General features: G+C 38.2%; 5 protein-coding genes across 7 annotated transcripts; 3 read left to right on the top strand and 2 right to left on the bottom strand.

Annotated features, from left to right (window-relative positions):
* Positions 1–50,676: 50,676 nt before the first annotated feature.
* Positions 50,677–65,260, bottom strand: LOC121313201 (deubiquitinase OTUD6B-like). The gene is made up of 7 exons (XM_041245507.1): positions 65,120–65,260; positions 64,523–64,668; positions 61,405–61,503; positions 60,506–60,818; positions 60,005–60,066; positions 59,596–59,702; positions 50,677–50,917 (listed from the first exon to the last, which is right to left on the bottom strand). The coding sequence occupies exons 1-7, from the start codon at positions 65,187–65,189 to the stop codon at positions 50,833–50,835; spliced, it is 882 nt and encodes a 293-aa protein (XP_041101441.1). The 5' UTR covers positions 65,190–65,260; the 3' UTR covers positions 50,677–50,832.
* An 11,361-nt stretch (positions 65,261–76,621) lies between these two features.
* Positions 76,622–104,329, top strand: LOC121313200 (type 2 phosphatidylinositol 4,5-bisphosphate 4-phosphatase). 2 transcript variants are annotated; one of them, XM_041245506.1, is made up of 7 exons: positions 76,622–76,778; positions 92,234–92,379; positions 94,145–94,251; positions 95,240–95,363; positions 97,288–97,340; positions 101,919–102,009; positions 103,168–104,329. In XM_041245506.1, exons 1-7 carry the CDS (start codon positions 76,673–76,675, stop codon positions 103,309–103,311), a joined length of 771 nt encoding a protein of 256 aa, XP_041101440.1. In that variant the 5' UTR covers positions 76,622–76,672; the 3' UTR covers positions 103,312–104,329. The 2 variants fall into 2 exon arrangements, with proteins under 2 accessions (XP_041101440.1, XP_041101438.1); XM_041245504.1 differs by having other exon boundaries at positions 92,231–92,379; positions 103,168–104,277.
* Positions 104,330–115,486: 11,157 nt separating this feature from the next.
* On the bottom strand, positions 115,487–206,252 carry LOC121309140 (N-terminal EF-hand calcium-binding protein 1-like). Its single transcript, XM_041242040.1, has 14 exons — positions 206,244–206,252; positions 205,699–205,770; positions 204,038–204,062; positions 202,078–202,186; positions 189,335–189,360; positions 188,797–188,894; positions 150,343–150,479; positions 137,171–137,292; positions 134,635–134,711; positions 134,080–134,133; positions 117,605–117,717; positions 117,063–117,140; positions 116,583–116,674; positions 115,487–115,911 (listed from the first exon to the last, which is right to left on the bottom strand). Exons 1-14 carry the CDS (start codon positions 206,250–206,252, stop codon positions 115,883–115,885), a joined length of 1,041 nt encoding a protein of 346 aa, XP_041097974.1. The 3' UTR covers positions 115,487–115,882.
* A 20,209-nt stretch (positions 206,253–226,461) lies between these two features.
* Positions 226,462–233,580, top strand: LOC121313199 (transmembrane protein 64-like). The gene is made up of 4 exons (XM_041245503.1): positions 226,462–226,793; positions 227,120–227,960; positions 230,676–230,831; positions 231,043–233,580. The coding sequence occupies exons 2-4, from the start codon at positions 227,229–227,231 to the stop codon at positions 231,226–231,228; spliced, it is 1,074 nt and encodes a 357-aa protein (XP_041101437.1). The 5' UTR covers positions 226,462–226,793; positions 227,120–227,228; the 3' UTR covers positions 231,229–233,580.
* A 14,174-nt stretch (positions 233,581–247,754) lies between these two features.
* LOC121313197 (uridine phosphorylase 1-like) lies at positions 247,755–263,187 on the top strand. 2 transcript variants are annotated; one of them, XM_041245502.1, is made up of 8 exons: positions 247,755–248,015; positions 252,837–252,894; positions 257,844–257,961; positions 258,076–258,234; positions 259,929–260,043; positions 261,297–261,506; positions 262,189–262,335; positions 262,858–263,187. In XM_041245502.1, the coding sequence occupies exons 2-8, from the start codon at positions 252,845–252,847 to the stop codon at positions 262,992–262,994; spliced, it is 936 nt and encodes a 311-aa protein (XP_041101436.1). In that variant the 5' UTR covers positions 247,755–248,015; positions 252,837–252,844; the 3' UTR covers positions 262,995–263,187. The 2 variants fall into 2 exon arrangements, with proteins under 2 accessions (XP_041101436.1, XP_041101435.1); XM_041245501.1 differs by lacking the exon at positions 247,755–248,015 and adding an exon at positions 252,404–252,444.
* Positions 263,188–288,358: the final 25,171 nt, after the last annotated feature.

Below are 288,358 nucleotides of genomic sequence, written 5' to 3'. Positions count from 1 at the left end.
GATACATTGGATTTGGATGTGGAGGTTTTTCTACATCTAATGACAATCTGGATAATGCATTTGCATTAGCATGGTCTTCAGAACATTTGTATCTGATGTCATATTGATAAGCAGATAGCATCAATGCCCACCTTTGTATGCGGGCAGCCGCCAATGATGATACTCCTGTTTTAGGACCCAGAATCGTAATTAAGGGCTTATGGTTCATCACGATAGTAAACTTTCTTACCCACAAATATTCTTTGAATTGTATAGTTCCGAAAATTATACCCAATGCCTCTTTCTCAATTTTCTCTCGCTTTAGTCAATGTACGTGAGGAAAAAGCTATGAAAAAGCTATGAGATAATGCACTAACACTTTAGAAGATCTTAGTTTGGTTTTAGCTTCACAGAATGCCCGATCACAACCCTCAGACCATTTCTATTTTACATTTTTCCACAGTAGCTCAGTCATGGGGCTAATCAGTGTGGATAAATTCGGAATAAACTTCCAGTAGTAATTTAGAAGGCCCAGGATTGATCTCAGTTCTGGCACATTCTTGGGAACAGTGCTCCAATAATAGCTTGTGTTTTCTCAGTGATGGGACTAATTCTCTGCACATTTATTTCATGCCCAAGACAGATTTTACTGACTCCTAGAAAAAACGACATTTGGCTTCTTTAAGCCGTATGTCATGACTTTCTAATCTACACAACACCATTTCCAGGTTATCACCATTTTTCCCCGTTGTCAGTATGGCATCCAAATAATAGATGACCCCTTCCAGACCCTGCAAGATCTCGTCCATAATTCACTGAAAAACAGCGGGGGCGCTAGTTACACCATACCGTAGCTGGTTATACTTAAACAATCCCAGTAGTGGGTTTATTTCTTTGAGTTTTCATTCAACTCCACCTGCTGGTAAGCTTGGGAGAGGTCTAACTTTGAGAATTTAGTTCCCCTTGCCAATTTTGCAAACAGATCTCTGATTCTTGGAAATGGGTATTGGTCCACCTCCAAGCACGGATTTATGGTAACCTTGTAATCCCAGTAAAGGCGTACACAACCGTCCTGTTTTGGCACACATACTGAAGGAGCAGCCCATTCACTAAAGTCATCCTTTGAAATTATACGCTGTTTTTCCAGCTCTTTTAACTGGCTTTCTACAGCTCATTTCAAAGCATGAGGAACCGGTCTTGCTTTATAGAATTTTGGTGTGCCGTCTTTAGCCACCCTCAGAGTAGCCTTAACTCCGGTCACACAACCAATTTCAGGGCTGAAAACAGACTGGTACTTATTACACAGAGCTCCTACTGCATCAGTAACTCGAAGTATCTTTCTCCAGTCTAGTTTCAGCTTGCTGAGCCAATCTCTGCCCAACAATGCAGGGCCAATTCCCTTAGTAATTACAAGAGCCAAATCAAAGATTTCTTTTCGGTACATTATATTGACATTTAGTTTACCAGTCGGCTGAAGCTTAACATTAGGAAACTTCTTTGTTTGTACACTTTTTTCTGAAATCAAAGTTACAGTAGCTCCTGTGTCTATTTCATTCTCATGACTATATTATTAACATTTACATTTACATAGTACGGTTTTTCAAAATCAATGCTAGAATTTGCAGTGTACAATTCAACATCGCAGACAGACTCACAGTTACTGTTCTCAGAATCTGTGGTTAATGCTGGGGACTCTGGGGTGTCCACTGGCTGATTTGCAAGGTAGCAAGCCCTGCCAGTGGCCCATGTCTTGCTATGAACTCCAGCAGTCTCTTCTTTCTACTTTGGCGCAGTTGAACAGCAAGCCCGCTGTGCATGTTCCATTTTTCCACAACCCCAACACTGTAAATCCCTAATAGTAAAATAATAATAATTCGTTGTTCAGGAATCTGGAGCATGGCTCGTTCCTGATCAACAAAAACAAGGGCTCCTCTTCACCATCGGTGCCGAGAGAAAACCAGGGCTCCTCTTCACTATCAGTGCCATCTTTCCCTCGATAATGTTTGTAGACACAGTTGGCCTTCGAGAAAACTGCTTTGCGCTTTTCTTTGTGCTTTCGTACACTGAGGCCATCTCCGTAGCAGCAGCCAGCATTAGGTCCTTCACTGAAGCAGCATTCAACAACCTGTCTCTTAGTTCGGCAATTCGGAGTCTACAAACCATCTTACAGAAATGTTTCCTCCAGAAATGTCCCAAAGCGGCAATTGACCAGTAGTGTCTTTAACTGGGCCAGAAACTCAGCTACAGTTTCTCCTTCCAATTGGTTCCGTGTATGAAAACTGTATCGCTCTGCGATAAAGTTCTTCTTTGGCATATAAAACCCATTCAGCACAGTCTTTAATACATCAAACCCCTTTTTGCTAGGTTTGTCTGGAAACATAAGGTCGGTGAGCACGCCATGTGTCTTTTGGCTCACCACCGTTAGAAATACTGCCTTCTTTTTACCCTTATCTGCGATTTCGTTAGCACAGAAGTACTGCTCAAGCCTATCCAGGTACACTTCGAAAGCTTCTTCAATTTCGTCAAACTGAAAATCCTTGGCTCTTCCAATAGCAGCCAAACTTTTGCTCTTTTCTTATTTTTAACTGTGCTGAATCCTTTTTAGCAACATCCCATCCTCGTAGCCAATTTGTTATGTATTTTGGGTAGAGAAATAAATGAGCCCAGACAAGGAGAACTACAAAATCAATCGTTGGTTATTCAGTCACAGTGACACACAGAACTCAGAACACAGAAATTAGAAGCGCACATGCGGCTTTGCTTTTATACCCTAGCTAACACGCTGCCTTGCATGTATTGAGAAGCACACTAGCTAACACACAACCTTACACTTGTTGATATACATTGTAATAATTTTGTGCGTGCTGTCCACCTGAACAACGCTCTGCACCTGCAGAGCAAAACACCACAGTCAGGACATTATAAATTAACAATGGAAGGTGTATCAGTGTGTCTAAAACACCAAAGTACATAACTGCATGTATACTATACAAAGAAAATCAATGACAGTGATTACAAAACAAAGCCCTGTAATAAAGTATTTACAAAAAAATGTCATTTACAAAACAGCATTCCAAAAACCGTGCTTTCTCTTTTTTTTAACCTGAGACAGAAGCAACAAGAAAGCACTCACACAAACACAAACTGGCTTTGTAGGTAGGCAAATAAATGTGTAAAATAAACTGTTGTTTTCTGTTATTTTACATGTTTAAGCTGGACAGTTACATGAAGTGACAACAAACTGAATTCCCAGACAAATCCCCTTTTTTTATCTCCAACTGAATCCATTCTGTACTGCAATGAGCTGAATTTACTTTTTTTGATCCATAATAGGATGTGCATTGATCAATCTCCATCAGCTGATAGTAACATGTTTAAATGACACATGTCAGAGGGCCAACAGTTAATAAAGGACATCCTTATCTTCCAGGATTGGATGTGACAGTTTTGGCTGTATAATTTATTACGGTGATCTCCAAAATAACGGTTTGAAGGAAAAGTGGCAACATGTGAATAGTAAGTACATGAACCACCTGGAGACAGAGTTTTTGAAGTTAGGATCAATAGAAAATGAGGTCAGAGATCAGATTGAAAAGTAGGGCCAACGAGGAGGCAAACAAGTGTAATATATTGTGTTTGAAGAGATGGAATACTGAACTCAAGGCACTGAGCTTTCTGCAACATACAGCACTGCAGGGGTACCAAATCCTTAATAGTTAATGCATGATGCAGGCAAGACACTATGAGAACAGCTACTGCAATGCCTCAAGAAAATGTTTAAGAAACTACAGACTTGGTTAGTAAGCTCTCTTAATAACCATGACTTATTGTTAAGGCTAGTGCAATCATATATTAGCAGGAAAATAATGAAACACATCAAGCAATGTGAAACATTGAAATTGAAAGGCTGACATTCCAGAAACAAGACAAACAGAGAGGAAGTCTTGATGTTGGTTGTACACGGTACAAAGTGTCTTTAAACAAGTCCTGGGACAGTATTGGGTAGATACAGAGTATCCCAATATTTGTTGGAAGGTAGTGAATAAGAATGAATTCATGGGTTCTTGGGAACTCTATCTCCCAGAAGCTTTGGGAAGTAAGAAGAAATAAAGATGTTCAGGGTATTTATTCTTATGTATTTACACATAATAAATGAATGAGCCACATAGACTGTCATTTAATGTTCCTATAACTTGCATATATTGTCTATGCTAGCTGCAGTGTGTCCAGTAGATGGCACTGTGAGTAATTCAAATACTCCTTTCCAACTCGTTCCGCTTAGTACCTAGTGATAGCTCGATATAAAGCACTTGTCGTATGGACTATGGATAGCTATTGTTGTGGAAACATCATAGAGCTACAGGCTAAACACATTATTTTCAATAAACCAACCTGAAAGAGTACCCACAGTCTCAAGATATCTTTCAATGTAAAATCAACCTTTTACATAGACATAGCTACTTAACTTCTGCATTATTTAATTTACATTACAGAATCATTTCCTATGTTCCAATTATATAATAAGCTGGTAATGTTCTGGTGTCAACACTTGCACATGAATCGGCAGGCTTAGTGGCCTTGTCTAACCCCTCACTGGAGACAGCTAGTTAGTAACACATTGGGAAAGGAACAGTTTCTAACAGTTTCATAGAAAATGTGGCTGTAATGTGTCGTATTATAAGGTTGAATGGCAGTTTTGACTTGTTATTTGGTTGCTTCGGAATTAAATTATAATTGACCTTAAATTGTCCAAGCGCTTGACTTTGTATGTGTATCAGCGACTCCAAAACAAATTACAAAGGGATCAAGAAAAGTCTGTTCCAAAGAAAACATTTTGATACTGTCTTTTGCTGGACACTTCCTCCCCTTATCTCTGTGTATTTCCACTTTTAAGTTGATAAACCCAGGATGAGTTGAAATGTTGTGATATTTCTGCCATTCTCCTCTCATTGTGACTTTTTTTTATCAGCTGCAGAAATAGAGGAAGGCTGAATTAAACAGGAGCTGGGGAACTGTGCACTGCTGTAACAATACAAATGGATTTTCTCAAACAGAGAAAAACAGCTGTCTCTATTATTTGAATGCCTCACCTTTCCCCACTCCATTAATTATGTTTTTGATCACAGGCTGAAGTGGAGAGGCTCTGATAAGGAATAGGTTATTAGCAAAGTAGCCTGAAGGAATGAATTGGGCCCATCACTTTCTGCAGAAGATGAGATAAACCTATAATGCCTGTATATGTGAGTGGTAGTGAGTGATAGGGCCTCAGTCTGCCCTGAACTGCTTGCAAAGGAAGAAGACTTATACTCCAGTGCTATGATAGCTAATGCAGAATATGAATTTAGCTCCCAGGGATGGAGCAGGATAAAACTCCATAAAAAGTTTTCTTTAAATGGCTTACACTTTTTTTTTTCTTAGACTGTGTCACAGTACTGTATTTCATTGCAAAAGTGCTTTTTCTTGATCTCAAGTTATGCTGAATGCAACTAGAAGCTTTCAATAAAGAAGGAGGGAAAATTTGTTAAAAGTTAAATTTGTCTTCCAAGACAATAATAAGAGCACCCTTTGATGTGCAGTAAAGCTAAATTGGAGAATTAAATTTGATTGAATCTAAGCCTGTTTGTTTTTCATTTCTCTGGATCAGGCAAGTGATTTGTAATACTTTATTGGAAATCTTCAGGACTAGCTATCTTGTAATCCGTTTTTCAGTGAAGAATATGACCTGAGGGAACAAGGCCGTATTGGTTTGTTAATGTAGTGGAAAGAGGTACTATGGAGAAAACAGTCCATATTAAATTACCAACACAAGGTTATCTTTCTCTTGCACATGCTCTGCTGCCCTAGGCTGGGGTAATCTGTTAATAGCATTCAACCAAAATGACATTATTAAGGAACTGAAGCTGTACATCTTTTGCAAGCTGGATGATGCATAAAGCTGGCTTTCCATCGTCTTACACACAGAAAAATGTCTATGCTGCAAAGAATTGATGTGGGACAAAAGTGAGAAAGGCCTTGTTGCAAGACTCAAAGAAAACATCTGCCAGACAAGGACAAAAAACCATTGCTTGAATATTGAATAATGGTCTTTTTACTTTTTAATACAAAATATATACATTATAGAGTATGTAATCGACCACTGTTGTTAAAAATGAACATATATGAATATAAAAAATGCATGGCATCAAGTCTGATATAGAAAGCAATTCAATTAATGGTATTATTATTTCATTTCAGAGACAGTGCATTGCTGCATAAACAAACCCATTTGCGGTAAAGCCAGATTGCTCTACACTTACATACGCCACTTTCTATGCTCTCTGTTTAGCACGGCCATAAGTCCTTCTTGACATCATGCATATTTATTTTTTTCTGAAGACCAGCAGATGGCCAATTCTTTCTTACCTAGCCTCTTGGCCCCTTTTTGCTTTATTTCTAGCAATAAATCTGAATTATTTATGCTGTACTTATAAAATCCCATTATCCACAATACTGTTCATCTCACAAGCTGTAATTCATTCCACATACTGTATTTACTTGTACACTCTCATAAAAAATGACTATCATGGTGTCCTTTTGTAATTATACCACAGGATACTGGAATCCAGTCAATCATATTGTCTTATATACATTTATGTTCTCTGCTGATCTGATGAATTGTTACCGCAAGACACAATATATTCCCATTTGCCAGACCCACAGTGTTAAAAGCAAGCTTTATTATTATGTGTGGTGAACTAAGCTGGATGCTCTTATTTCTACTGCACATAAAGTGGCACCTATTTGACCAAGTTTTAAAAGCACTATGTTCTTGTTACTCATTACATTTTATCACTTTTATTGTCATGTTATGCAATGTAGATGTACAGTAAAGTAATTGTAGAGTACATAGCTGGTCTCTTTGTAAAAAAACAACTTTTCTGCATCATGATTGAATCACACAACACCAGACAATGTTACCAAATTAACCACTTTATTTAATTTTATAATATCTGTTTTAATTATTATTGTGTTGCTGGTATTTACAAAAAGGGTACATTTTGGTTAGATACCTGTTATTTGTACACAGACACATTATTTTAATTGCTAACTAAGAATGCTTTCACAAGGATATGGTGCTGTTTAGTCTATCAAAATATTACTATAAGACAGTTCAACTTTCAATAAAAAAAGGTACATTGATGTATAAATAACAAGAGAACACAAGTCCCACTAATCTGCTGTGATCCTGACACTGACTGTGTCCTGGCTTAAACAGATAAACAAACTGTTTATGTTATTTTTACTTTTATTTTTTTGCTATTTTACCCCAAATGGTTTAAACTTATGAAAAGAGCATGGGCTTCAAAAACCCTACCTTCAAAAGATCCTGCTAAAATATCTGTCAGTCACCCTTTAATTACCTGTCAGTCACCCTATTTAAACTATAGCCAACTCCCTAATTCTTGTCTTGCTTTTCAGTTTCCTCCATCCTCTCTTCCTCCTCCACTTTGCTGCGTCACCTCTGCAATGGTCCCCTCTGGAGGCAAGTGAAACTCACTTCCCAACCTTAGAGGCCGACAACGTTGTCTCGCCCTCCGAGAGGAACGTTCCCGCTGGTCAGAGGGGAACCTCTGCCAAAAAACTTTAACTACATTTTGTTTTCCATTCTCTTGCTTAAATCTATACATCTGCACCCGTGCCAGTCTCCCCCTTCGGAGAGCAAAGCTTACTCACAACTTTTAAGCCAGTAATTGACTCAACATATTAAAGGTGGCTCTTAAGCTGGGGGAGGGAGGGTAGACCCTTGGCCCTCTTTATGTGTTTATTTGTTATTCTCTTTTCCAGTGCTTTTGTTCTCCCTGCATATATCTCAAGGCTCTCCATGCAACCTCCGAGCGTCAGTCGAGTCTGACCTCTCTCAATTTGTCTCAGTAAGGCAGGGAGACCTTAGTTCATCCTCTATCCTTTAGTTTCCCCTTGGGGGAAGTTCCTCGCTTCCGGGCCTTGGCGGTCGATCTGTTCGGCTTCACCTCAGCGAGGGAGGTTCTCTGAGTAGTGAAGGGGAAACCCCTATTCTGTTGCTAAAGTCACAAGCACTTAGTCTTTATTCTAGTAGCACCTTTACGTAGACCTGGCGCCTACCTTATGAATTATTGTTGATGTCAATTGGGCACACAATCCAGGGAAAAGAGGGTGTATAAATGGTAGTGTTTATAAACAACCACCAGTTATGAAGCATAACATAGAGGCAATTTCAAGGAAGCTAAGCGGGCTAGCACTATTACTGATCATCTTTACTTCTTTATTATTAAAACGTATTCCAGTACTGGCGTTGACTGCAGGTTTCTGCCTAATGCCAGTAATATGGCCTTGTGTTTATTCTTTGCCTCTGTCTTCAGCTCTCTAGCCACATTGTAATATATATCATTGCTTTGACACTAATTGCAATTGCAAACTATTTGCCTCAGTATTGATCAGGCTCTATTGTGTTAAATTGTTTTATTTTTAGACCGAGCTACCACCAGTAAAATGCTTAACGTTGTTCCCAAATGTCTTTCCTTTTATTCCACACTGACTTCTGAGTCCCCTTGCTGCAGCCTGACTAGGGGGCATGTTTATTTTTAGCCTATTAGATCATTATACGGTATCTCTTGCTTCTGATTCCTTCTGACCCTAACATGTATCATCCATTCTCTAACTATCATCCTCGAGACTGTGTCACCATACTTCAACTTGTGCAATCTCACTGGCCATCTGCCTGGATAAGCTACATACAAAATCAAGAGACGACACATTCCAGATGGTGCCGGAGTGTCGAGGAACTTATCTCACTGCTTCAGGTTTTTCCCCTGTCATTGTAATTTATGTATGTGATGAACACGTGAATGTTTTTGGATCAGGATATACTGAACTGTAGGCTCCAGGGATATTAAGACTTTTTATAATTAATATAGATTTAAACTTTTCAGGCTCAGTTCAGAAAAAATGTAAAATTGTTATCCTTGGTAGTATATTGTTCTAAGTCGTTATTCATATACAGATATCTATATCTATAGATATAGATATAAATGTCCAATTAACCATAATATTTATCACTTGACGAAGACTCTTGTAGTCGAAAAGCTACGTGGATGCAGCAGGATGCAGCAGTTTATATATATATATATATATATATATATATATATATATATATATATATATAGATAGATAGATAGATAGATAGATAGATATATAGATAGATATAGATAGATAGATAGATAGATAGTGCCTTGCAAAAGTATTCAGACCCCTGACCAATTCTCTCATATTACTGAATTACAAATGGTACGTTGAAATTTTGTTCTGTTCGATATTTTATTTTAAAACACTTAAACTCAAAATCAGTTATTGTAAGGAGACATTGGTTTTATGTTGGGAAATATTTTTAAGAAAAATAAAAAACTGAAATATCTGCTTGCATAAGTATTCAACCCCCACACATTAATATTTGGTAGAGCCACCTTTCGCTGCAATAACAGCTTTAAGTCTTTTGGGGTAAGTATGTACCAGCTTTGCACACAGTGTCGGAGTGATTTTGGCATATTCTTCTTGGCAGATTTGTTCCAGGTTGTTCAGGTTGGTTGGACAGCGCTTGTGAACCGCAATTTTCAAATAGTGCCACAGATTCTCAATAGGATTGAGATCAGGATTTTGACTGGGCCACTGTAGGACATTCACCTTTTTGTTCTTGAGCCACTCCAATGTTGCTTTGGCCTTGTGCTTGGGATCAATGTCCTGCTGAAAGGTAAATTTCCTCCCAAGCTTCAGTTTTTTAGTGGACTAAAGCAGATTCTCTTGCAGTATTTTCCTGTATTTTGCTCCATCCATTCTTCCTTCAATTGTAACAAGATGCCCAGTCCCTGCTGATGAGAAGCATCCCCACAGCATGATGCTGCCACCACCATACTTCACTGTAGGGATGGTGAGTATTGAGGCATGGACAGTGTTAGGTTTGTGCCACACATAGCGCTTTGAGTTTTGGCCAAAAAGCTTATCTTGGTCTCATCTGACCACAAAACCTTTTCCCACATCGCAGCTGGGTCACTCTCATGCTTTCTGGCAAACTCCAGATGTGCTTTCAGATGGTACTTTTTGAGTAACGGCTTCTTTCTTGCCACCCTCCCATACAGGCCAGTGTTATGCAGAGCTCTTGATATGGTTGACTGGTGCACCATTACTCCACTCCCAGCCATTGAACTCTGTAGCTCCTTCAAAGTGATTGTTGGCCTCTCTGTGGCTTCTCTCACAAGTCTCCTTCTTGTTTGAGCATTGAGTTTTGAGGGGCGGCCTTTTCTTGGCAGTGCCTGGGTGGTGTGATGCAGCTTCCACTTCCTGATTATTGATCCAACTGTGCTCACTGGGATATCCAGACACTTGGATATTATTTTGTACCCTTTCCCTAATCTATGCATTTGTATTACTTTATCTCTAACTTCTGTAGAATGCTCTTTGGTCTTCATTTTCCTTCAGATTCACAGCCTTACCAATGATCCTTCAACAGTGGGGTTTTTATCCAGAAAATGTGACAGCAACTTTAATGGTTCACAGGTGGAGGCCAATGGTAAGGTAATTGTGTCCTTGTTAGGGCAATTTCTTTCATCGGTGCAAACTGGGAGCTTCCACAGCACAGGGGTTGAATACTTATGCAAGCAAGATATTTCAGTTTTTTATTTTTCTTAAAAATATTTCCCAACATAAAACCAATGTCACCTTACAATAATTGATTCTGAGTTTCAGTGTTTAAAAATAAAATATCAAACAGAATGAAATTTCAATGTACCATTTGTAATTCGGTAATATGAGAGAATTGGTCAGGGGTCTGAATACTTTTGCAAGCCACTGTGTGTGTGTGTGTATATATATATATATATATATATATATATATATATATATATATATATATATATATATATATATATATATATATATAAATAAATGTCTATTTGATAAAAATGAAATTAATTTTGTAGTGTGGATCATTAAGAAAAATCACAAAGTGTGCAGCCACATTTTGGCTCTACATTCCTGAACCATAAGGAAATAAAGTTTGCTTGACCATTGCCGGCTGATTGGTGTGAATCGACAGAGACAACTGCTTATATTATGGACATTATCTTATATTGGTCAGCACCTTCCACAGGAGACAACCATGGCCAACCATTCTTTGCCAGCTGGCTACATTTATACAGGAAGAGTGGCGGAACATCCCACAGCAGTCTATCCAGAGGATGATCAGGTCTATGCGTCAACATTGTCAGGATTTTGTTAATGCTTAGGGAGGTCATACCTGATACTAACTTTGTAATGTTTTCATTTTGACAGTATGTCACGTTTCATACTGAAAACTTATCATAATTGTTTGATCTGTTTTTTTGTTCACATTTTTGTTGATTTAGTTTGATATCTATGTTTAAAATATTTGATTAAATCCATTAGACTTGAGTGTTTTTGTGTGTGTGTGTGTGTGTGTGTGTATATATATATATGTATATATATATATATATATATATATATATATATATATATATATATATATATATATATATATATATATTATTGTGGATATTGTGGGTGGTGGGTAATTTACTGACACAGGAGACAGACTGGTGAATTTGGCAACACCGCACAGGTGCCCAGTTTTATTTCGGGTTGCTATTTTTTCTTTTGTCCCACAGATGCCGCTGTGGGTCCGTGGTCTGATTTACCAACGATGGTAAACAGAACCACAGGCATACCAAGCGATGGTACACAATACCGGCGCCCTTGCAGGTGCTTCGAAACAATAATTCAAAACAGAAGGCACAAAGAAACAGGGAAAATAAAACAGTAACAAAACTACAAAGAAAAGGTGCTGCACTTGACAGCTATATCCCAGTTGTCGCTACCCGTGAGACCCGGATCACCGTCCTACACTGCCAGCTAACTAGCCAGCAATTTTATAATGCTTCAGGGTCTGCCCAAGGGTTCCCTGCTCTCACTGTCTCGCTGTGACACTTCTTTTTCTCTCAGCTGATTCCTGGTCCTGGACCAACGCTTCCACACTCTTGGCGCGTTTAACAGGGCAGACCTGAGGAAACAACAGAGCGTTAACTTATAGGGCTAACAATCTCCCCATGAACCCCCTCTCAGCCATTCAGAGAGGGGGAAAGTCCACACACCCACTTTCCCACCTCCCCGTGTCACTGCCATGACTCACAGGCGGTTGTTGGACGACTGCCGCCCTCTTCCTGCAGCATCGTGAACACGCCAGTAGAGTCAGCACAGATCTCCCCTGCTACAATACATATATATGGAGAGAAAGAAAGAGAGAGAGATACAGAGAAAAAGAGAGATTAATTAATTAATGTATTTATTTATATTTATTAAAGATGCCCTATATTATTATATTGTATAAATTAATCTGCTGTGTAATTAACTTCTTTATACATTAAGGGTCTTAGCTAATTCAAAAGATTACCAATGTAATACAATGTACATTTTATTTTGCTATATCTCTAACAGTATTGCCCCTTTGGGATGACGCAATGGGTGCCAACAGTAGATATAAATAAAAAAAAACTCTGGCTATTACATAACAACATTATATGCTGCATAGGAAAAAAAACTGACTAGTTGACTCTTAAGAGATCTTCTTTCCTCGTGACACAGCAACCATAGGATTACATTGTACTTATGTGCCTTTTAAAAAGTACCGACAAACAGAAACTATGATTACTTTGTGCAATATAGCAAGTGCGGCATAATATGAAAAAGCAAACTTCATTTATCTTTATCACAGTTGTTGATTGGCATGTTGTATTAACAAGATCAGAAGATTTATTCCTCTCATAAGTAAAGTCGAATAACAACTCATAGGCTTTTATCTCAGTCAAGAAATAATTTGTATTTTCTGATTTCTTACCAATAAATATCACTGGGTTTTTTTTGTTTTTCTCAAAGATACTTTTGTATTATGTTCACTTAAGTTATGTTCCACCGGTACGTCTTTGAGTTCAGTTTCTAATATTTGCTGGAATTGCCCATCATGTATTATCTCAACTTTTAAAGAATAATCACCAATGTAAACACACTTTATGGACTGTTGAACTTCCAACATTACCCAGCTGTGCTGATTAATTACTAATGAATGCTAATGAAGCAATGAAGTGTACAGTATATAACCCACTGTGTGTTTAAAAGATGATTGATTATGTTTAGAATTACCTATCAGGCTTACAATAATGATGTGTGCATATGTTTATTGATATATGGGTGAAAGTCCATGACTTCTAACTAGATTATAGCGTTGTACTCTCAATATATTGTTTTCTGCAAGGCTCCCATTTGTTTGCTTACGGTGCAGATGAACTGCTTTCAGTACAGGCTATCTCTCAGCACTATTAATCTCTAGTTCTACATATTTCAGGTACTGACAATGTTCCTGCAAATTTGTTTGTGGTATTGCTACAACAATGTTCACAATCCCTGCAACTCCACCTATACCTACTATGTTATTTATAAATTACCTTATTTTTTAATCCTATTTTTTAAAATGTTGGATACATAATATATTTATAATATATATTTATACATTTTTCCAAATTGTTTAATGGATTCAAAATACTTATTGTTGGAGGGATGTGTATTGGACTACATAACAATAAAAACATAAGAAAGTTTATAAACGAGAGGAGGCCCATCTTGCTCGTTTGGTTGTTAGTAGCTTATTGATCCCAGAATCTCATCAAGTCTCTGTGTAAAAAAGTGCCTCCTAATTTCTGTTCTGAATGCCCCTTTGTCTAATCTCCATTTGTAACTCCTGATCCTTGTTTCTTTTTTCAGGTCGAAAAAGTCCCTTGGGTCAACATTGTAAATACCTTTTAGGATTTTGAAGGCTTGGATCAGGTCGCCGCCTATTCTTCTTTGTTCAAGACTGAATAGATTCAGTTATTTTAGCCTGTCTGCATATGACATGCCTTTTAAACCCAGAATAATTCTGGTCTCTCTTCTTTGCACTTTCTAGAGCAGCAATATCCTTTTTGTAGCAGGGTGACCAGAACTGAACACAATATTCAAGATGAGGTCTTACTAATGCATTGTAAAGTTTTAACATTACTTGCCGATTTAAATTCAATACTTTTCATCATATTTCCGAGCATCTTGTTGGCTTTTTTATAGCTTCCCCACATTGTCTAGATGAAGACATTTCTGAGTCAACATAAACTCCTAGGTCTTTTTCATAGATTCCTTCTTGAATTTCAGTATATCCTATCTGATATTTATAATTCACATTTTTATTGCCTGAGTGCAGTACCTTACACTTTCCTCTATTAAATGTCATTCTCCATGTGTCTGCCCAGTTCTGAATCTTGTCTAGATCATTTTGAATGTCCTTTGCTGCTGTAACAGTATTTGCCACTCCTCATATTTTTGTGTCATCTGCAAATTTAACAAGTTTGCTTACTATACCAGAATCTAAGTCATTAATGTAGATTAGGAATAGGAGAGGACCTAATACTGATCCATGTGGTACTCCACTGGTTACCTCACTCCATTTTGAGGTTTCTCCTCTGATCAGTACTTTTTGTTTCCTTCATGTTAACCACTCCCTAATCCATGTACATGTGTTTCCTTGAATCCCAACTGCGTTCAGTTTGAGAATCAGTATTTTATGCGGGACTTTGTCAAAAGCTTTATGGAAATCTAAATAAACCATGTCATATGCTTTGCAATTACCATGCTGACCATCTCCCAGGATACTGTTACCATATAGATAATTTTCCATTTTGGATCTTATTATAGTTTCCATAAGTTTACATATAATAGAAATCAGGCTTATTGGTCTGTAGTTACCTGATTTTGTTTCCCTTTTTGTGGATCGGTATTACGTTTGCAATTCTCCAGTCTGTTGGTACAACTCCTGTGTCAAGAGACTGTTGCAAGATGGTTAGTGGTTTGTAAATAACTTCTTTATAATTTCTTTGAGTACTATTGGGAGGATCTCATCCAGCCCAGGGGATTTGTTTATTTTAAGAGGTCCTAGTCCCTTTGACACTTCTGCTATTTAAAACTGGATAGGAACAGGTTGACATGTGGGCATGTCATCTGTATCCTCCTTTGTAAAAACTTGTGAAAAATAATCATTTAATATCTATGATATTGCCATGTGTATCTCTTAGACATTTAACCTCCGCTTTGAATGTTCTCTTGCTGTTATAATATTGGAAAAACATTTTGGAATTGGTTTTAGCCCCCTTAGCAATGTTCATTTTGATCTCTCTCTTGGCCTTTCTAACTTCCTTTTTAACTTACATTTGCAGTACCAAGAACTCTTTCTGTGTACTTTGTTTTTGGTCCCTTTTAAACGCTCTGTAAAGTGCCTTTTTTCGCTGATTCTTTTTTTTTTTAATTGATCTATTAAACCATTTTGGCATTTTTGTTTTAGATTTTGATTTGTCTACTTTTGGGATGTATTTGTTTTGAGCCTCTAGTACTTCATTTTTAAAAAACAGCCATCCTATTTCCATGGATAATTTTTCAATTTTATTCCATTCTACATCTGTTAGTCTCTGTTTCATACCTTCATAGTTTGCCTTTCTAAACTTGTAAACCTTAGCTTTTGTCATAACTTTTGGGGTTTTAAAAATCACTTCAAATGAGACCACGTTGTGGTCTGAGTTTGCCAATGGTTCTCTAATCTCTGTTTTAGTTATTCTGTCTTCGTTATTTGAAAAGACTAAATCAAGGCATGCCTCCCCTCTAGTCGGTGTCTTGACAAATTGCGTTAGGAAGCAGTCATTTGTCATTTCCACCATTTTAATTTCTTCCGTTGTGCTCCTCACTGGGTTTTCCCATTTTATATGGGGAAAGTTGAAATCCTCCATTAGTATGGCTTCTACTTTGCTACACGCATGTCTAATGTCACTGTATAACAGATTATTTTGTTCGGCATCTGAATTTGGTGATCTATAGCATGCTCCTTTTATTATGTCCTTTGAATTTTTGTCCATTATTCTGACCCATATTGATTTGGCATTGTTTTCTTCATCCAGATTTAACACCTCGGCTTCAAGACTGTTTGTTATGTATAGCGCTACCGCTCCACCTCTTCTGTCCTGTCTGTCTTTCCTATACAGTGTATACTGTACCCACTAATATTTTATTTGTCTCCATCTCTCTCAGACAACCAAGTTTTTGTAACATCTATCACGTCATAGTTACTTGTTAGTGCAGTAGCTTCAAGTTCTAACATTTTGTTTTGGATTCTTCTAGCATTTAGATAAATACATTTAATGGTTGTCTTACCTGAGTTGTTGCTCTTGTTTTGATGTGGTCTCCCTTCTGTGTTTTTGTTGATTTCTCCCCCCTTCCTTTCTCGTTTAAGTGCTTCTCAACTTCCGCAAGGATCTTTTCTCTGAGTAGATTGATTCCCTTTTTATTTAAGTGCAGTCCATCCCACCTACATAGATAGTCCTTGTTGTAGAATGTGGTCCACTGTTCAAGATAGTACAGAGTGCCTATATTAAGTATTCACCCCCTTGGACAGTTTCACAGTTTGTTATGTTACAACCTGAAATCTTGATGCATTTAAATGTTTTTTTTTTTCTCTTTGATTTACTCAACTCAACACTTTGAAGAGGCAAGAGAATTTTTATTGTGAAACAACAGTTTATGAAAAATAAAAAAAACTGAAAGTTAGATAAGTATTCACCCCCCTGAGACAATACTTGGTAGAACCACCTTTGGCAGCAATTACAGCTGAGAGTTTTCTGGGGTAAGTCTCTACCAGGTTTGCACATATGGATCATGTAATATTCCCCCAATCTCTTGACAAAATTATTCAAGCTCTGTCAAGTTCGATGGGAATCACTGGTGGACAGCAATGTTCAAGTCTTGCCACAGATTCTCAATCGGATTCAAGTCTGGGCTTTGACAGGGCCAGTCTAGGACATTCACTTTCTTGTTTTTAAGCCACCAAAGTGTCACCTTGGCTTTGTGCTTTGAGTCATTGTCCTGCTGAAGGGTGAATCTCTGTCTCAGTCTTAGGTCTTTTGCAGACTGAAGCAGGTTTTCCTCAAGGATTTGCCTGTATTTAGCTATATCCTTTTTGCCCTCTACCCTGAAAAGCTTCCCAGTCCCTGCCCATAGTATGATGCTGCCACCACCATGCTTCACAGTAGGGATGGTGTTACCTGGGTGATGTGCTCTGTTGGGTTTGCGCCAGACATAACGCTTTGCATGTAGGCCAAATAGTTCAATTTTTGTTTCATCGGGCCACAGAATCTTTTGCCAGTCTTTTGCCAGAGTCTCCCATATGCCTTTTTGCAAATTCTAAGCGAAATTGGTTATTTTCAGTAATGTCTTTCTTCTTGCCACTCTTCCATACAGGCCAGATTTGTGGAGTACCTCAGCTATTGTCGAAACATGGACAGTTTCTCCCATCTCAGCCATGGAACAATGTAGGTCTCTCAGAGTTGTCATTGGCCTCTTGGTAGCTTCTCTGACCAATGTCCTTCTTACCCGGCTGCTCAGTTTGGGAGGACGGCCTGCTCTAAGCAGATTCTGGGTGGTGCCATATACCTTCCACTTCTTAACGATCAACTTTACTGTGCTCCAAGGGATATTCAATGCCTATGAAATCTTTTTATACCCCTTCCCTGATCTGTGCCTTTCCACAACTTTATTCCCAGAGTTGTTTTGAAAGCTCCTTGGTCTTCATGGTAGTAGCTTTGCTTTGAATGCACTACCCAACTGTGGGACCTTACAGAGACAGGTGTATTTAATCTGAAATCATGTGAGCCACTTTTATTGCCCACAGATAGACTCCATTTAACTTATTGTGTGAATTATGAAGGCAATTGGTTGCACCTTATTTAGGAGTATCATAGCAAAGAGGATGAATACTTATCTAATGAAGACTTTTCAGGTTTTTATTTTTAATTGATTTGTTTTTCACCCCATCCCATTTACATGCATCAAGATTTCAGGCCGTAACACAACAAACTGTGAAAATGTCCAAGGGTGTGAATACATCCTATAGGCACTGTATATTGCTCATGTGTTTTTATCAGTACTATGCCTTTTTAACACTGCAGCACATATCACAGTTGTTCATAGTTTAGTTTAATTGACAAACTGAGTGATGCCTAGTGACCCAGCTGCATTGTCCCAGAAACTTGTTCAGTTTTATAACATAATAGTTTCAGTTGCTAGCGCACAGGTTTTATATTATACTTGTCACTGTATCAGCCAAACTCAACACACGTGAACCATCTGCTGTACATACGGTACCTGGAGCAGCAGAAAGTTGTAAGAACAGAAAGCAAATGTTTAAACAGATTCAAACATAGGGTTGTTCTCTAAGTGGTGTTATGATTATAGTGAATTTTACTGCAGTTCAGTTTATAAAAATGATCCTTTGCTGAAAGTGGAGTGTTTGGCAGTTTGCTGTGTAGAATAAAAAAGAAAACAGGAGTTTAAAATGGCTGATTAGTCTTAACGCGGTTGTGAGTGAGGACCACTGAGAGCCGATAGCAGCCATAGACAACTGTGACATCTGAAAGGAACTAGTCAATACAGACACTGAATATAGGTAATGAGCAAGCCGAATCACCCAAGGGTTTCAACATGATGGATTTTGGCTCTGGTAACTCTATTAGGAGCACTCTGAATGAAGTGGCTTTTAAATTATACACAAGAGCTGAGTGCAGTCACAGCAGTTCAAATTAAATTCAAGCGTATCATATCGGAACTACACTATATTAACACTGGGGCAATTTCCATGGAAAAAGAAAAAATAAGTCTCATCTTTTTCTCACTCTATTTTAGTAGTACTTTCGGGTTGTGTGTGTTTATAAGTAGTTTTCTTTTAGCCTGAGAAATTCTCGTTCAATATGCAAATAACCTAATTAATATAAAAATAAGGGAGGATATATTTACCAGTGTGATGGTCGACCCCATGTCAACTAGAGCTGTGCAGGGGACCCCTTCAACATGGACAGTGACATGGCAAAAGTCCCCCACTGAAGTCTATCCAATGACTGTTGTGGCCCCTGTGGGGGGGTGGAGTCAGTTGAAAAGCAGAGGCATGCCTGATGGCTGCTGGGTGGCAGGCGGTGGTTGGCAGATGTACCTCAATGGCTTGGGAGGTAGTGGTAGGGGTTGGAGGGGCTGGGGGAAAGGTAGCACTGGAGTGGCGAGACGGGGCCCATGCTGTCCTATTTACATGCGCCCCGAGTCATTTCCCAAGGGTGGGTTTGCGGATCCTGGAGCCTGGGGGGTGTTGGCCCCAGGACATTGATATTGCAGGTGTCCAGCCTGGCTGCAGTCGAGTCAAGGGAAGGATCGGCGGGGCCCATGGTCCCCTGTAGACACAGCATGCTAGATTGCTAGCAGTTCTGTTGTTGTTAGTGTCTGGGAAGGTGGGTTTGCTGTTGTCCCCTCTTCAGCGGCAGCTTGACGTAACTCTGCCCGAGACATGTCGGAACCTCCCTGTTCAGCCACCTTTTCCCAGTCCCTAGTCTTCCACCGTGCGCTCTATAGGGTCTGTGGCTTCTGCAATCTCAGGTAGCTCCACATGGGACCCGGCCCGAGCGCCTCGACAAACTGGCATCAGACGTTGATTTTCTGCTCTTTGGGGTTTGCAATTGTAAAGGCTCACCGAATCTCCCTCTCTAAGTCTGAGGCCAGCTTCTGTAGCTTCTCCTTGCGGTCTCCGTCTAAAATCGAGCCTGAGGCCATTGGTCTGTCAGGCCACCAAAACGATGGCCGAGTGCCTCGGTTAGGGCCACGTAATTGGGGAAGGTTTAAGAGAACCAGCTGGACATTACCCTTTAGTGATACTCACTTAAGTAGGTACTCCCTCTCGTTCCAGCCATGGAGTCCAGCCATCAGCTCTGTTTGGGTCTCAAAGGCCTCCCAGCTCCTGGCACCATCAAAGCTGGGGATTTTAATGTGGCTGCTGGATCCCCTTATCCTCCTGCTAGCGGCATATGGCCTCTCTATTGGCACATCTTCATCATTTTCCTTCCATAAATAAGGTTGCCACTTGGCCTTACCGTCGTATCACTGCCCAGTGGGAGTAGCTTCGGTTACGGGCCTCCCTCCGATGACCCTCCTCCACCAGAGCAGCGTAAAGGTAGCGCTGTAGGGAGCTGTTGGCCCTCCCTCATGTACGCAATATGGGGGCTATCATGTTGTTGTTGTGGTCGCTGCCATGTTGTTTAATGTGGGCACTGCCATACTGTTTGTTATGTTCTGGCAGCACCGCCCTCGGCCTCCTCTAGATCACCTCGCCCCAGGCCACTGTGTACAGGCTCCTCCGGACCTCTCCCAACCTCACTTGCTCCCACTATCCAGCTCCGTCGCCCGCAAGGTCCTCCTCCATTTTTATTATTTTCACCTCCATCTCCAAGATATTGTGTTCCATATCCCAGATATAGAGAAATGAGAGAAGCGAGACAGGAATTCAGGGGCCAACCTCAAGCTTTATTGAACTAGTTGAACAGACAGCCGAATGCTATAAGCTGCAGCCACGCTCTATAGTTCAGTCTCTCTAATTACAAACACCATTCCGCTTATCTCAGTAGGTTGTACTCAAGACAGCGAACACCTCCTTCTTCTCCTTATGAGGAGTCGACTTCTCTCCTCTAGCACCCCTCCAATCCCTGTTGCTCTCTCAAATCCATGACCCCTTTTGGGAGGGTGCTGCCACCATAACTGCGGTCAGGATTGACTCTCCACTGTAGCTAGTGTGATGCTGTCAATCAGCCCAAGTGAACATGGGGGGGTCACAAATAATTCAGTCCTGTGTGATGTCTCCAGTTCCGCCGCCACTACTATATATATATATATATATATATATATATATATATATATATATATATATATATATATATATATATTATGATATATACACTTTGGAAGGAACTCATTCAATCATGTATGAAGAGAAACAATAATGAACTTACTTTAAGAAAGGAATGTACTGTATTGTATTTAGCAAATGTTCACCCAGAAATACTGAATTATAAATCTTAGTTAAAACTATAAAAGTATCGAGAATATTTCAAACTAGCGTATTGTTGGAGTGCATTTACTATTGTCTGAAAAGCAGCCATCAAGGAGAATGGCCTTGCATGTGGTTGTTTTGTAAAATACATTTATATATAAATATAACTCAAAGTTGTTCTCCATTCCAATGCCACAGTGTGAATGGAGAAGATGTGAATAAGTGGAGAACACACCTGAGATCTGTTCGATACCCTGCCATGATTAATAATAGTAGAGGGACGAGCTGATGTTAAGTAGGCAAAGTTCCTGCACAATGTATAGCTCATTGCATGGTCTTCCCTGGTTTCCCCAGCTGTTTCACACCTGGAAGTGGGTCGGGGAGAGAACTGCACATCTATCTCTCTGGAGCTGTTGATTATGGGAGCCAGATGCCAGGTGATGGAGCGCTAAGAGAAGGTAAAGCGCAACGAAGGGAGAAAATGCACCTGTGGAACAGAACAGCTTTATAAAGAGAACAGAAACTAAAAACTACCCTAGAACACAATTAACTCTTTGTTATATCTAATGATAATTGAGTTGTATCATTAAAATACTTTGATTTTATAAAACATAAGTATTTTAGTGGACATATCAAACAGGAAGATAGATATAGTGGATACTCCATGAACGTTCATGGAGAACTAACCAAATAACCAATGGGATTCCAAAGGACCTGAATTACTTGTTTACAGCCACATGAAATAAGCATAGCACTCAATGAACCATCATGGAGTATACTGTTTAAATAACAAGAATTCCATATTGAAAAGAAAGTAAGTTTAAACAGCGAATTGTGATTGGACCAGTGACTCTGTATTTGAATTTTAATTAATGCAAGAGTCCAAAATGAGATCCATTTTTATTATATATTGAATATTGAATTTCATATTTAAATTCCAGGCAATCATTTATGGAAAATAAACTCTTCACCTGAAAGAAACTCAATGGTGACCAAGTTTTTCACTTGCCAACTGTGTCTATCCTACAGATATCCACCTGGCTTCACCCCCATCCCCCACCTTTCATGGCAATAAACTGATGAAAAATTAATGATTACAGAATAATGAATGACTGTGAGTCAGGTAATTTACTTGAGGGATTCTGCTGACATAATAAACCATGAAAACGGTGCTGGAGTGGTTTATAGCAGTCAGCAGAAACATTGAGTGAGTTACTGCCTTGAGTAAGATCCTTGGGTAGGCTCTCTGTTGTTACAGATAATATATACATTATGGTTTCGCTATAACTAAGACATGAGCCGTGCTTTTCAAATCATTGGTCATCCTCCCTGACAGTGCTTTTAAGGTTGGCCAGTACTTTGTCTGGTAAACGTGTCTTCTTTAGCGATAAAAAACGTATCAAATGTTGATGTCCAAGAGCAGAAAGGGTATTACCACTTTATGTTATATAAAAATATATAATAAAGGCAACAACATGAACACAATCGCATTTCAAATTATTTTCAAAATCATTTCCCAGGCAAACAGTTAAACAAATCAATACAACCCGAATCTTTTTCTGTGTTTTTATAATTAAGAAATGGGAGATGGGCCTACATTACGTGTTTTGCATGCTAGAGGGTGCTACATGTCTAGAAACTGGAATTTCAAGGGTTATACAACCAGCAGGTGTTGCAAACTGAAGCCTCTGGGTAACCCTGCATAAATACCACAGTTAAAAATGGAGCGAGATGCCGCTACACAGTATATATGAAGATGACGGTTTATAAAGTTGTGTGGTAAATGATGGATACTGCAAGAGTGATTACAATCATCACAACAAAAAAAAAACTCTCGCTGTAATGCAGGGAAAATGTGATCCCAACACAATGCACTGCAAACTTAAACCCTCACACATTTTTAAAATGTAAACCATAAATACCCTAAATATGTCGGCCCACAGTAAGAATGCTTTTAAATACAGAATGGATGGTTATTTTATAAACCAATTTCCTTTTGATTAATATTTTATACGGAGGTGAGTGAAGCCAGCCACCCCATAGTAAACACATTACATATGATGCTGTTAATTGATTTTTAATTAAAGTAAAAACAAATATTATTATTATTATTTATTTCTTAGGAGATGCCCTTACCCAGGATGAATTAACTAGGGCAAATATTGAAGAACAGTATTTTAAAATAAAATGACTACAATTAATTGTTGCATTACAGCAGATATTACCTTGGTATTTACAAATAAACAAGGTTGTAGAAACCATAAAAGTAACATCTTCCAAAATCACATATTTATTTAGGTCATTAACATTTCACTATGACCCAGAGTTTTAGAGAAGAAGTGCCTTGATACTAGTGTGGTGTAGTGGTGTACTTAAGTAACTTTTAAATACACAGAAAGCACATTTTATGACCATATCTTTAATGTAATGTAATAATAAGCTGATGACAACTACAGTACTGTGTAGAGCAATTTCAACCAAATCTTTGATTATCCTTAAAGCAAATGTTGCATTGCAGCCAGTCTGTACCAATACAATATAGCATATCGTTTATTTATATGGGTGCAGAATAATAAAGTGTATCTCTTTGGAGTAGAGTGACAGAGACTCAACTGCCAGATGTGAACTGACTCTTTAAAATTCCCTTCAGCAAAAGACATCATTCACTGGTTCCCAGTTAACTGGAAATATGTAATGAAACTCTAGAGATTCATCCAGTGTCAACTGCCTTTTAAAAATAGGTAACCAGCTAATGCATAGTTTGTGACGTTACAGTACTGTACTTGAACATTAATTTGAAGGTCTGCTTGCTGGACTACACTAACCAGCCTGATACCAAAATACGAGTGTCATAAAATATTATGCTATGCCGAATGAAAGATCCGGGATCACGCTGGAGCCCTGCAGTAAAGTAGTCAGAAAACGAGAACAGCAATAACGAGAACAAGCAGTACAAATTTACATAATTGTAGGCTTAATTGCAACCGGATACAGAGTACACTTATAATCACATCTTAAAAATCGCAAAGAAGATATATTTCTTTGAATAGTTCCAGATTTAGTTCAGGAGAAATTTTGCTTTGTAGCTGAAAAAACAAGGTTTGATTGAAAATAGTAATAACACATGCTGAATCGGTCCATTGCCAGCAAGCTAATGACTAGCTCGGATGTTAAGCATCTTTAGCTTTGCCTTAGGCCTGACACTAGCAGTCATTAACTGCCAGGTAATGGACCAAACTATTAGACATTATTACTTAAATATGAACCTTGTCAATTTCAAACAAATGTCGGCAGATCAAGGAGCATAGCTAGAAGTATCATAGATCTGCCTTGTTCTGTTTTTTGTGAGCATAAACATGTTTTTCATCAAATGATATGTGTTTTCAATCATCGCAATCTCTTTGGAGTAACTGTGGGGTCAGGCTCCATATGGACTGTACTACATCATGTTCATATTGTAACAAAGGTATAGTCCTTATAGTGCCTGCTATCTTTTGAAAAGCATATATAGTAGGTGTGTGTTCATTCCACATGGGTTCCACCTGGTTGCTTTTCTCCAGTCAGCAAATAATAAAGAAATCAGGGAGGTACCAAACCATAATAACTATTGATTTTTAAACCAATTATGATTGCCCTCCATTACTTTATTCAGCATCATCAGCTAAGTGTGTGTGTGTGTGTGAGAGAGAGCGATAGAGAGAGAGGAAGATGGTGTGTGTCACTAACAGAAAAGGTTAATAGGGATTCCTATGCAAAAAAAAGTATCTCAGAAATGTGTTCAGTTAGACACTGTTAACACTGCATATGTTGTTTTCTTTCCTTTTCATTTTCCACACATGATTATATGTGCCACCATGTCTGGAGGCTGTTCAGTGCCTATTCAGAACACATAGCGTCTACAAAATAAAGTGGCAGATGGGATTCTTGATTTTGGCACATCTGCCTTGAAAAAAAAAAGAAATACTTCAGACATAATAGTAATCAGTAATCACTTTTAAGATATATCAGGGAAAATTTATAGCATTAAAAAGGAACCTGGACAATCAATGATGATTATGGTACCTTAAGGTTACACATTGAATATGAGCACAATGGCTGTTCTGAGTAAAGTCTACTTATTTTTTTCTTACCATTTTGAAACCTTATGCACTGAGAAAGCATTACGTCATAAACTGTAAATCATCGTTTTTCTCCAACCTTGAGTTACCATATTCGTCTCCTCTCTGTGTTTTCCCAGTGTTTCCAGCCACCTGCTATATACACCATATCACTCTTTTTAAAATATAAAACAACATGATATATGAAAAATAAAATAAAATTACAGTTTAAACATGTTTCTGTTCGCTTTGAGCTGAATGTTTGTCTACAGTGAAAAAGCTATTGCTGGCCGATCAGTCCAAATTTCTTTTGTAAAATACCCTTTACCTCTTTATATAAAACAACATTAGCTACATTACATAATAAGGGATGTGTGTCTAGAAATGTGTTAGAGGACTGAGGTTTTTCCCATTGTATTTCCCCAGCTGTCTAATTTTTACAACACAAGTGTTATAAAAGGGTATTAAAACAATGTAATTTATTTAGTTAGGTTCATCTGTTTATCTTGACATTCTGATATCAAGAGTAGTGCAGTGTGTGTGTGTGTGTGTGTGTGTGTGTGTGTGTGTGTGTGTGTGTGTGTGTGTGTGTGTGTGTGTGTGTGTGTGTGTAGATAGATGTGTATAGATAGATAGATAGATAGATAGATAGGTAGATAGATAGATAGACATGAAGGCAAATATTTGAGAGGTCCAGCTGGGCATTATTGTAGGGCTTAATCTGGTTTCTGTTACCATTTAAGATTAAATTTCCTGAAAATAGGCAACTGTGTCTCAAACACAAAAAGCAGTGTTTGTTTCTGAGAAAAACTGTTTTCAAGTAATAATAATTTAAAACAAAAGGGCACTGCAACGTACAAGAATATACCAATTATCTAATTTTCTAAAAAAATAAAAATGTTTTAAAAAATCAAAGCTAGACCAATAAGGCTTACCGCTGATCACAAAAGGTATAACACATTTACACTTTTATTACTCTTTAAGGTTTTAAATGCTGAGCTCTTTATTTTATGCTCAAGATGTTTGCCTTCAACGGCAGTGGCCGCTGACATCTCCCTTGGACCAAGGGTAAGAAAATGACCTGAGGCTTCATGAAGATTTTTTTTAGGTCTGCTGTAAACTTTTGGAGATTAAGGAATTGTTTATTGTTAACCTACATGTAGAGGCCATAGAGCAAAATCACAACACCTCTGATGTACAACATGTCTTATTATGGGGTCACGTGCCATAATACAAAAGACTTTAATTAAACAAATCTGTGTTTTGCTCATTAGATTTAAGGAAGACAAAAAATGATCAATCAATCAATCAATCTTTATTTTATATAACACCTTTCATAGTGGAACAAGATCACAAAGCGCTTTACAAGGTGCAGTAAATACAAGAAAATCCATAATACTTCAAATAGAGAAATGCATAATACATGATACAGCGGGGAAAAATAAATAAATGAAAATAAATAAATAAATAAATACGAATTATAAAATTTTAAAAAAATCATAAAAAAAAAATCATAATACGATACAAATTTATAATAGGACCTAGATTTTTCAGTAAATACAAAAAAATAATAAACATATATAAGATATTATAAATAATAACATGTGCAATACAACAATAGTTTTTTTTTTTTTACAATTGATCACACAAGCAAAACTAAAAGAAGCTCTTAGCATGGACATCTTTAAAAGTGCATAATGATGGAGAAGAGAAGAAGTACCGTCACTTTAATGCATTTCACATTGTTAATCTACCTTTAACAACATAACAGGAAAGAGCAGTACATTGATCTAACCTGGACTGCTCCAAACTCCAAGTCAAAAGAAACTACTGGAATATGTTTGTTTTGAAAACAGCCATTACCATCAGGCATGTTGATCAGAATTTTTCCAAAACCTGGCAGAATTCATTTTAGAGGAAATATGATGGTTTTGAATGGGAAATTAAAAAAATAAACAATCTCCAAGGAAAATCACAACCAATTTGGGGCTTAATCTCACTGTGTCTCTTCAGTCAATGGTTTGCATTACCTAAGCAGAATGTCACGTTGTGTGGGACTGTGACGGGTTTGAAATTTAAGTTATGCTGCCGCTATCCTTATAGTGAGTTTAAAGAAGAACCGAATAATATTTCAAACAAAACTGTAATACATTAAATATTGACAATTTAGCAGAATTAATATAACATGTCAAATAGATTAATAACAGCATATATTAGTTCCTTTTTATACAACTTTATTTAAAAAACAATACTCAATGAATGTATTTATGTCACTTTGTGTGGAGGACTGTACCCACTTGCCACCTTTGGGGCTGTCAGTTATCCAGTCATCCTCCTTTGTGCAGTAATGAACGTTCAAGGAGTACCCTCTGTCTATACTCTATATCAGTCAATTCCCAATAATTGCTAATGTCATAAAACAATAAGAGGATGTACAAAAAAGTTAAATATATCAAAATGTATATCAAATTTCAAAGCACTGACTAATGTGGAGGGGGGGGTCAAATGCTTGTAATTAAATCTACTATTTAATTACAAATTAAAATAAAATGTCAGCTGTGAAACGTGTCTGGTTGAAAGCCATCTTCATCATCTTCTACGCAGTTCATATTATTAAATATGGTGTTTTGGAAGAAACAGTGTGTATGAGATGTTTTTCCTCTTCCTTGTATCTTGTACTTTTTAGTCAGGATAGCACTCAGTTACATTTAGTTGGAATAACAGGAGACGACGGATGCAACAATGGAGGGAACAATAGCAAGCACCTTCTTCAAGGACATCCTTACAAAAGCAAGATCTCTTGAACCTGAAACAGATGTTGATCTACTTGAGGCTGAGACGCTGGAGGCGCATTAAGTTCAATGAAATAGTGTATCCTGCTGCTGCTACCTGGAAGGCCTTCGACATCTTTTGTTCTTTATCTGGAGTGGATTTTACGATCCAGAAGTGTTCCCAAGCTTCAAGCTGACCACAAATCTAATGTGACAAAACTGAGAGGTAACGTTTCTGTTTTTGTGATCCGCTGTTAAGAACACATTAAATCTCTTGTATTGACATTCTCAGAACCCATTCTTTAATGACAAGAACAGTACATAACATTTCAGAGTACTTAATACAGAAGGATGTTAAAATATTTGTATTTTGCCCCTACGTAAGGTACAAATAACTTTAAACATTAACAGTAAGATTGCTGGCTGCCCTCTCTTAAAAGCATTCATTCATATCTATTTGTTTACTTTTACAGATTAGCCTGCATTAGACATGAAAAATAAAGGCAAGTGTTTTATTTATTCGAAAAAAAAACATATTGGGTTAGGTCTGGTTATATTATGCAAACATAGCTGTCATGTCTACATTGACCCTTTATTGTGTGCAACATAAATAAGTACTTAATAATTATGCCATTACCCATTTATCAAAATTAAATTATATATAAATAAACAGTGTTTATATGTCAGTAAACAATTATATGTTAATAAACAAACCTTTAACAGGACTTCAATAAAGGACTGTGTGGTAGGCTGACAAGTGGATAGAGGCCCAGAGACAGACTGCAGTTAAAAAAAATAACAATTTTATTTTAAATAAACACAAAAATAAAGTGCACAAGGGCAAAACAAAGATCTTTAAACACAAATAGAAAGACAACAAAACAAAATTTACAAAAAAAAGCCGGGCAATGCCTTCACTTGATTCAAACTTTCAAAACAACAAACAACAAACAACAAACAACAAACAACAAACAACAAACAACAAACAACAAACAACAAACAACAAACAACAAACAACAAACAACAAACAACAAACAAACCTGCTTCCTCAACTCCCTCCTCCTAATTGGAAGCAGAGACCTCCTTTTATGTCAGGTGGCTGGGCGCTGATTGATCGTTAATTAAACTAATCATCTAATCAATTTATCAACCCCCGCCACCTGAACTTAATAAACCCAGGCAGGTAGGGGAAATTAACCCCATCCCTGCCAATTTAAAAAGGGCAAAGCTTTGCTCTGCCACACACTGTTATACCTTTGAAGACTCATTTCAGAATGAATAGTGCTATCTGGTCTCTTGTAAAAAACAGTCATTTGGTCCATGTATTCTGTAGTGTAGTGGAATTCATGCTTCACATATTAGAAGGAATATTTACTTAGAAGGAAAACAAATATTTTTGCAATGATATTTCAGACATTTTTATCCATTGTAATTAGCCATTTCACAGCCTTAGGACAGTTGCAGCTCGTCATCTTGTCAGAATACCGAACGCTAACAAACTGCAGTATTAATTGGTCAGTTGAAGTGCAACAAACAATTATCGATGCTTACAGACAATCATTATTTCCCACTGTAAAAGTTTACATAAAGTTTAATTAAAGCACCCCAAAAATGTTTACAAAACAACTGATGTAGAATCAGTTATTATAGTTTATTACCTGTGAAGGATATAAACAAAGTTTAATTTGACAATATTACATGCATGTTTGTTAGGGGAACAGTCTGTACAAAGCAAAAGAGGCAACAAAGAATGTATTTAAACTGTTAACATTTACACTGAAAGACTAAGCAAAAACCTATGAATGCTTAATCGATCATCAGTCACTGAGGAAGGTTATGATGGTCTGTTTTTACCGTATGTCACCAACGATCACAAATGTTATATATATATTACTACAACTGCAGCACCACCATCATACAGTAATTTTAATACTGCAATTGGCGTTCTGACTGCAATAGAAGTACTATACAAATTCTGCAGTCTACTGCCAACGTACTAGGACCAAAATACTGCAGTTAATTGTTGTATGTATGGGACAACCTGATTCCAAATTCACCAGTCAATACCACCTTGTTGTTGAACTGAGGTAAATATCTGGTGGACTTGATAATGAGTACCCTGTGTTCTTCCAGTCTTCAGGAGTCAGGGCTCACTCCACTGTGGCCGCTGACCGGCTTTGACTGCTGAACAATTAAGTCTCCAAAGGTTCTATGTGAGACTATGATTTAAACCTTAGAATCCTTGGAGAATGCAACATGGACCTTTAACTGTGCTGAATCACTGCACATCCAGTAATTAAGGCTTTATATATATATATATATATATATATATATATATATATATATATATATATATATATATATATATATATATATATATATATATATATATATATATATATATAATTGTTTGTAATTGTATGTACAAAATGTAATTCACTCCATTAGGTGCACTGAAGCTTCTGCTTGGCAAATGTCATGTTAACCCCTTAGGATGATGACATTTTCATTTTAGAAACTAATAAAGGAAAATCCTCCTGAAGACCCTAACTGTCATTGCCAATGGTTCCCACATTTTTTTTACATTAGAAAAGCTCACAATGAAAAATTCAAATGTTATTTTGAGCACAATAGGCAAAATTGATCAAGGTCTTTAAACAAAATTTTGAATGATTTTTTTAGTGGAAGAAAAATAAAACTGCTCATGACACATGACTTGTAACAAACAACGTAGACTCACCTTTGAGTCCTTAAATTAACATTTTACATTGTGTGTTACTTGTTTTGTAAGATGAACGGTTCTTTACTTAAACAACAAATACAGGTTGATGCATGTGTAGCACAGTTACTAGAACAGTCCGTCTACAGTAGGTGTCTGTCTTTCTGTATCACTACTGTGCAGATTACATTTTGATGCCGTTTGTAAATGTCTTGTGTTTTTGTTCAATATGAAATGTTTTTTGTTGTTGTTGTTTCACAATCTTTACACTTCCTGTTTGCAGAGTGTATGTCCTTTCTTTGTTTGTATCCTTTTATTTACAGACGTGTGTATTTTGATTGAAAACCTATAGATACGCAACCTGGGGGAACATTCCAAGTAGAACAAACTGGAGTAAGGGGTTGTCTACAAATTAGCACGCTAAGGGAAAAAAGTCAGTTTCAAAGAAAAATATGATTACTGTATTGTTGTATTTTTTTATGATTCTGTTGATTCTCATAAACAGATTTGTTGTTGGGGGAAAAAGTTCACTCCACCCAAAAGAAAAGACAAGCGGAAGTAAAATCAACTGAACCATAAACAGGAACATTACAGTGGGCTCATGGAGGCAGTGGTTTATTAAGTGAAAACAAGATTGCATAGTTTTCCCCTTTTCCTATATTCTCCACCTCATGCCCTTTTATATGGCTTTTTCTGTTTTAATACCAATTCTGCCCCACAATGCCAGGTCTCGTTAGTTGTACCTCAAATGTCTATCATAGAGCTCATCTTTACATAACCATAACTCAACACAAATTGAAATGACTGGTGACACGTATCCATGTGCAACATGAAACCATTCTGTAAAACTCATCTTGTATCATTGTCAAACTGGGGCTGCTACAGGTTCCATCTGCAGGTAAATCTGCAGCCAGATGTAGCACAAAGTTCAAAGAATGTCTGTATTATATTTGTATTTATTTCCTATGCATGCATTTCTTTAACTAGTTTCATGCAGTATCATTAATTAGCAGCACTGTCTTTCGAACAGGTTTGTTTGTTTTTCTTCCGTTCTGACTTTGTTGCCTTCATGTACTTACAGTAACACTGAGCACTCATTTGTAGCTTCCTCCATCAGAGTGAGACCATTATCTGACAGGCCGCAAGCTTGCCTAGACCTGACAGAGTCCCATCTTAAATTAGTTTGATTTCAGTGTGTTGGACTGATTTCAAACCTTCCTGAAGCTACACAGAATTTAAGGAATGCTAGAAAATAATCTATAATTGAATGTGGATATGTCCAAATGCTAATTAACAAGACAAAGCACAGCCACAGATTTGTGAAAAAAAAATGGAATGTTCAATTACTTTTGTTAATCAACCAGATTATCACTTGGACCACAAAAAAAACTAAAAAGTCCTAATTGCAGCTGAACCTTAAAGTGCAAAAATAATAAATCATCTATAATTAATATGGGGTCTCTTTGCAAGCCCAATAACTGCTGATATTGCTTGGGTTGAATTCGCTTTACTCCCCTCAGTAAATAGGAACAGATCCTGTGACTACCGGAGCAGACGCTGAGCTGACATGATGTACTGTACATGGCATGCGGTCTGCTGGAACGTTTGTGAAGTGCTCAGGTTTGAATTACGCGTTGTTTCAACTCACAGCACTTAATGTTTTCAACATGTACAAATCGAATGAAAAGGGATACAGTGGGTTTGGAAAGGGATTTTATTTACATGTTTTAATCCCAAAAGCTGTGTGTCTTACATGCGGATCTAGTTATAAAAATATTTTTGTATGTGTATGAAACATATGCATTTATTTGTTTATTTTGGCAAATGGAGAAACATATAGCTTTGTTAATGTCAATACTAATGGTTTATATCCAACACCTACATGATATATTTGCCCCTGCTAAAATACTCTTTCAACAATATGCAAACAGTAATAAAAACATTGTTAAAGATAACTATTCAAGACTTCATAGCTTATCCTGGTATTTATTATCCCCAGATACGATCATTACTTCAAATCTTGAGAACTTTCCAAGAGTAACAAAAGATTAAAGCTGAACAGTCTTCTTCTGCTTCTGATATTTATTTATTTTATTTTATTTGCAATGTGTCTGCTGCAAGAACAAAAAAAAAAAAAATGACCGTGAAATAGAAAAAAGGCATGGCTGCAAACTGTCTTGATGATGATACAAAAGCTGCTAGAGTCTGAAAAGAAACATGTATTGTCCATGTGTATCAGTACTGTGGTGCATGTGTTGAATGTGTGCATACATATACAGTACTGATATGACTGCTGTACTGTAGGAATTACACTTGTATGATACTGTAACAGTATTCTGATATCATAGAATAAAACTAATTTTTGTTATTTCAACTAAAATTATTCAAGTAATGAAGCATATATATATATATATATATATATATATATATATATATATATATATATATATATATATGTGTGTGTGTGTGTGTGTGTGTGTGTGTATAATGAAATAATAAGCAAACATAATATTGCTTACTTGACCAAACTTCTATTGATTTAGTACGCTAAACAATAGGCATCCAGGGCTAATATGCAAATAAAGGTGCAGGTAAAGTATCATGGGAATCTGTGCATTTGCTGTTTGAGGGATTTTGCTTTCAGGGTTTTTGGGGGTAATCACAAATAGGGTGTCCTGCACTGTTTGTATTTTTGTCATCATAATTGTAGGAGCTGCATATTTTTCAGGTCTGTATTCTCTATAATTATTCTACTATTTGAGTAAAGTGAAAGTAAGGTGTTCTAGATTAAATAACTTGACTAAATGTTACTTTGGACAAGTTTTACAACCTTCACTAACTTCATTTTTCAAGCGTTTTTCAACGGGTTTCCTCGTTGTCATTGTTTGTGTATCTGGCCTACAGTTATTTGATATTAATCATTTTTTGTAGACTGATAAAGAAATCAACAACAGTCTAGAGCAGTTCCATATTGGTGGATAAACTTTAATAAGAACATAAAAGAAGTTATGAACGAAAGTAGGCCAGTCAATGCTTATCCGGTTCCTAGCAGGATCGCATCCATGTGGCTCTTAATGGATCCCAATGAATCAGCAGCAAACACTTAATGAAAATATCCAGTAAAACAACAACAATGGAAATATGCCTGTCAAGCTCAACATGCCGTTGAGATAATGTTCTATGTTGCATGTGAATTGGGGCTCCAGTTCATGTGTTTAAAATAGTATTTCTGAAAGATGCAGGATAGGAGTTTAGAAAGTCTCTAGCACTGTATTCCATTTATTTTCTATGGCGATCCTTTTGGGAGGTGTTACTGAAATGATCAGGTGCCAGGAGTCTAAGCATCCATGTTCCTCCTGAGAACATTCTGAACTGAGTATTCTCAAACAGTAATACACCTCACCTCTTCTCTAGATATTTACCAACTTGAAATAGATCAAGGCAACCATTGAGTGAAAACATTGTTTGTAACACATTCGCAGGGTAGTAAAAACTACCCCTGTTAGTTGTTAAGTCTACAGGGAAAGGTTTATTTGAATGCTACAGAGCAGGGCTGTCCAAGGGATGTCTGTTGAGCCATATGTGTTTACTCTTATTTTTTATATAAAGTGTGCCATTAAAAATGCAATTTAAAAATAAATGTTGCATTACTTTTCAATTTCTTTGCTAATTTTTCATTGTCAGCTTTTCTTATTTGAATCAACTAAAGTTTATTAACTTTATTAATGCTCATTGTTATGTACAGCTGTGTTATAGAAGGTCAATTAGACAGGGAAAAAAGCATTAATATCAATTTGAGTTATGTAAAATTACATGCATTGTTTTTATGATAATGTTATTTTGAAAGCCAGTATGTTTATTGAATGAGAATAATGCAAGCATACTAAAGTATCAATCCATAACTATAGTGTTATTTTTTATCGCACATATCTCAACCTCAATTTCTTATGTGTCCTTATCTTTGACTTTTAATTAAAACATAGTCTCTCATATCTTAGATCTGCTGTATTCAGTAACAGCACATATTAATATTATTTCAATTATCAGTACCTGTATGTTTAAATTGCACTCATATCCAAAGATATAATGAGTATTAGTGCTATTGTTTTATATTAATAAAAAAATGTTCTGTAATCCAAACCAAATGCACTACAGATATTTACTGTAATAATAAAAAATAAAAAACACCTCTAGACAATTATGGATGATTTGACGCTCCCCACGAATGTTTAACAGCGACACAGTGACATCTAGTGGATGTTACAATCATATGCAGGAAGGGGTGCTGACTATCACATTTCATCAAGAGGCTGAGGAGGATGCTCTTTTAGTTTTTGCCAGAAGTTCAGAGAATAATACTTTCCATAGATAAGAAGATGAGAGCGAGAGAGAGAGTAGAGATTCAACTGACAAGGGGAACAATAACACAAAGGAAGAAAGGGTTGTGGTTTGGCTCAGTAAATTGGTAATATCAAGCTTTCCATCTCTGGGTGACTGGAAGTTCCATATGAAAACAACATAGTAGCCTTTAAGCAGGGCTCTGCAGCTCTGCAGGAAATGTACTGTATGGTAACTCATTTTCCAAGCCCAGGATAATCTCTGTGCTTTGCCATACCTTGTAAATGTGGATTTTATGCATATCCATAAAGCTACATTTAGTTGTGCCCCCTATTGTTGTTTCTTATAAAACATAATACCTTCTGGTACTGCCCTTAAAGTAGTAGCATTCCAATGTGTTTCAAACAGTCACATTGTGCCAAAAAAGAATAAATGTATTAACCAGACACTAGGGGAATTATTGTATTATAAAACTGAAAATGACTGAGACATTGCAGCTTAAAATAAACTGGTATTCTATACAAGTTTACTTAGGGGCAAAATGACAAATAGGCAAAGGTGAACATTGGATTATTATTAGTAGTAGTTGTAGTAGTAGTATACAGTATGTTCCTGGCTTACACAAGTAATTAAATAGGTATACAATTAGACAATTAGCAGTTGCTTCAAGTGCAGCAGCAGATTCCTTTTTAAACACTGCCTAGTTGCCCGCCATAAAGAATAGTGCAAACCATTTAGCTCTAAAAGTAAATACCTTTTTACCATGGTAGTTTTACAGGGAACTTTCAAGTCTCAATGACTGTGATCTTACAGAATTGTAAAATGAATTGCATGACTAATTACTGGTAGGCTGCCACTATTTTGGGAACAGAGGACAAACTAACATGTGAAACAACAAACTTCTCTTATTTGTACTCGTTAATTCTTCAATCAATCCATTAGAACTGAAGCCTCATTTATAAGGGCAGGATAATGTATATTACGTTGAGCTTTATATTAATATTTTATGAAAAAAGTTAAATAAATGAGAATGGTTATTTGCAGTGCACAAAAATAGAACTGTCTAATATATATATATATATATATATTTTTCTTTTTTTTTAATAGCTGTCAGGTTTTTACCTTCATAATGAAAAAATGAACACATTTATAGATCAGCATTAACTCAGAAGGCAAATAACAATATAGTTTTTTAAAATATATCCTTACAAAATTACAGCGTATTGAGTAGGCTATACTTTATATTCAGAATACTGTTTGTCTTATTTCTTAAAACAGAGCACTGTTACTGTATCTCCAAAGAATACCATATCCCTTTGTTTAAATATAGAAAAATACAGACCAATTAACATATGCTTGTTTGAGATTTACAAGTGCTTGAGGCATTTTCAGTCACTGAAATTCAGCCACTACAGTGGGAGTTATTTATTTTTTTGTTCATACATTTAAATAAAAAAGTTCAATTTTTCAGCAGGAGTACCCAAGTATACAATTGGAGTAAAAAAAAAGCCTACTGTTTAATTGACTTTTTATTAACAAATGACAGTCATTATGAGCTGAAATTCACAAGAGGTTGACACCAGACAGGGCCCGGGGCTGTTTTCTGCAGCTCCGGGACACAGCGTCTGTTCCTTGGAATAATGTATGTTCATTTACAATCCCTGTCTGTTTATGACTATGTCAGTGTGGCGCAGACCGTCCCTTCACTTCCAGTGACAAGAGTTCAAATCCAGACTCTGGGGTGCCTCAACGGCCTTCCCTCTGATCTAAAGCTGAAATAATTGATTATTAGTAGTATGGGGGTTCTGAAAACGTTATTTGTGAAAAGCTAAATGAATAACTTCAGGTAGCTTCAGTCAATACTATGTTCACGATACAGCAGGATTTAGCAACTGTATTTTGGAACCCTTTATAGAAACAAAACAGCCAGTAATTATTATATTTCCTGTACATTATCACTATTAATAGTTCCTACTATCTTATTAAAGGTAATTACCAAATGAATTGCACTGTAATTACTATTAAGTGCATTACTTTATAATTGTTGATGAAGCTCAGTCAGGTACCATAGGCCTGACTTTATGAATGTGTTTATATAGCTGTCACTTTCATAGAATAGCTACTGCATGTATTTTAAATATAGAATAAGAAAAAAAAAAAGCCTTTGGTTAACAAAGATCCCTCATGGTCACAGAGGAAGTGCGCAACATTTGTACACTTATAATGAGATTTCACTACTTGTTGGACTGAATAGATTTTGATACTCTTGAAACAAAACGCTGGTAAGAAGACAGCGCATAATCTCATGCAAACTGCTGGCACCAATCTTGAGCAAACAATACTGCAGGTCAAATCCTATAGCAGTCTATCGATGGAATAACATTAAGTGAGAGTGAGTCCCAAAATACGCTTTTAGCCGAAATCTTTGTAGTTCAGAACCAGCTTCAGCTGGCTTGACTTTAGTTAGCATCTGTGATCAAAATCAGCATTTTAATTAGTAAAGCAATGCATGCATAAACAAGGGTGCACCACCCAAGGTTACAACTGCCTTTGAATCATAAAATAACCAGTTTGTTACCTTGCCTCTTTTAGACAGGCAGTACAACTACCCACCCACATAAAGAACCAGTAAACAGAGAGGGGCTCAAAAAAGCAGGTGTTTTATTATTTTGGAAATTCTGCAGGCTTTGTCTTTTTCATGTTAGCATCGCAAATCAATGTTTGCAAGCCTCAACTCTGTTAGAAATTCACATCCAATGGAGCTCACTGATTCCTGTTTGTATTCTTTCAAGGGCATTCCTCTATATTGTGTACACATTAGAAACCCAAGTGTTTGATTTATCTGCAAAGCAACATGTTTTCTTAATAGAGGCTCTAGACAGACCGACTCACACTAGAACAACTCTCAGATTTTTTCCCCTTGGCTTGAACTCTTGTGCTGTTATTAGAAATGCAAACACATTTTACATTCAAGTGAACAATACCACAGTACGACAGATGTTAGAGTTCACTCCGTGAACTGTATCCTCTAATGACATTTCTCCATTTCAGATACTGTTTTAGTCTAAGGTTTTGTTGCATATTAAAAAAAATGATACAGGACATTTTAAATATTTGGAACATGTTGAGTTTCCTACTCTGGGCTATTTTCATCAGTATCATTCAGGGTCTGCAATTAAACCCAATGCATAATTCATCTGCTGTCCTCAGAAAATGCTCTCTGGTGTGCTCATGAGGTCTGACTGACAATTGCATTCTCTCAAGTTTTTTTTTTTTTTTTTTTTTTTTTGTCACAGTCAGGTGCAATATTTAACAGAGATGAACATGCTCCATTACCCATGTTGACCGAGTGATGTGGGCCACCATAGGATTTAACAGACAAAGCAACATATAGTGGCTAAATTAAAAAAAAAAAAAACAATATCCTTTGATTAGAAAACAGTCATTATAACAATAGCTCTAAAAGCATCAGGAGACCTTGGTTACCATGTTTGGTTATTGGCAGCATTGGAATAGAAACAAATAGAAAAGAATGTATGAATATGAATATGAATAACAGGAAAGTGCAAGTATACACATGACAGTTGCATCCACTGTGCGCTTTGCTTTTGTAATGCTTGAACATTCCCACCACCAATAATATCACCTTCAGTGTTGCATTATTTAAACCTCTGAATAACGTAATATTCTTCAGTGGTTTATAGTTATCCACATTGCCAGTAATTGCATTACATTTTTAAGATAACAATGACACACACACACACACATACAATACATGGATGAGAGCCATTCTAAAAAAAAGGCATAATATCACAGTAGTGACATCAAAAAGTGACAATTCCTCTAGAAGAAAATATACTTGAACTTTGACCCATTCGACTCCTCAAGACCATCACTTTCAATTCAAACACAAAATGTCTTGTTTGCAATCATTTGACAACACCCACAGTACCGAAATGTTCATTAAATGATCAACAAAATGAGAATACGTTAAAAAAATATGTAAAGCGTATCTCAGAGAAACTGGAGAAACAGATAACAACATAGAACATCTGTACAGCACTGAAACACTACGCTTAATAAAACCAAACTCTACTGCTGAATCTCGTCTTCTTTAATATTAGCATCACAAGGGTATCCATGTATTATAAAAAAAAAATAATAGATGGATCCATTCAACGAGTTTCAGGAAAACAATTCCATCTCAGGTTTCTGTGACTGTTTATAATTAAGTCACCAATGTTTTTAATTTAGTATGCTACAGGAGACAAATTATGGAAAGCTATGTAACCCTATGAAAGACAGAAACAGACAGGTATATGAGCAAGGTATCACTGAGTAGTAAACCAAGAATTGATAGGGATCATGTATGTTCAAGAGAAAGAAGAGGGTCAAAGAAGAGACAAGATTTTTAGTAAAAACTTCCTTATAAAGCTTAAAGTGAAATTGAGAAAGCTTACCCTTAACCCTCAGTTTACAGAAAATATAATCTAGCTAAACTCTTCATTTAAAGAGGGGGGGGGGGTGGTTTATGTGAGAAAGCCATACCAACAAACATAATGTACAGCAGCACCATGCCATTTTGAAATGACTTAAGTAAAGTAATGAGCTATTAAAAAAAAAAACATACAGCTGAGCTTAAACTACAAGGCATAAAAGGAAGGCAAACAAAGACCTTTGTGGTGTACCCAATGGTTTCAATCTCTTCAAGTGCACTCTTATATGAACATAAATGCTAGTTCCCTGTGGTATATCAAAGCAATCACTCCTCTGACCTTTGTGCCTCATATTGATCTGCTGTACTAAACATGCGTTCTATCCTTTTACCCAGGTCACTTGTATTTACAGGCTTGTAGGGTTTAAGATGATTAACTTACCCTGCAAGGAATATGGATATGATCACTAATTCATGTTGATCACCTTGAGAAATCAAAGGTTCACACAGCTGTGTGTAAATACATGTAGACCTAACTATCTATGGCCTTTCATGTTTCGCTTAGGGCACCTTGACTAAGATATTGGTCGGGTATAAGTTACTGATTCCATATATTAATATCTAAGGGTTTTCAAAAACATATTTATTATACTTTTCATCAGGGCTCTTCAACTGGTGGCCCGCAGCCACATCCAGCCCACATGGGACAACCAAGTGGCCCGCCGACAGTCAGCAAAAATTTTGAAAGTGATATAAACATGGCTCTCTCTACTCTAACAAGTATAAGAGAACACTTGATGGTGAAAATAGTTGAATCAACAATTAGTGGACCAATAATACTTATTTATTTTACCAACTGTATCGAATGCAAAGCCAATGTGTTTATTGTGCAATGAATGTGTTTCAGTAGTTAAGGTATAGAATATGAAAAGGCATTTTGAGCAACAGTTAGAAGCTCAAAAGTAGAGGCAATGATCTCTTCCTACCAACGTGGTTGTGCAGCTCTTGTTCGATCTCGCACGCATCAATTGTTTTTTGAGATTCACTAAAAAGTATACCATACAAAGGAGATTAACAGTTTGGTCAGAAACATCAAATGTCATTACTTGTGAAATTAACCAAAACATAGAAACGTGATTACATCGATTTCCCATGTGCTACTGTTATCCCTTTCCATGGGACGAACCTGTTTTTTTTTTTTTTTTTTTAACTTATTCAAGCTTTCATTTTTGTGTCAGAGATGGAACAGAAACAAAGACACAAGTTAATTTGTTTTAAGTGGCATTACAATAAGTCATGCTATTAACGTGTCACATACATTTTAAAATGTTGTAAATGTTCACAATGTTCTATTATTAAAGTGCTATTTACATGGTAACATTTGTAAGTCTTGTTCTGTATACTAACATTACGTTTTATAATATTTCTTAAATTGCTTAAAAATGTGCAGAGTATAATACTGCTGGCCTGCCTACTGTTAACATTTTTCCAATCTGGCTCCCTTAAAAAACTAGTTGAAGAACCCTGCTTTACATCTTAGGATTTATTGGTAGTTGTTAATTAAACCAAATGCTTAAGTAATGCCCTCTGTGTCAAGACTTACTGCTTGAAAAAGCCTAATCTTGAAAACAGTGTTCTCTTTAATTACCACCCTATATTAAATTTGCCTTTTTTGTCAAAGGTCTTGGAGTGAGTGGTTGCCTCCCAACAGCAGGCACATCTAGTTGCAGATATTATTTATGAGAAATTCCAGTCAGGTTTCAGAGTGTCTGCCTGATAAACAAAACTGGATGAGTCACAACCTTTTACAATTAAATGTTAATAAAACTATGTGTGTCGGATCTAAAAAAATCTTTAAAATCCTGCTATCACAATTTAAGTCGCTCGATGAGGAATACTTTTAATCCGGAATTGCACTTTGATGCACATATTCGATCTGTCTGCAAAATGTCATTCTTTCATCTTAGAAATATTGCTCGAGTTTGTCCATACTTGGACACAGCTGCATCAGAATCCTTAATCCGTGCTTTTGCTGCATCAAGGTTGGATTACTGCAATGCTATTTTTGCCGGGCTTCCGAAAGCTACTATAGCCAGCTTCAATTGATTCAAAACTCTGCGGCTAGAATCTTGACACGTACTAGGATGAGACATCACATAACGTCCGTTCTGTTAGGCCTCCATTGGCTCCCTGTAACTCAAAGAATTGAGTACAAGGTAATTCTGCTTACTTGTAAGGATTTGCATGGCCTGGCAACTTCCTATTTGTCTGAACTTATATCGCGTTCTATCCCCAGTCGAGCACTGCACTCTGTTGATGCCTACCTGGTTTGTGTAGCTTCTTTTCTGACAGTTACTTTTGGTGCAGGCTCCTTTCGATGACTAGCTCCTCAACTTTAGAACTCTCTTCCCAGAGACACCAGGAGAGTTCCCACAATCTCTTTGTTCAAAATTAGAAGGAAGACATTTTTGTTTATAATTAGATATTTTCTTGTTTTTAAGTAGATTTTGTGAAGGACCTTGAGACATTTTATTACACCGTGTAACAATTTTATTTATTTAAGTTTTTTTGTTCCTGGGTAGTAAGTGTTATTTCCTAATTGCTTATGCCTCAAAAGTATAGAAAATGGCTATTATTCCCCACAAACTTTGCTTTTGTGACCAGGACAGGTAAATTTCAAAATATCACTATTTCCAATGAGAAAATGTTAATTATTTTTTGTTGGATAGCACTTTAAACATGTTTTAAATTATAATAATTGCCCAGAACTTGAAAAAGACGACTGGGAGAAACCCATTTTTTCCAAATTTTTCACTGAATTTCAGGGCTAGCCAGGGCAAGTCCTTTTTCGTCCAAAGCTTTAACATCAATGCTGGGTGAATTTGGTTCACACATACAATTAATTTGGGCAGTGTAGTTTCAGCTTCAACATCGAGGCTGGGCCAATCTAGTTTTGCCTATGCCAATTATTTGGGCGAGTAGTTTTGCATTCTACACTCTCCCCTACCAGCTTCCAAGCGTGTGTCGGGGTATCTGCCTCGACTCCACTTCTGACAACAATGTAGCCACTGTGTGGTGCGTTTCCAGAGGCGGTGCAGAAAAGGCAGGACACCAGAGCTGGTTTTAATAGCGGTTAAAACCACTCTTTTTATAAGCTCTCTCTCCCAAAAAGTTCAAAGTCAAAAAGTCTCACTCCTCCATATTTTAAAGCATTGGACAAAACTAGGCTCGCTCGGGCTAGCCCCGAAATTCAGTGAAAAACGGGTTTCGCCCAGTTGTCTTTTTCAAGTTCTGGGCCAATCTAAATTTACCCGACTGGACGCGGGCGAGTGCCGAAAAAAGTGGTAACTTCTGGATTCTCCCAAAAGCACTTGGTGAAACTAGATTGGCCCGGGCAAAACAAGACACCGGGTTTTTGCTCTTAACATAACGTATTCAATTTGGTGCCACAGCGTTTATTTTAAACTGATGAAAAAAAATAACTGTGGCCTTTAAGAGGGCTGCCTTTATACAAGGGCGACCTTTATTAATAATACTACGATTTTTCCAAACGCAGCAATATTTTATTACATGATTTACGACATTTTAGAAGTATCGCAGTTGCTTATTTTCTGTAATATGCTAGCCTACCTGTATGTAGCAGCATGTATGGCTAACCTACTACAGTACATTTATCGGTGACAGTTACCAAGAGCTTATTAGGTGGGAGTTGGAACATCAAGGGAGTACAGTACCAGCGAATCAGGAGTGTGTATTGGTTGTTAAGGGGCGGGGCAATGCTGGTGTAGCAGTCCAAGAGTGTGACATAGATGTTTTTCTGCACCAAAAATTACCTCAGAATATTAGTGTGATTTCTGTACAAACTACAATATATCCTACTCGTTTTTTTGTTTGTTTTTTTCTCACTTTAACTTGACGATTGTAATTTATCTGCAAGAGAAACCGAAACTAAATCTTCTCATAGATAGTAAGCACATTGCTTTTATTTGTAGGGGAATCACAATTGAACTAAAGAACAAAACAATAAACCACCTATAAGAACTTCAGAAGGGCTGCTGTCCTGTACATAGTTTATCTTGCATTTTCTTTCAGAACAGTTCTACCATAAAATAAAATGAGGTTAATATGTGTGTGTACATTAGTTTGTGATTTACATGCTAGATTGCGGCTCCCGTCTTTTTGGGGGCGTTATATGTTTATAGTCATTGTTGCGCGTTTATTTTTTACTGTGTGTTTTTTAGAAGGGGAGAAAAAAATACCTAAGTTAATGTTTCTTTATTGATAGCGGCGTTTATTCGAGGGCGACCTCTATTATAAAGCTGATATGTCTGCTGCGTCAATACGAGGGCGTCTTTAATTCGAGGGCGGCACCAAATTGAAGTAATTTGGTATATAAAAATTTGGGGTGGGCAACAATGTTGACATTTTGAAATTATATATTTCCATATCGCGATATTGTGGGATAAAAAAATGACGTACGCTCGCAGAAATATACTTTTTGTTGCTAATACTGCTAAAAATAAGTATAAGTGGTCAGATGGTTTAATAGATCATACCAGTAAATGTGCAGCTGTAATATGTGTCTGTGATTCAGTTGCCAGGGCAAGGCTGCAGAATTTCAAACAATTTAATGGAGTAAATGGATGCAACTTTTGCACTCATCCTAAAAGGTAAAGGAATAGTGAGATGCTATCCAGTTGAGGAGGTTGAAAGAACGCACTGTGATACGCTTAGCATGCTTGTATAGCAGTTGAGAACGATACAGTGATTATGGGTGTTAAAGGCCCAAGCAGTCTGTTTTCATTGCCTCACTTCGATATTATTAAAGGGTTTAGCCCTGGATATATGCACAGTGTTTTTTGGGTGTGGTCCGCCAATTCCTTAGTATTTGGCTTGATAGAAGTAGTCATGCTTATTCTTATTACCTAGGAAAACATCTTAAAGACATAGACACATTGCTGTTTCAGATTAGTCCACCAAAAGAAATAACACAACTACCTATGTCCTTGTCAGAGAGGAAATACTAGAAAGCCTCAGAATAACGGTCTTTTCTTCTGTTTTATTCTCCAGTAATTTTGAACAATTTCATCTCAATGTGCATCTCCTTACTTACCTTGCCAGTAGTGTACAAAGTTGGGGACCTCTGCCATGCACCTCTGCTTTTATATTTGAGCATGCTTATGGGAAATTGCTCTCTGTTTCATGGCACAAAGGAAGTTCCACAACAAATCTTCAAAAAGTTATTTGCAAATAAAAAGCTTGTTTCGTTCAGTGGTGAACATTTTTCCAGGGCTGATGATCTTTTGAAAATATTTGAGCAGCTTAGTTCAACAAAAGTTAAAATTGACAAGACTGCTGGTGTTGTGGATGGCATAACAGCTTAGGTACTCCTTCATAGTGTTTTGAGCTAAACTGAATCCTTATCTCTGGAGGACAAATTAGGCCATGAACTGGTAAACAAGAAATGCAGGGCCTATAATAGATTTGTAATGGATGGCAAGCTTTTTACCAATGCAAGCTATGCATCTCAATTTAAGAGAAATTACTCCTTTCTGTTGATCGAGAAAGATACGGAGAAGTAACAAAATTTGCCCTTGTCAAGATCGACTGTAGCTGCTCTGTTGAGGATTTGTGCAAATGTGCTGAAATGCCATTCCTTATAGTAAAACAACTGATAGCTTTAGAAGCAGCTTCTCAAACTATGATAGTAACTTAAAACATGATCTGTGTTCTTTTTTGAAGTCAGTTCAATTTAATGGAGAACATTAAAGCTGTGGGCCTTCCTGCTTCTGTTGAAAAGGGTTTTATGTTAAAAAGTTGGGGTCGCTTATTGTTCATGCCCATGCCTCTGTTTGAACTGGACTAGAAATTTGTCAGAATGCGGCAGAAACAACTGCTTGTGTTCGAAAACTGTTCAGCCAAATAACTCCATATTTGGTAGGCACAAATTCAGGGGGCAATACGATTCAACAGGCTATAGAAAAATGGTATTGCTTTGTAAAACAGTATGATGTGTCGAATATAGAAAAATGCCATTCGCTGAAATTGTTTTGCGGAACGCAGTTTATATTAGAATGAATAAGCTGCTTACCAATTATAAGCAATAAAAATAAATCAGATTAAGACCTTTTTTCTTTTTAGTTCTGTATTAATATTTTTTCTTAAAAAAAAAAGAACAAAACATGGGAAAGCGTTACATTTAAATACTTAATGGATTGTCTACAAGCAGAGTCAACATGCTGTAATGGGAAAAAAACTTACTAATTTTTATTTTAATCAGAGTACATAGGAGTCAAAACCAAACAAAAACTCAAGATAAACTTTGAGATAGACCTATGGCTTCAAATAAATTATTAACCATTTACTTAAATAGGTCAATTTTGTAATTGAACTTTGATACATATAGTTTCTAAAAGTTAATGTTTATTATCAGTGAAATCACAGAATTACCCTTATGCAGGGATCCATCATGTTCAGTTTTATTCTGCATTGTTTGACATTGCAGTTGAACCTCATTTCACAAAGCCATTTTGCTAGGTGCTCAAATATAGAGTAACACAGTTTAGCTCCCTTCTTCAGACCAAACAAGATGAAAGTGGTAGACAAGCGATCATTACTTGTGTATCAATCCAATGAGCACCTACTGCAGCTGTTTTAATGCGGCTCTAGCACACATACAGAGTTAGTGCGCATTAACAAACCAAACTTTTTTTTTCTGTCCAGTATGAACCCTGAGTAATTACATTTAGCCAAGCAGTAACAACTGAATTATTCTCAATATATACCAGTTAGAGGTAGGGATGTTGCACACAATATAAATAGTAGCCTATTACAATATTGTTTTGTTTTTCTATTCAATTACCATGTTTTTCTGTATTTACATGACAAATAAGAGATTTTGAAGTGATGTCTTTTGTTTACTGTGCTTGTGATACTGTATATTTCCTCCAGTTTTGATTAAAACATTGTGTTTGATGTAAAAGATGTGTTACAACTTACTTGCATTGTTTGACTTCCTTGGCTGGTTTAAGATGTTATCTTTTGTTGTTTTTTAAGTAAATACTTCTAAAACTGTCTTGATTATCATGGTAAACCATTGTATTTTTTCAGCAGGGATAAATGCGGTGTAATCATGTTTATTTTATATTAAGATACAACAATCCCTATACACCACACAAAGTATTATTTCACCATTTATTTTTCTAAGAACCCGATTAACAAATGTAATTCAAACATTTAATAGCTAAAAAACAACAAATCGGTGGGCGGCATGAACGAAAGCTTACGAAGTTAAGCGTATTGCATCTGCTACCCAGTGCTATAGACGTTGATTCGATATGACCTGACCACTAGAGTGGGACCCATAGCAGACAACAGCTGGTTGGACTGTCTCCGAGACGCCGTCCTATCCAGATAACAGCGGAGAGTCCAAGCGGGGCATAGGGTGTGCTGTCTGCGGTCCTCCTCAGACTTGTGCCAGGGAGGTCTGAAAGTTTACAAAACCACTGGTTTGTTCATATGGAATGAGGATACCACCTTTGGCGAAAAGGATGGATTTGTTCTTAATGTTACCTGCAAGTCATTTCCCATAAAAGACATGCATGTGTCATCAATGGACAGCGCAAGAAGTGCTCTAGTGCTCGGCGCCCTAGCAGACTGTAGTGTTTCTACTACCGCATAGATGGCTATGTTCAACGGCCAGACCCAGAGTTGGAGCTGGGCTGGGTTCGGGTGCCATAATAACCCTTCCGCTTGGCTCAGGAGGTCCTTGAGCGGCAGGAGCTGCCACGGCTGATCCGACCATGTCGGAGAGGAGAGCAAACCAGGGGCGTCTCGGCCATTTGGGTTCAACCAGCAAAACCTGTGCTCTCTCCACCCTGATCCTGTCTAGTGTCAGGGGTAATAATGGTAGCAGAGGGAATATTCTCAGGATAGAAGGGAAAATGAATGGAGCAAAGTACAGAGAAGTCCTTGAGGAAAACTTGCTGCCCTCTGCAAGAAAGCTGAAACTGGGACAGAAGTTCACCTTTCAGCATGGCAACGACCCAAAGCACACAGCCAAAGCTACACTGGAGTGGCTAAGGAACTAAAAGGTAAATGTCCTTGAGTGGCCCAGTCAGAGCCCCGACCTAAATCCAATTGAAAATTTGTGGCATGACTTGCAGATTGCTGGCCATCAACACTCCCCAAGGAACTTAACAGAGCTTGAACAGTTGCGTAAAGAAGAATGGTCAAATATTGCCAAATGTAGGTGTGCAAAGTTGGTAGAGACCTATCCCAACAGACTGCTGTTAAAGGTGCTTCCACCAAGTATTAACTCAGTGGGGTGGAGACTTATCCAATTATGATCTTTCAGTTTTGTATTTTTTATTATATATATATATAACATACTCTGAGGCACTGACACAAAAAAATGTGAAAAAAGTTAAAGGGGGTGTAGACTTTCTATAGGCAATGTGTGTGTGTATGTGTGTTTATATATATATATATATATAGAGAGAGAGAGAGAGAGAGAGAGAGAGAGAGAGAGAGAGAGAGAGAGAGAGAGAGAGAGAGAGAGAGAGAGAGAGAGAGAGATGGCACATTTCATAAAACAACAAAATGCCCTGAAAACACAAAGAATAAAAATGTACACATGTCTATTTTTTTCTTTTGTGAAAATATATTTTGCCTGATTATTCAGTGGCTGTGCAATAACAATGCAATGGTTCTGTACTAAGGGGCAATGGTAGCACAGAGGTGTAATAATCTCTATTGCGGTAACATGGTACTATATCGGACCATGTAGGCTCCAAATCCAAATCCACGAGACAAAAAATGAACTTATCGGTCTACATTCTAAGCGTTACATCTGGCGCAAGCCCAACACTGCATGTCACTCAGTCAACACCATCCCAACTGTCAAGCATGGTGGTGGCAGCATCATGTTATGGTGCTGCTTCTCTTCAGCAGGGACTGGGAAGCGTGTCAGGATAGAGGGGAGAATGAATGGTGCAAAGTACAGACGAATCCTTAAAGAAAACCTGTTTGAGGAGGAAATTCACATTTCAGCAGGACAATGAACCGACCACAAAGCCAAAGCCGCACTGGAGTGCTTGAACAAGATGAGAATCAATGTTTTTGATTGGCCCAGTCAAAATCCTGACTTGAATCCAATCGAAAATGTGGCCAGACTTGAAGATTGCAGTCGATCGACGATCCCCAACAAATTCATCAGAACTGGAGCAATTGAAGAATGGGCCAAAATTGCACCATCCTACTGTGCAAAGCTAGTAAAGACCTATCCCAAAAGACTCTAAGCAGTAATTCGCTGCAAAAGCTGCTTCTACCAAGTACTGACTTAAGCGGCTGAGTACTTATGCAACCAATAAATTTCATTTTGTACATTTTCTTTGCAAGTTTAACACATTTAACCTCCTCCTCATGTAAGTGTTCAGTTTAACCACTACAGCTTTGAATAAAAAAGTTTGAAAAACTGCATACATTATTTGTAAATCAGGAAAAGGTGACATTGGTAGAGGGTGAACACTTCTGCAAACCACTGTTTGTGTGTACATGTGTATATTATCTATAGTATAAGAGAGAGAGAGAATGAATTAAAGTAGATTTGTTCATTTAAATACCTTTAGAGATTTAATCATCTTATATAGATGGTACAAGTTAAAGTTCATCCAGTAACAATTAATTGAACTCTAGCAAAAAAAAAAAAAAAGATTTACAAAATCACACTTCAGACAAAATTCCTCAAAATGCATTTGGAGTGCAATTTGATGTTGATTATCATGTTTTTGACATACTGTAGACCTTTTTTGTTACGCCTTCAACCTGCCATGCCTCCTGCATCCTCCTTAAGTTTCTTGATTTTAGATGAGTTTGTTCAACATGAATTCACTAGTACTAGGTTAATGTGAAAGAGCTGGAAGTAGCTATCAATTGGAAACACTTTGCTAATCATTACCCTCCCCCTCCCCCCCTTCGCCCCTAAAAAATAAACATAGTCAGAAATAAGCTTTGATATGAACTTCTGATATTTCAGACTAATATAGATTGGGATAAAGGATAAAACTTGCAGCATTCCCCTTTTACATTCCCACTATAGCTCCCACTTTAGTTGGAAGTCACAATATGCTATTTGTGTTCTGCTTCATAGCGAGAATGAAAGTGCTTAATGAATGTTATTAAGGGCAAATGGGAGACACTACCATGCAGCCTTATGACTGGTGCCACAGTATACAGGGCTGTCTTACAAAGGGGGGCAGTTTCGAAGACGGTCCTAGCAGAAAGTGGGTGGATTCACATGCAATGGACTGTATGATGGTGCTAGAAGTAGCCTGTATTGAAACAACTTTCTACTATTTCCAACAAAAAAATAAAACAGATACAATTCTGGGACAAAGGAAACCTCTCCAGCCATTATACTTACATTTGCTGGAAACATCTTCAGCTGATTTCCTGATACATCTATCACTCTAAGTTTTCTAAAGGAAAAATCAACGTATACCTCCCAATTTCTCTGTGAGCACAACTGAGCCCTCTAGTGTTCAAAGTTAACATACAAATAACATTATATTGCCATAATCAATGGAACATGAGCACAAATGGTCATTTCTAGTACACACCGCTACAATTCTAAAGCACAGCCTTATGTTAGAGCACCGTTATTTTTAACTTTGTAGCATGATTTTATATTATACAAAAAATAAATAAAACATTTTGCTGTGGTAGAAACAGATATGTAAAATCTTTCTGAAAACAACTACACACTTGAAACCCAACAGAAGATTTTGTTAAAAAAAAAAAACACTTAAAAACATTAGGTTGTTTAAGTGGCTGCATGCATTTTAACTAAATGTAAAATTCACTTCTAATATTTTTTTACCCAATTGTAAATCTATCATTTGCATAGGAACTTCATAATTGGTTACAATTCTGTTTCAGTCAAATTGATTGTTTACTAAAAGTTACTGATTGTTACAAAATACGATACAGTAAAGAAAGACTTATTTATTTATGTAAAACTGTATTATGCTAAATGCAGTAGAGTATTACAAACAAAACAATGCAAAGAATGAAGTGTCAAATAATTTACAAGTGATACTCAAAATCTGCTGTTAACCATTCATGTAATTTGTCATTATGTTTTTGTACAAAGTTGTCTGACAGTGAACACTTTCAAGTGATTTTATTTTTATTTTTTATAAATTTATTATATATATATATATATATATATATATATATATATATATATATATATATATATATATATATAAATATAAATATATATAAAATAACTTATTTGTTTGAGGGTGGGTAACAGTCTTGTCAACTTTTAATTATTGAATACAATGTTATTGTGAAGAAATGAGACTCTCCTGGAAGTTTATTTTGTAAGGGCTTTATAATAATGTGTTGTTTGTTTGCACTGATAAAGGTACTGTCAGTGTGTTTAATATGTCGTTTAAATGAGGTGGATTTGCACGGTTGTTTTAGCTCTCCTCTTCAGCTGCAGCTTCATTTAGTGGCTCCACAGAGTTGTAGTGCTCTCCCAGTCCATATGCATAGCGCATGTATCTGAAAAATAAACAGTGCATTATCAGAGAGGAAACTAAATTAAAGAATAAAGAATCTCTGAAGAGTACACAAGTACAGGGTAGCTACAAAGTTAACTTGCTCTGCTGCACTGCAAGTAGGAGTTAACGATCAATGTGTGTTTGTGTATGGGGGGGGGGGGTAATTTAAAATTAAACTGGCTAAAAAGAAAAGGTGGGGAGGGGATGAGAGCCAGGCATGTTTTTTTTTTCTCATTAGCCAGTGATCGCACCACCCCACCCCACCCCACCCTTGAAAAAAAAACAGATGAAAAAATGTCATGAAAGATAAGAAATATCTCTTGTAATGCCTCATCAGACAGCTTATTTTAAATCAGGCCAAATATATAGTCTGTATCCAGATTACATCCTACAGTCACTTTTTTTTAAATCATTTAGTACTGAATATGTATATTTTTACATCAAGGAGGTTTCAATAGGTCTAAAAAAGTACACTAATAGTTTTGTATCTTTTACCATGCAGGTACAATACATTTTATACAAGACAAAAAAAATAATAAAATTAAAGGAAACCTGCAGAAAATATTATAGGGATGGGAATTTTAAAACGTTGAAAACGTGTAAACTCTAAAGCAGTAGTAAAACGTTTAATAATATGTTAGACATATAACCCATGACGTGACAAATGTCACTAAACTGATTTTTTTAATGCATTAATTTTAGTAATTTATCATCAGTAGTCTGTCGCATATGAGACTGCTCTAGTAGCACAGTAAGGGCAGATGTTATAAAAGGGAAGGGGTTGTGCTTCCAAGTCACTGGGGAGGGTTTTATTCTGGGTCGATCTGGCGCTTCATTGGTGCACTGTGTATGTTTATGCATGTAGTATGCGTGGTATGGTATTAATACCATAGCAGGGTTAAATAACATTAATGACCAGCATTTATTTATTTTTTTTTCCCTCAGTTTGTTCTCATATTTAAAATGATATTTCTGAAACAAAGGAAGCCACATTTGGAAGTATTTTGAGGAACCGGACGAGAAAACCGTGGTATGTAAATAACTATGCCAAACAAAATTGCCGTGCCACAAAATCACAAGTTCAATGCTTCAGTTTGAATGAAAAAATTCAGAATTATTGTGGATGGAGCTACTGATGGCAATGTAGGGGTCAAATGAATTACTGTATTCTCTAATAATACACAAACAATGGAAAAATGATACTGAAACAGAAACTTAGTGCTATAAAGTACCGAGTTATGGTTCCAGTGTTGACCTGGTTTATGTCGTAGTATGCAGTTTTGTGTGGTTGTCTTGGAGTGTTTTAAGTAGGTGTATGAGTGGGGATGGTAAACTGTGTTCACAAATTAGCAGTGTTTGGCAACTATGAGGTCGAGACAGGATCTGTTACAGTTTGAGAATGGAAGCCAGTTTTGGTTCAGGAGTTAGTATAATGGAGTGGACTATAATATTTGGTTATTTGTTGTATATTACTCCGATGGTAACCAATTTGTATTTTTTGGCCCACAGGAACTTAACCGGATACCACATGTCTCAAAGTATCCAAGTATATATTTTATATAATCCGTCAAACACACCGTTGATCCTATATATATATATATATACTCTGCAGTATCACAAATATACCTGAAATATATTGTGTAGATATATCATATCAATATATATGGTGTCGAATAATGGCCAGGTACGGCAGAGAGAGAATGCATAGACAGACAGGAGGTGGTGTATGCATATACAGCTCATAGTGCATCAGCTGCAGGTAACCCTCAAGTCAATTGGACATCTGGTAGGAATAATGCCAGGTAAAAATGAGTCGACTGCTGAATACACAGCGGGTAAATGGAAAATGTTTAGAAAAGGGAGTGGTTTAACTATCGGCAACGTACCGGGGGACGTGAACAAATACACTGCTGCCTTTATAGACGTGTTAAAGGCTGGTTTGACCCCCAAATTTCAGAAAATTATCTGTGTGGCACGTACAAGCGACTAGCGCCTCTAAAGTTGTTTCATGTAAGTGAGTTGAGACCAGAAGCACAGCGGGTGGCTGAAAAGTATCCACATGTATGGGCGTGTGTGACAAAGTGCCCGCCCCTGTGTATATTATCTGTTATGTGTTGCGTGTGGTGTGTTTAAATGTTGGTGTATAGACATTGGTACACGGGATATAAACGGGTCTGTGTAAGACGAGCGTTTAAAATGTATATGTGTATTTAGGCACGAGGACTGCACAGCACTTCACGTGCAAGTAAAATGTAGTAATATGTAAGCACGGGGAATGCACTTTATTAATTCACGTGCTGGGATTCAAGTGAATAATTAACTGGTAATTGAATCCCAGCACAACAGTATATATAGATGCACGTTGTCACATACTCGCGGTTGGTGTTCGGTGAGTGGAGAACGGGATAGGAGACGGAGGTAAAAATAATAATAAGAATAGTAGTCATCGTTAAATAGAAGCTCACCATGTTCGTTTGTTAGTCCATTGTTTGTTTTGTTTAGTCCGTTTTGTTTGTCTTTTATTTTGACATAGAGTGCCGTGTTCTGTTGTTTTTCTGTTTGTTCAACTGTTTTATTTTACAATAAACAGGCGCAAGCAAGCGCCATCATCATTTCATTTCACATCATCTGTCTTTGTATATTTCATTCCTTCCTGGTTCTGACGCCGCCCACTTGGCCGTCTTTGTGACAGCGTGTCACAGCAATGACTGTGTTAAGGCTAGGGGTGTGGTAATTGCAGTGGATGGAGAACCACACACCCCACAACATCAGTATCCAGTCAAAGCTGAAGCAGCAGACGATGTACAGTGGCTTGCGAAAGTATTGACCCCCCTTGGCATTTTTCCTATTTTGTTGCCTTACAACCTGGAATTAAAATTGATTTTTTTGGGGGTTTGTATCATTAGATTTACACAACATGCCTACCACTTTGAAGATGCAAAATATTTTTTTATTGTGAAACAAACAAGAAATAAGACAAAAAAACAGAAAACTTGAGCGTGCATAAGTATTCAGCCCCCCCAAAATCAATACTTTGTAGAGCCACCTTCTGCAGCAATTACAGCTGCAAGTCTCTTGGGGTATGTATCTATAAGCTTGGCACATCTAGCCACTGGGATTGTTGCCCATTCTTCAAGGCAAAACTGCTCCAGCTCCTTCAAGTTGGATGGGTTCTGCTGGTGTACAGCAATCTTTAAGTCATACCACAGATTCTCAATTGGATTGAGGTCTGGGCTTTGACTAGGCCATTCCAAGACATTTAAATGTTTCCCCTTAAACCACTCGAGTGTTGCTTTAGCAGTATGCTTAGGGTCATTGTCCTGCTGGAAGGTGAACCTCTGTCCCAGTCTCAAATCTCTGGAAGACTGAAACAGGTTTCCCTCAAGAATTTCCCTGTATTTAGCGCCATCCATCATTCCTTCAATTCTGACCATTTTCCCAGTCCCTGCCAATGAAAAACATCCCCACAGCATGATGCTGCCACCACCATGCTTCACTGTGGGGATGGTGTTCTCGGGGTGATGAGAGGTGTTGGGTTTGCGCCAGACATAGCGTTTTCCTTGATGGCCAAAAAGCTCAATTTTAGTCTCATCTGACCAGAGTACCTTCTTCCATATGTTTGGGGAGTCTCCCACATGCCTTTTGGCGAACACCAAACGTGTTTGCTTATTTTTTTCTTTAAGCAATGGCTTTTTTCTGACCACTCTTCCGTAAAGCCCAGCTCTGTGGAGTGTACGGCTTAAAGTGGTCCTATGGACAGATACTCTAATCTCCGCTGTGGAGCTTTGCAGCTCCTTCAGGGTTATCTTTGGTCTCTTTGTTGCCTCTCTGATTAATGCCCTCCTTGCCTGGTCCGTGAGTTTTGGTGGGCGGCCCTCTCTTGCCAGGTTTGTTGTGGTGCCATATTTTTTCCATTTTTTAATAATGGCTTTAATGGTGCTCCGTGGGATGTTCAAAGTTTCGGATATTTTGTTATAACCCAAACCTGGTCTGTACTTCTCCACAACTTTGTCCCTGACCTGTTTGGAGAGCTCCTTGGTCTTCATGGTGCCGCTTGCTTGGTGGTGCCCCTTGCTTAGTGGTGTTGCAGACTCTGGGGTCTTTCAGAACAGGTGTGTGTGTGTGTGTGTGTGTGTGTGTGTGTGTGTGTGTGTGTGTATATATATATATATATATATATATATATATATATATATATACTGAGATCATGTGACAGATCATGTGACACTTAGATTGCACACATGTGGACTTTATTTAACTAATTATGTGACTTCTGAAGGTAATTGGTTGCACCAGATCTTATTAGATGCTTAACAGCAAAGGGGGTGAATACATATGCACGCACCACTTTTCCATTATTTATTTTTTAGAATTTTTTTAAACAAGTTATTTTTTTCATTTCACTTCACCAATTTGGACTATTTTGTGTATGTTCATTACATGAAATCCAAATAAAAATCAATTTTAATTCCAGGTTGTAAGGCAACAAAATAGGAAAAATGCCAAGGAGGGGGGGTCAATACTTTTGCAAGCCGCTGTACGAGGAATCATACAGGATCTGCTTCAGCAAGGCATAGTCAGAGAGTGTAATTCCCCTATCAGTGTCTATATACAAAAGGGAAACCGAGGACAATGGGTTCACAGGACCCAGACTAAACGCTATAAACAATACTGTAATATGTGTTTTCTCATTGCAGGGGGGGCAGCGAGGGGCAGAGGTGTACTTCACTATTTTTGTTTCCACCAGGGTGAGCTCCAACGACTGCTGGGCCAGCCCAGTGGTGGAACCTGTTCCACAATGGATCAGCATGCTCAGGGAGTATCCTTGGGATGTAAACTGCCCACACCTCCCTCTCACCTCACAAGTTGAAGCTGACCCTACATATGATGTTAATCATAAGTTACAGTTTATGAGACTAAAATACCCTCAGTGCCAGGGAGGGAACACCCCGCAGGACTGGAACGATCTAATTATATGCTGGTTGCAGCACTCATACGTATGGAGTATGGCAACTAGGCACCTAGTAAATTAATAGGAATACATTTGACACAAATCAGGGTTTGTCCTATGAACACATGGAATACCTTATAAAGACACGGGGTTAGCAATCATCAGTATGTCAAGCTGTCTAACAATAAGTATCCTGATACCAGTAATGGATCCTGCAACATGCCTTGTTCGCAGAGAAGACAAATATTCCTTGTGTCCACATATACACCTCCTCCAAACGGACTGATTGAAATTGGGGAACCTTTGGGTTTATTGGAAAATGTTGTTTGGCACAGGGTTCAGGTCCAAGTTAACTTTTCTGTACTTATTTAGTAATAATTACTCTACACTACATCAACTGTTTATGAGCCAAGTCAGCGATGCAGTCCTGCGTTATGTAACACAGAGTAAGGTTACCTCAGGTGTCAACACCCACAGCAGACACCCACGGGAAGTGTTATCTGAAATCGCAGGCCGGTTTGGGGCTGCTGATTCAGAGGTAAACACCTTAAATGGCTAGTTTCAATGTCAATATGACGATGCTACACACATGTATGCAGCAAAAGGGTTAGTAGAGGCTGCAACGGCTATACACAAAAATACTGAAGCTATAGAAATAACTTCAGGATCCATGAGAGCATTAATTATTGCGCTTATGAATGATGTCAATGTTACCCAGCATGAAAAAAGATGTTAAAGGATGGGAACTGCTATGGTAAACCAATTAGAAGGGGATATTACTGATTTGTTGTCTGGATGACTGCCATTGGCTCACAGATCTCAATTAAGGGCTAATACATATGCTGGGTTGGGAGTAGAATGGGCTGCTGAGGTATTGGACGCCACACTCACCCGCCCATTCCGGGGACCCCATGATATTACTAATATTTCTTATCAGACTCTGATCCCCTCTGGGGATTCTATACAACCAAAGGTGTTGATGGCTGTCTGTTGGCAATGCAACAAGGTAATCGTGTATATACATTAGCTACTGTAGGTTGGATAAGTAATGAAACTATGTACTCTGTTGATTGCTGTGTTCAAATTTATGAAATTGTTGTAAGTACATGTCTTGGGAAACTTAATACTATTAATTTACAACTGCACGCTATTGTGAGGACACAAGGGTTTTTGAACAGATCATGCAGCAGAATGATACTCATTGGTTTATTACTTCTGATAACACTCACCTTTCCATACAACCTAGACAATGTTCCATTAATGTATCATATTGCATCACTGTAAATACCACTCTCATATTAGGTTCTAAGCCAGCCCTGGTTATATGTTAAGACTGCACAGGATGGGCCCTCCGGGTTCTTCGAGACCATGAACCATTCGGCCCTCGTGAACGAAATACAGAAGATTAAGAAAGCTCTAGAGAGAGCTCAACATGAAGCCATGATGGCAGAGGTACATGTTGATATGGCCGAGCAGAAGCTGAGGTAATTAGGTCACTGCACCAAGCTGGAGTTTTGAACATGGGACAACTATTGACTGGTTTGGATGGTTGAACATTTCCAGTAGAATTGCAACTTTTGGGTCATTTGTTACCTTAGTGCTGGTTCTCTTGTATGGCCGTATGAGAAATACTTTCCACCACCATCAACTCACTCAAAGGACAGTGAAAGAAGGAAGACGACTCTTGTTTGAAGACACCCAAAACATAAGTGCTAGAAACCTCTGTCTCTCGGGTGCAGAAGATTTCCGGGTTGGCCTTGTGGGTACTCCTTGTTCATCGGCCAAAAGTGGGGAGTATAGGGGTCAAATGAATTATAATGTATTCTCTAATAATATACAGTGGAATTAGGCTAAATAATACGTGTGTATTATGTACAGTGGAAATAGGTGAGGCGAGTCAGCATTTGGCTAGTTGTACCTGAGGCAACGATCTACCCCCAACTGTCTGGAATAGTTGGGTACCTCAATAAAACAGAGACAGTGATCTTCCCCCAGAGCAGTAACAGCAACAAAGACAACGACCACAGCTTCCCCCACTACCGTTTGTCAAGTATGGTTCCTTTGAGAAACGAGTCCATGTCTGCTGCACGTGTATCAAACAGGTTTACTGCTTTGATCATTCTTTTGTCTGGGCGCTGGTATATAAAGTTGTAATGTTGTAATGATTATGTGTTAGAGAACTAACTGCAGACTGCCTGTAGTCTTCTCTCCATAATTCTGTACAATACACTTTGCTGTTACATCTACATACTCTGAGGCTGGTTTTGATTTCTTCAGGGTCCCTACAGCAATAAAAAGCAAACACTCACAACAACATTTGCTATATATTTGGCCAAACATTGGGCATAATCACATTATCCACTGAGGGCAGTGCATGTGAATCGTGAATGCAGCAGTTTTGATCAATGTAAGATTATCTCAATACTGTGCCAACCCATAAAACAATAACAGCGAGGCTGGAAAAACTTAAATAAAATCGTGCTGCAGCTGTTCATACAAAACTTTCAAAAGGAGAAAAAGTTGCAATTACCACAGACTCGTGGACCCCATTCCCCAATCTTCCGACAGGTGGAAGGCTTTCTTCACTTGAAATTGTTCTGTAAGCTTTTGGCTCGAACGGCCGTTTATGTTTAATATGGTTTTTATTTGTATATTGGAACCACTGCACTAAGTAAAGAACCCCCAAGACACAGTTCAAACAGGTAGGCCAGGCATCTCTTTACAATTTAATGTAAAGTTGTGTGGATATGTCAATTTAAATACTTATACAATTAACTGCACAAGAAGATAAACATTGTATTAATTACTTAACCTATTACTTGATTGTGTGTTAATTTGGCATTTAAAATAGGACTTGTGGCAATGTTGGGAGATTTATGAGGAGAGTGCCGTTTGATTCGAGTACTCGGAAATTGTAACGCTCAAGTACTCGTCTCAAGCAACAAAAAATCTCAAAAATCCCACCCCTACTATCAAAGGCCCAAAACTTTTAAATCTCTGCGGCAGACTTTCTAATATCAGTCACAGTGCTCTTTAAAATTCCAAAATGTTGTGCCATTTTATCCCTGGTAATTACCTTTTCCAGAAGTGAAAGTGTTTCCAACTATTTTTTTTCCCAAATGTAAGCACAACTCGTTTTCGCACTGTACAGTGAGTGAGGCTTGTCTCTTTAAAAAAAAAAAGCTTTTTTTTTTTTTTTTTTTTAAACCATATAATTTTGGGCAAAGTTACTTATAACAAACAAGCCTTCAAAAAAAATGTAATAGGTTCCTGTTTTTTTGTTGTTGTTAAATGAACCTACTACTCAAAAATGTGTTCAATATGTATATAGTATAAAGTTATATCTCCACTAGCAACTTGAATTACAACCATAAATAAACATTTCAATATATACTTTGATGTGTAGGTGTTTTTATTATTATTATTATTATTTTTAATTGATTTATTTTACTTTGTAGTGAAGACTTTGCAATGTTAAAACACTTATTTAGGGTTTATTTGCTTAGGAAATGCTAACCAGGGCTGTCAGTATCAGAATGGAACATAAACCGTGTGTGTTTGTGTGTGTGTGTGTGTGTGTGTGTAGATATGGTTTAAAAGCTGACATTGCAAAGAGTTTAAACGTTTATAAAACAATTACAAAAAAAGAAAATCCCTACCCTATTGTAGAACTAAATTATTCCACCTGTTCAAGCACAACATTTACAGAGTCCTGAATGATTACTTACATTAGTGTAACTGGTGTGTTCTCATACTCTTCACCTATAACTATTGTAGGAGACTCAGCTTGGATAACTTCTATTGGCATCTTAAGAACGTGTGTCAGCGCCCGCAACTGCAAAAATAAGAAAAACAAATGACACGATAGCAGTATCAAAATGAATTATAAGTAAGCAAATTCTCAATCTTGTGTGTTTTCATTTTAAAACATAGTAGGGTCGATTCGGTTGATTTAAACAATGGTGGTTCTGAATACCACCATGGTTTAAAATCATTAAATTAATGAAAATACAGGTTTGCAAAACATGTTTCTTACAAATGGGCACTACTGTATAGTGCACAACAGCTCAGACGTATGGAATGGTTGTGTTAGTTATAACTGTTCACCAAAGTGCACAAAGAACAGAATAGCTTTACCTCAAGCTGTCCTCCCCATGCTGCTGTTTCGGCTACGTCAGAGCAGTATTTTTCAAATTCATCTGTTCAAAGAAAGAAAAATGGGTCAAGGCTGTGCTATTTGTGTGTAACATGCCATTTCGTGATGGCGATCTCAGTGCCAACTCATTTCCACTCTTCCATTATCAACTTTTTTTCAAAATGGCTACGTTTTTGAACGGTACAATAATTCCATGTAGAATTGCAGTTAATGTGAGGTTGTAATTAATGTAAAACCCATACATTAGCATAAAACAATGTACAGTATTTATTGACAGTACTCATGACTTCAGGGTAAATTACTCAAAGACCCAAAACCTTAACTGGAGCACAGGGTAGGTTAATTATTTTACAATGATACTTAATGAATGACAAGTATAGTTGAAGATATCTGCTGGCCCAATCTTTGCTTGTACTTTTGTTGACAAGTTACCAGTCAAAAACATCACTAGATCCCTATAGGACATGTTCCTGCTAACCTACCTGGTGTGTACATATCCCCAGTGCCGGGATCTGTTAAGAATGGCAGGAAATCATCAGCATGGCTCCTCATGTATTCAGATGCCTGGGCTCGAAGCTCTGATAGACTGAGGGCGCAGTCTCTGTCCGTAAGCTGGTCCTCAATGGCTCTGTACATGCAGTGGCCATCTGAAGGGATCTGCTTGATCTGCAACTGTCTGTCAGCCAGCATCTGGGAGAGCTTCAGGCTCTCAAGGTGCCGTGACCCTGATAAGTTCTCAATTTCAGCTTCAGCTATTCTGCTCTCCCTCTCCTTTTCCAAAGCAGCCTTCTTATCCTAAGATTTTGAAAGATACATGCTCAAGGCTATAAACCTGAAGTCAACATTGATCACATTCAGACATGTTAAAAACTGTGTAAAATGTAAACAACTCTTCAAATTACAAAAGGCTATGCATCCTGGAAATTATTACTGTCTTTCCAAGAGGGCTTCCAACTTCATCAGAATTACAAGACACTTTCCCTGAGAATTAGGCCCAGTTCAATGGACTTTTAGCTGGGAATATGCATTTCAGGAAAATAGAAAATAATTCAATTAACATCACTATGTGGATCAATTTTATTTTGATTTGATGAAGACATTATCAAGGATGAATCAAAATAAAAATGGAACCACATAGCATGAATCTGAATACAACAAAAATACATAAAATATAGTTAGTTCTGTAGTCTGTAGCCATTTTGTGAGTTTGCAATTCTTACAATTGCTACAGTGATCAGGTTATAAGTGAAAATGTGAACATAAACTCTCATTGGGAAGCCCCTAGGCATCCACAAGAGGGCCTTGGCAAAAACACAATCTTACTATACTGCTAACTCAAAAAAATGAATAAATAAAAAATTAAAAAGACAGTTCTGTGTACCCTTCTTTTCTGTGCTTTGGACACTCGGGAGTCCTTGATATCATCTTGTTCTTCACTCTCTAGAACCAAATTTCCAATTCCATTTGAGGCTGCTTCAACCTAAAGAAAAAGACAATAGGGTGTCCACTGGTGTTTCCCCCTATACCTGTATGTGTGTTTAAATTTCACTACAAAGAAGACAGACATAAAATGAATCACATCGGCCTTTCTTTATGCTGAAAAGCAAGACAAAAGGCTGCTCTGTATGCCAATCCATCACACAACGGTTTAGCTTACTGTATCTGTACCACTATATTATTCTCTAGGAAGCTTGTCTTATATGCAAATTAAAACAATTCATTTGGTTAAAGTTTTTGTTCTGAATCAACTATGATAATATGAAATGTGTGTCTTTCTGTAATATATCTGGTCCTCATTTGCCCGCAACGACCATTAACCCAGGTGGGTTTCATTTTTATTTTAGGCATGAATTACATGAAGGGTTTTGGCATCCATTCACAGTGTTATGGAGACCAGTGATATTTTTAAACCTATGCAGATCCCTATAGTAAGTGCCTAAGCTCCTTCTGAGGTAAAAACTAGTGCTGGGACAAATATCCAAATATTCAAACTAATATTTTTTGATATGTATTCAAATACAAAAATCTAATTGTATTCACTAGAAATGACAAAAATACCTTGCATCTATTACCACCTCACCAAAAGTTGTGTGACATTTTTAAAAATAACAAATGAAAACGAACTCTGTGTGATATGTGAGATTATTAAAAATAAACAAAACAAAACAAACACAGGATCAACACGGCAGCTCTTCAGCCTCTACTTAAAAGTTTTAGACAGCATAAAGTAAACAAACCAGACCATGAGCGCACGTTTTGGTGCTTTACAGCAAGTGAGAATCTTATGGAACAGAAAAAAAGGCATACACATCATTCTGAAATGCCATGCTTAAACAGTGCCCAAGTTGCTAGAAATGTTGTGTAGCAATTTTTAAATAGATTGCATATATTACATGTTTTTTGTTGTGACTTTGTGTGTAACCTAATAAACGAGAGTTTAAAGTTAAATTGCAGTTTTTGTTTGCTTGTTTAACTACAAAAAAGCACAAGTAAACAATGTTATTACTGTACTTTATGAAAACGTGTCTATGGCCAGAAATGGCAATGGCAAGGAATGAAAAAAAGGAAAAAAAAATAAAATGCGGTGTCAACTTTATCTATCAATCAATCAATCTATTTTATATAGCGCCTTTCATAGCGGAACACCATCACAAAGTGCTTTATGTGCCATTTATTTAGGGAATAAACAAATAAACGTTTAACTAGAACTGCTACTTGGCATATTTTGTTTTGTAGTTAATTCAATGGGGTAGAGTAAGGCTTACACAAGGTATTACTTACTCCTGGGATATTTTTCTACTTTAACGTGTTACATAGTGTAAATAAACAGGGGGAGAAGGGGTTGTAGCATTCTGTGGCCCGTGGTCCGGACCACTCAGCGCTGTGACTGCACAGTGGTCAGGACCACTAGGACCACTCGGTCACAGTGGTCTGGACCACTCCAGCTGTCGTTATGTTTCGATTTCAGTTTCCTTTTCATTTTCTTTAATTGCAATTATGTTAATTTACAAATACGTATGTTACAGTAGTACATGCCAGTGTTAAGGTTTATAATAAGTACAGGGGTGTGACAGGATGACGAGTGGCGACGTCCGGCCAGATGCAGGAAGTGAAAACACAGCAAGTACTGCAGTCCAAAAGACACGTAGTGCGCCGTTTATTGACACACACAAAAATAAATAAAATATTTGAATAAAAGCAAAACACTTTGCTCACAGAGCACTGAACCAAAACAAATAACGAACACAAAATATTATTAAGATCCTAGGTCAGGCTGGGCAGTTGCTGTCACTGTTCCTAGAATCTGTTATTTTAGCTTGCTCTCCGTTCTCTCCTCCGTACACCCAACCGGAGTGCAGAGAGCTGCAGGTTTAAATGCAGGTGACTGACTGACCATCTCCTGATTTAGCAAGAAATTAATCACTTCATTAACTCAGGAGATGGCCACCGTCAGCACAAGGTTTTTTTTTTTTTTTTTTTTTTTTTTTTTTAATTATTCCTGGCCAAGGACAAGCTGCTCCTTTGCCTCTGCCAGAACACACGCAAACAAAAACAATAACAAAAACAACGCGTCACATATAAATACACACGGCTTTCACTGTGATTAATAAATACAATAAATCCCAAATAAACAATAACACGCCATCAAATAAAATAAATCATAATAGATCAAATAAAATAGGGGCGGAGGGGGAGACCCCGTTCTAAAAATAAACAAACAATACTGTACAGCCTACAGGGCTCCTCGTCCTGTTACAAGGGTACTGTGTTGCTCTTCATTGCGCTGAGTGGTCCAGACCACTGCCGCTGTACTGATTTCACAGTTAAAGCACTTTAAATAAAACATTTACAAATCTATTTTTTTTTAAAAAAGAAGTAAATAATAAAATAACAATCCGCGAATATATTATTTTCCAAATACTTATAGAAATAAAAATGCCAGTGTAGGCTGTAAATATATAATAATCTACTGAGGGACTTTTGCTGCTGAGTGGTCAAGTCCAGACCAGATCACTGCCACTCGTCATCCTGTCCCACCCCTGTATTTATTATTATAAACCTTAACACTGGCATGTATTACTGTAACATATGTATTTGTAAAATAACATAACTGCAAATAAAGAAAATTAAAAGTAAACTGTGAAATCTGAAACATAACAGCGACAGCTGGAGTGGTCCGGACTGTGAAAACAGTACAGCGGCAGTGGTCCAGACCACTCAGCGCAATGAAAAGCAACGTAGTCCCCTGTACTTATTATTATAAACCTCAACACTTGCATGTATTACTGTAACATGTGTATTTGTAAAATAACATAATTGCAAATAAAGAAAATGAAAAGGAAACCGAAATCGGAACATAACAGCGACGGACCACAGAATGCTCCAACCCCGTGTACACAGAGGCCACGCCCCCCTGCCGCTATGATGTCTCTGAGCAATATAATGGATTTTATTATTTTTTGAGAACGAACAGTACTTAATTTTAAAACGTAGCCTACCTTCTTCACATTATTCCTCCACTGTTTCAGTTCTTCTTCCTGCTTTTGGTCAAGGTCAGCCTCCAGCTTTGCAATGTCTTCAACAAGCTGTTTCCGTCTCTTCTTATCATTCTTGGGAATCGCATTTTTCATACACTGGATCTTAGCTGCAAGCATGGTACATTTTAATAAGCCAACTAAAAAACTATGTTAGCATACTATGGTCTCAACTATAAATGCTGATCTGTAAACAATTTATATATTTGACTTGACAGTGGTGATAAACCCTGCCTACTGAAAGAGCTTTCTTCTGATTTATATAATGTTCATTCCAAGTATTTAAACCGATTGTAGCATATGGATAATGTATTTACCGTCTAGCTATGCATTTTGAAAAGTACGATCTTATTCAGAATAAGTAAGAACATAAGAAAGTTTACAAACGAGAGGAGGCCATTCGGCCCATCTTGCTCAGCTTATTGATCCCAAAATCTCATCAAGCAGCTTCTTGAAGGATCAGGGTGTCAGCTTCAACTGATATATAACTGATATATACACAGTGAGCTTCCAGTTCCGTTTTGCTGACACACTTGTACACTAATAATATATACATCTCACCTTGTAGATCTTTCTTCTCCTTGCGATGTCGCTTAATGAGCTCTTCGTCTGTTTCTTTTTCTTCCATCATCGCCTTTTGCTTTACTCTTCATGCTGTTTGCTGTACCGCGTTCCCTTTGACCTCTTCTCGCGACAAGATTCGAGATATCGTTGTCATCACATGGGGCAGATCAGTCCGCAGACCGCCAGTGCTTTTGGGAAATGTAGTCTACAGTACATAGAAAAAAAGATCGCATGTGTTACTTGTTTTATATATTTTTATACTATATGTTTTGTTTTGCCAGAACTAACCGACAACTTCACATATTTATATACAAAACTAGCCATAACAAAATAACAGTACTATTATTATTATTATTATTATTATTATTATTATTATTATTATTATTATTATTATTATTATTATTATTATTTTTGCTAGTCTTTTACTCTTGAACTATACACTATATATTGCCATTTGTTTCACTTAGATTAATATGAATCAGTATGCGTAACCTATAATACCATGCTCGAAAGATGCAGGACATATTTTGTATTCATAGAACTAAACAACTAGAAGTTTGGCACTTCCCTTAATATAAATTAATAGGGGATTTCTGCAAACCGATTGCTTCCTCCCTTCTAGAACCTTGAGAATAAACAGACCAAACACCTGAAAATGTGCCTTGTAAATTTCCAGAATGGATAACACATCTTAGTTTTACTTTGGAATACTTAAATGCAGAGTAAATTAACCTGCTCTTTGGACTTAAATTTATAAAAAAAATTAAAAAAAACTTATATACAGTATAATTTATATTCTAATGTTGCCATTTGTATGCATTATGTATTTAAATGCATGGTTAAAAGTATATGAAAAGGTGTTTGATACACTTTAAAACTAGTCAGGATGACGTGGTTTTGTATTGCATAATAATTATTATACTCCTAAGCCTCATTTACATTTACAACTCAGACTTAAGCCAGGGTCTAACCGATACTGCTGCCGTAAGTCGAGAGGTGCACCAGAAACCTACCTTTATGAAGCTATGTTAGTTTTATGCCTCTAAAACAGCATCTTTGACTTAGTCTTAACTTTCAAAATTCTTCAAAATCTGTTTTCATTTAAAACGTAATTTGGCTTCAAACTACTAGTTAGCACTGAATAATACAAACTGCTAGTTAGCACTGAATAACACTGTAGCGTGCATGGGGGAAGGCAGCAGCAGGGCTAGTAGGTGACGTAATCACATACAAAGACATATTCCTAGTGCTCATTGTTTGGTAATACAAAATCTAGACATGAATTGTATCTAGTTGGGCCATTCACCATGTGTGATAAGAAACAATCTTGCACTAACTCTATCATTCCCATGCCTGAACTGTTGTCTGAGGTCATGTGGGCTCAGTTTATGTTTGAGAAGTTAAGTCTCCCCTAATTATACTGTCCCCTTCCTTACCTACTTTTTTTGATGCTTGCATATAAGTTTTCATTTAGTGATTCATCAGAACTTGGGGGCCTATAAGAAACTCCCACTATTAAGCCTTTAGATGTGTTTTTGTTTAATTTAATTCATATTGATTAACTGTTGTTACCATTACGTTTCAGTATTTTTTTGTATTTTAATACAAAAAAGTTTTTAATTTTTTTTTCAGTTTTTAATGTATTTTGCAACCCATCCCCCTCTATTATCATGTCTATCTTTCCTAACTAACCTACATACTTCCATGTTAAAGTCATCTCCATCATTTGGGTTAACCAGGATTCTGTTATCCTATAATATTGTAGCACATATATGAATGTGTATTAATGATATAACTAGACTAATTAATGAAACTGCTGTGTCTTAGGAAAAGAGCAAACTGCTATGTCTTAAGAAAAGGGCCCCTTTGTTCCTGGCAGGAATACTGAACTGAAGATGACCAGGGCTAGGAAGGGGTCCTCTGGACTGGATGAGGCTGAAAGGACAGTGAGAAGACTGCACAACTGCAAACACAAGCAGTTTAGTGCAAGGAAGACATAAAATATAGATGTCAACAAGTCCCAACTGCAACAACAAGCTGCTGGATGAAAGGAAGCAGACAAAGGACACATCTCAGAGATTTGTGAGTTAAAAAGGCAAGATATACAAATTATGAGCAGAGTGAAAAGACTATAAAAATCCAAGCAAAGCGGAACATTTAGTGCTCCACATCGAATGCTAAAGGTGCTGTCACTCTGCTAAGCAAAGCTGCAACTCCGGGATCTAAAAACAGAACAAAGACAGGACTTTGCCTGAAAACAGACCCAAGACGAGGAAGCATGCTGCAAGTGAGTCAATGATCACATGCAACGAGACTGAGGCCCGGCTGCAGGACTGACGTAAAACTTACACAGACAAACCAGTCTAGGTCTGCTGTACACCTAAAACCACAGTATCCAAAAGAAACTGTGCCCTGCTACCGGTGTAGCTAAAAGATTCATCAAAGAGTCCAGAGAGGACGGGCGCTGTGAATGCTGCGGATGAGGCGTATGAAAGGAAGAAACTTCGGTATCCTCACCTAGCTGCTGAAGCGGAACAGCAAGGATGGGGAGTCCGAGTTTACCTAGTGGAGGTGGGTTGTCGAGGATTTGTGGCACACTCTACAATCCGGTTTCTCAGATATGTCGGGTTCAGTGGCCAAGAGTTGCGTTGCACATTGAAGAACTTATCTGAAGCAGCAGAAAGGAGCAGCAACTGGTTAGTGGCTGAGACGGAAAGATTCTGGATGGGGATCTCAAGCACAATAGAAAGAAAGCAACGCTGATGTACGGGTAAGTAAGCTGGGCTGAGTTGAGTGGGGAACGGAGGGAGGTGATGCTGGTATGCCAGAATCACTGTTGAGCCCTCTTGAGGTGTTGTGGGCTACTCGAAGAAACTCAGAAGGTGTCCAATTGAAGACCCCAGAGATGTACCCTACTTAGCTCAATCCAGACGGTTGTCATGCTGATGCACTGGGGAGACCGCACTGTGGTTGATCCCTGGAGCTAGCATCGCAGCCGTTGTGTGTGCTGATGCGCTGGGGAGGCAAAATGAGCTGATCCCTGGAGTCAACATTACACTTCAGCCATCAACACCAGGCAGAAGGATATCTACATCAACAGGTGGAAAGAAACGCAAATGGATGGAGATGCAGATGGATCACATTAGTTTACTGTAAAGCTATGTCTTAGCTGGTGCTTATCTTGGCGAGAGTCGAGTTCAAATCAGCATGATGTTTTAACATCTACTCTCATGTAATGGACATCATTCATTTAGTTAGCACCCTTTGCGTGTGAAATAACCTTTAGTGAAAGTTAACTATAAGTAACTATAAGTAATCTATCACATATTGTTGTATGAAGAATTTATTAAAAAGTAAACTTTCCATATACTAATCTATATATACCATTAATAAGCTTAATGTGATATATCTAAGATTGTCTGCATCGTTTCAGTTTGAGGCTGTGATTGTATGTTAGTGTGTGTGAGCAAGGTACCAGCTATGTCATGGCTTGCTTGCTGGTGTGTGGGGAGACAGGCGGTGTCATATTTCAATTGCCTGCTAGTCAGCATGAATATAGTGAGAGCTTTGGAATTGTGTTTTGTGCTTAGAGACCAAGAGATTTACTTTCTAACTTTTCTGATATACAGTATGTTTATTATGTGTGTATGTAAAATACTACTATTGATTAAGCATTCCTTGTGTCTGCGCGTGAATGTGTGTTCATAGCAAATCCTTGATCTTTATAACAAGTCAATTAAATACTGTAAGAGAACTAATAAACCCAGATAAACATTAAATTATTAATTATTGAATTGTTCCTACAATATCATAGCTATGCACATTGACTACAGCTTCTAAATCTAGAAACGTATTTCTAATGCTTCTTGCATTTAAATATAGGCATTTCAGTTTATTAATAATTTGGTTGCACTTTGTTGTTTGCTGTGTAGTTTGTAGTGTAGCTCCCTCTAGCTCTATTCTTTCTGCCTCGTCTATGTAATATACTGATTCCATGAATGTAACAGATAAGGTTGGGCAAGTTTTTAGTCATTACGATCTTTCATGTAATTGTGTAATTGAAGTTCATTCTTTAAGTTATTATTATTATTATTATTATTATTATTATTATTATTATTATTATTATTATTATTATTATTGCTTAGCTGGCCAAATAGACATGATATTACAATAATTATTCATAACATTTATTTGCACAAGTTTATTTTTTTTTTCTGTTGTATGTAGACAGGTTTTAAAGTGCTTGCCTTCCTGAAGACTAACTGGTTTTATGCATAGATTTTTGGCCGATGCTTTTATCCAAGGCAGCCTACAAGTGTTACAGGGCAACACAAGAACAATATTTAAATGCAGTAAGTTTACGGACGTGCAAAGTATAAAATAAATACAAGGTAAGATGCAGCGAGTTAGGATAAAACCTGTGTAGAAATACAAAGATATAATAGGAGGCTGTGTGGTCCAGTGGTTAAAGAATCAGGCTTGTAACCAGTAGGACTACAGTACAAATCCCAACTCAGCTGTGTGACCATGTCACTTACCTCCTTGTGCTTTCTCTTAGCGAGTCGTCTGCTAAAATAAACAGATAATCAAAAAGGTCAGCTATTCGCTGCAGCACCCCTACCGAAGTGTAAGTGACGTCGAATACATCTCACATGCCAGGTTTGGTGGTCTTAGGTGGTCGGGAACTAGTAAAAAAAAAAAAAAAAAAAAAAAAAAAGCCAGCTGTTAGATATTCGCCACAGCGCCCCTACAGGTGGCATAGCAGTATCAATGGAATAGAAATATACAGTGAAAAGCTGATACAACGTACTGTGTTGAGACCGTAAAAACAGTATGTTATAACCGAGGTATGTAATAACCAGATACATGCAAATACCTGCCAAATCAGCACAAAAATCAAAACCAATACAGTACAAAATGATTAATGTACATATACAATGTATGCAGTATTAAGTTTTTTTTTTTTTACAGAAGAAACAATATAAAACAATGTAACTAGTACTGTACATTACTATACAGTATGTAACATTCTGTATTTTATTTAATACAGTAATTCTGTGTTCACTTGGATGAAGATGGTCAGCTAAATGAATTATAAAAAAAAGTAACAAAAAACATCTAATTGATGTATTAAATAATACTATGCTGTAATTAGTCAAATTAGTTAATTAATTTTAAAAATACAGTACAGTAATAATAATAATAATAATAATAATAATAATAATAATAATAATAATAATAATAATATACAAGTCAATATACAACTGTCAGTTCAGGTACAGTACAGCAGTAATCATTGCCTGTACGCTATTTTAGTCTGTTTAACACTGCTTAAATCGATTTGCATCCACAGTAAACACGGTTCATAACTGAGTTCAATAACCAACTTTGAAACCTACTCAGGAGGTAGTCTTGAACTCGATTGTCGGCATAACTGGGTTAGATAAACTAGTTTAACTGTAATCTGGACGTGAACCGTGTTTGACTCTGGTTACACAATAACACACATTTAAGGTATTATGGATTTTCTTGGTGTTATGTTACTGCATCTTGTAAAGCACTTTGCGCTGGTGGTACACTATGAAAATCCCCTAGTGTTTTGCGGCAGTACGTTGTCATAATCCCCATGGTTACATGAGACGAGAATAAAACAAAGACAACCCTGAATTAAAATACAGGAGGATTTATTCTTGTTATATTTCATTGGTACAGTCAGATATGCTAATGTACTGAAATACACAAAACTTAAATTGTGTCCAAAACACTTTTTAAATTATCTTAGAACACATCAGATATTATCAAGTTAAAGGTGTTTATTTCAACTTTTAATTAAATTAAAGAACGTTTTATCCGCCAAGATTACCAGTTGATCCCTTTGTGCAAATGCCTAAATAATTTATTTACTATGGCATCGGCATTTTTCCTCCAATACAAATTATTTCCCTTTTGATTACTTATGCACTTTCTCGTTGCTCCTCCGTTCTGCTCCGGTGTTCAGTTGAAAATAAACAACAGCATTTACGAGGGTCAAAAAAAGAAAGAACATGTATACATTACAGTGGCTTCTAGGATACCATCATCCAGCAAAGTGTTTTTCAACAACACAGCTGGGTTAAACTAACTCGGTTTTATTATGGCAATCTTGACGCTATTTAACATTGTTGGGCTAGGGTTCAGGTAAATCGGTTTGAACTCGGTTTTTTGCTCTAATGTGGACAGGCCTTAGGCGACTGCTGCTTTTTAAACTTGAGCTATTTGACAAAATAATTCTGACTAAGATTTCTCCAATAATGTACATTTTGTCCTGAAGTGAAATTGACGATCGTTTAGCGATTGCCATGATAATACTACATAAATTACTGTAATAGAGAGCATGGTCAAATTCAAACATCAAGAAGTAGGCCTACGATTACCAATATGCGAAGCACAGACCACTGCGTGCCACCGCGGTGCGTGCATACTAACGGGAAGGGTGAACTAACAGAGTACTTACTAAAAGGATAATTTAAACATGATTTAATACAATTGTATTCAGTTCCATAATACTGGTTCTTTATATCAGTGTGTACATTATATCCCAGGTATGTTGTAAATGGGTTTGGCTGTAGGTGACGTCGAGAGCATCTCGCTTACCAGTTCGGTGGTTCGAGCTTGTCGGGAAATAGGTCACAAAAGCCAGTTAGCTATTCGGTCAGCTATTCGCCACAGCGCCCCAACAGGTGGCACAGCAATATGAGTGGTACAGAAATGTAGGTCATCTCGATTACATCTCACATATAAAGTTCCGTGGTTCTATCTTGTCGGGAAATAGGTCAAAAAAGCCAGTAAGCTATTCAATTCGCTAGATGCCACAGCAATGAATAGCAAGCTGCAAAAGCTAATAGCAAGAGGGTCAAGAAGTAGGCAGTGTGGGCAGGGGCAAACCCAAAAAGGCACCCCTAGATCAAGGTTTATATAGTATATATGCTTTTAGAATATTATCCTAGATGTGTCTACTTTTTTCTGATTGGGCGTTGTAGATAGTTTCAAGTGGAATGACAACCATTACCGAATGGGAAGAGCCCCACTGACCTGTCAATCACTGAGTACATATAAAAAAGCTGCCCTATCAGGGCCCTGCTGTAAGGGGGAAGTCCCTCCCACCTCCTGCTGAAGTGGGACGTCTTCACAGTAGCATATCGCCATTTTCTCTCTCACCTCACTGAGAACACACAGATCACTTTCTGCTCTCCTTGTGCTGGAATTTGCATGGCAAAACCACTCAGGATCGAGTTTCTAGCTTGCAAAACTGATCGCTACGGTAAGAGTATATTGAGATTGCTAGTTGCCTTAGAGTCCCTGTTTCACACCGCCAGAGCCCAAGAAGCTGGCCTGGTTACGTTGCCTCCCATCGGAGACACAGTCACTGTGCTGGTGCAAGGGTCCACCTTCACCAGAGGGGATAAAGACCCTACCTGCCCTTCCAAGCCATGCAGGACAACTGACGCAATGCTGAAGAAAGCATATGCTTCAGCGCCGCTGTCAGTCAGAGCGGCGAACGACATGTCTATCTTGGTGCTCTACCAGTCACAGTTAGCGTCAAGACTGCAGGAGCGGGCAACGGAGACAGATGAGGGGGAGCTTCAGACAGTGATGGGAGCAATGACTAACCTGATGGGGGAGCTAGGTCAGGCATCAAGGAGGTCTCTGGCGGCGCTGGTGGCCACCCGTCGACATCTTTGGCTGACCCAAGCCAAAGTGGTGGAGACAGAGAATGCCCCTATAACACTGGGGGCAGACATTCGGAGCGACTGTGGATGTGAGCCTTGAGAGGTCCCATAAGGCCACAGAGGTTGCTTCAAAGTTTTCACACCTTCCTGCCTATCGCTGCTGGAGCAGCTAAGCCTGAACGCCGCCCTCCACCTCAGGTCAAACAAGCAGAGGAAAAGCCAACGGCAAGGGACCACCGCCAGCCAGGGGTAACCGGTTCTCCGGGTGTAGACCGAGGCCAGGGACTAAAAAAGATGTGCCCCCTCCCAAGCCCAAGGGAGTCCACCCCTGTGGGGCTCCAGCTGCCATCTTCCCACCTCACAACCAGACTGACCACTGGACACGACCCATGGCAAGGCTGCACCCAGGACTCCTGGGCGCTCATGACTATGAGACATGGTTACGCTCTGCAATTTTACTTAGACACTTCACCCTTCAAGGGTGTGCTCTCTACCACCGTCATACCAGCGTGCGCGATTCTCCTCCAACAGGAGATCGCCACTCTTCAACAAAAGCACGCTGTGCGCTTGGTAAATCCAAGCGATGTCCTCAGCGGGAGCTACTCCAGGTACTTCCTGGCACCCAAGAGGGACGGCGGTTTCCGACCTATTCTGGAATTCAGGGTGCTCAACATGTTCCTCAAACAAAGGAAGTTCAACATGTTGACCGCACAGCGTATCTTCCAGTCCGTCCAGCCGGGCGAGTGTTTCACATCGATCGACCTGCAAGACACTTACTTCCATGAACATGTCGGGGACTCCCCCATGCCGGGGGACATTATGGTCCATTCCACCAGGGGCCAAGCGACTTTGTGGGCTCTCTTCCATGGCGCCTCCTTGGATGACCTTTGCAATGCAGCTATCTGGACAGGTAGTCATACATTTGTATGTTTTTAGTGCCTTGATGTTGCAAACCAAGCAAGGCCCTCACTGGGCTCTAGGGTGCTGCAAGCGGCATGCCCTTAGATGTCATAAGGGCTCTATTGCTATTGTCGTGGGGCTGTACTATTGGTAATCTGGAGCCACGACAGCTTTCTTACAGCTTCCCATTCAGTAATGGTTGTCATTCCACTTGAAAGGGAACGTTAGGTTATTACCATAACCCTGGTTCCCTGAAAAGAATGACAACTATTACCCTTCGAGGTCATGTCCCCAGCTGTCCTTTGATTTTGAAAATGGTGACATGCTAGTGTGAGGTCGTCCCTTTTCAGCAGGAGGTGGGAGGGACTTCCCCCTCACAGCAGGGCCCTGATAGGGCAGCTTTTTTTATGTGTGCTCAGTGATTGACGGGTCAGAGAGACTATTCCCTTTAGGTAATGGTCGTCATTCTTTTCAAGGAACCAGGGTTATGGTAATAACCTGACGTTTACTGGTTCCCACAAATCCTGTGCATTCAGCCAATAGGAAAGCTTGTGATTCCTGCAAGCAGACAGGGAACCTTCCTGTTGGCTCTCTGGTGTGCAAACATTGGCATGAGCTTCCAGTGACTGATCAGGGGACGGCACGGTCTGCAGCCTCAGTGACTGGCAAGTTACCAGATGAGGTAGACTGGACTTAGTAAGTGGTGAACCGCACATCATTTCCACAATGTATATTTATTTTTGTGAACAATAATTGTAAACTTAAGTAAAATCAAGTTTTCCTAATATTTGCACCATAGATTTATTTTTACTGTGCGCTTTATGGATATCAGCTCATTGCATTTCCCCCCCAATTTATTTTTTACCATCAGAAATTGGAAAAGTGAAAATATTGTTTGTTCTTTTCATTTTTCTGTTTTTTTTTTATATACAGTTCGAAAATAGAAGCAAAAAATCAAACATCAAATCGCGAGTCCACATTCATGTTTTTTATTTGCAAAAAGCAAAAGAAAAATATAATAGCAAGCTATAAAACTCAAGAGCATGGTGTGTAAATGAATAGCAAGCTGTAAAAATGAATAGCAAGCTGTAGAAACAAATAGCAAGGTGGGGAAAAGTAAATAGCAAGTTGGAATAGCGAACTGCAGGCTGGAATAGCGAACAGCAAACTGGAATAGCAAGCTGGATTAACTTGAGTTGTAATTGCGAACTGCAAACTCCTTGCTAACTTCACTGACGTGCATACCTCCCGATGGCAGCAGAGATCCTTACCATTTTCAGATTGCGTTTATACTTGTCTATCTTTATTTAATTCAATAAAGATAGAATAGAATTTAATGCTGCACAGTAAGGAGAATTTAATAACACTTTAGCTACTGTCTCCACATCTATAGAATTATTTTAACTACACAGGAACGTGTATTAATAAAAGTTGAATAAAAGAGTCATAAAGTGTGCTTTATCAACATACTCAAAACAATTATAAATATATTTTGCAAAGAAAAACAACCACAACCAAATAGAGCAGGAAGTGTAAACTACAATACAAAAAATGTCACCTGCAGTAACAAAGTGCATATTAAATACCCTGCTCCAACCTAACTGTTTTAAAACAAACAAACACAAACTTAAACAGCATGATATTATAATAGTCATCACCAGGGATCCTAGGAATCCATTTAGATTTTCTATGATTTTGGAGATTTTTTTAGCTTCACACTTGGGGAGGGGTAGAAAACATGCAAGGCGCTTTTTTTTTTTTTTTTTTTTTTTGATAGTAACCAAATCAGTACATGTATAATGGACATTCCAATGTGCATAAGCTTCCCAAGAGGAGTCCTAATGCAGTGGTTGCCCACTTGATTCCTCTGGATCCATGCACTAACAGACCATGTTTTTGTTTTAACTTTAGTAATTTATCTGTATTATTATTTGCATTGTTGCAGATCATTCACACAGGACAATTAGCAAAGGCTGTCAAAATATTTTTGAGTTTGTGAGTGCTGCAGTGGACATTTGAAATAATAGCTATGTCACAGTTGAAACAAAAACCTCAGTTCTGTACTGGTCCCGTGATTAGAGTTAAGAACCACTGCCCAACTGCAATGCTGTGGTGGTGCCTTGATTAAAGAGACAGTACTAATAAACATGCAAATACCTCACAATTGATGAACCCTCCAGCCCTCCAGATACTTAAATAGAAACAGTGTTTAACAAAGTTATTTTGTCTTATTATTATTGACTGTTAAGAGAACAACACATTTTGATATATTTAAAATACAGTGAAGCCTTAAGGTTCCTATTTATGAGTTACTGTTAGCCATGTTACTGTATGAAGGTACAGCAGTTGGAATGCTCCCAGTCCCCAGTTATATCCGTGCCAATAACTAGCTCCACTTTATCAGACCACTACATTATTAGCTCTGAACAACAGCAATAGTTAGAGATGTATAACTATGGGAAGACATGAGGTTTAATTTGTATTTATTTATTTATTTATGCTCCAGTGTAAAGCCTGCAAAGTCTATAAAAGAAAACATATCAATGCTTTTAAAAATTGTAACACATTAATATAATTTAGGGAATTTGCTAATTTTTTTTGCAAAAAATGTAATGTGCCACCACCGTAGGACAGGATTATAATTAGTTTTCTGTTTTGTACAGGGTTTATTTAATTTAAACATTTCACTACTGACTGTTGACACTGCGTTTGTATACTTTTATATTATTTAACTCGTCATTTAATTTGTACATTACTTTGCAAGTGTCAAACCAAGTTTACCAACCAAAGCAATTCCGACAGAACCCCTCTGGTGTTGCTGCGGTCCACGCCTTTAGCTCCACCTCCAAGAAGCTGTCCTCTCTGGAGCATTAATGACTCATTGGTCTGATTCCAGAGACCAAGCCTGCTGGAGCAGTGTTGTTGTTGTATCGCTGCAGATATGGCTGATGATGGTGTGGATGAGCGATCCCCTTTACTGTCAGCACCTAACTCTGGGAATGTCACACCTACAGCACCTCCGTATTTACAAGACAACAGCCCGAGAGGTAAGAAGACATCGGTATGATAAAAATACGTTTGAATTAATGTGGGTGTAGCATACAGTATGTGTGACTGTTTGTTTATGAACACGATACGGACAAGGGCATCTGCCGCAAAGCAACTGTGCCGACTTAAAAAATAGCACCGGTATATATAATATTAAAACAAGGTGGAGGCAGGAAGAATTTGCCCTAGGCCTAATTTTAAATTTAGTTAACGGTCACAGATTACCTCGAGAACAACTCGAGTACAGAACGCATAGGGTTCTACAACAAGTTTTATTTTCTTCTAATTAATTGGCTCTACAGCAAGTCATTATACTTGACAAAAGGTATACAAAGGTAAGGGGTATTGCGATTCTCTGTACTAAACAAGTGCGGTAATTATTTCTGTGGCAATACTTACAGTGTATAATAAATAATACTAAATGTCTAGCTAAATGTATTGTAAACATTAGCTTACGTATTTCCCCCGGCTACTAGTAAGCTAATACAAAAAAACCCCAAAAAAACAAAAAACAAAGGTGTTATAATAGAGCTTTGATTTACTTAGAATAAGCTGTTATGTTTGTTGTTCATTGTAATTAAGATGCTTGCATTTTTATTTCATTCTGTTGTTAGTCTGTGGTTACATTAGCATTGTTTTGCTAAAATAATAAATCAACGCCAGTGTTTCATGTAGTGAAAGTACAGGAAATGTTATACTAGGAATGCTATACTATTTTCACTATTTTGGACTCAACAAGGAAATGGGGGTCTCAAAAAAGCACAACTGCAGTACCTCTGCACAGCTGAGATGAGTTTGCATCCATACATAAAAACACACAGCCTTCCCACAGCTCCATCAAGTACTCATAATGTATGTGTCTTTGCACAATGTACGTGAAATAGTATAGAAATACCAGTATGTATGACAGGTATGGGCATTTTTCCTTTGTGGGGTGGGGGAATAAATACTAACGTCATTAAATTGAATGTTGCTTTTGTGTAGAGCATGCAGTTCTGAGAGAAATTGCTTGACGAGACTACAGTAAAAGAATAATACTGGCAAAATCAAGCATTGGATTTCCTTTTGGGTCTTTCACAAACTAAGAGCCACAAGCTTTTATAGAAACTAACTAACATATAAAAACACACCCATAGAAGAAAACACAATACAACAGGTTTCTGCAAGAATTTAGAATTGGTACTAAACACAACCTTAAAAATATACAATGTGTCTTCCGTAGTGTTAGTAATTTACAGAGTAGAGCGAATAATAACACAAATAAATCCCTTTGACCTTCAAAGTTTTTTTTTTTTTTTTTTTTTCCCAGGCCTGGATTATTTTTCAATCACCCTTTTGTGCTCACTTCTCAAGCCTTGTTAGCACCATTGAATTAAAGGACCATTGCTCCAAAGCCAGGCCACCTTATTGTCTGAATGTGCTGGTAGAAGAAACCTAATGTGCCCAGTGGGTATGCTGTTTATGTTGATACTGTGATCCTGTGAAACAGTAAACCCTTTGACAGCTTCCAAAAATGAACTGAGGAGTCTAAGAATAACCTGGCTAATATCCACCCTGGATCTGTGTTTAATCAACACAGGTCTTTCTGTTCAAATGCAGGGGTTAAGACTTAAGTCAGGTTTCACTTGACAGCTGTACAGACATTCTTCTTAAATAGTTGTTAAACGTGGTTTCTCTGAAAACAAGCACATGTAACCATTCTCATGATTCTCCAGTACCACTAAACTTCATTTAATATGAGTGATGTTGATCTGCCTTGGCTTGAGTGGGGTCCCTGCATTTCACATTTGAAACAGGTGAGGAAATTATCATCCCTATAATGTTATCTGTACATTGAGAGGAACGGTAGTTCCTCACACCGCATTATCAGCGTGAATTGCCAGACTGTATACAGCAAGGATAGTTTATGTGTTTTCAGGATACTGGTGCAGCAAAAGTAAATCAGCCAAAAGCATCATTTCACTTTTAATTTGTAGTTCCCAACACTCTTAGGCGAAATGTAGAAAAAAGTTAATACATGTCATACAGTAAGAGAAATAAGTCGCCAAAGTAAGGTAAAAATGTCCTTCTCCTTTTTCTCCCAATGTAAAAACTTTTTTGAAGACCCCAGGGAGTTTTTCCCATGCATATGTATATTACAGGACATCCGAGTTTATTGACAATTAACTTGTTTTGTCAACATGGAAATATATTGGGGAGTGCATTTATTGTGATGTCGATATCATTTATTTTAAATTATTTATTTCTGTTTTAAAATGGAACATTTGCTTTAAAAAAAAAAAAAAAAAAGGTCTGTCGTGTGGGATTTGAAACTATAACATTAGGTTATTACCATAACCCTGGATCCCTGAAAAGAGAATGACAACCATTACCGAATGGGAAGAGCCTCTCTGACCGTCAATCTCTGAGCAAATATACAAATGCTGCCCTATCAGGGCCCTTCTTTAAGGGGGAAGTCCCACCCACCTCCTGCTGAAGAGGGACGTCTTCACAGTAGCATGTCGCCATTATCGCCACGAAGTTGCCTGGCCCCTGGTAGAATGGGCCGTAGTGTCCCCTGGTAACGGGGAGTCCGTCTATTCATACGCCAAGCGTATCGCATCTGTCACCCAGTGCACTAGACATTGATTCGATAGGGCCTGACCTCTAGAGCGGGACCCGTATCAGACAAACAGCTGGTTGGACTGTCTCCAGGACGCTGTTCTATCCAAATAACAACGCAGAGCTCCAACTGGGCATAGCATGTGTTGTCTACGGTCCTCCTCTGACTCGTGCGGGGTGGGGTCTGAAAGTTTCTAAAACCACTGATTGGTTAATATGGAATGAGGATACCACCTTTGGCAAAAAGGATGGATTTGTTCTTAATGTTACCTGCGAGTCACTTCCAGTGAAAGCCATACACGGCGCATGAAGCTCACTTACTCGTCTGGCAGATGTAATGGCTATTAAAAATGCCACTTTTAATGAAACGGCGCAGTTCTGCTGACGCCATGGGCTCAAATGGGGGACCCATAAGGGCCTGCAGTACCAGTTCTAGATCCCACTTGGGGACCATATTTTTCATGGGAGGACGAAGCCTCCGAGTCCCTTTAAGAAATTGCACTGCCAGGAAATGTGCCCCTGGGGACACAGAGTCAATTTTGTATTGGCACACTGATATTGCTGCCAGGTATACCTTCAAGGTGGATGCTGATTTTCTTGTGTCAAACAGGTGTAAGAAGGTCGTAACAGGGTAAGAACTCAGTCGGGCAAGTCACAGGATCGTGACCTTCGGCAAGGCACCTGTCATGGAAAACTTTCCATTTATATGAGTACTGGGCTCTAGTGCTCGGTGCCCTAGCAGACTGCAGTGTTTCTACTACAGCATCTGGCAAACCTCGTCTGAACAGATGGCTCTGTTCAACGGCCAGATCTAGAGTTGGAGTTGGGCTGGGTTCGGGTGCCATAATAGCCCCTCCGCTTGGCTCAGGCGGTCCTTGTGCAGCGGGAGCTATTACTGCTGATCCGACAACATGTCGGAGAGGAGAACAAACCAGGGGCGTCTCAGCCATTTGGGTGCAACCAGCAAAACCTGTTCCCTCTCCACCCTGATCCTCTCTAGTGTCAGGGGTAATAATGGTAGCGAAGGGAACACATACAAGAGCCCCTGTGGCCAGGGGTGAGCTAGCGTGTCTACTCCCAGGGGGCCCCAATCTCTCTCCATGGAGAACCATAGGGGGCAGTGAGTGGACTCGACTGTGGCAGAGAGGTCGACTCATGCCGGTCGAAACCTCTCCCAAATCTGCTTCACCACTTGAGGATGCACTCTGCCTTGTTGTCCTCCAACTGCCCTGATGGAACATAAGTTTCTGTGCATCCAGGACAGGAGTCTGTGCACTGCGTGGTGGCCTGGCGAGCACAGGCCGCCTTGGTGGTTTATGTAGGCTACCACTGTGGTATTGTCCATCCGGACCAACACATGTTTGTGCACTAACTGCTGGGGAAAATGAGATAACGCCAGGTTTACTGCTTGCAACTCTTGCACATTTATGTGCGCTTGCTGCCAATGTCCCTTCCATTGACCTCTTATTCCTCTCCCGTTCCAGACCGCTTCCCAGCTCAGGCTGGAGGAATCTGTAGTGATCACTTCCCTTCTGTGAGGGGATCCGAGGGGAGACCCGAGGCGTAGATTGCCGTGATGAAGCCACCCGTCCAGTGTTTTCCGGCATTGTCTGGACACTCGCACCAACCGGTACAGATCTCGGACCTGGTGCACCTTGAGCGTATTTACCCAGGCTTGAAGCGGGCGCATTCTCAGCAGCCCTGGTAGAAGGATTCTCAAGGCGGCTGCCATCAGCCCCAACAACCTTTGATATATTCTGACCTGTAGGAGAGCGTCCTCTCTGAATAGGGAGAGTGTGGTCTCCAACGAGCGAATCCTATCTTCTGACAGTGAGGCAAGCATGCTCACAGAGTTCAGTTTGATCCGCAGGAACACTGTGGACTGAGACGGTACGAAGTTGCTGTTCTGTTTATATATTGAGAGCCTTAACTTCATCACATGATCTACAACCTGTTTTGTGTGCGCATCTGCGCGTGCTTTTGAGTGCGCGCAAACTAGCCAATCGTTCAGATAGTTCAGGATCTGAATACCCCGCAGCCTGAGTGGAGCCAGTGCTGCATCCACTTGGAAAATGTGCGGGGCGCCAGCAAGAGACCAAAAGGCAGCACGCAGAATTCGTACACGTTAGCTTGAAAGGCAAAGCGCAGGTCGATCGATGTGAACCAGTCGCCCGGTTGGACGGACTGGATGATACGCTGTGCTGTCAACATGTTGAACTTCCTCTATTTGAGGAACAAGTTGAGGACCCTGAGGCCCATAATTGGTCTGAAACCGCCGTCCCTTTTGGGCACCAGGAAGTACCTGGAGTAAAAGCCGCTTGGGGTATCGCTTGGTTTTACCTAGCGTACAGCGTTCTTCCTTTGAAGATTGGCAAGCTCCTGTTGAAGGAGTATCGCCCTCTCTGGTTCATTGGTGGTGGGGAGCACAGCCTTGAAGGGTGGCGGACCTATGCGGAATTGTAAAGCGTATCCATGTCTCATTGTCGATAGCACCCAGGAGTCCTGGGTGCAGCCTTGCCATTGGGGTTTGGTGGCAGCCAGGGCCCCTCAGGCGCAGTCTCCCTTGGGCTTGGGAGGGGGTGGGTCTTTCTTAGACCAGCCGGAGAACCGGTTACCCCTGACCTGCGGTGGTCCCCTGCCGCTGGACCTGCCACTGCCTCGGCCTGCTTGTCTATTCTGGGGTGGAGGGCAATGTTCAGACCCTTTCACCCTGGCTGGCAGCCCATTCCTCCTTGGGCACTGACGGTAAGCTGGAAGGCGCGAAACCTTGGAGGCGACCTCCGTAGCCTTCTGGGACCTCTCAAGGCTCACATCAATGGTCACCCCAAAAGTCTGCCCCGGTGTAATGGGACGTCCAGTAGCGCCACCTACTCGGTCTCCACGACTTTGGCTTTTGTCAGCCACAAATGCTGGCGGGCAGCCACCAGCACCGCCAGCGACCTCCCTGATGCCTGACCTAACTCCCTTATTAGGTTGGTCGTTGCCTTAGCCACTGCCTGGAGCTCCCCTGTGTCTGGCTTTGTAACCCTCTACTGCAGCCTCTCTGCCAGCTGATTCTGGTAGAGCACCAGTATGGCCATTTCATTTGCTGCTTGGGCCGACAGCGCTGCCGATGCGTAAGATTTTTTGAGCATCGCATATGTCGTTCTGCAAGGTTTGGACGGACAGGTTGGGTCCTTATCCCCCTTGGTGAAGGTGGAACCTTGCACCAAAACTGTGACTGTGTCCCCGATAGTGGGGAATACCCCTAGGCCCGCTTCTTGGGCTCCTGCAGTAAGAAGCAGAGACTCTGCTGTTCTAGAGGCTGAGGGTGCAGACGCTGAGTTGCTCCAGGAGGAGCGCACCAGTTCCAGGAAGTCCTGGCATAGGGGGAGGGCATGCTGTTTGTGCCCTATCTGTTGGCGGAAGCGGTTCCCCTTTTCCTCTTGTTCTGCCGGCCAGGGAACGTCTGTGACTGCAGCTGCACGCTGCATTAGGGCCCGGAACTCTTCCCTCTGCGACAAGTGTGGCAAGGGCGTTAAGGAGCCTCCCACCGTGGCCTGCCCGATGGGGTGGCTGTGTCTGAGACATCCTATCTGGACGCGAACAAGGACAGTTCGTCTGGGCTATGGGGTCTAGGCAGAGGGGATGGGGAACGAGACTGTGGGGGCTGGGGCTGCCCGGTGGTAGGGGGCAGCATGCCCTGAGATTTCAATAGAGTCTGCAGCATAGTCTGCTGAGCCCTTACAGTCTCTGCCAGCTCCACAAAGCGCTGCTCGGCCGAGCTTGGGCACCTTCAAGGTGACTGTGACGGTGAACGTCTGCGCCTGCGTGGAGAAGAGGAGTGGTGCCTGAGCGGTGACCACCTGTCCCTTGGGGAAGGGGAACGGTGCCTGCGCGGCGACCGCCTGTCCCCTGGTGAGCGTCCCCTTGAGTGGTACAGCCTCGGCGGTGACCATCTCGCCTCCCTTGAGAGGTATCTGCGCCTCTCTACCGGTGGTGGGGTAAGGGAGGGTGACCCAGATGAGCATGAGAGCTCCCTAGTCAGTGTAGCAGGGTGGGTCCTGGATGACCTCTGCGGAGGCCCTTGGACCACTGATCTCATTCTCTCCTGGTTGGAGGAGAGAGACTCTGCTGAGGATAGGGCTGCTCTCCGTTGCTTAGTTCTCCTCGAGAACTTCCAATATGGAGAGCAGTCCAGCTCACCTGCCAGTGCCTTGGCCGCATGTTCTGGCCCTAGGCACCTGGCGCAGGATCGATGTTCGTCCTGCCTGGGCAGCTTAGCAGAGCACCGGTCACACTGGTGGAAGCCAGCTGAAGACCCAGTCGACAGCACTGACATGTTTGCAGTTGTTTTTTAATTTTTTTTTTAAACTGCTGTGCTCAATGAGCAGCCTGCTGCCGGGAGGTTGGTGCGGAGTCAATCGGCGGCAATGTCGATGCCGACGTGTAGCGCGGTCAGTGCCGGGCTGTAGACGGCCTCGAAGCTATTCCCCGGTGCCGAATCAATCAGTACCGGGATAGGCATTGAAAAGAATGCGGTCGGCGCCAGGAGGTCAGTGCAGAGTCAATCGGCGCAGAGGTCGATGCCGACATGTAGCGCGGTCAGAGTGGGGCTGTAGACAGCCTCGAATAAGTTCACAGGTGCCGGAAATGGCGCAGAGAAAAGCGCTGTCGATGCCGAGACAGTCGGTGCCAAGTGGACCTGTTCCAAGGTCGGTGCCGATTGTAGGCACAGTCGGGGCCGAGCTGTATGCGACGCCGAAGATGTTTACACCGATGCCGAGTCAATCAGGACCGGGTAGGCGCTGTTTTCTCAACCGTGCGATTGGCAGGAAAAAACGCAGTCGATGCCGGGGTATGCAGCCGATTCAATTGGCGTAGTCGCTGAAGGCAAGCTCAGCCGCGCTAGGAAAGCCCAAGGATTGAGAGGGGCGCTAGGCCCGTTTTTTTTTTGGTTGCTGTGGCCGATTAAATCGGCGTAGAGGACAACACGGCAAGCCCGCGGGGTCTCCTTACAGCACCACAACAGCTCTCGCACGATGTAACAACTACACAGGCCTCATGTAGTGAAAGAGCAATGGACGCTCGCTCATCCCTTAAGAGGTGTTGAAACCAGCTCTAGTCAGAAAAAATTGACGCGAGAATAAGCGAGAGCACTCTAGACACTCTTGAAACGCGATTTTACCGTGGAATATTAGTTTTTAATTTGCGGATAAAACCAACAAATCAGCCAATTTCGGTTCAAGAAAGCAAAAGCAGTCTGACCTGTCTCAGAGAGATGAGAGAGAAAATGGCAGTGTGCTACTGTGATGACGTCCCTCTTCAGCAGGAGGTGGGTGGGACTTCCCCCTCACTTCAGGGCCCTGATAGGGCAGCTTTTGTATATTTGCTCAGAGATTGACGGTCAGAGAGGCTCTTCCCTTTCAGTAATGGTTGTCATTCGAATTGAAAGGGAACCTTTAGTTTACAAGGGTGTTGTGTGCTACACGATTAGTTGAAACAAGCAGTATTTTGGAAGATGAAGTCAGCCAGCTGAGAATTCTCTGGACTGTTATATTTTGGAGATTTTCCGGGTCATCATTCATCTTCATTATCGTTGTCATTCTGACATTCTGATCTTGATCGCAAAAAAAATGTGGTTTCCTTTCCATGTAGCTCATTGTGGTCCCTACTGGCGCAAGGAAGTACGGTTCTACTCGATGCACTGGTTGATGAGAGTAATGCTATTTGTGGTCCCCACTGGACAAAAAGGAATGTTAATTTCTGAGAATTAGCTGTGCTAAAGGATATTCTATATATTTGGTAAAAGTAAAACCTAAATAAATATACATTAATAAATATTGAAATAAATGAATACATAAATCAACACCTAGACATGTATTTCTTTCTTTAACTATCTTGATTTTTTTTCACTCAGCTATAAATAAACACTGCTGTTTTAATACTGTATGAAACGAAAATAAATATTCAACAGTTCACAACAGTTTACATGTACATTAAATGTAAAACTGATTCAAACAAGTGACACACTGTTTTTTAGTTGTATACACATACATATCAGTTCGATGCTTTCACATTTTTTTAAAAAACGTTTTAAAAAAAGGAAAAACTATAAACTGAATACAGTACTGAAATCAAGTTTCAATAGTATTCCGAAAACAGCAGGCTTTATTCTATAGTGCTGCTGGTCCTCTATTTTCACGCTTACATTTGTGTGGATATTTCCCACTGAAACATTGACATGGATATTTCCACAAGCAACATAGTTTATGATATTTGAAGTTAAGTAAGCGATAATACAGCATCATGTCTTTCTTAACAGCTTGTCTAACTAGGGTTCCACTTGTAATTTGTAACTTATATTTCTTATCAATAAATTCACTTCATACAACGTAAAACGTTTTTTACTGAATTAAAAAAAAAAAAAAAAAAACATATCGTTCAAAATTGAAGATTATATAACATGGCTAGGCAAAGAAATGCATGCAGCTACCAACAATTATGAAAACCCATACACAGCATATGCAAACTAACAACTTGAACTTGAAGCATATGTGGAAGCGACTGTAAGTGTAAATCACAGTCAGCACATACTAGAATAGAAACAGAAATATCCCTCTTCCTACAGTATAATGAGTAAAAGTTAAATAAATTAATATTTTATGTTTTTTTGCATTTGCTTTTGTATTTTCTAAATATTTTGTATATAAATCAATGGTCACAAACCCAAAACTTTTCTTAACTTTAATATATGTTAAGACTAGTGTTTGAAACATATATTAACTAAAAATAAAAGGTCTCCATGAATTTATATAACAAACATGCACATAACATACAGTGCTAAAATGTACATACTATAACAGTTACACACCAGTACAGTGTTGTACACATATGGAAATTTTACTTAACTCTACTTTACTCAAAGTTGTTTTTAGGCTTCTTGTTAACAGAAAAGTTGGACAGTATCCCATTCCGCTTTTTATCAGACATTACTATCAGTGGTGTAGTGGTGAATAAAAGGTTGGTGAGGTTCAAAAGATAGATTGAACAAATATACAAATAAACATTGACTGTTTGATTGTTACTGCCCACTCACCGTTTCTGTCTTTTCCTATGAGCATGCAGGGAGGTTGCCGTGAGTCTGTGACCACACTCAGCGCAAGTTTGCTGTGTCAACATCCAGTACAAGGCGATGGCGATATTCTCTGATACATTTTCACATGTGTGTGGTCAAATTCAAATATTGTTTGCTGGAAAAGATTCCTATTTATTTTCAAAAAGGTTCCAAAAAAAGTGCAGGAACGCCATTCCGGTGCGTTCGCCAGGACTTGAACACTATACAGTATATTAAATGAATAAATAGATCAAGCTTATTATGATAGTTTGCAAAATCAGAGAAAAGCTTTCAATACAATTGGGACAATACATAATTATTTGTCTTGTTACTTGTTAAAAACTGTAACTTTACTGTTGTAAAATGTTATAAAGGCAGGATTTGAGCCCTAACTATTCACTCCAACTACATAACTGCTATAGAGTCACATCTTAACTCTTTCAACATAGGCTACTATTTACATTTACCCTATCCAAACAGCAATACATTGACTCAATACAGGTTGTGTATATGTGTGTTTGTGTGTGTGTGTGTGTGTGTTATAAGTGAAAAAAGAAATTATATCTGAAACAAAAACACATTGGAAATGTGAAAAAACGCCAAGCTGTCAAAAGCGCCCAGCCATTTAAAGTGGAGATATCAAAAACACCAGCCAAGTTTCAAGAAACCATTGTGGCAGCCTTGCCCAGCACAAAGCAAATATGCACAACTGTAAACGATGGGGGCCAAGGTTGCCCAAACTGTTTCTTCTAACTTTTGTTTTTCAGGCACAATACAAGCGGATTGAACTTGCATCAAAAACACAAGCCAAGTTAGTAGAAACACTAGGGGCAAGCTTGACCCCCATCGCTTTTACAGTTGTGCCTATCATATGTAATTCATGCGTAAATAATATGCATAGCAATTTTGCTGCACAGCTGAAGTTTGCGTGTTGTCAAGCTTCTTGTAATTAATTAGTTCCCAGCATCTCAATTGCAGTAACTAGAGAATGAAGCATAGAAATGCTAGGAGAGCTAATTGTAGCCTGACTGGGAATTGCCAGAAACACGTGACCGGTAAGTCTGGGTTTTCAATAAAATAGTGTACGGTTGAATCCACTCACTTGCAGTGCATGTTTGTGACTGGTGAATAAGCGACTGGATTTTGCCATCGTCCCCCTGAACCTAATCTACCAATTTACCTATCTCGCAGCTGAATTTCTGGAAGGCAAATAATAAATACAATATTCTGTGTTTGGAGAGAGTTTTTTTTTTTTATACATCTTTAGGGAGTGTGTCTGTCGAGTTGGAAAGGGAGAGCATAAGAGACTGAGGAAAGGAAGATTTACAGAAAACAACTGTGCAAGCTTTAACTGCTTAAGGCAGTAGATAACTACGTCAAGAACAGTCATTTCCCAGAGTGTAATACTGTTAATATTATTAAGGCAGGACTAAATCCCTGCAAAAAATTCCAGCAATGTATATTTTCAGGTGGAAAATAAGGAAAGCCCAGTGCCTACGTGTTGAACTTTTGTAAATTAAGTTGTTGTTCAAAATAACATTACAGTTAAAATGTAAGGCTGTAGTTAATACAGTATTTATTGAAAGTACTTCAAGGTAATGTTGCATTTTACTCACATACTGTTGTGTCTAAATTGGAGAGGAAATTACTCAATGACCCAAAACCTTATCTGGAGCTCTGCTAGGAAGATGCAATATGTATTTTGCATGCACAGTCCATACATTTCTAGCTGCAAGAACTTGATACAAAGTACATTTTTAAATCATATAAATACAATTAGAAAACGATTGAGTGTGAACAGCCAATCAACTTCCAGATCTAGCATGCTTCTATTTTGCATAGATGCCAGCTGGAACGTTGAAGCGCTGAACTGTGAATTACATTTTAAAATCAATCCGCAGATAAATACTTTTTCCTTTTATCTTAATATTCTAATCTACAACTAATCTGATAACATAAAAAGCTACTTAAACATACTTTCTGACACTGGTCTGCAGACAAGCGAAATGGTGTTTGTGACAGGACACCGTAATAAAGGCTCAATTCGCAGCTACTGGACAGCAAATCAACATGGAAGACACAATTGGTCCACAATTCTGTCATCGGCTGGATCCAAACAACACCCTCCCTCAAAACCAGCCAGTCAAACTCCCAACCCTGTTTCAGTTCTTTCCGCACCAGCCAATCCTCTCCCTGCCTGCTTGAATGACGCCCCATCTCCAACAACAAGTTTCGAGTCAGACTCAGTACTGCATGGACTATTCAACAATTGTACATGTTCAGATAAATTATAATAAGAAAAAAAGAGTAAGACCCCAATAAATAAATATGTTAGTGTAACAGGGCAGGAAGCCCTGTTCAGTATTTATTTTAGAACAGGGTTTCCACCTCCACCCCTTTACTGTGTTTTGTGTTTGTTTATTTATTATTTATTGTATATTTGTATATGACGGCGAAACGCTGTGTGTTTTATTTGTTAAAACATGTTCTGGCAGAGGCAAGGTTAGTAAACTTGTCCTCTGCCAAGAATGTTTAAAAACCTTGTGGTAATGTGTGGCTGTCGGCTAGTGCATTGTTAAACTAGCCGGCAGTCACACAATTAATAAACTTGTGCAGAATGTGGCCGAGGGTTAATGAGAGAATTGATAGTTTAACCCCTAGGCCATAGTAAATAAAAGCCTGCAGCTCTCTGCAGTCGGGTCAGGTGTTCGAGAAGTGGAGAACGGGAGAGCGAGAGGAGAAAACTAAAAACTAAACTGAAACTGAAACTTAAAGGATCCATGAAGGCTACTGCCTAGCCGGACCTTAAGTGTTATTATTGTGTTTGTGATTTGTTTTTGTTTTAATATTTATTTTCTGCGCTCTGTGAGGAAGTGTTTATTTTTGTTTAAATCGTTTTATTTATTTTTGTGTGCTTTAATAAACGGCGCACGCCGCGCATGTGAACTGCACTTAGAAACCTCTGTGTTTTTGTTCCGCCTTCTGGCCAGACGTCACTGCAACGCCATTTCCTGCCACACGTGGTGTCTTCGTGGTAGGATCAACCACAGCCTTCGACTCAGGTCAGAAGAGGTACTGCAGAAGGATACGCAGTTTTTTATTATTCTTTTTTTTGAGTGAGGATGGGAGGAAAGAGAGGAATGGGAAGGAGACAGCTGCAACAGCAGGCACAGGAGGAGATCCACTGGGAAGCCCTCCTCCACAACATAAGCAAGACCTACTGTTGCTGCATCGGTGGGGAGTGGGGGCATTTCCGTTAATTGCCCTGCAACCGAAGAGGAGTGGTCTTACAGCTGCTGGAGAGGGGACATGGACCTGGAGTGGGAGAAGTCGATGTGTCCACAGCCCAAGAGGGAGGAGCCCGAACGTCCTGCACCGGAGTGGGAGGAGCCCGAATGTCCTGCGCTGGAGTGGGAGGAGCCCGAACGTCCACAGCCCAAGAGGGGGGAGCCTGAACGTCCACCGCCTAGGTACCCGCCAGCAGAGGGAGAATGCATGCTGGAATATTACCATTCCTTTATTTTGTGATCACTATCTGTATAAAGCAGAAATACGTTGTAACTGCTAAAAATCTATTTTTTCCTGCTGGGGATGAACTTTGAAAGTGCGGAGTCTGGGATAAAAAAAAAAAGCAGAGCCAGCCTTACATTCGTTAACATTTGTGCAGTTTTGAAAGAAACAAATGTTGTAGCAAACAGGTATTTTAATTTTTTAAACTTGAGAGCTGGTATGATTCACTACAAAGTAAGACAAGGGTGATGAAGGTTGTTCAAGGTTATTGTTGGCAGACAAATTAAAGGATTTGAGTATTGCTGCTAGTGTCACAGGGTTATCTGCTGCTGCAAGCCACAGTCTTGGCTGATAAGAGTGGGACAAAAATGCACCAGAGACTTGCTGTTTTTGTTTCTTATAATGTAGCCAGTGTAAGGAAGCATTTTTTGTTGTTGATTTTTTTTTTCTTTTTTTATAGGGGAATCTGCCCAGTAAAAAACAAAAACTAAGATTGAATGCAAAGATAAAGTTGTGGTACATTAAAGAATTGCATATTTGGATTACTGCTAGAAAAGGTTACAATGGTCAGTTGCTCTTTGGTCAATAGCTTTTGATTGACAAGCTGGGCATCAAGGTTTTCCATTGTATTGTTGGATTATATTACGAAGCCATGCACCAGTGTGCCATTTTACGTCACATCCTTATTGAATCCAAGTGCAGTGAGAGATATATTTTTATTTAGTTATTTTATTCAAATATATTATTTACTTTAGCAGTCTTGTGTGTGGGGTGCTTTGCTCAGTACAAATATATTCACAAGATTATGCAATTCATATTAAAAAGCCTCTGTTATGTGCTGAAGCCAATACAACATAATAATAATAATAATAATAATAATAATAATAATAATAATAAATACATTATTGAGAGTCATGGTAGTTACACCATCCAAATCAGAATAAAGGAGGTGGAAAACTATCATGACTACCTATACTGGACCAAACTTTCTGAGAAATCTAGGCATTGCCACAGATGTCCCAGTTGTTTCATACCTGTTCCAATGTTTTTTTCTGGACATCTCTAGTAACATACAACATTTTAAAATCTGGATATATTGGGACAAATACAATCATAAATTACTTTTTTCTATTTTTTCTCTGGCTGAAGAAGCAAAACATAAGAAATGAAGATAGGTCTTCATGAGACTGGGCATACCTGTAGGAAGCCACTCTTTTTTGTATATACCATAACTTGACCCATTTTTGGATCTCACATCTTAATATGGCTGGTCCCTTTATTCTAATTTGGCTGTTTTTGTACATGTGAAATGTTTTAGGGCAGATGTGAATTGCTTGTTGCATTGAACTACATACAAGTACAGTAACTACTTACAAATCATTTTTATGAATGGCCAACAAGGATTCAATATTTCATTCTTGAATCCTGTTATTCTTAAATTCCACAATGTATTTCACAAAAGACTCAAAAGTCAGAATACTCCAAATGCAAAGTATATTAGGTTACTGTGTAGATGTTTTTGGTAAAACATATAAATTGACCTAATTATTCCTAATAAGTTTGTGTGTTTTTTGTATCCCAATGTAACTTGGTGTTAGCGGAGAAGGTTTTTTGCCAACCAGTCTATGCGTATCCGTGTAGTTTGGTTATATTGTTTGTAAACAGTGGTTGGGTTTTGAATTCAGTGTATTTATTGTTGCTGGTCTGACTTAGAGATTAGAGAGCAAGGTGAGACTGCCAGCAAACCAGCTACTTTTTTTCCATTTTGATTTCAGCTCAAGTTACAGTATGAAGTGTTCTTATGGAGACTAAATTCGGGTCAGGATCAAGGACTCGCAGTGAATGTGTGTCAGGGGCAGCACGAGGATAAGCAGTGACTAAAAGGTCATGCAGTCTGCAGTTCCACCATATATATCAATGGTTGGTATATACATTACATGGCCACACATCACTGACTTTTCTTCTGAAAGGAGGAGGTGAAGTCGTGATGTCTTTTCAATGCCATTCTGACACACACACTTTATATATAATATCACAAAAGGTCTCTCCTTTTTAATAATGTATCCTTGCATGTCATCCTGCACCCAGACAAAAACGTCATGCATAGCAGAGGGATATTTAATTAGAAAGCACCCCCCCACCACATGCTGCCCCGTACTAATTCCTGCCCACTGTCCTCCCTGTTGAACACTGATCTCACATCGCAAATCTAATGAGTGTCTGCTTTTATTTTCATCTTTGCAGCAGAACTGCCTCCTCCCTACACAGCTGTTGCCAGTCCTGAAGCTGGCGGGGTGCCAGTAATAAACTGCCGGGTATGCCAATCCCTAATCAATCTGGATGGCAAGCTTCATCAGCATGTGGTTAAATGCACTGTTTGCAACGAGGCTACGGTAAGACATTGCTGTCTCATCTATAGCTTTGTTTTTGTATTTTGTTTTTTGTTTGGAATATGACGTTTCTTTAATCCGACAGAGGGCAGTTAGTCTTTCTCTTCCAACCTATATTTGCACCCCCCAAAAATAACCAAATAAACCCTAGCAACGGATTGCCACTTCATTGAGTGCTGGCAGAATGTGTGCTTGCTGCTGTGCTTGCGTCTGGATGACATAATGTGATTGTTTTAGGTCAATCGTGGCTGTTTTTTTTTTTTTTTCTCTTCGAGCAAAACTATGTTTTAGCCAAAAAGAAGGCTGTTTCTCTATTTAAAAACAAAACAAAACATCCAATCTAACACAGATGAGGCCAGACTTTACTAAGAGGTGGTCCAAAGTCTTTCCTTTCTTAAAGGCTGAGGGACTAAGTAGTCATATTGGCCTGAGTTTGTATACTAGTGTACTGCAATGATGACTTGTTTTATTGATTTGTTCTGGGGATGTGTCTGCTGCTGTTTAAATGGATGAATGGATTAAGCCCTTGTCCCATCCACACAGCAGGTTGCACACTAAAGATACACATCGAAAGAAACTTATCACTATTATAACACAATTATTTTTGGACAAAAAAAAGCTATATAAATGATGGACATTGACAAAATGTTTTTGGATTCTTTTTAATCACTCGATCATTCATCTTTGACCATGATGTGTTTGAGTGACAATGACTAAAGCATATACACTTAATCACTTAATTAGTGAGACAGTTGATTGTGCACTGGATATGGAGTGATTTCAGCTGTTGAATTTCAAGCTTGAATAAAAGCAATAAAGAAAATCGCAGAAAAAAAACCAATATGCCATATCTGTCAAGAGAGCAGCTCCTTAATGTTGGAGGCTGGACTTGGGCAGCGTATTGTGGCTTGCTGTCTTGGGTGCTCACAGCCAGCAATTTCAAACCTGGCAAGATGGTATAACCACACAACCTGCCTAAGAACTAGGAGACCAAGAGTCACAACGCCTGCCCAAGATCGACAGATCATTTTGCAGCATCTTCATGATGCTCAAATATAAGTGATACGTTTCTTTTGATGCTCAGTGTGTGTATATATATATATATATATATATATATATATATATATATATATATATATATATATATATATATATATATATATATATATTCTTGATTTATTATTGTACCAGTAGCTGGAAAATCACATCATGTTTGTTTCATTTAAGAACATAAGAAAGTTTACAAACGAGAGGAGGCCCTGTGTCCCATCTTGCTTGTTTGGTTGTTAGTAGCTTATTTATCCCAGAATCTCATCAAGCAGCTCTTGAAGGATCCCATGGTGTCCACTTCAACAACATTACTGGGGAATTGGTTCCAGACTCCCACAATTCTCTGTGTAAAAAAAGTGCCTACTATTTTCTGTTCAGAATGCCCCTTTATCTAATCTCCATTTGTGACCCCTGGTCCTTGTTTCTTTTTTCAGGTCGAAAAGGTCCCTTTGGGTCGACATTGTCAATACCTTTTAGAATTTAGATTTTATGTAGGACACTTTGTTTTGTCTTAAGGGTAAAGTTGTGTTTTTATTTGTAGTCTGTCGCTATCAGCAGTGCACCAGCTATATGCACTGTTTGACAAAGTTCATAGTGAATTGTGGATTGAACCACAATCCTTCAAGAGCTTTCTGAATATTTGAACTTTGTATTTAACACACTTGTAGTGCATATCGAATTCTGTGAAGAAAATAACACAATATTGCTTCTTGTTTAGCCAATCAAAAATCCTCCCACTGGAAAGAAGTATGTGAGGTGTCCATGTAATTGTCTTTTAATTTGTAAAGATACATCCAGACGGATAGGATGCCCAAGGCCCCACTGGTAAGAAAAAATTCATTTAAAATGCTACCAATCACGGTAAACTGGATATTATTATTATTATTATTATTGTAGGATACATTTATGAAAATCTGTGGTGAGATTTTTTTTGTACCTGCTCTCCTGTATGTTTCTATGTGCCATTATGTGGTAAACCTGTTAAATGCACCAGACTATAGCACACAAAGACTGAATTATTTTCTGATTTTTTTTTAATTTATTTATTTTATTTCATGCCCAATTTTCATTTCAGTGTGGACGGGTGCAAAGTTAGTCTTTGGTACCCAAGACATCCAGCAAAAGATCTGGAGATGTCAAGGCCTGCCTTGTGGCTGCAGACTCGATATGTGTTGAGACAGATTACACTCGTACAGTGGGTTTTGGGGAGGAAGAATATGTACATTGGCAGGACTATAACTGTCCAGGTATTTTGCTGGACCTCTGGGGCACTTTTGGTTCCTTGACAGTGACTTCTGGTATTATAGGTTTTATACTATGTTCAACATCGTTTCAGTCAATTGGAGCACAGCTAGCCATTTATTTATTATGCAACAACACATATCCAACCCAAACTGTGTAAATACCCTCAACCTGTAATTATAAGCCTACAATTCTACTACAGCCCAGAATAAAACCTGAATCACTGAATTACATGTGATTTATGTGACATCTACGGCTTTGTTACTAAAATGCTAGAACAACAATTCTATACATTGTTATGATGGGTTTTCCACTCTTGTGTCCTTCACAGGTCTGTCACCATTTCACATGTGTAGTGGGAAAATCTCTGTTATTATTATTATTATTTTTTTTTTTTTTTTGGAGGATCTTCAGTTATATATTATATGCTCCTCCTAATCTGTGTACTCTTTTAAAACCTTACAATGGTCGAGTGGCACTTTTGCATTTTTCTACTGTTTAACAATGAAGGTAACATGTTTACATTAACAACACCATAACAGCACTTTGTTCTTCTATGTGAATCGCACAGCAGACGAATAATAAACCTGAGCCCGGTGATGGTGATTCCAGAGGAGCAGCCTGCACAGCCTGCCCTGCCAGTCCAGCCTGAAGGGACACGGGTTGTGTGCGGTCACTGCGGCAATACATTCCTGGTATGTGCCCCCCACTGTTAGACAATCACTGATCAATAGCAGTAAGGTCAAAAAGTTGTGTCTGTGTGCAGGCTTGATGATTTTATTATCATTCCATTTTTCAAAAATATTATTTTATGTATTAGTTTATTTTTGTAAAAAATTTATTGTTTTAAAAGGTTCTCTGCATGCTTAAACCAAGACCAGTTCTCCAGTATCTTCAAATGATGGAACAATTCTGTTTTGGCATTAAGAACTTCACCGCTAAAATGCATTATGTGATGTTTTATCAGAAGGAAACCATCTTTGTGAAAATATTAAAAAATATATAACCTTCTCTCCTAGTGTCTTATTAGTATTACCAATTATATGTGCATACGTATTCCAAAGTGAAAACCAGTTTATATATGCAAATTATGAGCAGGCTGTTGGCTTCATAAGAACATAAGAAAGTTTACAAACGAGAGGAGGCCATTTTGCCTATCTTGCTTCTTGTTCCCAGAATCACATCAAGCAGCTTCTTGAAGATTCCCAGGGTGTCAGCCTCTACAACATTACTGGGGAGTTGGTTCCAAAACCTCAGAAATCGCTGTGTAAAAAAGTGCCTCCTATTTTCTGTTCTGAATGCCTCTTCCTTTATCTAATTTCCATTTGTGACCCCTGGTCCTTGTTTCTTTTTTCAGGTTGAAAAAGTCCCTTGGGTTGACATTGTCAATACCTTTTAGGATTTTGAATGCTTGAATCAGATTGCCTTGTAGTCGTCTTTGTTCAAGACTGAATAGATTAAATTCTTTAAGCCTGTCTACATATGACATGCCTTTTAAACCCAGAATAATTCTGGTCTGTCTTTTTTGCACCCTTTCTAGAGCAGCAATATCCTTTTGAGGTGACCAGAACTGAACACAGTATTCTAGATGAGGTCTTACTAATGCATTATAAAGTTTTTACATTACTTCCCTTGATTTAAATTCAGCACTTTTCACTGTATATCCGAGCATCCTTTTGGCCTTTTTTAAAGCTTCCCCACATTGTCTAGCTTCCTTGCTTTAAATTAATTCTGTATTGTTTGGAAGCACAGTCTGGAAAATGACCTGAAGATGCGAGAAATTAAAGGGCACTTTATCGATAAAAGGCTGGTTTGCTAGTTCCTATTTTAAATTCTTAAAAACTATTTTTAAATCTCTTTAACTTATTTAGTAGCATCTTAAAATGTAGTTTCCTGGATATCTGAAGCAGGAACTTGATTTGCAAGGCTGAGTTCTTAGTTGTAAGTTGCCACCGTTAACATTATCATTACTCTTCAAGAGTGATAATTAAACATGAATTTCCTTACTTTCTCTTAGAACTGACTGTATAACTACTGGTCACTCTGTTGGTTATTTACTTGTATGTTAGGTAGCAGAATTGCAGTTAACCCAGAAAATGATACAAAGTGAATCTAAAGTTAGGATAACACTTGCTATGCCCTACCCTTTAAATACCAAGCCATTAAAACAGCATTTTATTATATATCATTAGCAACAACAAACTGTCCTTATTGTTTTTCTATAGTTTATTCTATCAGTTACATTTTAGAGGTTTAAGAGTTAATACATTGTAAAAGCAAGTCTGTTTTACAGTGTCCAAGGTATAAAATACCTCAAGAATAACCTTTTTGAACTTGATCATGTTATTCCTCACAGGGCACTGGGTAAGCAGCTTGGTTTTAATGTAAACCAGGGTACATCACACTGGAGAAGTCATGGGAAATACTTTAGCTAGGAAATCCCAATCTGATGATGACTCTGTTTTTATTTTGTGTGTCTGCATTTTGTCAATATAAAGGGCATTCCTTTTATGTTAGAAGTGTGGCTTGATCTATGAGAATCTGTGTTTTTTTGGTGTGTGTGTCTTCAGAGGCATAAACATGTTCTCAGGCTTGACGTAATGCTTCTTTTGTTTATAGTGGATGGAACTCCGATTCAACACGTTGGCAAAATGCCCCCATTGCAAAAAAATGTAAGTTCTGCTTTATTTTATTTTTTTTGGAAGTTAGTAGTACTGTAGGATATGACATACCACATGGGGATCATGACTGATCATGGTTTGGTTTTAAAAGCAAATTCCAAATCCTAAAAAAAAATTAAAGCAGTCTGTAGTACACACGGAAGTGAAACTTAAATGGCTAAGCAGAATTGAATGACATAAAACATGAGGGGTGAGTTCTTTCTCATCATCAGCAAGCTGTGCATAGGGACCAATGAAAATGAAACCTGAGAGCAGCTTTAAAAAAAAAATAACCTGGTCATATGTCACTGTTGAACTGCGTTACATATGAAGCAGACCCTGTTGAAGTCAAGGAGGTCCTGCCTCAAGTGTATTTCAAACACAAGTGTACAAGGAGGCTCCCACTGAAAATTAGCTGTAATACCAGTGATGTTATTATATTCATTTTATTTATAGTATTAGCTCATCATGACTTTCCCAGCTGGTCTGTCAGACGTCTAGTTTTTAGTAGCCATTTCATAAAGCCTTCTTTATGTTAGCATAAAATGAGTCTATCATTTGTAATATTAAAATTCAGAATTTGGAAAAAATGTATGTAAAAAAGGATTAAAAAAAAAAAAAAAACACAACACGTATACAGTAAGTGTTAATGTCAACTCTGTATGTATTGTTAAACTCGACCATTTGGGCTGACAAGGGTGGACATTCTATTGACGTCTCGAAGACTTACAGAAACAAAGATTAGGGCAGCTTAAGTCCATTGATTTGGTATGATTCCAAAAGAGTGTATTAAAAATCCAGTCACATGGTGAGCATGTGAGGTCTTGTTCTAAGATTAATTATTCAAGCCTGGAAACAGCTTGGGTCATGTGTTGCACTGCAAGCTTCTGCTGACTGAAATAATAGTAGGAGGATAAGTATTATTATTATTATTATTATTATTATTATTATTATTATTATTATTATTGTTGTTGTTGTTGTTATGTACAGGTCAGGCTTAGATCAAGAAAACTTGATCGGCTCAGAATATCATTCAATCTGTTGCATTTATTTCTGTCAGTGTAGAACAAATTGCATTAACAATGTCTGTGCTTGCTTGGCAATCTCTCCTTCTGATCAGTCAGATATAGGGTTGGCGGGAGGAAGCAATCTGATATGGTTTACCCTTTAACACCCTTTCCCACCACCTCCACCAGATCAGGAAATCTGTTGCATCTGCTATGCCAAGTTCAGAGAGGTTGCCACTGAGGTGTGATAGCACACCCGTGTCTCTGTAATTGCCTTCAGTTTGCCACCATGTTAATCCCATTATTTCAGGTTTATACAATGTTCAATTGTCATTAATATAAATACTGTAATGATTGTTCAATGAATTCACTTTCTGCAGTCTGTTTTAAACATCTGTTATCTGTTTGGTACTTTTTATAATGCACTCGTAGTTAAGTGGCATTTAAAGTTTGACCCCATAAAGATAAAAGCTACCTGTTGGAAAATGTGTCAAGTATTGTTATTGCATTTGACAACACCTAGACTGTGTTAGTCAAACTAACAAATAGTCAGCTGTTTCACTGCTGTGAATGACTAAACCCCTAACTCACTGAAACGAGTATTAAATGCTACAGGGTTTTAAACAATCACATTAGTTCACATACCGAATTAACAAAACAAAACAATTAACAAAAGTATGTCTGTCCAGCTGCCACCAGTCTTTGTTTCATTTGCGTCAATGAGGTCTGTTAATACAATCTCACAGACTTAACCTGAAATACTGTGTTTGCTGCTGTATTCTTTGTTACTTTTTATTTTTTACATCATTCTTTTGGCATTTTTTCTTTAATTTTGCTGTTAATCTTGTGATCTATAAAACGTGTTTTTCCTTTTAAATTACTCCTGTTTATTAATATATAGTTTTAAATTGTTGTAGCTATTCTATCTGCTGTAGTTCTGCCAAAGCACAGTATTAACAAAGGGTTAAAAGTTATATTATTATTTTTCAACATTTATGCAAACTAGACAGTTATTGGTTATAACATGAATCAGTCATTTTTGAGTGCACCAGCAGAACCCTCTGGCAGTCTGTGACGGGGTACACCCCACCCCTGTGAATGTTGTGTTTTGTATTTTGTGTCTGTTGTATTATGATTTAAAATGCCTGGTTTAGATTCATATAAACTACTTTTTGTTTTGTTGTTGTTGTTGTTGTTTTTATAGCATGGACGTGCAGAATGTGACCTGTCTCCAGATGGATTGATTAATTTATTATTCATTTGGAGGTTGTCACATGAACATAAACCCGCAGCTTTGTCTGATGAGAGAGAGAGAGAGAGAGAGAGAGAGAGAGAGAGAGAGAGAGAGAGAGAGAGAGAGAGAGAGAGAGAAATTTAAGTATTAAAAATAAATGCTTAAATTTATGCACAATACATCATTAACACACCACAGTTCTTCAGATTTTTCTGTCTTTCATTAATTTATAGTACCCATACTCAAATTTTAGTCTACATTTCACTAACATTTTAAAAACAATTATCACATCCTCACTCCCCTCCCCCTTCACTCTACTCTTTTTCTACTCTTGTAAATTGCCATTTTAGCCAGGCCTACCATTAAGTTTGTGAGCTGGTCTGTGTTTTTTGTCTTTATTCCTGTAACTGGTACGAAAATAAAAACTGTGGTATTAAAAATCTGATTAATACCAGTAAAAAGATTAGCCAAAAGACTAAACATGGGTGCTAAACAGGAGCATGCACTGAAACAATGAAACACAGTCTCTCTCCGAGCACAGAACAGACAGGAATCAGACACACTGGGGTTAATAATACTAACAGCCACAATAGTATGCAACACCTGCCACTGCAGATCGCCAGCTCTTTTATTGAGGGGGGTTTATACACACTGTTCCAGGCAGGCACTACTTTCTCTTCTTCTTCCAGCCTAGCCGTCCAGGGTGTGTCAGTGAGTGCAGTGAGCTGAGTTTGGTGCTGCTTCGTCACACAGGCTCTGTACAGGGCTTTTCCCTCCATGTTAGCTAGAAGCCTCCTACTCAAATCCTCTGCTTTCAGTGGACCCCTGGAGGGCCAGTATCTTCTTTTAAAGCAAGAGACACTGGCAGGCTTGGGAAGGAGGGGGTGTCCCTGGAAAACTCCTCAAGGAGCAGCCGTCCCTCTGGGGACAACATGGATTTGAGCTGACTCAGATACTTCTCCATGCAGTGGAGGGAGTGCTTCTCAGGTCTACACTCAGTCTCTGTGCTCAGCCAGCAGCCCTGCCGCAGTTCCAGCAGGTGGTGCAGCCTTGTGAGATGAACTCTGCTCAACCGATGACTGAAGGCAGGGGCATTGCCACTTGGAGTGACTAGGAGAGGGTTGTATACGATTGGTCCTCCAGAAAAGGGGTAGGGATGACAGGCCCACCCTGCTGGTATCCATTAAGAACCGATTAATATCCAGCTTTAGCGCCCATGCTGTCCGCAACAGGGCGTAGGTCAGCGATCTCCAAAGCAGGGACGTGGCTGCTGACAGCAATCACCCCCCCCCCCCCCTTTTTCCTTTGGCAGATACAAGTCCCCTTTCCTCAGCCAGTGCAGCCCATCCCAAAAGAAATCCAGGATGGCATTTTGCACCTCTCCCAACAGCCCCTGCGGTGGTTCCAAACACACCAGCCGGTGTCAGTGTGGATGCCACCAGGTTGTTGATGATCAGAGCTCTTCCTCTATAAGATAGTTGTGGAAGCAGTCAGTGCCACCTACCCTGTCACCCCTTCACTCCCTCTAGCACCCCCTCCCAGTTCTTCCTCTCACTGGTTTCACCCCCCAGGTGCACCCCCAGGTACTTGAAACCTCCCCTGCTCCAATTTATCCCGATTGGCAGGGCAGGTGGTCTGCAGCGCCCCCACTGCCCCAGCAATATGGCACAGCTCTTATTCCAGTTCACCATAGCTGAGGACATTATCTCAAAGTCTACAAGGGTTTAGTACAGTGCTCTGATATCCTGCTCCCCTCTCACCATTACCACAAGGTCATCAGCGTACGCTGATACACTGACAGGGTGGTTGGGGCAGTATGGTATGGACAGTCCACTGATCACATGGCGCAGTTCATGGAACAGGGGTTTAATGGCCAGGGAGTACAGCATGCCTGACAGAGAGCAGCCTTGTCTGCCCCCCTCTATACTGCAAAAGTAGCACTCAGCCTGCTGTTGATCTTTAGCATACTGTAAATGTCACTGTAGAGCACCAGAGTCATGGCCACAAAGACAGCTGAATCCGAAGGACCGCATTTTCCTCAACAAATACTGGTGTTCAACCTGGTCAAAAGCCTTTTCCTGATCCAGTGAAATCAAACCAGTATTCAAACCAGTATTCAAGCCAAATAACTTATATAATCTAATCTCGTGTTGATTAGGTTTTTTAATTTGGGCAGCCACACCCTATTGATCTGCACCACACATCAAAATGAACTGAATTCACACCTAAAAGAAACAGAAACAACCAATATCAACAGTGGTATTATGTAAAGGTATTTATATTCTGTGAGTTGTGACTGCTTTGCAGTCTTTATGATTCTGGTTATTAAACCATGGGTATTGTTTACAGCTCTTCTGTAGGTAGTGCACTCCCACGGAGGCGTTGCTGTGCATACATCACCATTGGCATGATATGCATCTTCATTGGAGTTGGATTAACTGTGAGTAGATATTTCCATGAGGTTTTACGTTCATATTTCTTGTTGTTACATGTTACAAGTTACATGTTTTCAATGTTGACCAGGAGAAAATAAATTATATTCTAAAGTGTTTTACTAAGTTCATTTAACATTGTCAAAATGAGTTTTCTCACTCCCAGAGGTGTAACTAATGAAATACTGGAGCATACCCTTCAAAGTTTGTATGTCTGCATATTTTACAGGAAAACTCTGAAACTGGACAATTCTCAGATTGCCCAGACAATTCACAAATTGCCTGGTCAAAGTCAGAAATGAATCACAAAAATCTTTCATTTCAGGTTTTTCCCAGGCAGATTTAGGAGTGCCCACAATTGCCTGTTCAAAGTCTGCTTGTCATAAACACTGTCAAACATGAATCAGCTAGTTATTCATGTTCCACCCACTAACTGCATCCATCTCTCTAACTGGACAGTTCAATACAACTCCTTACTATTATTGGTTGCTGTTATGTTATTAATAATACTGCCCTTTTTATAATTATAGTCCTGAGGGGAGTGACTTTGTAATTACATTTAGGCATCTAGCGTAGGGATTAGTTTTGTTCAGCAGTAAATCTCCAAACACCCAGAGACTTCACGACAGAGCCCAGACCCTGAGACCGAATGGGAAAAGCCTGATTCTCCAGGGAAAACCTGGTGGTTAGGCAGGTCTGCCTCACTCAAAACAGGAATGAAAGAACACAGGGAGTGATTTGGACTCTGCCCAAAAAGCAGGGGGTAGACCGCGGTTTGCGGGCAATTTGTGAATCGCCCTGGCAAGCCACGAATTGCCTGCATTTCTGGGTTTGCCCGTAACATACATACATACATGCATATATATATGCATATATATATATATATATATATATATATATATATATATATATATATTGTATGGCGTAGTATACATATGCAATGGTACATTTGTATACGTATATGTAAAATGTGTATGTGCATGTACAGTATGTGTGTGTGTAATGTAACACAAATCATACTGCCCAGTGCTATACTCAAACAGTGACTACTGTACAATGAATAGTTTTTAAATCTCTTTATTAATGGTTTTAATAAGTAGGCGTAGCAATATTTTATCAGCTTCAGTATTGTTTTCATTGCTCCCCTTGTTTTTTTCTTATATAAGGTTGGAACTCAAGACTTTGCTAGGCGTTACCGTGCAACATACGTGTCGTGGGCTTTTGCTTATCTCTTGGGTTTGATCTGTCTGGTCCGAGCCTGTTACTGGGGAGCCGTAAAAGTCAGCTATCCTGAGCACAGCTTTGCATAGGCTTGTCTTTTAGCAATTGATGCTTTCTTTTAATTTTTTTTTTTTTTTTTTTTTTTCGGAATTCAGAGGTCTTGTCAAGGTTGGATGCTAGACAATGGACTTACATGTTCTTTCCTTTTAAGTATTAAGTTACCAACTAGACCAAAAGAGATAGGCTTTTAAGAACAATTACACTAAATTTGTATGCAATTCCTGATTTTTGTTGCTGCTAGATTGCCCAGCTACTAAGATTTAAAGCTGAGTTTAAAAGAAAAAAAAAACTGCCTATGTAATGTGTTCTATTAGAATAAACTACAGGATACAAACTTTTATTTTTTTTTAATGATTCTTTGTAAAATCCGTTAGTGCCATTATTTACAGAATTACAAGTCTCCACTGTAAAGGAACAGCCTTTCTGAAACTGCTCATGTTTATACTTGTATCTTAATATTAATTAACTTTAATGTTCTACTGCTTGCATTGAACTAGAAGCAATAAATAAATCTTTTGTCATTTTCAAACTGCTCTGTGCATTCACATACTCCACATTTTCATGTAAGTTGAGTTTTGTTGACGACATTGGGAATCACTCCTGTGCATGATCTTCTGCATCAGTGCTGAATTTACCTTTTTCAAAATGTCACTCTTGCTTTCTGTCACCTGTAAAGTATGCATATTGCTTCCAGCTTGCTGTTGGATCTTGGATTTGTGAAATTTCAGTAGCATTCAGCATTCTGTTGACAATATGGGCACAATAAATAATTGTTCTGAATGTTCTCTAAAAAATAGTATTTGTACAATATTAATTAAATACATGTAGAGCAGTAGTTCAAGTTGGACTATGCCTTGTGTTTTTTTGAAAAGAATCATAATTTATCAATAAAAATATAAAAACATTTCTTACTGTCTTTAGCATTTTGTTTCCCTGTCTGTTTCCCAGATGCAGTTCTACAGCCAGACCACCCCACCTTCCACATTTCATTTAAATACATATTTCCATGTGGGCTAAGAAGGAAGTGGGGGTGAGGCTTGTACAATAAAATAATATCATCTATACAAAACAAACATGTACTGCGGTTCTAAGTAGAAGTGCTTATAAAATTGTTAATTTTGCAAATTTGCCGCTCAAACGCTGTCAGGATATCTAATACGTATATTTAGGAAAACTAACACCTGAAGTGCACTCTAACAACAGCTTTGATTTCACAGTTACTTTTTGTTTTCTGTTACACTAAACTCTGTTTCAATAACAAATTAAAAATTTAAAAAAACAAATTATACCCGAATCTCTCCCTCACAATGTGGGGCTCGACTTTTACACAAGGTCGACTTTTACTCTAGCTGATACAGTATGTATTTTGTCCTGAAAGAAAGGTATTTAAAGAACATGTTTAATGCAAGTTCTCTATATGTTACTGCTCGGTCTGTTATTTTCAGTCAAAACTCGCCCCCTGCTGTTTTCCTGAGTTTACTGTACTGTGGGATTCCCAACCAACTCCCAACTGTGCATCTGCCATCACAATATGATTTGCATCAAAACTGCATTACAATGTTATAGTGTAAAAAAAGAGTACTAATAAATCAAAGGTTTTAAATACATTTTTATTACTTTACAGCAGGGATCTCTAACCCTGGTCCTGGAGAGGCCCAGTCCTGTAGGTTTTCTAGGTGTCTACGTTTGTGTAAAGATCTGGAACACCTGTTCATCTTGACTAATTAAGTCAACAGTTGGTGCAGTTAAGTAACGGAGAGCTTGGTTGAAACGAAAATCAGATGACCCTGTCACTCTTCTTATTTTATTTTATTCAACATTTTATAAGGGACAGCACACGTATCTCAGAGTGATGTATTAAATGAATGACAGTCAGACAGTAAAGTTAAGTGCTGTTCACTCTCATACCCTATCCCTGTGTAAAAAGAGCTATAACTGCATATATGGTTATTATTAGTGTATACACACCCACTCCATTATTATTTTTCTTTAAATTCACATTGAAATGCCCAGTCTAAAAATTATTGAATTAATCACACCTCCTTTTTTGTTTTTCAATGATAGCTTACGATAAGAACTGTTTAACCTTTCAGTTTTCACCTCTTATATACTGTATCACAGCTGATGGGATTGCAACAACTAATTCATTGTATGTACTGTTAACACAGACTTTCATAAACTTAAATCACTTTATTAAATATACAATACATTGGAAAAACATGCTGTTTTCTTCTTGTGCTCTAATGAGGGCATTTCTTCCCTTGGGTCACCACATCTGCCAACACAGCCTCATGTTTCACTCCTATGCTGACGACACCCAGCTCTACTTAAAACTCCACAATGGTAGCCCCTCTGCCGTGGTCAGGCTCTCAGTCTGGATGTCTGCCAATTTTCTTCAACTGAATACTAACAAATCTGAACTCCTAGTAGGATCTAAAACTCAACTTAAGAATCTATAGTTGCCCTGAACCTTGGAAACTGCCTGCTACTGCCTTCCCCCACCATACGAAGCTTTGGTGTACTTCTTGACAGCAACCTCTTCTTTGATGCCCACATCTCCTTTGTGGTCAAATCTTCCTTCTACCACCTTCGAAAAATCTCTAAAGTCCGTCCCTACCTTTCCCTCCCAGATGCAGAGATACTTTGTCATGCATTTGTCTCCTCTCAACTCGACTACTGCAACTCTCTATATGGTGGACTCCCAGCACGCACCATAAACCGACTGCAGCTAGTCCAGAATGCTACTGCCAGGATCTTTACCAGATGTAAAAAACGTACTCCCACCGTCGCTCACTTTAAATCAACTCTCAAGACCCACCTGATCTCTCTCTTGCTTTCCATGCTCTATAAGCTTTATCTGCTGTTAGCTGCAACTATTTCACATATTATACTATCATGTATGATGTACTTTCCACTATATTTAGTGTACTATTTTATGTATTTAGCTACTATCATGTATTATGTACTTTCGACTGTTTTAATGTATTATACTTATTTTTTTAATTTTTTTAATTTTTTTTAAACTGTATCATGTATTATGCATTTCTCTGTATTTGAAGTACTATGGATTTTCTTGTTACTGCATTTTGTAACGCGCTTTGTGATGGTGGTCCACTATGAAAGGCTCTGAGATTTTTTGGTCTTATTTAAAGCTTATTTGAAGTGCTAGTAAATATTTGGTAGTGAGTGTATTTTAACTTGGTTTGTATTTAGTTTTTTTTGTCACTACATTACTAAGTATTATTCCATCTGTTATCTATGACGATGTGAGAAAACACCTGTGCCATTCCATACAAAATAACACTATGGGACTGATTGTAAGGATACATGTAAAGTGATTTGCTGCTTCAAAACGCCCATATTGCTGCCAAAAACCATGTTAAGCTGGTGTAAAAGTGGGACTTTAGTGGTCAATAAAAACCCACTACCAAATTACACTTTGTCGTCATTAATCCATTTAAATGACACTGAATTGTATTCAAATAAAGAAAAGAGCATGGAATTGAGCGGGGATCTGGAATACTAAGCGGACACAAACATTATAATGAGGTGTAAGGGTTTTGCCTTGCACTTGGGCAATTGCTGAACCTCCTAGAACTTTGCAAACCATTGTAAAAGCGAGTAACTAAGAGCGCTATAAAACCACACACCTAAAGAGATCTGTCATTGGCTTCAGGGTGGCTGCTGTGGTACACTGCCCGATGCAACAACGCTTTGCTCTTGTTGAGGACAGGCGGGAAAACCTTCAGAGGAGAAGGGCAAGATGCAGAAGACCCTGCATATTCAAACCCAGGGTCACTTTGTTTGGGATGGATTGTCCTCTCCGCTTGCCTCTCCAGCGGTGTCAGCTGTGATGTGGATGCATTGCGAGTTTCGCTTTTGTTTGTCGTTGCGTGTCCTGCCGCCTTTCATCACCTGGTTCACTGTGCTGCTGGTAACAACGACAGCGTTGACTTTCACTATTTTATTAGTTAGTTGTGTATTTGAATTGTTTATAATTAATTTGATTTTATGTGTCTTCATTTGTCATTTCTCTACCTCTTTTCTGTTTTCTATTTTATTTTATATTGATGGTGTTTATGAAATGAAAACACATTGATGATCTTACAAGAAAGTTTCCATTTTAGAATAAAATCTTATCTTACTTGTGAAATAATAATAATAATAATAATAATAATAATAATAATAATAATAATAATAATATTAAACAATATCCCAAGTGTAGGTGTATTCTGCACCTTGAAAATATAGTTTACTTACTTAACAATTTTCTAAGACTGGACTGGACTAGGCTTCTAAAGTAGCCTGATCTAGAACATGCACCAAGGAGTGTGAATATGGCTCCAGCTATGCACTGTTTTCTGTTCCTTACATAATCAAGCAGCAAAGTGTTGCAGGTCAGTGGTTACACTCTGGTGCACCTAATGTAATTCACGTTTATATATGGTTCTAAGTGGCCACAGCGGTGCTTTAACATCACAGTTTTAGAAAGTCACCAGGATGTGAAGTCTGAAACACAAAATGATTCTAAACAAGAAGAATACTTCAGTTAAGATAATTGAAACTTCAGCTACTGATAATCTGGACTCAGTATGTCAAATAATTGTGGCATCCCTACTCCCATTTTACCCTTATCACTGTCCAAGATATACTGTTAATTCAGTAGTTGGTAAAAAAAAAAATCTATCTAATTCAGTAAGCTCTGTTGATTTGCAGAGGTTAACATAGTCAATCCAATTTTAGATACCTCAGAATGTGATTTATTGTATCACATACCTTATCCTTTTAAGATGTTAGTGTGATACACAATACTGCCAAGAAGGCTATGATCTCAGAACTATTCCTACAATATATTAGATTAAAGGAAAAAAAGAAAGAAAAACAATTTATGTTCATATAAATATTGTAGCATTTTGGAAATATTTGTCCGTTGCACACGTCAATCCCCATGCATCAACACTTACACATAGTCAAATGGGTTTTTGTAAAAAAAATGGGGTTTTGTATCACAAACAAATTGTACAGTTATCAAACAATACACCTAACATCCTATACCACACCTAAGTATGCAAAAAGTGTGCAGTACCAAAATTCGATAGTGGAAAATCCTTGTGTGGTTCTAAAAAGCATGCGCCAGAAACAATATTATCCAATCTCAATTAATAACTAATAATTAATCTCACTTGACAGACTATTCTAAATCATTAATCGATTACCTGTTGGAAGACAATAGGCAACAGCTGGTGTCTGATTAATGCACACGATCAGTTTAGGATTTTTTCAATATAATTATACATTTCAACAAGGTTTGAGGAGTACAGAATTCTAGGAGTGAAATCCAGCAGTACTTCAGGTCAGCATCCTCTAAAAATGCATCTCAACAGTGTACACAAGTCCATTTCAGATTGGGCAGGGAAAAAAAAGAGACGTCATGTTTTTGGAGCAATGCGGTGCAGGAAATAATGTATTTATTTTGGGAATGCTGTTTTTTAGGTTTATATAATTTTAGTATGGATTCTGGCTCATATAGGAATAGATGGGAATGAGAAGGTGGATAAGTTAGCTAAAATAGATATGGATATGGATATGAATATTATAAAATAATTGAGAAACAGATTATTACTGAATGGCAGAATATATGGGATAAAGGGAAAAAAAGGGTATATAGCCTGTGGCTGACAGGGTGCCTGCGGGTCTGCTGTAGAAGCCACTGAGACCTGTGTTGTCCTCTGGCACTATTGGTCTGTCTGGTGGCTTCGCTGTAGACCTGCAGCACGAAAAAAGACAGCTTGGCAGGACATGTTTCAGAAGACACATGTGTTTGCCATTGTTTCCCGAGTCAGTGCAGGAATTGCAGCAGTAAACCGGGATAAAAATAATAATTGGGCATTTCAAATTGGGGAGAAAACTGGGGTAAAAACCATTGGCAATGACTAAATTAAAAAAAATATATATAATAAATAAAAATAAAGTGGCGTAGGTGATGGAGGGAAAATAGATAAACGTATTATTGGGAGTACTGGAAAATATATTAGAAAAACCGGAACATGTAAACATATATAAGATAAAGATATTTTAAAATGTGTTCACTGTAGTTTTAAATCTGAATAGTAGGTGGCAATAATACATTTCGACAGAAACCTGTGGGCATAAACCAAGAAGAAGAAGAAGAAGAAGAAGAAGAAGAAGAAGAAGAAGAAGAAGAAGAAGAAGAAATTCCATATTGGATATTGGAGACGTCCTGACCTGGCTGGCATCTAAAAACCTAGAAAATCTCTTTGAGGTATGGTTTGTTGAAATACATACACATTAAGGTTGCCGGGTTTATTAAAAAAGAAACAAAAAAAAAAAAAAAAACAGAATACACCTGTTTGCCCAGTTTGTTGATTTGTCACAAGTCAAAAGTTTCGGTGCAGCACAACACACGCTTTGTTTAAAAAAAAAAAAAAAAGCTGGAACAACAGATGTAATTCGCAAATTCAGCAGTTTGTCGATAGGAATCTTTCAGAGTCATACTCATAAGTGTCAACAGAGTCATACTCATAAGTGCTGTAATATTCCAAAAAGTTAATGAGAATTAAGTAAAGATAAATGTTTCAAATTGCGTCTACATAAACACGAGGTGCTGCAAAACTAGGAGAAACAATTACGTTAAAAAAAATAAAACCTGTAACACGTGGAATGGGTTGGTATATTGTTTGCGACTAATAACTAACCTGAATGATCTGATATCTTTTCATGTTTTAAAAACAGCGATGTTGCATCGAAAGAGAAAATGTCATTGCCAAGTTAAAACCTTCCCAGGTTAAATCATTTTTTGAGTTTATGAAACACTTGAAGATCAGACACTAATTAAATACAACGAAAGCTGATTAACACTTTCTGACAACTTTACATACATTATTTAAGTTGGTTATTTATTGTTGTGAGATATACAAAAAAAAAAAAGATAAAAATCGCTTAATTAGTAAATTATTGAGTTTAGGCCTAGTCTTGCTAAAAACGTTCCATGAGGGCCCAGTGACAAAAATACTACAAAGCGAGACATGATGCCCATTGTATATGTCTGTGTGTGTGTGTGTATTACAACAAAAAAAAAGTGTTTCTTTCTTCAGTGGACTAATTGCTAGTCTTTTTAGTTCTTAAAAGTACATTTCATTCTATTACTTATGATCGGTTATATGGCGTTGTGACCATATTTCTTTTGTAGCCTCTAGACAGAAAACGATCCTGCATGTCTAACAAATCTAACAGATTATTACAAATTATTTTTAAACAAATGAATTGGCCATATGGTATGTTTTTAATCACGTGCTTTGGGTTATCACTGTCTGCTTGCAGGATAGTATTTCTAGCTACCTGTATCTACAGGCTTACGAAAGAACGAGGTGATAAATTTACCATTAGAATTCACTGAAATTAACAGATCTAAAAAATGTATCTCTGTTTGGCTATATTCCACGGTGAATTTCAAGGTAAGATAAGTATTATTTATCTAATCTAAATATAAATAAATCCGTCTCAGAACCAGTCCAGATTAAAAGAGTATCTTCAATATACCTTTTCCAAAACAGGACATTTTGCAGTAGTGGGTTAAAGCAGTGTCATTAATATATTTTTTCTCCCAATGTCCCATATATAAATTTGCATAATTTGGGGCAAACGACGAGCCCATCACTGTACCCTGAATTTGCAAATAGCATTTATTTAAAAAAGAAAAAAAGATTGGTTTTCAAAATAAATGTTGAGAATATAGGGAAAGCAATTTGATCACATATCGAGTGTCAGCTCTATATGAAGGTAAATCTTTTGCAGATTCATTGATAAAATAATCTATCAATTGACTTAGAGGGTTCAGAAATTGTTATAAATCTCCCTCCCGACCTGTGAGGGCGCTGTGTAAAGGGAACAGTGTGCCCCGGACTGGATGGTCTGACAGTTCATTCCAGGGAAAGGTGGAAGTCAGCCATCTAGAAAGGCCATCTCCCTGATCTCCTCCAAGACCGGCCTATTCACTGCTGCCTCACCACAGAGCAGCAGACAACCGGCTCCTCTCTCCGTTCCACCTCTACCTGTGACCAGACCGAGTCCGGAGAAAATGGGAGGCAGCATCAATGAGACAAGTCTGGGGTCTGGTGGGAGAAAGTTTGCATGGTAGCAAATGCCGAACAAAGGGGGTTGGTACACAGTGTGACCAAGCGGGCGAGGTTACTGGGCCATCCAGGACAGAGGCTACTCCAGCCCCTCTCAATATACCAGACATGTGGGACCGAAACATGGACCTAGTGTGCTTATGCTATGCAACCCTTTGCTGTCAAGATGGCGAATGACAAAATTGCCTCTGGATAACACGAGCTGGAGGGAGGAGGGGCGGACGGTACTGAATTTTCAAAATTAAAATGATTAGTATTAGCGTATATTTTATGTTTCAAACATATTCTACAGTAGCACTTCTCGTACACTGTCTTGTACATTAGGTATTCAGTACATAGTTTACTGAAGCACTACAACTGCCCTACCCCCCCCCCCCCCCCAAATGGAATATCATGCATCCATAAAAAAAAAAGTATTTCATTTTATTACCTAAAAATACATGTTGTTAAAATAAGACAAATGCAATAAACACAAACAATACATGGCACAGAGCAATGCAACATTATTTTAATTCACTTTTTTTTTTTTTATAAGAGCCATGTTGCTTTAAACATCATACCAGGAGGATTTTTTTGTGAGTTTGCACTATGGTTTACATACATACAGTCAAGAGTGCACTGCAATCTTGAACCTTGAGTCGTGGTGCCAGACAAGTAAATGGATAAGCTTGTGGCAGGCAGTGTAGCGTTGCGGTGACCTCAGGCCAGAAGGAGGACGAACAACAAAAGGTAACTGCAGTTCACAGGCGTGTGCTGTTTTTATTTTAAATACAAAAATAAATCAAATATTTAAACAAAAACACTGCTCACAAAGCAAAACCAAAAGATGAACAAAAACAAATCACAAACACAAAATACAAATATAGGTCAAACTGGGCGATCGCCTTCACTGTTCATATATCATGCTGTTTTAGATCCTCTCCTGCTGTTCATTTCTGAACACCCCACCACGAGCAGGGAAAACTGCAGGGTTTTTAAACAGGTGACCATCTCCCGATTAGCAACAAATTAATCACTTAATTCAGGAGATGGCCACCTTCTGCACAGGTTTTTAATGTGGATGGGGCTTTCACAGTGTGTGGGTATGTGTATATATATATATATATATATATATATATATATATATATATATATATATATATATATATATATATATATATAAATCATAATAATACAAACACAAAATAAGACAGGGGCGGAGGGGCAAACCCTGTTATAAAATAAACAAAACAATACATTCAAAAGAGCAGGGCTTTCCTACAGCTTATGCTCCACAACTTGTTACTGGACAGTTATAAAAAAACTTAACTATAGGAGAAACACATGTGCAAACCAGTCTCCACCAGGGGACAGCAAAGGGTGTATTACAAACAGCATTTACAAATATACTGCCATCACTTTTTTTCCTTCCATGAAGAAAAAAAAAGCACATCCACATGTTGATGTTTTATTGGAGAGTCTTATCCTACATTTAATAGGCCTAGTAAATATCAAGGACATAGCCACTTTATTAGAAATCACCTTTATTGTATTTCATTGGGACCCACTTTAGAACAAAAGTGTGTATTAATGAGGCATAGATTCCACAACCTGCAAATTCCAATAAAGATGCTCTTATTTTATTTTAAAATGTTACACACACTAAGAAAACCTCATTAAGTTGACTTTGCTTGCTTGTTTTCATAAGGGAAACGGGTGTAACAATATTTCAGTTGTCAGCTGTGGAAACTAATGTGCTTTGTCTTCTGCTGGAAAACAGCCCATTATCTCATGCTCGAATGACAAAGCCATTTGCACACATTTTTAGGTGGCTGGTTTGATAAAATATTCTAGCTGCAGGATATATTCATACAGTGTGCCTCAGTGATGGTGATATTGTTGTCAGTTGCCGTTTCAAAATTATTTTTTTTGTACTGTGTTCATTAACTCTCTCTGTGCCAAACGAGGATGAGTCATACAGCAACATAACAGCAATATTATTAAACACCTTTTTTTTTTAACATGTAATTGGTGTGATAATTGTGTGCAAGCTTTTACTGTTTGGATTCGTATTTTTAAGGTTTGTTTATATAACAAATATACTGGCAGAAAATAGAACCAAACAAGTTTTTCTAAAATTAAAGTATAACATTGATTAGACTAGTGTTCTGCGATACCTCATTTAGGGAGCATCGATATGATACCATGCACAGTATCATGATATTCGATACTGTCACTATACTTTGGATCTCATGTCCATTACATGTTAAAAGGCTACCAAAATCATTTTCTTTGCAAGTATAAAGCGAATAAGTCAACCTTCTCACTTCCAGCCAGCGGCCGGCTAAATTGCCCTCTACTTTCCCAGATAAGCCGCCTAAAAAAAATTAAAAATAAAATAACGCTCATATGTTCAAGTGAATAGTATACAAAATGGTTATTTTCTTCCAGTAAAATAGTTGCAATTTTCGAGTAAAATGGTAGGTGTCTGAGGACATTTTTTTTCAGGACTTGTGTTTCCCATGGACACCGTGAATCGCGATGGGCCAATCAGTATCGAACTTACAAGGGACATTGGTGATGAAGGCAAGCGATGAAGCGGTTATCAATTCAATCATCGATTTACACATTTTTCTCCCCAAGAAAACAAAGGACAGTGATATTCCAATTTACTACCAATTAATACTGCTTCTTATGGCTTTAATTTAGAAATGTCTTCACTGTTTCTCTTCTTTTGGTGTTATGGTATGTATATAATGAGACGTGTGTTTTTGTACCTGAAATATCATTTCTGTTTTAATTGGTGTCTGGTTCTGTCTTTCTTTCACCACTTTTTTCTGTGTAATAAATTACTGCAAAACCAAACAGTTTGCTTAAATATGTGGACTTTACTTACTTTGAAATGTATGTGCTAAGAAGTCTGTGGTTTTTAAATTCTATTATTTTGTAATGACTTTTCATAGACACAACACAATATAAGTAACTTTTACTTGCTCTTTAAATCTGGACACCTAAAATCATAAAAAAAATAACAAATTGATACACTTGTTTTGAATTTTGGGGCCCAATTATGGCACATATTTAGGCTCAGGATATGCAGGATGCAAAACCCTGAAATTCATTTTTGGTGGGGGGCGTTGCCAAAAAAGGAGGTACTGAAAGTACCCTTTCTGGTTTATATCTGCTACGTGTATGGATTGTTTTATGTTTGTTTCTATAAAAAACCTGTGACCGCTATGACTTGATAGATTTATCTGTATACAGTCACAGATTTCTGTAAGAGAGGGTTCCCCCACTGCAAATGTATTAGCTAAAATAAAAGATTTTACAGTACCGTTAACTACAGTATGCAAATCTCAATGATGCTAATCTTCTTGTCTGTTGAGCAACATATTCAGTGTGTTCATATCCTCTTTATTCAACAGCCATTATTTAAACACATGACTTTATGCCACAGATATAAATGCTTTCTCTTAAACTCATTTATCCATAGACATATATTTGCATGGGTTTGCAGTTAACAGGATTTTTACAAAACTAAGAGGCCAGTCTTTCTTTTCACACAGTTAAAATGTTCAGCTCTTTCCTATTTTATGCTGGTGTACACTGTAGATCTATGAGCACAATCATCTGTGAGCTGACATTTGCTATGTCAGGCAAACACTCTGTATGCACCTACTGTATAGCACTCTGAATTTGTCTTGTGAGATGTGGGGATTGTTTGCAGTGTACTGTATGTTGCTGAATACTGGTTGCTAAATATCAGTTATAATTTCACAAAGTATTTTTCTTTGTATCTAATTACCTTGAGTAAATCATACATTACCTATTGGTTTATAATATGTAAATGCATAGAATTAATCAAAACCAGTTAAGTCTATTGATATTAATAGTGAAATGGACACAGTTGCAACAAGGGTACGTTTTATTCTGGAGAGATGTGAAGAACAATTATCCACAATTATCCACAAAAAAAAAAAAAAAAAAAAAAAAAAAAAATATATATATATATATATATATATATATATATATATATATATATATATATATATATATATATATATATCTGTTGGGTGAAATAATCTGTTCAGACATTGTTTAAGACAATATATTTAACCACGTTACGTCACATGGCCAGTTTAGTACAAGGATGCAATACAGAACTCTACAGGTATTAACACGGTACTAAAGGACATACTATACACATTACATAGTAATATACAGTGAGGATATTAATCATAGGATGAACAGGTTAACACAGTTTCATTAACATCCAATTGGTTTTATTGTTTCAATACACAACGTCCATAAAACGAGAAAATGCTGTACAAAGTTTTATAATGAACACTGACACAGCTGCAGATTTAGGAGGCTAGTTCTCACAGCTGGAAATTACTACTACGACTTTGCTTCCTAGTTTTACAAATTTAATGCACATTTTCTCTGTGTTGGCACATGCAACTGTTTCTTAGTTATTGTTTAGGACCCACCATGAAGCTGAAATAGAAAAAAAATAAATTTAATCTTAAAATCAGTCTAATAAATGTATTAGGGTGCTGTATTTATCATGGTCAGGATTGTCTTGTGTAGTGTAATTGGGAAGAGTGAGACAAGAGAAAGACAGACAGCTAAAGAGTGGTGGACGGAGAGACACGATGAGGCACAATTGTAAAAGAGAAAGGCTGACGTGACATTGCCAGTATGTTTCAGTCAAACGCTAGTTACCACAAGCAGTTAAAACTGCCCTTCTACTCCCAGTCCTGGTGGTCCAACTCTTTGACTTGTATTCATTTTTAACAAGATGACATTAAAAATAAAACTATGTGTATTTCTTTTTGAATCACAGACTCAAAAGGGAATAAAATCCACGGTGTTCTATGCTGATTTCTGGTTGTTTATAATCCCTTTGCAACAATTACTGGAGGTAACATCAAAATTACCTAACAAATTACTCAAGAAGCAACGTGATGCTTCAGTCACATATTTACTTTCAGCTTTTAAAAAACAACTTCCTTTTGTATAAACTTTAATCCTTAAGGGATCAATTCATATAGTATGCAGTTTACATGAGTACAGGCTGACCCAGAGGCCAGGAGGCCTTTTTATAGTAGGACTAATATTATAAACAATATATAATTTTTTTCTTCTTTAAAACAATGTATACTTGCCTGGGACAAGCATCGTTGTCATAAGCTCAGGGGTCTCCAAAAAATCCACGTTACCCCGCAGGAAGGTCTTGCTGTAGTTAGTCTGAAGGTGGCTGCATAGTGAAACGCAAATAGAGGGGAGTAAAATCAACAACAGAACCGATGGTAAGAATATGATTACCATTCCTCTGCTGTCGTTTAAACATCTTAGTTCAACAGATATGAGAAAACAACCTTGCACATACACACTAGAGCATCCAATCACAATAGAAAGAGATAGGCTCCATCACATGCTGCCACCTAGCCAATGATTTTAGTGTCTGCAATAATACATGCAGGCATGATAGAAAGTTGACAGCAGCAACAATGGAAATTAATGAGAGATCATTTCTGGAGAGACATCATTTTACATGTAAACGTCTGGAAAGTTAAAAAAAAAAAAAAAAAAAAAAAAGTTTTTTAGTATATGCTTTGAGATCCAGGAAACTAAAACCTACTTACTTTTTCCAGACATTGCTGTGCTCCCAGAATTCATAAAGTATGAAACGGGACTCATTCGAAAGCTTCTGTACAGCAATACTGTCAATGACAAAATACGTTTGAAATGCACTTGAATTCACAGAGCATCACAAAATGCTAAAAGACATATACAGTATATAAAAGCAAACATGTAATATGTTATTATTTAACAATTAATGCCTGGATATATTGTAGCTGCACATTAAAATAAAAACGTATTCTTATAAACTTGTGGTTGGAACAAAGCATGATTAAGATCATCCCTGATGATTTTGCATCCCTAACCCCCATGAGCGCCAGAGCCAATGCAAAGCTGACTGTGAAATCCCCAGTGAAGATCAGGCCCTCTTCACAGCCACAGCTTGCACTTCCCTAACTATGACCCCTTCACACCACGCCACATCACGTCTTTCCCTGGTGTGCAGCTCCAGACCCGATCTATAGACATGTTTTAAGCAGATATTAGACTATGATGAAAACTAATGAGAAGCTAGTCAACCAAGCTACACTGCTGTGATACTTACTGCAAGCACCCTGTCTGTGAGGTAGCAGACACGATATACTGTCTCAGGGCCAGCCGGAACTCCTCCAGCTCCTCCTCGAGCACACTCAACTGCCGCTGCACTATCAGGATGTGCTGTGGAGGAGATCAAAGGGGTACTAACGAGCTAGGCTTGGAAATGTGAGTGGGCCCCAACTTAGGGTGGATGGGCAATGGCCAAAGGTCTGACATCACAGGAAATAGTTTACGTTGCAAAAATTATTTAAATCCATTAAAACCCTGAATACATCAAACATTTCCCCTGTAAATCCATTTCAAATGTTTTATGTAGACAACAAATTACATTTGAATACGCTTTAAAAAGCCAAACTTGTAGTGTCATCAAACCAGCAAGAACACAGTAATATTACATTTTAAGCAATTATTAAATATAATGAAAGCTAGTAAATAATTTGCCATTGCCTAGTTAGTATCCTCATGTCTCCGCTCCACCTTAGAGGGTAAGGCGTAGGGGATTTGCTGCTGAATACTGCAATTATAGTGTCATACTCGCACAGGCGTCTTTCGAACGACAGGAGGCAGCATGTTCAAGCGACGTCAGCATTGAAGCTCGCTCAGCTGTCTTAAACCTGTTCATGGTGGAGAAGAGCCTTAAAAGTGTGTGCACATTTGGAAAGATAATGAGGTGGCAATCATCTCAAACTTAATTAGTGTTGGATCATTTTCCCCCAGTCGATTAGAGCTTTATTTGTTGAACAAACACTAAAAACTTCAGCTTCCTACATACCTGTTCAATAAAGTACATGCCAGTTGTAGACTTACTCTATTGCCGAATGTGTCCAGACACGGCTTTCATGAGGCCATATCATGTGTGTCATTTTGAAAGCAGCTGTTCAAGTCGCAAAGTTGACAATCTAGTAAAATAGGATTCCACATTGCTCTCAAATCTTCTTAGAGTGCTCCCTGGTTGACTTTACCGAAGATAAAGTAACAAAGGAATCATCCAGTCGATTTGGTAATTTAGTCTTCTGACATTTATTTTCACATGTTGCCATTTCCACTGCTGAAGTAGATGAACAAGTAAAGAATAATTTGCAGATTTGGCGGAAGATGATATGCAAGTTGGTTTTGTGGCTTCATTATCTGTCCATTGTCTTTAAAAAAAAAAAAATACTCATTTGTTTTGGTATGTTGACCGTCACACTACTAGTAATTTACTTGAAAAACTGCGTATTTAAAATAAATCCATGCCAACAGCCTCACAAGCTGTCAGTCAAAAGTGCCTTGCACATCTAAAGCCTGCAACATTTTCTGTATAGTCTATTTGTCCTAAACTTAAGCTCCCGCCTTTGGGGTGCACAGTTTGAAAAAAAAAAAAAAAACAATTACAGGTACTTAAACTTGGAATTCACATATACCACAGATTTGGGTGGGCCACTGCCCACCCAGGCCCACTCGTGGCTATGCCTGTTTTCAATTGCTTTTTTTTATTCATTACAGTACTTCTTTCTTTACCTGTGCTTGAGCCAGACAGAACCTCCACTATTTCTCCAGCCTTAATAATTTATGTCACTGTCAGAAGGATAGGTTTGTAGTGATGTCAGGCAAGTACTACGGGGTGAGAAGCAAATACGCTTGTTTGTTTATTAAATAAATGAATTAAACAAAACAAAACACTCAAAACAAAAGGCACAATGGCCAAAACAGACAACAGAAAACAGTACACACACTGAATAAACTCAAGTATCGTGCTGGTTTTAAATCAGCACAAGTAGCAACTGCTAGATTTTAAAGATCTCTGTTGCTTACGTTCGACTCTGAACAACCCCACCCTGGTCAGCAAAAGCTGCTGGTGTTTATATTGTGGTCGAGGGATTAACTGGCTACCAATTTTCTAGTTTCTCCATCGACCACACTCTGCACAGGCTTTCTCATACGCGTGGTCGACTGCCAGTTTGTCAATAATCACTCCCTGCCGACCATGCATTCTCACCATTTTAGCTGGATGTAGAATTTTAACCACTCATGCTGTAAAACAATAATAACAATAATCTAATAACACTTTTTTGCTGTGTTCACTAAAACACTTTTGAAAAATAAAGTTTTTGCCTGCCATTCTGCAATGCAGTGTTACCTATCTGGATGCATGCAATCTGTTTTCTATGCTGGATGCAGTGATGTTGCAAACCCAGTCGTTTGTGGTGTCCCCCAAGGATTTGTTCTTGGGCCCCTTCTCTTCAATATCTACATGCTTCCCTTGGATCATATCATCCGCCAACACAGCCTCATATTTCATTCCTATGCTGACGACATCCAGTTCTAATTAAAACGACCCTGGAAGCCCCTCTGCCATGGTCCGGCTCTCGGCTTGCATTCAAGACATCGAGGCCTGGATGTCTGCCAATTTTCTTCAGCTGAACACTAGAAAATCAGAACTAGCAGGATCTAAAACTCAAGTTAAGAATCTCAATATAGCTGCCCTGAACCTCGGAAACTGACTGCTGCTGCCTTCCCCCACAGTACGAAGCCTTGGTGTACTTCTTGACAGCAACCTCTTCCTTCTACCATTTTCGAAACATCTCCAAAGTCCATCCGTCCCTCTCGGATGCGGAGATACTTTGTCTCCTCTCGACTCGACTACTGTAACTCTCTATATGGTGGTCTGCCGGACGCACCTTAAACCAACTGCACCTAATTCAGAATGCCGCTGCCAGGATCCTTACCAGATGTTAAAAACATGATGACATTACCCCCTGTCTTGCCTAGCTGCACTGGCTACCTGTAAAGTTCAGGATTTTTTTCAGAACTCTCCTGCTCCCAAAATAACTTCTAAAGTTTATATGATTTTATCACATAGGGTTACATCCTCTTTTTTGCCCCTGAAACCACTTTGGGAAGCTGATCTCAATCACCCTATTGAGGATATACGTTGGACAAGAATTTGTGAGAAAATTCACTCTCCATCAATATCCAACAATGTCAGAGAACTTAACTATAAATTAATTTTGAAAACTTATCTCACTCCAGTTTGACAGCCGAACATTCCCCAGTATGCAGCAGATGCAATTCTGCATTAGGCACCTATATGCATATCTTTTGGCACTGTGACAAAATTAAAACATTCTGGCGTTCTATTCATTTGGCTATGCAGGATATTCTAAATTTTAATTTTGACATCATTTTTGTACCTTCTGGGTATAGAGTCAAATTTAATACTTGAACCTAATCGTGAAAAACCTTTTGACATGCTAGCATTTTTAGCAAAAAAGTCCAATCTTTTACTGTGGAACAGATACAGCTCCCTCTCTTAAACTATGGACTTCTCAGATGTCAAATATTTTACCATCAGAAAAATTATCATATGATCTGCGCAACAGATCTGATACATTTTGTAAATGGTCTCCTTTGTGGGATTATTATGACGGGTGGGTATACTTCAGCCTCTGATAGTTAGAAATGACCTTGACTTCTGAGTATTGTGTGCTTCGCTTTTATTTATGTTTTCCTTTTTACAGTATAGGCTATCACATGGAAAATGTTTATGCTCCTTTGGTCTGTTAGTGAACTGCAGTGTTTTTATGTTTTTCTTTTTTCTTCAGTGCTATTATAATTATTATTATTTATCTATTATTTTACTTTGTCTTTTTTATTATTATTATTTTTATGTCCTTTTGTATTAATAAAATCTAATAAAAATTTGAATTGACAAAAAAAACAATGCCCTTCATCACACAGGTCCCGAGTACCTCCTCAACCTGCTGACCCGCTATGTCCCTGCCCACAAGCTGAGGTCCTCCGACTCTGGCCTGCTTGTTATCCCCAAGCAAATGCACCACACTTGGAGAACGCTCGTTTAGCTTCATGGCTCCAACTCTTTGGAACTCTCTCCCAGCTTTGGTCCGTGATGCTCTCACCATCGCTCGCTTTAAATCAATCCTCAAGACCCATCTGTTCTCTCTTGCTTTCCATGCTCTTTTTAAGCCTTAAATCTTCTATCAGCTGCTGTGTTGCTGATAGTATTTCATGTATTTAATGTATTATGCTTTTTTTTTTTTTTTTTTTTTACTGTATAGCATATAATATGCCTTTCTGTATTCCAAATTGGGAGAAAATCAGGGGGAAATTATAGTTCGACAAGCTAAATTACAAAAATAAAATAAAAAACAGATTTCTGATACTATGGTGCAACTGTAAACTATAGTACTGACATTTTTGTCAACCATGCCTTTCAATCAAGGTCTGTCTACAAGACGTGAGAGGTGGGGGAGCTGACTTTTCTCTGTGGAAAACTTCAGCTTCAGCTATGTATCATGACACCGTGTGACAGACTTCTGTACATCTCTTTCCTTTTCCTTGTCATTCACTTACTGTTCACGGCATTGAATAAATGGAGATACTGTGCTAAGCTATTGCTTCTTCCTTAAAGAAAATTACACTGGGATACCACAGTACATGGCAACAGCAAGGAATTGGTACAGTGGTCGTGATACAGTTGCTCACGGAAACTTTATATGGTGGTGTGGTATTGCAATGGATTACCAGTGCATTGCTTCATACCATTATGATACCATCGAAGCTGTGACAAGCTCTGAAGGGAACAGTGCCCCCTATTGAGCCAATAAATACTACTTCCTGTGACCGCACTTCCTGTGACAAACATTATTAATGGTGGGCAACAATATGAAAATTGTATTGTGATATCAATAATATCGAAGTCTTCCAAAACAAATAAAAATATAATAACACAATTGCAATATGAAACATATATACATACAGACATTAACAGATATTTACATAAGAAAACCAATAACTTACTTTAACTTAGTGGTGCTTTGCTTCACAATATCCATGGAGAAAAACAAGGTCTTGTCATATTGTTTTACTATTCCATCAGCCACCTCAAAACCGAAAAATTTCTATACTTCACTATGCACAGACTTCGGGGCTGTTAATTTTCTAGCCAATCCGGATGCAATTGAATCTTCAGCTGCTGCATATAAATACTGACTTATGAAACCTCTAAAAGTATTAAGTACAGTGTCATGTTAAATTTAGCATTATTTTGTGATGTGTTTTGATGTTTTAAAAGTACATCTCATTTATAATATGGAGAGTTCACACTTTAATAATAATAATAACAATAATAATAATAATAATAATAATAGCATAAATAAACACACAGACAAAATGCAATGAACTGCTGACGCATGCGCACATCTCAAATAATGCCAATAGTATTTAATGCAGCATGGAAACAGCGTTTGGTACTTAAATGCCAATCAATAGAAAGAAATGGTTAAATAATACTTTAGTGTGTGGCATCTCTTTGCCTACAAGACTGGCAATGATTGGTATGTATTGGATTTTTTGTATCTTAATATAAAATAAACTTGATTATACTTTGTTTGTACTTTTAGTAGTATTACCAATAAAAATGTGATTTTTTTTTTTTTTAATCCCACTATATCGCGATATGGATATCAAAATATTGCTATTGGTGCCTGTGATCAGGAGAGGTGCAGTGGTGATGTCACAGAAACAGAAACCAAAACAAAGAATGGAAGGGCAAACTGAGATGCTATATTTTTAAAAATCAGGTATAAATCAGTAAAAACCGAGGTTCAGTTAAAAAAAAAAAAAAAATCCTGTAATTTTTCAGTAAAATTTGGAATAAACTGAAAATGTGGAACACTACTTATGCTGTTCATTTCATATGTTGATGCACGTGTGTCATGACAAGTCAGAAATATTTATTTATTGATTCGTATTGTGTCTGGTGGTCAACTCCATCTTAGAGAACATGTCGGTTAAGAGAACACTTCGCTTGCTTCCCAAGGGGTGTTCACTTAGCCAGAGACTACTGTAGTAATAATATTATTATTAAAGGAGTACAGTATGTACAGTATTTAAACATGCCAGTACTAGTTTAACACATTATTATTAATAATAACACTATTACTAATAATAAACATTACTGCATGAAAAAAATATATATTTTGGATGAATTATTACTTCTAAGATGAGGATTTTTGGTCAGTGCACAATCTGTGAAAAGCAGAGTTTCAGGCTGCTAAACCCCTGTTACTGAAGAGTGTCAGAAGTAAACAGAAAATGATGGGTTTCTCCCCTGGAGACACCAGTGATCTCTGTGGAAACACTTCACTACTGCCTGCGCCTGCAAAATCTAACTCAATCAGACTTAAAAAGGATACAATCATGTTCACGTTCTTGTTTGTCACACTTTATTAACTTTATTTAACACATTAAGACTTTAAAAATGTGTTTTTTGAAGTAAAAGCTTTGGAATAAGACCTGATAACTCTAAAAATAGGGCTCACTGTTACGTAACTACAGGGCATATTGATGTATATTAAACCAGTTGTGACAGGTTGGCGAGTGGATAGAGACCCAGAGACAGACTGCAGTTCAGAAAAAATAATACTTTTTTTATAATTAAGCACAAAATAAAATGGCACAAGGGCCAAAACAAAGATATAAACACAAAAACACAAAGCAAAACTTACAGAAAAGGTTTCCAGCCTGGGCAATGCCTTCACTGGAGCAGAAATTAAAAAAAAAAAAAAAAAAAAACACAAAACAGCAAACCAAAAAACCAGCAAGCACAACCATTAGCTTGCTTCCTCAACTCCCTCCACTCCCTAATGGGAAGCTGAGGCCTCCTTTTATGTCAGGTGGCTGGGTGCTGATTGATCGTTAATTACTCTAATCAAACTCAGCCACCTGAACACAAGCCCAGGCAGGTAGAGGAATTTAACCCCATCGCTGCCAATCTATAAAGGGCAGAGCTCTGCTCTGCCACACACCTCCCCCCATGCACAAAGTACGCAGGCCGCAATCAGCCAACTCCCCTCCCTCCCCCCCAAGAGTCCCATTATGTCCCTTTGGTGGGCTGTTTCGGTGGGTGGTGGCAGGCGGGGTTGATGTCAGAGCCCCCAGGCCTTCTTTGTTTGAGGGGGCCCCGGATCTCCAAGGAAGTAAGGCAACGCTGTCAGGAGACCTGGACCCTCCAGCAGATGAAACACTGAACATAAGAACATAAGAAAGTTTACAAACAACAGGAGGCCATTCGGCCCATCTTGCTCGTTTGGTTGTTAGTAGCTTATTGACCCCAGAATCTCATCAGCAGCTTCTTGAAGGATCCCAGGGTGTCAGCTTCAACAACATTACTGAGGAGTTGATTCCAGACCCTCATAATTCTCTGTGTAAGAAAGTGCCTCCTATTTTCTGTTCTGAATTCCCCTTTGTCTAATCTTCATTTGTGACCCCTGGTCCTTTCTTTTTTCAGGCTGAAAAAGTCCCTTGGGTCGATACTGTCAATACCTTTTAGAATTTTGAATGCTTGAATTAGGTCGCCACATAGTCTTCTTTGTTCAAGGCTGAACCGATTCAACAGCAATATCTTTTTTATAGCGAGGTGACTAGAACTGCACACAATATTCAAGATGAGGTCTTACTAGTGCATTGTACAGTTTTAACATTACTTCCCTTGATTTAAATTCAACACTTTTCACAATGTATCCGAGCATCTTGTTAGCCTTTTTTATAGCTTCCCCACATTGTCTAGATGAAGACATTTCTGAGTCAACAAAAACTCCTAGGTCTTTTTCATAGATTCCTTCTCCAATTTCAGTATCTCCAATATGATATTTATAATGTACATTTTTATTTCCTGCGTGCAGTACCTTACACTTTTCTCTATTAAATGTCATTTGCCATGTGTCTGCCCAGTTCTGAATCTTGTCTAGATCATTTTGAATGACCTTTGCTGCTGCAACAGTGTTTGCCACTCCTCCTATTTTTGTGTCGTCTGCAAATTTAACAAGTTTGCTTACTATACAAGAATCGAAATCATTAATGTAGATTATGAATAACAGAGGACCTAATAATGATCCCTGTGGCACACCACTGGTTACCACACTCCATTCTGAGGTTTTTCCTCTAATCAGTACTTTCTGTTTTCTACATGTTAACCACTCCCTAATCCATGTACATGTGTTTCCTTGAATCCCAACTGCGTTCAGTTTGCGAATTAATCTTTTGTGCGGGACTTTGTCAAAAGCTTTCTGGAAATCTAAATAAACCATATCATCTGCTTTGCAATTATCCATTATCGATGCTGCATCCTCAAAAAAATCAAGCAAGTTAGTTAGACACGATCTCCCTTTCCTAAAACCATGTTGACTGTCTCCCAGGACCCTGTTACCATATAGGTAATTTTCCATTTTGGATCTTATTATAGTTTCCATAAGTTTGCATATAATAGAAGTCAGGCTTACTGGTCTGTAGTTACCTGGTTCAGTTTTGTTTCCCTTTTTGTGGATCGGTATTACGTTTGCAATTTTCCAGTCTGTCGGTACCACCCCTGTGTCAAGAGACTGCTGCATGATCTTGGTTAGTGGTTTGTAAATTACTTATTTTATTTCGTTGAGTACTACTGGGAGGATCTCATCTGGCCCAGGGGATTTGTTTATTTTAAGAGCTCCTAGTCCCTTTAACACTTCTGCCTCGGTTATGCTAAAGTTATTTAAAACTGGATAGGAACTGGATGACATGTGGGGCATGTTGTCCATATCCTCCTTTGTAAAAACTTGTGAAAAGTAATCATTTAATATATTTGCTATTTTTTTTTCTTCATCTACGATTTTGCCATTTGTATCTCTTAAACATTTAATCTCCTTGTGATGAGTCAAAGGGATTTCGGTCTGTGATTCAGCCTCCCGACAGTAGATGGCATCAAACCAACTCGGGACTTCCCTTACCAAGATCTCGTGACCATGGCAAAAGTCATCTTTTGAGGGGCGGCACCTTGGTGAGGGGTGGAAGTACGACTATGTAAATTCCAGCCACTGGATTCAAGTGAAGGATAAGGACACTTGTCAGTTGGGGATTGGTGTTCCACTGACTACAGAGGCGGGACATTACATACTAAAGGGAATGTACTACTGTGTTCGGGGTTGGTCCGAAAGTAAAATAGGAGGAGTAACGGGTGGAGGGAGAGACTAGTTTGGTGCAGCGGGATTTTTTTAAAAAAACATTAACATTTCGTTTGTCTTTTTTTGTTTATGTATGGTTTGCCACGAAGACGATTAAAGACGAGTTATCACGGTCTGTTTTTGGATTTCACCCCTGCACTCCTTCCCTCACACCATTTTGTTTTCTTTTGGTATTTAATTATTTTGTTGTGTATAGATAATAAAAATAAATTATTTTATTTCTGTACACATAAATTACTGTCTGGACATTCCATTTAATACACTCTCGCCTCACACGTGGTGTCAGAAGTGAAAATGGATCCAGCTACAGTTTTGGCAATGTTTAGGGAGCAGGAGGAGAAGCGAGAGGAGAGAGAGACACGGCACCAGGAACAGCTCGCCCAGTTCTTTGGACAGCTGGTGGAAAAACTATCAATATCAACATCAGAGAGAGTGGTTGCCCGGATGTTTGCAGCTCAGCCAAAACTTCAGAAGATGACCTCGGAAGATGATCCCGAGGCTTTCTTGATAACTTTTGAGAGAGTGGCAGAGGCTGCAGAGTGGCCTAGGGAACACTGGGCCATGAAATTGGCACCCTGCCTGACAGGGGAAGCTCAGGCAGCGTATCGAGCCCTGACGGCCACGAATGCAGGGGACTATGTTAAAGTAAAAGAAGCCATTCTCTCACGCCTCGGGATCACGGAGGAAACATACCGGCGCCGTTTCCGGGAATACCAGCTGTCCAAGGGGATGCGGCCCCGGGTTGCGGGACAATATCTTTTAGATCAGTGCACCCGGTGGCTGCGGCCAGAAGAACATACACCCCAAGAACTGGTGCAGAAAATAGTTATAGAACAGTTCGCGTCTATACTACCGCCAGGGAATCGAGAGTGGATTAAGAGGAATCGACCTACCACTCTCGAGGATGCCATCCTCCTGGCGGAGGCCTACGAAGACGCAAACGAAGGTGCCGGGTCAGACCCCACTCCTGCCCCTAAACTAACTCGGACCAACCAACCAATGAAGCCCAGAGGGGGTAACCAGACCTTCAGACCATGGAGGTCGAGGGTAGCCCCATCCTGGGCGAGAGAGAATCCCCCTAACCTGCCGGTCGCGGACTCGCAGGACAGATTAACTCCGTTGATGCCTCCTAACCAAGTGTGCTACCAATGTAATGAGCCTGGACACATTGCCAGGAATTGTCCAGTAATGAAGGTGGACCTGGCGACAAGATCCTGGTCAGCAGTAACAGGTAGGAACACTGGGGAATGTCGGGAGGGCCCTTATCAGTTAAGAGTACAGGTCGGGGGAAAGAGTACTTACGCATTTGCGGACTCTGGGTGTGCACAAACATTGATTCGGCAAGCTCTCTTGGATGGGGTAGCCTGGGAGCCACAGGGTAAAGTGGCTATCTCCTGTATTCATGGAGAAACTCGGGTTTATCCCACCACTAAAGTTAGACTTATTGTAGGTGATTATTCAGCTTACGTTAAAGTGGCTGTAGCGCAATGTTTACCATACCCTGTTCTCCTGGGAAGAGACTGGCCGTTTTTTGATCGTATTTTAGGTCGGGAAATGGTCTTAGTTTCTACCAGGGGACAATTAAAGCAACAGGAAAAAACAATTGGCGAGATTTTTCCGTTGCAATCCGACCTGTTTAACCCTAAAATCCGCCCAAGAAAAACAAAAAGAGAGCGTCGGGTGGAAAAATATGAGGGAACTCTGAGACGACAAGGGGAGGGGTCTGACACAAAAGTAAACCAATCGCTTAAACGGCAAGGAAAGGGAGTAGGTATTCAGTGTAACCGGGGCTGCGAGGTTACTGAGGTGGAAGCTCATGTAATAATAGACACTCCTCTCTGTGTACCTAACCATTGGGACCGAGATATTGACTTGGGATATGAACAACAAAATGATCCCACGTTACAGTATGCTTGGAAACAGGTTAGATATATCGAGGGGAAGGATATGCAGGAAGGACAACCAGTGGTATTTCCGCATTTTTCTGTATCTGGGCACTTATTATATAGAATAACCCGGGCTCCCAGGACGGGACAGCTCGTAAAACAGTTATTGGTTCCTAGGCCTTTTCAGTCAGAAGTCATGAGATTGGCGCATGACATTCCATTTTCAGGTCATTTGGGAACTGAAAGGACACAGGAACGAATTCCGGCCGAGTTTTTTTGGCCTGGGGTTTATGGTCTTGTGAGGAAGTATGTATCGGAGTGTCCTGAATGTCAAATAGCCGCCCCTCTCACTGATCTCACTAAAAAGAACGCTCCAAATAAAATTAAGTGGAGTGCAGAGTGTCAGACAGCCTTTGAATCTATTAAAACTAATTTGAGTCAGGCCCCAGCATTAATAAGCCCGGATTTCAGCCGAGAGTTCGTCCTGCAGACAGATGCATCGCAGACTGGTCTGGGGCGGTTCTGTCCCAGGAGAGAGATGGTATAGAACACCTGATACTATACATCAGTCGGAAATTACTGCCCAGAGAACAGAGGTATTCAGTAGTGGAGAAAGAATGCCTGGCAGTGAAATGGGCAGTGGAATCTTTAAAATACTATCTTCTGGGACGACCTTTTGAACTCATCACAGATCACGCTTCTTTAAAGTGGTTAGACACGATGAAGGATTCAAACGCTAGGATTACGCGGTGGTACCTGGCGCTCCAACCCTTCGCCTTTCAAATAAGGTATCGTGCGGGTAAGTTACATCAAAATGCTGATTTTTTTTCCCGGGAGGGAGGGAAAAGGGAAGGGTTAGAGGTTTCCGAGTGTTCCTTGGCTCCACTCTGAGGGGTGGGATATGTGATGAGTCAAAGGGATTTCGATCTGTGATTCAGCCTCTCGACAGTAGATGGCATCAAACCAACTCAGGACTTCCCTTACCAAGATCTCGTGACCATGGCAAAAGTCATCTTTTGAGGGGCGGCACCTTGGTGAGGGGCGGAAGTACGAGTATGTAAATTCCAGCCACTGGAGTCAAGTGAAGGATAAGGACACTTGTCAGTTGGGGATTGGTGTTCCACTGACTACAGAGGCGGGACATTACATACTAAAGGGAATGTACTACTGTGTTCGGGGTTGGTCCAAAAGTAAAATAGGAGGAGTAACGGGTGGAGGGAGAGACTAGTTTGGTGCAGCGGGATTTTTTAAAAAAACACTAACATTTCTTTTGTCTTTTTTTTGTTTATGTATGGTTTGCCACAAAGACGATTAAAGACGAGTTATCACGATCTGTTTTGGACTTCACCCCTGCACTCCTTCCCTCACACCATTTTGTTTTCTTTTGGTATTTAATTATTTTGTTGTGTATAGATAATAAAAATAAATTATTTTATTTCTGTACACATAAATTACTGTCTGGACATTCCATTTAATACACTCTCTCCTCACACTCCTCTTTGAATGTTCTCTTGCTGTTGTAATATTGGAAAAACATTTTGGAATTGGTTTTAGCTCCCTTAGCAATGTTCATTTCTATTTCTCTCTTGGCCTTTCTAACTTCCTTTTTGACTTGCGTTTGCAGTTCCGTAAACTCTTTCTGTGTACTTTCTATTTGGTCCTTTCTTAATGCTCTATAAAGTGCCTTTTTTCGCTGACTATTTTTTTTTTATTGATATATTAAACCATTTTGGCAATTTAGCTTTACATTTAGATTTGTCTACTTTAGGGATGTAATTGTTTTGCGCCTCTAGTACTACATTTTTGAAGAACAACCATCCTTCTTCTGTGGGTGTTTTCTCTATTTTACTCCAGTCTACTTCTGTTTGTCTCTATTTCATACCTTCATAGTTTGCTTTTCTAAAATTGTAAACCTTAGCTTTAGTCATTACTTTTGGGGTTTTAAAAAACACTTCAAATGAGACCATGTTGTGGTCTGAGTTTGCCAGTGGTTCTCTGACTTCTGTTTTAGTTATTCTGTCTTCGTTATTTGAAAAGACTAAATCAAGGCAGGCCTCCCCTCTAGTCGGTGCCTTGACAAATTGTGTTAGGAAGCAGTCATTTGTCATTTCCACCATTTCAATTTCATCCTTCGTGCTACCCACCGGGTTTTCCCATTTTATATGGGGGAAGTTGAAATCCCCCATTAGTCGGCTTCTCCTTTGCTACACGCATTTCTAATGTCATTGTATAACAGATTATTTTGCTCAACGTCTGAATCTGGCGGTCTATAGCATGCTCCTATTATTATGCCCTTTGAATCTTTGTCCGTTATTCTGACCAATATTGATTTGGCTTTATTTTCTTTGTCCAGGTTTAACACCTGGGCTTCAAGACTGTTTCTTATGTATAGCGCTACCCCTCCTCCTCTTCTGTCCTGCCTGTCTTTCCTATACAGTGTATACCCACAAATATTATATTATCCTGTATCTGTCCCTCTCTGGCTCTCGGGACAGCAGCTCCTCCCTCTCTGGCTCTCGGGACAGCAGCTCCTCCCTCTCTGGCTCTCGGGACAGCAGCTCCTCCCTCTCTGGCTCTCGGGACAGCGGCTCCTCCCTCTCTGGCTCTCGGGACAGCGGCTCCTCCCTCTCTGGCTCTCGGGACAGCGGCTCCTCCCTCTCTGGCTCTCGGGACAGCGGCTCCTCCCTCTCTGGCTCTCGGGACAGCGGCTCCTCCCTTTCTGGCTCTCGGACGGCAGCAATGGCTCCTCCCCCTCATACTGCGTGGGGCAGATAGCCACCGTGTGTCCATACGCCCCACATAGGCGGGGCACAACTCCGCCACGAGGCTCTTTAAAAAAAACTCCCAGCTGTCATCCCCGACCTCCTCCTGCTGTTGCGGTTTCTGTTGCCACTTTCTGCTGCTCTTTCCCATTTCTTTTTTTTTTATTTATCTTTAAAAAATTGTCCCAAAAGTTCCAAAAAAACCCAAAACAAAACAAAAAGAAACCCTACAGTACTGCTCTGAGCCTCCTGGATGTGCTATATCCCACTTCTAAAACCAAGTGTGACAGGCTGGCGAGTGGATAAAGGCCCAGAAACAGACTGCAGTTCAAAAAAATAATACTTTATAAATAAGCACAAAATAAAAGGGCACAAGGGCCAAAACAAAGGTATTTAAACACAAAAACACAAAGCAAAACTTACAGAAAAGGTTTCCAGGCTGGGCGATGCCTTCACTGGACCAGAAATTCGAAAAACCACAAAACAGCAAACCAAAAAACCAGCAAGCACAACCATCAACTTGGGAAGCTGAGGCCTCCTTTTATGTCAGGTGGCTGGGTGCTGATTGATTGTTAATTACTCTAATCAACCCCAGCCATCTGAACACAATAAACCCAGGCAGGTAGGGGAATTTAACCCCATCCCTGCCAATCTATAAAGGGCAGAGCTCTGCTCTGCCACACCAGTGTTTATTTTTATTTATTTTTTGTTTCATACACATCAACCAATAATCTACTAGTCTAGCTGTAGGACTTACTGTGGTTACATGTACATGTAACTATATATAGATATATATATTATATATATATATATATATAATATATATATATATATATATTTTCTGACAAATTCTGTTTTTTAAAATATAAAACAATAGTTTATTAAGCAGACACAAAATTATATTTACAATAAGATCGAAAAATAAACCTTATCTATTCTTTTAAGCTCAGTATTGTAGAATTCGAAGGGGAGATATTGTGAAATATTGGGTATACCTTCCAGTAAGTATCCTCCGCCATTTGTCAAGATTTAATTTTCGTGCACCGTCTTTTGATACCGATCAATTATTTTTTTCAATTAATCAAAGCCCACAGGTGTGATAAATCGATTAATCATTCATCGATTAAAACCCCCTAATAATAACCAGTACCAACTAGCATATTCAAACTACCTGTTATTTATCAGTTATTCATGGATGATGATTAAACAGAAAGGTTTATTGTTTCATTAGTAAAGGGCAGGTTCAAGATGCTTAGTTGTAGTTTCTTCAATGAAACCTACTATGAAATGTTTGGTTTTGAACTACAATAAAATAGCAATAAATGTGTATTTGTTTTTTACACACCCTTCAAATCATAACTGTTAATGACCGGCAGCACAGAGTAATACAACCTGATCAAAAAGCTTCTTAGTCAGAAACTACCATGTTCTTCCTTTTGAAAAAGAGAATAATGTTAGTCTGGCAAATATTGGAAAAGGTCAAAAAATAGATTTGCTTTTTATTCTGAAAAATATTAATGAAAACAGATTTGCAAAGAAATATTGGCTTAGTTGTCCATATAACTTTTAATAATCAGGTTAGTGTTAGTCACTATAACTGTTGTTAATATATGTATAGTAAAATTAAATAGATGTACAGTAAAGGTTATATAGAATAACCTTTAAGATCTTCCAAACAGGTTCTTTGACCCTGAGGATAAAGATCACGAGTCTGATTTGCAGCTTTGGGTGACCTGATAACAAGTGATATTATATGCTATGTGTTTTAAAGCTTGAGAACTTTGTAGACAAAATCACATCACCTAGACAAGAAAATTACTATTGGTTAAGCCTGTATTATCTTTCAGGCAGGGCCCTTAAGATAAATGTCAGTGTTCATTTAAGCTGTAACTTCCCAGCTGGCTAGGCTCCTTTCACGAAACATCAATACACACACATTAGTTCAATATGAATGGCTATATATCGGCATATCACTAACTAATGAAAATAATAGTAATAATACAAATAATATAGTTCACTTTTATACAAAGGGGCGGGGCTCCCCATCACATCATTTTTAGTAATAATCACTTAATATCCCAACCTTTCTCTTTGTGTTTCATTTATTCAGGTTATGTAAAAAAATAAATAAATAACAATAATATGTGTGGCTTTCACACGTTATCCTCACAAGGGCAAAATATTGAACCCCTAAAACTGATGTTGGCACTTAGTGACATGCTTGTTCAGTTGACTTTTAGAATTGAGCTAATTGATTTACATTACCTGCCCCAGGTCCTAATGAGTGAATGGGGTCGGAAGTGGCCACACTCATCCCATACAGCTCCTCTTGTTCGATAAGACATTCACTCACTCAACAAAGGGGAACAGAGTTGGCAACAAAGGATTTTGTATTGACTTTAACTTCAAACCTCTCCTGGACAAAAACCAATCAACCTTAACATGCTACCAAAGGAATCAACCTCCACAATCTCACTCCTTGAGACTGCAGACCCTATCAGACACATGAACCCTCAGTCCTTTCAGTGACACACACCTTTTATCATTCTGTATGCATTTTCTAGGGGAAATGAAAGAGAGATGACACAGAAGCATTGCTTTTACACAGTGTCCCGGGGAAGGATAAGGGTGACTAAGAAATGCATACTGAAAGTATTGCTTAGTGAAGTGTTAACGATGGCTTTAAAATCTATCTATTGCCTACTTTCAGCATTATTGACTGCAGAGCTATGACATTAAGAATTTTTACTGTTGCTTCCTGGTACCTGATCACTTCCTGGGAAGGGAGACAAAATGAATAAGAAGCAATAAAAGCACATTTGTAACAAGACTTACAGATTTTGTGCTTCCATCTAAAACTTCTTCTTCCACTGGCTCAAGCTTTAGTTCCTGTGGTGGGACACACAGAAGTTTGTAAAATTTTGCAATTAACAGTAGAAATGAATTATCAATCAATCTTAATAGCCCAGGATAGGGCTGTCCAATAAACGGTTTTAGAGCCATATCCTGTATGTCTCATTGAGCTCCACAATGTGTCTCCCTGTATTAAGGCTGGACATGCTAGTGTGTTTGGTTGAAGAAACACAAAGTGCAAAAACAAATGTTGTGTAAGTGATTAAACATGTAACCTGTTTTATTTGAGCACAAAAATACTGAAGCAGTGCATAGTCTAAAGGTCAGACATCTCTTACTTAATCATTATATAGCTTGAGTACCTGTCCTCACTAAAAATGTGTGGAGGGCCACACTAGTAACTACAAAATTGTTGGGAGGCATATAATATAGTTATACTATAATATAGTTTTTCATACTTTACTATAAAAAATATGACAGATTTTACAGTGAGTCTCTCTACCAAGCAGTATTCAAAGGACATAACAGAATACCTACCTTTTTTTCTAACCTGTCAATCAGTTTTTGTAGCCTGTTTATTTGAGAAATCCACTGATCATCCTCCTCATGAAGACCTATGGGAATTCAATCGGTACATCAGAGCACACAAAAGAAAGTTATAAACAAGGTAGACACTATACAGTACACCTTTCAACCTAACAGATATTGGCCAGCTGGCATTCCAAAGTTGTAGTTTTTTTATTTATTTATTTATTTATTTTTACAAATTTAGTCATAGCCAATTATTTTTATTTTCTCCCAATTTGAAAATGGCCAATTATTATTTAGGCTTGGCTCACCGCTACCACCGCTGTGCTGACTCGGGAGCAGCAAAGACGAGCACACGCTGTCCTCCGAAGTGTGTGCCGTCAGCCGACCGCTTCTTTACACACTGCGGATTCACCATGCAGCCGCCCAGGAGCTACACCGTAGGAGGACAATGCAGCTCCCGGGCAGCTAACAGGCAAGCCCGCAGGCACGCGGCCAGACTACAGGGGTCGCTGGTGCGCGGTGAGCTGTGGACACCCTGGCCGACATAGACCCCTCCTCCCCCGGCGACGCTCAGCCAATTGAGTGCCACCTCCTGGGAACTCCCATCCACGGTTGGCTGTGGAATAGTTATAGGGCGCATCCTGCACCCACGAAGAGCGCCTTTACTGGATGCGCCACTTGGGAGCCCCCTCAAAGTTGTAGTTTTAATAGGATTAATTTAGAAAACACTTTTTAAATTATTTTTTTTATCTGTGTTAGTTATGTTTAATTGAATCTACCCTGTAGTGGGCTCTTTGGCATTTACTGCACTCTTCTATTAACGTGTGTGTCATACTGAATTTTCAATTGCTTCCTAAGCCCCTTTCACACTGGCACTCCAACCCAGGTTCTGGCTATCCGGGTCACAATCCTGTGTAGTGTGAAACCACGTACCTGGGTCATACCCAGGTTGACCCAGGTTGCAGCGACCCACCTCAGGATGTGGGCCGACACACTTTGACCCGGGTTGAGCGAGCAAAGGCCGACGAAATACCAAACAGCCACGCCTGCGTGAAGGTTTCACTTTTGCAAGGAACATTTCTGTTTATTCTCTTTAGCCATATTTTTGTTGATTGAGACAAACCATGAGCCAGATTGCAGCAGGCATTAAGAAACATTTCCCCTAATCAACATTTGGTCCGACGGTTCAATCCAGAGAAGCTTGGATGGAAGTGTCAATAACAAGCTGCTTCCGGGGCATTGATAGGCACATTGTCTTGCGTCTGTCACCCAGGTCAACCCTGCTTTATCAAAAGCAGTGTGAAATCACGTAGCTGACCAGCATGACACCGGGTCGTGACCTGGGTAGTATCCGACATGGGTGGAGCATGTCAGTGTGAAAGGGGCTCTAGTTTGATAATACCATAACATACAGTATGTGTCTTTTTCGGAACTAGGTGAAGCTCTGTAATGTTTACCCAAAGTGTCTGTTACTCGTGATAAACTCTTCACTTATTGTTATTTCCTTGTCTGTTTTATTGTTGAATAGTAGCTTAATTTAGAGTTAATATGGTGCATGGAGACAGCTTAGCACAAGGTTTCTTTATGTTAGCAGTTGACACTGTTCTATAGATTCCAAGTGTGAAGGCTTATCCAATGTATACTTATATTTATACTGTTTGTCCTGTCATGGCAAAGGTCTTTTTACAGGCTCTTTAAGCAACCTGAAGAAATCCTTATATTTCTTGTTTGTTGTTACTTCACTGTAACATGCAGTTATCCACTGAAGGTTGTTTTACTTTAAAATGCGATTTAAAAAAAGAACATGCGCTACTGAAAATGTCCTAAGCTTTTTCCACAATGCCATACTAAAAATAATTTTAAAAACCAGTTTCTAGCCTATAAACAGATGACCAATTTTATAAGTTTCTAGTTCTGTAACATGTTTTCCACAAACTTTAGTGAATCAGTCACAGTGTTTTTTATCGCTTAGACAGGTATGCTGTACCAACAATAGGGAACCTGTATTTACTTTGGAGTGACAGCAATAATTCTGTGCTGCCACAGACAGAACTCCATGGAAAATGTTTGCTTGACACATAATTTGACAAATAGAGATTTGAAAATGAATAGCGGTAGTGCCCTGAAAAATCTCCTCACATTTTACACAAATTGTATAAAGACATCTTAAAGATAAAGATGTGCCAAATAAATAGAAAGATGGTTAACATGAATAGAGATCACGGGCAGCACCCTCTGGATTGACACTATATACATATCTATTACTTCTCTGGATAGACAGATAAAAAGCAGAAAATAAGACTAGCACTACTGTCGAGAAATCCCCTCAAATGATCATAATCGCACTGTACATTTACATCATTATATCAATGTTAGTTTACAAATAGTTGTTGAACCATACAGTTCACTGAACACAATAGGATGACAGTGTGTTATCATAAATGAATCTGACAGAGCAAAAAGGAAAACAATAGAGCTTTTTTTTTTTTTTTTTTTTTTTATCAAACTGGCCTTTATAAACGAATGCCTGTGCTGACAATACCTGAGTTCACAAAGTTGAAATGTGGGCTGTTTGGAGATAAGCTGTTATTCCTTTGAAGCCTTCGATTGGATCGTTTTCCAGACCACTGAATTGACAGCACCTCAGGCTTCACTGGCTCTTTTCTGTAAATAAAACATAGATAAATAGTTAATCTCTTTGGTTGGACAGTTATGGCAGCATAGATGCATTGATTGCACTATTGTGCACAATTCCTAATCTCTCAACACTGTTACAAAGAAAGCTGAATGGATTTCAATAGAAAAAGAATAGATTTCAATAAAAAAGATAGAAAGGATGTGTGACAGAAATGCAATGAATCTTGGCAGTAAATCTCCCTCCCAACCTGTGAGAGCACTAAGTAGTGAGAACAGAGTTCCTTGGACGGGCTGGCCCGACAGTTCTTTCCCAGGGTTCAAGGGAAGTCGGCCAGCTAGGAAGGGGGCGGAACTCCGGTGCATTAACTCATCGACCCGGAAGGGAAACAATGTGGCAGTCGTGGACTGGAGGGACGGCTGCACTCGTTTACCAAGGGTTCATGTGTGACGGCATAAAAGGGGACCCGGAAGGACCTGTGAGATGTACCTGTGATAAAATAGTGTGATTGTTTTTGTTTGTTTTGTTACTAATTATTATTATTTGGTATTAGTAGATGGCTAACACGTTCTGGAGCTGCCGCCAAGGACCAGCACAAAACCTGGAACAAAACTGCACTATTGTCAAAGATAACATTTGTATTACCCACCACGAGCACTGCTGCACGCACCCAGGACTGGTGACCGTGTTAGTAATTGTGGGAAGGAGATGCATTATTATTATTGTTTGGGACTGCAACCCTGTTGTTATTTACCCTGTGCACTACACATTGTTGTGTATTGGCAGGGATTCATTATTTGGTCACCAGACATGGAATTATAAATAAAACAAACATTTTCCAACTGGACTACAAATCTCTGTCTGTTCATTACATACCGCATCACTCCTGCACCTGTATGCTGCAAACCACTTTGAATCAGGATGATATCCAGGTCTTCATTTCTTTTTACTTGCAAATGAATCATGTAGAATTGGAATAGAAATACTGATATGTTATATATTAGGTAGCCTTCAATATAAATGGCATGCTGATTGATCAGGCTGACTAAATATTCCAGGCTACTGTCTCAGGCAGTACTGGAATCCTCTTCCTTTGCTATAAGCAACTAGATCACTTTGTATGGAAGGCAGGTCTTCTTTTGGACAAGATTTAGCTAATATGAAATTAACAACCAATGACATAGATGAAAGAATTGGTTGGTAATTGGATGGAGGGGATCCGTCTTAATTACCCTTTGTGATCAAAATGAAATGCATAAAGAGAACAACTATAAATCCAAAAGTATTGCTTCTGGCGAAAGAATGATTTGGAACAGAGGGGTTAAATGCAAGACTCTGGTAAACTATGGATGTGACAAATGCAGGAGTGGGTTGTCAGTGACAGGGCCAAAATCCTGCCCAGCTTTTAGTCATATGGTTAGACATTGAAAATGCTATTTCAATGTGACGGTCCTGAGGCAATGCCAATCTCACATTTGAATGCTGACCCAGATAACATGAGATGAGTCGAATGTGCTGGGTGTGAACCTGCTCATACAGTAAAATGGGCTCATTTGGGAAGACTAGAGTGTAAAGAGGGAATCCCTGCTAGATGTGTCCAGATATCTTGCAGGTATGAAGTGAAGGCTGTTGTCACCCATACCTGCAATGTGAAGATATGGTTGGGTCACCCAGTAATGATAATTACTCATAAACTACTCAGAGCTGAACTGGAAAGGAAATTGGAAACCTGCTGGAATCGGGCTGATGCGTTGGACATGAATTGGAGGATTTAAGTGAATCAATGAAATATACTACTTATAAATATATACTCTTTCAGTAGTTTGTAGTAATGTAGTAGAATTCTGTATTCCTGTTTAGATCTCCTCTGTAACCAGCAGAAAATACTATTAATAGAATTGTATGCAGAAGGTTCATTACTTAAAACTAAGGCTAGCAGGCTGACAATTCCAAACCTTTATTATTAGGTGGAAGGATCTCTCCAAGTAGCCTCTCTAACATTTCGATTCATTGAAGCAAAGGATAGTAAACTCTAATGATACCATCCGGTGTCAAGTATACATTAGGTTTGCTAAAGCGAATGTAATAAATTCGGTAACCTTGTCTTTCCTTGCTTTGAGAAGAGCAGTATCAGGTATGGGCTGAAGAAGATAATCAATCTTGGCAATTGAAGCTAGACTTACTGGTCAGCAGTTTAAAATCCAAGGTTTTCTTACGATGATTGATCTTTTAACTAATAAGAAGTGCCTCTTGGTACAGAAAGGGGAGTCATAAACATTAAACTGTCTATGGCCCCTTATATTATAGAAATTAATGAAGGCTTGGTAAAAACAGTAAAGGGGATCAATAGTGTGTGACTGTGTTTAGATCTAGTAAGAATGTAATACCTTTGGGAGAATGTTTACAGTAGAGTCTCCTTTAATAACAAGTAACCCTGGCAGGAAAGCAGGTGGTCTGAAATTTGCCTGAACATGATTTTTGTAGAAACAAGGAGAGAGGTCACATTTAGTTTAAGCATTGAATAACTAATATAAGACAGTTGTATTTGACCATGTTTTTGATAGCCTGGATCTAAGTGAAAATAATTGGATCTCTAATTACACACTTAGAAGTCTACTATGAACCTTCTGACAGCATTTATCCAATATTACTTTGTTAATTGTTAGACCACATCTACATGAAATAAAACCAACCTACTGAGAAAAATGTTGTGGTCTTAAGAGGCAAATATATTTTAACCCAGCTTGGAATAGTTAAACCAAGCACATGCTGTATATTAAAATGCATATCTCTCTATATATAACTGTATTCCATATACACTTGTATTCTGCATTAAGGAACTTCTTGGTACCAAAAAGAATAACATCAGTTCAAAAGTTCAGTTCACATATTTTGGAAATGCAGTGGAGGTGGACTATAGGATTATGGCTACTAATCTCATAGGAGTTACCGGGTGTTTTTGAGAATATTATTCACTTGAAAGACAGGAGCTGTCAAGGCAAAGACATGTTTTATGATTTACTAAAGGCTTCTGACGTGTGAAGCAGAGAGAAAGTTCTATAAAAATCAAGGCAAGATCTCAGACAATTATCACTTGACTTGTTAACTACAAGTTGTGTGGTCCATCCTCTGAAGATCTTTGATCAAGCCGATTGCTGTTTGGGTCGTATTTAAAAGTCTCTGCCTTTGAAGACAGTTCCTGTCTTTAAATTATATTCTACTGTGACAGGCTGGCGAGTGGATAGAGGCCCAGAGACAGACTGCCGTTCAAAAAAAAAAATACTTTAATTATAAATATAAACACAAAATAAGTGCACAAGGGTAAAAACAAAGACATTTAAACACAAATAACAAAACACTAAGCAAAACTTACAAAAATAAAGGTTTCCAGGCTTGGCGATGCCTTCACTGGATCAAAAAACCCCAAACCCCAAACCCCAAACCCCCAAACCCAAACCCAAACCCAAACCCAAACCCAAACCCAAACCCAAACCCAAACCCAAACCCAAACATCAGCTTGCTTCCTCAGCTCCCTCCTGTCCTTAATGGGAAGCTGAGGCCTCCTTTTATGTCAGGTGGCTGGGTGCTGATTGATCGTTAATTATGCTAATCAACCCCAGCCACCTGAACACAATAAACCCAGGCAGGTAGGGGAATTTAACCCCATCCCTGCCAATTTATAAAGGGCAGAGCTCTGCTCTGCCACATCTACATTTCCATATATATTTTGGAAGGTAAGAACTAATTGGAATTTGTATCTCCTTTATATTGATGCATTGCTATAAGATATAATAGGATTTATAGTTCATCTTTAGAGAGTAGTATATTGAATGCTTTAGGATTTAGCGGTGGGTGCTTTTAGCATTTGCATGTATAACCTAAGGGCAAATGCATAATCATAAATATATTGAAGTTTAAATGCTATTATACCTGTGAAGGCACTGGAATGCCCAGTTTGCCTGTTAGCTACAATCCGAAGTGGTCTGTGAATTACTGGATAGCCTATATTAAGCAGTTAATAAACCAAAGGAGTACTAATACTACTCTGATTCGTTACAAACTTCTAATTGAATGTCTGTGAGGTTTTCTTGATTATTTCAAAGCTGTCCGGATCTATATTGCAAGCCTAGTGCATGAAAAATCCACTACAAGAGTCCAAAACATCTCCCCTGAGTTTAAGAGTGTGCATATATATATATATATATATATATATATATATATATATATATATATATACATATATATATATATATATATATATATATATATATTTCTTCAAGTACACAGAATCTGACACAACACATACCATGAATATTGCATTCCCTTCAGATTTGTAGCCATTCATAATATATTTGTGTTGCCTTCACATGTTCTGTCTTCTAAAAGTGAACTGTTTATCTAATAAGAAGATACATCTTTATGCCAAGACACTGACAAAGTCAAAGGAAAACCCCACAATTACCAGATGTGCAGGCAAAGTTTTGGCAAACACTATACTTAGTTAGCCCAACCAAGTCAGTTACCATGCGCTAGATTGCAATACCTTCATGATATTTTGCTATGGAATTCCCAAACCAATCACAGTTGTATACGAGGTTCTCAGTGTATACAATAGGTAAACTACTTCTCAATATTGTTGATTCATTACAAGTAAATATTGTAATGAGAGTTGGTATTAATAGACATCAAAATATTTCTATTAACACATATGAGGCAGGAGTTTACATGTTTTCAATGAGATAAAACATGATGACAAAGAAACCATATACTCCCCTGTTGAGCTGCCAAAACTAGGCTTATCACATGACATCAGTATACTCTAGCCACTGAACTACATTCAGGTTTCATAAGACCTGCTATGTAAGGAAGATAAAGGCTATCAAAAAGTCACAGGTATTATGAACAGTTCCAGCACAATTTAAAATATATATATCTGTATGAAAGTATATCTAACAACATATGCCTAAACAGGAGACAAGTACATATTTCTTAGCCTATAGTCAATGTGAATCTTCCTCTGTGCTCTTGAGAGTTTTCTGTTATGCTATATTTAATTGGAACCCTGCATCTTTCGCAGCTGCTGTTTCCAATTAATTTCTGTGAAATGTATGATTTGATGAAAATGGGAAGATAGTAAGGTGCTAACTGCAGTATTCATCTGCAAATGCGAAAGCAGGTCTTTCAAGTGAGAGACAGAATAAGATAACCATGGAATTTAAATGAACAGCTGGTAATATGTTCAGATTCTCTCATCCTTCACACACCCCAAGTGAATGTTAACATTGAACAAAGCTATTCTCCACTGAACTTGCAATGAACATGGCAAATTAAAGCTTGCTAACAGTGCTTTATTTAGAAATCAGAACTTTTCACCTTTAATAAGAATTCTGTAATGCCCTGTAAACTGCATGTTTTGCACAACTCCCTATGCCAGATTGTTTGGTTACAGGATTACAAAACTGTTTGTATCAAGCTACTTTACTCACAAAGACCCTCAATATTAATTTTCAAAACTGCCTTATTCTGTTAATATGTACTGGCAATGTATTGACTAAACTCTTTCAACCAGATTCAGAACTCTGACTTTTTCAGCCACAGCAGCTTCTCCATTGAGCAACCTACTTTGTGAACACAAAGAATAAAATCATTTCAAAGCCTGTAATTTTTAATAGTGTCTTTCAGCAAGTTTATTATCAGACAAGTGTATTAACAGGAGGCTTCCAGTTGATTCAGAAGTACTGAAACCTGACTTCTAGGAGTCTTAATAGTATATATTTTAGATGTTATACAGTTGTATATTTTTTCCTTTACATTTAACCACTGTCAAAAGTATGTACGTCATATGTGTTAAATAAAAGACTGCACACTGTAAAACATGTAGGTAAAGTGTTCTGGGGGTAATAAAGGCAGAATATATCAATAAAAAAAGTTTTAGCCTTTGTGTTTACCCAGTAGTAGTACATTTACAATGTAATCCAATTTATTTCATATTCAGTATTTCTTTTTAGTCTATTCCACCATTCCATCATTTCAGAAAAATTTGGAATGAGGAAAACAGGCAGTAATTTTAACGAGATAGTGTGATGCGCTTTGTCAACATTGTTCTTATTGTTAAAATAAATTATGCAAAATGTGCAATAGAAATATTTTTAAATCACTGCACTGGTTTATAACAAACTTGAAAATCAAATGTAGAACTATGTAGCAAAGTTTTAAATAACATCTTTACACAGATAATCCTGAATAAACTAAAGTAAAACGGGGTGGCGTCTCGCTTTCATCTTGGCAAATTTATCAACGCCAGCCTGTAATTGTAAGTCTAATGTCTTTGCTTGTTGGGTTAGCATGCAATATCCAAAAGATCACTCAATCTCGCATTCCCAGTAGCTGTATGCAGGTTTTTTTTTTTTTTTTTACCCTTTTCATGCACGAAAAGAACCTTTCATTTGCCAAACTAATACCAACATTTGCATACGGTGAAAATCTGTTAGAAAAAGAAATCCATTGATTTCCACGTGTAACATTGCTTAATCATTTCTTTCCATATAAGTGCATATTTAAGAACTGTAACATTTTAAAAGAGTAATTATAAACTACATTTCAACTATAGTATATCTAATACTGTACCACCTTAATTTAAATATCATTTTCCGCCGATCCACTGTGAAAAAGACTTTATAGAGCAGCTATACATTTATACGCAGCGCACTGCACTCACTCGTGCATGCCTAAACAATTTCCATTTAGAAAGCACAGAAGTATCCATTTAAATCTGGTACATTATGTGCCCCTGTTTGACAGCAGAAAAGCACATCACATGCAATTGATTGCACCTGTACCAAAATTTCACAGCATATTGCTTTCAATGTAACAGCATACCAATTTTTAACATTACACGGGTCAAGTTTTGGTACATGTACCACATTGTGAAGATGTACCACTTTATGACACTACAACGGTACCAAACCCGAAAACAGACAGCACAGCCCTACACATGAGCCTAAATCTAATTTAAAAATATATGGTACTTTTTCTTAGAGCATGTATAAATAATTGTACCTAGGCATCAGCAATATTGTCTCACTGTTTCATTTCTTCCATTTTCCACCTGCTGTGGCAAACATATCAGACATTTCCCTTTGACTCATCCTGATATCAATAATATTATATTATAGAAACAACAAAATACAATTTCAGTCTGTGTTGTCGATAGAAGCTCTGGACAATGATGAACTATCAATCAAAATTAATGAATGCAGCCGACGCCTTGAGACTGAGCGCGTGAGCAATTACATCACCATGGCAACTGTGGCCGACTTCATTCCAGATCCGGTTTAGATTAGAAAGGAATGATGTTTGAAAAACATATTTTATTTGTTTGTGAACTAAACTTCGGCCATCTTATATGTGATTATATTAATGTCTGGGGGGGTTGGGGTCAAATGTGTATGACAATGCCATACACATCGTCTGGTTGGGGCTAACCAAGGCCCTTGGTTGCAGGGAATTATAAATCTGATTGGTTATAAAGTTTATACAGCACTAAAGTTTATACTAAAGTTTAAAGGTTTAGAACATTAGATGGAATTTAACAGCCTTAGTGACTTCTAAAATAAGTTTGTATGAAATTTAGACGTGTGAATTGCAGCTGTCATGTTTTATCTTTTCAACTATTCTTTTTTTAGGTACTCTATTGTTCGAAGTGCATTAAATCCATTTCCATTCATCGTTGAAGAAACAGCTAACATGCAATAAAACAATCAGTGGTAAAATTCTTGCACTGACAGATAAAATTATGCAGCTGTCAGCTATAAAAGAAAACCAAGCACTATGAAGAATATTTGACCTGTTGATTTCTTTATATGAGGATGTTCCAGAATGCTCTATTACCATTACGCTGATGTAAACGTATTAATCCACTTAAAACACACAGCCAGCTGTACACGGAAAAATCTTCCCTGGTTGGAATACTGGTAATTGAAAACCCTCATTCTGCTAATTCTGCAATTGAAAAATATTAGTTTTTCTGTTTTTTAAACACAAATGTACATTGATTGATTCTCATGTGAATTCTAAACAACTTCTCAATCTTGCTAAACAAAGCCCCAGCTTTGCTTAACGTACCCACTTCTAATAATATTATGTTACTTTTGACAACAACAATGTTATATACTAGATCCTGTAGATTTTCACAAGTGTAAGTCAAACTCAATAGCCACTGCCCAATCTATAGTTTTAGTTTGATGTCACTTCAATAGAGTTTCAGTATGTGCTCCATCCATTGTATGTAACCTTCACTGCAGTAGAATCTTATTTTAATTATAAGGTCTCCTTTGTGTTGGTTTCATTCCTCCTGCCAATTTAATAAAAGAGAATTCCCTGCTCAGTAAATTTGTATTTGATCTAAGAATGTCAAATTTCGAATTAAAAGGGTGTGAATGGGGGTTATGAAATGAATAAATAATGGTTAGCAGCTAAACATTGTAAACGCTGCAACATATTTCTCTTCCTGATACTCACTCATCCTTATAAGTAATTATTTACTGTATTCTTTATCTTAATCTTATTCAAATTTGATCTTATTTGCCACTGATTTTACTGTACTGTATAACTGCTCTCATCTGTACTGTGATATTCTATAATGTGATACCCTTGTACTGTGATATTTATAAAGTGATATTTTGTAACAACTGTAAGTCGTCCTGATAAGGGTGTCTGATAATAAATAAATAAATAATATAATAATGAGGCTTAGGAACCCTATAATATGAAAAATAGTGAATTCAAATTGAAATGCATGAATGAAATAGTTGTCAGTCCAGAACCATTACTTCCTGTAGGAAACTCTCTCTGAAAAGGGGGGGGGGGGGGGGGGGGGGGGGGGGGGGGGGGGGCACACCCAGACTAATGTGTGGCTATCGTGTAGAACTGGCTTGCCACAAGCAAAACCAAAATCATGTCCTGTATGTTCCCATATGCTAATATATTGTATAATAATATTATACAATACATTAAAGGATACAACCAGAAAAGGATGTCCAATCCTGCTGGGAGCACCCCAATATGGATGCACAACTGGACACTGTGTTCAAAGACCATTGGAAGAAAAATAACTGTTAAGGGCAATAATATTATTGTAAAACTCTGTATTGGTTTTGAAAATGTAAAAAAAAAAGCTACAAGCAGAAATATTAGTGCAGAAATCTGCATTAGCCTAAATGAAAGACTCAGTGAACAATGAAACGCTGACGTCATTTAATAACCTTGATATAGCTAAGTTTCTTATCAGCAGTTACAAGGAGGGCCTTTCACTTTTATTCTTATCTTGTGGTAGTACTAGGATTTTCATGGAAAAAGAAACATGTGAGGAAACAACCAAGGCAAAACTCACTGACATACCAGGTGTTCTAACTGAAGGGCCCCTCGCTTTTATAATTTTTTATCCTAACAAATGAGAGGAGCTCCATGCTACAGCAACATATATTATTAGTTTTAGTTAAAGCCTCATCTCACCCAACACATGTAGAATGTGACCCTCTCCAGATTGATTCATTTATTGCTAATCCGGAGATGGTCACATGTATAAAAACCTGCCGGTCTGGCTGAACAGGGTGGGGGTTTGAGAGGAGGAACGAGAGTAAGAGAGAGCAAGTTAAAACAAAAAGTAAAAAGAACAAGATTGCAGGATCAGTGAAGGCGACTGCCCAGCCTGACCTAGGTCTTGTTTTGTTTTATGTGTTCGTGATTTGTTTTGTTTTTTTTGTTTTTTTTTATTTTTTATTATTGTTTGAAAAAAAACACACACCAGCAGTTTTAGTACCTGCCTCTGTGTCAGCTTCCTGGTCTGGGGACATCACCACTCAGCCATCCTGCCACATTGAATCTGTGTGATTATTCTTGATTAACTGTTGTCTGGGTGTGTGAACAAATGTAAGCCAGTACATGAACAACAGACTATAGGATTTTATGCAATCGAGTTATCCTGTTTGTCTCCCCTTATTCTACAAAATAATTAAAAATGTATAACTTTTTCCATTGATGAAAACAGGGGTTATCGACATAAGATTTATTCTATATATATATATATATATATATATATATATATATATATATATATATATATATATATATATATATATATAGTTTTATAGTAAAACTCTCCTGTTCACATAACCTCCCCATCTATAAACCTTAACTGAAAATAGAGAAAAGGCAGAGGTACATGGCTGATTGCCATGTCACTGCTTTCAATGAAATCTGAATTCCAAGTGGAGCCTTGTGCATGATTTTCAAGCAGTTCATCTCAGCCATACACATACTGAGAATAAAGTACACTAGAAACTTAATATGGTGATGTCACAAATGGGGTTTATTTCTGTTGTGTAGAAACTGGAGCTCTGGCTGAAAGATTATCATTAATTCCCAATATTTCCATCCAAATCTGTACCAGAACAATCCACACATGTGATGGTGTTACTGTGATTTCATTGGATTGTTTTAGAAAAGAAGGTGCATGTGTCCCTTCAAAGCATTCTTTTAGCTTGCCTATGCCCCCCATGGTAATATAAATATTTTATAAAGGTTAATGGTACTGTAATAGGCTATCCGATAATGATATTACCAACATTAATTAACTCAGAGGAAGAGATTGCTTAACATTTCCTAGCATATAGTCGTGTTATGCTAGGTCAATGACCACACACAGAGTTTTACATGCTGGTCATGATCCTTGATTAATATGTATCTGGCAGCAAACTCAGTGGGGTCGATTTTTTAACCATTTGCAGGGTCTCAAATTTGCAATTTAAAATGAAGGTTCTGCAAAAAACTTGGCCCGATACCTTGAGTGAAAACTGGCATCACCAGCACAATAAGTAAATGACGGGAAATTATATCAAAACAAAATAAGTAATCTGCAATATGTTAGCCTGCCCTCATTACCTTGTTAGTCAAACTTGAATTGTGCTTAATAAGTATGCAAGTATACAGTATCTGACAAACTACTGCCTAAACTGCAACTATAGAGTTTAAGCAGTACATATGACTTGAACGTGTTCATTAAATGAGTAAACTCACACACATGACGCAGGATGCTTTACAGCACGTTTTATAACTGATGATAGCCCTGGTGAATTCTTTAATTTTAAATACAAGGTCATTATAAAGAAAGTGATGATTTTTTTTTTTATTATTATTATTATTATTGGACATCCCCAGAACCAAAAAATTGAACACAGACATGATGATGACTATGGGGTTTTGTTGGAGATAGTCGATGCTGGTGTCAAGCATGAAGAAGGTGTACTGCAGGATTAAAACTGATTTTCATTGTGACTTCCTTCAGTTTAAACAGCTGATCAATAACAAACAGAGGCTCAGTGACTCTGACAGACGCTCCACGACTAAGTCTCTGTATTCTTGAGCTGCTGCATCGACACCAACTCAAATCAGGTTTTCTTCCAACAGGATAGCATTGTATCCTCCACATGCCATGTGGGCTGTGAAACCACTGTGCAACAGAATTTCAGTGACCTGATCAATCAAGTATGACCCGCAGGTCAGGGTCACCTGCTGACTTCTGATTGAGTCATCTTCCAGTCAGCACTTACCAATACAGTGAAACTCAAGTACAGAAATCTCGATGAGGCTGCTCTAAATCTCTGTTTGACTTGTTATTGGATATATATATATATATATATATATATATATATATATATATATATATATATATATATATATATATATATGTTTATAGATTTTATTTATTCTGCATGAATACCAATAAATAAGTGTACTGTTATTGATAATGAATATATGCTCCTTTGCCATGGTTATTATTGATAATAAAACCAGCTGATGCTGCAGAATAACTTACTAATGTGTAATATGCCTGCATTTAGACATGCTAACTTTCAATAATAAATACTGTGGGGGCTACTATTATATTGTACAAAAACTTACACGAAATAGTGTTGTTTTAGATTAACCACAAATCTTATTTATTAAACTATTATACCTCTGTCGTACACACACCACTCACTGACTTATGGCATCATGCACCCTGGCAAGCAGCACAAAAGCATATCCACTAGAAAGTGTTCGGTATTCGGTTAGGGTTAGGTTTTAAGGCTGGGGTGGCTTAAGGTTAGGGTTGGGGTTGGGTTAGGGACAGGGTGGCTTGATTTCATAGAGTTGCTCTGGAAGTGAAAGGTGGAAGTAAATGGCAAATGCACTGGAATCATCTGATGCCCACAGGACACTTTCTAGGGGATATTCCTTTACACTGCTCCCAGCAACAGCAAGCACGACACAACACTCAACAACATCAGGCAACATGTAACCCAGCCACCACAACAACACTGACCACATTGCAAACACAACAGTCAGAATGAACGGTATGCACAATACCACTAACAGAACACAACAGCTGCATTCTGCCATTTCAAATTTTCTCAGCACAGAAATCCAGCTGTTATGCCCTTAAGGGTCAACATAAACGGTACATATACAAGTGACATTTTGCTAAATATTAAGTTTATGTATTCATGCTACCCATTTTCCTGTAAATATATTTAATAAAATGCAGCTCTTTGTTTAAATGTTTTCACCCCAGCAACGTTTTAGCCCACATAGGTCTGCATCAAAGACCCTTGGAGCATAGAGATATGTCTGTGTTCTGTAATGGGAGTGTGGCTTCTTATGGCTCCTTTGTTGGAAGCAACATAAAGACCCCTCCCCATCCACAGAAATCATTCAAACATTGGAAGAAAAAACAGAAACGTAACTGAAAGAGCCAGAACAACATATAACACTGTGTCTTTCTACTTTTACCAGCCTGCTCTTTTATTTAGTCATTGTAATAAACCAGCTTTGTTTTATTTCATAAAATGATAAATATTGGAACCATTTGTCTTGGAAAGGTTTTTTTTTTATCTCAATACCTTTTGAAAACAGATGCCTTCTGAAAATTGGCTTGAAATGATTGAATGTTTTCACTGTAAAGTGGCTTGCCGACTACCCATAACTACCCAGGACACACTGTCCTGAAGCCCCCTTACCAGTATAATTGTGACACTTGCCTTTCCTGACGAGTTTGTTCTGCTGTGGTCTCCATGGCGCACTCCAATGAGCTCTGCAGAGACTGCAGCTGATTGGCTGTTTCTTTCAGTAGAAAGCGAGTCACAAACTGCTCCAGGTGGGAGGCCTCTTGGTAGTCCTATGAGTAAAAACAACAAAAAAGTGTAACATTAGTGGAGAAGAAACTTAAAGGGCACATAAGGACCTTTTTATTTTGGATTGAATTTCCACTGTTAGGCAGATGACACACAACTCTATATATAATTAACCCCTAGTTCCACAAAGGCTCAAGTCTCATCAGTGGATAAATCATCATTACCATCTACGTAATATTGCCAAAATCCATTCTCACCTTTCACAAAAAGACAGAGATTCTGACTCATGCCTTTGTAACATCTTGAATTGATTATCGCAATGCACTGTGGTATGGGTTATCTTGAATTAATTATTGCAATGCACTGTTGTATGGGTTATCTTGAATTGATTATCGCAATGCACTGTTGTATAGGTTATCTTGAATGGATTATCGCAATGCACTGTTGTATGGGTTATCTTGAATTGATTATTGCAATGCACTGTTGTCTGAGTTATCTTAAATTGATTATTGCTTGTAATTAGCTGCTTCTTAATTTTATTTGAATTAATTTATCTTATAATGGATGTTTCTAATGTATTTATATATTGCAATGGCTTTTGTATGGACTCTCTTTAAATAGATTGCATTGTTTCTAATGTATCTTTTTAATGCATTTTATAAAGTGTCTTATGTAAATTTATTAACGATTGCAGATGTATTTTAGTGCTTTGAGATGTTTTACAGGAAAGGCGCTACACACAATTAGAACTGATTGATTGACTGATTATTTCTGGACCTAAATTTACCATAGCAATTACTGTGTCAGGGTTGCAAAAGCAAAAATAAACAATATCCTATGAATGCTTAATATACAGTTGCCATTCTGTTCCCTGAACATTACCATTAAGCATTTATCATTTTAATAACATATTAAACACAACAAGATTTGACACATAGCCATGACTAAAGTGGCAAAATCAATTTATGAGAACCATGTGGCATCATTATGCACAGCCATGAGAGAAAAGCCCTGAGTTTATTGTTGCCTGAGACTGATGGCACCCTTGGCACTGGGAAGAAAGGGTGCCTTTCTAGTAGGTAAAGAGTGCCTGTGAGCATTCATTAAAGGCTGATGCAGCCTGACAATGAGCCATACTGCGGAGAGAAGAGTCAGCCTGTCTAATGTCATTATAACCCACCCGTTTATTTTTTGTAATGCAGTAAGGAATATCTAATGAGTGCATTCTTGTTTCTTCCAACTAAATAGTGAAGCTGTTTAGAAGTGACAAAGTGTCAGCTGGATCGTGCAGCTGCAGCCTTTTAATTATCGAATACAGTACCTGGCTGGGGCTCGTCACACCAATGCTGATGCACTGTCTCGTCGCCCCTGCTCGGAGGAGGACTACAGCCACTGTTGCAAGGGCAGAGAGACGGCACTTGAGGCTGCAACACCCTCAAACCCACTCTATGGCAGTTCGATCAGCAAGATGAGCTGCACATCTCCCCTCAGTGCAGCAGTCAGGAGCTAGTGGTAGCTGAACAAAGTGGGGACACAGACAACATGGCGGGTAAGCCAAGTAACTGCTGTTTGCAGAGAGCTGTCTACCATCATCGCAGCAGACTAGAAGTGGCAACAAAATCAGGACCCTGACCTGCAGCTGGTGATACGCTGGCTGGGGAAGCGACAGCAGCCGTTGCAGGAGAAGTTCGCACTGGAGTCAATTGCAATTAAGGGCCTATGGTCACAGCTGTACTACAACTTGCGCGGTGGCAAGTAGTAGTCCCTAATACCTTACAAAACACTGTGTTGCAGGCTCATCATGGCGCAGCAGCAATACAGCACTTTCTACTGGGGGCACTGTCAACAGGACATGGTGGACTACTACTGGCACTGCAGTGAGTGTGTGGCCTGGAAGGGACCCAACGACCGGTCACACGCTCACCTCCAACAGTTCCCAGTCGGCGGACCCATGGAGACCCGTTCAGAGAAAGGAAACCGCTTTGTTTTGTTTGCGCTGGACTACTTCACAAAGTGGCTAGAAGCCTACGCACAGCCCCATCAGGAGACAGAGACGACAGCCAACGCTCTGAAGGAGGGGTTCTTTTGCCGCTTTGGAGTTCCCCAAGAGCTCCACTCCAATCAGGGGCGCAATTTTGAATCCAAGCTATTTGCAGAGATGTGCTTCCGGCTGGGGTCCACAAGACCTGAACCACACCATTCTACCCACAGAGTGACGGGCTTGTGTAGCACTTTAACAGGACTCTTGCAGTACAGTGGAAACATGACATGTGGAAACACGACATGTCATGTCATGATCAAAATAAATCTCCGAGGACCTCAGAAAAACAGTTATGGATACTCATCAGTCTACAAAGGGTTACAAAACCATTTCTAAGGATTTGGGGCTCCATTAATTCTCTCCAAGAACAAACTGGAAAATCATAAAGGAAGTCACAAAGAACCCCAGAGTAACATCCAAGGATCTGCAGGCCACTCTTGCCTTGGCTAATGTGAGTGTTCATGACTCAACTATTAGAAAAAGAACAAACATTGTGTTCAAGGTAGGATAGCCAGGAGGAAACCACTGCTCTCTAAAAAGAACATTGCTGCCTTTGTTTTGTTAAAATACAAATCCCTGACTTGGCTGTACAATACGTGCCTCTAAAAACACCATCTCTCATTGTAAACCGCCTGTCGAAAGTGGAAGGCACAATTGAGCAGCTGCCCCAGTGCACTAAGTCCGTACTGCAATAAAACACATAGGAGGCATTTAAAAGGTCATGTTTTATTTACAACATATAAAATTATGACAATTAAACATGATTGGCCAGATGATCCAAACTCCCCCACCAAGCCACTGGAGAATGATATAATGAAATGTCTGAAGAATCCGCCACCTTTTAATCCACAAAACGGACTACAGTAGATAGTTAGTAAAAACCATAAGGAAAATGTTTTATCTTTAACATAATGGCAAAAATATGTTTTTACACCCCACCCGGTGCATATTATGTATTATTTTTATTTGTATTATTTTGTATTTGTTATTTTAATACCCTGTGAGAATGTGTGACTGATCAGCTACTGATTATATATTTAGCTGACAGTCACGCAGAATTATTATACTCGTACAGACTACAGCCAAGGGGTTAATAAGTTAATGAATAGCCAGCTAATCCCTCGGCCGTAATATAAAAGACCTGCAGCTTTGGAGTCAGACAGAGAGGCGGTAAAACAATAATTAAAAGAAAACAATTGCTCCTCGTGCTGGAACAACCAGCACGATACTTGTTATCAGTATTGTTTGTTTGTTTGTTTGGCCCTCGTGCCTTTTGCTTTGTGTAGTTTTGTTTTGTTTAAACCTTTTATTTGTTTAATAAACGTGCAAGCAAAGCATTCATACTCCAGTCTGCTACTCTTGTGTGGTTTAATTTTCTGGTCTGACGTCATCCACCAGCCATCCTATTCACAAGAAGCTCATAGGCAACGTTGTTATAATGGAGTGCTTATGTGGAAGAATACATTAAAAAAAAAAAACCCAAAATAACTAAAAATACTGAGTTAAAATAAATAACAATAATTGTGCTATAACACTGAACTACAAAAGCAATAAGACCCTTCACATCGGGCATTGGCAGGCATTATGGACTGTTTGATTCAACTCACCCTGTGTAAGGTATTATTGCTCACACACACACACACACACACACACACAGTACTGTGAAAAAGTATTTGCCCCATCTGATTTTCTGCATTTTTGCATCTTTTGACACTGAATGTTATCAGATCTTCAATCAAAATCTAGTGTTAGATAAAAGGGACCCTGAGTGAACAAATAACACAACATTTTGATACTTATTTCATTTATTTATTAAAGAAAGTTATGCAACACTCAGTGCCCCGGTGTGCCCCTTAGGCTCAATAACTAGTCACGCCACCTTTAGCAGCAATAACTGCAACCAAACGCTTCCTGTAGTTATTGATCAGTCTCTCACAGAGCCGTGGAGGAATTACGGCCCATTCCTTCATGCAGAACTGCTTCAATTCAGTGACATTTGTGGGTTTTCGAGCATAAACTGCTCATTTCAGGTCCTGCCACAGCATCTCAATTGGGTTTAGGTCTAGACTTTGACTAGGCCATGTCAAAACTGTACATTTCTTGTTCTTCAACCATTGTGTGTTTCGGATCATTGTCTTGCTGCATGACCCAGCTGCACTTCAGCTCACGGACGGATGGCCTGACATTCTCCTATAGAATTCTCTGACAAAGAGCAGAATTCATGGTTCCTTCAATGATGGTAAGTCGTCCAGGTCCTGATGCAGCAAAGCATCCCCAAATCATGACACTACCACCACCATGCTTGACCGTTGGTATGTTTCTTACTGTGGAATGCATTGTTTGGTTTGCCAGCCGATCTTGTGTTGTTCCACACTCTCCCATCTCATCCATTCTCCCTGATTGGCCTGAGAAACTGCCTTTACAAACCTGATCCTCTCCTCCTGCTTTTGCACCTCATTGACTACCAGCTTCCTCCATTGAGCCGGGGTTGTCTTGTGCCATGTAGGAGGAGCTGAACTGAGACCAAAACCTCCTTTTCCATGCTGAACTTGCCCCATAATATCACTGATTCGAAGGGCAGCCTTAGCATCTTCCACAGCTTTCTTTGCTGTCCACTTTCTTCCAGTTTTCAACACGGGTGCTGCCTCCCTTATGCATTTGTCATGTGAATCTACTAAAGTCATTTCCAGTCGGACTTTGGCACTTAAACTCCTCGGTTAGAGCAGAGATTGGTAGCTGCAGTATTCCTTTACCATAAAGTCCTAACTTCTCCCACACAAACTGTGTCCTTTAGATCCCCTTCGTACCATCTCCACTGGTTACTTTTCACTGGCTTCTCGGACACTGTTGGTATTGCCTCACCATTAATGTAGAACCTTTTATTTACTACTTTACCTTTAATTATAGAGATGCTCCTTGATTTAGTGGGCTTGAATTGCATTCGTGCTCATTCAATGTTATTGGTTAATTTGCCCAATAACAAGTGCAGGCTTGTTATTGGGCAAATTAGTGCAGGCTACTGTTGTAGTCATTGTTGACATGTCATCCATGTATGCTCGAATTGGTGGTAGTCACATTCCAGAAGTCAAGCGCTCTCCCCCCACTACCCGTTTTGATGCCCTTATAATTATTTCCATTGCCATGGTAAAAGCCAGTGGATAAATGGTACATCCTGCCATTATTCCAACTTCTAGGCATTGCCATGTATAAATAGGGGGCTCACGGGTGTTAGAACTGTTAGTGTCGGAGTTAATTTTGGTGTTGGTGGAAGTTCGTGCTGCCATGTCCATGTCCTGTTTGTTTACGTTCGTGAGTGTTTTAGGCAGACCTTTTGTTTTGGTCCTTGTGCTGTTTTGTTTGTTAATGTGTTTTGTTTTGTTTAGTGTTTGTTTAATGTGTTTGTAACTAAAGTGCGCATTTCACACAACTTCTATGTCTGAGTCTCCCTTCCTGGTCTAAACACCATTGCCAGTAAAGCTGTCCTGTCACAATTGCCAATTTTTCCTCATTCAGACCCCTTACTTACTAAATACCCTGTTATCAATTAATAGATAATAGTCTCCTCTTTAAAAATAAACAAAACATTGTAATGAGCAAGACTGCTCACAAGTAGAATGGCACCCGAAAATGTTCTCCCTTTTTTAAGTTTGTTGCCAGGTACCTTCACTCATATTACTTGCCCACAAAATATCTTGGTATCCCTGAATGGATAATTGTCTCCTCTTTAAAAAATTGCTAAGGATGCTATGGGTGATGCTTAGAGCAGTTGTAATTTGTATTTTCTCTTGTATGGTTTTGTAAGGATTTCCTGAATAATTGGTTTGTAACTTAAAGTAATGATAATGGCTTCACTATTTTAGCAAACAGTAAACACTGGATCCACTAATTACATTGTAAAAGTTCCCTAGAAGCAGCGTGGGCCCACAGCAATTAACAAAGCGCCATAGACACAAACATTAGTAGATATAATGCAATAACTCAAGAACACTTATCTCCTGAAACATGAGTGTTGGGAGTTATCCTAGGTAATTGCTTGTGATGATTCGATACCAAAAGTTGCCTGATGTGAAATGCAAGCCTATCATTTAGTTGTATCCATGCCAAACCACTTTTAACAAAACAGAACTTGTTTTCGCTCTTACATTGTCTGGCTCAGTTATCTACGCTAGTTAAAATAGATTTTTTTAGGTGGGCACTATTGCCTTTTTTACCATTACCATTTACTTATTTTAGTTATTACTGAAATGTTTCTCTTGCTTTTCTACACAGTATTGCATTTATATGTTTTTAATATATTAATCTGGAGTGCTTTAAAATGACTTTTGTGGCAAGGTCAAAAAATAAAGTGGAGACGGAAGGCCAGGTTTAGTAAAAGTACAAAAATAGCTTATTTTCGAGAGCTAAAAGTTTTGGAACAGTATATGCAGTTGAATAACCACAGATTTGTGTACACTGTATTTGAGCATGCTAAATCATCATAGAATTTCAATTCCATATTGTAGCGGCCCGGGCACCATTGTGTATCTATTGGACTTGTCTGTCTTCTCCTGTGTACATGTTGTGTGTATTGTAAGGGTGCTACCACACCACTTCAAATAGGGAGAGGAGCAAGGGATTGATCCGGTTGGTCAGTCCGTGTAGAGTGGGGAGGAGCAAAGAGGAGAGGGACAAGTACCACCTGCATGGGAGAGTGTGAGTCGGAAAGAGTGGAAGGTTCGAATGCTGACGGAACCGAGCAGTCAGCAAACAGCGAGTGCCAGTAGGCCTGTGAGAGACGGAGAGAGATTGAAGCCGGGAAATGAAGTATAGCAAGAGCCTGGGAGATATAAAAATCAAACTCATGTGGATCATGCACTTTGTTGTCTGTCTTCTGTTTCACAATCATATCACCACTACACCTGCACACTGCAAACCACTTTGCCATAAATACATAAAGGTATAGTACAAAATAACCATTATATGATGTTAGCTTTTAGTAAACTGTATGCTTAGTATACTGTAGCTTGTAAATATGTTGTTGGTGATTGAATCTTTTAAAGAGGGGTATTACTACTGCCTTCTTGTGGGCCACAAATTTGCTGCTATTTACTTTAAATAACCAATATTGTTAAAAACGTTGGGGTTGCATTGACTAATGTGTCCATCAAGACAGTCTTTTGGGCGTTCCTGTAATCTGTAATGGCAACAATTACAGAAAACCATCACAGGGAAGCAGAACAACGATCACAAGTGGTTCATGATGCAGTTAATGGTGACAGTGGCTCAAATCTCACAAATATTAAAAACTGGACACAATCCATCAGTCAATGAATCAATACTTTATTTATATAGCGCCTTTCATACAAAAAGTATATCAAAGCTATGTACAGCTATGACGGCTAAAAAGGCTAAAATAAAGCACAAAATGGAAATCCAAATATAATGCATTTGTATAGTGATTAAAGTAAGTTTTCAATTTTGACTTAAAATAATCAACTGGTGTGGCACTTCTGATATGAGGTGGCAGTGCATTCCACAATCTGGGAGCACAGTGACAAAAAGCTCCCTCTCCCTTTTTGCTGATCTTAAACCATGAGCAGGTATATGACCAGAGCCTCCTTTATATAATCTGGTGTCATATCTGTAAGTGCTTTATAAGTCAGAAATAATTTATAACGATCCGCTCACTGCTATTCGACAAGTCTCCAGTTACTTGGCCAGTTAGTGTAAAACAAGTAGCATGGCAGGTGTTTTTTAACTGAGCACACATTAAGGGATACTATGTTTGGTCTTTATTTAGAATTACATAAATGCTTAAATATTGAGCCTATATGATGTACATTGGAAACAGCTGTTGCCCCAATTAATGATTAATTGAATAATGATATTATGGCCCATTTCACACATTTTTTAAAAGAATCATGTTGACATAAATACAGACATAATTATAAACACAGTCCCAATGCTGCATGGGCAGTAGCAGGTGGCTGCTGTAGGGGGTAGGCAGGCTTCCAGCAAGATATTCCCATCTTAACAGGGCTTATAGACAGGAACAGCAGGTACTGTGTATGTGACAGAACTACAACAGAGTTATTTTTAATTAATGCTTTCACAGATATTATTGGCTTGACAAAAAATCATACATTATTCTTTTTGCAAACCTTCTGCATAAATAAATAAACTGAATATTTCCAACTGAGAAGAGTTCTCTACCTACTAATTTAAACACTGACTAGTGCCTGGGTGCTTAAAACTGTTGACAAAAAGTGCTGGTATGAGGTGCAGTATTGAGGAGACAGCTGCAGAGATCAAAGCCATCACTTTGGGAATTGAGAGCACATTTCCAGGCTGCTTTTCACATCTCAGTCTATCTTTACATGATAAGCCATGATCATGCTTCTCAGATATTTCTTTTTTTTTTTTTCACTGGCAAAATATGAAGCCAGATGAAAATGACATCTGTGCCAGCATTTGCATTTCATAGTCCTAGAAAATATTAAAATATTATGAATCTACTTGATACGTTTACTTACAGCATTTCAGAAAAGTGTATTGTCTGGTATTTTGTGTTATACCAGTTTTAAACCACAAATGATAAGGCATAACACAAATATATATATAAGGTCATTCCTCATGTGTCACCTATTTCTAACAAATGTTTAAGTTCTGTTTTTCTTACAAATAACTATTGTATTATTATTATTATTATTATTATTATTATTATTATTATTATTATTATATAGGACTATTGTGCATTACTATTTAGTATTTCCCCACCTTGTGTTGTCCAGTAAGAGTGTGTTGCAGTAGGGCCTCCCAAGTGGCGCATCCATTAAAGGCGCCCTGCATGGAGTGCAGGATGTGCCCTATAGCCTGGGGATCAAGGTTCAAATCCAGGCTATATCACAGCCAACCATGACCAGGTGCCACCTGGGAAGGGAGGGCTTAGGTAGGCAGGGGAATCCTGTGGTCGATAGGGCGCCTGTGGTTCTGCAGTAGAGCTGCCAGATCTGTGTTGTCCTCTGGCACTATAGGTCTGGTGGCCTCATTGTGGATCCGCAGTGCAAAAAATGACAGATTGACAGGAGCACATTTCGGAAGACATGTGTTCCAGCCACTGCATCCCAAGTCAGCAGGGGGGTTGCGAGCAGTGAGCAGAGGATACACATAATAATTGGGTACACCAAATTGGGGAGAAAACCAGGGTAAAAAATTGGTGACGACTAAATTTATAAAGAAAGAAAAAAAAGAATGTTGTAGTAATCTGCCATCGGTAACACCAGGGGTTAACAGCAGCTGGGAATCATTTTTTTCATTTTCAGCTACTTGGTTTGATTGGGACGACAGAACCGCTGCATAAATGTTAAACTGCAGTACAGAAGATTTGTATACAATTATTTTTTACATCATCTAATGTGTATATGTTCCTACCCTGGGTTAGCTTAGTGGTCAAGTGGCCATGTGTCAATATAGACAAGCTGCATGGGCTATGAATGTTGTAGGTTAATAAACATGACAGGGTTAGTAAGGGGAGTGCCTTATATAACAAGAGTGGAGTGCTGTGTTTTGACGTATGGGATACAGACGAATGTAAGAGTTATTTAAAAATGAATAATATGGGCTCATCTTCCCACCTACACACAAAGCTTCAGAATGGCTTAACATATTAAAACAAGAGAGAATAACAAGATAATTATTATATACGGCAGTACCAAAAAAACAGGGAAGCTCAAGTGCCTGTAGCTTAAACTACAATGAAAAGCAGACAAGAGCAGAGCAAGCTCTGGAACAAGACTCAAAGTAAAAAAGCAAAACGCATTCAGAAGTTTCTTATTAGAAGTAGCAATACTTTCTAGTAATCAAGTAATTTATTTAGTAAAAATTATATATATTTACTGAGTAGAAAACATATTGTTACTGTAAGATTAAACACAGCAGTTGAGTAGCACAAAATACACCCGAACTGTCCCTAATTGCCATATTAAGATGACAATTATACACTTAAAAAGGGTGGCATTGGATTTGTGTTTTGGCATTGCCTGAAGACCATCAGAGGTCAGGCTGTGCTGTTCTCAGCATCACTCATGAAGGGGGGGTAGGTCCTTGTCGTACACAAGCATCATAGGCTGCCATTATAAAGTCAGAGAGCTTTGCTCATGTTTTTTGATATGGCTAATTTCAGGGTCAAGAATCTGATACTGAGACTCAAAGGAGTCATGTACAATAGCTGCTTCCCATCGAGGTTGGATTTCAAAGTAAGATGTTAAAAAGGCAGAACCTGTATTTGAACCCTTCTAAAACACAGCATTACATAGCATTAGATAACATTTAGAAAATACCTGTCAGAACTATCAGAAACTTATAGCAGACCAATGTTATATGAGGTAAATGCAGATGGAAAAATGTCTTACTGTCTGAACAACAATATATAGACTGATGAAATGTTTCATGAATTAAATTAAACAAAATAACCTTTTATAAGATTCTTCTCTCTTAAACATGATGTTCACATCAAATATATTATTGCCCCTTTTTTCTTTCTGGCTCTGAAAAGCAATTTTTTAATCAAATTTCTAATTGGAAACTATGTTGTGTTTCTGAAAGGAGGATTTTCCCTCTAATCATATATGTAATCAAACTGTTCCTATATATAGCCTTTCGCTTACACCTCCTTGTCATTTCTTTGTTTGGTCCTCCTCCTCCCCTGCCTTGCAGCGTGTCTTGTTCAGGGTGCCTATTGCCTGCCCGCTGGCATAACTGTCTCCAATCTATAATCATTACATCACAGATCAGCAGCACATGGGGCGGAGGAACGTGGTCCAGAGTGCCACTTGTCCTGCCCGCTGGCTATAGCTATCAATAATCATTACATCACAGTTCAGCAGCACATGGGGTGGGGGAACGTGGTCCAGAGTGCCACTTGTCCTGCCTGCTGGCTATAACTGTCATCAATCAATAATCATTACATCACAGTTCAGCAGCACATGGGCTGGCTATAGAGCTCCAATGAACAAGGCCATTGGCCAAAATACATTACATTCCTCACGGGCATGACCATCTGTCAAATGCAACACAAAATTGGATGTAATAAATGGCAATAAATCATATCTGGGCAGATAATAAAACTAAAGTTGCCTGAGCCAAATCCAAAACTTTCACTGCATACAAATGAGGAATCCGATTCCAAACCCCCCCCCCCCCAAAAAAAAGGGGTTTTCAGATAGCAGGGCAGCACTTGAATAACCGGTATATAATTAATTGGCACAATTTAAATATGAACAATAAAAGGGTACCAGATTGCCTATTATATACTGCCTGTATTTTTCTCTTCTGAAACATGCAAATGCCTTGGTGTGCATGCATAAATGCATGAATGTGTCACATTCAAAATTATTTTTGAAACAGCTGTGTGTTCGTTTACTTTAAATCGTTTCTTAAATGCTAGTATGCCAATGCTTCTTTTACTGGAAGTGGCAATAAGGAATGAATACATGACTTGGAAACAAGCTGTTGTAATCAGGTCATTAAGTGGTCTCTTTTGTATCTCCAGTCCAGCTGCAAATATGTTGCGCCACAAAAAATAAAAAAATAAATAAATAATACGAATACTTATAATAATAATAATACTAATGTAGTCCTTTATTCTACACCATTTGCAACTCATACACTATCAGGCAAGGGTTAAAGTGATTCTTTCTAGACACCAATTAGCACAGCAGAAAGTACTTCACCTGAAAGACTACAGCTCTAGCTGTAGGTTTACTTCCAATTCCCTGGAAGATCCATTCACTTACAGTAATGCAAGGCTTGATGTACGACCCCATCATGCAATCCAATGCTTTTGTATTATATTTACACCAGTCAGAGACAGCTAAAGTACAGAATGCACAGACCATTCTTTAAAATTGGTGTCTATTTTGAGAGGAATCAAGACAAATATTAATAGTAATATGAATCCCATAAACCAAGTTTCTGTGTGGCATAACAGTCATATTTATCAATAAAACCGTTATGGAGAATGTATTGAATTATAAGATCTACAGTATGCATTGATGAGGGCAATGAGAATATTGAACACAAAGTAGACTCCTCAGAAAAGTGTTTACAATGACTCATTATAACAGCACCAAAGGTATATGATTTGCTTATTAGCAATTATAAGAGCTTCACTGCATTCATTAAGTTATAATGATGTGGCGTTTCTGCTCATTCATTGTACAGCTTTTAAAACAGGATGTCTTTTCAGGGTAAAGAGGACATAGGCTGTCTTACACGGAAACAGCTACTTTCTTTTTTCAAAACTGAAAGCTATAATTTTTCAAGGGTAATGATGTAAATTAATTACATGTTGTCAGAAAAGAAGCTGCAAATATGAGTTCAAAAACATAATTAGGGCATCCACAAGCATCCTCACTTGAAATAATTACTGGTATCCGGTAAACAAAATATGGTTTCCCCTAATGTTTTAATGCCAGCAAGCCATTTGTGTGGAACCCACTCATCACCACCTGCTGAGAGCAACAGACTTGTTCTCATTTATCTCTATAAATATCGCCACAACCACTTGATATCTTTACACCTAAATGCTGAAATAAAAGATGTATCCCTTCTGTTAATATATTGTTATGAACATTCTTGTTCATGGCAACTGGATTAATTATATGATAGTGTGCCGCTGCCACCACCTTTGTTTAACCAGGGGGTCTGCTAGTTATTAATATATTTTTTGCATAAAGGAAGAGAGTATGTGACGCCACAAAGACACCTGTAACAGCAACTCAGGGCAAACGGTTTATTAATGCACAATTAAAACAGGGCAGTTAGTGATCTAAAACCATACCAATAGGATATACTAATTGTTAAGTTAATAATTCTCTGTGCAATGGGTAAGAGAAGGGGGCAGACACACCCACTACAGACCTTGCAGGGTAAGAAAATAACTCAATAAACAATAAACCATTAGTAAACTTAAATCTCAATGCAATCATAAGTAACAATACACAAACCACAACAAAGTGGCTCAATGAACCACAAGTAGCGAAATCAAATAATTGCTAATAGCAAACAAGATAAACAATATCTATACATCACAGCAATCTCAAACACACAGAAATAAACCCCCACCAAAGGTTAGAGTGAGCGTATCTGTCCCTTACAGATTCACATTTAAATACACTGTATCAACACAGAGCTTAAGTGCAGTTAAAACCAATAACGCACCCAGATTACAGGGTAGAAAATACAATACAATTGTATAGCAGTTTAAAAGAACCCTTCCTTGATTTCAGAGTCAAAGTCAGTCCCATTACAGACTAATAGAATCTCGGTGCTCACTCAGAGCTGTCTATTCCCGGTCCAGGCACCCCCGTGTTCGTCTTCTACTTCTTTTTAGGGGTTGTTGGCGCATGCCATCTAAATAGAGATGATGAGGGCCCTCTACCTCTACTACTCCACATTAGTAAAGTTAAAAAATGCATATAGAATATAAAATAGTAAGATTTACAGAGAAAAACTAATTTATCTCGGTTGCACAAGTATTCAACCCGTTTGCTGCTGCAGCCCTAAATCAGCTCAGGTGCAAATGATCTGTTAGAAAGGTCACAGAATTTGTGAAACGGTTTCAGTCTGTGTGTACTCAAAGTGGTTTAACTTGTAGATAAGTTCCCTCAGGTACATAAAGACTTTCAAGCTCCAACTAACATAGTGATTCAACAAAGCAACCATGAAGACCAATGAGCTTTTGAAACAAGTCAGGGATAAAGTGGCAGACAGGCACAGAGCAGGAGAAGGGTACAAGAAAATTTCAAAGGTGCTGATTATCCCTCTCAGCACAGTGAAGTCCATCATTAAGAAGTGGAAGACGCATCATACCACCCAGACACTACCCAGATCAGGTCAGCCTCCCAAACTGAGCAGCCGGGCAAGCAAGAAACTGGTTTGGGATATCACTGGGAAGCCAACAATGACATTGAGAGATCTGCAAAGTTCTGTGTCTGAAATGGGAGTCAATGTTCACACATCAACAATAAGCCGGTCCCTACACAAAGCTGGCCTGTATAGACGAGTGGCAATAAAGAAGCCATTACTGCAAAAAAAGCATACTGATGATACTGCAGCCATGTAGAAAAAGGTTTTGTGGTTAGACGAGACAAAAATTGAACTTTTCGGTCTAAATTCCAAGTGTTACGTCTGGCACAAGCCCAACACTACACATCACCCAGTCAACACCATCCCAACTGTCAAGCATGGTGGTGGCAGCATCATGTTATGGGGATGCTTCGCTTCAGCAGGGACTGGGAAGCTTGTCAGGATAGAGGGGAGAATGGATGGTGCATAGTACATGTGAATCCTTGAGTAAAACTTGTTTGAGTCAGCCAAGACTCTGAAACTGGGGAGGAAATTCACATTTCAGCAGGACAATGACCCAAACCACAAAGCCAAAGCCACACTGGTGTGGTTCAACAAGAAGAGAATTAATGTTCTTGAGTGGCCCAGTCAAAGTCCAGACTTGAATCCAATCAAAAATTCATGGCGAAACTTGAAGATTGTAGTCCATCGACGATCCCCAACAAACTTATAAGAACTGGAGCAATTTTCTCGTGAAGAAAAGGCAAAAATTTCAACAGCCTACTGTGCAAAGCTAGTAGAGACCTATCCAAAAAAACTCATAGCAGTAATTGCTATAAAAGGTGCTTCTATCAAGTACTGGCTTAAGGTGCTACACCCCCTTGAACTTTTTTCACATTTTGTTGTGTCAGTGCCGCAGAGTTTCATGCATTTAAATGAGGATTTTTTTTCCCACTTATCTACACACCATATTCCACACAGTTAAGGGAAAAAACATTTGTATTGAGAAAAAAATAATTACAGCTATTTCAGCTCTGAGTCTGTTGGACATCTAGATTTGTTTAAGCTCTAAACTGTTTAAGCTCTGTCAAGTTCCTTGGGGAGCGTTGATGGACAGCAATCTTCAAGTCATGCCACAAATTTTCGATTGGATATAGGTTGGGGCTCTGACTGGGCCACTCAAGGACATTTACCTTTTTGTTCCTTAGCCACTCCAGTGTAGCTTTGGCTGTGTGCTTTAGCTCATTGTCATGCTGAAAGTTGAACTTCCATCCCAGTTTCAGCTTTCTTGCAGAGGGCAGAAGGTTTTCCTCAAGGACTTCTCTGTACTTTGCTCCATTCATTTTCCCTTCTATCCTGGCAAGTGCTCCATTCCCTGCTGATGAGAAACATCCCCATAACATGATGCTGCCAGGTCCGACATAGGACCGCAAAGGGTTAAAAGAGTTGATCAAAAGGATCAACAGGAATACCGCTACTCAACGCGAGCAAATTGAGAGGTGGAGATGGAAGCTAGGGCTGTGCCAGTGGCGGACCTCTGCCTCTGCCCGCTGCTGCAGCCGCCTGTGCCCCGGTCGTCACTGCAGTCGCCCCAGTCATCCCAGTGGGGTCCTGTGTCGCCAGTTCGCGGTCTCTCCAAGGAAGCGCCAGAGGGACCAGCCCACCCTCAAGCCCGCCCGTGGAAGAGGGTGAAAATTGACATTTGTGGACTTGAGGGTGGGTGGTCTTTTAAGGGTGGAGGGAGGTGGCCGTTAAATGGCCGGTGTCTTGAAAAGACAAGGGGGAGGATGTGTGAGCAGGGAGAGGGTTAATTTCTTCCCTGCTAAACAAAAAAAAAACGGCCAAATGCACATTTGTTTGTTTTTATTGTTTAACTGCAAAATTCAATTTCCGTGTCTGTGTCTATGTTTTACTGTTGTTACTTTAATTTCTATTTCCCTTAATGTTCTGTTTAATGTTTCTTTGTTGGGTACATGTACTGCATTTCTTAAATATATGCTCCACTGTTTCTTGTCCTCCACAATTGCTGCATAACCCATTCTCATGACTCCCAATCCTGTATAAATGATCATTTAATGCTGTATGCCCTAACCTTAGTCTATTAATATTAGCTTCTTCCTCTTTGTTTTTCTATTTCCCCATATGTTTGTATTTCCCTACTTTTGAGTGATTTTCATAATACAATCTTCCCTTTCCACTGTTTTCCCATTGTTCTTGCCATATATCTACTATGTTTGCTTTAGCCACAGCATTCACCCCTGCAGGACTCAAAGGTATTATTATGTCAATTTGTTCATTTAGAGTAGCTTTATTTGCTTCAAAATCCACAATTGAATTTCCTAAGATACTCCAGTGACTTGGAATCCAAGCTAACAGAATATGTTTTCCATTTTTGTAGCTAGTTGTCATTTCTGAATAATTTCATATATGATGTCTATCCTGTCTCCTGTTCCTGATTCTAATGCCTGTGTCGAGCTTAGAGAATCTGTAAAAATCACAATATTATTTTCTTTAAATTTCTCTATTTTGTCTATGGCCAGAAGTATTGCCATTAACTCTGCAGTAAATATTGATAAATTATTTGAAAATCTTCCCCTTCTACATGTTTCTAATATGTGTATATAGTAAGCATATCCTGTTTACCCAGATTTAGGGTCTTTTGATCCATCTGTGTATATCTGTAACATCTCTTCCTTATTTTTAACATATTGTAGTGAACCTTGTTTAACGCAGACAGACACATCATACAGGGCGAGGGAATCCACACACAGACAGAGGGCGGGTGCGAACCCGGGACCTCTCACACTAAAGCATAGCACCGATACCGCTGTACAAAAGAGCCAGTTTCTTTGCAAGGAGCGTATATCGAGCTTATGTCTTTATATGTGATTACATCACCTATCAGACCTGCTGCTGCCTTCCCCCGTGTGCACTACAATATTCCTGTCCTTTTATCTTAGTTTCCATTTTATTTCCTTTCTTGCTAATTATTGTGGTTAACAGTTTACAGATTAATATTTTATCTCTATTTTCCAGTCTTTTTATTTCCTAATTCTTAATCTCTTTTGCCAAATCTGTCCTATGGAATGCGAATGTTCCGCCAGCTTTTTCCCATTTTATATTCATGAGACAATTCGTTACAATACTCCCCCTCACTGGATGTTCCTCACTAAAGGATTTAATCTTGTTCCAATACCTTATATTCGGCACCCTGTGTTAAGCGCCAGTTCTATTTTTAAAGTCTGGTCAGTCAAATCGCAATCGCTGGCAACTAATTTAACAGGTGTCTCTATTGACAGTTCTAATGGAGCAATCAATGAGGTGACTCAGTGACTTTTGTAAAAAATGTGAAAAACTGTAATTTAATATAACAGGGTCAATAATGCCCTGTTCACATTTATTTTGTGTTGTTATTTTTATAATTTTATTTTATTGATTTGATTAGCGCACGCTTTATGTTGTCTGAGACTTTGTCATTGATTTGTATCACGTTATGTTGGCTTCTCAACTCGTTTCCCTTTATCTGCTTTATTGGGCACTGACTAATTTAATTATTGCACCTGAGTGGCTTCAGCTGGTCGGTAGACGACAGGAATGTAGGAAGTGAAACAGAATAGGTTATACTGTGATGCTGGCTTCTCTCTGTCTCTGTGTTCCCTCCCTTGCACGGACACTGTGTGTGTGCCTGTGTGTGTATATAGACTGTTGTATTTCATTTTTTATTAGTACTATTTTGTTTCACTATTTAATGAAAATGTGTTCTCCCTTTTATTCGGGATAGCAAGGTTGAGGCATTGCTGAGGCTAGCGCATGAGCTGTGACAGGATAGCTGTGGCCAGGGGTCCCCTCTAGCCGGCAAGGAACCGCCGGGGACAGCAGTGACTTGGGCAGGAGGCCGACCCGGTCAGTCGGAGGAGTGAAACTGACTTCCCCCCCAGAGGGATCCCTGTGCGAAAGGAGCGGTATTAGAAATAAGAGGGAGTGGAGAAGGAGGGAGGAGGAGGACAAAAACAAACACAGACAGAGGGTTGAAGCAGTGCTGAGTGTATAAATATCAAAGAAAGAGATTGACAACCCCCGGAAGTAGGCTGCGTGGCTAATCCTGCCCCCGCTGAATGCTGCCAGGGAGGCTAGAGAAGCCGAATACAGCTATAAAACTTGGAAGCTCTGAGAGGGAGTGCCCTCTACAGCGTCCACCGAATTACACCTAAAGGTTTACATTAGTGTGATTTTTCTTGGCGACCTTGTTCCTATAATTTGTTATGTGCCTTATCGCACTAAACTGGCATAGTCGCTCTACATTCTGTGGGAATTAAAGGCAGGTGTTTGCTGTTCCTGTATGCTCCCGTGATCGAGGAGGTGTCACATTGAGGACCACTGATTGAAACGGTGGTGGATCTAAATGTATGTTACAACAAGCTGCGCTCCACATATGCTGTGTACTGGGTGTGAATTATGTATGATCTATATCACACTTATTGCACTTCACTGGTTCTCAGCGCCTCAATCATCAATTGTGAATCTACTGCATGCGGTAGCTAGAGAATGAATCATAAAGGCCAGGACAGCTACGGAATTGCCATATTTTTTTTTAAAAAAAAGGAAAATTATGGTTGAATCCACTCACTTGCAATGCTTGTTCCTGGCTGGTGAATAAGCGACTGGATTCTTGATCCTCTACGCCATCTAAGTCCCTTTGAAACTAACATATCAATTTCTGCCACCTGAATTTTTGGAAGGTAAATCTATACATTAAATACAATATTCTGTGTTTGGATGCTTTATCTTACTATAGAAAGGAGAGAAATAAAGGCCACCACACGAGGTGGGAGACTGGTTCACCACCGTGGACTTACGGGTCACGTACTTTCATGTTCCCATTCGTCCAGAGCACAGGAAGTATCTCCGATTCTCTTTTCAGGGAAGAGTTTACAAATTTGCTGTGCTGCCATTCGGCCTCTCCCTAGCTCCTCATACGTTTTCAAAGTGTATGGACGCTATCCTGGCCCCTCTGCTGCAGGGGATCAGAGTAATAAATCTCGACAACTGGTTGATCTGTTCCCAGTTGCGAGAGGGAGCAGTGGCCCACACGGCGGTCGAGACGGAGCATCTGGTGAGGCTGGGCCTCGTCATCAACAATGCAAAGAGTCTGCTTACACCAGTGGAGTGCACGACGTACTTGGGACTCCAGCTGGACTCCAGTACGATGCGCGCATACCTGTCAGATGACAGGGTTGCAGCTATCCAGGGTTTCCCATCTATACCGCTGCTCCCGGCCTTTCTCGAAAAGGTCCAGTTAGAGGAGGCGTCAGTTCTCCTAGTGTCCCCAGGTGGTCCAGGAGAATCTGGTTCTCAACTCTGTGCCAGCTGTTACACGGCCAGCCCTGGGAGATCCTACCGCTCATGAATCTCCTCAAATCAGGCGAGAGGTACCCGGAAATGGGCAGGTTCCAGCTATGGGTCTGGCCCTACGTTCCCTCTAAGACTTTCATTTAGTTAGCCACTGTGGCTAAAGTTACTGGAAAAACTTTAGCCACAATTATATAAACAAGTTATGAACCTACTGTTTCAGCAAGGCAAAAAGACCTGTATTTTATTTGAAAACACGTAGATATTTGCCATATAATGCCAGACCCTACCATTTACAATACACATAAATATTAGATTTAATTTGCACTATAACTCTAATTCCCATTTAATAAAAGCCAAACTTGTTACAGATTTCCTAAATTCTGAATAGGTTTGCAGAGATATTCATCTACCGAATGGTAAAGCAAAATTGTGCCAGTAGACAGTGCTATTATTATTAGTGTATGTTAATATTAATGCCTCCCTGACCAACCACAGCACTAGTTAATGTAATTAATACTATTAGTAGGATTGTACAGCCACTACTGTGTTTTTTTTTTTTTTATTACCGTGTTCTTTCACCTTGACTACTGACAGTAATATTGCATCGATTCTGACATTAAAACTCAATAAATCATAGCGAGACGAACCCTTCTTTTTAAAATAATAAATGTGTTTATTATTTTATTAAATTATTGAATCCACTCTGTTTCTATTTCCAAAATATATTTCAACACATTTTAAAGAGATAGCAAGCAAAGGGAAAATAAAAAACTTAGCTGTGATCTTGAATCTGTGTGTTTCTGGCTTGTCGTCTGTGAAAGTGTTCTTTTGTGGCCAGAGGGTATGTTTGAAACCATGACTGCTTCACCTCCCTGTGACTAGTATCACGGTCATATTTTATCTGTGTGCATGAGTGGTATTCAGTGGTATTCCTTGAGCTGCATCTTTTGGAACATCATTCTGGTAATTGGTCTGTACAATTTGTTTTACAACACTTTTTTCCATTTGGATGCCATGTGGGGTTTTTTTTTTTGGTTGAGTTTTTGTTTTTTTACAAGCAGCACAGTCTGCTGATTGTTTCTATTAGAGCCTCTGTCCTCCCGCCAAACAAAACGTTTGTGGCATGCATATGTTAAGTGATCAAGCTAAAGAGCTTTCATTGGGCGAAATGATCTCAAACTAAACAGTCTTTATTGATTAATCTACCAGCACACGTTGAATGTACATTTTTCAAAGCCTTTGCCACTGTGGCGAACTTCAGGGAAAAATAGTTGAGCCACAAGGGAAAATGTTTCGCTTGTGAAGACATGAGGAGCAGCTAGTGGGAACGTAGCATAACAAGCTGGGTTAAATAAACAAATCGTTCAGACAAAGAACAGTAATGTGTAGTCAAACAGTTTTGAGATATTCAATCATTTTATTTCAAAATCCAAAGTTCCACAATTTTACAATAATCCCTTTGTATGACTTCAGTTTCCCGTATAGATTTTCATATAGTATGTAGGTTTTAAAATATAAAATGGGTGACACAGTGCATGTCCAGTTTTACTTGCGATGAGTGGAAAAAAACGTTTGTTTTATATTCCTTAACTATGGAACAACAGTGACAAACGGGTTTTCCACTTTTGCAAGCACACGTGTGATCAAGTTGTTTATATAATACGATAAAGACAGAGAGATGGACAGGTTTAAAAAACACACACATAAGTGATAGCGCACTTTCTTTATGCTTTAGTTTATAAGTACCGATAACAAAAAATACAGGTGATGCTTTGTTCACATTACTGTACACTGAGAAAAAAAAAAAAAAGATTATTTAAAATTGAAACTACATGGTTTTAGCACACTTTTTAAAATCATAGTCCTACTTCGTACACAATTAATATAACAGATAATGGTGCATTGGCACGCTATGATACTGTAGCGTTGTGTGAAAATAAAGAAGACTCTCATAAGCAGGGTCTTCATTTTCAGAAATTGATGGTTTATTAATTTTTTACAATAAACAGAAACACTGTCAGCCATGGTACACGCCAAAATAATAAACCCCTTTAATTAGTGTTTCTCTTAATTTGTCTTGGTTATTCTCTGTCTCAGTCGTTTCCACTACACTTCTCATACTGAGGGTCTGGAGCGCCCACCCCTGCCCCTTCCTTGGGGATGCTGGAGCAGGAGCGGAGCTGGAGCTGGAGATGCTGGAGCTGGATCACTGGAGCGCTCCGGAGCATGGAGCCGGAGCTCAGGTTTAGAAGCAGCTCCACTATTTCCTGCCTTTCACGTTTTAAAAATCCTTCCTGAATTATTCAGTTCAAACATTTGAATGAACAAAATAAATAAGTACAGTATATCAAATGCCTAAATGTAAATTCAGAAGTACATAATATTTCTGTTGATATAAGGAGTCGTCATTGTTGGACCTGTGGTTTTGGTTCTTGGTCTATGGTACTTTGAGAGAGGTGAAAACAGAGGCTATTGTGACCTATCTGTGATTAACGGATTTACTTCAAAAACGTAGGCTAATAGGAACCAAGTTCATACCTAACTGATTAATTAAAAAAAAAAAATGTATCTAAATACAATCATCGGTTCTGCTGCTATCGTGAAAAAACCAAAAAGAGAGAATCAGCTTGGTATTGTAGGACCTTGACCTGGAGGTCAAAAGTAAAAGATTTCTCACAATCCTTCTTTATACCTTAATCTACCTGTGTGACAATTACCTTCAAAAACTAAAAAACGAAAGCATCATTTTAGTATCCTCTCTCCACTTTGCCAGCTGCAGATAATTTTAATAAGTGTCCAAAGCGTGACATTTTTCTGTTGTAGGCCTGGTTCGTTCAAGAGGTTATATTTTAGCAACTATAAATAACAAGAAATAAATCACATTTTCTAAGCTGATTTCACAATGAAACTGAGCATTGCGTGACGGGCAAGATTTTCAAATCTTGCTTTTTTAAATGTTTTTTTTTTTTGTTTAAAGCAGCTTTTTTGTACAATATTGTGTACTGTGTCAGAAAGGCCCAAGAAAAGTTACATATACACACTGAAACAAACACTAACTGGTGCTTGCTGACGCTCCATTGCCTTGTCTTGCCTTGCGCTGGAAAGGAATCAAACATTAGAAGAAGATCCGTTTCCTCAAGTAAAATTTCACTAACTGTGACAAAAATAGTGGCTACTGTACCTTTGCAGGAAGGTATGGGAATACTTTAAGCTATGTAAACATTTCATTTGTTTTATTACTCGAACAAAAAGCGTACACTGCCCTTGACCCCCACTCCACCAAATGCTTTGTAAGCTTTTCAGAAAAAGTCAGTAATGTCGGTTTTTATCTTCAAAAAACAATTCCGGGAATTTTTCAGAGTTTATTATATATATATATATATATATATATTATATATATATATATATTGTAAACGATCCTTTCACTTTTCACGTTCGTTGCCCCTTTCAAAGTAGACCCAGGACACAGAAATGGAATTGATTTAAGTGCTGACGCGCACTTTTAATAAACACCAATCAAATAAATTAAACAAAACAAACAAACACCTAGCTCCTTCCTGGAGCACTAACTATACAGTCTGGAACCTAACTGAACCAGGACAGCTAAGCTGTTTACCTGTAACCCAAACACAACTCACAAGGTTTAACACAGCATTTTACCTTGACTGCTTGGAAGCAGACCACACCTTCTGCCTCCCTACGCACAGCAGCCTGGAACAGACTGGCTGCCTCTCTTAAATACCCTGCACCTGGCTCTAATTTACAACTACCATCAGGTGCAGGGGATTACTAAACAATTAAACAATTACACAATTAAACCCCATAATACCCAAATGTGCATTCTCACAAGGTTTTTAGCAGGGAAGGATTTTAACCCCCTCCCTGGTACCTTACAATATATATATATATTGTAGAGATATTGGTTAACACAGGCAGGCGCATCACACAGGGCGAGGCAATCCACACACAGGCAGAGGGTGGTTGCGAACCCAGGACCTCTTGAACTAAAGGGGTGGTCACACTGGACATGGCGCGCAGAAGATAAAATATTTTCAACTTTCACCATGCCATGCGGTGATGTAAACTACCAGCAGCCAATCAGGGGAAAGTAGGAGGCTCCTTTGCGAGGAAGAAATAAAAAAATTAAAAAATTAATAAAGTGGAGGAAAAGTGCAAGATTCTGATTTCAATGTAGTGAAATAGGTTAACACAGGCAGGTGCATCACAGAGGCGAGGCAATCCATACTTAAATCCAATACTTGAAGAAAATATGGACATTCATTGTATGGAAATAAATCCAAAAAATCTCAACAACATAAGGAATTTTATGCCAGTGCAAAGTTCAACTGGGAACCAGTATATATATATATATATATATATATATATATATATATATATATATATATATATATATATATATATATATACATATATATATATATATATATATATATATATATATATATATATACATATGCACACACACACACACACACAGAGTACTGTGCAAAAGTTTTAAGCAGGTGTGAAAAAATGCTGTAAAGTAATAATGCTTTCAAAAATAGACATGTTAATAGATTATATTTATCAATTAACTAAATGCAAAGTGAGTGAACAGAAGAAAAATCTACATCAAATCAATATTTGCTGTGACCACCCTTTGCCTTCAAAACAGCACCAATTCTTCTAGGTACACTTGCACACAGTTTTTGAAGGAACTCGGCAGGTAGGTTGGCCCAAACATCTTGGAGAACTAACCACAGTTCTTCTGTGGATTTAGGCAGCCTCAGTTGCTTCTCTCTCCATGTAATCCCAGACAGACTCGATGATGTTGAGATCAGGGCTCTGTGGGGGCCATACCATCACTTCCAGGACTCCTTGTTCTTCTTTACGCTGAAGATAGTTCTTAATGACTTTCGCTGTATGTTTGCGGTCATTGTCATGCTGCAGAATAAATTTGGGGCCAATCAGATGCCTTCCTGATGGTATTGCATGATGGATAAGTATCTGCCTGTACTTCTCAGCATTGAGGAGACCATTAATTCTAACCAAATCCCCAACTCCATTTGCAGAAATGCAGCCCCAAACTTGCAAGGAACCTCCACCATGCTTCACTGTTGCCTGCAGACACTCATTCGTGTACCGCTCTCCAGCCCTTCAGCGAACAAACTGCCTTCTGCTACAGCCAAATATTTCAAATTTTGACTCATCAGTCCAGAGCACCTGCTGCCATTTTTCTGCACCCCAGTTCCTGTGTTTTCGTGCATAGTGGAGTCGCTTGGCCTTGTTTCCACGTCGGAGGTATGGCTTTTTGGCTGCAAGTCCTCCATGGCCACTTCTGACCAGACTTCTCCAGACAGTAGATGGGTGTACCAGGGTCCCACTGTTTTCTGCCAATTCTGAGCTGATGGCATTGCTGGACATCTTCCAATTGCGAAGGGAAGTAAGCATGATGTGTCTTTCATCTGCTGCAGTAAGTTTCCTTGGCTGACCCCTGCGTCTACGGTCTTCAACGTTGCCCGTTTCTTTGTGCTTCTTCAAAAGAGCTTGGACAGCACATCTGGAAACCCCTGTCTGCCTTGAAATTTCTGCCTGGGAGAGACCTTGCTGATGCAATATAACTGCCTTGTGTCTTGTTGCTGTGCTCAGTCTTGCCATGGCATATTACTTTTGAAAGTAAACTGTCTTCAGCAACCTCACCTTGTTAGCTGAGTTTGGCTGTCCCTCACCCAGTTTTATTCCTCCTTGTCACAAAGACGGCCAAGTGGGCGGCGTCAGAACCAGGAAGGAATGAAATATACAAAGACGATGATGTGAAATGAAATGATGAAGACGCCTGTTGGCGCCGGTTTATTACAAAATAAAAGGTTTAAACAAACACGAAAACACAGGACACGGCACTCTACGCCAAAATAAATAGACAAACAAAAACAGACTAAACTTAACAAAACGGTGCACGGACAGACACACTGACAAACACGGCGAGTTTTAAATAAACAAGTATCGTGCTGGTCCCACCAGCACGCAATAGTAATTGATATATTAAGTTACTCCTTCTCTCGCTCCCGTTCTCCACTCCCGAACACCCAACCCCCAGTATGTGACAACGTGCATCTATATATACTATTGTGCTGGGATTCAATTACCAATTAATTATTCACTTGAATCCCAGCACGTGAATTAATAAAGTGCAATTCCCCGTGCTCACATATTACTACATTTTACTTGCACGTGAAGTTCTGTGCAATCCTCGTGCCTAAATACACATATACATTTTTAAACACTCGTGTTACACAGACCCGTTTATATCCCGTGTACCAATGTCTATACACCAATATTTAAACACACCACACGCAACACATAACAGATAATATACACAGGGGCGGGCACTTTGTTACACTCCTATACAGCTGTTTCTGTTTCAGTTAATGATTATGTTTCAACCTACATATTGAATTGACGATCATTAGCACCTGTTTGGTATAATTGTTTAATCATACACCTGACTATATCCCTACAAAATCCCTGACTTTGTGGAAGTGTACCTAGAAGAATTGATGCTGTTTTGAAGGCAAAGGGTGGTCACACCAAATATGGATTTGATTTAGATTTTTCTTCTGTTCACTCACTTTGCATTTAGTTAATTGATAAATATAATCTATTAACATGTCTATTTTTGAAAGCATTCTTACTTTACAGCATTTTTTCACACCTGCCTAAAACTTTTGCACAGTACTGTATATACACACACACACACTCTTTGTGATAGTAAATGTTGAAATGTTTTTAATAATTTTTAAAGCATTATGTTTTATATACAGTGTCTTGCAAAAGTATTCAGACCCTTGACCAATTCTGTCATATTACTAAATTACAAATGGTACATTGAAATTTCGTTCTGTTCGAAATTTTATTTTAAAACACTTAAACTCAAAATCAATTATTGTAAGGTGACATTGGTTCTATGTTGGGAAATATTTTTAAGAAAAATAAAAAAACTGAAATATCTTGCTTGCATAGGTATTCAGCCCCCACACATTAATATTTGGTAGAGCCACCTTTCACTGCAATAACGGCTTTAAGTCTTTTGGGGTAAGTATGTACCAGCTTTGCACACAGTGTCGCAGTGATTTTGGCCCATTCTTCTTGGCAGATTTGCTCCAGGTTGTTCAGGTTGGTTGGATGACGCTTGTGGATGGCAATTTACAAATAGTGCCACAGATTCTCAATGGGATTGAGATCAGGACTTTGACTGGGCCACTGTAGGACATTCACCTTTTTGTTCTTGAGCCACTCCAATGTTGCTTTGGCCTTGTGCTTGGGATCATTGTCCTGCTGAAAGGTGAATTTCCTCCCAAGCTTCAGTTTTTTAGCAGACTGAAGGAGATTCTCTGCAGTATTTCCCTGTATTTTGCTCCATCCATTCTTCCTTCAATTTTAATGCCCAGTCCCTTCTGATGAGAAGCATCCCCACAGCATGATGCTGCCACCACCATACTTCACTGTAGGAATGGTGTGTCTTGAGGCATGGGCAGTGTTAAGTTTGCATCATACATAGCGCTTTGAGTTTTGGCCAAAAAGCTCTACCTTGGTCTCATCTGACTACAAAACCTTTTCCCACATCACAGCTGGGTCACTCTCATGCTTTCTGGCAAACTCCAGACATGCTTTCAGATGGTACTTTTTGAGTAACGGCTTCTTTCTCGCCACCCTCCCATACAGGCCAGTGTTATGCAGAGCTCTTGATATGGTTGACTGGTGCACCATTACTCCACTCCCAGCCATTTTACAAAGCCATTATCTCTCTATACTTATTAAGGATACTACTTTTTAAAGATTAGTGCAAAATTTATCCAAAACCAAACAATGTGGGTATAAGGAGCAATAGTAGTTTTTAATGAGAACACAGTGGCTTAACTGATTCATCCTACCACTGGATTCTTTCTTAGGAGTACTTCTAACATTATTTTATGCCATACATAATATTTGATAATTAGGGTCCTTTGGTATTTCAATGTGTTTTTTCAGGATACTGAATTTCAATATATCCAAAATATCCACTCAAGGGTTGCAGTTTATATGCAAGAGAATTGGATCCCATGTGGTCTTCATTTCGGTGGAGATTCTTTCATGAAGACAGTAAAACTAATAATTTAGTTGAAAGGTAAAAATAGCTTGTTTTGATTATTGTTTGGCATGGGGTGTTAATTATTTATGTATTTTTTTTTAAGCTACTTCTTACCTTAAACTTTTTACACAGACGTATATGCAAGAAAGTCTATTTTTCCAAGTGTTATGCTGTTTTTTTTTTTTTTATCTGTAGCTTTTACTGTGTATTGCCTAGATACTGTACATTTTGACTTTTTAAATAAATGCACACTGACTTGCATGTTGAAAAATGTATTCTGTTGAAGCCTGCAAAACTACAAATTGAATTGAATAATGCATTTCTTTTTAGATTTTTCTTAGGTGTGTAGGACCACTTCTTAAATGGGTACTGCAGTCGCAGACTGGATGATCTGGATTACTCTTACTGAGTAATTGAGTGCTGATATATTGTAGGTATTATAACCTTTGTAGAAAGAGCAGATATTAAACCTAAAAATCTCATTTCAGTGATTCTATTGTATTTTTCATTCTCCATCCTGTCCTGTGAAACTCTTTTTTTCGCTTTATTTTCAAACAAACGGAAGATAGAACAGTTTATAAATTAGTCATAAAGTCAAGATGTAATTACTTAAGTTTTTATAAAGCTACACAGTTTAAATTAAGGGATCTGTTTAATACAAAGTACTTTACTACTTTTTTGGATAAATAAAAAAAAAATAAAACTGAAAATTCAATTTTGGTGGTAGGCATCAGATTTTATTTTGTTTATGGATATACAAGATGACTTCCAAATCTTCCCTCTAAATAAACACTAGTTTAAAGTTCTAAAACTGAGTTTAAGTAGCAGAACATGAATTGTATTTCTTTTCCACACCTATGTTGTCGCTTGCTAGATTTTAACCTTTAAACAATTTTTCGGAAATCAAGAGCAAAAACCTTTAAAAACTATCCTTATAGTCTTCATTGAAAGCAAATGTTTTACTGTTTATTTATTTAATGTTGTTCAGGTTGTCCCAGGTGTTTAACACAATCCAGTAGTTTTTGGTTGCAGTTTTAAACATTAAACATAAAGGATGTTGAAAGGACTGCCAGCATGTGTATGTTCATAAATACATTTATTTATATATATATATATATATATATATATATATATATATATATATATATATATATATATATTTTACACTTTATTCATTTAGGTATATTGGCAATCTGCAAAAAGATGGACAGTTGAACAACCCGAGAATCAGTTAAGCCACTGTGTTCTCGGTAAAAACTACTATTACTCCTTATACCCACATTGTTTGGTTTTGGATCAATTTTACAAAGGAGATGGAAGGAAAAAGAAAAGTGAGGAACTTATGCAGAAAGGCTGGGTTGACAGATGTCAGTGGAAAGAAGATTTCACCTGTCTAGTGCTATCTTCCAGCACAGAAAACCTGTGCTACATGGCAGTACTTCCTGGGAACACTTGTGAATGTGTATTAGCTTCTTGTAGAGGTATTTAAAAAATGCTTCAACTTATGCATTTATTACAAAAACATGATCTAATTAAATGTTTTGGTCAGGTAGATTATCAAACAGTAATAGTTTAGAGCATACACATTTGCCAAATATTTAAAATTCTCTTTCTACATTTGAAGCAATACATAAGTTAAAGTTGATGTTCTTAAAACTCACAGCAGTAAATTATCTTTCAAGCTATATTTATTCAGCTTTTTCCATATAAATGTTTTAATTGTACAACAAATAATGCAATGATTATCAGAGGGGCTATAATATATTTATAATGTAAGGTTGTATAAAAATGCAGTAAACATGTTATGTAAATTTGTGACTCTGATCCTGTTTAATGTAATACCTCCTTTATTTTTGTTTTCTTGAATTGTTTGAGTTAAACTTTAAGGTTATTTATTTTAGTTACAGGTTTTTGTAAACATCTCCATGTAGCTTTTGAGGAAGCTAACCATAAAGGACTTGAACTGAATTACATGCAATAAAAGGCTGTCCAAAAAGTTGTTCAACAGGGAAACAGATCACAGAGCAACAACATGCTTTTGGTGCCTAATTTGTTTTCAAAAGCTGTCAGTTGTATACAAATAATCACCAAAACTTGCTCATGTATAACTGTAAGCCATGGTAAACTGTGTATATCCATGTGTGTGTTTAACAAGCTCAATACAGAAGGCAGTCTCTGCTTAGAAATGCCTGATGTCCCCACAGCTGATTCCCCCAGAACCTAACTGCACAAGTAATTCTGAACAACTCTTGGAGAAACTGGATTTATGGTCCAAGAGTCCTGATTTCAAAGACACACCTCAACTGAGAAATATCTTGGAGAAAGCTAACCATATTGTTTTCAGTCATTACGAGTTAAAATCTCACAAATGAAAAATTAATGTTTTGCATCAGTATAGAAAAAAAAATTCTAAAGGCCAAACATGTAATCAAATATCACAATTACCACTGTACCAAAGGCAATGCAATGGTGTTAAAATCAAAGAACATTGACAGCGATTTCAAAGTTAAATGCAAATCTAGGAAAAAGAAAGGGAGAATTCACAAGTATTCAGCCTTCATACAAAGCATATATTCATGTAGCACCTTTATTGTCAAAATCACAAACCAGTGTATGGCTGAAAACGTGCATGCAACCACATATGGTAAACTGGTTCAAATAAAGACAATTATGGCAGGCCTTATTCAGTCCATTTACAGCAGTGCCCCATCATGAGAAAATATTTAAATAAATATTCTGTTGATTACATTTATAAACTGAATATGTTTGAGACATTGACAACTACACTGAAGTTCTGTCCACATTTTGGACATTAAATATCCCATGGCACTTTTTACATGAGCAGGGATGTTAATCCTGGTGTCATGGACAACTATAAAAAACAGGTTATAAAAATCGCAAACAGTACCTAAAGTCTCACACCCTTCCACAGTGAAATATTCTAAGAGTGTCTGCATCATTTCAGTTTGTATGTGGGCATGCATGTGTGTGCAAGTCACTAGCTACATCACAGCTTGCCTGAGCTGCTGAGTTGCTGCTTTGTGTGTGAGGAGACAGGCAGTGTCATATTTCGGTTGGCTGCTTGCCAGTATGAGTGCAGTGAGAGTTTTGAACTGTGTTTTGTGCTCAGAAACTAAGATTTACTTTCTGACTTTTCTGATTTCTGTTTTATATAAAATACTACTGTTGATTAAACATTCCTTGTGTCTGCGCATGTATGTGTGTTCATAGTAAATCCTTGATCTTTGCAACACCTCAATTAAATATTATTAATAAGAGAACTAATCAACCCAGATAAACATTAAATGATCAATTAATGATTTTTTCCTACATTGTACATGCACTTTATAAATACTTATTGGAGCTACTGCATGTATAACCTGTTCTACAAATACTTACTTCAGCCACTATATAAGGCACCAGATGAAATTGAAAATCAAAATATTTTTTGATCTAATCTAGTTTTTATTAGTTCCCTCTCAATATTTAAGATAAATGGTTTGAAGTTATGAAAGACACTCATTAAAATGTTAGCCCATTAGTTTAAAGCAATTTGTAGTTCAGTTTTAATATTTAATCCCTGAAGAAACACAAACTCTAGAATACTTAAGAAATTAAACCAAAGCCAAACCAACTGAAACAGTGTCTGCAGAGTAGCTACTGTAGAACACTTGCATGGAGAACAACTGCTTGATTCATACGGTATTTATATTACCATAGGTCACCATAAGATAATGCTTTGGACAAAAATAGACAAATAAAACCAACCTTGTACCAACAACTTTTGCCAGTTGCTGCACTGGTTCACCACTATTTCTAAGCCCAAAAATCTTTGTTATGTTTGAAACAAGAAGCACAGGCACTCAGGTCTACCATGGGCTCATAGCAATACGTTATTAGAAAGGTACACATTTAAAAATGGTTTAAAAATTAAATAGACATCATAAATTATAGTATCTAACAATCACTATTCTTAGGGTATTTACATGGCACTTGTTGCACCATAATGTCTAATTACTGTTTAACAGAAACCACACTGAAAGACAAAGTAATCCAGAACTCATTAAATGTCTCATTAGGATTTTAGTACACGTTGATGTTTATTCATACTTAGAATGTAAGCAAATACACACAACTACAATAGGTTTGTTGGCATAGTAGGGATTTTGTTTAATTACTACAGTATATGCTGTTACAATTAAGTGATGGAGATTGACTAATATCATGGAATTATTTTAATATATGTATGTGTGCATGTTAAAGTAACATTTATTGCAACTGAAATATAAGTGAAGAAGGATCCAATTTTTGGCCCAAAGAACACAAACATATTACTCAGTCAATGTCTATATGGAAAATATACTCATTATACAAACTGAAAGAAAAAGTCAATGTTCCTATTTTTGATTCCTAGCATTATATTGTTTTAGATTGAAATAAAATGGTAAGATGCTTCACGCAACATCCACAAGTAGTCTCCAATCCAACCAAGGTTGAAAAAAAATAAAGAAATCAAAAATCCCTATGTATGGCCCTGCCTTCTGTCACTCTTGTGAAATTGCTTGCTAGAGCTGTACAGCAGTTTGGTGTAAGACCATGCTGTTGAAGCCTATCTAGCATTGCTTGTCTGTTTGGTGTAAGACCATGCTGTTGCAGCCTATCTACCAGTGCTTGTCTGCTTGCTGGGGTTCTTTTCACTTTGATATATGCCATCAAGGAATGAAGAGACATGAACCCCTTGAAGTCCCTATTCTTGGCCCGGGACTTTCAGCATGATTGGGGATTTTAAGGGTGGAGGTGACCATTGAGGCCATGTGTGCTTCGCACAAGGGTGGAGGTATGGGGCCAAGTGCCTGCCCTTGTACGTATTTATGTGTTCTGTGTTGCTTGTGGAGTGTTAATGTTGGTGTATAGATATTGCTGCATGGGATATACAGTAAATAGGTCTGTGTAGCACGAGTGATTTAAAATATATAGTTGTACTACCGGGATTGCATAAACACTTCAAGTGAATTTAAAATATGTAATAGTATGTGAGCACTGGGTTTGGACAAATTAGTTCACGTGCTGGGATTCAAGTGAATAATTAATTAGTAATTGAATCCCGGCACAGCAGTACATATAGATGCATGTTTCACTCACTTGGGGTTGTGTGTTCGATTAGTGGAGAACGGGTGAGGAGAGGGAGGGAGAAAATAAAAAGTAAGCAAAAGAAAGTAACAACTTCTACAACATGCTGGAAGCACCATCAAGGTACTTGTTCATCTGTTCATCCACTGTTTTGTCGTTTTGTTTGTCTATTTATTTTGGCCTAAAGTGCAGTGTGCTGTTTTGTATAAGTCATATTTCTGTGTGTTTATTAAACACACTGAGTGCCGCAGCATCTCAGTTTTACCTGCCAGTACTGTCTGTCTGTGTTCCTTTCTGGCCTGACGTCACCCCTACAGCCAGCCTAGCTAGTTATTGTAGCACCATATTTTTTGACCACGAACTCAGACGCATCAGATGAAGAAACACAACTGCTGGGACGCGGGTATGTTTCAGAAAGTGTTACTAAATAAGTAAATAAATTTACCTGTAAAGTTTTCTTCTCACTCTCTCTCTCTGCCAGCCTGTCTCTATTGGTTCCTGCTCATCTGGAGTTTGAAATATTCAGTGACATCAGTTTGGTTCTGTGCTTTTTGCTGTCATGAAGAGGCAGGGCTTGAAAACGTCAAGAGAGGGACAGGGCTTATGAAATGAGTGAGAAACTGCTCCTGGGTGAGCGCTTGGGGGAACAATCTATCTGCAGCGATGGGCTGTACTGTCGCACATATATAGTACATACCTCTCTGCAATAAACAGGCCTGTCCAGCAAAGCACAGCGCTCTGACATTTTCATTAACACAGCCCTTCCGCACTCTCTTTTATTAAAGTGCTTGTAAACACTGCATAAATGGATTGCTTATCTCTCAGTTCATGTTATTGTTTTAGTTTAATGCGTCGCTTATTTTTCAGTAAGTTGTTTTATTGTCAACGCGAACATGTACTTCAATGCAGCAGTATTTGCAACATTATGCCCCCTCTGACCCACTTCTGCTATTTTTGTTTTTGCATACTTTGAAACATGTTTTCTTTTGCATTTTCATAAACTGATTTACATTTTCTTCCCACTCCTCATCCACTAAAAATATTATATTTTCGTGTTAAGTATTTCAATTTAGTTTTTGATCAGGCTAGTAGTTACCATGCCCAGCAATTGCCACAATAATCAGACTTTGATTGGCCAACATAAATCATGTGATAATGTGTGAACAGAGAATCACGTTAGAATGTTAGTTGATCCTCTGACGTCTAAACGTACTTGCTGTATCCTAGGTAGCAATGTAGGGCTGCTTATTACAATGTCAGAGTCAAAATAAAACAGCACTCTAATCAAAATATTGTGTATTTCCTAGAAAATAGTACGGGGAAAATATTGAACATTAGATAGAATCGGGTATAAATCAGTAAAAAACAATTTTAAGTTAAAAAAAAAAAATCCTGTAATTTTTCTGTAAAAACCAGAAACGCAGAACATTAACATTTAAAACATACATTCTCTAGTTTAGCACCAAAACTCCAGTTTTATAAAAAGATTAATTCATCTGAATAAGGACGCTTAGCACAAGCAATATTCCATGCTTTCACTGAACCCAGAAAGGAGCATCTGCTGAGGCATGCTTTTAAAGAAGCCAGCTTGTTTCTCCTTAAGTCTGATCCAAGAGGATATTTGTTGTGATTTGATTCATAATGTCGTCTGAGGCTGCTCGCCTTGTACAGACTGCAGTGTAAGTGATTTGTTGCAGATGAAAAACAGGTTTACCACTGTTTCCAGTTAAAGCAAACTCTTTCTCCCATTCTGGCTTAAAGCCTCATACTTTTTTTTATTACTCGTGGAGGGTTTGCTCAATGCCACTGTCTCCACGAAACGAACATTCAAAATTATGAAGTGCCCTTGCAGTGAACATGCAGGCTCAAATAAACAGAAAAGAAAGAAGGCGATTGAAGAAAGAATAATTAACAAGAATGAATACAGAGAACTAAAATAATAAACTTGTGTTCATTTTAACTTGTTCTCTTTTCTTTTTGTTTATTATTCTTTCTTCTGTTCATTCGAGACGCAGAGTGCGTGTCAATCAGCATTTCATAGGGAGCTGCACTTGAACTGCCCGGGAGCCTATTTGACCACCTCTGGTTTAAATTAAAGGATAAAAAAAAAAAAATCTTAAAACCAGATTTCACTTTCTTATATCTAAAAAACACATTTAACCTGAGCTGGAGCCGGGGCTGCTAGAGCCAGCCCGGAGCTGGAGCAGGGGCTGCTGGAGCCAGCCCGGAGCTGGAGCAGGGGCTGCTGGAGCCAGCCCGGAGCTGGAGCAGGGGCTGCTGGAGCCAGCCTGGAGCTGGAGCAGGGGCTGCTGGAGCCAGCCTGGAGCTGGAGCAGGGGCTGCTGGAGCCAGCCTGGAGCTGGAGCAGGGGCTGCTGGAGCCAGCCCGGAGCTGGAGCTGAGCTTCCAGAGCCAGTCTAGAGCCAGAGCTATCAAAGCCAGAGCACGGCCAAACCTAACAGACAGCTAGCTTCCTCAAATTCACATCAGCGCAGCTTTCCAATTACAGCAGCAAGGTTCAACAACTATATGATTTTAACTCAGTCATGTTAAAACAACAGGGAAGCCATTCCAGCTCTATGGCGATGCAGCATCAAATGACTGATTACCAAGACATTTTAATGGTTGCTACTAACATCTGTTGGTGCAACTCTCTTGAAAAGCACTGTACAATTTAGATGGACCAATAAAGAAAATATTTATTATTTATTACAAGGAGCTGAGAAACAAGGCTTCAGAGACAATCCTCTTCAGTGGAATTCATGCACACTCACAGTAATATGCAGAGCGATGTTACAATTAATTCTATACTTGTGAATAAACTGCCTGGAGCAGCACTTCAGAAACAACATTTCTGTCTTAAAATAATGAAACAGAGTTCTGCATGAAACAAGATGGTGCATGGGATTTCATTGAAGCAGCCTTTCAGCAACAAGATTTATTTTTTTAACACATCATTATTTCGAACAATCGATTATTTGAATATTGTGGCAGGGTGAGAGGGGGGGGGGGGGGGGGGGGGGGGGGGGGGGGGGGGGGGGGGGTATTGCAGGGGGCAGGTTGGGGGGAGGGGGGGGGGGGGGGGGGGGGGGGGGGGGAGGCAATGAAACACATAGAATGTGGCTAGAGCCATACATTGAATAAATGATGATTAAATTAGGATCCAGTCACAGGTGTATACAAAAGGTAATCACGGGTGTTAATATTAGAGTTAATGTTGGTGAAGGTGAGGGTTCTGTGCTGTGCTGTGCTGTCCGTGAGTTTTTGTGCAGACCTTTAGTTTTGGCCCCTGTGCCCTTTATTTGTTACTGTATTTTGTTTACAATTTGTATTGGTGTTTATTCACTGTAGCTTTTGCATACTGTCTGTATTCCTGCAGGTAAGAGCTTGGCCATAACGCTGACCTGTCATAAATATGTATTGCCACATTTAAATAATCATCAAATGCAGGGAGTGTCTAACACATGCTTTGCACGTTCTGTCACAAAACTCTCTGAAGATGAAAATGTCACCATTATAATATTGTATCAGTTTAATCAAGCAATCAATCGGCCAGTCTGTCAACCCCTTTATAAAATCAGAAGACAGTCCATTGAGAACATATTTTTGTTTACAAAAAAATAATCACCAGGGGAAATTCACCCAAAATCTTTTTACTCCTTGCCAATCAAATCTTCAATCATTATAACAACACATTGAAAATCCTGTTCAGCATAATTAAAATTCCCTCTGAATTTAGATTGGAAATCAGGAGCCTGTAGCAACTGGGCAGTTTATGAATACATGTATTGTCCGTTTCAGAGGCAGCGCTATCAAATCCTAATCATTTACATATGTATGACAAATTATATTGTAAGAAAGATGGTTTTATACATTTATATGGGTTATACTTACTGTTATAGGTCATTTATAAAATAGGTCTCCGAAAACAAAGGTCACAGGTCAACCAAGCCTGTTTAATGGAGAACCACCGACCCCAAGAAGAGAGAAAACGGTTGCAAAGGAATTGGTAGGGAGACAGGGGAGAAAGATTTAGTGACAGCTGGCTTTGGTCTACAGCTCTGGCCAAATGTTTTTGTGTCAACCAGAATTTTAGGATTTACACATCATTAAAAAAAATATATATATATGTGCATGTGTGTAAACATAATTTAGATATTTTATTTATATCAGTACAGTATTTCACATTAGATTTCAAAATGCTACTTTTTTCAATTTTTGTCGTGAAATATATGGAAAACTACAAGGCAATGCAACTCAATATGTTATTCAGAAGGTTTCATTAGACTTTATCAAGCAAAATGTGTTAATTTTATATGGTGATGCAAAACTTTTGGCCATAGTTGTAGTATTGGTTAACCAGCAGGGTTAGAGCAGTGGGCTAAACCACATCCCTACAATTAGCCTCCAATTAACCTTGTTTGGCTACAGCATCTCATTGGATTCAACCTTCCCTACCAGATGAAAATTCAGGCAGCAGTCATTTAATGTTTTTGCAATTTACTGTTACAACTTCCATTGGCAAATTAGGAAACAGTAAAATGTAGATGTCTTCTCTGCACACAGTATAGAGGACTATAAAAATATCAACTGCAATTGTGCTTAACACTGGAAAAAAAACATTCAAGGTAAATGACATGTATTCTGTACTGTGTAATACCAAAGCTGAATATCCCTGCTGAAAGTCAGTCGAAGGCAAGACTGCATGTTTTAGATATTTTAATAGAGGGCTGTGTGTACAAAGGCGCCTGTTGTAGGTCCTTCTGTATCGCAGACAGCAAAAATTGCTGATGTTTCATGAGAAGTTTCAGCTCTGGGCTACTAGTACATGTGACCTTTTGTTTTTTTATTGCTTGTCAATGTTTTTTGACTGGGGAGCCTATTGTTTGTTCATCTTTTGTACAGACTTCCACAGCAACTCATTACCACTTGTTGTGCACCAAATCCCCGCCCAGCTTTCATGCTATCCTCAAGATAGCAACCATCTCTATGCATTCCTATTTTATATAGTCTGTTACTTATTCTACAGTAGATGCTTGATACTGGGTCATTCTGGGGGGCGGCTGTCATACAACCAAGTAGCTAATTTTAGGGGTGTTTGTCCTCATAATTCTGCACTTGTTTCTGGCTGGATTGAAATATTTGGCCATCTGCTACCCCAAACTCTTAAAGCATCTCTAAAATTCTGCTTCCTAAGCACTACAATGCAACTGCTAGGAGTGGGTGCAACTTTACATTTGCCTGTAACTGATTCATGCACCAATGAACAGTATAATTATAACACTTTCACTATTTACCGCTGCGGCCTCCCATGTACAAACTATTGTTGCAAAGCTCTTGTTTCAGTATGTGGTGGTTTATTAACCAACTGGTAGATCCAGACCAGAACTGATGTCCTCTGATTCAACAATAAAACATCTGTATTTCTGTTAAAATACACTTAAGTCTTGATTAAAAAAAATAAATAAATTAAAAAAATAAGTAAAAAAGAAACTGATGGTTTTTGCAATGTATGCAATATTATCGTTAAATAATTGAACATAGTTTTTATGACATGGTACTTTATAAAACCCTCTATAAGAGAGATGCGGCACAGTTAAAATATAATCCTTGGGTCAATCAGATTGTCGTACATTACCGATATACACTAATACTAGATGGGGCAATTATTAAAAAGTAATACTAAAAATAGGCCACACAAATAGCTGCAAATTATTGATAATAAATGTATCTCTTTATTTACCAACACAACTCTTTGCTCACAATAATGCAAATGATACTAATATATCTCTCGTTATTGAGATCAAGCAATGCCAATTTAAGGAAAGCAGCAAGCACAACCATAGCCCAACACATTAAAACGAGTAATGTAAACCACAGTCTTACTTTTTTGGTTTTCCCCATTGCCTTCAGTATTGAGATGTTCAAATCTTCCAGGGCACCCAGAACATTATCATACTCTCCAAGGTGTTGGGAAAAATATTCTGCAAAAGGCAAAAAACAAAACACTAAAATGTTAATACTTAGCAGGAAGTTATTTTGGGCCATATTTTCAAACCGTTTCCTCCAGTCTTTAAATTTACTCCTGTTTTTTAAAAGGCGAAACAATGTATGTAAAACATGTTCTATAAAATGCTCTTGTTATATAAACAGAATACTCTATTAGCATTCACAGAATGTTATTTTTTCACCCATGTTGATGGGAGTATATATTCAATCTTTCCTCATTCTCACATCCTTATTTGTGGAATAACTACAGTACATGAACGTTCTCTAAAAATTCACTGTATTGTCAATGTAGTGCCAAATTTGGCAATGGCATGGTTGAGAACCACTGCCTTATGATGTATCAGTCCATTAGCTGGCCAGGATGTAAAACCATTCAATGATGTATTTAACAAAAGGAAAAAAAAGTTAAACTCACCACATAGTTCATCTGTGTCCAGATTGCTAAAGAGACATACAAAAAACTAAAATGTTATAAGCTCTAATCTGCATTAGGAAAACATAACCCACACATCTGCATCTGTCTAATTGGCTTGTGTCAAAAGCTCAAAGCTGGATTTCAAAGTGGTCAGTGCCTGCCACACACTGTTGTGATGTCAATGTACATGTAAACGTGCCACATTTCTGTTGACTGAGATTACATATCTGTTATTTGATTTTGGGATGTATTGACTCAAAAGGCTTATATGCTTTTGCTGGGAATTGTCTGCTTCCTTTGCAGGTACACTGTACAGCTATTGCCAAAAGTTTTGCATCACCCAATGGAAGTAACTTGTTTTGCTTCATAAAGATTAATGAAACCTGCTGAATCATGGCACATTAAAATATTACATAATGCTCTGTGGTTTTCCATATACTTAACAAATAACTGACACAAATTGAAAAATGTGACATTCTAAAAACTAACATGAAATACTGTACTACTATTCTGGCTTCGGGTAGACTTTTTGAAGTTTCTTTGATTACATGATGTTAAATAAAATATCTAAATTATGTTTATATAGTTTTTACATTTTTTATTATGTCACAATACTAAAAGTCTAGGTGATGCAAAACTATTGGCCACAGTTGTACTAGCACATCCTGAAGAAGCAGAGATGAACAATTTGTTAGTGTCTGTGCTTGTGTGTGAGAGACAGAAATCTGCATTCCTTTGAGGTACCCATATCTGCAGCAATGTCGTTTTTCATTAAGTAATCCCCAATGTCTCATCTCTTGGAAATCACTTTCAAACAGGAAACAGCACAGAACCTTGAACACAATGACTTTGAGCAGATCAATAACTCCATGTCATTTAGGGCATGTTTTTCTTTTTTGGAGTAATAAATTATAACAAAGACATCTGTATAACACTGCGATTTTCATAATTTCATAAATGATGACACAAATAAAACACTAATTATAGATGAAGAACCTGTATTCAGCATTTCCTTGTTTACCAACTTTTGTCACATTTGCATATCATTTGCACAAAAAAAAATACACAATATAAGAAACTCTAACGTTGAATATCTGCAAACACTCCACAAGATGTAATGTTCTGCTGTGCTAAATAAAAAAGTCAATACATTAATCCAAATTGAGCTCTTTGAAAATTATTATTGCTGTCATTTGCAAACATACAAATAGATCTGTATCATTTAAATTCATATTATTTAATGAACATGCTTTGGATCATATAGAAGACTGCTGAGATTAATTTATTAAGGATCGGATGAGCACTGTAACAATGAGGACCTCTGTAGCTTGTTAATGTGACACTGTACATTCATTCTGAAAAGACAATGAAAATGTCACCAATAATATGGGTTCCATAATGTCCCACTTTCAAAATAATTTAATGGCTTTTTTAAAAATATATATTATATACAGCTATATATATACAGCTCTGGAAAAAATTAAGAGACCACTGCAAAATTATCAGTTTCTCTGGTTTTACTATTTATAGGTATGTGTTTGGGTAAAATGAACATTTTTGTTTTATTCTATAAACTACTGACAACACTTCTCCCAAATTCCAAATAAAAATATTGTCATTTAGAGCATTTATTTGCAGAAAATGACAACTGGTCAAAATAACAAAAAAGATGCGGTGTTGTCAGACCTTGAATAATGCAAAGAAATTAAGTTCAGATTCATTTTTAAAACACCACAATACTAATGTTTTAACTTAGGAAGAGTTTAGAAATCAATATTTGGTGGAATAACCCTAATTTTCAAGCACAGCTTTCATGCGTCTTGGCATGCTCTCCACCAGTCTTTCACATTGATGTTGGGTGACTTTATGCCACTCCTGGTGCAAAAATTCAAGCAGCTCGGCTTTGTTTGATGGCTTGTGACCATCCATCTTCCTCTTGATCACATTCCAGAGGTTTTCAATGGGGTTCAGGTCTGGAGATTGGGCTGGCCATGACAGGGTCTTGATCTGGTGGTCCTTTATTAACCCTTTGTGGTTCTATGACGGACCAGGTCTGACATTACAATTTTCCCTTTCCGACCCTGTCCGACGTCATCAAAAAAACGTAAAGCAGAGGTCTAGTCATTTTTTCTCGGGAAAAAGCAGAGAAAACCTTTCAATGCCCAAGTGAGACAGTTAGGAGATGAATGAAGCCGAAAGGAAAAAAAAAGGGGGGCGTATCTGATAGCCCCATGCACCACAGAGATAACACGGACATAAACAAAGGAGATAGCTGCTTCTGCATCCAGCGTGCAAAGAATATCACAGAAATTTTCAGAGCTTATTGAGCTATTACAGTAATAAAATAATGACTTGGATCGCATTATTGAGGAATTTGGTGATAAAGTGAGTAATCAGGAGAGGATTTATCAGTATGCATGTCTATAAACAGTTATGTGAAAAATACAGCAAACAAGGGGTGGGGCTTGGCTAGAGATACAGTACAAAGTGTCCTTTTGCGATTCAACGCTTATTAAACCTGTTTTACTCTGAAAAAAAAATTAAACAGCGCGTGTGAAATAAACAGTGCATGTGAAAATAAATTGGACCTGACGCACCTGACAAGAGCTGAATAAATGGGACAACAAGGGTTAAACAAAAAACTATCGTAACACAGTGGAAAAACACATACAAATAGCCAGGCACAAGGGCCAAAATAAAAGGTTAAAATTTAGTTGTCAGGCTGGGCATTCACCTTCACTGACCAAGTTCTCCAAAAAACAATACAAAACCACAGCACTCACCTAAACACCACTCCCCAATTAGCACCAGTACCTAACTGGGAAACTGCCAGACCTGTGATTGCTGGCAGGGATAGATTTAACCCCATCCCTGCCAACCTTACATTCCCCCCCACAAGGGCGGTGTTAATGTCCCCGTCCCGACTACAAATTGGGGACGGTATGTTGGTTTATGCTAGTGCCCCTCCCAGGGTCAGCTACCAAAACGACTTACATATGTATGCAGCGAGGACCCATAAGAGGAGACGCATTGCTAGGCAACCAATTGAACAGACGCCCAGCGCTGAGCTGATCGGGAAGTCCGTATTGGCTGGGGGGGGCGTGCCCAGGAAAACATCTGCGCCACAGCTCGAAGCGAATGTACATCGTTTTGTTTACATCGAGGAGAAGCGTGCCGCAAGATAACTACTACGGAACCCTTTAACTGTAAGACGGAGCCTGTGAAGGATCTGCCCAGCCAGGACTGTCATAAAGACCCAGAGTCGCTGGGTGGCCAGGACTTTTAGAGCAACAGCAGTTTAGTTTAGGGGGTATTGATCCCAGTATAGAGGGGGTTTCATAGTGTAGTAGGTTCCTGGAATAGGACGTCTCTCTTAATGAGGCTAGCGCTCACCTTGTGTGGCAAACTTATTTTTAGCTTTGTTGTGTTTTCTTTCTTAAATCTGACACTAGGGCTGGTATCCTAGTGGCGGCACCTGTGTTAATTAAATCTGTGCGCCTGTGCGCCGTGTCAACACCCAATGCTGTGTCTGACTCATTATTATATTGACGAACCACGCACCTAACACCCTGCTACATGTAGATATATCATGATATTTATGACTCACTTCTAATCCGCCTCTTCTTTTGCACCACTAGTAATCATTCCTTAAATAGCAGACCAGCTATTTCTGGAAACATCTGGGAGGTTTCTGTCTCCTAAAGATCCACAGATAAAATGACACCTTCTATTGATAATGAATGGAAATAAGAAAAGAGCAGCATGGTAATGTAGCAGGTTAGGGTATGCTGGTACCAGGGGTTTAATGAGCTAATGTACGACACACACTAGATGAGGCTTGAATGCAAATGCAGCAGCATACACTTATATCTAGGGTCCTTCCTTTTTACTGTAATAAATCACCTTGCCATTTGGACTCAAGTGTGTCACTGAAAATACACTGTAAATTTGACAAGGTCACTGTTAATCAACATTGTCTGCTCATGGCTTTAGATGACTCTGCCTCTGCTACAAGTAAGGCTGTGATTTAGCCGGTCAGCAAATAAATGTAATACTACTGAACGAAACTGCAAAGCCTCTGCCTTTACCACCAACCATTATCAGTTAAAAAAAAAAATTCGACAGAGATTTTTTACGATTTTGCATGCACACCAAACAAACATTACAAATGAAAAACTCTGTGTGGGATCAGATGTTGAAATGTTCATGTGGGTCACAATGTTCGACTTTAGCAATATTAACACTTAAAGAAAAACTAGTAAATTCATCTGACAAAGGTTTGACTGGTTATCTGTATGAATGAAGACATTTAAAAACAAGAAACTAATAGGGTGCTTCCTAAAACATTTATTCTAGTACACTTTTTCCAAGTTAAAAAAATTAATTTTAGAATGAAATAGTAGTACTGTAAATGACTAAGAATAGTCCCTTTTTTTTCTTTCTCTAAATTGACATGAAAACACATAATAGCATACTGTACAACAGGATGTCAGTAAAATTAGATTTTATATTCTCAGGAATTTCCTGGTTATCCATATCCCAAAGTTCCCAGTATGTCCATGTGTAACCCTGGCTACTTAGCTTTGGCTTGAAGGCAGCAGAAGTATATTCTTGCATATTGTCTGTTTTGTTTAGTTTGTGGAATTTTTGAAAATTGAAAGTTTTTTGCAATTATTGTGCAGTGTGTGTTTGTTTCTGTAGGTTATATGCATATTTGTTTTCCATTTGTAATGAATATGTGCAACTGTTCAAATATAAGCTGCTCTCCATATACTCTGCAACACACATTTCAGTCTTGGCTACTTTGCTGTGCTCCCATAACTGAGTGTCCCCGGATTTGGTTTATAAAATATGGTCACCCTATGCTATCATCACACCACCAAGCGTACGTTTTTTGTGTTTAACAGCTTTTTCATATTTTACATTTGAGTTTTGATTTATGGTGATTTACTTACTATAATGAACCCAAGTTTTAATGTGAAAAATGTGAAAAATATTGTCTTTTAAAGCTTTCTATCAGTGTTTTTTTTTAGTTGTAGTTGATTTTTTAATTGTATTTTACTTATAGTTAGTTATAGTTGTTAGTTTAATTTTAGTTATAGTTATTATAGTTAACTAAATATAATTATAGTTATTATTTAAGTATTCTTCCAGTTAACAGAGCTGTGATGACCTTGAAATCTGTCGAGGTAAAAACAACCTGGGTAATGCCAGGCTCTTCACAGTACACTCCTTAGTTTTGCCAACCACAAACATGTATTGATCAGAGATTACCACTTACTAGCCAAGTCTTGCTGTACAGCCCTCCACACACTGTAATGTAAAAAGCAGGCTGTTTATTTCAGCTTGATTTTTACTTAACAATGAAAACAAGGCATACAGAAGGGTTAAATATATAAGCAACCTACCTGAATCAATGGTACCCATGAACAAAAACAGTGAATAAAACATTTGCCTTTTCTGTACAATACAAAATGTCACTGACTCACAGGCTTTCCAAGAGATCTGGAGATATGTAGGGCCATATTTATAAAACTTTACCTTTTTTTTCTTATTAGAAAACAACTCAAAGAAGTTGTAGTGCCAGACAGATCTTTCATGTGCTAATTTAACAGTCCCCATAGGCAGTGCAGATGCTTATTTTTGATTGTTTGAAAATGCCTAATGAATATGGACCACACTGAAACAAAAACTCATATCAAAATGTACAAAAACAATGTTAACATTTTCTACAGGCTTACATTACCATTCTATATTCAGAAAACTTCTATGTCGCAAGATACATTTTCATTCCATACACAGGTTTTTTCTATCTTTATTTTTCCATTCAAGCAGAGAATGGGTGAAATCTACCTTTATGCTTTAAACAAACTGACTTTTTCTGCCATTGAGCAATGTCTTATTTATATTCATCATATTCAACATGCAACAAAACCATGGTTACCAACATTCTAACTGAAATAACGTTTGGTCACAGGGGAGCTATAGGTGTAGATAAAGATCTACACACATTTAAAAATGGCCTCAAATAAATCTCAGAAACCGCAGCATATAAAAGTGTATTACACAGAATTTTACAGCATAAATGTACAGGCAAAAATAATATGTACATAACAAAACTAGAGATAGTTGAACAGAACTAACTTGCACTTATTATATGGAGTCTGAGGTCCGCCCCTCTCCTGCTTCAGCACAGCTGGACTGGAAGGCAAGGCAGATGGGCCCGCTTCGTCCTGCCGTGGAGACTTCAGCCGTCGGTCAGGGTATTGTGCACAATTTTCATTAAGCAGGGGCATAGCTAGGAATAGATTTTTGCAGAGGCAAGAATCTAATTTTTGTCTTTAAAAAAAGCCCTGCCTATCCTGTTCATGAAGCCTGGAGACTAGTAATGCAAATTGCAAAGTAACATAAGTTGCTAACTCTTTACCCAGTGACCCTCCTTGGATTATGTTTGAAATTTGATGACATTTTTTTAAACAACTCTCCCAGCAAGAACAACCTAAAATTACCTACCTAAAATTACCTATACCTATGTGCTATTAAAAGGACAAGAAGAATAAAACTTATAAATATGATGAAGTAGATGGGTTTATACCATGCGTTTGGTTCACTGCTACCGAAGTGAATGCTGAGACTGGTGACATTGATTCTACAACTGGAACTGGTAAGACTGGTGCTGCTACTGCTGGAACTGGTGCTGACATTGCTGGGACTAGTGCTGCTACTGCTGGGACTGGTAAGACTGATGCTGACACTGCTGGGACTGGGAAGACTGGTGCTGACACTGCTGGGACTGGGAAGACTGGTGCTGACACTGCTGGGACTGGGAAGACTGGTGCTGACACTGCTGGGACTAGTACGACTGGTGCCGACACTGGTAAAACTGGTGCTGACACTGCTGGGACCGGTAAGATTGCTGATACTACTGCTAAGACTGATCAGACTGCTGAGACTGTGTGATGCCATGATTAAAAACACTGATTTCGGAGGCTTTACTTTAAATAGTTTGATTAAATAGATTACATTTACAGTATAATCATAAATCTCAAAAAACTACTCACTTCTAAATCTTTTGTAGTCATTTTTGTATTAATTTAGTATAAATACATGTCAATTTGGATTCATATGTTGTTTTTTTCTGACTTTATGTGAACGAAAAGACACAAAAGCGCCCGTTTTCTCATTGGAAATAGTGATATTTTGAAATTTACCTGTCCTGGTCATAAAAGCAAAGTTTGTGGGGAATAATAGCCATGTTCTATACTTTTGAGGCATAAGCAATTAGGAAATAACACTTACTACCCAGGAACAAAAATTGTGTTACATAGTGTAATCAACAGAGGCAGACAATGGTGCTTTAAATATAGGTAAATATACTTTAAACTGCTTCTGATGTACAGAGGTCAAGGTTGAACAAGGCCTGCTATCACACTCATGCTGGAACGTATCTGCAGTTTATTTCAGTATCCAATGCGTTGTTGCCACTGAACAAGCTGTTTAAAGATGCCGAAAACAATAACAAAAATTCAAAATAAAAAAAAAATCACTGGTAGTAAAACAATACTTCCTTCCAAAAACATTAGGAAAATAACTTAAAAAAAAAATAATAATAATAAAAAAACACTAGTGTTGTCGAACAATGAATTTATAAACAGAACTACCTCCAATTCTTCTAGCCCATGGCATCAAATACAATGCATGAAAAGTACTACAGCTATGAATGAATCGTTATATCGGGGGAGGAGGCAGTCTTTGCCATTGCGCAAGAAAAACAACAACTTATGAAAATGTATCGCAGCTAAACATCACATTGCACAGGTCTGTCAGCAGAAAAACAATACAAGAAATACAATCACTAAACATGTGTACCCAGTTGGCTTCTTCTTAAAGAAATGTGTAAACAAACTGGTTTCTTCGTTTCATCTTTGAGTGTGTACAGTACTGAACCGTCCACTAAATAATATACGGGACTACCCGCTGCCCTGGGGGTACGAAAGAGAACAAAAAAATGGGATCAGATCCGAATTCACATGAGTCAGATCATAAACAGATGTTGGATCCAATTCTGGAGCTACACGCGGCGTAACTCGGGAAACTGACCAAAGAGAACGAGAAGCAAACATGTCTGTTTGGCACAAAGTTTCAATACCTTGGCTGCCAAATTTATATGCAGCCTAAGATAAGCCTAATGTTACGAAGAAATGGCAATTAAAAAAGAAAAATATGAAAATATGTCGATTATATACCAGTCTTAAAAATGTAATTGGGTACATTATTTACAAAAAAATCTTGATATAATATTTGTAGTTTTTAAAAAAAAATGTGCCTTTCTGGTTTTTACCTAGGCGGCCGTCTCAGCTGTCTCGCCTGTCTTCCTCTTGCGCCCCATTTTCAAATCAAACTAGTAACTGTCACTGTATACCTACAGCAAAAGCTTACCTACACCTTAATTTCAACGTAACAGGATGAAATGACTGACAGTGAAACTACAGTAGCATATTAAGGGACCACTGAGTTGAGTGACAGCGACATCTAGCCATTCATAGCGAAACGGAGACATTAGCGGAACGGAGACGGGACAGACAGCAAGTATAAAAACTACACAAACTAGAGATTACTTCTAAATGATTATTTTTGGTAAATAGCGAGTGGTTCAGGTTTTTTTTTTTTTTTTTTACTATTTCGTTACTATTATTTTTCAGTTATAGTAGTAGTTAACTTTTAAAGGATACGATTTATGTTCGTTAATCGACATTTTCATTATTGTTACAGTTAACTATAAAAAAAAAAAAAAACACTGCAAAACACTACACAGCTAGCAAGTTAATTTTACATTAGATTTTACACTACAGACTTGAGAATACTACGCTGACTTGAGACTTGCCCTCACTGACTTGAGAGTTGCCCACACTGACTTGAGACTTACTCAAGACTTGCCCTCACTGACTTGATTTGCCCACACTGACTTGAGATTTACTTGAGACTTGCCCTCACTGACTTGAGACATACTTGAGACTTGGGTCAAGTGACTTGTTGACAACTCTGGCCTACAGTAAAAAGCTTTGAAAACTTCAAGGACGAAGCAAATTTGTTTGCATGTACAACAAAAACAATGTCTCTAGGTCTCTTTAAGAACAGGCTCATACAGTTTAACTGATCTTTTTGAAAGGAACTGCAAAAGCAAGGCATATTTTACACAGAGAAATTCCTTCAAAATAGGAACCATTTTTTTTCAGTGGATGTGCACAGACATTTCATTTTATATCAGAGTCCCAATTTTCCTTCTGTTTATAAATACTACAGAAAATGCATTTCAAACAAAATGAGAAAATGTGTTCTGCACAGAATTCAACTTAGAGGCATGCATACACAAAGTGAAAAACAAACGTGTGATTCCCCTGGGTCATGCTTATAAATACATTAACCCTGTCAAGACTAAAATTAGTCTTGAAACATTTGAACCAAAAGAATACAGTACATGTAAACCCTAACAAATTATATTTGCCAGTTAGTATGTACTATTGATTAGTTGTCTATTAGTTTCAAGCATAACAAAGGCACACAATTTGAATGCTTTCACTGAAGCACAATCAATAACAAGCTCCTGATCCACAAAACAGTTCAACTGATTGGTAGAATTGGCAAAAAGATTTAATTGGTTTGACATTTTACATATGCTTCTTTAGGTGGAACCTCTGGGAATAAGAAAATGTAATGTGATCAGGCCATTGCTAGACTTAAATTTGTTTCAGGAAAGAAGAGCAAAAGGCTGCTATGGAAACCAAAAATGACTTGAATTCCTGCCTTTGCAAGATTCTTATTAAAACGACGTAGAAATCTTATAACCTAAACTAATTGCATTTTCATTGTAACTGCTGCCACATTCTTGTATTGCTTGTACTGTGAGAAGCATGGGAAAGTCAAAAAAGTGGAAATGGTGAAGTAGTCGGAAATGAATTATTTACAGATGACAAGATAGCAGTGGCATGCTGACAGAGAAAGCTCTTTTTATGTGTTTAATGGCAAAACACACACACTGGGCCAGATTTATCAAGGGTCTTCAACAAAATGCAGTTTGTTCCTTTTTTGTTAAAGTAAAAAAAAAAAAAAAACTGCTCATATTACAATACCAGTAACTCGTAAACTCAATTTTAAGACAGGGGTGCATGTACTAAGATGGGCCAGTTGCAGCACAAACATACTGCAATTTGCATTTCCGTTGCAACAATTCGGAAAGTACTGTCATATGTACTAAGAGAAAATACGTTAACGAAGAGAGCCGCAATATACCAAGTTAAATATGTGTTGCGTCATCTTAGCGAGATCTCTAGCACGGAGACCTTTTTTCAAATAAATAATGAAAGGCAATTTAATCCCATCAGATGCAATAGTGGGGCCCCCACCTTCACCCCCCCCCAAAAAATGTATTTCTATCAAAAAGCTTTTCATAATCATACAGTAGCCCGTCACTAAACTGGATGTTTGTCCGGCATAAGGAGGTGTCGGGTTTAAAAAAAGTACAAAAAAAATTGCATACACATACACATTGTAGTGCTCAATATATTTTAAATGTATAAATCATTGTGTAAAATGTGTTTTGGGTAGGCTACACATTACATTATGAAAAATATCAATCTGTACAGTACGCCTATACAGTATACACTACAGTGGTAAAATCAAAGGACTACCTAGTGTACTTTGTTTTTACCAGTGTGGTAACACACAATAAATATTGCTGCTGCATTGTACACATTGGTGCACAATGCAAATAAGATTATTTTAAATTTAAACTAAATGATTTTAGTGTGTTTTAATTATTATTAACTTACAACTTAGTAGCCTAGAAAATGAACACAAAATAGATCACGGCGCTGCACTGACAAGTTATGATACTCACAGGAGGACAGTCAATTCTTGTTAATACAAAGTTCAAGGGACCAGCAACAAATGTTGCATAATAATACTAATCTGTATTATCATGGGTAGCCTAGAAGCCAAATGTATACTGTCTGCATCTATTTGTCAATGGTGCAGTGCTAAATTGTGCACAATTACAAACCATCTGCACGTTAATAGAATAGGTGTGTTTCCTATTTCTCTGCAGATGTTCACAATGAGCTGGAGGGGTTAGTGGCACATGAGTGCAGTCTATTGCTCCCAACACGTTGGGAAAACCAGAAATTTCATAGAAATATGTTTTCAAGGCTTGTAAGTACACCTTGCTTTTAGGGAAAAATAGGTATTTTGCTGTTCGCCTCAAAAATGCATTGAGCACAACTGGCAACGCACGAGAAAAAGCGGACTGGGATAACTCTGTCCCACTGTCTTATAAAACAGTAGCAGCATTTAAAAAAAATAAAAATAAACATTTGTTCATATATCAAGGTAATAGATTGTATACACAAAATAAAAACATTGCCTTTAATATTAATATAAAATTAATAGAAATGATAGTATTGCTTTAAGCAGACTGGCAAGTAATGATTTCAAATGAGTACAATTCAGTAATCATTAAATTCATAATTCATATTTTGGGTGTTGTTTCAGATAAGCAGAAGCTGGAGGAGGTTTTAATATAATTAGAATGATGTCCAGATCCCAACTGTCGTTATCCCTGGATGCCTGCCAAGTAATCCTGGAATGATTAACCTATATTCAGTACGCTTCTCATTACCATTCTTACAGAAGTTTTCCCAATGCTAGGGCCTTTCATTCAACATAGAAATACAAAATCTCAGTGTCTGAACCTAGTAACCCCTTTCTTGTGTAGCTTTAACTGTGTACTTTTTACAAAAGGAGTACACTTTCATCTTGCAGTATCCTTCCCTAGTAAGATCCCCTGCTTTACATGTCTTGTCTGTATCAACTGTCATTATATAAACTTAACAGTACCCTCACGTTTCTGTCCAGACCATGCTGCAATCTGATCATCTGCCCACTACCCAAGCTTGCTCAGACCGATTGTTCTGCAGGGTACTAATTAAACATAAAACATTAACAAGGCGCTTTTTTATAACTATTTTCTAGTTCAGTGATGTGTTGTAATATTTGCTAACATACCATAATTACACAAACTTGTGGATCTTTAAATTATCTACTGCACTGAGGATGGCCGCTGTTTGGTTGAAACATGTTGTTTTTTTTGGTTTTTATGTTTAACTTTGAAAATAAAACAATATGAAATAATATTTATTTGAACTTGCTTCTTTGACGAGTGCCGACATCCGATGTGAGCTTACATTTTGCAGAAATAAAGTAGAATTACTCACCTGCAGTTGGTGTAAGAAATAACCCATGACAGGGTGTGCGGTAAGACACTTCTTATCGCACGCCCTGGGTGCGTTGTGAGGCACGAGGCCGCAGGCCGAGTCCCTTCAGCCACTCTGGAAGTGCGGTAAGAACTGTCTTGCCACACACCTTATTTCCTCCATCTTGAAATGATTTAGAGTCTGATTTGAATCTACACGTTTGAAGCAGTTCTTTTTTTTAGGTAATGTGATTTTAAGAACTAACCATTTTGGTAAAATAACATCTTAGCCAAACAACACAGAATACCACACTGAGCACAGTAAATGTCATCAGAGGTACCAAATGGATGGTAAAAAAAAAAAAAAAAAAAAAAAAAGTGAAAGATGAATGTGGCTCCTTTTGCTTGTTTTTCTTTTCATTTATAGTGGTGAACAAATAACCTTCAAAATAAACAAGCAAATAAATAAAAGAATAAATAAGGTCTCGCCTCTTACTCTGTCTTGTGTGTATCAATGGTGTGAAAAAGCTCCTGTAGTTCATCACCACCGAGGACTCCATCAGAAAAGTAGGCTCTGAATTCATCAAAGGAGAGCTTGCCATCATCTGGAAGGCACAAGGAGCAGTCATCCTTTGGTAGTAACATTATTTCGTTTATTTTATGGGTCTACAGTATTTCATTTAACAACATAATATATGCTTCTCATTACACAATAGTTAACACAACACCAGCCTGTGCTGTATGGCACAAGCAAGGCTTATCTTTATTCAGAAACTAATGACATGAGCTTCTTTCCAGGAGGCTAGCCATTATAAATATTTGAGAAATAATATAAACAATGGCACAGAACAGAACTGGAACACAAAACAGAACAATGGTGTTTTTAATTCAGGCAGCAAGCTGTTTCGAAGACCACTGCCATTCACAATTTCCCTCAATAATCAGCTTTTCAGGATGTTGATATTTTCTTAATGAGTCAGAACACATTTCCTGTTCTGAATTACACCCCCACAATTGATCTTTGCTGAGTGCTTGACAAGTCTGAAAAAGGTCAGATAATATGGATTGTAAATAAACTCAGAGGCAACTCTTTTTCTTTTTTACTACTTTTAGAAAGTTAATATATATGAATGTAATTGTGATTTAGTTGTGTAAATATCCACAATCGTGTTTTATTACTGTTTAATTACTCTTGTGGTCTGAGCCTGAGCAGTCATTCTTGTTCACAAAGCATGAAGAGAGCTTGGAGCAGAAGCGAGACTACTGCCGTGTAGCTGCACTCTACTTCTCTACACAATTTAAGTAGTTAGGTAATGTTGACAGTACAGATTTTTTTTTTTTTAATGCATTTTTAATGTAGTTTAGAGGTAGACATTTGACCAGCTGGTTAAAATGTAGACTTTTCTTATTTCAATTTACAAACAGAGTATTACAAGGTGAATGAATATTACTCTAATGTAACATTTCATTTTCCACTGTTTTCATCCATTTGATGATTCTGAACAGGTAAATGTACAAAATATTAATGAGGCAGGCATTATTTATTCACCTTTTTAGTAACAATTCTACATAGGAAAAAACTGAAAAAAGGAAAAATCAAGTTTATACATTATAGGACAGTGTTGTTTTATTATCACTTTATGCTGTCCTTTATCTAAAACAGTTAGATAAAGTCTTCAAGTCCTCAATGTTGTGCTTTGTATTTTGCAGCATTTTTTATGAGATTTTGCTGACATTCAAAAAGATACTGTATAGATATCCACAGCCAACAAAGGTGCAGTGTTCCTTTCTGATTCCTACTTAACTACCTTTGCATATTGAATATCACAAAGGCTTTGGAATTGATGATTTTCACTGTAATTAATTCTTCACGTGCTAGCAGAATGAAGTACTGCAGATACTTCTTGAATTGGCTTGCTCTGCAGTGATATAGCTTGTTACAAATAGAAACATTTCTTGAATGATCAGGGGAGTTGCCAAACAACACATGCAGTCTAAACATGTGTGGCACATACCTGTCTACAGCCCACTTCATCCTGTTTTAGTAACAACATTCCAAAATGCTTTTGTAATTAATCTAAGCTTTTTTGTCAGTGGTGGTAAGATAACCAAGATGGCGGCACTCCACTGCAACATAATACTGATTGCGTCAATTTTTCTGTTTTTGGGAACTTCACGTTGCAAAATTCCTTTTATTAGGTCTTATTTAACTAAGCAACGTACAACTGGAAGAGGCATACACAGTGGCTGAAAAGGCTAATATATGTCAATGAGCGAGACGGGCACAGATCATGTTACCATGACAGCAGTTTTCATCAATTCAAACAGAAAACTCATAAATAACAACCACCAATGACTACAAACAGCAATATTAACATAAGCCCAAAGGCTAATAAGGCTATACAGTTACCATGCATAACAAATACTTGAACACCTTCAAATGAAGAACAACTTACCATTTTTATCTGCTCTTCTTAAGATCTGAAAAAAAGGGGAAGAAATGTTGCTAAACATATTTTTACCGTCTAACAGGAATAAATGTTTGAAATTAAAGCAAGGGGGCTGATGATTTGAATTGAAAAAGTAAACATGGAGAAACAGAGCTGGTTAACTGGTTATCTTTACAAATGAAACAAATTTAGGAAGTGTCCATAGTAGAGATTATTTTAGCTGTACTGAAGACCTGCACCATCATTGTGCTACAGTATATGTGCAAGGAAAGCAAGTGATTGAATAACTAGAGTTCCATATGATTCTAATATTGTATCACGCATAACTACAAAACATTCAATGGCGGTACATTTAGAAATACTAAAAGAAATGTTGCAACTATTAAAGACTTTTAGTCGAAAACTTTCATTTAGTATAGGATTCTTTTAACATATAGAATGATACCTTTCTCACTTTATGGACATTTTTAAGACACGAACCCATCAACTGAGTAAAAATCACATTTATTTTCTTGTATTTAATTGTGGAGCATCCAGCAATAAATAAAGAGGCTACCTGGTTTGTTCCACAGTGACTAGTACAGTGGAGGCAAGGCTGCTTCTCCTCTCTTGGATTAATGTTTGTTATCCTCATTCCCTTTGGAATATCCTCACTATCACCACCACCCAGTAAATGCACCCCTACAACTAAAAATCAAGGAAACTTGCACCATCTCTAGGCTGAAATCGGCATCACAAGTTCACATCATTTTAAAAGACAAGCCAATGTAGCATTTCAGGTCCCAGTGTTAATTACACAGCTAGCTCACACTCACTGCCGGCAACCATGTGCACAGTAATAAATAATACCTACAGAGCAACGTCAATGTCACAGGCAAGATAATTGAACATGCCCGATTCATTTCTGCAAATGGAATCCATAACCTGTACACGCTAACATAAAAAAGCTGTATCTTCTTGCAAGCCAGTTTCAGACATGGTGGGTAAGACAGGATATCAGGCAGCTTGCTTAGCAGGTGTTTTTGCAAAATAATGCATTGCATGTATGGGTAATTCTGGAGAAAAATGTCTTCCTTTTCATAGTGTAATAATTAATGACAGTGCAAAACACGGGGCTTTGAAGGGTGAAAGCATCTCCAAATTGAAACGCATCCATACTGCAGCGCAGTATGTAATGCAAATGTATAAATTAGGTAAAGCTGTATTGCGGATGAAAAAATAAAATACTTAAAATGCTAATGAGATGTCAGCTACAGATTTTCAGCAATATCTTATGTAGACAAGGAGAAGACAATCACAACAAGCTCTGTATATACTGCACTGTTTGCAGGACAGTGTAACTCATACAACTTGTATTTTACATCTATATTCTACTTCTATGATACTACATAAACATTGTTATCATATATTTGACCACATGTGAAAATGCACTTTAAAAACATATAATAAAGGGGTTTTGTTTTTGTTTTTTTTCGCGGGAGTTTTTATCATTGAATTTAAACGACTTAGGGTTCTGTTTAAATGTCCTTAATATTATTTCAGAACGTGCCCTGTTAATAAACATTGCGGTACTTGTTGCGTTCTTGCTAGTTTTTTTTTTTTTTTTTTTTTTTTTAAATCAAATTGGCTTAAACTTGTATAAATAACGATTGTTTATTTTCACTTACATCAATAAAGATTGTCATTCCTTTCTTTAGTTCCAGTTGCGAGCTTGCTTCTTTTGAAAAAGTTTTTCCACTCTTCTCTTTGAGACAAATCCATTTTTTTCCACAAAAAAAGTTGTTTTTTTTTTAATTTAAAAAAATATAATGTTTTATATATATATACAAATAAATATTAATTTAGACGCTTCTGTCTGCAACAACAACAAAAAAAAGTCTTTCCACTGAAATCTGTAGTACGGAAGTCACACTACACATCCGAGTGATGCTATGCCTGAGCTGCTGCGCTTCTGTTCTGTGTAGATTCTGCTGCTGTTTGTGTTATGGTCTGTGCGCGGATGCCAATATCGTTGCTAACGGCGCTAGAGACTCAGATTCACCGACTCTCACAACAGATACAAAATTTGGTCAGCCATATACAGTATTCAACTCAATTCACAAAGTATTCAAAGGGAGTAACACGGACACTACACTGTTGTCAAAAGTAATGTTGAAAACTATGATTTGTGGGATTTTTACATGTAAAGCCCTTATTTCATATGGGTAGTTACTGTTGCCATCGTGATTCCCCATTAATTAGAACCTTATTGTTAAAAAAAATAACAATTTAAAAGCTGGGTCCACCGGGCTAGATCATGACACAAGTATGAAGAAACAGATTAACAAGTCCATCTCATAGTGGACCGCCATCACAAAGCGCTTTACAAGATAGTGAGGAACAATGTATAATACATTAAGTACAAGGCATAGTACATTAAATAAACAGTAAAAAAACAATGCAAATACATTAAATACAGGCATATTACAATGCAAATACATTAACTACAGGTATATTACATTAAATACAAGGCTAGGATGTGAATACTAAACATTGTGGATGCGTGTGTCATACAGAATCATACGAATAAGATATCAAGCTTAAAGAGCATTGAAAGCAATTGAGAACAAGTGGGTTTTGAGAATTTATTTGAAACGAGTGACTGTGGCAGCTTCACACACTAAAGCTTGGAAAGAGTTCCAGAGAGTCAGGGCCATGAAGCTAACAGAGTGCTTTTCGAGTGTGGTGTAATTTTGCTTGAGTATAACAAGCAAGTCAGAGGACCTCAGCTTGCGTATAGGGACATAGAGGGTCAGCAGGTTAAAGAGATACTCTGGACCTGTGTGATGAAGAGCTTTGTAGGTGAGCAGGAGAATTTTGAAAGTAATCCCTAACTTTACAGGTAGCCAATGTAGTTGGGTAAGACAGGGTAATGTGATCATGTTTTTTACATCTGGTAAGGAACCTAGTGGCAGCATCTTTAACCAGCAGCAATCAGTTTATGGTGCATGATGGAGAGAGAGAGAGTTGCAGTAGTTGAGTCGAGAGGAGATGAATGCATGACAGAGTATCTCTGCATCCGAGAGAGAAAGGTAGGGATGGACCTTTGAGATGTTTCGGAGGTGGTAGAAGGAGAATTTGACTACAGAGGAGATTTGGGCATCAAAGGAGAGGTTGATGTCAAGAAGTACACCAAGGCTTCGTACAGTGCGGGAAGGCAGCAGCTGACAGTTTCCAAGGTTCAAGGAAGCAATATTGAGATTCTTGACTTGAGTTTTCGATCCTACAGAAGAAGTTCACATTTGTTAGTGTGGAGCTGAAGAAAATTGGCAGACATCCAGGCCTCGATGTCCAACTATTTTGAGTGGTTCTTATAACAATTACTGTGTCTATGTTAAGTAATTTCTCCTGAGTAGAGGAGTTATCAGTATGTATTATGAGCTAGATCCGCAAAGTGTCTCTATAGCTGTTTATGACATGCAGCTAAAACAGAAGACCGCCTCCTGAGCGCATAGTTAAAGCACCTTAACACAAACGTGTCAAAATAAATAAATAAATAAATAAATAGAAATAAATCACAGTATTCAAGTAACTACAATAAGACCAAAACTCAGTTAACAGTCTAATTTGACTCTGGTTTTAGTCCTAATAATCAGTAATTCTAGGATACCACTCTATCATGTGTACAATTAAGAAATATTTAATATAAAACACTTCTATGGATGAAGAAAGCTCACAATGGAAACACGATACACTACCAACCAGGGCTCTATGTTTAGATTTTTAACTACTGGCCCCTCGGGCCACAGAGCTAGTGTTTTTACTGGCCCGGATTTTATATATATATATATATATATATATATATATATATATATATATATATATATATATATATATATATATAATGATGGTTTTTATTTTCAGTATGTTTCTAACTGTGTATGGTAACCAAAGAGAGCCCACGTCTCAAAAGAAAGTGGCTAAACGAAGCCTTTCAAATATGTTACTTCGGCCATGAAACATGTATATAGCAATTATATATAAGTATATTATTATATATTTTAACTCTGGACTGCAGTTCAATGTAAAACATCTACTGTTGACTTTCTGTGAATGGAGTAACGTCAACATTTGCACTGACCATTAAAAGTACAACCAGAGATCATTGTTTTGAATTATTTACAGGTTATTGAATAAACAAAGCAACTTGACTTCGATTCACCTGATGTCAGTACTTGATGGCTAGTTGTAATTAGTAATGTTAAACTATTGTAATGTTGGAATGTATTTTCTCTTTTGGCCAGGTTACAATATTTACACTAAGATTGTTATAAATATTATTTGTTAGAATTAAACAGATGCAAAATATTCAGGTTGCTATATGATAGGTGTTATTTTATTCTGAATACACGACAGCAAACATTATTATTTGGTGGTTTGCGCAATATTGTGCTACTATTGCTTTAATAAGAGATACGCACTGTGACGTTGCTGCTCATTGATTCAGTGTATTTTAATTCACTAAACAAAAGAAAACTTGTGCCTAAGGGAAATAGGGTAAAGAGCGAAGAAATCTCGTCTTGGACATTGTTTGAACACTGTGAACCCGGCTAAACTTTACCGGTTTACATTGTTATGTTGTCTGCTTGTGCACACGCATTTGCCTTTTACTCTTCGGAACGTAAGGTACCAGAGTTCGGGTAATCGTTGCACCATGTGTATTCAACTAGGAAACTATTCGAAATTCCCATCCCTAATCTTTATAATAAACACTATTAAAAACATATTCATAATACGAAATAACAATCCTATTTAGGAAGTCGTCGCTTGTGTCGCCTCTCCCAAGTCAGCACAATCTTGCTGAGTGATGCCAGCCAGTCCTGGAAAGATTCTGAACGGCATTTTTGACCTGAACACACCGGATCCCAAATCAAAAAGTTAGACAATTCGATTGCGTAGCTGGGTATCCATCGGGACATCTTGCTGTGAGACTGGATATGATGTAAACGAAATGTTGAATTCACAACAAATATTGATTTCAGCGCTTTCCTTTTGGCTTATTGGTGGCTTAGTTGTAGAAAACCCGATTTGTGAAAGATTTGTCACGGGAACGAGTACCAACACAGCACTTTAGTACGCAGTCTCAGATTCAGACTATACCACAAATATGACGCGCGTTGGAAAAGTTAGGGTTAGTTCGTAGTTATGTTTTTAAAAAATGGTTTGCAAATTAATTTTCAGCTTTTTGACAGTATGGCCCGTTTTCCTGGATTCATCAAACGGAAGCCATATGCACTATATATTATACTAGTTAAATGTAACCGGCCCAGTCGAGCCTGTGGTGCTTCATAACTACCAGCCAAACTGCGCTCTCTACTGGCTCCGTGCCACCGGGGTATGGTTAACGTCGAACCCTACCAACACATGCAAGCATGAAGCACATACAGCACAGTAGACCTATAGACACTCCTGGGATTCTGCTTCTGTCACTAGTATGCTACTGACATTCATTATCAGATAGCTTGGTGCACTTGTGATGTACAGAGAGGGCACATCTAAAAGGGAGTTCTACCATGTGAACTGGTTAGGACTGATTACACTATGTAACACAATTTCTGTTCCTGGGTAGTAAGTGTTATTTCCTAATTAACACTTTTATACTATAAAGTAATACAAAAATGACGACAAAAGAATTAGAAGTGAGTAGTTTTGCGAGATTTACGATTATACTGTAAATACAGTATAATCGTAAATCTCACAAAACTACTCACTTCTAAATCTTTTGTAGTCATTTTTGTATTACTTTAGTATAAATACATGTTAATTTGGATTCATATGTTGTTTTTTTCTGACTGTATGTGAACGAAAAGACACACATCTGCCCGTTTTCCAATTGAAAATAGTGATATTTTGAAATATCACTGTCCTGGTCACAAAAGCAAAGTTTGTTGGGAATAATGGCCATTTTCTATAATTTTGAGGCATAAGCAATTAGGAAATAACACTTACTACCCAGGAACAAAAAAAAAAACACGGCGTTACTGTTTCAGTCTGTGCTGGCTCAATAAATCCATCAAAAAAAAAAAAAAAAAAAAAAACCTTGGTAGTGCATTGTCCTAGAATGCTTCTACATTAGGGTATTTGTCACATTTTTATGAATGAAAATAATAACCAAAAATAGTTAACAAGATTATTACCTTATAAAATCCTGTTGACAGTATTAATTACTGTATCTCAAACCCACAATTTCAGAGCCAGCTCCTTTTTCTTTGTGTTATCATCAAAAACTGTTTTCTACAACCTTTTTCAAAAAGAATTGATGGATAAACTTGATAAGTCACAAACGTTTACATTTTTACAAAGTTGTATGTCGTTCTTAAGAAGTAGCAAGTAAAGAACAAATATCTATAGTACAATGTGTTAGAAGTTTGGTTCTTCGAGTTCTTTGAACGGTTAGGTTATAACTTATGCTGGCACAACTCACGACTCTTGGGTCAGTTAGCATGTGATTACCTGCAAGCACAATAATGTAAATCAGCTCCGGATTTTAAATACTTAGATCTTCAAGACAATTATGCAATAGTTCCCTCTAGTGGTGGTATTGCAAAGAAACAATTGAAGCAAGCAATACCATACTCTATGGGAAAACTGCAAATGTTCTGTTTTTAGAGAATAATCCAGTAATTGGCTCTATATCATAGGAAAATCTGTAACAACTTGAAGAAAGTAATAAGCCACCTTCTTGGTTTTTCATTGAATTTATAAAATCCTTGTATAACTAAATAACTAGGTCTCAGCATTTCCCATTTGGGAATCATTTCAGGATACAAGAAACAATAAAGCATTAAACTGTTATAAGGTCAGGGAGAACCTAAATTAGCTTTTAATTTTCTAGTGGTCTACTGGGCATTTTAAATTACTAACCACAGTCAGTTTAGATTGAAACCAATTTTACCCAGTTATTTCATATGCAGTTCTCAGATTTGAAAGGAAGCAAGGTTGTATCTTTGTTAAAAGTATTTCAGAGAAGAAGAATGCATAACAGAACTATTTACAGCCACAGACAAAAGTATTGGCACCCTACACTTAACATAAGATAATTCAAGAAAACGTTAACTACAAGCATTTAGTGAACATTAGTCACTAATTACTATAACAAAGATCAAAATACACACTTTCTGGTAGTATAACAAACAACCCTTATAAAGACAAAATTAAAATATTATATACTATATTATATATACACAATTTAAAATATTTTTTTTGTTCATGACAAAGGTATTGGCACCTTTATATTAAAAAGTCTGTAAAATATAACTAATTAAAAAATATATGAATTTATCTAAAATCATTACACCATAACTAAGCTGCATTATAAATGCAATGTCCAGAAAAATAGGTAATTATTTTGAATATCTGTTCAAGAACCTTTTGGCAAATTATAGGTATTGGTACGGGTACAACAGGCAGGAGAATCATCCCAACAGCTAAAAAATAATCCACGATTAACAGGCAAGGACTTAAAGAAAGATTTAGAAGCATCAGGCATAATAGTGGACAAAATAATTTTACAAAGGTATCTGAATACAGAAGAGTTGTATTCACGTAAACCTCGCTGCAGACCACTTTTAAAGAAAATTCATAAACCAAACCATCTCAAATTTGCCAAGAAATATGAAAAGGAACCTGAAGCATTCCTCAACAGAATTCTCTGGTCCAATGAGACCAAAACAAAACTTTTCCCCAAAAATGGACCACAGAATGTTTGGAGAATAAAAGTGAAAGCCTTCAATGAAAAAAACTGTATTATAGTTAAATATGGTGGACTGATCATGATACGGGGGTATTTTGGCAGTTCAGGGACTGGAGACATTCATGTGATTGAAGATCAGATGAATCCAGCAATGTATCAAAAGATTCTACAAAGTACAATGCCACCACCTGCTCGTAGGCTGATTGGCAGACAGTTTATTTTACAACACAATGACCCTAAGCATACAGCTAAGTCAACTCTGGAATTCTTGAAGAAAGCAAAGATAAAGATTCTGGACTGGCCTTTGCAATTGCCAGATCTCAATCCAATAGAAATGCTTTGGACTGATCTGAAAAAAAAACTGTAACCAAGCATCATGTACCTGATCTGTCTCAGCTGGAAAAAATATGCAAGACAGAATGGGCTCAGATTTCACCATCAAGATGTAACACTGTGTTTAAGAATTATCATAAATGTCTGAAAGCCATAATAAATGTAAAAGGACACATGAAATACTAAAGCGTACTTTTGTCATAAACTAATACTTTAAATAAAAAAATAAAAAAGTTTTTTGATCAAGATTATTTGTTAAATTGCTAGACATTGTGTATTTAGCTTTTTGTTGTGTTAAAAAATGGTTAAAGTTTACTAAATGCTTGTCCTAAATCTGTTCCCTTGAATTTTGGTATAAGCGTAGGGTGCCACTACTTTTGTCTGTGACTGTACTTAAATGAATACATTTCTAATGAACAAAAATATATGCAAATATTATCGTACAAAATCAGGTTTCTATTAAACTGCAGTCTAGCGCACAAACAGCTGTACGTAATCATGTCACAAGTTTTAAAAAAATGGTTATTGCATACTGCCCCCTTTCCAGCTGCAACTACCTTCTTTCTAACTGCTGATGCAGCTGCTTCTGTTGACAACAGAAGCAATGAAAATGGCCTGCTTCCCTAGTCCCAGTGACATTTATAAATTGTGAAATTGTGAAAAAAAAAAAAAGTTGTAATATAAACACATTGATGGTGCACATTAGAAATCGCTTAAAATGACGATTATAAAATGGTTAACAAACCTCCATGTTGATTGTTTTGTTTAGCCTCATTGTTAAATTGCTTGACAGAACCCAGAGGCTCAATACTACACGCATTGCGGAGCAAACTGACACACTTGTTGTCAAGTCACTTCACTGCAATCCCCACTTTTGCCGTGTCAAATCCTTGTCATCACCCAGTACGTTTTGATCTCACAGTGTCTTAATCTCACACAAATTAGTATGCAGTGTCTGGACCAGGTTAACAATCAAGGTGTTCATTCTGAACATTTTTTGAATTTAAGATACAGAGTTGTGCTTTCCTGACTTTCCCTAAATACATGTACTAATTACCCTCACAAAGAAAGAATCATGTAGATGCAAAAATTAGGGAGATAAAATATCTATTCTGACCAGAAGTAGTCAAAATGACTGTTATATATAAAACATATTATAACAATGAAATGTGGTATTATTTGTATTTATCGGGACTTGCCGATATGTATTGAAGTTTGATTATATCAGTCTGCATTCCTCAAGTGAGCGGTCTTCTGACATTTTTATTGTTTCATTGAGTGTCCTGATAACCCATTGTGACAAGCTGGCTTTAGTGGTGACGCCAGAAATTAACACACAGCACTGCGAGTGGAATGGTGAATGAAAGTGCTGCTGTGTGGTTTATTAAGCATGGAAAAATAATAGGTTTGAACAAACACAAAAAACACTTCGTAAAATAAAACTGCACAGCTGCCAAAACAAACAACAAAAAACAGACATACAAATGAGTGGATGAACAGACACAAACAAGTCTTGTGCTCGTTCTTCAACACGTGGTAGCAACTGTTATTACTTTATTTCTTTTAAATTGTTTTTACCAAATTGTTTGAATCCTGTACCTCCTTTACCTCAGTAAAAAGATGTTCCCCCGGGAGCACTACTGCGTAGTTGAAAAATAATGTTTTCCCATTAAATGGGCTACTCATGCCTTACGATATTACCTACCGGGCATTCATTCGATCTCGTCACGGACCACGCTCCACTCAAGTGGTTAAGCACCATGAAGGACAGCAATGCCTGGACAACTCGATGGTATCTGGCATTGGATCCCTTCATGTATCATTGAACAAAGAAGATTACGTGGCGACCTAATTCAAGCATTCAAAATTCTAAAAGGTATTGACAGTGTTGACCCAAGGGACTTTTTCAGCCTGAAAAAAGAAACAAGGACCAGGGGTCACAAATGGAGTTTAGAAAAAGGGGCATTCAGAACAGAAAATAGGAGACACTTTTTCACACAGAGAATTGTGAGGGTCTGGAATCAACTCCCCAGTAATGTTGTTGAAGCTGTCACCCTGGGATCCTTCAAGAAGCTGCTTGATGAGATTTGGGGATCAATAAGCCACTAACAACCAAACAAGCAAGATGGGCCGAATGGCCTCCTCTCGTTTGCAAACTTTCTTATGTTCTTATGTTCTTATATGATGCATCATACAGAGAAAGACCATCAAAATGTGAATTGTTTTTTTTCCCCAGGATGGGGATGTAAGACAAAAGTAGATTCAGCCAAGTGCTCCTTTGGCGCCACTCTGAGTGGTGGGATATGTGACAGAGAAAAAATTAATCTTGGTTATAAATCTCCCTCCCGACCTGTAAGGGCACTGTGTAAAGAGAACAGTGTGCCCCAGACTGGATGGTTTGGCAATGAATTCCAGGGAAAGGTGGAAGTCGGCCATCTAGAAAGGGGGTGGAGCCAGAGTGAACCAAGTCATCGCTCCAGATGGGAGGCGATGTGGCAGTTGCGGATTGGAAGAAAAGCGATTGCACTAACTAATCAAGGGGGCGTGGCTGAAGCTACAAAAAGGGATGTGGCAAAGCTAACTGTTCCTTTGTTATGATTACAAAAGAACTGCTGGAGGACTGTAGAGTAACTATGAGTGTTTCATGTTTGTTTGTTTTGTCATTTTAAATTGTACTTGTTTGTTCTTGTTAGACGGCTAACATGTACCGGGAGCTGTAGCTAAAGACCAGCACCAACTCAGACAGCACTGCACTACTGTTCACTAATAAATTGTATTTCACCACTTGCACATTAGCACTCACTCTGGACTTGTGATTGTGTTTGTGAACTGTGTGTGTTTATTATTTTGGGACTGAACCTCAAGGTTTCACTGTGCAGTACACATTGCTGTGTATAGCCAGGGATTATTATTTATGGTCGCCAAACGACCCAGATTATAAAAACAAATAAAGGATTGTATGGACTCTGAACTCTGTTGTCTGCAATCTTTTTAAGCATTGCATCACATCTTCACCTGCACACTGCAATCCACTTTGCCACAATACCTTATCATCTGTTCTTGCGATGCAGTGGCTCGATGTATACTTTAAGGCATCCAGCAGATCAATGGAGCCTATGGATGCAGCTATTGCTTAAAAAGGTATAGGGTTCATAAGGGTTTATCCATCTGATGACGCTGCAGTAAAAACCCATGACCATCTTATAGACTGTGGTGTGAGACAGCATTGCAAAACTGTCAATGACAACATTCCTGGAGCAGAGTTCTTTAATAGAGCTATAATAAAAGGAAAGATTTTCTGCACAGAAAATTACAGGAAAGGGCAAAAACATAATAACTAAACAGTTGAACTAAGACATGGGAATATTGGTCTTATAAAGTCAATAGTGCATCTAACACACTGCCAAGCAAATTTGTCTTTTGTCTTGCTACAGTTGTATGAAAGTGAGATTGCACATATTTTGGAGTGATGCTCAGCAGCAGCATCTCATATCAAATTAGTTGTACTGAGAGAGACAATGATTGCAGTAAAGCCATGTGATACTGCAAGGAAAGTTGTTAATATTGGAGAAATCGATAGAAATACAAATGCTAATGTCACATTGCAACCGAACAGTATTGAGCTTGATTAACACTTTGAGATACACTTAGTATTTCACACTTAGCAGAAAATTTTGCTGTGCTCAGAAAGTTAATAATGCCACCAGAATCATATTAATATCTTAATAAAACTTCTGTGTAAATAGAGAGGTAGCCAGTAGCAGTAAGAACATTAACTATTTTTTTGTTATTATATATGTGTGTGTGTGTGTGTGAGAGAGAGTATATTATACACTAGTGCCATTCATTATATCTTGTTTTGTTATGTGACTCTCCAAGGCAGATGGAATGAATTTATATTTCTAAATCTTATGGTAAGTACCATGTACAGTACTATGTGTAGGTTTTGTGATTGATGTCGAAGTTCAATGTGAAATAAATTATAATATGTTTACATATGTTTGGTTATTTTGTTTACCTTTTAACTTTATAACATATGTATGCACGTACATACGTATAAAAAAGAAAGCAAAAGAAGTTGCATTGCCATAAAAATGACGTAATCCAGTAAAATAATCCAATAAAATAACATAATCGAGTGGAATAATACAATTCCTGCATGATTACTTTAAATGAATTTAGAAGGCCTAGTACTGAATCCATTCAAATAGTTCTATTGGATATCAACCCTATTGGATATTAAATATCTTAAAAGGATCATTTTAGAAAATCCAGTAGAAACTAAAATAATTCAATAAATAGGAATAAAAAACAAAATAAAAATAAACTGTGAATGAGATTTGTTTTTTACTAATTTATATCAACACATCCTTATGAAACCTACTTTTTCTACAAATCGCCCGTTCAACCACACGGTTCAGCACCTTTTTAATCAAACAGTATTTAGTTGTTTTTTAACATATTCGGCATGTGTTACTATCAATCTGTTCTTTGTGATGTCTAAAATGAAAAAATCAAGTCATTGTCACTTACCTACAGAAAAGTTTATAAAAAAAGCAAGTAAAGATGTGCTGTTTTAGCCCTTACACACCAGACGCGACGCGATGAGCGACACGACAAAGCGACGCAAGAAAATCAGTAAAACCTCGGCTTTTCAATAGCGCTTTTCACACCAAAGGCGACATGACAAGTGACGTCACTGTGACACAAATCCCACGTGAGCAATGAAAAATAAATAGAAACTGATCCTATTTTTGTGAATTCGTTGAGCGGCAAATACACAACTGATCAATCGAAGAACAACTTCATGTCATTTGAGTTGAAATCAAGCCCTGGTTCACTTTGTGACGGAGTGCCCACCCCTTGTGTGTATTTAATTTTTTTATGTAGGTATTCATTTATTATTATTATTATTATTATAACAAAACACAAACGCGCTGCTTTTCACCCTCATCTTAATAAATAATCATGTCAGACGGCTTTCATCCGTCCACACATAAACACAATATATTTATATACTACGACTACCACTACCCTTCCGAGGTGCCTTCATGGCTGAAATTTGCGATGCGGCTAGCAGGACTTCGCGTCCCTCGTATGCTGCCGTTCTTTTCTCCCTTGCGACGGCTCTGGTACACGTTTCCCATAGCAATGTTTGGTGGCCATCTTCGAATTGCTAGTTTACCTATTGTAAACCTGGTTCCCTGAAAGAGAAGATGGCCACCAACTCGCTTCGATCAACATCACTTTTTGCTTTCAAAAGAGGGCGTTTCTTCCCCTGCCTGACGGTTAAGTACCCTCGGAAGGCGGGACTGAGAACGTCACTGGGGGAAAGGGGCCTATCGGCAGCTTTGCTATAGGAGCTCAGTAACACCTACCAATAGGCAGGAGTGTATCCCATAACAATGTTGGTGGCCATCTTCTCTTTCAGGGAACCAGGTTTACGGTAGGTAAACTAGCGTTCTGCTTTAGAGAACTGTAAGCTGCACATCCCATCCGCACAAGTTTTAAATGGGAGAGGCCAAGGTACCGTACGTTATAATGGCTAGTAAAGCTTTTGGGTTGAAACCATTTTTTTTCCCTGTGGGCAATTTTACCAGGAGTCACAGATATTTAATTACAGACTTTCCAGAGCACGCTGATGTGTCAAGAATGCAAGAATTGATTCTCGAATGTGCCATCTAGTGATTAAAACTGTTACATTTTTGTTGTTTTCTGCATTTAACAAGATGCGGTATGAACTGGAGACTCCAAAAGCTCGTTGTATTGATGGTGATGTTTATTCAAAGTGTTTTAAAAATAATATTTGGTCAACATTAGTTGCTATGTGAAATGGGGTTCACTATAATTTAAGTGCATGTTTTTTTAAAACAGAATTATCTTGTATTGTCACTTGTTTGTCATGCTCTCCCACTAGCGCTGCATTGTTTTCAGTTGAAGTGTTTTTTAATGAAGATTAATTTATAATAACATCCAAATAAATGTCAGTACATTTATTTATTCATTTGACACCCTAGCAGGGCCAGATTAAGAACTCACAGGGCCTTGGGCACAGATTAGATAAACTGACCTTTTGTTGAGCAGCTTCGAATGTAGTTAAGAGGCTGTTGCATTTCTACCGCATTTTCTTTCGTCTGCAGTTTCTCAACATTACCAGCTCCATGGGCCGCCTTGCTCCTCGTCATTTTAGTCAGCCACTTCACAGCTGTCTTGTAGAGGCTTGTCTTTTTTTTTTTTTGTAAAAACAAGCTAAAACTTTGGATTTTGTTGCACTAAAGCTGGTCGCGTATCATAAACACTTGAGCCATTTTAAAAAGAGGGGTGTGTCAAGTGTTATTACATAAAAATTGTGAACATTATATACTAGTCTTACAGTTATGTACACGTGATACCTCTGCATTCTAAGGCTCAGTAAATAAAACAAATGGAAGATGAAATATGTAAGATCATAATTATGGGGCCCCTAGTTTGCTGGGGGCCCTGGGCTTGGGCCCTGTAGGCCCGCCCCTTAATATAGCCCTGCCCCCAAGACAACGTAGTACACAAGTTACATGGTTTACAAGTTTCAAAATACATAATATATAACTAATTATATGTTACAGTATAATAAAATTACACAACTTATACCAGTTACAAATACAGGTTAATAAAAATTGGTTGTGTCTTCATTGTGTATGGTAAGCTTTTTCTGGAGAATTGATGCTTGGCTTATAGTAATACTAGGATGCAGACCTACTGAACTTATTTGGGCTTTACATCAGAGAGTCGTAGGTGAGGATTCCCCTAAATATTTTGGAAAAAATAAAACGGCGATTTGCTGATTTATCAAATTAACCATAACATAAATTAGCAAACTTACACAGTACAGAATAAATATCTTCCTGAACAAATGACCAAAATAATAAAGAACAAGAACGAAGATATAAAACTTGAAAAGAATAAAACATACCAAGCTGTTATGTACAGTGGAAAGAGAAAGGGCAGGGTCAAATCAAATATGTCCACGGTTCCCCAAGGAGATGAGGTAAGGGCTAACATTGCGGTTGAAAACGCGGGAGAATACAGCTCTGCAAACATCATGGCAGAGCCCTTTGAACTTACTGAACTTCCAGCTACTCCACCGAAAAGCCCCGCAACAAAAAAAGTGAAACTGGAAAACCGAAAGGATGCAAGCCTTGACATGGAACGTAATATAATTTTGACACTGAAACTGGTTAAACTAATCAACGAAAGAGCTGGTTGTCTGGAAAAGTTAATGGATGAGAATGAGAATCAAAAGGGCTCAAAAAAAACTATTGATTTCATGTCTGCTGAAATTAAAATATGAAAAATAAAGTAAAACAAAAACGGAAGCTCGAGTAAATAATTCAGAGAAGTTTGATGAATTTGACCTAAAAATAGCCGAGCTTGAAAGATACAAAAAGGCGCTGGGATTTAGTTAGTATGGGCTGGCTGAAAAGGAGGGAGAAAGCATAAGAGACAAAGCTATCAAGATTTGCCAAACCATAGCTTCCAATCACACAGATAAACTACATTATGTCATTGACAGTGTCCATAGACTTGGCATGAAACAACCTGGGAACTCACAACACCATGGTATCATAATACATTTCACAATGAAACATTATTTGGAGATCTGCCAAGCAATCAACCTTTTGGAAGGAAAATGATTTACTCTTTGCAGAGGATTTATCCCCAGCCAACTGAGAAAGAAATTGAAAAGGCTTGCAAAGAAGGAAAACTTGCCTATTTTGTTGGCTCAAGGGCCTTTGTGGAAGGAATCGAAGTCACTGTGATACTCTGTGGCAAAGTGCCCGCCCCTGTGTGTATTTTATGTTATATGTTGTGTTTTCGGTGAGTGGAGAATGTGTGTGGAGACGGAGGTAATAATAATAATAATAATCGTTAAAAAAATAGAAACTCACTGTGTTTTCTCTGTACAGTCCGTTTTTGTTTGTCTGTTTATTTTGGATACCAGTGCCATGTCCTGTGTCGTGTTTGTCTTCTAACCTTTTATTTTCTGTCTCTCTGTACACTATTAAATGTTGAACGAGACCATTCACACAGCTCCACCAAACTCCACCTCTCTGCCATTTATTTCCTGGTTCCTGTTGCTGGTCTGACGTCCCCCACTCCAGCCGTCTTTGTGACACGTGGTGTCAGAACGGGACTACCACCGCCTCCTAGACGCAGACCAGAGCAGGGACCGCAGTTTTTTTGGGGAAAAAATAAATAATGACAGATCTTTTTTTGTGTGTGGGGGAAAAAAAATAAAAAATAAATAAAGAAATGGGGAGAAGAAGCGGGAGAGGAAAGCGGCAGAAACAACTGCAGGAGGAGGACACAGGGGAGTTCTTAAAGGCTAGGAACCCAGGGCGATATAACCAGCAGTCGCCAGTGTGCCCCCTCTGCAAACAGGGGCATCGCTTTTCAAGCTGTCCCTTCCACAGTTATGAAGAGGAGGAACTAGAGCCCAGGAGGGAGGAGACAGAGCCTTTCCCATCCTCTGAGGAGATGCTGGACTGGGTGGCAGACCAGGAGTGGAGCAGGGAGGACCTCCCACTGGTTGTTGACCTGCTGTGGGTCAGAGATGGGGAACGTTGGGAACGCTGGGAATAACATTTCTACCCAGTGTCCTTCGTGAACCCAGCAGCCATGGTGATCAGTTACTTGGCTGCCGATTTGGGACTGCCCCAGCAGGTTGAATTCCAAGTGGGAGGAGCCACGCCTACCTGAGTCCTCATTGGGCTGAAGGGAGACGACTTGCAGTTCCCATCTCTACCAGCAGAGGAAGAATGCCTCCTGGTTTTGCCTCCAGAGCCAGAGAGAGAGGAGCCATCTCCAGCGCCAGAGGGAGAGGAGCCGTTGCTGCCGTCTCCAGCGCCAGAGGGAGAACTCCCACCACTGTCTCCAGAGCAGGAGGGAGAGCCACACCAGTCCCCTGCAAGTGAGGGAGAGCCGCACCAGTCCTGAGGATGAATGTCTGCTGGTATCACTTCCCCCACCAGCTGAGGATGAATGCCTGCTGGTATCACTTCCCCCACCATCACGAGGCGAGTAGCTGGAACTGCCTCTGCCTCCATCACCATCAATGGGAGAGGAGCAGGAGCTGCCTCTCCCTGTACCAGAATGACCAGGAATATATGCTGGTGGTCCTCAGCAGCCCTTGCATAGGCTGCTGAGGGAAGCACGGGGAAGAACCATCTGGCCGCAGTGGCCGAGAAGAGGGCCAACAAACGCACCCCAGCTTGTCCTGACTCCCTGCCTCGCTTTGCCCAAGGATGCCTGCCTCGCTTCGCCCCAAGGATAACTGCCTAGCATCGCCTGGGGTCGCCTGTTGCTCCGCATCGCCTGGGGTTGCCAGCCGCTCCATATTGCCTGGGCTCGCTGGAACTGCTTCGCCAGGGGTTGCAGTCAGCTCAGCTTGGCTGCAGGGGTCAGTGTGGCCAGAGCCCCACCAGAGGGAGCTGCCAGCTATGAAAAAGGGTGGGGGGGAGAGGTCAAGAGACCAACTTTCCTCGCAGCAATTTCGCCGCAGGAGTTCTGGGGGCTGGAGTCCCCCCATAGGGAACTGCTGGCTATAATGGGGGGAGAGATCAGGAGACCACCTTCCCCCGCAGCAGTTTCGCTGGCAGAGATCTTGGGGGAGGTCTGGTGACCACCAACCCCAGCAACTTTTCCGCTGCTGGACTTGCCCTGGCTGAAGGAGTCAGTCTGGGAGCTGACATTTCCGCTGCCAGTGGTACAGCGAGAGAAGAGATTCGCCCCACTGTCAGCACATCTGCTGACAGCGTGGCCAGTAGCAGCCTGGCTACCAAAAGTCCCTGTTCTTGGCCCAGGATTTTGAGCAAGACTTTGGGGATTTTAAGGGGGGAGGTGGCCATTGAGGCCATGTGTGCTATGCACAAAGGGGGTAAGGGGGGGGTATGTGGCAATGTTGCCCCACCCTGTGTGTATTATATGTTGTGTGTTAATGTTGGTGTATAGTCATTGGTACACGGGATATAAACGGGTCTGTGTAACACGAGTGTTTAAAATGTATATTTGTATTTAGGCACGAGGGTTGCACAGCACTTCACGTGCAAGTAAAAAGTAATAATATGTGAGCACGGGGAATTGCACTTTATTAATTCATGTGCAGTTGTACCGAGCTGCATAAAAGCAGCATGTTTTCACATACTCGGGGTGGGGTGTTTGGCGAGTGGAGAACGGGATTGGAGACGGAGGTAATAAATAATAAAATAATAACGTAAAATTAATATCTGCTCACCGTGTTTTGTGTAGTGTTAGTCCTTTTTCTTTGTCTCTTTTGTTTTGGCCAATGTGCCGGGTCCTGTGTTTTTGTGTTTGTTACCACCGTTTATTTTCTGTCTGTCTGTTCATTTATTAAATGCTGAGCGAAACCATTCGTTCACCTCCACCAAACTCCACCTCTCTCTCTCTGTTTATTTCCTGGTTCCTGTTTCTGGTCTGACATCCCCCACTCCGGCCGTCTTTGTGACAGCCACAAATAAAGAAACAAAATACAGTACATGTTTCAATGATAATGCACAGCTAATCATTGTGTACCCAGAATTATCGATCAATGCTTCCTGATATCAGCATGGAAGCAAAAGTATTCTTTGGGAGCCAAAGACTATGACATCACGCTAGATTCTGATTACAAACTATAGATTAAAAACTATAGAATCATAAAATGTTAATATGTTTGTATTCTGTCAGCAAAATTTGAGATGCAAGCAATGCAGATAGACATGCTGGTGCTTGAATATTGCTATGCTGTGTCCCTAAGGGATCTGGCCAGGGATTTTATACTGATCACCACTACAAAAAAAAAAAAGAACTGAAAATTTGCTTTCATAGTAGAAAGAAAGAATTAGCATTAAAGTATAAAAGACGTTTGGGGGAAAATGGTTAAGGTGACTCAGAGAACTCTGCTAATTTAGATTTTCATTTGGTGATTGAACAAAAATAATTCTGAGAACAGGGTTCAATCTGACAACATATGTACAGTGGCTCTCAAAAGTATTCACCCACCTTGGACTTTTCCACATTTTATTGTGTTACAACATGGAACCAAAATGGATTTAATGAGGAGTTTTTGCCACTGATCAACACAAAAAAAGTCCACAATGTCAAAGTGAAAAATAAAATCTACAAATTGTTCTAAATTAATTACAAATACAAAACAGAAAATAATTGATTGCATAAGTATTCACCCCCTTAAGTCAATATTTGGTAGAGGCACCTTTGGCAACAATTACAGCCATAAGTCTATTTGGATAAGTCTCAACCAGCTTTGCACGTCTGGACACTACAATTTTTTTCTCATTCTTCTTTGCAAAATTGCTCAAGCCCCGTCAAGTTGGATGGGGACCTTTGGTGAACAGCAATTTTCAACTCTTTCCACATATTCTCAATTGGATTGAGGTCCGGGCTTTGACTGGGCCACTCCAGGGCATTGACCTTTTTGTTTTTAAGCCACTCCAGTGTGGCTTTGACTGTATGTTTGGGGTCATTGTCCTGCTGGAAGATGAATCTTCTCCCAAGTCCCAGGTCTCTTGCAGACTTCAACAGGTTTTCCTCCAATTTCTCTGTACTTAGCTGCAACTATTTTGCCCTCTACACAAGCTTTCTAGGGCCTGATGCAGAGAAGCATCCCCATAGGCTGATGCTGCCACCACCATGCTTCACGGTAGAGATGGTCTTCTCAGGATGACGTGTGGTGTTAGGCTTGCACCAAACATAGCGCTTAACATTGAAGCCAAAAAGCTCTATTTTGGTCTCATCAGACCATAGAATCTTCTTCAACTTGGTCTCAGAGTCTCCCACATGCCTTCTGACAAACTCTAGCCGAGATTTGATGTGAGTTTTTTTCAACAATGGCTTTCTTTTTGCCACTCTCCCATAAAGGCCAGTTTTGTGAAGCACCAGGGCTATTGTTGCAGTATGCACAGTGTCTCCCAGCTCAGCCGTGGAAGACTGTTGTAACTCCTTTAGAGTGGCAATAGGCCTATTGGTGGCCTTCCTGACTAGTCCCCTTCTCGCCCGGATACTCAGTTTTTGAGGACGGCCTGTTCTAGACAGATTCAAAGTTGTGCCATATTCTCTCCATTTCTTAATAATGGACTTTACTGTGCTCTGGGGGATATTCAGTGCCTCAGAAATGTTTTTATATCCTACCCCTGATTGGTGCTTTTGAAGAACCTTATTCCGGATTTGCTTTGAATGTTCCCTCATCTTCATGATGTAGTTTTTGTTAGGAAATGTACTAACCAACTGTGGGACCTCCCAGAGACAGGTGTATTTAACCTGAAATCATGTGAAACACCTCAATTCCACAAAGGTGGACTCCATTCCACTAATTATGTGACTTCTAAAGACAGTTGGTTGCACCAGAGCTTATTTAGGTGTGTCACAGCAAAAGGGGTGAATACTTATGCAATCAATTATTTTTTGTTTTGTATTTGTAATTAATTTAGAACAATTTGTTGATTTTATTTTTCACTTTGACATTATGGACTTTTTTTGTGTTGATCAGTGGCAAAAACTCCTAATTAAATCCATTTTGATTCCATGTTGTAACACAATAAAATGTGGAAAAGTCCAACGTGGATGAATACTTTTGAGAGCCACTGTGTGTGTGTGTGTGTGTGTGTGTGTGTATATATATATATATATATATATATATATATATATATATATATATATATATATATATATACACACACAATTTCAATTGATTTTAGTCCAATTTTTGACTTGCCTTTTTTATGACCATTGTAGAACACAGCAGCACCCATTCTCAAACGTTGTTAGACATCCACCTAATTGAAAATCTGTAGATATTGAGACCTATTTATGAAACCTTTGTGTTAACTTTGGCTTGCTATTCATTAAACCCTGAAGGTGACCTTGAAGTTCTATTCAACCTTTTGGCTGTTGAACCCAATCCCAATATGGGGCTTCCAGTGCACAAAATAAGCAATCTGCACTTTGTCTCCCTATAGCCAGATTATATTGTAATTGATTTTTTTACTAATATTATGCTTTCCTTCAGACAACAAAAAACTGTTGAAAAGGATGTCAAAGGATGACTTGTACCATATATGCCACTGCAAATGTTATGCTGATTGCTGAGAACAAATGTGTCTCATCTCTCAGGTGTTAACCTTGTTTATAACAAATGGAATGGTAAACTGTGCTGTCACGTCAAGGCTCAGATACTTGAAAATGACTGCATGTGTGTCTGGAAGGTTTTAAAGGAAATGTCACATTATGCTTTAGGGAATTTATATAAATACATTGCACCCGCCACTCACACATATTAATGCAGCTTTAGTTTTAATTTACATTGTGCCAATTTAAAGTACTTTTCATTTTATTTGTATGTACACTACCCTCCAAGTATTTACCTGTATTAAGTTGATTTGCATGATCTGTGCACCTGATCCATTGGCAGCGTTTATAATGTCTTTTGGCACCCGGAATGGATCCTTTTCTAAAATCTTGGAAATGCTTGTTCGAGGCATGGAGCACCTGGAGGGGTAAGCCAGTGCCACTTTGGTATCATTTTATGGGTCAAAATGCATGAAATTCAAATTGAAGAATCATCATTTTACTAAGATAGAAATACATTTATCTACTGTAAGTAAAGTCGATATAAAACACCCATGTTAATATAATGCATGGAATTTAAACATAGCATCTCCTTAATTACCATAAAATTACACACACTGGCACTGTACTTAGAAGTTTGTTGAAATTCACAATAAAAAGGGCAGGGTCACGTTTCTTAAATCACAGCTACCTCTGTTTACTGTACGTTGTAAATGTAGCCATTCTCATCGGCAAATACAACATCAATTAATAGATAGTAAAAAAGATGTTCCTTTTAAAACACAAACCTGATACATACTACGTTAAAATGAATTAATGCAGAGAGAATCAGCAAATACATCAATTATAATATCAAATGTTGCTTACAAAGTAACATTATATTTTGTTGTTTTGTGTTTATTTTACTGAACATAGGCGTGTGTTTGATTGTACTATATTGTAGGTTTAGAGGAGTCTTTAATTAAACCATTTGCGACATATCAGTCACTTAAAAAAAAAGAGTTAACTGAAATAGCATTTTTAAAACAGGGTTACAGTCTCTGGTTATTAGAGAGCAAAATGGTTAAACATGTAAATGTATTAAGAGATCATTATTGTCGTTGTCTGTTTATTTATTTTAGCACAGAAGGCTCTGCACTGCGGTGTAACCATAGGTAACCAAGTCTCGCGATTTGCATCAGGGAAAGTAGCAACCTTGATCACGTGATAGGCGTTCTACCACAACATTTAGGTCACGCGGTGGAGTTGTGGGATTCTGGGAGTACACATTTTGCTCAGGCTGTGTCTCTGTACTGTAATACTAATAGCCAAACAAAAGAATGACAGACTAGTTTTGATTTGTACCATGACTACAGCAAGGGGTAAAAAGGCGTCACATCAGTTATCTGAGAAGACTGAATATTGCAACATATCGGTGTGCTGACAAATACAGAAACTACGCAGATTGAACAACGTACTTTGAGCATTAAAAAAAGCCATGAACTTGCAGGGGTTGGACTGATTTGCCACATCAACAGCTGCTGTACATGTGCAGCGTGAGCGTTTTTCTCTGCAGTTATATTTATGTTAGGCATTTAGGTGGGTATGTTTTAAAAATTCGTTTTTGACATGGGCTGTACAAGACAAATATGCCATCCAAAGATTGTAAATAATTCTATTAACTCAAGACTGAGTTGTTAACCTGGATAAAAACAGAAGTCGGATAATTTACATTACAGGAAACAGCGAGTAGCGGATTAATTGACCAACGGTTTGTCTATATCTGTTAAGCGTCTCTCTTAGCATTCAAAAAGATTTACCATACGCTAACTCTACACTAGTTTCTTGTTTACTGTGTTTTTATGTTAGCTGTCTGTAGTCGTAATATATAATTGGCTCTTTTGTATTTCTTTTTTTATCCACAGTGTGCTTAAATGCAAAGTAACATTTTACCTGCATAGTAAAAGCAAATGCATAACAAGTCTTGGACTTGGTATCAGAAGGTCAGCCATTCTGAGAAAGCGATACCATTTAATGATGTGGAGCACGGCGGGAGGAGCAACTTTGCAGTTTTTTGTTAAAGCCCTGAAACATACAGCATCGAAAAGTCACCTACAACTGAACCGATGGTTACAGCGAGCAGCCCCAGATTCCACGGGCAGCGCTGAAATGGATATTGTGATCTGCAACACTTATGAGGAAAGGAACGCGGCCAATAGTAATGGTAGTTCTGTAAAATCTGAATCAGAAATGCAGAACGAAGCTAACGAAGCCGGGGTTTCCTTTATAGGAGAGAACAGGTATCCTCGCTATGTTCCTACCTGTTGCTGCAAAGGCGCCTTGCTGGTGTGTATTCTAGCAGTTGTTTGTTTCTCATCTGTAACACTGGTGCGCCAGTATCTCAAAGACTTGCTTGTTTGGGTGGAGAGTTTGGACAGCCTTGTTGGAGCTTTGCTTTTCATCGTGGGATTGATCGTTGTGTCCTTTCCCTGTGGATGGGGATACATACTACTCAATGTGGCTGCTGGCTATTTGTACGGTTTTGTGTTGGGCATGGGGCTGGTGATAGTTGGGGTTTTGATTGGGACTTTCATTGCCCACGTTGTTTGCAAGCGATTACTGACAGAGTGGGTTTTAATCAAGATTGAGAGCAGCGAGCAGCTGAATGCTGTTATCAGAGTGGTAGAAGGAGGAAGTGGACTTAAAGTGGTTGCCTTAGCAAGACTCACGCCAATACCCTTTGGACTACAAAATGCAGTGTTTTCAGTAAGTATAATGTGGTTCACGTGGTATGAGCTGCCTTTCTACACATCAAACCCTCACCAGTTAACCATTAATTATTAGGAACTGATAGTGGCGATAGATAGCTGCTGTTTGTAATGGTAATGGAAAGCCCCCATATTTACTCGGCCAGAGTACAACATGTTGTGTCGTAACAATGAGACCAGAGACACACTGAATGCATAGTGTCAGTTCCTTGATGCTAAAAAGTAGATGGTAGTTCATTTTATTTCCAGAGCAGTGCTTAAGGATTTTCATAGATACAGCCTACTAAATTGCCCTTCTTCATTACACTGATAGGATCAATAGTAAAATCTCACAGGCAGAGATCTCATTCGTTTTTATTTTTTATCCATAGTTACACAGGAGAGTATAATGACTCCTCTCCCTATCACGTTACTGTATACATTTCAGAGTGCATCAGTGTGTGTTTATGAAAGAGATATGGGCAAATAGAGAAACAAAAGCTGTGTTTCCACTGCGGTGAAACTGTTCTGGACAGCATTGTGCTCTTCCAGTGACTGCCCCATCCCTCCTCTGCAGGTAGACCACTTAGGTCACAGTGAGTGGTTAGAAAGAAATGCAGGCAGGTTGCTTGAAAGACGTGTGCCCCAATTGATCCGATTTGTAAAGGCTTTATGTAATCCTTTATTTGCCTTTGATCCCTATTTATTTCATTTTGGCACCTCTGTGTGCAATCTATAGTTCATGCAACAAGAATAAACGGTGAGTAGGTTCAAAGAATTGTAATATGGCAGTCAGCTTCTTCAAACACTCAAAGTACATTTCTAGTCTAGAAAAGTGTCATGAACATAAAGGTTAATGAAAACATTTTACTTTATAAGCATTGGCAATTCAATAAAAAAACATCAACCCACAGTACAGGATTCTGCATGCCTCAAACCCATGTTATGTTAAGCCCTTTTTAAAGGTTATTTGCTCACGTTTTTTGTACCACATTTACAGCAGCCGAGATGTTTTTAATCATTTTCATACTCAAAATGTCAGTGATTTCTGAAAATTCTTGTTCTGTTCGTTTTTTACTTCTAAACAACCACAGTGAACCAACTTTTTGTCACAAATTACAAGTATACCAGTAAAGCTATTATGTACTGACTTGAAACTTTATACTAAGCAGAGACAAGCCACCTATATCTGTTATGGTAATGGGGAGTGTTTTTTTTAGGTGTAGACCTTTAAGCATTGCAGCAATTTCAACTAAACCTCAGGTACATCATTAATTGTCCAGAAGGAATCAAGTTCAAGCCTTTTTCAGATGCAGCTGTTGAATTATTGAAATAAAATCCATACTAACTGTTGAATTGATTCTCACTTTACAAATTGTGGAGATTGTTTGGAGTGTTTAATCACATTCATGAATTGCACTTGACATTTATTGTGCTTGATATTTTTTTTTTTTTTTACTATTTTATTTTAATCCGGTAGGACAGGTAAAAACCTTCATACAACCTTTTTCAAAATATATGTAGTTGACTTACTTGACAAAATCAATCAAATGGCCAGTAAGTCAACTTTAAAACCTAATTCAAAGTCAGAGATTAATTAAATACAATGGTGTACCTTCATTTCAAATGATGTATTATGTTCTACCTCCAGATTTGTCTTTCTATGAGTACACTTTGTAGAAGGGACTCCAAATTCCCATAAGAGGAATCAACTCAATACTTATTACATTTGGTACAGCAGACAGTTTAGGATAGCTGAGTAGGTTGTGTGCAGCCTGGTAGAACTAAATCAGTTCTGGAAACAGTCAGAATTTAACAATTTAAATGAAAACAGAGAAAGAAAAGCATACCCTATAAGCAAACAGATCAAATGTTCACCCCTATATTTACACAGTGCTTTTAATAAGGATGGCTTGAATAAATAAGCCATTGTATTTGCTATGATGGACCATGGATTAATCAGACTGATTCTGGTTGAGTTCAAAAGGAGACTATAAGGCAGTGGGTATATCCATGTGCAAGAGAGTGGTAATTTGCAATGGTTGTAGGGATTCAGAATAGTAAGTGACATCTCATATAAGACAGAAATGTAGGTCAAAGTTTGACTGAGAAAATACTTATTTTTACAGTTCTGTCTTCAGTTCTGCCTAAAAAATGCCTAACTTGCTATTTTATGTCTCTCATGTTAATAAAATGACAGAAACCATAACCATGGATGCATGAAGAATTTTCTTATGAGCTGGCAATGACATTGCCAAACTATTGATGATATTTGTAGAGGACCTACAGTGTTAAAAATGTTAATGAAGCATGCAACACCATAACTCAGAGAAAAAATGTAGGCTACAGTATACTGTATTGTGGATAGTCTCATTTTTTAAAGGTAGCCATCTATTGCTGTAAATTACTACTTACACCTATTGAGAATTCCAGCTTGCTTTTTTATTGTTGATAATATTACATAAGTGTTAAAAATGTGTATGAGAATGTGTTATTTAAAATAACTTAAGTCAATTACTATAGAAGTCTATCCTATTTTAATTACATTTTAAATAACTTGGCAGAGGTGAAAGGCATAACAGATTAGTGAGCTAATTCTGAAATGCCATAATTTATTAACTCATGATAATGTTTCCACATCAGGCATACATGCATTGTGTATTTGTATTTTACATTGTATTTTATGCCCAGTCAATTTATGTTGATATCAGTGTTCTAATGTTGTTTTTAACAGATCACAGATGTGCCCTTGCCAAACTATCTTGTGGCTTCTTCAGTTGGACTTCTCCCAACCCAGCTCTTAAACTCCTATCTGGGGACGACATTGCGAACCATGGAGGATGTTATTGCAGAACAAAGCGTCAGTGGATATTTTATTTTTAGTTTCCAGGTAAGCATTTAGCATTTCTGCTTCCGTACTCTGAACATTTATTACTTCCACATGGCTAAAGAAAATTAAACGTAGTAATAGTCTCCTAGGAATATTTCACTGTAAAATGAAATGCATAAATGCACACTAGTTCCTTTGTCTGTAGCAAATGCATTGTTATAACATTTTTTTTCTTGTGGTTTTTTTGTTTTGTTTTTTTTCCCCCCAATAGATAATTATAAGTATAGGTCTGATGTTTTATGTTGTACATCGGGCACAAGTTGAACTGAATGCTGCTATTGTAGCCTGCCAAATGGAATTGAAGACTTCATATATCAATGGCAATACACCAAATCTGAGCGGTTCATCTTACTGCAGTAAAAGAACGTCAGCATTGGGAGGAATTAATGTGGTTTAAAGTTCACGCAAATTATACAACTGGCTGCTTTGTATCTATAGTGACATGTCTTTATGATAATAAAACAGTAATTATTTGGTTTTGCAAGAAGTCTGTTAAACCGTGGTTAACTGCAGTATAACAACCAGTTATCTTTTCCAATAGTACATATTATAAATGCAAACTTGTCTCTGCTTGGCTGAAAATCCAGGAATGAATCAGTTTCCAAATCGTCTGTCTGAACGAAGCACAGATATTTGAAATGTAGTAAAAAGATCAGGTTGAAACACACAGCTATGGCTTCCCAGCCTACCTAATAATTTAAATCTAGGTTGTTAATGTGCTCTGTGAAGTTTGAAAATTAAAAAAAAGTTTGCTTTCATATAAATGAAGCCTGTGTGTTATCTGCTGCTGTCTTGCAACTTTCTGAGTTCTTACTGCTAAACCTGCTGGTGAAAAATGACAACAGCACTGACACAATACATACATGTGATTTTCACTTTAAAATGACATAAATCACCTCGGCAGTCCTTTCCTTATAGGTCATATCCCTTTGTCACATGCCATTAACTTAGTGGGCACGTTTTTCTGGGCGTGTTTCTTACTGAAAATAAGAGGGTGGAGGGGACGACAACACTAATGCTTTTAGCCAAAAGTTCTTGCATACAGTTGCCACCTTTTTTTTTTTTTAAGCACATTGTTATTAAGGCTATGCACATGATTTAAAAATGTTGTTTTCCATTTTGTTTCAGCCATGACCCAACAATACTGAGAGGGAGATATTGTATCCTAAATTTACATTAGTAACTTGTCATGTTGCTCTAATTTATATTTGTATTCATGATTGTTCAACCTAGTTAGCCTAACACTTGAATGTACAATGGGTATTTGTTTTATCATTGCCCCATTATATATTGTTTTATTACTTAATGGTTACATGCTTATAAAAGCTGAAGTGCAGCTGTATATGAAACACACACTCAGTCATAGTCTTGTTTTTCTAAGGCTTGATGTTTGTGTATCTAGTAATAAAATGAACCAAGTATGAGAAATGATGGAGTTATGTGCTACAAAGTCTTTTTTATATAGGTTGCGGTTGCTGGGAATTCCTTTAGGAAAATTAGAATTTATGTAGCCATATAGAATTGCCAGAAGTACACTCTTCCATTGGAAGCTGTTATTGACTATTATACACTGGGTGCTTTAAGTAACGGAGTAGCTCAGTGCGAGACTTTTTCCACTCACTTGGATCACTGATGAAATCTGTCTAGTGCTGTGAGCTGCTCAGAGGGAGCAGAACTGAGCATGCCGTTAAGTTGGCTCTTTCACTTAGCTGCTCTGAGAGTCTCAGTTACTTAACTCGCCCACTGTTGCTGGACTGTTCTCTACAATGTGATTGTTCTGACATGTCTTGGGCATTGCTGCCCTTGCTGATTCAGGGCTTTTAGGTTAGCAATAGTATTAACATATTTTTTTTTTTAATCAATATACATGATGTATAAGCACCTACACTCTCTAGGATTAGTTAAATGTATACAGTTAACCTGCTCCTGCCTGTGTTAAATGAACTCTATGTATTACAAATGATATTCATATCAAGGCTGTGCTTAACACTTGCTGTTCTCAAGGTCTCTTGTCTGCTGTTCCTTCACTGCTGAGTAAGACCAAATACACTTCCAAACCTCGCCTTGCCTAAAGCAAACAAAAGTTAGGCTTACTTTTTTATTGTTCCCTCAAAGGGCAAAAACCTATGCTCAGCCTATGTTGAGAGTCCTAGCTAATTGTCTGAAGTGGATTTTTATAAAGATATATATTTTTTTTGTAACAAACAGGAACATTTTGCAGTGTGTAAATTGATATTTAACGCTGTATTATGCTTGTTCAGTGTTATATGTTTGAAAAAAAGTTCTTAAATGTAAAATCCCTGTTTATTCTATTGTGGAATGCATCACAATTGTTAGAATAAAGTGAACAAAAAAATCTAAGACATTGGATGGTCAGAGTCTAATGTTTAAGCGATACGACCATTTGACTTTCAAAACACTTACATTTCAGTCTTTGAAAGCTCACCAGTTTCTGTTTTTTGGTGAGATTCAGCACATCCCAGATCAACTCCCACCTGAGGAATGAGACCAAGGCCAAACATACGGTACTGTCTAAGCTGTAAAATGCCATGTTCCCTGTGGCCCAGAAATTTAAAACAAAGTGTTTGCTGGAATTGAAATTAAAATCTCATAATTGGTTAGGTGTTACTGGATCTGCATTCTTACCCAGGGCTCAAAGTTGGCCAAAATCCTTATGGGCATCTGGCTCCTAGCTTTTAAAATTTGGTTGCCTTTTAAAAAAAAAAAATAATAATAATAATAATAATAATAATAATAATAATAATAATAATAATATGGGCCAGATAATATACTATATAGTGATGTTACCCCGCTTGTGTAATTTACCTTTTTCTGCTATGTGAAAGTAAATCTCTTTTTCTCTACACATTCTACGAACGCTGTCAATGTCGTGTGTGAAACAAAAAAATCTAAGTGTTTGCAATCAGCAGCAATAGCAGCTACTCTTGTACAAGTTGTAAAAACATAACAAATGGATGCTGACATTGAGCAGCTTGGTTTCAGTAGTTCACTATACAACAGCAGACTTTGAATAAACTTTATGAACACAATGAAAACTGAACAAACAGCGTGATTAGCAACCACACGTTGGCTACCAGATGTCAAATTATATTACTTTCGCTAATACATTTTAAGACTTAGTACTAAATACAGTAAGTTAGGGTCTACTGAAATCTACACAACGAACACATACGGAAATAATATTTATTAAAAAAAAAAAAAAAAAAAAGATAGATTGATTGTTTAACATGTAGGCTAATTAAAAATAAACAGTTGACAAAGCAGCACCATTTTTAAGGTACATACACTGCGTATAAATTATAAGAACATGTTTTCTTACATGCTGTTTACTGTGCCGCTGGGATACTGAACCGAGGCCTGAAAGGGTCTAACCACGCATGGAAAACCACGTGGAATATTGAGGTAAACGGTGCTTAATAATATCGGGTTTGCGCGCGGGGGGGGGGGGGGGGGGGGGGGGGGGGGGGTGATGACACAAAACAATCAGCGAAACAAAGAATATAACTAACTTATTTTGTATCTGACCTGCCCATTCCCACAGTCACCAACAGCAAATGCAAATCAGTATTTGATCGCTGAGACCAATTTTGGTCGCCCCTGGCGACCACAGCTTGCAAATTTGCGCGCCGTTACCTATGATACTGTACTACATATTACAACATTTTATTTAACTTTATACACCAATGCACCAAAACATTGGCATCAAAAGAGTATGTCTTGTGTCAATGCAATTATAAGCACAATTTATTGGAGGAAACAAGAAAATCTCTCCAATTATATATGTAAGGTATAAACCACTTCAGGCTGTGCGGATCTGATGATATATACCACTTCTTGGGTGGTTAAAGCCCTTAGCTTACGTCTAGGGTCTTATCACAACCCCAGGTGTGGTATATATCATGGGAAGGCAATAATATCACATGAAAAATGTATTATCCGACACACCCTCACTGTATCATTTAAAATATAGACATGACCACTGTTATTTCCAAAAAGAGTCTATTCATTTTATTAGTATCAAAATTTTTAAAAGAACAAACAAAACGCTGCGTTTCAGCATGTCTGTGCCTTTATTGGGTTTCACCTGAACTACCTACAGTTGCACCTGAAAAGCCAGTTCAGGCTGCTAAAATCCAGTGTTTCAGTTAGACCATAGGGTTCCATAATCTTCAAAGTCAAAATCCAAAAATGATTCCCTTTGTAATTGATGCTTAACTATGTTACCTCCTACAGGAATTAACACCTTTTCAATGGCAATGAATTATAAGCTAGAGGCAGAACCAATGATTAATTTATTTTTTATTATTATAGTGCCTAGCTATAGAGTAATCCATATTGCTGTTACATATAGCAGCTTTATGTTCCGCTATGTGTATTTTCAGATTTCTTTTTGTTTGACCTCTCTCTCTCTCTCTCTCTCTCTCTCTCTCTCTCTCTCTCTCTCTCTCTCTCTCTCTCTCTCTCTCTCTATATATAAATGATATATATATATATATATATATATATATATATATATGCTAGTCCACAAGGGCATTTAAGCATAAATATCACATGACTGGAGTTACAATTAATAAAATCCTGAATTCCACATTAAAGCTTTATTTTGGTCTCATCAGACCATAAAATCTTCTTCCACTTAGTCTCAGTGTCTCCCACATGCCTTCTGACAAACTCTAGCTGAGATTTGATGTGAGTTTTTTTCAACAATGGCTTTCTTTTTTCCACTCTCCCATAAAGGCCAGTTTTGTGAAGCACCAGGGCTATTGTTGCAGTATGCACAATGTTGCCCAGCTCAGCCGTGGAAGACTGTTGTAACTCCTTTACAGTTGCAATAGGCCTATTGGTGGCCTCCCTGACTAGTCCCCTTCTCGCCCGGATACTCAGTTTTTGAGGACGGCCTGTTCTACACAGATTCAGAGTTGTGCAATATTCTCTCCATTTCTTAATAATGGACTTTACTGTGCTTTGGGGGATATTCAATGCCTTGGAAATGTTCACATCCTACCCCTGATTGGTGCTTTTGAAAAACCTTATTCCAGATTTGCTTCGTCTTCATGATGTAATTTCTGTTAGGAAATGTACTACAACTGTGGGACCTCCCAGAGACAGATGTATTTAACCTGAAATCATGTGAAACACCTTAATTGCACACAGATGGACTCCATTCAAGTAATTATGTGACTAAAGACAATTGGTTGCACCAGAGCTTATTTAGGTGTGTCATAGCAAAAGGGGTGAATACTTATGCAATCAATTATTTTTTGTTTTGTATTTGTAATTAATTTAGAACAATTTGTAGATTTTATTTTTCACTTTGACATTATGGACTTTTTTTGTGTTGATCAGTGGCAAAAACTCCTAATTAAATCCATCTTGATTTCCACACAATGAAATGTGGAAAAGTCCAAAGGGGGGGTGAATACTTTTGAGAGCCACTGTATACATCGAGGAGACCACTGCATCTTTTAAGTTTCTCCCCCGTTTAAAATAAAATCTGGGAGTGGAAGTAGCAAATGATTTTAACTAGGGATCACATTCCAATATTTTCCATTGTTTCAATATAATTTTCTTAATATCATTAGACATAGGGTTATGTTCAGTTACGGAAGTCACTCTATTCTCAGTGGATTCGTTAGTTTTTAATGTTTTTAAAAGTGTATCCCGCTTTTATTGTTTCTGATCTGTTAAACGCTGTTTCAATGATATTTCTTTTGTAGCCTCTAGACAGAAAACGATTCCTTCTGTCCTTAGCTTTACTTCAGTGTGTCACTACATATTCTCTTAAGACGTATAAATTGACCATATGGTATATTTTTGACTATATGTTTAGGATGATTACTATCTGCATGAAGAATCATGTTTCTGTCAGTAGGCTTACAAAAGATTGAGGTTTTAAATTTATCGTCAGAGTTTATAGAGGTACACAGGTCTAAGAAGTGGAACTCAGTTTGACTATATTCCATAGTACATTTTAAAGTAAGGTAAGTGTTCTTTATATAATCTCTAAACAGCAATAAATCATCTACAGAACCAGTTCACAGTAGAATGATATCAATGTACCTTTTCCAAAATAAAACATTTTGAAGTAGTGGACTGGAGACAGTGTCATTAATATATTGTTGATCCCATATATAAATTTGCGTAAATAGGGGCAGATGTCGACCCCATCACTGTTCCTTGGGTTTTAAATAGTATTTATCTTTAAACAAGAAGTAATTAGATTTAAAAATAAATGCTGTCAATTTCAACAAAAATTCCATGGGTAATTCATTTTTCTTCTCTTCAAAATAAAATGTCAATGTCTCCAGTCTACCCTCATGTGATATGTTAGTGTAGAAACTTTCTACATCAAATGAAACCAGAAATGATTAGAATCGGAAAGCAATTTGATCACATCTCGAGAATTTCTTTCATCAGTGCAAACTGGGAGCTTCCACAGCACAGGGGTTGAATACTTATGCAGGCAAGATATTTCAGTTTTTTATTTTTCTAAAAAATATTTCCCAACATAAAACCAATGTCACCTTACAATAATTGATTCAGAGTTTCAGTGTTTAAAAAGAAAATATCAAACAGAACGAAATTTAAATGTACCACTTGTTATTCAGTAATATGAGAGAATTGGTCAGGGGTCTGAATACTTTTGCAAGGCACTGTATATATATATATATATATATATATATATATATATATATATATATATATATATAATATTATAATGGGAATTTCCTCTGTTTGTGTATTGCATTTAAATTGCAATGTTTAGCAATGAATTTTAAGATAGTGGTAGAACCATATTTTAGGTACTTAAAAAAGTAGAATAATTATTACAAATCAATTATCAGGACATTACGGACTAGTAGTCCTTCATCAGCTAAATACAAAAAAAAAACCCTGTACTTTAAGAAGTTGATAAAAAAAAAAAAAGTAGTCTTTTAAACAAAATTCCAGAATGTTAGATCTTAGATTTTTGTCTCTTCTGTGTGACATTAGAGGATTATTGAAAATGGGAGCTGCAGAAGGATCTTCTTGAAGAATGCTAACATTTCTTTGTATGATGTGTTGTACTTTTTTGGTCATAGAATTATAAGTAAAAACAAGGGGAATATGATTATTGGTATTCTGTGTTTTGGTTTAGTACAAAGCATCCTTTCTGTTTATTGTCGACACACTTAACTGAGCTTCTCTAAGTATAGTGTCTGGAAACCCACAGTTTTTGGAAAATGCACACATGTCATTTGTTTTATTCAAAAAATCACTATCATCACTGCAAATGCGTCTCAGTCTTAGTAATTGGGAGTATGGAATGGAGTTGTGACAAGCTTTGAGATGTGAGGAGTCGTATCTTAGATATGAATGAGAGTATGTTTCTTTGTAGAAAAATTGTAGTATTGGTACAATTAGAAACCGTAATAGTAATGTCTAAGAAAGAAATTTGTTTAGAAATGTTCCAGTGTACTTTAGAGCTGGATGAGATTGGTCAATAAAATGTATGAAATCCGTTAAACCTTCAGTAGTGTTAACTGAGATGCCAAATATGTCGTCAATGTGGCTAAGATCTAAAATTGGTGTATGTCCTTGTACTGCTGAAAAACTTTATTTTCAATCCGCCCCATTTTTGTTCCCATACTGACACCTCTAACTTATTTATAAAAATCTCCATTAAAGGAGAAACAATTCAAAGAAAGAACGAGTTGGGCTAGTTGCAAAAGAATATCGGTTGCAGGTTCTTTTACTGTCCGTTTATCAAGGAAGTATTTCAGTGTTTGTAAACCGTCACTGTTGGAGATAATTTGTAGAGGCTTTTGACGTCCATTGAGAAGATAGTTATATTTTCACTGGTGCCATTTAAAGAAAAATGATCTATTTGCAAAAAATGGTTAGTCTTTAAAGTATGAAGGTAGAGATTCCACAATGTATCTGAAGACATCATTGAGAAACTTGGAAATTATTTCAGTGGGGCAGGAACATCTGGTACAATAGGATGGCTTGGGTTGTTAGGCTTATGAATTTCAGGAAGTAAATAACAATGGCTTCAGCGATGGTTTTCAACAATAAGATTAGATGCAGAGTTTGGTAATAAGTTATTCTGGATGGCAGAATGGATAGTAGATTTGACTGTAGTTTGTAACAGTTAGGTAAGATCATTTGGGACTTTTGTGTAAAAGTTAGTGTCAGAAAGTTGTTTAGATGCTTCTTCTATATAAAGATCCTTTTTCCAAACTACTACAGCTCCTCCTTTGTCAGCAGGTTTTATTATGATTTCATTACATTTCTGTATATTCTGTAAGGAGTGCTATTCATCTGTTTTCAAGTTTAAACGATTAATGTGTTGTTAAAATTAATTTGACTTATTTCTCGTTCACATTTATCAATAAAAAAAATCTAAGGCTGGAAATACTGCGGAGGCTGGTGTCCAAGTAGAGTGCTTTTTTTGTATTGATGGAAAATATCTAAGGAATCAGAAGCTGTGTTGGAGGACTGTGAAGCACTTAATTCACTTGTATCTGTGTCTGCATGAAAATGGGCATGTAAACGCATCTGGCGAAAGAAATGCTGTGTCACTGATGATTGCAAATGTGTCAGTGGATTTCTTTATAGGTACAAATGTGAGACCTTTAGTTAAAATGGAGTGTTCAGCGGTAGTGAGTGTCAAATTGCCTGGGATTGTAACAACAGTTTTATGTGGTCTTTGCGGTATTATATTTTGATAATTAACAATAGTCTTTAATGTCTTATATTCTTCCTTGAGCTTAATCCATTTTTTTTTGCTGTATTTATTTTCATGAAATCATAGATCTCTGCATTTAAAATGTGAAAACAAAACAACGCTTAGCTGATCGCTTCGTGGAGCATCTGAGAAGAGTACGAATTAACATCTCTACTTTTCCTGTCACCAGACATTTTAACAGAGATGACCACACTATAGAAGACATCACAATATGTGGGATAGTTCATTGTTATGGAACTAATGCTGTTAGGAAAAAAAGAAGATCATTAACATCAACAACATTCTGGAAGTTTGTTTAAAAGACGACTTGTTTGTTTTTTTTATCAACTTCTTACAGTACTGTTGTTTGTATTCAGCCAATGAAGAACTTATAGTCCGAAACGTCCTGATAATTGATTTGTAATCAATTATTCTACATTTTTAAGTACCTAAAATATCCTTTTCTTTTTTATTTTTCTTATTGATCATTTTGGTATTGGATGGATATGGTCCTGGACAGTTGGAGCCTTGTCACATATTCTAAATCACTGAGCTGCCTCATAGAATTTAAAAGTATCAGACAGTAGCCATCCTGCTTTTACAGTTACAGATGTACAGTTGTAACTATGAAACTGAGTGACCAATTACCTGCAAAAAATCCCAAAGTAGTAAGTAGACATGCCGATTTGGATGAACAATTAAATGAAGTGGAAGATAGCAAAAAAAAAAAAAAAAAAAAACTGTCTTTATGCAGTCACCCCGACTTTGTCACTTAAAATAATGTATTTTTAGCAGTTTGTAAACATTACAGAAAAACATAAAAAAACACGTATGAAATCTGTTCTACTCAAACAGGTCAGCACTGTCGGTGACAGAAAAAAAATAATAAAATAAACTTTTTTGCCCTAAACATGATTTATGCTTTTTTTTTTTTCTTCAAATCCACTGTTTGACCTGGATTATAAACGCAATAAGGCCCTTCAGGGCATTTCGTTTATGTTGAATATACAGACTTATCTGGGGTTGGAGGCACAACGCCCCGAGTATATTCAGCATATACAGATGGCCTGTCAGACCTTATGTATGAAATGTACTGCTGTGTTATTTTTTTCAACTATTTTCTTAGGGAGCTTTATGAAAGAGAACAGATGGCTTATTTTTGGTATTATCTGTTAAAACACCACTTTTGTCAAATTGCTCTTTCACTGAAAAATCTAACAATTAAAAACGGAAACAAAGGTTAAAATGTATAGTAATAATATAAGTAATTACAGTATATCACATTACAGCAAAGCAGTTACAGTATTACAAGTAGCCACCTAGAGGTTAAATCGTACTTCACACTTTGACACATCAACTGCATGAACATTTCACAGCTAAATACAGTCCATTCTTCAAAAAGAATCCACCTTGCACTTTTCTAATGTGCTACAGTTTACTTCATTTATAATACAGCACAACAGCTATGCACAATATAATATTCAAATTGTAATGTATTGTCCCTGATATCCATGCTATACAGCCATCTGCAATGTCTTTATCAGATGGAAATATCATCACATTAAAAGTAGCTATACTGTTTAATTCTTCTTAACTGATTTTCACCCCCTCAAGGTCAGAGCAGCCAGTAATGGATCAGTGTGTACTGTAAAGCAGGCTATATGATAGTCTACACAGCATGAAAGCCAAACCATATGGAATTTATAAATGTCAACATATAATTATGATGAAATAAATTACACATGAATGGTACATATGATGCAGTATGATGCTAGTCCTTTAATTTCAGCCAGCGCTGAAAAAGAAAGGAGAGGAGCTGTGTTCAAAACAGTGCTCTCCTGTATGAAACAAAATGAAAGGCCAGGTACAAGAAGGTACAATAAAATAAAATATGAAATGTGGTGCTTTGTAGTTATTTATGCTTCCTCTAACTGAAAGTAGCAAAATATACATGGTTCCACCAAATCAATGTGTAAAAAACGGCAAAAGCTAAATGATCATTGCTTAACAAATTAGCAAAATCCCTTAAAACTGAATTTAGTGTGCCAATGTCTGCAGGAAAATCAATGAGAATTGACTGGACAGACAGGTAGCCTAAAGCAATTGACAATTATATATAAAAAAAAAACACCTAAATTAAAAAACAGATGCCAGGTACTGTATACGGTAATACAAAATAGGAACACACACTGGACCTCTCTATTTTACTGTTTACACACTTCAACCTGTGTGGTCTTATTTTGGCTGGACATAGGATCACCATTAGCAGCTCACAGCAAAAGCAGTTCCCTTTCAATTCAAATGACAACCATTACCGAATGGGAAGAGCCTCTCTGACTGGCACTCTCTGAGCAAATATACAAAAGCTGCCCTATCAGGGCCCTGCTGTGAGGGGGACGTCCCGCCCACCTCCTGCTGAAGAGGGACATCCTCACAGTAGCACATCGCCATTTTCTCTCTCATCTCTCTGAGACATGTCGTAAATTGCTTCTGTGTTTGCATTCTGAATTTGGCTGATTTATTTGGTTTCCAAATAAATTAAACAAAATATCCATGGTAATCACGCTCTCGAGCATTGGTAACACTGCTCTCGCTATAATTCCCACGTCGGTTTTCTAGCTAGAGCTGGTTTCGACCCTTCTTCAGGGATTACCGAATGGCCATTACTCTCACTACACGAGGCTTTGTATAGTTAATACACCATGTGAGAGCTCTTCTGGTGCTGTAAGGAGACCCTGTGGGTTTGTGGCGTCGTCCTCTATACCAATTTAATCGGTCACAGCGACCAAAAAAAAAAAAAACAGCTGCATACCCCGGCATCGACCGTGGTTTTTCCTGCCAATCGCGAGGTTGAAGAAACAGCACCTACCCGGTCCCAATTGACTCGGCACCGGTGTAAACATCTTCGGCGCCGCGCCTACCATCGGCACCAACTGTCTCGGCGCCGACCACGCTCTTTTCGACACTGATCCCAGTACCGATTGATTCAGCACTGGGGAATAGCTTCGGGGCCGTCTACAGCCCGGCTCCGACGCTACATGTCAGCATCGACCTCAGCACAGATCGACTCGGCACCGACCGTGTGCATCTCGACACCGACCTCAGCGCCGACAGCGCTCGCCTCGACGCCGATCCCGGCACGACTGTTTCTGCACCGATTAATCATTTGAAAAATGTGTCTGCAGACTGCTGGTTGAGCACAGCAGTTTAAAAAAAAACAACAACAAAAAAAAAAAACTGAAAACATGTTGGTGCAGTCAACTGGGTCTTCAGCTAAGCTGCCCAGGCAGGATGAACATAGATCCTGCACCAGGTGCCTGGGGCCAGAACACGTGGCCAAGGTACTGGCAGGTGAGCTGGACTGCTCTCCCTGTCGGAAGTTTTCAAGGAGAACAACGCAACGGAGAGCAGCCCTACCCCGAGCAGAGTCTCTCTCCTCAAGCCATGGGAGAATAAGATCAGTGGTCTCGTTCCCCATCCCCTCTGCCTAGACCACCTAGCCCAGACGAGCTGTCCTTCACGGCATCCAGGTCGAACGTGTCGTCCTCTACACCACAGTGAGGAGCACCCTGCAGCCCTTGCCACACGTGTCCCAGAAGGAGGAGTTCTGGGCGCTAATGCAGCGGGCAACTGCAGCCACGACCGTCCCATGGCCGGCAGAACAGGAGGGAAAGGGGAACCGCTTCCTCCAGCAGAGAGGGTACCCATAGCACACCCTCCCCTTATGTCAGGACTTCCTGGATTTGGTGCACTCCTCCTGGGGCAACCCAGCATCTGCACCTTCAGCCTCCAGAACAGCTGAGTCCCTGCTGCATACTGCAGGAGCCCAAGAAGCAGGCCTAGGCGCATTCCCCACCATCAGGGACACCGTCACGGTGCTGGTGCAAGGTTCCACCTTCACCAAGGGGGACAAGGACCCAACCTGCCCGTCAAAGCCTTGCAGAACAACGGACACAATGCTAAAGAATGCATACTCGTTGGCAGCACCGTCCGTGCAAGCAGCAAACGCCATGGCTATACTGGTACTCTACCAGAGCCAGTTAGCGGACAGGCTGCAGGACAGAGCCACGGAGGGAGACACAGGGGAGCTCCAGGCAGTGGCTAAGGCGATGACTTACCTAATAGGGGAGTTAGGTCAAGCATCAGGGAGGTCGCTGGAGGCGATGGTGGCCGCTCGATGGCATTTGTGGCTGACACAAGCCAAGGTCATAGAGACCGAGAAGGTGGCGCTGCTGGATGCCCCCATTACACCAGGGCAGACTTTTGGGGAGACCACTGATGTGAGCCTTGAGAGGTCCTACAAGGCCACGGAGGTCGCCTCAAAGTTCTCGTGCTTTCCGGCTTACAATCAGCGCCCAAGGTGGCATGCACAGCCTGCTGGGGTAAAAGGGTCTGAACACCGCCCTCCACTCCAGAGTAGACAATCAGGCAGAGATAGGGCCAGCGGCAGGGGATCACCACAGGCCAAGGGAAACCGATTCTCCGGCTGGAGACCGAGGCTGGGGCCTAAGAAAGACCCGCTCCCTCCCAAGTCCAAGGGAGACCGCCCCTGAGGGGCACCGGCTGCCACCAACCCCCCCCCCCCCCCCCCCCCCCCCCCCCCCCCCCCCCCCCCCGACTGACCAACCAACGTCAACGACCCATGGCAAGGGGACATGGATACGTTCTACCCTTCAAGGGTGTGCTCCTCACCACCATTGAACCAGCGAGGGTGATACTCCTTCAACAGAAGATCGCCAATCTTCAACAGAAGAACGCTGTATGCTTGGTAAGTCCAAGTGATGCCCTCAGCGGCTGTTACTCCAGGTACTTCCTGGTGCCCAAGAGGGACGGCAGTTTCAGACCAATTATGGACCTCAGGGTCCTCAACTTGTTCCTCAAACAGAGGAAGTTCAACATGTTGACAGCACAGCGTATCCTCCAGTCTGTCCAACCGGGTGACTGGTTCACATCGATCGACCTGCAAGATGCCTATTTTCACGTCCCAATCTGTCCCGCACACAGAACATATCTGCACTTCGCCTTTCAAGGCAACGCATAAGAATTCTGCGTGCTGCCATTTGGCCTCTTGCTGGCGCCCTGCACATTTTCAAAGTGCATGGGTGCAGCACTGGCTCCACTCAGGCTGTGGGGTATTCGGATCCTAAATGATGTGAGGATTGGTTGGTTTGAGCGCAGTCAAAAGCACACGCAGAGGCACACACAAAACAGGTCATTTTGCTGAGAATGCTGAATGCCACTTCAAGCCTGGGTGAATACATTCAAGGTGCACCTGGTCCGAGATTGATACCGGCTGGTGCGGGTGTCCAGACAATGCCGGAAGACACTGGAGTGGTGGCTCCGTCCCGGCAATTCACCACACAGCGCACAGACTCCTGTCCTGGACGCACAGAAACTTGCATTCCATCAGGGCAGTTCACCTCCCCGGTGTGGACAACAAGGCAGCAGACCTCCTGTCCAGAGGAGCTCCAGACAGCTCTGAGTGGAGGCTGCATCCTCAAGTGATGAAACAGATTTGGGAGAGGTTTCGACTGGCACGAGTTGACCTCTTTGCCACAGCCACTCATTGCCCCCTATGGTTCTCCATGGAGAGAGATGGGGGCCTCCTGGGAGTAGACGCGTTAGCTCACCCCTGGCCACAGGGGCTCTTGTATGTGTTCCCTCCGCTACCATTATTACCCCTGACACTAGAGAGGATAAGGGTGGAGAGAGCACATGTTCTGCTGGTTGCACCCAGATGGCCGAGATGCCCCTGGTTTGCTCTCCTCTCCGACATGTTGTCGGATCAGCCATGGCAGCTCCCGCTGCGCAAGGACCTCCTGAGCCAAGCGGAGGGGCTATTATGGCACCCGAAGACACATGTATGGCTTTCACTGGGAATGACTTGCGGGTAACATTAAGAACAAATCCATCCTTTTTGCCAAAGGTGGTATCCTCATTCCATATTAACCAATCAATGATTCTGGAAACTTTCAGACCTCCTCCGCACGAGCCAGAGGAGGACCGTAGACAACACATGCTATGCCCAGTTCAGGCTCTGCGTTGTTATTTGGATAGGACAGCGTCCTGGAGACAGTCCAACCAGCTGTTTGTCTGCTACGGGTCCTGCTCTAGAGGTCAGGCCCTATTGAAGCAACGTCTAGCGCACTGGGTGACAGATGTGATACGCTTGGCGTATGAATAGACTGAGTCACTACGGCCCATTCTACCAGGGGCCAGGCAACCTCGTGGGCTTCCTTCATGGCGCCTCCTTAGATGAGTTTTGCAATGCTGCTACATGGACAGGTAGTCAGACATTTGTGCGTTTTTACCTCCTTGATGTGACAAACCAAACGAGACCCTGTCTGGGCTCTAGAGTTTTGCAGACAACATGCCCTTAGGCGTCATGTGGGCTCTGTTGCTATTTCCGTGGGGCTGTACTCTCGGTAATCTGGAGCCACAAAAGCTTTCCCATTCGGTAATGGTTGTCATTCGAATTGAAAGGGAACGTTAGGTTATTACCATAACCCTGGTTCCCTGAAAAGAGAATGATAACCATTACACTTTGAGGTCGTGTCTCCAGCTGACCTGTTTTCGAAAGAAAATGGCGATGTGCTACTGTGAGGACATCTCTCTTCAGCAGGAGGTGGGCGGGACTTCCCCCTCACAGCAGGGCCATGATCGGGCAGCTTTTGTATATTTGCTCAGAGATTGACGGTCAGAGAGGCTCTTCCCATTCGGTAATGGTTGTCATTTTCTTTTCAGGGAATCAGGGTTATGGTAATAACCTAACGTTTTTTTTTTTTTTTTTTTTTTTTATAGTAAATTCCAATTAGTAAACAGTGGTCCCAGTTTTTAATTGAAATGCAGTATTCATCTGTTCCAGCATTACAATTGCTAATGGTGTGTCAGTATTAAAGAGAAGTTATTACGGTTTGTTAGTCAATGTTTACACATATGTGTCTAATTTGTTTATGCACGTACTCATCTTAAAACTGTTTAGTCTTTGCCTGTGTGCTGGAAGCCCAGCCCAGCACTGATGATTGTTGAGTTTTGCAAAGAAATATGTAAATAAGTGAGTTACCTCCATGTACATTGAACTGGGCAAGAATCCGAATAGCATTCTCCACAGCACCAGTAGTATTGTGTTGTTCACAATGGAGGGCAGAATTCATTTTCAGGTATTGTTTTTTGGGGATTAATCTCCTTAATTCTAAACAAACACATATGGACGAGAATTTGTGCCAACATTAAAAAATAAATAAATTAATAATAAATAAATTATGCGCGACGAGAGCCGTAGAATTATTTTATTTTCCGCATTTAAAAAAAAAAATATCAATATAATAAAGGTCAATCCAGATTTTCAACACTTCTATCTCCCCACAGAGAAACTAGAGCCTGCACTTTCTCAGCCCCCTAAGGTTGGCCTTGAACTGCGCCCCAGGCAGCTAGGCCAGCCCCACTTTAATTTCAATTTTACCTAAATGAGTTATACGGATGACGGACTATTGCTCTCAACAGGCGCAGGACTTGGAAGAAGTACTTCTGATGGCTTCCTGTTCCAGGTAGTCCGCAGCTTTTAGCAATTGTGGATTTGGTTTAGCCAATTTTAAGACTATTATTATTATTATTATTATTATATTATTATTATTATTATTATTATTATTATTATTAGTGCTTCTTACAATTCTATGATAACTCAAACCTGGCAGACCAGCTAGTAGATGATTGAACGCACCAACGGTATTGTCCCGCCCTTGTAGTGTGATTGACGCTGATGAGGAATATAGAGTGAAAAGATTATGCCAAAATAATAATTTAAAAAAATGCATAAATATATTTTTTCTATGTAATGTACTGTATTTCGATTTGTGTTTATTTCATTTTTTATGTACGTATGTTTTATTTTTTATTTTTTTGTTGCGTTTCTTTTTTATTATTTTTATTATTATTATTATTATTATTATTATTATTATTATTATTATTAATAATAATAATTTTGGCACAAATTATCCTCCATAAACACAAGGTTAAACTGTGATAACGGAGCCACAAAGTGCTGAAAACAAAATTCAAAATGATATCGTTGTAGACAGATAAGTATACAGTGCTAACTGAAACTGTCACTATATAAAGAAGCAGAAAGGTTATCCTGTACCAATGTATGTATGTACGTATCAATGCGCGTGCACGTCTACTGCTACAGCTCAGTTGAATTTATGCATGAGCCTAAGACTGTGTGATTTCCGTACCAAGATGAATTTGCAGTTATTGCAACGAGCAAACTTCATTTGGTACGTGTTTGATTAACATAACGTACAGCGCACTTAATCCAGGAATTGTCTGTGAGAACCAATAGCATTGAACTCTGGTACTGTACAGTGTAAGGAACAACCCAGAAAGGATGCAGTGTTAATGTACATTACACAGAGCTTAACAGAATCCAGTTTCGTTTTGACAAAGGATTACAGGTAAGAAAATACTGTTTTGAAATAGTAATGTTTGTGCCTTTCGGTGTTTATGGTCTTCTTTTAGCAAATGCTAATGTGTACACTTTATTTTACCAGAAGAATAAGTGACTTTGGGGTCATTCAGAACAGAAACAGAACTGAGATGGGGCATAGAATACTAGCCATTGTTTTTGCGCCACTTGATATTTAGTTTGTGTATTTGTATTATGTATTCTACTTCCTTAACCACAGAGGGAAACGTCGTTATATGATAAATAATATAAGAATATCCATGTAATATATCCATAAACTGTAATTTCGTAATAAAAAGGGCTTTGTGACAGTTATGGATCCCGATGTTAAACGAACATAGACTTATTGAGAATACATTACCAACATTCTAAACATATACGGTCATTGGCATTGGGTTTATAACAGGTTAATTTTTAAAATATTGATATAAACCCTAAAATGAATGCAGTCGGCGCTGCTTTATCTGGACGCCCCGGGAGAAGGAAGTGTATCCTGATAAACTGCTGTCAGAGTTAAACGAGGCAGCTGAGACGACCTTGGACATTTAAAAAAAAAAAAAAAGATTATTCTTAATGAAAATAAAAATAATGAAATCGCATCATATTATGATTAAAAGTTAAATGGAATACATCTCTGGAGACTTCTTCCCAATGGTATTTATCTCGTTTAATTGTGTATGTTTCAGAGCAAGACAGGTCGCACGTAGCACAGTGCAGTGTGTAAGTGATTAACACCGTGACTAGCGTAAATTGCGCAAACCACGTTGAACTCTTGAAGGAGGAGGAATCTCCTGTGGTTTGGCTGCTGTTGCAAAGAAATTGGCACGTCAACATCCGAGGTGCCTCGTCTTGTGATAGCTGTAATTTCATTCTTTATCATTTCATGTAGAAATAAATAATTTTGTATATATATATATATATACACAGCTGTGGAAAAAATTAAGAGGCCACTGCAAAATTATCAGTTTCTCTGGTTTTACTATACTATTTTACTAGGTATGTGTTTGGGTAAAATGAACATTTTTGTTTTATTCTATAAACTACTGACAACATTTCTCCCAAATTCCAAATAAAAATATTGTCATTTGGAGCATTTATTTGCAGAAAATGACAACAGGTCAAAATAACAAAAAAGATGCAGTGTTGTCAGACCTCAAATAATGCAAAGAAAATAAGTTCAGATTCATTTTTAAACAACACAATACTAATGTTTTAACTTAGGAAGAGTTCAGAAATCAATATTTGGTGGAATAACCCTGATTTTCAAGCACAGCTTTCATGTGTCTTGGCATGCACTCCACCTGTCTTTCACATTGATGTTTCGTGACTTTATGCCACTCCTGGCGCAAAAATTCAAGCAGCTCGGCTTTGTTTGATGGCTGGTGACCATCCATCTTCATCTTGATCACATTCCAGAGGTTTTCAGTGGGGTTCAGGTCTGGAGATTGGGCTGGCCATGACAGGGTCTTGATCTGGTGGTCCTTCATCCACACCTTAATTGACCTGGCTGTGTGGCATGGAGCATTGTCCTGCTGGAAAAACCAATCCTCAGAGTTGGGGAACATTGTCAGAGCAGAAGGAAGCAAATTTTCTTCCAGGACAACCTTGTACTTGGCTTGATTCATGCGCTCTTCACAAAGACAAATCTGTTTGATTCCAGCCTTGCTGAAGCACCCCCAGATGAGTCAAATTTTCAGCTTTGCCCAACATCTGGTCGTCTAATGGTTAGACGGAGACCTGGAGAGGCCTACAAGCCACAGTGTCTCTCACCCACTGTGAAATATGGTGGAGGATCGGTGATGATCTGGGGGTGCTTCAGCAAGGCTGGAATCGGGCAGCTTTGGCATGAATCAAGCCAAGTACAAGGTTGTCATGGAAGAAAACTTGCTTCCTTCTGCTCTGACAATGTTCCCCAACTTTGAGGATTGGTTTGTCCAGCAGGACAATGCTCCATGCCACACAACCAGGTCAATTAAGGTGTGGATGGAGGACCACCAGATCAAGACCCTGTCATGGCCAGCCCAATCTCCAGACCTGAACCCCACTGAAAACCTCTGGAATGTGATCAAGAGGAAGATGGATGGTCGCAAGCCATCAAACAAAGCTGAGCTGCTTGAATTTTTGCGCCAGGAGTGGCATAAAGTCACCCAACATCAATGTGAAAGACTGGTGGAGAGCATGCCAAGACGCATGAAAGCTGTGCTTGAAAATCAGGGTTATTCCACCAAATATTGATTTCTGAACTCTTCCTAAGTTAAAACATTAGTATTGTGTTGTTTAAAAATGAATCTGAACTTACTTTCTTTGCATTATTCGAGGTCTGACAACACTGCATCTTTTTTGTTATTTTGACCAGTTGTCATTTTCTGCAAATAAGTGCTCTAAATGACAATATTTTAATTTGGAATTTGGGAGAAATGTTGTCAGTAGTTTATAGAATAAAACAAAAATGTTCATTTTACCCAAACACATACCTATAAATAGTAAAACCAGAGAAACTGATAATTTTGCAGTGGTCTCTTAATTTTTTCCAGAGCTGTGTGTGTGTGTGTGTGTGTGTATATATATATAATATATATATATATATATATATATATATATATATATATATATATATATATATATGAGATATATATAATACTGACTCGTAATTATTTGTGTATTTAAGTATAAAATCTTTATTGTTAGTAATACCCATTAGGCGGTGTAGACTGTATGCAATAAAAGTTGTTTCAACATTGGCTTGGAAGATGTGTGCTTCCTTTTCTTAGGAATAGAATTGTATAGAATAAAATAATAATAATAATATAAATAATAATAATAATAATAATAATAATAATAAATAAAATAAAAATAAATAAAAAAATAAAAAAATAAATAAAAAAAAATAAAAAAAATAAATAAAAAATATATATACATATACATAAAAAATAAGAAATAAATAAAATAAACACAAATCGAAATACAGTACATTACATAGAAAAAATATATATATGCATTTTTTTTTCATTATTATTTTGGCATAATATTTTCACTCTATTCCTCATTAGCGTCAATCACACTACAAGGGCGGGACAATACCGTTGGTGCGTTCGATTATCTACTAGCTGGTCTGCCAGGTTTGAGTTATCATAATTGTAATAATAATAATAATAAATAATAATAATAATAATAATAATAATAATAATAATAATAATAATAATAATAATAATAAATTGTTACTGAATATTTGGTAAACCAAAACCAAATCCACAACTTCTAAGAGAAGCTGCAGACTGCCTGGAACAGGAAGCCATTAAAAGTACTTCTTCCAAGTCCTGCTCCTGTTGAGAGCAATAGTCCGTCATCCGTATAACTCATTTAGGTCAAATTGAAATTAAAGTGGGGCTGGCCTAGCTGCCTGGGGTGCAGTTCAAGGTCAACCTTAGGGGGCTGAGAAAGTGCAGGCTCTAGTATCTCTGTGGGGAGATAGAAGTGTTGAAAATCTGGATTGACCTTTATTATATTAATATTTTTTTTTAAAAAATGCAGAAAATAAAATAATTCTAAAGTTATTTACAAAAATATTGTAACAAAACACAGCTGTACCATACATGCAGCTACGGCTCTCGTCGCGCTGAATTTATTTATTTATTTATTTACATTTATTTATTTATTTATTTCAGTTTTTTAGAGCTGAGTCTAAAAAAATAATTGAACATATCAAATTGGGAGAAAATAATAAAAATAATTGTCAACGACTAAATAAAAAAAAAAGGAAAAGGAAAAAAAAAACGTAACAAAGTTGCACAAGTTAAAAAATGTACAAGACCGAATGTATTGCATATGATTAATATTTGCATACTATTTTCTTAATGGGGGAAAAATATGATGAATTCAATTAAAATTGTTTGTAAAATACTGGAAAATATAAATTAAATTAAAACATATGTAAAAGACCGAAAACAGCATAACGTACCAGATTTGAATGGCGCGTCACTGCTTTCTTAGGGGAAGTTGTTTAGGCATGTGTGAGCAAGTGCTGTGTGCTGCACACCACTTTTTACAGCGTACCTGAAAATAAATACTACACTGGTATAGCTGAAGGTAACTGCATGCCCATGGCCATTGGCACGTTTGAGTTGGCATTGCAGCAGAGTTACCTCACACTCTGGCTTTTAAGAATGTGTTTGTGTTTGTATGTATTTAGCTAAATCTGGACTTTCTGTGGTTAAATCTAAGAGGAAATACGCGATTTACATTAAATCCGGGAAAAACCACCTGTTAAAACATTAGGGCTTTTCTTTTTACCCTCGTTCCATACGTGGAAGCTGCCATTTCACCTCTGTTCACTGCAGTTTTACTGACACTCCCCACTTCAAACATCATTTCTCTGGTTCTACAAGTCCTAGAGTAACCGTCAATGGCTCATTTGAAAGGTAAGAACTTGGACTAATTAGCTGTCATTTATGTATTTATTAAAATGTTTTACAGAACTGTCATAGTCACGCCCCCTTTACTGATTCTCCCCCCACTTTGTGCAACAGTATTTAATAGAGTTTGACATACAATGTTGTTCCGGTCTTGAAGGGAAAAAAATATTTGACATTTTAGGGTTCCCTGTTGTTGATCTACATTAAGTTTATTCCCCTTCTCTTAATTCATGATTCAAAATTCCGTTCATTATTTGCATTGACTACACATTGTATTATTAACAACATGTTTGTAGTTACTGTATTCAGATTTGACTTGCTTTTTTTAAATATCCATCTTATGTAAGATTTTTAGTTCACTTGATATTTATTTTATTTTATTTATTTTATTTTCTCAGATTGTAAAATGGCACCTGGCTTCAACAATAAAGAGAAAAAGGATGGGGCGAGCTCTAAGTAAGTCTTACTTTTAATAAGATACTTTCATTTTGCTGCAGTTATTGTAATCTCGGTTATTACTTAGTTGTTGTAATAAACACTGTACTAGGGTATATGCTTATGTTAATCTTAATAAAAGTTGCTATTGTTAATGAAGCATTTAATTTTTGGTAATATATCTGCAGTATGAGAGTATGATAAAAATCTAATTTCCAACTTCAGAAAACCAGGTAAACTATCAGCCTGTAGCGTTTGCATACCCATTGACTGGTTTGCAGTGCATACATTAATTTTGATATTTAATGAGCATACAGGCCACACTGTAAAATTTATGTATGGGCCATTGTGACAGGGTTCTCATGTCACATGTGTGTATAACCGCTGCTTAGGCAATACAGAGAGACATGGGGCGTAGAGTTGGAACGCCGCTCAGGCTCACAGAATTTAATACAAAAGACACTAAATAAACAAAGGGGTCATGTGATGTTACCAGTGAAGGTAACACAGAGGCCACATGCAGCAAGCTGTACAAAAGGCAAAATAAAACACAGTACAAAAACTACAAATAAAAGGTGTCACAGAGAGCTAGCCTTATAAACGAGGCGTCCAGCTCCAGGAACCGGCTATACTACGTAAGCCTCTCTATGCATGACCTGGGATCACTATCCCCTAAACTAACCTACTGATGAGCCAGAAGTCACACGACGACTCCTGCTGCTTCTTATTGCCTTGGCTGGGCATTGCCTTCACACACACCACTTGCAGTTTCAGGGTAGGTGTTGTTCCTTCAGAGCGGACTCTCTCCTGAATATGCGCAGCTCTCCACTGTACCATGGTGTTGCAATCGCCCCGAGCCATCTCCACTGGATGTTTTTAAACTGACAGACACTCGGTCAAGACCCACCCACCTGCTGATTAAGGACCGGCACAGCCAATCATCTACTGCCCCGCCTCTCAACCAAACCCAGCAGGCAGCAGTCTTAAACGAGCCCTCCTCTGTAAACAATCAATTAATCAAACAAATGAACTCCAAAATGCACACACAATAAACCCATTTCCACATACAAATTACACCAATCCAACCTGTGCAGGGCAATCACCCTGCCACAGCCATATATACACAACTCAAGCTCACTCTGCAACAGTTCTTGTTATGTTACTGTGACAAGGTAGCCATGTGGTGACATCAGGCCAGAAGCAGGAACCAAAAACAAACAAAGTAACTGCGGTGCAAAATGCGTGGCATGTGCCATTTTTATTTTTAAATACAAAAATAATTAAAATATTTTAACAAAAAAAAACACTGCTCACAGAACGAAATTAAAGTTTTAAACGTAATTCATAACAAACACAATATAATAAACTGCACAGAGGCGGAGGGGTACCCCGTTCTAAAATAAACAAACACATGTACAGGGCTCCTCACCCTTCTATATATCCCCCCCATTGTGCAAAGCACACATGGCTCTAACGGCCACTTCCCTCCTCAGTCTCAAAGTCCCGGAAGAGGGAAAGCATGGTGTTCATGGTGGCGGCCATGGTGGGAGTTCCTTTACCCCCTACGTCTTCATGGCTGGCAGCTACCTGTTCCGGGGCTTCAGCCACACAATCTCCTACAGCGAAACTGCTGCAGGGGGAGCTGGTCTTCTGATCTTCCCCCCTTCTTCATGGCTGGTAGCTCCCCTCTGTAGGGCTACAGCCACAGTATTTTCTGCTGCCATGCAGGACCTGCAGTGACCCCAGGCGAAGCGGAGCGCACAGCAACCCCAGGCCAAGCAGAGCCCGCAGCGACCCCAGGTGACGCGAAGCCGGCAATGATCCCAGGCAACGCGGAGCCGGCAGCGACCCCAGGTGACGCGGAGCCGGCAATGATCCCAGGCAACACGGAGCCGGCAGCGACCCCAGGTGAAGCGGAGCCGGCAGCGACCCCAGGCGAAGCAGAGCCAGCAGCGACCCCAGGCGAAGCAGGAACGTCAGTGACCCCAAACGAAGCGGGACGGTCAGCGACCACAAGCAAAGAGGGACCGTCAACAGTCCTAGGAGATACAAAAGGTATAGCAGGAAGCCTCGGGCGATGTGGAACAGCAGGCAATCCCAGGCGATGCGGAGCAGCAGGCAACCCCAGGCGATCAAGACGCGGCATCCCTGAGCGGAGCAGACGTGGCATCCCTGAGCGGAGCGGGCGTGGCATCCCTGAGCGGAGCGGGCGCGGCATCCCTGAGCGGAGCGGGCGCTGCATCCCTGAGCGGAGCTGGCGCGGCATCCCTGAGCGGAGCGGGCGTGCATCCCTGAGCGGAGCGGGCGTGGCATCCCTGAGCGGAGCGGGCGTGGCATCCCTGAGCAGAGCAGGCATGGCATCCCTGAGTGGAGCTGGCGCGGCATCCCTGAGCGGAGCGGGCGGGACATCCCTGAGCAGAGCGGGCATGGCATCCCTGAGTGGAGCTGGCGCGGCATCCCTGAGCGGAGCGGGCGGGGCATCCCTGAGCGGAGCAGGCGTGGCATCCCTGAGTGGAGCGGGCGCGGCATCCCTGAGCGGAGCGGGCGGGGCATCCCTGAGCGGAGCAGGCGTGGCATCCCTGAGTGGAACGGGCGCGGCATCCCTGGGCAGTGCAATGCAGGCATCCTTGGGCGGCGACGCACCAGCGTCTCCGGACGTGGCAGAGCTGACGACCCCCTGTATACCTTGATGTGTTAATCTGTATATTTGATACTAACTCAAAATAGCACTGTTGTGTTAAAGAACATATGGAGACTTCAATCACATTTATTGTACAGTTCCTTGTTACACAGCTTTAGCAGTAGGCTTTAATTGGTGACTAACATCCAATATGAGAGGTTCTGGGACCTTGTGGGAACCAAAAATGGTTCCAGAAAGTGGCAATAACTTTTTTATTTTAAGGTATATGGTGGGTTGCCCCAACCCTGTGTGTATTTTATGTTTAGATGTATGTGTGTAGTGGTGCACAGAGTGTGGGTTATGTAGCAAAGGTGATGTAAAATGTATATTTGTATTTAGGCACTGGGATTGCACACTGGGATTGCATAATTACTTTGCATGCAGATTTGTATGGGGACATGGGGAGTGCACAATGCAGACTGTGACTGCTCAAACTAAATGATTTAACAAGCAATCGAGCCAGGCACAGCTGCATAAAAGAGGAACACATCTTTCACAGGCAAAAGAATGGGAGAGAGGAGAGTAAGATCTAAAACTAACACAATTGCTAGTCATGCTGACATAGCTCAGCATGATACTTGTGTGTTTAGTGTTCGTCGTGTTTTGTTTCTGTTTTGGCCATTGTGCCGCTTGTTTTAAGTGTTTTGTCTTTTGTAAACCTTTTGTTTTGTTTATTTATTATTAAACTGCAAACCAGCGCATTCACTCACAAAACTGTTGTCTGTATACTTCCTGGCCCACAAAGCCATCTTTGTTATAAGGTATTACCTCCATTAAAAGTAGTCGCTTTTTTGTTATGTACCGGGGAACAAAGGAATCTGTTTAATTGATCGCCATTTCAAGCTGTTGATACAGTCACAACAAAAAAGCATTTGGACTTACTGAGAAATCCCCTGAGAAACAGGGACCTGTTTCAGAAAGTGCTTCTAAAGTTAGAAGCTGGAAGGCTGATAAATTAAGATTTAGCAGAAGTCTAGAAGCTCATCTATCTGGTTTCGCAAAGGCTCTGCTATTGTTCTGCCAACTAGTATGAGTCTAGGAGATGCAAATGATAATTGCAATGGTAACTATACTTTTGTCAACTCTCCCATTTGAGGTAAAGGTAGACTGTAGAATACCTCTTAACAGTAGAGGAACATGTAACAGCACTTTTAAAATGTATTTTATTTATTTATTTGTGAGACTCTTTAGGAGCATCATTCTAAATATTTAGCAGGTCATTCTAAAGTTACTGATACCTTGTGAAAAAGATAGAAGGATGCTAACTAGTTAGAAGCTGTTAAAAGCTTAGAAGGTACATAAAGCAACACATGATTTGTTAACCAGAATTGAAAAACAAAATGTATATAGCAGACAGTCTAAGGCCAAAGGTTTGCAAGCAAGATAAGATGTGAAATGGAGTCCGTGACTGCTCACTGCCTGCTGTAGTATTGCTTTTGCACTGTTCTTATTAAGATAAGCACTTTTAGGTTCACATTCAGATGTTTACCGTTGAATGTACAGTATTAGCTTACCCAATGTTCAGTTTTGTGTTTTGTTATTTGAATTACTTTAATTTAGAATTATTATAATTCCTGGAAATAAAATAGTAGTGCCAATTAGTAAAATAAATGTTTCAGAACCTCTACCTCAAACTGTGTAATCTTGGTGGCAAATCCTAGCTGCTATTTCCTTTATTCTCCCAGTCCCAATACTCTCTGTGCTGTTACTTGGTATCTTATATTGTTTACTATAATATCAGATTTCAGTTTTATACAGATGGTGGAATTAGTTACAGGACACATTATGTTGTGTTTTAAACGAATGTGGCCTCATTGGTGGTCAGGCAATGCTTTCCCTTTTTGTAATACACCAGCTTAGTATACTATCCGTGCGTTTGTGTCAGTTTCACAGGACTGTCAACATTTTCAGTCTCATTGAGTCCACAGACGGTTCTGGTTGCGGCAAAACCATTACAGCAGCAGTGGTATCTGAACCGGGTGTTTTGGCAACATGATAAATCGGGTTCCCTCCAGGTGTCGCTGTTATTCTTCTGTACCACCATCTGAGGTACTTTTAGCACAATCTCCTCCAACAGAGGCAATGAACGCACCTGTGCCATATGGTAATAGATGCTGTTATTCTCTGTTAGTTGACACCGTTCCACCTGTTCACCGCTATTAATATTTTCATTCCACCACCTTAACATTTGCAAGTGCAGTATATCTAAGACTTTTGTACAGCAGTGTGTGTGTGTGTAGGTTATCATGCAGGTTAAGAGACAATTACAATAACCTTTCTTTTTATACAGGGAAACTTCCATCCACCTGTCAAATCCCCACTTGAACTCAATGAAAGAAGATATATTGTACCATTTTGACCTTGGAACCAGCAGCCATGATTTACCAGCAATGTTTGGGGATGTCAAAGTAAGAAACCTGTCTTTTGTGTTGATTATACAAAATCAATGTTTATGGCCTTTGTTTTACAACTAAGCAGTGTGAGTCCCATGTACTGTTTGTCTGATCTTGTCTTTTCATTAGTTTGTGTGTGTTGGAGGGAGCCCCTGGAGAATGAAAGCTTTTATCCAGTACATTGCTGGAGAGCTGGGACTGGGAGACCCCAATGCAGATTATCCTAACATCTGTGCAGGAACTGACCGCTACAGCATGTACAAAGTAGGGCCGGTGTTATCAGTCAGTGTAAGTATCATACTTGTATCACACACAACAGTGACTGGACAGATTGGACTGCATGTGTTTTGACAACATAAACAAACCGGGATGTAGCACCCATACTCAGTTTGGTTTCTGTGTACCATCTTGTGACCATGTCTTTGAAAATCAAGCTCCATGTATTTGCCTGGATTATAACAGTTTCTCCTTTACTCAATTGCTTACTGAGTTTCTAGCTTCTCGACATATAAGAAAACACAAACCAAGAAGTTCTTCACATATTGTGTATATATATATATATATATATATATATATATATATATATATATATATATATATATATATATATATATATATATATATATATATATATATATAGAGAGAGAGAGAGAGAGAGAGAGAGAGAGAGAGAGAGAGAGAGAGAGAATGAGAGAGAATAATAGATGGGCTTCTGTGAGTTACAGGAAAATAATTCCATCAAGGGTTTCTGTAACTTCATAAATTACAAGAATGAAGGTACATGGATACCCTTGTTGTGTTAATATTAAAGAAGATGAGGTTCAGCAGTACAGTTGTTTCGTTTTTTTCAAACGCAGTGTTTCAGCGCTGTACCACATGTTCTATATTGTTATCCGTTAGTGCTTCAGCTTTACTTGGATGATCTCCTTTCCTTGTTTTAATTTCTCATTCTTCTCCATTTTCTGAGATACGAATGTACCAGCGTTACATAATTTTTTTAACGTATTAACATTTTGTTGATCATTAATGAACATTTCTGTTCTTTGGATGTTGTCGAGTGATTGAAAACAAGACATTTTATGTTTGACTCGAAAGTGATGGTCTCGAGGAGTCAAATGAGTCAAAGTTCAAGAATATTTTCCTCTAGAGTAATTATGACTTTTTGGCATCACTGCTGTGGTATTATGCCTTTTTTTTTTTTTTTTTTTTTCGAATGGCTCAGGATGCAAATATAGCCTTCATCCATGTATTACATGATATATATATATATATATATATAATTAAAAAAAAGTCATTTTCAAAACTCCTCCATATTGCCTCCCGGAGAAGATTCTAAGAAGTCATATGATATATAAACTATATATTTTAAAGTGTGTGTGTGTATATATGCTTTAAAATATATAGTTTTACAAAAATGTACCATTTTGGAGTTACTCACTGGACTTTGCTCTTTCTTCTTCCTTGAAATCTGCACAAGTGTCATATCTCCAAGGCAGACAGTTCAACTTTATAGATTGTATTGCTGTATGGCTACTTATGCAACCCTTGTTTTCCTAAGTATATTTTTCCCACAGTGCACATACAGTTACAAGTAATAGAAAATGCATTAGATTATTTTTTTTTTTTTTGCCATTGTACCGTAGTGTGTTGAAAACGATTCTCTTGCAGAACCAATTTTGTCATTAATGTTCTGAAAAAGGCCTATTTCTTCTCTGTATGTCATATTGAAGCTGTATTCTTATCACAGCTTCCACTCAGACATCAAACACTGAGCTGCAGTAGCTAATACCTAGTTTGTTCTAGTTTAGCTTTTACGTTTATTTCAATTCCATTTTCTTTCTTATTTCTGAATGGTCAACTCATTCTTGACCCTACTGGAAAGAAGGTCTTTTTTATCTTGGTATAATATTATAAGTAAAAAACCAAAAAGCCTTACAAGGACGATTATGTGTGTATTTACTGTTAAAATGTTTTTATTTCAGCATGGTATGGGCATCCCTTCAATTGCAATAATGTTACACGAGCTCATTAAACTACTGTATCATGCTAAGTGTACTAACGTCACAGTCTTACGCATTGGGACATCAGGTGGAATAGGTAGGTAGTTTTACACTTTTTTTCTTACCAATGTGTTTTTAATGACATAAATTAATTTCATTAATATCCAAAATCAAGTATATTGTTTGATTTTGACTAGACACTTCAGAAATGGACAGGACTGTTTGTAGTGGATTTTTTATTTTTAAGTTTTTTTTAAGTTTTTTTGACGTTTTAAAATTGTAGGGGGGAGTCACATACTGTTAGGCTTCCAATATCACAAGGATTACTTTCCTACAGTTTCTACTTCATACATGTTTTAATGTTAGAAGAAAAAAATTAAAAACATCAGGTTTTAAAATGAGAGGAAGTGCTGGTAGACTTTGTTGCTAAACTGTTTTGCATTCAGAACAGTGGAAGATTGAGGAAATAGGAAGTCATTTTGTACCCACCCTTTCTGAAAACTGAAAACTAACTCCACTGAACACAAGACAACAGTAGCTGGTCCAGGTTTTAGATATCCCATTGTATAATTCTTTTTTAGTAATTTGTTCTCATAAAGTAAGATACTGAAACGATTTGAAGGCTACGTTGTCTTTTTGCAGAGTTGCTGAAAGAGTAAAAAAAAATTAAAATTGCAAAATAGCATTGCTGTTCTGCTTTCTTCAGGGTAATCCTTATCCTTAATCCTTATAGACAAGTTAGAATAAAGGCCAATATAAATTCAGTGATATAAAGAGGCCGGGGTATACATAGATGCTACATCTATATATTGCTGATAAGGCTGCCTGCAGTCAACAAAGTGGTGCCATTTAAACGATGGGTGGGGCCTTTTCAAGAAATAAAAATGCTGGTATATTAAATTGATATATATAAAAAAATACTTTTCAATTAGTCTTTACATATTATTTCACATTTACAGTATTATTAGGCAGTACATAATACACATTTGTATTACGATAGAAAAATTAATTTGATACAAAAGTAAAAGTTACTAGTTACAAAGTAAAAGTTACTGAAATGTCACTTTCATCAAACATTCTACAAATCTATAGGTAACTTATTTTGGTAATGTAACTGCTTTAGATTTACTGTATGTGCTTACTTAAATATTATTAGCCAACATGGACTTACTGAACTGATCAGTCATATCGGAGATTGATTATATTATCGCCATTTGAAACAACTCTTAATTGACCTTCACCTGCCTGTCTCCCTTTCCGAATAGAGCAGCAAAAATAATTATTTGATCATGAATTTTTGGAACCTTTTTTCTATAACTAGTTTTGTTTTTTGTTTTGCTTTGTTTTTAGGACTTGAGCCAGGTACAGTGGTCATCACAAAGCAATCTGTGGATGCCCTGTTTATGCCACAGTTTGAGCAGGTAATTCTGGGAAAGACTGTAATCCGCAGTACAGACTTGGATGAAGAACTCGTACAACAGCTGTTGCAGTGCAGCCAGGAAATAGATGAGTTCAAAACGGTCATTGGAAACACCATGTGTACCACAGATTTCTATGAAGGTAATTTCATTAGGTTTTTTCAATTTGTTTCGTCATTCTCTATGATAAGTCCAGTATTTTTGCTTTGAACGTAGATAAAGCCATACATAAAACATTTATAAATATACATTTATGCCTGCACAACCAGAAGATCCATACTTTACTAAGTATGTTGTTAGACCTTCTGATGAGTGCTGTCGCATTGATTCCACTAGCTGAATTCTGGGTGAATCTCATCTGACCTCATCTGCAACATAGCCTACTGCTGATCAGAGTTTCCTGTCTTTGCCTTGGCAACCTGAGATTTTAAGGACTGCCAGAAGTTCTGTATCTGATTAGCATTTTTGTTTGGAGAGGCAGGGTCATTACTGTCAGTTTCCTTTCTGTGGCTTTCCTCACCAAATAACAGTGTTGTCATCACGATGAAACAGATATCTAGAACCAAGTTTTACTTGATAGTACTTATTGATAAATGCACAATGAATTTGGCATATGCTGGCTGTATCATAGACAAAATTCAATATCTGTAATGTTATAAAAAGTATGTAATGTAGTGTTCTGATTGGTAAAACGTATTACATTTTTCGTATTTTTTCAGACATCTTTATATACTGACATGGAGGCCTCTGAGTCAGAGCATGGTGCAGTACTGTTTTGATGCCATGGTTTTGTGTAATACTTAACTGTTTCAAATCTGGCACAGGTCAGGCTCGTCTGGATGGTGCTTTCTGCTCATACACTGAAAAGGAAAAGCTTAGTTACCTGAAGGACGCCTATGAAGCAGGCGTCAGGAATATTGAGATGGAGTCTTCTGTGTTTGCAGCAATGTGCAAACTAAGTGGTATTCGAGGTACTGCTCTATATAACTTAGTAAGCAAGTGTAAACAGTTGAAGATTATGTTGGTAGTTATTTATCTAAACAGAAAAAGCAAACTGAGGAATTTGACTAACACATTTTTTCCTGCCCACTGAAATACAGTTTCCTTAAGTTTCATGCTTCTCATAAAATGCTAGAAACAAAATTGAAAACAGCCCCTTTTGATAATCTGCAAGAATGTAAATGTATTAAATAAGAACAACACGTTTAGTTTATCAGCATTTTGCAGGTGCAATGACACAAAATTAATTAAATATATTTTTATATATCAAACTACAAATAAAACATAGAACAGTACTTGAACCTCTCCTTCCTGAAACTGCATTGCTTCCTGCAGGTTTGATATTGCTACACTTGTTTTATTCATCTTATGTTTTATACTATTATTACATTTCTGTTGTAGTTTAATATTGTTATTATGAGTTGTAATTAAACTTGTTTTTTGATTTGCAGTTTAACATCTTTATTCTCATTGTTTTCTTTTATTTTTCTCAGCTGCTGTAGTGTGTGTGACCCTGCTAAACCGTCTTGAAGGGGACCAGATTTCCAGCTCTCACGATGTGCTTGTCAATTACCAGCAACGCCCACAGAAGCTAGTGGGGTACTTTATTAAGAAACAACTTCAAGTCTAGTGCTCAGCTAATGATAGTGTTGCAGTCTGAATTTCACTTAGCGTTAGCTTAAATATTCTTCATATATTTTGTTTGATAATAATTGTGTTTTTGGTGTATACTATGTATTATTACTAATGTTATTGTTAGAAGAAGAGGCCGTTTTATTTTAACAACCATACACAAAAGACACAGGACACTTTAGTAGCTTTTAAATATAAGAGCGAACTATACGTACCACGCCGTTCAAGTTTGTTCATAAAAATCCAGGTTACATGCAAAGCCAAACTTTGAAAGTTCAATATATAGTGACGACATGCTATCTTATGTGAAAATATGCAAAAGGTAATGTAGACTGTATATTAATATATAATTTAATTCATTATAATTATGGGATGTACCATATATATATATATATATATATATATATATATATATATATATATATATATATATATATATATATATATATATATGATTTAAAAAAAAACTGTAGTGTACAAAATTGAAGGCATATGAAAGAAAAGGTCTCTGAATGTAACTTCACACAACAGCATCTTCTTCAGATGAATCATATGAATAAATAAATAAACAACCTGGCTGCATGAAACAAGTGAACGGAATAATCGTCTGCCATTCAGGAGACCTGATGGGTGTAAAAGGTGTCTATTCATACAATATTACAGAAATGAACGGGTCTAGCTAACTCAGATCTTTCTGCACTAGTTTGTTTACTTAAGTTAAACCATTAAAAAAAACAAAAAAAAAAACGCTTGGCTTTGCAGAATGTATTAAACAGTGATAACATTAAAATTCAACTTCCATTAACTTTCATTTTGGAGCAGTTTCGATTTCTTAAATCAGTGAAAATGCAACCTTCGATGATATCATTTTGCAATGAACTCTTGTTTTTCCATTAGACAGGATCTAACAGTTTAGAGCAGGGTTCCCTACTTTCAAACCAGTAGCAGATCTTCTCCTAGTCACTAGGGGGCACCCTAATCACATTTTCTTTAGATCAGAGGAAGAAAAGAAGAGTGCTACTTTCTGCATCTCTGGAACTTGTAACTATGGCTTTTCGTATTGCTTGCTGTCAGAACAGTTTATTAAACTTAAACCTTGTTTCTATTTGAGGAAATATTTTGGGTCAATCCACAAAATTACACTGACTTATTTGAGGCAATTTACAAGTGATTAAGTCTAGGTTAGGAACCACAAAGGTGACTATTTGTTAAGTTGGTGTGTGACTCCAATTCTTACGGGTGAGGACTACTTTAACAGACAATGGGCTGCCCTGCAGACATGGACAGGGTTGAGCCCTGTGTGAGATGAGTTACGTTAACAAGACTGGCAGGGAATTGATAGGCCATTATTTAACACCAGGTCCCCACCTGTTACATTATTTTTTTTTCAATGTATTCCCAATGATGCCCAGTTTTATGATAAATGTGTGTGTGTGTGTGCGCGCGTGTGCATGTGTGCCCCATTAGTTCAACTGATGACCCCTCTGGTGTTTTGTGTTTTTTTGTTGGGTTTTTTTACATATCTTTTAAGAGATGCTGCGCCAGCAGTGTTTTGCTGCTGTAAGCCTTTATTTTGCTCATATATATATTTCTAAATCATCTTTCACATTACACTTATAATCCTAACACTCTAGGGAGATCTCTTCAGAATGTTATATTCATATTTGTGGAATTTCTAATATTGTAACTATACAATATTCAAACTATATTTTAGCGACATTATAGATACTATTGATCAATGAACACGTGAACACACTTTAATAATGTCTAATTATAATCACCTGCTCTTTGTAACCTTAATAGTATTTAACTCTCTAACCCTACACTTGCATTTTACACCCTGACAAAGGCACTTTTGTATCGAAACTTTGGTGATATGTTTTTATGAATTAAAGATATACATTTTTGGAGCGCAATTGAGTGTGAAGTTCTCTCTTTTTCTATATTGATTTATGGCTTCATCCTTGTGGCACTTGCACCTCATCTACTTCAGTGTACAGACCCTTTTTTTCTTTTCATATTCATTACCATCTAGATTACGATAATTATGTTTTTGAAATTTACAGGAAGGTAACTTGGGGGTAATATATTTCTCTATATTTACCAACACACACCATTGCTGACATAACATAGCAACTGAATTGCAAATCAGGAGTGGAGTCAATGGTCAGCCCTGGCAGTTGAGTGATCCTTTTTGGTCGTGCACTTAACAAAGTCCCACCATGTGCTGTGGTGTTGAAGGTAGCTGTCGAAAGCCTGGCTGTAGTTGCCTCAGCTGAGTGCAAATATTATAAACTAACACAGATACATGTACACTGAGTAAAAATATAAACGCAACATGTAAAGTGTTGGTCCCATGTTTCATGAGCTGAAATAAAAGATCCCAGAAATTTTCCATATGCACAAAAAGCTTATTTCTCTCAAATTTTGTGCACAAATTTGTTTACATCCCTGTTAGTCAGGCCACTCTAAAATGTGCAGTTTTGTCACACAATACATTGCTACAGATGTCTCAAGTTTTGAGGGAGCGTGCAGTTGGCATGCTGACTGCAGGAATATCTACCACAGCTGTTGCCAGAGAATTGAATGTTCATTTCTCTACCATAAGCCTTCAGGGTCAGGGTCTTGACCTGACTGCAGTTTGGCGTCGTAACCAACTTCAGTGGGCAAATGCTCACCTTCGATGGCCACTGAAATGCTGGAGAAGTGTGCTCTTCATGGATGAATCCCAGTTGAGTGCATGGCGTCGTATGGATGAGTGGTGGGGTTATGTTATGGGCAGGCATAAGCTACGGACAGCGAACACAATTGCATTTTATCGATGACAATTTGAATGCACAGAGATACCGTGACGAGATTCTGAGGCCCATTGTCATGCCGTTCATCCGCCGCTATCACCTCATGTTTCAGCATGATAATGCACGGCCCCATGTCGCATGGATCTGTACACAATTCCTGGAAGCTGAAAATGTCCCAGTTCTTACATGGCCTCCACACTCAACAGACATGTCACTCATTGAGCATGTTTGTGATGCTCTGGATCGATGAGTACGACAGCGTGTTCCAGTTCCCGCCAATATCCAGCAACTTCGCACAGCCATTGAAGAGGAGTGGGACAACATTCCACAGGCCACAATCAACAGCCTGATCAACTCTATGCAAAGGAGATGTGTCGCGCTGCATGAGGAAAATGGTGGTCATACCAGATACTGACTGGTTTTCTGATCCACGCCCCTACCTTTTTTTTTAAGGTATCTGTGACCAACAGATGCATATCTGTATTTCCAGTCATGTGAAATCCATAGATTAGGGCCTAATGAATTTAGTTCAATTGACTGATTTCCTTATATGAACTGTAACTCACTAAAATCTTTGAAATTGTTGCATGCTGCGTTTAGATTTTTGTTCAGTGTAAAACCATAAACCAAGCTAAGAACAATGTTGGCAATGTGTGAGATATCACAGTCTCTACCATGTTGTGTTTTTTTTTTTTTTTTTTAGCTAATTATTATTATTATTATTATTATTATTATTATTATTATTATTATTATTATTATTATTATTATGTAGTGCATTAACCATCTACTTATTTTGAAACACCTGTTTCACTGTACAATTGTTTCTCTTTCAAATTGTGCTTCTATAAAACAAGACAACTGTGATTGGGTGATTGGTCAAATATGGGGATGGAATGCTCAGGCAGAGGTGTAGATGTACTAAAAAAAGGTCTGATGTCTGATTAGGCAGATTCATTTGAAGAATGTTAAAAACTAACCACCAGCAGATATTTGGACCATATTGGGTCACAGGGTCATCTCTTTTGAGACAGTTCCTCATGAAAAAGTTATCAAGTGGATTGCGCAGACTGTAATCATCAAGTCATTTATCACAAAGGTGACATTTCTTTTCAGTTACCTTTCAATACCTATTTTGATACCTACGTGTTCTCAGGTGGTCCAGCTGAGCTTGGTTAAGCTATGATTGTGTCAAATTTCTCTGCCTGTGTGCTAGTGCTGTATGATTATAAACATCTGTAAAGCAACTGCCGTGCGAGAGTGCACACTCCACATATAATAACAGCTGGAGAAATTACTTTAGAAGTCTATTCTTTTTAATGGCATTTTGAACCTCCAATATGAAGCATGATCCCTTATCTGCGTTTAGACTTTATTATTTATTATTACACTACAAACTGATTCCTCCACCATACCTTTATGTAAACTTTTCCCCCTTGCCTTTATGTTTTCAGCACCATGGAAAAGATATCTTATCAATATAGGTGAGAGTCTTACCTAGATATTGAAATGGGTATTTTTCCACTTAAGCAGAGAACTGTGCAGAGAGAACTATGCTTTTGAGAAATTGACTTATATTGCATTTCTTAGCTGTTTAATCTAAACAAAATGAAAATATGGCCCTGAATTCAAGTGGAAATTATGCGAGATAGGATGCTGTCCACATGACCAATTATTTGTTGCTGGTATTGCTTCAAACCGTTATGCACAGTTGCACATTCTGCATTAAGAGACTAGATTAAATCTTTTGCCAGAGCATAACTGAAAGCAATATTTAATGATTTTGTTCCAACCCCAGAAGTATCGTTGTTGCTTATATTTAAACATGTTTTATACTAAATGTTTAACCATTTATATTCATGTATTTATTGCTGTTGTTTTATTTATTTTTTTAATTCATTTTTATAGTACCCAATTATTTTACATCTGTTTTTTTTCCCCTGATCTAGAACTTTCAAGCAATACTCCCTCACTGCAGCAGCTCCCCACAGCAGCTCAGGTGAACTGAAAGTCATGGGGTGCTTGGCCAGCAGGAGTTGCTGTAGTGCGGTGAGAGGAGTCAAACAAAATCAAAAGGGAAGAACATTTTTAGGATGAATGTTGCAAACTTCCCCTAGCTGAACTTCCCTCCAAGTCCATCTACTCAACTTCATGCAACTTCCAGGTAACAATTCACAGAGAAGGGGTGTGTCATATTCAAATTATCAATAGTACTTACTCCCAGGTAGTTTGCAAACTTCCCTGAGCTTCCCGTTAAGAAAACTTGCCCAAATAAAAGTCGAGAAGTTGATAATGTGACATTGGAAAATAAACTAGCCAGACTCCTCCTATAAAGAACAGATTTCTGCAAAGCCAACCTGACTCCCATGGCAGTATGAGCATAACACGGCTATACCAAATAATTCACTCTGGGACCTTCATTTTATTTTTATTTGTGGATTTTAATGGCTGTGAAATGTGCTGGATTTACAACTCAAAAAGCAAAGTTTTAGAGCAGCAGCAGCAATGTGAGCTTGTCACAATGTCCACCCAAAGAGCTTCAAGTCGACTGTCAACAGCCGCCAGTTTTACATGCCATTTGATCTCTACTAGCCTTGTCTGGACTGAAACCGGTAATCTAAGGGTGAAAGGTTTCATATTCCGGTTCAGTTCCACTAAGCCATCCTGACCCTGTTGTCTAACTCTCTTATTTTATGGAAGAAAAAAAAACCTGTTCAAAGCAGATAAGCAAAAATCAATTCAGTACAACAATGCAATGAAAAGGGGTTATCAGCAATAGAAAGCAAAACGCTTTAGAATTCAGAAAAATATATTTTGTGTAACCATCATGCAAATTACCTTTTCATCTCAAGATAAAGGAAAGAAGAAAATTGAAATTGAAGCGATAAAGAACTGGGAAGGGGAAGACAATTGCTTTAACTATAGCTCCTAAAATCAATCGTCCCTTCTCGTCAACCCGTTCTTCACATCTTCACATCTACAGTTAATGTCTAAATCATGTACTGTACTAATCATTTAATGCTTTAGATAGCCTTTGTTTTTATCCACTAAACAATTGTGAACATTGAGCTCTTGATATTCACAAACTTGATGTGGCTGTCCTCCCTTAGAATCAAAGATTTTGTTTTTGTTTTTTAGTCCACATGAACATTGATGAATGATTATCCTATGACTATCTGGCATGCTGAATTTAAACTTGGGACTCCCAATTCAGAATAGTGTTAGGAGTGTCTAATTACTTTACCTGAGTTTTCTTCTGAATCTGAAATGCTCAATTCAAATGCCACCTCACCGGTGGAACCCACTAGAAACCTACTAGGACTGAAGATCGACAGGTGACCTTTATTTCTCTTCTCAAGACAATCCAGGCAGATGTTACCATTTTATCGAATCCTGGTGCTGGCCTAGTCTGGCCAGCAGGGGAAACATATGGGAATGGACAGGGAATTATTGAGCTAACAGCATACATCACAATCCCTTTTGCAACCAAAATGTAGTAATGCATTATTTATACCCAATAAACAGTTAGTTGGTCCAAAATATGGAGTCTTACTGTATTATATTACACTTTTACTGTAGTGCATATTTGTAGGGGACACTGCAGAGACTTCAGTTTGACTGAATGAATGCTCTGAAGTTTTTAATATTGCCACATGATGGAGCAAAATATTTACTGAGAACCATTTTTTGTTCAACCAGTGAATGAACATAGAGGTGTAAGAATGTCTGTGATTATAACATAATGACTCCTACTTTCTATAATTATGTTATATTTACATGTAGGAGTCTCATTTTCTTTTATAAAACAAGAAAAGTACTTTGGAAGTTTTAATAACAGCTTTCAAGCTTCAGGTACCATAAAAACTGTAAGGGGACTTTTGATGCCTTGACAAACAAGACTTTGATAACTTGAAATAACATGGACTTGCACTGATGGCTTCAATTATAGCGGTTTGAAGAAACTTTCTGCCAGTGTTTTTTTTTTTTTTTTCAGTTTCAGAATTTCTATTCAGTTCCAGTTTTTATTAAGTTGGTAAGATTATTATTTTGTTTTTATTTCATTTTTGTTTTATATTATTATTATTTAGTTTCAGTTAACTAAATTCAGAACTATATATTTAAGTTTTAGATATTTTTTTTCAGTTTCAGTACGCATTCATTCCAGAGACTTTTTTTTAGGCTCGTACTGTTGCTGCACACACACACACACACACACACACACACACACACACAAAAAAAAACTTACTAATCATTTAAATTCCAGTTCTCTTTTTTGACAGTGCAAACACATTCACCTTTGCTGTGGGCAACAGTTCCACAGAGCAGAAAGCCATTGCAGCTTGGCTGTGCTATTTATATAGCATTTTTGTGATGATATTAATTCAACTCAGAATATTCATTTTTCATGTATGTTTATTTTGTGTTTCACTTTTGTATTATTTTTTAAACATTTTCAAATTTCTATTACTATTTCGTTAAGGACAGCGTTTTTTTTTTTTTTTTTTTGTTTTGTTTTGTTTTGTTTTTTTTGGTCTTGGCCATTTTCGTTTTAGTTTTTGTTAACTGAAAAAAATATTGCTTTCTACAGAAGCGTCCTAGTGCCAGTTAAAAAAATGAAAGGTATACCTTTTTTTTGTTGGAATAGTTGGTAAGCATGGTTAATAATTATCTAAGCTGGAAGAACAAACTTATAAGTAACACACAGTAGAATATGATTGAAAGTGATTAATAGCTAACAGAATAATTCCATAAATCCTACTGTTGTGCCCCTAGTTTGCTGTATTTATCTCAATTGTCCAGTTCTTAAAGAACTTGTTGTATTTTAAATATAAACATGATAAGTTGTGTTCCACTTGGTTAACTAAGTTAAACCAAGCTTTGCGTTAGTGTTGTGCTTCCGTGGTTATTTCACTTGGGGGTGAATATTTCCCCACCAATGACTTCTTTCCTGGTTGCTTCCTTTACTGACTTACAAGCTTTCTATCAGTAACATGCTGACCCTGAAGACACTGCTGAAGTGAATGATCCAGGAAGTGCAAATGTAACAGGTTTCCTGTGAATAAGGCATAACAACTGAGAACTGAGACAGATGGTAGTACAACATTATTCTGTTTGCTACAATTACTTTAAACAAGAAATGCAATATTCTGACAATGTAGATGTTAGTATTATCTTAATATTCTCTCAGAATACTAAGATCAAATACTTCAAGGTATTCATACAATACACCAGCATAGCTTGTGGAACACTAGTTGTACTAATGCCTTTGAAGTGACAGAAGAAATCTTATTTCGATCGGATGGAAGTAAACAGCTTGGTCATCCCATCTGATTGCAGTCTGTACCCTGACATTCTCTTTGAATTAAACTATTGACAGCAGAGATACTTGCTGACTGACACAACATCAGGCACTTTCATTAAGCTGTGGGTTGGGGACTATAGGGAAATAACATAACTTCTTCAGATCCCATACTGCCTCTGACCAGGACTTTTACTGATTTCCCAAACCTTGAAAAACCTGTCAATATGCAAAGTAAAATGACACTGCAGGCATTGTCAAAGCATTACCCTCAGACTCCATTTCATTTTTTATTTATTTTTATTTTTTTTACAAAGGGTCAGTTTCCAATTGTATCATTCATGCATATGCATTACTTGTGTAACCTATTGAGATCAGGGTCTTGCATTTTCAAGCACTATTGGCACGGCATCTTGCCACAGCTATCTCTGTTGGTGGCATGCATTAAGAAACTTTGATTTTTTTTAATTTTCTTCTAGGAGACCTCTCTTTAATTAGAAACCCAACCCTGATTTAAAATCACTACCCATGTTTATCATTGTTTACACCTTGATATAAAGGCCATAAAAGGGTTTATTCCAAGACTTGTTAAATTCAGATAAGAAAAGAACCATCCATAAACTCTGTATTTTTGCCCTTTGTTAATGTAACAGGTGGCATTATTTCAGGAATGGTAGCTATTATTATATTCAGGAATAACAGCACTGCTATCATAGCATGCTACCTCTATGTTTGTTGTAAACAAAGCCAATCTGAGTAGATTGTGCTGTTTTTTGACAGAGAGCCCCTGTAACGATTATTTAATTGTTGTCATCCATGATTACATCTTCATCAAATCACAAGGAGACTAGCTCTAGACACTATTCAAACATTCTGTTGAAATACAATATAACAGCTAGTCCACACAATTAGCGTCCTGATTTGATTGGTGTTTGACTTCAATTGCTTGTATGCTAAATTAAACATTTGCAATGCATTCTTCTGAAGAACGGTGTCGAAGAAAGGCAAGAAACTGACACAGATGTGTTATTGATTTGTTTTTCTGTAAATCCATTTTTTATAGGAGAGATGGCTTGTAAGTGATTTACAACTGCCAGAGACTCACTGACTTATCCTCAGTGGAGACTGAAATTGAAATGCACTCACAAATAAATATTGGTGACGTCTAAATCCAATTGCAGGCTCTAAATAAGTTATGTTGAATCTGTTCTTGTCTTTTATGCTTGTCCTTTAAAATAACTGTTTTGATTTATATCTAGCACTGCACACCAGACATAGATCAGTGCATATAAAATTGGAAAAGATCAGTCTAAAATAAAATCAGTGCTGGATGAATCTAACCTTGCAGATCAAAGGTAAAACATACTCAATTTGCAGAAAACTTCCTAAAATTGACATTGAAGACACTATACATTAAACATAAGTATTAATAGCCATAATCTGAGTTCTTTGATAATTGAGAATAAGCTTCTAAAACAGTTGATAAGGTGAGACAGGTTTTGTGAACTGAAAACTTGATATTACAAGCCCATTTTAAATTAAAATAAAATAGTCCTTAACAAAGCATTTCTTAAAAATATATTTAAAGTTTTGTATCTTGCAACCTTTAACCCTGAATACCTACTTATATACTTTTAATGTGAAGCAGGTAACTTTAAAACACACAATAGTGCACAATTGAGACATTTACCCACTGTGCTCTGACAACTGATGATGAGACTGTGGCTCCCTGAAAAGGGATAGGGGTGGCTCGTCCAGACATTATTACTGCAGAGGAGGCAGAGAGGAAGAACAGTAAAGAAGCATCTCGATAATACACCACACAATTCACATTGTGTGCATCCTAATCTTTTAGAATTTATGCTATACGATAAGGCTATGGTGTCAATCAGAATTGGAAATGGGCTGTCAAGATAACAAAAAAAATGGGAAATTGAACAATTTTAAGACAATAGCTAACCTAGAGCATTTTAAATAGTTATCTGTCTTCAAAACAAGATGAACTTTGAAACAGAATGCATGTCCAGCAATGAAATAAGTTGTAGTTGACATGGGTTGATGGTCTGGACAAGGTGATTGGTGTCATGTTTGAGTTCTTCTTCTTTGTAGAGGCAAAGAGCAATTACCTGGGGGTGAGTCACAGGTGTAACTGCTGACCAGTTCTGCTAGATCTTATTTATCAGCCTACAATCAATCTCGGTGACTGTTTGTCAGAGCCTGAGTGGAAAGGCTTAGAGCCCTAAAAATGTGATTCCATTTTATTTTTTGAAAATGTGATTCCGTTTTATTTTTTAGTGCTCATTGAGGTTATGGCCCATGTTATCAACAGTAAGATTATTTTCTTTTTCTATCTTTCTTTTTTGTTTTTTATTCTTCTAATTCAATGGGAATTACAAAGCTTTTCAAGGACAACTTACATTCAACAAGACAATGATAGTTTCTTCACCTCTGACTCAAATAACTACAGTCAATTCTCATTATTTCTTGACACAATGAATATTCTACATGGTGCCAGCCAAACTTAACGGTCTATTCTTGTAAATTGCTTCTTATAATACAAATTAACGTAACACAGATTTCCTGTTAGTGCAAACTATTTTTGAACTGCCCCAGGGAAGAAAAAAGTGAGGGTGTTGAAAGCGGTAGATAATGTACCACCGTACGAAAAAATTAAGATGTCGCTACAGATTCTGAAAAACCGGAATACAGTAATACAAGCTCTGAACTGCAAAACTATGGATTTTCTCAATACCCTGATGTTTCGGACACCTTGCTTTTGTGGTGTAACAATGCCTATGATCAGAATGGGACATGCAAATTTCACGTTTTAAAAGTTCACTTACAATTGTATTTTCAATAAAAGGCTCAGTACTTTTATAACCCTATTGTAAATTCTTTGTATTGCAATTTAAATTTGATTTTCATGTTACTGCAACTTCAACAGTTGAACTGACAGTTCACATTTGGCTTAGACTCCTGTCCAGCAACAACGAGTGGAAGTGACAGCGTGGGAGAAGTACAGGTGTGGAAAAGTGCAGAGCTGTTTAGAAGCAGTTTGAAAGCAGGTTGATGGCTGCAGAAGAAACTAAACTTCAAAAAAAAAAAAAAAAACACCAACATGGTCTTCAAGCCAGTAATCTGTGACACCTGCATGATGTGGGAAATCTGAGAAAACCCAGCAGAGCTAAACCAAGTGTGCGTAAAGTGCTGCGCGATCCAGGACTTGCATAAACTAGTAAGTATGCTAGAAATGAAGCTGGAAGAAATGAGACAGCAACAGGATCTTGAGGAGCTGGCACACCCACAATTCATGGAAGTCTGCATCACCCCTAACAGAATTAAAGCCACCAGGGAGATAGAAGGTCAGAACAGCTGGGTTCAGGTAGGCAGAAGCAGGGAAAAAAAGAAACTTTGTCAAACACAACCACCAGAAATCAAAACAACCAATAAATTTGAGTCACTTCAAAATTCTGATGAGCAAAACCAACAACAAAAGAGCGAAAGGAACAACATCCAGGACCCTATTGAAAGTGGTGAGCAGACAGCAAAAAGAAGGGATTGAAGATGATTGTTGGGGACTCCATATTGAGAAACACAGCAAGTTCAATTCGCAGTTTGGACCCCCTTACTACAACAGTGTGCTGCCTTCCGGGAGCCTCGGTCAAGCACATCACTGAGAACGTGGACAGGCTCCTAGAACGAACAGGAGATGACCCGGTAATAGTCGTCCACATCGGTACAAACAACATTGGAAGAGACAGACCAAAATCCCTGCAAAACAAATTCAGAGAGCTAGGAAGGAAATTAAAAGAGAAAACCAAAACTGTGGTATTTTCTGGTATACTACCGGCACCTTGCAAAGGACCATATGGACAGCTGGAAATAATTAATCAAAACGCATGGCTGAAGACGTGGTGCACACGGGAAGGCTTCACCTATCTTGATCATTGGACCACATTCTACAACGAGGACTATCTGTATAGACGGGATGGACTGCACTTAAATAACAAGGGAACCAGTCTACTTGGAGAAAAGATCCTCGAGCAGGTTCAGAAGCATTTAAACTAGAAAGGAAGGGGGGAGAAATCAACAAAAAAACAGAAGGGAGACCGCATCAAAACAAGGACAACAACTCAGGTAAGACAACCATTAAATGTATTTATCTAAATGCTAGAAGTATCAGAAACAAAATTTTAGAACTTGAAGCTACTGCACTAACAAGTAACTATGATGTGATAGGTGTTACAGAAACTTGGTTGTCTGAGAGTGATGGGGACGAATATAATATTTGTGGGTATACACTGTATAGGAAAGACAGGCAGGACAGAAGAGAAGGAGGGGTAGCGCTATACATAAGAAACAGTCTTGAAGCCCAGGTGTTAAACCTGGACAAAGAAAATAAAGCTGAATCAATATGGGTCAGAATAACGGACAAAAATTCAAAGAGCATAATAATAGGAGCATGCTATAGACCACCAGATTCAGATGGTGAGCAAAATAAGCTGTTATGCAATAACATTAGAAATGCGTTTAGCAAAGGAGAAGCCACACTAATGGGGGATTTCAACTTCCCCCATATAAAATGGGAAAACCCGGTGGGTAGCACGAAGGATGAAATTGAAATGGTGGAAATGACAAATGACTGCTTCCTAACACAATTTGTCAAGGCACCGACTAGAGGGGAGGCATGCCTTGATTTAGTCTTTTCAAATAACGAAGACAGAATAACTAAAACAGAGGTCAGAGAACCACTAGCAAACTCAGACCACAACATGGTCTCATCTGAAGTGTTTTTTAAAACCCCAAAAGTAATGACTAAAGCTAAGGTTTAAAATTTTAGAAAAGCAAACTATGAAGGTATGAAACAGAGACTAACAGAAGTAGATTGGAGTAAAATAGAGAAAACATCCACAGAAAAAGGATGGTTGTTCTTCAAAAATGTAGTACTAGAGGCGCAAAACAATTTCATCCCTAAAGTAGACAAATCTAAATTAAATTGCCAAAATGGTTTAATAGATCAATTAAAAAAAATATTCAGAGAAAAAAGACACTTTACAGAGCATTAAAAAAGGACCAAAAAGAAAGTACACAGAAAGAGTACACGGAACTGCAAACGCAAGTCAAAAAGGAAGTTAGAAAGGCCAAGAGAGAAATAGAAATGAACATTGCTAAGGGGGCTAAAACCAATTCCAAAATGTTTTTCCAATATTATAACAGCAAGAGAACATTCAAAGAGGAGGTTAAATGTCTAAGAGATACAAATGGCAAAATCGTAGATGAAGAAAAAAAATAGCAAATATATTAAATGATTACTTTTCACAAGTTTTTACAAAGGAAGATACGGACAACATGCCCCACATGTCATCCAGTTCCTATCCAGTTTTAAATAACTTTAGCATAACCGAGGCAGAAGTGTTAAAGGGACTAGGAGCTCTTAAAATAAACAAATCCCCTGGGCCGGATGAGATCCTCCCAGTAGTACTCAAAGAAATGAAAGAAGTTATTTACAAACCGCTAATCAAGATCATGCAGCAGTCTCTTGACACAGGGGTGGTACCGACAGACTGGAAAATTGCAAACGTAATACGAATCCACAAAAAGGGAAACAAAACTGAACCAGGTAACTACAGACCAGTAAGCCTGACTTCTATTATATGCAAACTTATGGAAACTATAATAAGATCCAAAATGGAAAATTACCTATATGGTAACAGGGTCCTGGGAGACAGTCAACATGGTTTTAGGAAAGGGAGATCGTGTCTAACTAACTTGCTTGATTTTTTTGAGGATGCAACATCGATAATGGATAATTGCAAAGCATATGACATGGTTTATTTAGATTTCCAGAAAGCTTTTGACAAAGTCCCGCACAAAAGATTAATTCTCAAACTGAACGCAGTTGGGATTCAAGGAAACACATGTACATGGATTAGGGAGTGGTTAACATGTAGAAAACAGAAAGTACTGATTAGAGGAAAAACCTCAGAATGGAGTGTGGTAACCAGTGGTGTACCACAGGGATCAGTATTAGGTCCTCTGCTATTCCTAATCTACATTAATGATTTAGATTCTGGTATGGTAAGCAAACTTGTTCAATTTGCAGACGACACAAAAGTAGGAGGAGTGGCAAACACTGTTGCAGCAGCAAAGGTCATTCAAAATGATTTAGACAGAACTGGACAGACACATGGCAAATTACATTTAATAGAAAAAAGTGTAAGGTACTGCACGCAGGAAATAAAAATGTACATTATAAATATCATATGGGAGATGAATATCCTGATGATACTGAAATTGGAGAAGGAATCTATGAAAAAGATCTAGGAGTTTTATTCAGAAATGTCTTCATCTAGACAGTGGGGAAGCTATAAAAAAGGCTAACAAGATGCTCGGATACATTGTGAAAAGTGTTGAATTTAAATCAAGGGAAGTAATGTTAAAACTGTACAATGCACTAGTAAGACCTCATCTTGAATATTGTGTGCAGTTCTGGTCACCTCGCTATAAAAAAGATATTGCTGCTCTAGAAAGAGTGCAAAGAAGAGTGACCAGAATTATTCTGGGCTTAAAAGGCATGTCATATGCAGACAGGCTAAGAGAATTGAATCTGTTCAGTCTTGAACAAAGAAGAATAGGCAGCAACCTAATTCAAGCATTCGAAATTCTGAAAGGTATTGACAATGTCGACCCAAGGGACTTTTTCGACCTGAAAAAAGAAACAAGGGCCAGGGGTCGCAAATGGAGATTAGACAAAGGGGCATTCAGAACAGAAAATACAGAGAATTGTGAGGGTCTGGAATCAACTCCCCAGTAATGTTATTGAAGCTGACACCCTGGGATCCTTCAAGAAGCTGCTTGATGAGATTCTGGGATCAATAAGCTACTAACAACCAAACAAGCAAGATGGGCCGAATGGCCTCCTCTCGTTTGTAAACTTTCTTATGTTCTTATGTTCTTATGTTCTTATGTTCTTATAAGAGGAATGCTTTGGCAAGTCCGTTTTAAATTTTTATTAATTAGAGTTGGCTTTATTTCCATTGTCAATTTGATAAGGGCTTGTGCTAGATATTCAGTAATCCCAATTTAAATTGTAGTCTCACTGTTAAAGTAAAAAACACACACAAAAACCAGCTCCATTCTGATTTTAAACAGTATGCTATTTTATCGGCTACATGTTTATGACTTCTCACCCAGCGGTAACATGTACAAAGAGAAAAGAATGGGTCCTAGTATGGAGCCTTGGGGAATGCCACAAGCAACAGTTAACAATGCTGACACAGTATCCTAATGAAACAAATTGCTGTCTGACAAGCTTTTGAGACGATCAGTTAAAATGGTATGGTCCACTTTATCAAATGCAGCATTCAAATCTAAAATAATCAGAATAGAGCTAGAGTCTGCACTTAAAAGTAAATCATTCATGAGAGCAATCTCTGTACTATGCACAGAATGGAAGCCCTTTGTTACTCTAAAGACACTCATTCAGCTGGTTGGCTATTACTTCTTCTAGAACTTTCTTCTAGAAAAAATGTCAGATTTGAAATAAAACAGTTTAGCTTCTTGATCAGAGGTTTAACCACAGCAGTTCTGAAGGCAGAGAGAAATACTCCAGGTGACAGAGATCTATTGACCCAGAAGATACTACAGAGGTGATCCAGGAAGTCCAAGTGAAACAGATAACCCAAGAAAAAAGCTTATGAACTGGAGCTTCCTTTAACCTAAAGTAGTACCAGATACCATGTTTTAAAATGAAACTACATGGGTGCTATAAAATGTGTTTCTTTAAATACTGCACACTTGAAACCTACTGTATGTAGTTAATGGAAGTGCAAAATGGCTACGATTTGTGGAATTATAGTGTTTGCTACAATTACTTTAAGACTTGCTGCACAGTTCAATACAAAAAACGTTTTTTTTTTTTTTTCCAACTTAAATACCTGTATAATTTCTAAAACAATTTCTCTGCAACATAACATCTTTTTTGTTCTTTGAACCAGAAAATAATGAAAGTGCTATTTGCCATAAACTAACTTGCAATTTGGTTGAAAGCAAAGAAAGTGCTACATAATGGATTCAGTGGTATCATTCACTTGTATGCTGTTGTGGTAACCATAATGACAAGTTACACAAGTCACCTACAGCAGCGCCAAATCCAAAATTAAAAATGGTAAAATGGTAGCAGGTCAACATTATAAGTAGCAGTATAGTAACTAGGCAAAACAAGGTTTGCTAAATAAAATATTTAATGTTTTTATGAATTAAATATATTCACACTGTGTTTAAATGTCTGCCAAAAATAAACTGCATGATGATTAAAACAATTCCACAGTGACAGGCCCAATGAAAGCAGTACAAGAGAAATAGAGAGAACATAAAAATGAGGTCTGTTATTGTTTTATTTGATCACAATCTGCATCTGAGTCTGGCTACTGTATGTAACATCTGTCTGCTTAGATGCATTAAAGTTTGTATCATCTGCCAGCTTGTTAATAATGAGTTGCTAGATCACGTGATTTGCCAATAAACTTTGGGGGTTTAAAAATCTAACAGTAATATACAATAAACATAGAGTAAAGGGTACCAGTAATATACAATGGGGTTTGTTACAATACACAGTTCCCTTGGTTACAACAGGTTGTTCACAACTCCAAAGGTTGGGGGCCAATTGAACTTTTATATGTTGTACAATAACTTCATAAAGCTTTTTAACTACCATGTTTACAGCAGTGTTGAAGGGTCAATGGTAAAGAGCAATGCATCAAGTAAAACCTATGGTCAAGCACACTGAGAGGACTTAGGCTTGATTGAAGGTTTTTGGTTCAGTTACTGTAGTAATTTTGCAATTGAGACAAATATATACAGGTGTTGATTACCTTGGTTGAATATGAGCCATATCTCGAATCAGCAGTTCTGCTCTGCATGAGCAGGTTTTCCCAATCATTAGATCTGCCTCCCTTCTCAGTTATACCATCCCTTACTGTTTATTTTTCAGATCATTCTGAGTTTCTCCCAAGACTATGCTTCTCAATAGCCTGTGCTATGATAGTTAACAATGTTACTGGCTGAAAGCATGTCAGTCAGTATGAGATGTAACTGATTGGTTATCAAGAAAGATGCCAGTGAAGGGGTGGGGGAAAGACCCAGAAAGTGCGTGGCAGTCTAAAAGCACGGCTTGCAATGGAGATTTCTTTAACCTAGTGCAATATCAGATATCATGTTTTAAAATGAAAAAATACATGTTTGCTAAGTTGCACTTTTGAGACCTATATATGAAATTGATGGAACTATTTTCAGGCACAGTAAAAACGGACCGAACTTGAATGAAAAACACAAGCCAAGTTAGTTGAAACAATTGGGGCAACCTTGGCCCCCATGGCTTTGACAGTTCTGCCTATTTGTTTTGCGCTGAGTAAGGCTGCCCCAGTGGTTTCTTGAAACTTGGCTGGTGTTTTTGATATCTCCACTTTAAATGGCTGGACACTTTTGATAATTTTTTCACATTTCCAATGTGTTTTTGTTTCAGATGACAGTCATGGCTGCATTGTGACATGGGGCAGGAAAAACTGTTGCTGTTTACTTTTATTCTATGTTTTTGTGGTACAGTTTAAAATATATAACGTATATAATTTTAATTACATTTAGTGAAAGTATAAATTTGTAAAATGGTACTACTTGTTACAGTGTACTGCCCACAGGGGTGTGTTTTGTACAAATAAAAAACTCCCATTCTTTGGCAGTTAAGCTTTCTTGTATTGTTTATATTTAAGGTACATATGTTTGCAGTTAGATACAGCATTTCAAATTGTGTTTACTACGTACTTCGTTTATAAAGTATTGATTTCTATTGTCCCTTAGAGTCCATTATAAGTGGAGTGCACCTTGTATATAATAACACAATAAAAGTTAAAAAATTAAACATTGGGTGTATTTATTGATTGCAGATGACAACAACTCATTATTTTCTTTATATTGTCATCTCAAAACATGTTAAATGTACAAAAAGCCACATTTAAAAAAAGAGATCAGCTATTACTGATAACCTTTAAACATGATAAACCCAATCAGAATGATTAAACAAATAATCCATAAGATTGTTTATTTTATTTTTGAATGGCACTAACTCAACCTAATAAATTAGGCCTACTCTGCTATTATTTTGCTGAGCACACCGATGTAGTTTTTCACTTAAATAAAATAGGTGATACAATTGCAAAACAGGGACGATTTAACAATTGCACTGTTTCTGACTGGGACAAAAAAAATAAGACTGTTTTTGCTCTACTTGTTTAATCAGAATATGAACTAAACTACTTGTGAAATGTATACTTCTGAGTTTGTATAGTTTGTTTTGATTGTGAAGCATCTCTGGTTGTATTTTTTCTGTTTGATAGTTTTCCTTTTTAAAGCAATTAGAAGCAGCATATCACAGTCTATTATTGTACCAAGTAATAAAGTGGAATAGTTGTATGCCTTATGTAGGTATTCATGGTGAATTCAGGCCACTAAAATTTCAGTTTACAAAACTCCCTTATTTTGAAAACGCAATGTTGACAGTTATGCTGAACCCCCTTTCGCAGTCATTGCTCGTTGCAAGTATCCAGTGCGAGGAGAAGTTATTTTAGTTTTCCAGGTGTGCTTCTTCCTTCACGGAATGTCACCAATCGACCTTGTGACAGTTATTATGGTGACCACCCACTCTGTCATCCTAAGTCACATGAACGGGACCTGAGTGACTGTGAGTTCTTTTGCTTAAACATCAATAACAATTTCAACTGGACAACCAAGAAGACGACGGGAGGCTAGAAAGGACGTAAAATACAAACAAAAAAAAACCCTATTATGTAGCCTAAACAATCGTTTTGATTGAAATATAAAATTACCTTGACAAAATGTTTTAACAGGACACAGTACCGGGCTGTACCGGCTTACTTTCACCTCTGGTCTTCACTATTGAACAGCACCAGATGTGCCATGGAAATGTATGGCAGCTCCAATGGAAAAGAAAACTAACAAAATAACTCTAGATAGAATAAACAAAGATATGCTTAGAAAATATATTACCAGATGTAGACATGCCAACCAACCTGGTATTTCTGTGTCTACCACCATAGAGATATCGCTATGGTTCCTTTCGAAGTGTTAGGCCCTAAGGGAGCTGAGAGCAACTCTCTGCTTGGCCATGTGGGGGAAGAACAAGCCAAAACCCTGTGGCTCTAGAGGTTGATGAGATGAAGGGCTGTCGGAAAAGGTGGGATGAAAGCATTTAGAGACTGTAGGGGCTCTGGAGCAGATGTTTTACTCCCTGAGCACAAACTATGTAACCCCTTCAGCTGGAGCTGAAAGTGACTCATCTCTTTGCCTAAACTGTAATGTTGTAGAAGATTTTGCTGCTCATTTCAGCAATTACAGGAACTTTAACTGAAACTAAGGATTCAATGAAGGACAAGGAATTAATTTAACTTTTGCACATAACTGATAATTAAAACACAGGCTACACTAGTCAAAAATGTGCTTCAAAATTCTTGTTACAGAATCAGACCTAGAGAAGAGGGTTTGAAGAGCCTGTGACACTGTGACACCTACCATGCTCCAACTTGAATACCGTAGCTGGACTCTATGCCAGATAAGGAATGGACAATAGCATGTTTAATGGATGTTTAATGTAAATAAGTGGGTAGTTTAAGTTAAAGTAATAAAGTAAAGGCAACTGTGGCAAGTATAAAAGCTTTAACATAGCATGCATAAAATGAAAAATAACATGCAAAAAAATAATTTCATACTATTACAAAAGAATTTGGACAATCAACATATTTCGTATGAAACCCGTTTGTTGCTAATTATTTGCAATTATCATGATTGAAAACCAACACCTCGTGATAATTATAAAATACACAATCATCAAGTGCTGAAAAATAAATTGGAAATTTGTGATTAAAGAAGCAACAAAAATGGTTAAAACTGAAGAGTACAGAAACAACCTCAAAATGGCAGTGATACAGATAAATAATAAAGAATAAACTACCAGATAAATAGCAGAAAGGCTTGGTTTACTGAAAAGCACTTTGTGCACTATTATTGACAAACACAGGAAAACAGGAACTGCTGCAACTAGCTCCAGGTGTAGAAGACCAAGAAATATTTTTCAAACTCTGGATGAACAATCACTTGAGCAGTCCGGCAAAATCCTCAGATTACTTCAAAAGATTTGACAGAAGAATTGAGAGAAGGTCAGGAAATTCATGAGCGAACAATTCAACGATACCTTAACAAGATGACTGTCCATGGGCGAAAACCAAGATGCAAACATTTGTTAAAAACAATACACAAAAGAAAGTGATTGGAGTTTTCCATTGAATACTTGAAGAAACCTTGAAGAAACCTGATGAAAGCAACAATATGTTTGGAGGAAGAGAGAAGAATTTAAAGAAAAGTTCATCAGGCCCAGTGTTACACATGGTGGAGGCTGTGTGATGGTATGGGCTTGTTTTTCTTCCTTAAGCAATGGTGACCTTTGTATTGTAGAAGGATCAATGAATGCTGCAAAATATCAACATTTTTCACTTTCATTTGATATCCAGTGCTAGAAGGTTTATTGGACATAAGTTTGTATTCCAGCAGGATAATGAACCTAAGCATTCTGTAAAGTCTACAATGGAACTTCTGAAAAAAAGGAAGATTATAGTTATGGATTGGCCATCTCAGTCCCCAGACTTGAATCCCAGTGAGTTGTTGTGGATTGACTTGAAGGCTGCTGTTGCAAAAAGGAAACCAAAGATTTTTGCAGAACTCAATGTTGTATGTTTTGAAGAATGGGAACAGGAACTGGTTTCAAAATACAAAAAAATACTGCAAGTTGTAAAGCAAGGGTGGCCACCCAAATACTTTTGTCAAAATATGGAATTTGTTTTTGCATGTTATTTTTCATAAAACCGTCGCACCTGCAAAATGTGTGGCTCCATTTTAAAATGGCTTCAATATGAAAATGAAAAACAATCGTATACAACTTAATATTTTTATTTATGAACATCATACATAACATTTTCAGAGCAGAAAAAAGAGCACATATACATAAACATGAAAAACTGTAATAAAACTTTGCGCAATAAACTTCTGTGTAAACAAGTGTAGAAAGCTGTATGCACATATACAATTATAAAACATAAATAGTTATAAAAATGTTATAAAACAAAAATATAACATAACTCATGCAATGTGAAAGCGCTTTGAGTGAAACAGAGTTCAAAGGCTCTTTCTGTCTGTTCAGAGTTCTATTATAGCTTTCGAAGAACAATCTACATAGAAAACACGCTTTTCAACTGTACCAGTGCATTTGCCATAGACTGCCTTTTCACAACAGGCACAGACATCAAAAGTTCTGTTCTCATTGAAGGTTCTGCTCAGCCAGGACCGTCACAACGACCCACAGTCGCTGGGAGGCCAGGACTTTGGGAGCAACAGCAGTATATGAGTTTAGGTCAGGGCTTCTCAAATTCGATCAACACCCAATGCTCTGTCTGCTTCTTCAGTGAAATTATGATTTACTTACATTTACTACTTTCACTTAGCACACAATTATGTAATAATTCCATTAATTAACAACAGTTATTTAACAAACTTAACATATAATTTTGTTTTAATTACATTTATTAGAAACAAACATGTAAGTGCAGTACAGCTATGATAACTGTGGGTAATGTACCTATATTTTGTAAGTGTTTTTAAATGACTGAATGATAAATTATTATTTGATGCTTAAATAATATTTAGATACATTTGGCCCATGTTATTTTCTCAGTGGAACTTATGCCACCAAGGAATAAAGGAATAAAGGAATTCCTGCAGGCAGAACAGGTGGTCCATTGTACACTCCCCTTTAAAGTTCTAACCTGACCTCCAAAATCTTGCTGCCCTTGTAATGTACTATAATGGATTTGCTGGTTTTAAATTATACTGGTTTTAAGGTTTAGATTATTTGAGTTTTTGAAGGATTCATGTGGGGAGTATATGCCCTCACAATGTCTAATCCTTTCTAGGTGTTCCATAATGTTTTGCTCTTGAGTAGTTCTTGCTGAGGGAAAGTGCTAACAGTAATTATAGGTTCCAGAAAAGTCATTCTGACCATAAATGCACTCAGTCTATGACCAGTCAACCATGCTATTGGCAGTAAAGAATATATAGTAAATTCAACATATTTTTTCTCCCCAGTGAGCAGTCACTTATACAGCATTAAACAAGATGCACAATTACGATCTGAACACAGAGTAATACATCATAGTTCTAAAAAAACAAATCTCCAAACAAAATTATTCACCCATGAAGTCAAAGGAAATTCAAAATCAAAATAAAGATGAATCATTACTTTGGAACAACCAAATATCTCTCTCCACAAATATCAACAATGAAACGAGGTACGCTTGGTTGGTTTACCATTGCTGAGAACTATTTTATGACTTTGTAGAGACATTCCTTAATATACAAAATACCTTATATTAGTCAGTACCTTTTTATAAAAAGCTTTAATGTACATGAATGTCTTTATGAGTATACATATACATGTCTACTGAATATACTATACTGTAAAATATCAATGATATAAAGTAACCTTTTCATATTTCACTGTAGGATGTAGAGGCTGTTGTTTTCTTCACTTTAGGTCCCACAATCAAAGGTCAACAATGCCTTTAAGGTTATATTAACTTGTTTCTTTTCTTTTTATTTCCTTCAGATGGAGTTTACACCTCAAAGTGAAAATAGCAGTTCAACACTCCAATCTAATGTCTTTTATTTGAGCTATTCTTGACATGCTGCCTGATGAAACTCATTAAATCATCTGAAATAATGTGTCCAGACACTGGAGCACAGAACTGTAAAAGAAACCCAGGCCTTTTTCAACATGCTGTTCCGTGTGTCTTGTGTGAAGGGTTTTACTTAACTAAGGTTTGTTTGCCTCTGATACAGACTCAAACACAGAAATTGAAGATTTTAAAGCACTTTCATGTCATTTTATTATTTTACAGAAATAAAAGAAAAATAACCAAAACAAAACCCTAACTCTCACATGTACTAACTAAATTCTGCACAGTCCTTAAACTAATAAACTGGACAGCTAAGCTGTTTACCAGCCACAAAACATTTATTTTAATGTTACAACACAAACAAAAGGTTTACACACTACCTTTTCTATTAACCACACAATGGCAGCATTTCCACTGCCAGAATTGCCCTGGCTGCAGGAGCAAGACTTGCTGCTGTTAGCAGTGCTTCTGCCAGCCTTTCTGCTGCCAGCATTGCCACTGACAACATTGCACCTGTGGGTCCACTGAGGTCTCTGTTCCTGGCCCAGGGATTTTAAGGGGCTATGTGTGCTGTTCACAAGGGGGGAGATATGTACACCTATCCATGTGTGTATTTCATGTTATATGTATGTATGTATTGGTGCACGGGTTGTAGTATTATTAGTATTTAAAATGTAGACGTATTTGGGCACAGGTGTTTCACAAATAGTTCACGTGCAGACTGTGTCTGGACTTAATTGAATGATTGAATAGCAATCTAGTCCTGGCACAGCTGCATAAAGGAAGCACAGATCTCTCACTCTGGGTTGGTTTTGAGGCAGAATAAGAGACGTGAGTGAAGTTAAATACTAGAGAAAACATTTGCTATTCATGCTGACTTTAAATCAGCATGTTACTTGTTTCTGTGTTAGTTCGCTGTTTTGTTTGTCTGTTTATTTTGGCCACTGTGCCATTTTGTTTTGTTATTAAAAAGTGTTTTGTTTTATGTTCATAACTTTTATTTCAGTAACAAACTTGTGCATCAGCACTAAATACCCCAGTACTGTGTGTCTCTTTTCCGGGTCTGACGTCACCTGCAAGCCATCCTTTCCACATCCATTCACAGACATTCTTCCAGATAAGGCTTCCATGACAATTACTATACAGCATCCAATTCTGATGCATTGGTCTCAGCTGTGTTCAACTTCAGTATCTTTTTGAGTTTGACAGGTGCACAGTTTTACAATGTTTCACCACTGGAATTTCTCTGATTATATTCTTTGAAGAAATCTATTTATTTTTCTGACAGTTTGATCAGAACCTAAAGTACAATAAGTGAAGTTTTTCCTGAGGAGAATTTTGATGACAAATGCTTCTTTCAGAGCAGCTGAATGGCTTTCTAATATGCTTTGATTTCAGAAACAGAAATGTCATTTTAATTTTAAAAAGTGTATGCTTAGCCTACATCTTTCTCACATTAAGCAGCAATGATATATCATAAGGAATATATAGTCAAAATGCATCCAAGTGTTTTAAAATTTACATACTGTAGTAGATTACTATACAAGTTTGTTGTTGCCAAGTGGGAAACAAAGCTTTCACATAATAACAGGTGAAACTAATGTGATTGTGTGCTTTTAATTGGAAGCAGCTATATGACATATCTTTCAGATAGCAAACAGACATTACTCAGTCTTTGAGGATTAAGATTATATTTTTGTCTGAAATATTAATAGAGCACATTGGGAGCTGAGAGTATTGACAAGCCAGGGCATAGTTCAGTCCAATAAACAGTTCATTACAATGTTCACCGCCCACTTCACCCTCTGAGAAATACGTGCATGGATAAATTCATGTTTGATCTCAGCCCCCTCCAAACCTCTAAAATCTTTTAAAAAACAAAACAAAAAAGTAAGTGAGGGGGGGAATATTAAGGTAATGGTACTGATGTATTGTCACAAACCCCTTCACTCTTGTATAAGGTATTTTGAATGGCAGACCTGTGCAGCCAAAGTAACTTTCTTTCTTGGAGTGTTCCCCACTGATGATGGAGATGATAGTGAAGTGAATTCTGGCCAACTCAGATATTTTGGATGGAAGGAATACCTAACAAAATAGCCCTCTGTGATCAAATTGAAATGTATAAACTATACATAGTTATCAGTCCAGAACCATTACTCCTTGTGGGAAACTCTTTCTCTCAAAAGGGGGACAGAGTGACATGTGTCCAGACTATGTCAAAGATGCAGAACTGGGTTGTCACTAGCAGAACCAAAATCATGTCCTGCATGTACCCATATCTATAATGATTATCCATTTCTCATTTCACAGGGCGTGAGCTGGGGTGTAGGGATAGGGCAGAAGAAGCAGAAGGGAGCGGTAAGCAGGACAGAGTTCTGGCTAGAAAGGACCGGACCTAGGATAGAAGAACAGGCGAGGCCCACTTTAGTAGCAGACCAGTGAAGCTGGACATGGAAGCTAGGATAGAAGGTGG

This window comes from Polyodon spathula, chromosome 3 (assembly GCF_017654505.1).
Source record: "Polyodon spathula isolate WHYD16114869_AA chromosome 3, ASM1765450v1, whole genome shotgun sequence".
Lineage (NCBI taxonomy): Eukaryota > Metazoa > Chordata > Actinopteri > Acipenseriformes > Polyodontidae > Polyodon > Polyodon spathula.
This window is presented reverse-complemented; position numbering and strand designations above follow the sequence as displayed.

What these genes read in the sequence shown, in the direction of transcription:
- LOC121313201 (XM_041245507.1), bottom strand. Translation starts at nt 65,189, where the DNA reads ATGATGGAAGAAAAAGAAACAGACGAAGAGCTCATTAAGCGACATCGC. An exon ending in TGGGGATATGTACACACCAG is followed by an intron (nt 60,067 to 60,505) that starts GTAGGTTAGCAG and finishes TTCTTTGAACAG; the next exon opens with ATGAATTTGAAAAATACTGC. An exon ending in AACACACCAGTTACACTAAT is followed by an intron (nt 50,918 to 59,595) that starts GTAAGTAATCAT and finishes TTTATTTTTCAG; the next exon opens with ATACATGCGCTATGCATATG.
- LOC121313200 (XM_041245504.1), top strand. Translation starts at nt 76,673, where the DNA reads ATGGCTGATGATGGTGTGGATGAGCGATCCCCTTTACTGTCAGCACCT. An exon ending in ACAAGACAACAGCCCGAGAG is followed by an intron (nt 76,779 to 92,230) that starts GTAAGAAGACAT and finishes TCATCTTTGCAG; the next exon opens with CAGAACTGCCTCCTCCCTAC. An exon ending in TCATTGGAGTTGGATTAACT is followed by an intron (nt 102,010 to 103,167) that starts GTGAGTAGATAT and finishes TTCTTATATAAG; the next exon opens with GTTGGAACTCAAGACTTTGC.
- LOC121309140 (XM_041242040.1), bottom strand. An exon ending in GAACAAACTCGTCAGGAAAG is followed by an intron (nt 137,293 to 150,342) that starts GCAAGTGTCACA and finishes TTTTATTTACAG; the next exon opens with AAAAGAGCCAGTGAAGCCTG. An exon ending in TTTCAACTTTGTGAACTCAG is followed by an intron (nt 134,712 to 137,170) that starts GTATTGTCAGCA and finishes GAATTCCCATAG; the next exon opens with GTCTTCATGAGGAGGATGAT.
- LOC121313199 (XM_041245503.1), top strand. Translation starts at nt 227,229, where the DNA reads ATGATGTGGAGCACGGCGGGAGGAGCAACTTTGCAGTTTTTTGTTAAA. An exon ending in TACAAAATGCAGTGTTTTCA is followed by an intron (nt 227,961 to 230,675) that starts GTAAGTATAATG and finishes TGTTTTTAACAG; the next exon opens with ATCACAGATGTGCCCTTGCC. An exon ending in ATTTTATTTTTAGTTTCCAG is followed by an intron (nt 230,832 to 231,042) that starts GTAAGCATTTAG and finishes TCCCCCCAATAG; the next exon opens with ATAATTATAAGTATAGGTCT.
- LOC121313197 (XM_041245501.1), top strand. An exon ending in GGCCGGTGTTATCAGTCAGT is followed by an intron (nt 258,235 to 259,928) that starts GTAAGTATCATA and finishes TTTTTATTTCAG; the next exon opens with CATGGTATGGGCATCCCTTC. An exon ending in CAAACTAAGTGGTATTCGAG is followed by an intron (nt 262,336 to 262,857) that starts GTACTGCTCTAT and finishes TATTTTTCTCAG; the next exon opens with CTGCTGTAGTGTGTGTGACC.